Raw genomic sequence first — 282,643 nt, 5'->3', positions numbered from 1 at the left:
TTGCCGCTAGAACACCACACCCCTCTAGCCCTTTCACTCCTACCCCATTGATCGAGTATCGCTCCCTCTGAAGCACCTATTAGCCACACAGAACTCCGAGAATATGTCCAATCTCACAAAGGCCACCAAAGCAAGACTCAGGCCTTCACCCTCCTCGAAAAGCCTTACTCAAATTGAATTCTTCATATGCCCTACCTAGTTAGGTACACATAACCCCAATCATGGCCCCTGTATGACAAACAGAGGGATAGTCCTCAAGAACACATCAGCAAGTTCGACAATGGTTTGGGGTCTTTCGCCTTAAACAGGAATCTCAAGGTACGAGAATTTTCAAAATCACTCACCAAACCAACCTATTCATGTTTCATCAACCTAACCCCCAAAAAGCCTAGATTCATGAGGAGAACTCGCCACTAAATTTCTATCCAAGTGGTTTACTATAGAGCGGCAACTCACCATGGTTGATCTATGCAATGTTGAGTAGTGACTCAAAGAAGACCATATAGCCTACATGATGAGATTCCAGAATATCACGCGCACTATGTTTGACAAGTGTACCACAGAGAAGAGCTTCGTCAAGTAGTACGTTCAGGGGATGCAAGTATGCAACCAACCTATCGAAAATGAGTTGAAAATATTGAAATGGAAAACCAACTCTTGCATTGTGCAAAAAAGAACTACGATAATCGTTATTGTGCCAGGATTCCAATAGTACATGACCAACTTGCCCTACCAACAATCGTAGCAAGAAGCCTACACAGTCAATCACAAGTAGCACACCAACTGAGGACTTGGCCAACCGAAACCCATATTCCAGACCTAGTAGCCAAGGAAGACATAATGACAGTCTACCGCCTTTTGGCTGCAACAAAAACGAAGTCTTGATGATAATGAATAAGCTCGTAGAGGCCCAAGTTATTAGCCTACCTCCCCCACCTCCTCTCGTCATTCTAGAGAAGGGCAAGCATGGTCTCAGATGGTACAATTTTCATCAACCTACTAACCACAATTTGATGGACTGCTTTACCTTGTGAAGGATATTTGCTCAAAAAGTCAAGTTACATGACTTCATCAAGCACAAACCAGCCCATGTTGATACCAAACCCCTACCTAAACCACCAATAGGATTAGTATGAATGTGGTCTAATCAGTTAACTATGACAATGCAACACAGGATACACTTTTGGAGAGGTTTGAGCAGAGCGAGGAGTTATGCCAGTACTTCTCCAAGTAGGGAGCCAACAAATCAATAAGAAGAGCAACCATCAGAGTTTTGGTTGAGACATTCAAGCATCCTCTTGAACCACATCGCCCAAATTGCTTCAATGTAGAGTTTTGTGAAGATGACATGCTAGCCATGGACCCTCATCACAATAGACCCTTATATGTGATGGTGAAAATCTGCGAGCACAAGATGAAGAGAGCATTGATAGATCAAGGGAGTTATATTAATCTTATATCTGCACACACACTCTATCTAATGAAGATCACAAAGGATGATTTTGTGGCTTAGCCGATAAAGACAACAAACTTCAATGGTAATATATCAACAGCATGTGGCTCCATCATGCTTCTTGTGGTCACAGGACCATTCTTCGCAGAATAGAAATTTCAAGTGATATTTGGCCACACAACATACCATGTCCTCCTCGGTTGACTATTGATCCACTCCCTAGACTTGGGATCGTCCACCTACCACCAATGCATCAAAGCAAGACATAAAGGAAGAGTGGTTTGAATACTTGCCACTAGAGTGTCGTTTAAGAGGTCAAAAGCATATCTACAGGATGTGATATACTACATAGTGTTTGCAAAAGATAGTGAAGCATGAATTGAAGGGGTTGAATTACCCAAAGAGGAGGAAGTCACCATGACTACACAAAGGAAGAGTGATTTGAATACCTACCACCAGAGTGTCGTTCAAGAGGTCAAAAGCATATCTATAGGATGCGATATACTACACAGTGTTGGCAGAAGATGGTGAAGCGCAAATTACACGAATTGAAGGGGTTGAAGTACCCAAAGAGGAGGAAGTCACCATGACTACCACAGAAAAGAAGAAGCATCAATGATGCGTCAAAGTCATGGACACAGATGGTAACTTATAATATACCATCGTGGAAGAAAACGAGGATGTTGGTGCCCCTACTGCCAAAAAAAACATAACTAAGGTATAAAAATTACATTTCATCTATATTGTATGAAACAAACTAATAATTCGTATTAGTTTGTTTCATACAATATAGATCCAACCTACCAAAGTCGAGGTACATAACTCACAAAACAATAAATCAAACTATTGTGGTATAAGCATTGCAACAGATCCAACATATTGTGGTATAGGCATTGCAACAGATCCAACCTACCAAAGTCGAGGTACATAACTCACAAAACAATAAATCAAACTAAACATATACACAACAAACTAACAATACAAACATCCACATGAGAAAAAAGTGACATTGTCGAATACTATGACGAACAAAGGTGTAAAACGGGTTGTGCCGCCCCCCAGGGATAACTTGGGAGGTCAGCCCGACACGGCCCAGGCCCGTACGGGCACATGCCATGAACCAGGCTGGCCCGTGGGTTGAGCCTTGGGCCAGGTTGGGCCAAAGCTATTTATTTAAAAAAAATGACAACAAACTTAAAATTTTAATTTTATATGAATTTTGATGTATAAAATTGCTTATATATACAATAATTAAATAAATTAGTATAGTAAAATTTTAAAAATATTCATTTTATTAATATATTATTATATAATTATAATTTATATAATAATATATAAATATTATATATATGGGTCATATCACGGGCCGGGCTATGGGTTGGGCCATGCCGACACGACCAGCTCGGTCTTGTCGTGCCAGCCTAACCTGTGGACCTAAAACCCTAGTCCCAGCACAGCCCCCACGATCATGTCGGGCCTGGCACGGCCTATGGACCGTCGTGCTGGGCCGTAGGCAGCTCGACCCAATTTACACATCTAATGATAAAGTTCACCTCCCTCCCTAGCATTTACAGGGATTCCAACGGTGTAGTTGAGGAATCATTGGAGGAAATCGATAAGATGCCTCTACTTGCACTCCTAAAAGAATTCTAAGATGTCTTCTCCTGGTTGTACGACTAGATGTTGGGACTACACCCAACCTTAGTGAAGCACTCCCTATACATAGATCCCAAGTACAAACCTGTCAAGCAACCCCAATAGGTTTTCAAACTAGAAGTAGCTCTAAAAATCAAAAAAGAAAAAAAAAAAGGCTCCTCAAAGTCAGGTTTATAAAGCCTATCATACACAATAAATGGTTGGCAAACGTTGTACTAGTCAAAAAGAAGAATGACCAATTAAGGTGTTGTGTGGATGTCCACGACCTCAATAAACCTTGTCTAAAGGATAAGTTTCCTCTACCTAACATGCATATCCACATAGATGCACAACTGGCTCCTTTATCAATGCTTATAGTTGGTATAATAAGATTTACATGAATCCTATAGATGCATCACACACAACCTTCCGAACCCTAATAGGCAACTTCTATTACAATATGATACTTTCCACTTACCAAAGAGCCATGACATGTATTTTCTACAACATGATAACACAAAGAAATAGAATGTTACGTGGATGACATGGTTGTCAAGGCAAGAAAAATGAGAGCCACACAAAAATCCTCAAGAAAGTGTTCACAAGATGTAGAGAATTCAATTTAAGGCCGAACCCACTAAAGTGTGCATTTGGAGTCCAATTAGGCAGATTCCTATGATACAGAGCTAATCAATCCGAAATTTACTTTGGTAAATTCAAAATCAAAGTTTCCCTAGAACTTCCATCACTAAAGGTGTAAATCAGGCTGGGTTGCCCCGGCCTAGCACGGCCTGACCCGACTTTGGACTGACCCAGAATGGCCCAGCACGATGGTTTGCGAGCCATACCAGGCCTGACACGATCGTGCAAGCTGTATTGGGCCTGAGGTTTTAGGTCCATGGGTCAAGCTGTTGCGGCCCGCGTGTTGGTGTGACCCATATATATATATATATATATTATATTTTTATGTATATTTATATAATATTATATAAATTATAACTATATAATAATATATAGTATATAATATATATTTTTTAATTTTATTGTACTAATTTATTTAATTATTGCATATATAAGCAATTTTATACATCAAAATTCATATAAAATTAAAATTTTAAGTTTTTGTCAATTTTTTTAAATAAATAGATTTGGCCCGATGCACGACCTAACATAGCCCAAGGATCAACCCATGGGCTAGCTCGGCCCGTGGCACGACAAGAGTTCGCATAGGCCTAGGCCATGGGTTGTGCCAGGCCAACCCCTAGTTATCCCTAGGGGGTGGCATGGCCCGTGGGATGGCATGGCACGGCCCGCACTTTGCGCAGGCCACCCACGGGTCGTATTGTGCCCGTTTTACACCACTTACCATCACCCAAGAATTAATTGTAGCTTAAGACCCTTCTAGGGAAAGCGTCATGCCTTAGAAAATTCATCATGGGCCTCGCAACGACCACTTCCCCACTTTTCAAACTCACCAAGAAGTCTACCCATTTCTAGTGGTCCAAATAATATGAGAAGGCACTCAAATAGTTAAAGCAAGCCCTAGCTAAGGCACCAACCATGTTTCCTCCTTAGAAAGGTAAGAAGTTCAAACTCTACATCGCATCCAATCTTGAAGCCATAGGGTGTCTAATAGCTTAGGAGAATGATGAAGGATATGAACAACCAATATACTATGCCAACATGACCCTCAAGCCAGTAGAAAAGGAACTACTCCTACATGGAGCAATAGTGTCGAGCATTAGTCTTTGCCATCCAAAAATTCAAATAATATATTTTATTATAGAAAATATTCCTCTTAGCGAAGAATGACATCTTTTGATACTTTGTAAATATGCTACCCCTCTTAGGAAGGTTAGTAAAATGGATGATGTAGCTGAGCAAATACAACATTGAGTACACCCAACCTAGAGCCATTAGATGCCAGGTGGTTGGAGACTTATTAGTCGCATTCCCTACTAATGATTAATTTGATATATCTAAGGAAATCCCTAAAGAGGTACCCCTCATCATAGTACTAGACGATACCGAATGGGAGTTGGCATTTGATGGCAGCTGCATTAATTCTTCAACAAGTGTAGGAGTGATTCCAAAATCCCCTTCAGATGATACCACAACATATTCCTTTAAACTATAATTCACTTGTTCCCATAACATCACAAAGTATGAAGTCCTTGTCCTGGGGGGTGAAGAAAGTTTGGATAGTTGGAAACTCCAAATTAGTTATTGGCCAAATGATGGGAGACACAGCCATTAAAGAAATCTCAATCCTCCCATATAAAACCCTCATCTCGAGCCTCACCAAAGACATAGAAGTGACACACTATCACAGGAATAGAGCAAAAAATAGATATGTTGATGCCCTTTTTCTATATTTTAGGTGGTTCTTTTTTACAACATCTGTCACAACAATGCAAGTTAATCCAAACATTCTTGAAGTAGAAAATATACAAGAACTGTAAATATATAATTAAAATTTAACATATTATTTTTATGTAGCTCTAATAAGATAAAGATCTATATATGCATGTGCAAAACAATATGTCCTCAAAATAATAATACTTCGTTGACTACAAAAATGTATTTGCTTAAGCAATGAGAATAAGTTAAAATAAAGGACTTTATAAAACGTCAAACATTTTAGGTAACTTAACAAAATAACTCATCAAAATAAATGCACAGAAGCTTATTCCCACAGATGTCAAATCTTCATGTGGAAGGTTCTCCATAGAGCTGTTTAAACTAAGACAGAAATATGGAGTTGTAGGAGAAGAGAAGAAAATGGGTGCACTTTTTGTAAAGTATTTCCAGAAACATAAGAACACCTTTTCCTACAATGCCCTCTCTCTAGGGCAATCTGGATGCAGGCTAAGTGGACCTAATCCAGTGGTGGTGGCAGCACAATTCTCATTTGGAAAATAAAGTGAAAGTATAACTATATTGCGAAGATATGTGCTATCTTCAGAAGCATATGGGATGCAAGAAATGATCAATTATTTAACAAAGTAAACCCAAACCCCATCCAAATATTGAAAAAGGCTAAAAGTTATTGTAGTTATAGAGAATCGGGACTCAAACTCCTCAATCCATCAGATCATCAATCAGAAAAAGGATTTACAACAAGTTTTATCCTCAAAAATTCCGATCACTCTTGTTGATGGCTTATAGAACCCATTCACACAAACTGCATCTACTAGTTTGTATATGTTCACTCACAGGTCACATCTTATCCTTGCAGAAGGTGAACCATGTTTGGCAAGATCCCTAGCAACAGTTGAGCTTTGGGCAGTGATTAGAGGACTAAGAAAGTTTTTTTGTATGGATATAAATACAGGTTTTATGTTTTCAGATGCTAAAGTAGTGTTAGCAAATCTCAAAGGGACAAGCAGCCGAATACAGTAGGACCAGCAAGCTTTCTACAACCATATTTTAGAACTTTTATCTCTTTTTGATAATATAAAAATCATGTATGTAAGTAGGGATGTTATTTCGTCATCCCATGAAATGGCAAGGAGAGCTAGGCATGTGAAATCTTTTGTAAATAGCTATGCCAGCTCAGTAAACCTCATCAATGTTTTTGAGAAACCATGTAAAGGGATCCAAATGTTCCCTTAACTTTTTGTTAAATGAATTTCCAGTTTTTCCTTGCAAAAAAAAAAAAAAAGACAATAATAACTGATATCCTTAACTTTGATGAATCATGGTACAATGTGTGTGGCAATTGCAACAAAAAGGTTGATCTAACAAAAAGAGGAACATATTATGACAAATGTAAAGAAAATGATGTCTAGTATTATGAGAAGTATGTGATAAATTAAAATAAATAATTTAATAAATTATGTCAAAATAATATTATTAACAATCCAATAATATCGAATAGATATATGCTCATAATCAACATATGAGATGACACTAGGAAAGGTAGTGTTACATTATGGGCAAATTTGTTAAACTACCCCTACTATTTAGCTAAATGACAAACTGTATCCTTACTGTTTAACTATTGTCTTAGACTACCCTTATTGTTTTTGACAATTGACTAGCTCTACCCCTGTTGTTAGTGTCCGTTAATATTCTGTCAAAATCTGTACACATGTGACACCATGTGACCTATAAATAATTTTTAAAACCCAATACTACCCTCCATCCCTCTTCTCTTCACTTTCTTGTTCCTTCTTTTCTTTGATTCAACTGTAATTGGTGCAAGGGCAGTTCTGGCATGAACGACACCACTGATAGAGACAACAATAGGGACACCACCACTAGAAGGAACCAAGGTGGTGGTCTTAGTAATGCCCTTTCCCAGTAGATTCTCTCTCTCACCGAAAACAAAGCATTCTCTCGCCAACTAGAAGACAAACAAAATTTTATGTGCTAGATCTGAGAGGGTTATCTCTGTGCTAGATGACTGAGATTTTTCCATCGTGGACGGATCTATTCCAGACAACCGAATGAGGGAAAGAGAGGGAGATAAGGATAATCTAGAATATGATGCATCGTCGACTAGAATGACAATCTAGAATATGATTAAGGATACCGGTTTTGTTTTGGCTGGATGTTGTTCTCTTGAAAGAGATAATGATCTGCAATGACAACTATTGTTGTAGTGGCACCATAGTTGGAGGATATTTCCATTTGTTGGCTATTGTACTTCACTAGACCTCTTTTTCCTACTTTGAGACTGGAATAGGGTTTCGGCTACTTTTATTTTGTGACATAGTTGTCTATGCTTATGGAGAGAGATTGGGGATACTGTTCTTCATCGGACCTCCTCTTTCTACTCCGAGACTAGGAACAGGGTTTCAGCTACTACTTTTTGGTGACATAGTTGTATGTGCTTATGGATAGAGACTAGGAATAGGGTTTCTAATGGCGACCTCCTCTTTTTCCTCTACTTTTTGATGCCAAAATCACTATTGCCAATGCAACTTTTGGCAGTGGCAATGATCTTCTTCCTTCGCCCCCTTCCCCTCTTCGTTCTCCCTCTCCACCTCCCCTCTTTGCATATCGGGAGTTCGTCAGAAAACCAGCCCAACTGAGATAACCCTCTTCGTATCTCAGGAACCTAGACCCCCCATTTTTCTTCTCTTTGACCCATTTTGCCAATGACCTCAACATCACGTTTGAATGTGACATCGTGAACCTTGATTCATTTGACCTAGCTTATTGGTTGTTGGCTCAGCTTCATGTGTTAGATAACGAGGCAGATGTAGTGAACCTTCTTGTTGGCACACCGATTATGTCTTCCCCACCCCCCACTTTGTGAAGTAACTTTTGTTGAAAATTGTCGTCTCTATGGACCGAGGCTGGAACCGCAGTGACCTTCTCTTCTTGTACCATTTCTCAAAAGCTTTGCTTTACTCACGATAACGTTAGGTCTCAGAAATGGAATAGGCCCAATGAGAAGAGCCCCCCATCGTTTTCGCTACAACTTATAATATCCTTACTTGAGGCCGCTGAGAAGAGATCGTCGAGAATGGAATCGTGTTCATCGAGTAGAGAATAAGAGCAAAAGGGACATTTCATCCTTTCCATTACGATATAACGATAATGACAATTGTCATAAACAGTAAGGGTAGTCTAAGACAATAGTTAAACAGTAAGGGTACAATTTGTCAATTAGCTAAATAATAGGGGTAGTTTAAGAAATTTGCCTTCACATTATTTGAAGAAACTGTTGAGATAATTGGGTGTTGAGTATTAGAATTTGTAAAGCTCCAAAGATAGGTAAAAATTTCATTATTAATCATTACTACTAACAAAATTCATATCATATTGCAGGCAAAAAAGTGAAAAAGAAGGAAAAGTATACTTCTTCATCATACAAGTTGATAAAAAAGGATACATTGGTCATAGCTTTGGCAAATTTGTAGCAACTAACATGATTGAAGTAGATAGTTCTACAACAACGTGGATAAAAAATGTCGACTCATTCAAGAACAAAAAATGAAAAAAAAAAATCAAGATTGAAAAAAAATGGAAAAGATTTACAACCTTTAAAAGTGAAGCAGTATTGGAAATAAGTCAAGAAAGAAGTTATCTCAGAAGACATTACAATTATTTTCTTTTCAATTATATGCAATTCCTACGGCATTATATAACTACAACTACAAGCATTTTAACTTTATTTTTATTCATATTGTTACATTTCTTAATTTTCAATTTCTATCTTAAATATGATATATCTAAAATTCAATAAATTAATATCGAAAAAAATCCTTCACGTTTAATGCATATGCTTAATTACTAGTGTAAATTAAAAGACTTGAGCCCTAATCATTTGATTTAAAATTTTAAGACTTATCATCAATACATCATGTTTAAGTATATTAAAAGTTGTAAAATGTATTATATATAATATTTATATGACCTTTAATATATAATTGGGTTGGCCCATGGGGGTATTCATCGAAATTTACAAAGATGTTTTTATTGATCAAAACTCTTCGGATATGTTATCAGAGCGCTTCGGATACCATTTCTTTCCCTTATCATAGCAATTTGCATAGCATGTCTTTCTCGTTATCGTAGACTTTCCAAAAAAATCTGATCTTTTAATATATTTTTCATGAATCAAATGAATTCTCAGGCTGTGTTTGATTTGAAAGAAAATTTAAGAAAAAGAAAAAAAACTCGTACTCCATTTCTCAAGTGTGGGACAAACAGGTCCTTTGGCTATTCCGTAAGCCCAATTTGAGAGAGAGTGATATTCATGAATAAAAAAACAAAAGAATCATGTAGCCCATGCATAAAAAAATGAAATGTAGGCCCATGAACGTCGATCAGTCTAAGATCTAGATTCCTTTTTATTGTAATCAGACAATCCCTGATGACGAGATCCTTTCCACTTTCGACAAAAAGATGATGAAATAAAACCATTTCAACTTTTTTTTGTAAACAGTATTTGTACTGCACAACGTTTCAACGTTTTGAGGAAGCATCTCTCTACCTGACTCTATTCTCATTATGTGGTGTCTGCTGACTTTGCTCTAATCGTTGCATTCAACGTTCCTTGCAGCCAGCTCAAATCGGCCGCCCTCTTCTTCTTCTCCTACTACTTCCCCCCTTCCCTTCTCTCTCTCCCTCGTCTGCCGATCGGAAGGAATATCGGAACTGAGAATCAGTCCGGTCAATCCCCCCTTTCTTTCTTTCTTTCTTCCTTTTCTCTCTCCTCCCCTTCCCCTCTTCTTCTAGTTTCTTTTCATCCGGCCACCCGCCACCCAACTTCACTGAACACCACCTGATATTGCAGTACCATCACTGCTTTTGGCAGCTGCACCTCCGTACAGCAAACTCGCCGCCACCATCTCTTATCTCCTACTTTCTCTCTCCTTGTCTCTCTCAGTATCCTCCAATCGGCGCCGTCATTGATAACAGCGGCTGCCTCAGACAACGATCTCGAATCTTGATCATCGTCCTCGTCAATCAGTCGTTGCCAGCACACTCATCGAACCCAATTCACTGCGTGGGCTGGGAAATCATAACTGAGGTGCGTAACCGCGTTCTCTTAACCGAACCACAGCAGATAGGGTTTCCCATCTTGCAGCATCAAACCCATAGTTTCTGCTGCGTTTTCGTGCAGTTAAAAGATGGGGTTCGACAAGGAAGCGAGTTCGTCTTCTTATCGCCTTCGGCCACTGGCCAGAGAAGACACACCACTTATCGGAAAGCCCCGACCTCTGTCATCGAAACCTAAGACCTTTGCCAACGTCTTCATTGCCATCGTTGGAGCCGGCGTCCTTGGTCTGCCTTACACCTTCATGAAAACCGGGTGGGTCTTCGGCATCCTCATGATCGCCACCGTTGCTTTCCTTACCTATCACTGTATGATGCTTCTTGTGTACACCCGCCGGAAACTGGAGTCTCTTCAGGGCTTTTCCAAGATCAACTCTTTTGGCGATCTCGGCTTCACGGTCTGCGGCCCAATTGGGCGATTCGCTGTTGACGCCATGATTGTCCTCTCCCAAGCAGGGTTCTGCGTCAGCTACCTCATCTTCATTGCCAACACCTTGGCCTATGTTTTCAATTCGGCCACCGCCACCAATTTCGACCCACGCATATTGGGGTTTAAGCCCAAGTTTTTTTACATCTGGGGGTGCTTGCCTTTCCAATTAGGGTTGAACTCGATTTCTTCATTGACCCATCTCGCCCCTTTGAGCATTTTTGCTGATGTCGTCGATCTTGGAGCGATGGGTATTGTTATGGTGGAAGACGTATTTATCTTTCTAAAACAAAGGCCTGCTTTGGAGAGTTTTGGGGGTCTTTCTGTCTTCTTCTACGGCCTGGGCGTCGCTATTTATGCATTTGAAGGGATCGGAATGGTTCTGCCACTGGAAACAGAGACTAAAGACAAGGAAAAATTTGGGAAGATTTTGGGCCTTTCCATGGCGTTTATCACGTTGATGTATGGAGCATTTGGAGCTCTGGGTTACTTTGCTTTTGGAGAAGATACGAAAGATATAATCACAACCAACCTTGGGAAAGGGCTAGTGAGCAGCTTGGTTCAGTTGGGTTTGTGTGTGAATCTGTTCTTCACGTTTCCTTTGATGATGAACCCAGTCTATGAGATAGTTGAAAGGAGGCTTTGTGAAGGAAGGTATTGCATGTGGTTAAGGTGGGCTGTGGTTTTGGGGGTGACCTTGGCTGCCTTGCTTGTGCCTAATTTTGCTGATTTTCTGTCTTTGGTCGGTAGTAGTGTGTGCTGTGCGTTAGGATTTGTGTTGCCTGCTCTCTTTCACTTGTTAGTATTCAAGGATGAGGTGGGATGGAAAGGACTAGTTTTGGACATTGTGATTGTGGTTTTGGGGATCATTTTTGGCATCTCCGGAACCTGGTCTTCCCTAATGGCGATTTTGGCTCCCAAGGTTTGAGTTTGGCCACTTCGAGGAGAAGCAATGAATCTGTGTAATATGTGATCGTGATTGTATTACATTATATTATTGATACAAACAACAGGGTGTTAGTATGCTTGGTTTGATTTGTATTTAGTCTCTTGAATAATTTGAATTTTATATCTTTACGAGTCATTGTCAGAAGATAATATTAAATTAGAGCATGGCTCATCAATAGAATTAAATAATAGCATGGTTCATTGAATGAATTGTATGGAACTATGGATTAAGAGTATTTGTTACTTAAAATTGTTTATTAATAGTTAATCCTATTTTGCTCAAAAACTAATTGATGAGCATCTAACCCTTTGTTTGATGAGCATCTATCCCTTGATGATGTAGTGTGGAAAGCAGGTTCTATTTTTGCAATTCTGCTTTCCTAACTCCAGTATAAAGTGAAGATAGAAATTTGGAGACTCTTTTTAAGCTCTAAACTACTTATTAGAGCTTCATAGACATGTCTCAATGGCTCAATCTTCTAGCATTTCAATTACCTAATGCTTTGCAAGCTTTTATTCAATGCAAGAATTGTTTTTTAATTTTCCCATGTGTACAAGTAGAATTTTAACAAAATAGTATATTTAACTTGCAAATATTTACATGCAGAGGTTATTGTATTGATATGATTAGGAAGAAGTTTAAGTGGGTCCAACAGCAATGACGATTTTTAGCTTGCCAGGTTCTTAGAAATGTTGACTTGGTCAAACATACCACAGACAACAGTGGATAGGTTTTGTAACCTCACCATATATATTTTATTTGATTAAGTTGAGCTGTCTGGTTGAGTCATTTGATCTGTGACCCAATGGCGAATTCCTAGTGGAGTCATTAGTCCTTTTCCCTCCTATTCCTGCTGGTTCTGCTTCACCTCACCAGGGGTCACTGATCAATAATACCCTTGGGCAGGAACTCTTGGAGGTTTAAACCCTCCAGTCTCAACTAATTGGCTTGGAGGCTTCAACATAGATCTCTGCATTTATTTCATCAGGCATTTCAGCAGGTCAAGTCACTGTTGGAAAAAACATCAACAAGTTTCAACACAAAACTCTGCTCCCAGCTAGTCAGCTTCCCTGGCCAAAGATGATTCTGATATTCAAGTACACAGAAGTGATTTGTGGAGGTAGACACTGATAGAGATGAAAAAAAAATCACTGGGAAACAGGCCTGCAACCCGTTTTTAAGTTGGAGACTCCAAAGAAGTAGATAGCTTTTGTTTATTGATTTAGTTTTGAGGTTTATGTGCTTGAAATCAAAGTCTACCAGTATGCTCTTTAGAGTAAGGCAGAATTTCTTGTCGAGGTTCAACCGTGCAATTTTATGCTTTCTCTGGTCTATCACTGGAAATGTGGATCTAGGTCATTTATTTGGTTGGCCTGTAGTACCTTGTAGCCTCTCTGTGGAACACATGGATCTGCACAGACACTAAGCAATGATGCCTATCTGCTCCACGGATTCTTTTGAAGAATGAGTAATGCTGCAGGCTGCTCTCTCTTTTATTATTTTCATTATTATTGACGTTTGAACTGTAATGGATTGCAATTTGCACTCATAATCTGTTCTATTGTGAGATGGCTATTGAAGAAGGTTCAAACTTATGGTTCTGCTTTGTGTGTTCTTGCATTTCAGTTTCCTTTTGTTTTTTTTTTTTATTTACTGCATGCTTAATTGTATGCCGTAGGGTCAAAATGCTATCATATTATTATGCGCTTCTATGTTTTTTTCCTATATCTTTTTATGCAACCTTTTGTATGTTACTTGAAACTTCATTAGCAATTTAATATTTCCTTGACTCTGGTAAGCACAAGAAATGAAAAGGCTTTTATTGTGTTCTATAACAACATTTTGCTTATGTTATTACTATTGGCAATTGTCAGAGGTCTTAAAGCAGATCTAGTACTTAATTGATCAGGATAATGATAGCATTCTATCTTTGAAAGAGTTTTGTACTGCACTGTACTTGGGAAGGCTGTCCTCTTAAGAATCTTGTCTCTTGAATGTTGTCTAATGGCTGTAGTGTTTCCAATAGGTTCAGAACAGGCTGCAAAAGTCTCAGCTTCTGGTCCCTTAAACGATCCTCTGAGCCCTTGTGTTCTTCCTAGTAAGCACCCATAAATTTAGCTTTACCTGACCATGTGGTGGGTAGGGTCCAATTTTTTATCAGCAGTTGTTTTTGATATCCAAAGGAGATGATGCTTGCATCCTCGTCGGTTCATTGATAGAGAGTTGAGAATCCCCTGAATTTCCTCCCTGGCTCCCTTGGAGATCTCCAATGAGTCACCCTGATGTGAGTTTCTTGTCCTTTTGATTTATTTATTTGAGATACCATTTAGTGTTCTGTTGATTTCCCCTCAAGTCTAACCGTGGTCCTAAGCTGTTGCATGCATTTTAACCATCATTTATATGTTAGAGCATTTATTGATTCTGTTTTGAGCTGTACTAGTTTGCTTTTAACTGCTTAGTGTTCCATAGATTGCTGAGACATTGTAAGCAAGTTGTATATTTCCTGCAATGGAGAAGGGTGGATTTTAAAACAGACTAGTTTCATCAATTCTCCTGGTTTGTCTGGTGTAGGGGGTGTTTTGACCAGCATGGAAGTAGATCATTTCTCCTGGTTTCATTTTTTTTTTCTATAGAAGGTAGCAATTTCAATTTCAAGAAGTGGACCCTTTCCTATCACATCTAGAACGACTTGATTTTTTATTTATTTTTAATTATCTTTGTGCTCCCTGTTAGACTATTTCTGGTGATCATGCTTGCTTTTTGCAGATTCCTGGCTCCTCCATGAAATTGATAGCCACACTTACCTGAATTAAGCTAACAGTTGTCCTTAACCATCATAGCCCCCTCTCGTATGCATCTATTGTTTTGGAAGCCAAAAAAAAAGTCCTGCTTTTGCTCTTGAAGACTTTATCTATTACTGGCATATAGAGGGTGGTAACCAAGGTTTTTAAAACTGATTCGGACAATGAACCGGTCAGGGTCCGGTTCCTGGGTCAAATTGTTTGACTGTTTGAACCGAATGGATGGCCTGTTCTGACAAAAAAATAATCAAAATTTAAAAAATAAAAACCGGCCAAACCGGTGAACAGTTCAAATGGGTCAAATGCCTGGATCAGCGGTTTGCTGACCAAATCAACGGTCTTGGGGGAAATAATATTTCTGGGGTAAAACGGAGCCGATCACCTGGCCAGTTTTCAGTTCTTGTCCGACCATACCGTCTGGTCCAGTTTTGAAAACCATGGTAGTAACTGTTATGAAGGTTCTCTATTGGATTTTTATTTTTTTAGTTTTTTAAATTCACTCTTTTCTGATTGATATTTTTTGACTCAAAAAATAAACTGCACTTGGCATGGACCCACACTATAAATCAAATTATGGCATCAATTTCCTATGTACTTCCATGCAAGTGTCCAAGTCACTTGGCTGCTGAATAAGTCTTATGTTTTAATTTTTGATTGTTTTTTTTAGATGATGTTCAATCTTAATTCAGTAGAGGCACAAGGAAAATTCTTTCTTTTGACTCCGGTGTCTTTGGTTTAATCAAACTTCTAAAACAAAGTCCTCTCAGCATATAGTTTAGTTAATTGATCATAACTCTACCTCTACTATTTCCATATTGTCTTAAATCACTTTTAAGTTTAATCAAACTTCACGTGTGACATGTGGCTGGTATATTTTTTGAAAATTCTTAAAATACTCTTTTCAATTTGATGGTTAGTCATGATATAATAGTGATGGATCGAAGACATTGGCTTTGAGATTGTTTGGGGAAGAGGGAGGGCTTTGGGACATCCGTGGTAGATACATTCATCCTCAAATATTGGGCTTCTCAAATCTAGTTGGCACATGTTTGGTTTATATACAAATGCGGCATCGGAAAAATGCAGAGGTTAGGAAGGGAACGAGATCCAAGAAGGACTTCGGTGGCGGCATATTTCTCCTGCTGATTCCTTTGAAAAAACCAGTGTCATGGGGATTGAAGGTAGACTTCGGATTAATCTCTTACATGGAGCAGATAAATGGAAGAGGAAGAGGAACGGAATTGTGTTCATTGAGCAGAGAACGCCTCGTTGAACTCCCATTGAGTAGGGAACCGTAGGAATTGCCTAATTGAACACCCCCTCTTCCCTCTCCCTCTCGTTCTCTTCCATGATGCCACAGGGAACTGTCGGAACTGCCTTATTGAACTCCCCCTCTTTCCTCTACCTCTCATCCTTGGTGCCATAGGGGAATCGTTGAACACCCTCTCTTCCCTCTCCCTCTCGTTCTCTTCCATGATGCCATGGGGGAATTGTCTGGTCAAGCCCTTGGTAAGAGGATCAATCAAGTTTTTACTTGACCTCACATAGGTTATAGCGATGACTTCATCTTGAATCAATTGCCTAATAAATTCATGTCTCAGACTTAGATGTTTGGACTTACCATTGTAGGTACCACTGTTGGCTCTTGACGGAGTTGTCTCATTATCACAGTAAATGAAAATTGGAGGCATAGGACTAGGCTAAAGTTTTATATCCAATAATAAATTCTTAATCCATTCAGCCGCTTTTTCCAACAGCCACAAAGGTTATGAATTTGGATTCTATGGTCGAGTAAGATATACAAGTTTGTCTCTTCGATGCCCAAGAGATCGCACCCCCACCAAGGACGAAAATCCATCTAGATGTGGACTTTTTATCTCCATTACTGGTAATCCAACTTGCATCAGTATACCAAGTTGGATAATCATAGTAAAATAAGCCAAATTCCAAGGTTCTTTTGAGATACCCAAGAACTCTCTCAATTGCCTTCTAGTGCTCTGCATTGGGATTATTTGTAAACCAACTGAGTTTACTTACTGCAAATGCAATATCAGGTCTAGTACAAAGTATAACATACATCAAGTTTCCTACTACACTAGCATACTCAAGTTGTACAATTGCACTACCAGTATTTTCTACTAGCTTTATATTAGAATCATATGGCATGTTATATTCTTTAAACCCTAAATGTTTAAATTTCTCAAGTACTTTCTCAATATAATGTGATTGGCTTAATCCCTAACATTTACTATGCTTTTTAACTTTTATTCTCAAAATGGTATCTACTTCTCCTAAATCCTTTATCTTGAAGATAGAGGATGAATAGTTTTTAGTTTCATTTATGCCAATCATATTTGTACCCACAATAAGCATATCATCAACATAAAGACACAATTACTCCATAATTTTCAGTGAATTTTGAATAGATGCATCTATCAGCACTATTATGTTTAAAACCAAAAGCTAGAATGCAAGAATCAAATTTCTCATGCTACTATTTAGGTGCTTGTTTTAATCCATATAGTGATTTAACCAGTTCATAGACATTCTTCTTATTTCCAAGAAGAACAAATCATTCTCGTTGTTCCATATAAACATCTTCATTTAAATCATTATTTAAGAAATCGGTTTTAACATCCATTTGATGAACAAATAAGTGATAAATAGATGCTAATGCTATGGGTGTTCTAATAGAAATTGTTCTAGTCACTGGTGCATAGGTGTTAAAGTAATTAATCCATTCCATTTGACTAAATCCTTTGGCTATTAATCTATTCTTAAAAACTTGTACAGTTCCATCAGTGTTATGATTTCTTCTAAATACCCATTTATATTTTATTGGTTTTGATCATAGAGGCATGTCTACTAGTACCTATGTGTTATTTGACATTATTAAATCAATTTCATCATTTATAACTTCTTTCCAAAATGTACCATCTCCAGAGATCATGGCCTCACTGTAGGTTTTTGGATCATTTTCAATGTTTAAGACAATGTGTATTTTATTTAAAATCTTCTCTCTACCAACTTCAACCGATTGAGTAGAGATAAAATATGAACCTAAGTGTTTCTCTGTTCTTTGTCTTTGACTTCTTCTATGTTCTATTGTAGGTGTTATAGTTGTGTTATTTCTTCTTTCAGTTTCATTATTATAAATAGGTATTGGGATCTGAGTTTCTCGTTCAGGTTCTCTATCATTTCCTTTGGATTCATTTTCTATATATTCAGAATACAATTTATTTTTAAAGAATTCAACATCTCTAGTTTCAATTATTATGCTGGACTCTAAGTTTAGAAGCCTATAGGCCTTATTATGCTCTACATATCCAACAAATATAGTTCTCTTCGCTCTGAGTCCTAATTTGGTTCTTTTAGGATCTGAAACTCTATAATATGCTAAACACCCCACACTTTTAGATATACTAAATTAAGCTTTCTTCCTGTCCATAATTCATATGGGCATTTGTTATTAACTCTAGAAAAAATTCTGTTATGTAAATGACAAGCTGCTTCTCCCATAGGTTTAAGGGTGCATTAGCTTTTAACAGCATACAGTTTATCATTTCTGTAAGTGTTATATTTTTCCTTTCGGCCAGACCATTCTGTTGAGGGGTATAGGGAGCAGAACATTAATGTATTATTCCAAATTCTTCGCAGAAAGAATTAAACTCATTTTTAAAATATTTAGCACCTCTATCACTTCTAAGGATTTTAATTTTCTTTTTTAATTGATTTTCAATTTCAGTATTGTACAATTTAAAATGTCAAATGCTTCATCCTTAGTTCTCATAAGATAGACATAGGTGTACCTAGAAAAGTCATCTATAAATATTATCAAGTATCTCTTACCTCATCTAGTTAATAAACCATTGAGTTCACAGATATCAGAATGAATTAGTTCTAGAAGTTGAGAATTTCTCTCAACACTAGGAAAAAATTTCTTAGCCATTTTAGATTTTACACATATCTCACATTTTTCAGTTGATTCATTACTGTAAACAATTATACAAAGTTTGTTCATATTCTTTATGGATTTAAAATTCAAGTGTGCTAATCTATCATGCCATAAAGAGAAAGAATCAACAATATAAGCAGAAACTTTTCCTTCATTAATACTTAATTTGAACATACCATTACAATCATATCCATTTCCAACAAACATCCCATTCTTGGATATGATTAATTTGTCGAATTCAAAAACAACTCTGAATCCTCTCTTACAAACAAGATTTATTGAAACTAAGTTCTTTCTAATGTCAGGAACATGGAGAACATTCAAGAGAGTCAGTGTCTTTCCGAAGGTGAAGTTCAACTCTACGCTACCTCTTCCAACAACTTTGGCACATATTTAGTTTCCCATCTGTACATCTTGGCCATCAGTCACTTCTTCATATGTCTTGAACAAGGACTTGTTCTTGCAAACATGGACTGTGATGTTTGAATCAAACCACCATCTAGAAGATGGTTCTACCATGTTGACTTCAGTAATCATGGCGATTAGATTGCCTTTATCATGTTTGCAAACTTGATTCCGCCTTTTCAATGTCGACAGACTTGAGCATAATGCCCATTCTTTCCACAAACATAGCATGATCATTTCTTATTGTTGCTCTTCTTGAAGTTCTCATCCTTATTCTTTACTTGTAATGCAGGGTTAGTTTTTTCAATTCGTTTTCCACAAAATTAACCTCTGAGTTCAGCATACCGACCAGGGTCTTATCTCTACTGTCTCTAATCCGAGAATCTTCTTCAATACGAAAGTGTTGCTAAATTTGCTCCAAAGTAAATTCTCAGCATTGTGTAGAAGTTTCTTCCTATAATCCTTTTAAGAGGGTGAAAGTTTGGCAATGATTGCTTCCACTTGGAAAGATTCAGGAAGAATGATGTTAATGGATCGAATTTTGTTGACTATCACGTGTAGTTCATGAACTTGCTCCAGTATGAGTTTATTGTCATTCACGGTAAAATCAAAGTATTCTGCAATAATATATTTATTCGTACCTGCTTCTTGCACCTTGTATTTGAATTCCAGGGCCTTTCAGATTTATTTTGGAGATATAAGTTCCTTGTAGAAGTTGTAGAGCTGGTTTGATAAGGCATTCAATATGTGTTCTCGGCACAGAAGTGAGTCATCTTCTCGTTTTGCTCTTTCATTTTTTACTTTTTCTAAGTCATTGTCAATGGGTTCAGGAAGTGATTGCAGATTCGGGTCCAGTAGATAATATAGTTTTGGTGTGGTTAGAAAGAAGATCATCTTGTCTTGCTATCGGCTGAAGTTTACTCCATCGAACTGGTCCAGTCGAATAAGATCTTGGTTCATCATCTTGATAGAAGTCATGCTTGCTTCCGCCTCCATTGTAGAATAACGTTCTAAAATTATTGGGAAATGGGGCCACTGTAACTTTGGAGGAGAAGCTTTGAGGCACGTTTGAAGACACTGTCTTTAGAACGTTATTTGCCTCCACTCATTTTCATTGAGTTTGCTATTGGGTTACAAGCAAATATGTTCCCAGGATACAACAGAGCCTTGGGCGAGAATTTGCAACTAGCAAAGTTGAAGAATCTTCAAAGAAGCCTTCTGTGAGACTGTAGCAGACTGAACTGAGAGAGAGAGAAAGTGGATTTCGAAAATGTGTGTTTTTGAAATCTGATTCATGCTCCTTAAATAGTTTATGAAGATGTACGAAGAAAATGTAGGTGTTGGTTCAGAGAAGGCACCTTGAACAGTCACAATTTCAAACATCGCACCAAAACCAAAGCCACGCGGGTGCTCGCGAGCAAAGTGCGCTTCTAAAGCACCTCATTGCACCGCACATGTGTGCGTGTTGCTCGGTATCAAACCCCCATACTCTCCTCTACTATTTCTAAGGAGTGTAAAACAACTCTTATTAAAATATTGAAAACAAAGTTTATAATTTTCCAATGTGGGACAAATTCAAAATTAAGTTTTGTAAGAGAAAGGCTAATTTTCTAAACAAGTGTGTATGTGCAAATTCTCATGTAATTGACCAATCAATCCATTGGATTTAATCTCTTATGAGATTAAAATCCAACATTTCAGACCTCGAGTGACACACATTAGCTTCACCACCTTCTTTAGTGGCACACGTTAGGGTTCTGGTTTCCATTTTTTCATCCGTAGTCCCATGTCGGGAACTGACCGATTTTCTCCCATTGGGATTTGTAGAGACTTGATATTATAAAGGATACAAGTGGTGGTTCTGACCACAGTAGCGAAAATAGGGGGTCAAGATCTATGGCTTTTGACGTCGATTGTCTGTATTCACGTTGGTATAATGTCAACAACCGTTATTTACTCTTTGGATATGGTGGTGTTGGTTTACCTTCAGCGCCTACATTGACACAATAGTTCTCGAAAATTTTCATTAATTAGGTTTTATTTTGAGAATTTGAAGAATAGTGAAGGATAAATTTTATAATTTATTTTTTCAGTTAGTACTTAACAATAATGTTACTTGTTAGAAAAAGCGGGGCATTTTAATACAATATGTAAACAATAATGATAGAATTAGTCAATTAACTAACCCTAAGGATACTTTAAAAAATTTGCCCCATTCAATTTTGGAGCTTTTGTTCCTAGCATCCTGGTAATTCGCCAAGCCACAGTGAAGCAGGAGAGACTCCCTTAACCTTTCAAGGTTTGATTCCCATTTGAACCATTGATGGGCCTCGTTTGAAATGTTTTCCTGTTTCAGATTGTAATTGTGTTGACAACCCATCTGATGGTTGGGAGCGCTTTCTTCAGCAGGGAATGAACCCCTTAATTTCAATCCATTAAGAGAGATTCTTTTATTGAGACCAGTTAGGACTCATGCCTCGTAAGATCACCCAGATAAGTGAATTTACCTGTGTTAATAATGGACAAAATTGTACTGACATAGTTGATCAAATTTTCCTCCATATGCAAAAGTTACTTACCCACAATCCAGAAACAAATGGTGTCTCACAGTATTCTGCAACATCATCGTATGATCTACAGATTCACTTGGGATCTACTACCCACAGGTTGTTCCCACATCTCTGCTCACAGACCATCATTATTGTGTATTAATCACTGTGTATTAGGAATATCTCCCTGCTATGAATGAGAACAAAGATATTCCCGACGCATAGCTGTAATATCTCTTCTATGGGTAGAGAAGTGAAAACTTGTGGGTAGCAATTCGAGCCCTCAGTCATTGTGTCTAGTGTCATGTCAATTGTGAAATCATCTTACGGTATTACATTTTCATTTCAATAACCTTAAAATAATTGGCAGTGGATGAAAATAAATGGATTAAAAATTGTTTAACGTAAACATTTAACAATTTTGGTGTCACAACCCACCGTCCATATGCTTGTCAATGGATGGTGCCACCAGCTTCACCAGCTTTGATGTGCGCACTTAAAAGACACGTAAATTAGTGGTATAAGACGACAGCTGCCTTTCTATCTCTGTTTTCATGGTTGCAGATTCTTCGGCTCATTCCAAAGTCCAAAGTTACTAAGCCTTTCTTCTACCTCCTTTCAGATTCACTATCACCTCATTCTTATTATTTCTAATTTGAGTTCATTATAAATGGATTAGGTCCAATCCAATCTAATAAATGTTTTGGACGAATTTGGCCCGGTCCAATTCAATGTTTGGACCGTCCAATCTGTTCAAATTCATTTTGATTTAGATTGGTTTCAACTCAAACTCGGTCCATTGACACATATATTTTTATCTTATATCAATAGATCGGATATTGGCTTAATCTAACCTAATCCAATATAAATTTGTTACGGACGGACCAGACCCAATCCAATCTAATGAATATTTTAGATTGGATTGGTCCAATCCAAAATGTCTTATTGATCCGTCTAATCCATCCAAATTGGTTTTGGACTGAACAGGGTTCAATTCAAAACCGGTCCATTGACACCCTTACTTAGAATCTTTGGCAGTTGGGGACTTGGGTCTAAGGGACCACTTGATGCAGTCATGGCATTAGGGCCAGTTGGGGAGGGGGAGGGAGGATTTTGTAGATTTTAGAGCTTACCTGTTTCCTTAAACCTCCTAACCTATATCCTCCCAAAACCCACTTAGTGGGTTGGATTTTCAGAATCCAAAATTTTTCTGTACATGAAAAATGCAAATCCTCCCAGACCCTACCCTCTTCACATTTAAGGGTGGGGTGGGTTGGGTTTTAAATCTACAATTATCCTTTATATAAAATTCAAAATATTATTAAATTCAACAGTATAATATGCCTCTCAACAATACCCATACCTATCTGGGTTGCAAAATCCCAAAACACATCCTCACCACAAAAGGGCTATACCACCGGAGTAGGGTAGATATTGCCATCCGTAACCATAAGTATAGGTGCCACTTAGGTCAGGTAGGGTTCAACATTTGTTAAATTTTGGATGGACCAGAATCCTAACCCAAGTTTAATCTAGTTGAGGGCTTCAATTTGACATTAATTCTCATAAGTCCTATATTTAAGACTAATTTTATCTTGGACAAGATCCTCTTGTCGGCGGGAAGAGATGGCTGCTCTCTGTCCAGAATTCATTCTTCTCGGCATGTAACATTGATTTTTTTTTTCTATAGATCTACACTTCTATCTTGTAGATCTAACGCTTTTTTTTTGTGTTTTTTAACTTGTAGGGTCCAAATCTCCTTGCTCACTCGCGCAAAGGTAAGATATCCTACCTATATTCAGATCCAAAATGATGAACGACTATTATATATCTACCATAAGTTCTGTATTATTTAAGGTTTTGTGGTCATCTTTTTTTCAATGTGGTACATTTTAGGTTGAGATGTGTATTGTTTTTTGTGATTTAGGGGTTTGAGGTATGTACCATTTTTGCTCACTCGCACAAAGGTAATAGTGTTCATACGACCACTGATTTGTGTTCATTTTTCCTTTTTTTTTGAATAGCAGGGTGTATTCAACACATTATTGGGATGAAAACCATCGTGTGATGGATGGATGCTTTTCTCTGAATTTTTGGATGAATACAAAATTTTTGTTTTGCTGATTTTGGCATGAATACAAAACCAATTTCTTGTGCTGATTTTGGGAAGAATAGAAACCAATTTTTTGTGCTGATTTTTGTGATGAATACAAACCAATATTGGGATGGATACAAACCGATTTTTTTTGCTGAGTTTTGTGATGAATATAAACCAATTTTTGTGCTGGTATTTGGGATGAATTTGTTTTTCTGCTGATTTGTGGGATGAATACAAACTAATGTTTTGCTGATTTGTGGGATGAATACAAACCAACATTTTGTTGATTTATGGGATTGATACAAACAAATTTTGGGAATGAATACAAACCATACACTATATGGGTATTTTTTTTTGTTGATTTTGGCGATAATAGAAACCAATGTTGATAAGAATGTTGTTGATAAGTAATGTGGACAATGTATAATTGCCATGTTTCATTTTGTCTTCTCTTTGTAAACACATACTATGTATACGACCTATACATATCTACCTACTATGTCTACAACTAATACTATGTTTCATTTTGTCTACAACTTATACCTACTATGTCTACAACTTATACCATGTTTCATTTTGTCTTCTCTTTGTAAATGCGTACTATGTCTACCTATCTATCTATAGTCACTCTCTTCTCTCTCTCTTTCTCCCCTTCCTCCCTCCCTCTCCCTCTCTCACTCAAGATTTCAGATTTGATATTTGAAAATATCCCTCCCTCCCTCTCTTTATCTTCCCCTCTCTCTCTACATATCACTCAATATTTCAGATTTCGGATTTGAAATATCTCTCTCACTCTCTCTCCCACTTTCTCTTTCCCTCTCTCTTTCTTCCCTCTCTTTCTCTATCTCTCTCTATATATTTATATGTATATCACTCAACAGTTCAGATTTCAGATTTGAAATCTACATCTATCCCCCTCTCTCCATCTCCCCCTCAATCCCTCCCTCCCTCTCTCTATCCCTCACACTCTGTCCATCTCTCCATCACTCTATCTATATCTCAATATTTTAATATTGAAATCCATCTCTCTCTCTCTCTCTCTCTCTCTCTCTTTCCCCCCTTTCTCTCAATCTATCTTTCTATACCGGTTGGCCTAATTAAAATTTTCTAACAGATAGTATTAGTAAAGGCACATCCTTTGTTCTTTGTAACATGAAATGCCATGATTATCTACAGATGAACAATCAAATTTTGATTGCAATTGTTGGACCTGCAACTAGTGAAGTTGCAATTGCACGGACTTTGGTACAAGAATGATTGGATTATGTTGATTGGGAACCTTCTGTGAATTGAGACTTATAATGACAAGATTTACTAGATCGATTGTATAGGGGAAGACAAATTGATTGTTACAACCAATTAAGAATGGGGAAAGAAGCCTTTTTGTAAAATTTTGCGGGAAACTGGACGACTCCATGATACATTAAGGGCTAGTGCAGAAGAACAAGTTGCTAGATTTTTGCACATCTTAGCACACAATGTCAGGAATAGGACCATGGGGTTTCACTTTAGTAGATCCGGGAGATTGTTAGCTGTCACTTCAACTTGGTGTTGGATGTAGTTTTGAGCTTAGAAGATAGATACTTGGTTCAACCAACTATTATAGAGACACCACCTGAGATTAGAAACTGACAGAACTTTTTGGCCATATTTCAAGGTAATGGTAGTGTAAATATTATACCCCTTAGTTGCCTATATGAATCTAGGTGATGAATCATAAAATACAAATCGTATTACTTTCTTGGCAGGATTGTGTTGGGGCAATTGATGGCATGTACATACCTGTGAAGGTTCCACTTCCAAACATAGTTAGATTCTGTGGTCGTAAATCATATCTAACACAAAATATCCTTATTGCATGTTCTTTCAACTTTCTTTTCATATATATGTGTTGCCTGGATGGGAGGGTGCTGCATCGGATTCCCGCATGTTAAGTAGTGCATTGTCAAGGGAGCATAAACTAGAAATCCCACAAGGTATCAATACATGCCCATATAGGTCATATTAGGTATAAATGTGGAAATTGGTATCTAACCATTTCTTGTATTCTAATTAGGTAAATATTACATGGTAGATGTGGGTTTTGCTCTTAAGTCCAGCTTCCTTAACCCGTATCAAAGAACAAGATACCATATGAAGGAATGGGGTTCACATCAACCTGAGAACCCCAAAGAGTTGTTTAATCTTCGTCATGCTTCACTTAGGAATGTGGTTGAGCGGATTTATGGGGTCCTCAAGAAACACTTCCCACTCTCGGTTTCTGAGCAACATTACCATTCAAAGCACAAGTCAAGATTGTCTTAGCATGCTGCAAATAACATAACCATATAATAGGAGTGAACCCATATGATCTTATAATGTCTTAATATGATAGGGAGGTAGCCGAAAGTGCAGATGTTGAAGTAGATGATGGGGAAGAGTCAGATGATGTGGTTGATGATACTCAGGTATCCCGGCCATCTCAGCACATCAGTAGAAATGAGTCTGTGAGAGAAGGACACCATTTTAGAGAGGATATAACTAACCAAATGTGAGTAGACTACCGGATGGCTCGATCCAGGTGTTGGCATTAATATACCCATGGTTTATCTTTATTTTAGTTGTGTTGGACTTTGTAATGGAGTTGTATTTTGAATTGAACAACTACCATTTGTGAATGTTTGATTTGATTGAACTCTTTCTTTATTCTAGCTTTACTAATTTAGCATACTATATGTTTGGACATTGTTATGTTTGTTAACTGAATTATATGAGATGTTGTTGGTTTGAATCAGATATGGATACCCAAAATAGTGAAAATGATAGTAGATCTAGTAAGTCCAATATGAGTTGGACTGCCGATATGGATAATACACTGATTGAGACTTTGGTAGAACAAGTGGATCTTAGGTATAAAGTCGACAAAAGCTTCAAAGCTCTGGCGTACAATGCGTTTGCAAAAGCAATAAGCAATAAATATAGTGTTGAATGTACGCATAACCACATTATGAACTGAATGAAGAAAATTAATAAGAACTTCAGTACCACCCAATATCACATCAACTCGTGGGTTTTTCCTGGAATGACCTCACAATCGATGCAGAGCCTCGGGTTTGGGCTGAATACATCAAGATAACATTCAATGTGATACTTAGAATAAGAATTATAATATGCAGCATATGTTCTCATTAGATTGATCCGTCATTACTAAACAGGGGCATCCAGAAGCGAAGCAGTTTAGGAGGAAGTCCATCCACAACTATGACCAATTTGTCATAGTTTGTGGGAATGACCAGGTAATTGGATCTGGGGCATTCACTACTAGGGAAATGAATAGATGGGGTGCAACCTCAATGAATGAAAGTAGCATGCCATCCATGCAAGAGCCTGTATTTGATGATGTTGACGAAGGGGATAATGTTGGTGATTCGACCCTTCAGGCTAAACCACTAGGGGAGGGTAGCTCGTCTGAGTGGAAGGGGTTAGGGAAGAGGAAGTCCTATGCAGCTGCTGTTGTTGAAGAAGTTCATGACATTGCTGTAGCATAAAGATATTGGCTTCTGCTGTTGAGAAGGGAATCGGTCTACTCCAAAAGGAGAAGATCTATGAGGATGTCATGAAACTAGGGAATCATAAGGGAAATTGATTACTTATCTGAATCCAAGAGCAGATCAATAGCATTTTATGCATTGGTGCCGGAGCTGAGGAAGGCATGGTTGGAATTGAAGTTGGGCCTTGTTGACTGAACCCCATACTGATATTAACACTTTTTTGGACAATTACCACTTGGTAGGACTTCACAGTTTCATACTAGTTTTTTTTTTTTCTTTGAACAGACTTTATTTAGTATGTTTGATGAATTAGTATATGGCGATAAATATATATTTTGGGAACTGGATTAGATAAACAGGTTTGATGATGAACAGGATCATATCCAGTGAAGGTTTGTTTTGGAAATTGGATTAGTATATGGTCATGATTAATAGGAACATGTTTGAGTGTATGTTTTGATCAGTAGGTTGAATGCTTGTTTTGAATGGGATGTCTATCTCTTTGATGAACAGGAACAAGTTTAAGTGAATGTTTGTTTTGGATGGGATGTCTATCTCTTTGAACTGCATGTTTTAGTTCATTATATGGGGTGTCTATCTCATTGAATGAATTCTTGAATGGATAAAGGTTCTAGTGAAATGTCAACTTGCATAGATGATGATGGACAATTTTTCTTATTCCATTCTAATGTGATTGGTTTAAAGGAGTTTTAAGGATATATGTGAATAGTTGTTCTTTCATCAGCCTAAACTTGAAGAGGAATGTTCTTTCATGCAAAAAATTGATGCAAACAAGGAATCTTTGAGAGAACAAATTCAGCCTGAAAGGTTGATTATTAGCTACCTCGTGGTCAGCCTACTAGCCATGATTATATTATATTGTATGAAATGAATGGAACATTGTTTCACCCTTTTGCCATAAAACTATCATTTTGTCAAATTTGATTGCCACGTGGCAATAGACGAAATATTTATCACATTATATGTATGCCACGTGGCAAAATACACGTCCATGTCAACAAACATACCTTGTTATTGCATGTGTTGGTGTGAACAATGTCAAGCAATTGAAAACATCACATTGCAAAATTAACCGATTTTCTCAATAAACAAACACAAGAAACTGGTTATTTAGCATATTGTTTCTCGGGAAACAAACACGAGATGTAAATCTAAAAAAGCAATATTTTCTCTTCCCATCCAATTCTTTCTCATCCCATCCTTTCTAGTCTCATCCTTTCTCGGTAACCAAACGTACCATTAATTAAGGTATTCTTGTTTCTCATCATTAAATTTCATTAATTAGATCAATGAATACTAACTTTAATGATATAAAAACTTGTACTCTTAAAGCTGATCTGAATCTGGTTTTTTAGATGATATGTAAAGCATCTAAACCAATTGGGTCAAACAACTAAACCCATGATACCATAATTAAATACTAAAATCTAAAAAATAAATACAAATAAAAATAAAGAAAATTTGTAAAAACTGAACATATATCTAATATTATATATTCATTATATTGAACAATGATAGAAATAGAATAAAAAATTTAAAATAAACTGATAAATCAAATCACTTTTTTGAACTAATGTTTGGTCAATGAGTCAATCCATGATGCCATAATTATATAATAAAATTTTTGAAAATAGAAAAAAAGAATAAAAATACAAAAATTGAAAAAAAAAATAGACACATCTTTAATATTATATATTAATCATATTAAATAAAGAAAAGTGTGATAAACACAATTTATTTTTATTAATGATGTAAATGAAATACCAAATTTAAAACCAATATGAAAAAAAAGTTGTTTTCCTATCTAGGTGTCAACCTATGTTGTCACAATTAATAATAAATATTTTTAAAAAGAATAAATATAAAAAATACAATAAGTATATAAATTTTGTATAAATATTTATCTTATTAAATAAAATAAGTATGGAAAAGAATAACTATTTTACTATTGATGGATATTGAATACAAAATTAAAAATTGACCCAAAAGCAAAATAGTTTTTTTCCATCATATGGTGCGTTAGTGGTTCAATTGTCTAGAAATAAAAATTATTTCTAGAAATACAATAAATTGTAAAACAAAGAGATTTTGTAGAAAAATATGGACACATATTTAATATTACATATTTGTCATATTGAAAATAAATGTGATAAATACAATTTATTTTTATTAATGATGGAAATGGAATATAAGAAACAAGAAAAAATAGAATTAATTTCTAACTTGTGATCCCACTAATAGGGTTAGATGGTTTAATGATTTAATTAGCTAGGCCACCATGTAGTTGATTATTAAGCCAATGATATTTTTCAAGCAAGCAATTTGCTGGTAAGAAGACCCATGGTTATTAATATCAATGTTTTCTACTTTTGGTTGAAAACCATGGTTATTAATATCAATGTTTTCTACGTTTGGATCCCCAAAATGATGGTTTTCAAAACACCATTGATAATGGAAAATTGGAAATGAAATACAACATTTAAAACCAACCTAGAAATTAAACAAATGCTGTTATTATTCAAACCACTTAGTCAAATAGGCCAATCTATGATGTCATTGTTAATAATAATTTGTTAAATAGAAAAATTCAAATAATTACAAAAAATGGAAAAATGCAAAAAATTGGCACAACTCTTGCATTATATTTGTCATATTACAAGGTTCTCTTGAAGACTCGCAAACAGTAGAACCACCCCCTCAAGATGAGCTCCACATGGTTTCAGTAGGAGTAGATGGCCGGTAGTTCTAGGAGCAAGTGTAACACATGTGTAGCATTGACTCGTGAATGTAGGCTTGGGAGGGTAATTCCCTCGCGATGGCATAGATGCAGTTGCACATGCTTCAGGTCCATCCGCACCACAACACAATTGATTAGCTTGCAGGGTGAGTGTAATTCCGACCTATACATGTCTATTTGAAATCAAATGATAGAAGCTGCATTGAATAGAAAAGCAATTATAGAATGACCATTTGCTTCGATGACCTAGTCAAGCCAAACTCTATGGGGAAGCTAAACCGCTTTCAGCTTAAGGCCCCCTCAAGCCAACCTTGAAACGTGCCAGCAATAGGTAGACCGATTTAAGTAGGTCGGCCCCCCCCATCTATTTAGTTCAGTAGCGTTTTGACATTGCCACCACCACACTCGAATTGGTCTCAAAGGATGTCGATATTTCACCGTCGACCTGATAAAAAAGAGAAATGGAGAAGAAGGGGAGACTTTAGAATTTCCATTCAAGAGGATTTCATAAAACCAGTGAAATAGAGAACATGTTGCAATAAATTCAAGTTTTACCGAGCTCGTAGGATTTCAAGTGCACGCCTTTGTGCCAATAAATAGCCCGATAGGTCGGCCAACCCAAAGCGGACTAACTCGACCAACGTCCAGAGCAGGTCACCTCGGCAGGGCGGCTAGTTGCACCTCGTCTGGGCGGCTAGCAACACCTCGTCTAGGGCTGACCTATGGTACCTCGTCGTTACCACTCCAAGGGACCTCGGTGTGAGGAGCGACCTCTCTCGAGGACTTGCTGACCTGATTGAGGTCTAGGTGGTGACCTAGGATACATGCTCGTCGACTTCCTCCATGGGCATCCCACCATTCCTGGGTCCTCTGGAAGTCAACTCCCATACTGAATGTTTTGGAAGAAGGTACAAAAGCATATAGTCTACATGTGAAACTACCACTGAAGACTTCGGACCGATTAGCCACATCTTCTCGGAGATCTCGAACTTGGTGTGTGGAGTTCATGCCAAACAATACATATATAAATGTCTCATTTCCAACTTCAAGAGGATTTTAGCTCTCTCCAAAATCTCCACTTTGTTGACTTATGCATTGAAGTTCCCACCCCGGGTATTCTGATACTATCTTTTTGTGGATCGACCCGACAAACTCGCCAACTTGACATCCGAGCTGCCTTCTGGTAGGGACCTGTCATATCACCCATCATCAATGGTCTATAGCTTCTTCCTCTTCCCCACAAATTGCGTACAAACCATCAATAGTAAATCCTTTAGTTAACAACAAGGCCTTTGTGGGCAAATGACCATTCAGCATAAGAAACAAAAAGGTTTTAACCTTTGAAGGGATCAAGAGACCCCAATTTTGCTAAGCATCGGGTTTGGAATTGGACTCTTAAGCCCCTTGAAGTGAGGCTGGCTTTTGTGGAGGCAGATCCAACCGTAAACTTTTCTCTAGGATCTAGACTCCAGATCATCTTGTAAGCCTTAGGCTTGTAGGAGAAGTGTTTTGATACTTAGCCATACCTCCAGAAGAACCAAATCCCAAATTCTGGTTTCTCTCCATACCATTCTCTCAAAGTTAATCATCTCAGAAACTTTAAGATTAAAACCGGGGTTACCATCCTGGTTTACAATATCATTTAGGAAGGTGTTATCTATCCATCTATTGCTCCGTAAGTTAATTGAATTTCCATTACCTATTCTTCAGCCAATACCTCTTTTGAGAAGGTGCCTAGCTTCAAGAATACCCCGCCACATCCAAGAAATGCCTTTAGAGATTTTGACGTCCCAGAAACATCTTTTTTTAGATGCTTGTTAGTAACCACCTAAACCCAAGATTGTTATTTTCATTAAGAATCTTTCACCCAAGTTTGGTTAGATTTGCCTCATTAACCCAATTAAGGTTTTTTAATCCAAGACCACCCCCATCTCTTAGGAGTTCACACTCTTTCCCAACTCATCAAATAAATGGGCTTCTTGCCATTGTTATTACTCCAAAGAAAATTTCTCTACATCCTATTTATAGTATTGCTTAGGATTTTGAAAGCCCTCATGATAAATTAGGACATCATACTCGTGGTACCATTAGTCATAGTAATTCGACCAGTCAATGATAAGGCGTTTTTTTTCCCAATCCGTTAGTCTCTGATTTATTTTATCCTTTAGGTCTTCAAATGTTTCACATCATTTTTGCCATTATTTTCTGAAGTTTTTGAGGGATATTTTTCGAAAACCTAAGAGCTGATTTTGAAATTTTTGGGTTTGGTTTTCTCCCCAGTTGTTGGGTTTTTCCTCAGGTTGGGAACAAGGCCGGAAAAAAATTACCTAATTTTAAAGTGGGTTATACTAGGTTAAAGCCTTAAAAGCCTAATGCTATGTTTGTATTTGAAGTTTCCATAGGGAGTTACTGAATTATTAGTTAACTATCTAATAAGCATATCTAAACTAGATTTTACTCAAATCTTCCTTTGCATTGAGTATGCTACTTTATAGCTCAACGTAGATCCCAACCCAAGCGTTTAAGTACTTGGAGCTGGTTTCAGTTTATTTCCAACCCAAATAAGAGTATAAGACATAACTAATATATCCTAGAAATTCCTAGATATACTTAACAGACTATGGACTAGCTAGAGTTATTCACTTTTCATTTTATCAATTGTGATATTCTATCATAGATAAATAACACAGGAGTTTATCAATATATATAGGACAAGCAAATAGAGTAGTGCCATCCATGGGGCTCAGTGCAAATACAAATATGTTCAATACAAAACCTTAAACCTTGTATATGTTATTTCTAAACCTTGAATTTACACTCTGCATATTTGTATTTGCACTCTTCCGAAACTGAGCCTATGGAAGGAGTACAAATACAAATATGTAGAGTACAAAACCTTATATTTTGCATCATTTTATGTATATTTGGACTGTACATATTTGTATTTGTACTCCTTCCAAACTGAGCTTTATTTTCAATCTTGCATAAACTCCTCAGGAGAAAGGTAGCGATAACTAAGTATTGTTTCTTTTGGTAGTGAACTAAAATGAAATACCAATGCCATTAGGAGGCAGGAAGCATACCAAAGCAAAGCAGTCCCAAAATGCAATCCCATGTCATTCCCTGATTGGGATTATACCTACTTTGCCAGCAAAGATTTTATGAGAAATAATGCTAGGCATGCTTCTACATATAAGTGGTTCAGACAGTAGTCATACTCACCTTCAAAGAAATAAGGAGATAAAGAGCAAGATATCACCATAAAGAGCTTGTCTCGTCTACAAACACTTTTTGAACACTCCATTCAATCAGTGTTCATTAAATTAAGTGTCACGTAAGATATTGCAGAAATCTGCATAAAATCCTCAGAATCTGATGAACAAAATTCATGGAGAACTTCAAAGTGGCAATTTAGCAAAATGTGTGCCACATTTTAGATTGCCATTTGATTCTTCAGGTTATCTTCCAGGTACCCACTATGCATTACGCCACTACCTAGGTTTTTACTCTAGAATTAAACCAATTGATGATGTCCTTCATAATATCCTCACGTTCAGGTTCAAAAAGGAGATCATGTAAGAACCCTTCATACAATTTGATAGATTTGTCAGTTGAAGAGGCTTCCTCATAAAGTTGGTGAGAAGCTTCAGGGTCAGTAACAGTATCAGCAGTGCCATGCAGAACTAGAAAGGGGGCACTTAGTTTGCACAGGTTCTGCTGCAAGTAGGATGAGATACGAAGAATCTCTGCCCCAGTCCTAATCCTGATGGAACCAGTGTAGACTAGGGGATCAGAATACTTAGCCACTAGTGCCTCTGGATCACGAGAAACCGGCATTCCTTTCTTGTTTGCAGCACTGAATTGGTATCTTGGTAACAGAAAGGCAAATATCGGAGCAAGCACCTGCCATAGATGACATAAATAGATCAAAATTGCTATTGAAGACAAACTAATCAGTGAATTGGCAATGAAGTAGATAGCGGCATTTCTTACACCAAAAATTGGATGTGATGGCTGAACTCTTACTGCAGGGGAAGTCAACACCACACCTTCAATGAGGGCTTCAGTCTTTGGGTCTAGTACTGCCTTCAATTATTATTCATGAAAAAACAGACAAGAAATAAACTAATAAATGCTAGGTTTATAGGTCAGATGAAACTTTGGTATTTGTTGGTATAGAAGCCAAAATAGTGGAGAATATCAAATAGAGTAGCCAGGAAAAAAAAACACACCTTTAAAACAATTGATGCACCTGTTGAGTGTCCAAAGCAAAAACATGAAAGCCCTGGATTTTCAGCTAAAACCTTCGCAAGAAATGCTTTCTGCAAATGTTGAAATTCATATGTAGATTGTTGAACAAAAAAAATTCTAGAAAATAGAGTTCAAATAAAAGATTGTACCATATCACTGACAGCAGAGTCTAATGAATGAACATATCCATGCATACCATCACTACCACCATGTCCTGAAGGTAAAAGAGAAAAAAGAAAAAAAAAAAATCAAATGATCAAAATATCAACAAATAAAATGACATGGTGTCATATGCATTTACAATCTATCAAAATTAAGAAGGTTTTTAATGAAATAACTGAAGAAAGATTTTTAAAACAGATCTTCATTTTAAACTGAATTATTAAAAACTCAAGTATCAAAGTTTTTGCATCTCGTTTCAACAACACTGGGATTCAGGTTGCAACAGTAAGATGCTGAAACAAATTTTCACAAATATATAACTTCTAATAGTTTTCTTGTCCCTGCTTAGTATTTCTTAACGAAACCTTGAAAAACAGTCATCTTAGTTTAAGAGAACATAACCTTATATGACTTATATATCAAGTTTCCCAAATAAAAAAAGTTGCATGTCATTGTTCATTACTTCCCTTGAAAAACTGCATTGAGTTTTATAATTTACACAATGAAATGGCTCAAAAGAATCAAAGTTCAATAGTTTGAAAAATAAATTCTAAATCTTTTATAAAGATATTCACTTTCCTTAAATTTTCTGTAGTGATTTGTTCTGGTCCCCTTATGGGAAATCTTGACAAAATAAAAAACAATCAAGTTAGTGGACGAGACACACAGCAAGGACCCTACCCTAGTTGGGATGAACAGGCCTCTAGACAATAGATGGTTAACTGCAAAATTTAGAAGCATGACCCATCTACTACTCAAAGAACCCAAGTTAAACAGTTTGAAAAGTTTAAGTTCCATCAATCTAAATCTTTACCAAAAGATTTCTCTATTTTTTTCATTTTCCCTCAGTTATTTGGTTTCTGTTCTTGATCCTCAGAAGCACCAACCAAATAAATCACAACTATACTAGGAAATGAGACACAAGGCAAAACCACATTACAAATGGAATGGATAGACCAGTTACTGACAAATGGATTGCAGTGAAAAGTAGAAAAGTTATAACCAGAAGGTAGGGATTGAGAGATACGTGATAACATTGTGAGACATACCGATCCAATCCATTCCATAAACTTTATATCCATTAGCATTAAGCTTCCTTGCAAAAGCATTGTATCGGCCACTGTTCCACAAATTGCAAATGTAGGTAAAATGATACGTCAAGTTCTACAAATTTCTGTCACAAGACTTTGAGTTTTTTTATCAAAGAACATATTCACGTACCTGTGCTCATTGAGACCATGTAAAATAACAACCAACCCCCTGTAAAATATAGATTTTAACTATTAGTAGCTATTTATTGATGATTAGGGCCATGAAATTTCATATGTTCCTTGAGAAAGATTAGAAAACTAAAAAATAACAAATACAAAGACAATAAAGGTTCAATCCCAAAGCATGAACTTTGCCTTAAGTTCTATTTAATTAGGAGAGGTTGTACTTTAGGAGCTCAAACTAGGACGAAGAAAAGGGAAATACAAGATTCATTAGCCATCAAACTAGCCTCAGGTACTAATCAACAACTGTAATCATCAAAGAACAAAAATAATATGCATGATTGAAAAGTCAATTAAGGTCAGGAATGGAATCTGGCTCTATGAGTGTATGGGTTCAAGTCTGAGAACGGCCAATTTGTGCAAAATAATTGGCAGAAGTTAGGTCCATATCCAGTCCACCTATCCCAAGACCCAGATAGCAGGGACAGCACTGGATAATGGTAAATGGCATGAAGCACTACTTTTATCCAGTGAAAAAAAAATCCTTTTTCATTGTAAATTTAATCAACAGAATTCTGCACATACTCAAGTAAATGAGCCTGTTGTCCTCTTGAGGATGAGCAAAACAGTGTTGCTTGGGAAATTTTGACATCTCCCTAACTAGATAATTCCCATATGGTTCCAACTAATGAGCTCATCCTCATTGATTGTATAATAATCCCCAGCAATAAATCAGGATTGGTCTCCTCTCTTTGATGATGTCATTTGCCAATGTTGTCTGATGATCCTAAACCAAACTCATGACTTAGGAACCATAAACCTATCTGTATGGTTTTAATGACATCTGAAAAACAAGCAAGTAAAAAGATGGTCGGAGTTGTCCTTACGCTAAATAGAAAGGTGGGTGGTAATATTGAAGGATCAAATGCACTTGTAACTGGTTTGAAGGCAGATTGGAGATGCTTTGGGGCTGATTTGACCTGGTAAGTCTTCTATATTCAAGATATAGAAGACTGATGCCCCCATGAAACCAGCATCAAGCAATTTGAGCCCCCCGTCCGTCTCCCAAACAAGAACGAGTTACCAACAACCGGGAGGGCAGGAACAGGATGGCTCGATTATTGGCATTCCTGAGAAAATCATGTGCTGATTGAGAATAGTACCCAGAGTGAGAAATGAGATAATGGAGTAAGCACCATTGCTTTTCTTTGTAACAGCTGATTGAGAATGCTCGGAAGGATGCTTGCGTCCTTAATTGAAGGAGCGAAGATAAGGATAACTCCGGCGATTGAACCAGAAAGACGGAAAATTCCAAAACATGCAAAACAATACACAAAGCTAATAGATATTTACACAGAGCTGAGGTGGAGGAAGAGGAATATGCTTCGTATTACAATCTAGAGAAAGCAACCACGATAGGTTGCAGAAAAAAAAAATGAAAAAGAAAGGCATTATTTTATCCCATCTCCCCTTAAATCAGTTATTCATCTATTCATTCGAAGTACGATCCAAACAAGAAGAATGAGAGAATCTGTTTGTTCCTAATAAACCACAGACCCAATAAATGTAAAACAGAGAATCAAGAGCAGTTGCAGAGGCAGAGGGAACGAATGTGTATTAGTAACAGATACTACAGAAATCACCACGAACTCTAATGAAAAAGCTGCAGCATTCAAGGATTCATCAGAACTACAACCGTCAATCAAAACCAATGACCAAAAGAAATCTAACCAATTAGATAAAGCTTACTTGATCCTAATCGAAACTGGCGCCCATGATTGTGTAAACAGCGTATCACCTCTCGAGGTGACAAAGAGCGAAACTTCCCTAACCGACTCATCGCCATCATCCTGCCTCGCCCTCTTGATGGCAAGCGCTCTCCTCGTTGCCACCTCCTGGTCCCCTGTCACCACCGAGTTACTCCTCCTGGGAACCATCGCCGCAGGAACTCGCAAGACTGGCGTCTTCCTGCTGATTTCCTGCTTTTCATCCTTGGACGGTTTCTCTACCGTTGCCGCCGGAGAAATGCTTCGTCTCCGTCCCCGGAAGGGCACTAGCAGGAGCAGAACAAACGCATTAATCAGCATTAACAGGCTCTTCAACACCCGTAGTGATAGAAGAGCATTCACCCGTCCACTCGCGCCCGATGTCAGAATCAACGACATCGGCGATTCCTTTCCCTTCCCCATCGAGTCCATTATCATTGATTTTCCCGCAACCAGAGATAACCTGAATTCAAGTTTCTTCTCTACAGACAGCTTTTTCGTCCTCTTTTTACCATGAAATCGATTACGGAGAACGGCAGAAAACTCGGTTTCACTTTTCGGTAACGTCGGTCTCAAACAGATCATATAACACAGAACCGAACCACAGAGCAAATAGAATAACAAAAAATCAATAGAGAAGTAAAAAATAAAAGAAAATTCCTCTTCCTAGCTCTGTCCCTGAATTTAGAGGTGTCCGTAGGCTGGGGAAAAAAAACTTCCTCCAAATTTAGAGAACCCTCGAAAACAAATATTTTAAAAATGAAGTTAAAAGGGTATTGAATAAACAATGGAGTGATTCCAGAAGATTCAGTTGATTTCTTCTTTGCAATTTTATTGCCAGAAGAGAAGTTGCAGGCTTTGAATGGCGGAGACAAGCTTACAGATTAAAACCCTAATTTAAGAAACCCAAAAACAGATTAATTCAGGGTTTTTTTTTTTTTCTTTCTATCGGTCGAATTTGAAGAACGCACTCAAAATGAGTTGTTTCTTGCTCCTCTCTCTCTCTCTCTCTCTCTCTCTCTCTCTGTTGTTCTCTGTTGAGAGACTACAAAAAGCGAAGACGAGACGAGGAATCTCTGGCTTTCTTCATCCTCGAAATGATTTTAACAAGAGGGTCATGCTTATGACACGTGTCCCGTACAGAAGAAAATTTCACACGAGGCAGGTATGCGGCGATCTGCCGCCTTTGGTGGGGCTGGAAAAAGTCGTGGCCCTCTACGCTACGTCTCCACCCTCCAGGCTTGAGGCTTCGCTTTCGTATTTCATTTTCGGTATCATAGGAATCATCTGTCACTTATTGATACCGTAAACGTCTCGTATAACCAATCAACCGGTAAGCTTCGACACGTGGCAATAGATAATCTTATTTTCTTCCGGGAGATTTGACACGTGGATGGCGGTTGTTGACCAATTTTCACGTGGTTTTTGAAGGGAAGGGGAGAAATTTCAAGTCTGGGCCGTAACAAGAGGACGAGTGAAGTTGGACTTTGACTGATCAGGTTTACTGCAATAGAGTTCAGAGTTTCGAGAAACTTCTCGATTAAAATTAAACAACCTTGATTCGTAATTACTAAAATACCCTCTACTCACAACTTACAAAAGCGAGATTTGGGATTCGCTGCCAGCGAAATGCGGCCGACCCAGGTCCAAATATATATATATATATATATATAATGAATGGGTATTATTTTTTGGAATTTTTATAGACAGCATTTATCTTTTGATTTTGAATTATTATGAGGAAAATTTATATTTTAATAAAAAAGTTTTAATTGAAATAGTAAAACAAATGAAAAGCATATATGAATAGAAAATTTAAGACACCATCTATCTATACTATTATTAAAACTATGAAATTTTTATTTTACTAAAATACCCCAAATTTTCAATTGGTACCTCTCTAATTATAAAGATACAAATGTAATGTGAGTAATCACTTGTCTTTTTATTCAAATCCCTCTCATTAATTTTTTTGAATTTGGTCTCTATACTTGTGAGGGCACATATATTCCTTATAAAAGTATATATATATATATATATATATATATATATATATATATATATATATATATATATATATATATATATATATATATATATATTAGCCTTGTTCATGGGCCGAGTCGGGCCGGGCTGGGTTTGGGATGAGCTTTCACTTGTCACTAAGGGAAATATGCTAGGCCCGAGCTTGAGCCCGACCCGACCAACGGGCCTATAACTTGGGCCCGAGCCCAGCCCTGATAAAAAGCCCAAAACTCAAGCCCGAGCCCGAGCCTGAAGCCCGACCTAATAAAAAAAAATTTTCCTATTCAAATTAGAATTAAAAATTCAGATAGCTTTTTTTTCCTATTTAAATGAACAATGGGCCTACAAGATGGTTTTTTTCCCTTTTTTTATATTTTAAAACACAGTTTTACATTCTTAAATAAAAAAAATTATTCAAATGGACATAATCACATTACTCACTTTAAGTCTAATATTAGGTCGGGTCGGGCTGGGCTCGGGCTGGGTTGTTTTGACAAAACCCGAGCCCGACTTGAATTTATTGTGGACTGGGCTTTTTGGCCCGAATTTAAGCCCGCAGGCCTATAACCACGTTCAAGCCCGTCCATGGGCTAGGCCGGGCCAGCCTGTCGGGGCCCATGAACAGGTCTAATATATATATATTCCTTATAAAAGTATGAATGGGTATTATTTTTTGGAATTTTTATAGGTAGAATTTATCTTTTGATTTTGAATTATTATGAGGAAAATTTATATTTTAATAAAAAAGTTTTAATTGAAATAGTAAAACAAATGAAAAGCATATATGAATAGAAAATTTAAGACGCCATCTATCTATACTATTATTAAAAGTATGAAATTTTTGTTTGACTAAAATACCCCAAATTTTTAATTGGTCCCTCTCTAATTATAAGGATAGAAATGTAATTTGAGTAACCACTTGTCTTTTTATTCAAATCCCTCTCATTAAGTCTTTTGAATTTGGTCTCTCTACTTGTGAGGGCACAAAATGTAATTTGAACTACTACATTTCTTCTCATTCAATTTCCTCTCATTGAGTCTTATATTAGAATAATAGCTCTCATTCTTTCATTGAATCTTATATTAATTAACAATATTAAGGAAAAATAAGTGTGACAAAGAATAATTGATTTTACTATGATATAAATAAAATACTAACATAATACTAACCCAAAAATGGAGTTGCTTTCCTATTTAGGGGACAATCAACAATTCAACCTTTTAGGTCAAAATGTGTCAATCGTTGATGTCATTGTTAAATAATAATAAAAATTAAAAAATCTAAAAATACATAAGCATATAAAAATAGGGTCATTTACTAAAATGCTCTTTATAGTTTCATTGATTTACTAAAACCTAATTTATAGTTTATGTTTTACTAAAACATGCATCCCTTATAGTTTGCAATCAATTTACTTAATTGACCTTCTATTAGATGAAAGTGGAAAATGACAGTTTTAATCCTACCATCCATTCAAATAAATTTAATTAAAGGAAATTTAAAAATAAAAATGCTATTTTTGCCCCTAGTAAGACATGGACAACCACTCTATTTTGCTCCATTTGGTCAATTTGTTTGGTATATAAAATATTAAGGGTAATTTTGGAATAAACAACCATGGATCCATGTCCTTGAACATTTTCCATTCATTTTAGGGGCACTTTTCGAATAAACAACTATGGGTTTATGCCTTGGAACATTTTCCACTCTTTTCAGATGGCACGTGGCACTTCATCGTCTAAAGTGTCTATAATATGACTCTACAACCATTTTAGTTAGGCTTTTCAACCAATGGGCAACTTACCATTGTTAGATTAGAAATGTGGCAATCCATCGTTCGTAGATCTAAACAACTTTTTACGCAAATGGAATAGCTTTGATGCTTGAGGGCATTTAGGGGAAAATAAAAAAAAACGTTGTTAGAGTCCAAATACTCGCTTCTCTGTGTTTCCTCTATACACATTCTCAATTAGTATATATGATAGATGAAAAGACAATTAAGTAAATAGGTTGCAAACTATAAGGGGTGTTTTAGTAAAATAAAAACTATAGGGTATGTTTAAGTAAATTTGTGCAATTAAAAGGGGTGTTCTAGTAAATGACCCATAAAAATACAAAAAAAAAAAAATCAATCCTAGAAAACATTTGGGTACATCTCTAATATCGTATATTCATCATATTAAACAAAAAAGTTTGACAAATAAGAATAATTTTTTTAAAAACAGGAATATAAAAATTGTAGAAAATATATTATTCAGTATCATCATCATCATAAAATTTTCATGTGTACATGCATGCTTACTAGATAATAATGGTAATAATGATGTTGATCTATCATGGGAGCAAATATGTATTTTAATAAAAAAGCTTTAATTGAGATATTAAACCAAATGAACATTTATGCATGAAAAATTTAAGATCCCATCTATACTACTATTAAAATTGTCAATGAGAGTGGAATTTTTTAACTAAAATATCCAATTTTTAATTTGGTCACTCTCTCATTGTAAGAAAAAAAATTTAATTCGAACAACCACTTTTCTCCTCGTTCAAATCCTTATCTTTAAGTCTTATATTTAAGGTATTAACTCTAAGTAACATTCATTGAATCATATTCTTAACTAGAATACCAAATTTGGTCTCTCCAATTGTAAGGCCAACTATGTTGCATGAAGCAAAGTATTGGGCAATTAACAAACAACATGTCTATAAAATGAGTGTGACATAAATGTGAATGCTAAGATGGATGAGTGGAAAAACTAGAAAGAATAGGATTAGGAATGAAATCATCCATAAAAACCTAGAAATAACTCTAATGGGTGATAAAATGAGAAAGAGTAGACTAAGATGGTTGGGTCACATGCATAGAAAACCACCACCAACTCCAATTAGAAGAAGTGATTTATTACAACTAGAAGGGGCTAGAAGAGTTAGGGATAGACCAAAATGAAGATGGGTAGAAGTAGTGAGAAATGATTTAAACATTAATAATTTTACAATGAATATTCCTTTAAATAGAATGGAGTGGCAAAACAAGATTCATGGAGTTGCCCCATATAGTTGGGATAAGACATCAATAGTGATGATGATGATAATGAAATGGAGTGATTAGTCCATATCCTTTTAAGATTTGTTTGTATGTAATGCAAATCTAAATTAGATACAAATTTTAAACTTGATTCAATGATTTTCAATGATTCATCTACTTACCTCATGCAAAATGTGCATTCTTTTGTCAAATTTAGAGTACAAATTTTGCATTCCAAAAATTGTCACAAAATTGTCATGTCCTTCCTCCTACCTTTATTCTCTCTTTTATAAAGTGGGGACCATGTTATTTTACATTATATTTCACTTCTTTTGAATAAAAAAAAGGCATTCTTCCTACCATTGCAATTATGAGCAAAGGTTCAAAGTATTTGTATTGTAACTTTAAGGTGTACTAGAGGCAATTTTAAGAGGTATACTACAAAAATCACTTAAAAAATGAATGCAATGGTCTAGAGGAGTGGCAACCCACAAATGGGTAAGTTGGAGTGGGTGCAAGTATGCTCCATATTGACCCACCGACGCATTTGCCACCTATATTTATTGGTCTTAGTGCTCACAACCCGTCATCCACCCTAACACATTTTCCTTTTTTTTTTTTTTAACTTTTTCACCTTATATCTATTTCTTTTTTTTTTGTGACATATAGTTTTTCTTTATTTCAAATGCATAAAAACATAGAAATATATATTTCAAATAAAATACACAAAAATGATAAAAATAAAAAAAATTATTTAAATTAAAAACCCAATAATTGTAGAAAAAAACAGAAAATGATAAAATTTTCAAAAGAATTATGTCTCAGATAAAAAAATGAAAATTTCAGAAATTAAATAAATTGATAAAATTTTTCAAACAAAACATTTTTAAGCCAAAAATCAGAAATTGCAGAAAAATGCATGATAAAAAATTTCATATTTCAACTAAAAAAAGGAAAAATTGAACAAAACACATAATAAAGATAAAAAATAAAAAAAAACATATATTTCATCCAAAAATAGAAATTATAGAAAAAATGAAAAATACATAAAAGGATAAAAAATATATGTTCCAACTGAAACATAAATTGCAAAAAATATAGAAAATGATAAAATTTGAAAAAAATATATATTTCAGAAAAAAAGAAAATTGCAAAATATAAAAAATGATAATTATTTAATACATATGACCAAAAACGTAGAAATTGTAGAGAATGATAAAAATTCAAAAAGGTTATATTTATCAAGTTTCAACAAAAAATAGAAAAAATTGATAAAAAATTCAAAATTGTAAAAAACACAGAATTGTTGGACGACAATAGGAAAGTATCCCAGCAAGTAGTAGAAGCCAACCTCCATTGACTAGTGTTAGCCGTTCACTATTGACTAGCACAGGACGATGCTGGGAAACACATGAAATTCAAAATTTGAAAGTCTTTGTTGAAAAGGTTTCTATCCTCAGACATTCTTATTGCTCGAGTTATTTGCATTTGGCAACCAATTGAATATTCACTTATTTTATATTGGGCATTTGGTAGTCTTTTTCTCTAATAAGGACTTAGATAAACATTTGTGACTATTTTGTCCTTTATTTTTTTTCAAAATTTCAAAATATATCATTTGGAAGCAATTTTATTAAATTACTCTTGTAAAAACACTTTTTTAAAAGTACTTTTATAAAAACACTTTTATGAAATCACTTCTACGAAATTCACCCATTTCCCTAATGGGCCTCCTCCCCTTCTTAGGCCATGTTTGGGAGTGCTTAAAATAAGTGTTTATTCAAAATAAGTGCTTATTTGGGCCATTAAACACTTATTGGTATTTGGGAAATAAGCCCAATAAGTGCTTATTTTAAGAATAAGGGCTTATTTTTTAAGCCCAAATTTCTAGCTTTTAAGTGCTTATACAATAAACACTTATTCATTTTTTTCTTCCAAAATTATCCCTAGTTGAATTTTAAAATACCACTTATGAAATTATCCCTAGTTGAAATTTATAAAAGTACTTTTACGAAAGCACTTTTATAAAGGTACTTTTATGAAAGTACCTTTATGAAAGAAATTTTACAAAAGTACTTTTAAGAAAGTACCCTTACGAAAGCACTTTTAGAGAAAAAAAATTGGTCTTTTATGAAAACACTTTTGTAAAAGTACTTTTATGAAAGCACTTCTACGAAATTGCTAAGAAATATAATGACATTTCCATTTATATTTCTGTATGTTAAATTTGTTCAAACAGATACTAAGGTCAAAACTGTCATTTTCCACTTCCATCTAATGGAAGGTAGATTAAGTAAATCAATTGGAAACTATGAAGGGTATTTTAATAAAAAACAAATTACAGGGTAGGTTTTAGTAAATCTATTAATTTACAGGGGATGTTTTAGCAAATGACTCTTTTCTTTTTTAAAAAGAAATGATATGGAAATGTCAGCCAATAATACTATGGGATTTCAGAATATTATAATTTTAAATTTTAAAAATTATGTTTTAGTTTTCAAAATGTTTATATTAATATTAATTAATAAAAATAAAAATTTTGTCAAATTGATATGTGAATAGGAAATTAATCACTCTTGCTAGCATTTCATTTGGATTGCAATCAAAACGACTAGACATATTCCAATAACTAGCGAGGGGGGCGCCCGTGCTCAGCACGGGTGAGTAATACCAAATAAGTGGGAGAATAAAAAAAAACAATAGAAATTATAGTTGTGGAATCTGAATCCGGATCACTAATGTAATGAACCAATTAATCTATGAAAAATATATATTAAGAAATACATTTTTTATAAATCTTACAAAGTTATTAAACATATAATTCCTAAAAGAAATACAAATTTTATATGTATCAGTGTGGTTACATTTAGTATTTTGCAACCTCATTCAGTATTCCCCTGAACCACTCAAATGAGTCCTGTTCACGGGTGACCCAATAGAAGTTGGCTCGTTTCGTGGCAAAAGTTTTCTTCTTGTTGGCATTGGATCCAGCTTCTACGGCACCTTCCTTGACATCGTTCTGTTGTTTGATGTTGTTCAAAACGTCTTTAACTGTACTGATCAGTGGTGTGGCAACAATCCCCAGCCCAACAAGGAGCAAGACATCATATTCTTTGTAGTCTTGTGCCGGGGCTCCATATGGGCTCCATATGGGCCATTGGTTAACAGTCTCACAACCTATTTGATTAAATCAAACAGACATCATGTGAGTTTCAGAGTTAAAACTGAAAATTAAAGCATAGAGAACACTCATTGAGTACTGAAGAAAACTTTACCTCGGGGGGATGGAACCTGTTTTAATATCATCTCGCAGAAGCCCACTCTGGTCTTCGGTTGGGGATTGACACACTTGCACGTGTTTAGACATGAAAGATTATCGATTGCTTGCTAAAACACAGAGAGAGAGAGAGAGAGAGAGAGAGAGAGAGAGAGAGAGAGAGAGAGAGGAGTTAATCTGCAGTCGAATTGATCATGCATCATGTACCTGAGTAAATACAGCTTTGAGCTGTGATGTCCAGTCACCTAATGTGCGAATATGAATGCTCATATAATCATCTCCGGGGGCCGTGTAATAGAAAAAGGATGCCTGAAGAAAGATCATAGTAGAAACAAAGCATGATCATCAGTAATAACTTCAACCACCAGTAGAATTTTTATATGATAGAAGCCCAAAAAAAAACAACGGAACAGTTGACAAAGATATATTGTCCACTTCTGTACTCAAACCCTTGGGGTAGACGGTTATTTGAGTAAATATAATATTTTGATCATTTTTAGTTTAATTTATTAATGATATTCAATATCTGAATTCAACCGATAGAATTCAATCCGATTCAAAATTTTGATGGATCAATTTACACACAGTGATTTTATCATGAGGAAGAGGCCAGAGGGATTCTTAGTTTCTTCAATGGGGATGTTTTCAATTTATCAAAAATGGGTTATGCCTAAACAAGTCCCCTTAGTAATCAAAAACCTGTAAAACTATTTTAATTTGTTTGATTATGGTATTTTAATTTAGTACACCAATATTTAGTCAATTATAGTGATTTGGGCTAACTTCTGACATAAGCATGATCAGGCCCAACATATTTAGAGCAGCCTGGCATGAGCTGACCTCGGCTTCTGCCCTCAAGTATTTAAGGTTGTGTTTGGTCCAATTAGAGGTTCAAAGTATTGATATGTATTGATCCATTTCAACCAATATGTATCGTATCCGAGCCTTCTTGGTATATTTCTACAAAGGGTGTGTTGACAAGTGGTTTAAGGGGTGGATCGACGTTAAACCGACCTTTCTGAACCAGATTCAAAAAAATAAAAAGTATCAGTACAGGCCAATACCCGTTGATACTTTAAACCTTGGTCCAATTGCTGTTTTTACCTAAACTGTTATGGATTGATCAATAGAAATCAGTGATAAACATGTATTGTCACATTGTATACTAGAGCAAGGGCACATGTAATATACGTGTGTAAATAAATATTAACCATACATGATGGTTGTCACAAGAGGCAAATATTCACTATATTTATGATTCAAACCTAAAAATTGCATTTCAGCTAGCAAGTGGCAACTAACAATTTATATCAATCAACCTAAAACGTTTCAGGTTCAAAAAGCAATAACACCAAACAAGGCCTAATTTAAAAAACTTACCTTATATATTCAGAATATAGAAATATTGAGTAGTTACTTGTCTATCTTAATCAGGGAATGTTACAAAATCATTTTTTTCTTGAGAACAAACTACTGTCATATATGGATATTACTTGGATTCTAATGTCATTGAAAAAGCTTTCACTCACTTTATTAGATCGCAAACCAACCTAGAATATATACGTGGACGTTACTTTATAATGAACAACTATAGAGAAAGATACAAATTTGTCTCGGACAAAACGATTATTTCTTCCTTGAAAAACAAATATTAGATGATCTCTTTTTGCATCTTAACAAACAATTAATTGGTTTTTATTAGGGTAAGTAAAATTTGGCTTCTACCATAAATAGGGGTACAAATGGGGCAGATTCAAGTTTGAATTTCCTAAAGGATTTGAATGGGCCTGACTCGAAAATCCAGTCTGATGCAGTGTAATTTTGCACCGCTAACTAAAAATGGCAGAACTAGAGCATGTGCCCTACATGTTCATCCCATGTGGTCGTAGCTTAACAAGAATAATTCATGTGAAATCCTTAATTGGACAAACAAGAGACAAAATTTCTTTTCAACAAAGCTTTGATGTTATTGTTTCTAGTTTACAAATATGCTTAAAATGCAGTTTTCCACTTGTATTGCTTCTCAAACCTCCTTAAAATTTTATGGTTTTTTATTTTTTAAAATAATTAAAAAAAATCAAACATGAAGCTATTTAAATTCAACCCACAATTGATTTACACTTGATTTAAACATTAGAAAGTGAAAACAATAAAAAAAGAGCTGGGAGAAAACAGCAATACAATACCCTACTCTAACATTTGGTTTTAAAGAATTTATGTATATAATTTCATGTATTCATTTTTTATTGGACTTTAAGACCCAATTTAAGAGTAAAATTAATTGAAATTAGGTACATATTTCATTTAAAAATATATACATATATGGGTTTGACTATGATATGGAAAAGATATGATATCGGAAAAACAATTGACCAATAAACTAGAATCATAAAAGTGGTAACCAATAAGGTGTTATTTATCAAAATTCATGGGTGGCTTTTGATTGGTCAAAACTTTTTCCATATCATATCTTTTCCATACTATGATATAAAAAAAATATGATATCTGAAAAACAATATATATATATATATATATATATATATATATATATATATATATATATATCATTAGAAAAAAGATAATTTTATATAAATATAGTGTACATATGTATGTATGTTTTGGGAAGGATCAAGTTAGGTCAGACCTAGGTTGGGTTGGGCCAGGGTTAGATGAGCCCAGGCTGCAGCCTAAAAACTCAGACTCTATCCATGCAAAAACTTGGGTTGAATCGGATTGGACACCCCAACTTAACACCACATAAAACAATCAATACTTGTATATCATGTATTAAAAAAAGGAACCATGACTCATGGTTTTCAAAACTGGATCGGACCGGATGATCGAACCAGAAAATCGGGAACCGATCAAGTGATTGGTTCCGTTTTTCACCAAAACCAGATTTTTGCCAAAAAGCATTGATTTGGTCAACAAACCGCTGTCCTGTGTGGTTGAACTGTTCAAACCATTCAACGGTTTTGACTATTTTTTAATTTTTTAAAATTTTTTGTCAGAACGAACTGACTGTTCGGTTCGAACAATCGGCCCATTCGACCCGGGAACCGAACCCCTAACTGGTTGTTATCTGGGTCGGTTTTAAAAACCTTGCCATGAATAGAACAACTTTTTTTTTTTTGCATTATATGGTTAAGAAAAGCATTGCCATTTTCAAAAGAGAAAAAAAAAGTGACACTAGAATCATACCACTTTTTTGAGAACCACAAATTGAACGCCACATAAACCAATAATGAAAGCATAATTCTATTTTTTGGAATGTAGTTGACATTGACAATAGAAAAGAAAAGCATGCAATATAAAGGATGACGTACGAGGGCATATGCTGAGAGAAGTTGTAACGTGAACAATTGTATGGGGCATATGATATACGAGGGCAAGGGGTTAATATGAACAATTGTATTGGGCTCAGTTGTAACGTGATATTAAATTGTTGTGAGAAGTTGCAACTCACACCTCTGCAAGGGATGTTTGCATTTTATGTACATATTATTGTTCAACAACAACGACAACAACAGAAAGACATTAATTCCTAATTTCTTTCTTACACAATTTAGAAAGCACAAAATTTATTCTATGCCCTTTATTTCTAAGCACATGGAATGCTGGGCAGGAACCTTTCTACTGGTCTACTGGCACCCATATTAGATATGCTTTAACTTAAAACACATCTAATACAGGACTCGTACAAGGTACATACCAAAGATCCTAAAATCAATCTCTGGTGGGCTTTCTACACCAGGAAAATCAAGTCACAAATGGATGAAAGCTCTCTTGGAAAGTCTGAACAGGCTGGGATTGAAGAAGTCTCCCTAAAGCAAATGGTGGCATGTTTTGGGTGTCTGACAAATAGACATACACATTGGACATACTAACTTCACCAAACCAGAGGCACTAACCCTCTATTTGATCCCAGGATTCTATGTAACATCATGCCAGTGGCTATTTGACTCAGCCAATCATCAAGATTGGAGCACTACCTCAATGAAACTATAGAGATACTGTCTTCTCTAAGTTCAGATATAAGATGGATGCCAAGAATATAATTCAGCAGCCAACAGCTTCGCCAGGTCAATTGTGGGGAAGGCTTTCCTTTTTTCTTTGTATTTACAGTGATTAAGCCCCAGTACAATCAAGCCCTACTAACTCTAGCTAGCCCATCTGCTGGATAGTTTGCAAACCTTGAAAACCAACTAAAGTTTACATTTAGCTCCACAACAGATGTCTAACTTTCCGCTAAATGTTTCTAGACATCCATGGGTCTTCATTTTGTTAAAGCAACCCTCCACTGTTTTAGAATCTCTACTAGTTTTCACCATTCTCAAACCTTGCAGCATTGCAAGAAGTTCATCCCTGATGGAATTTCCTACAAAAATGGTTCCTGAAGACAAGGCCATTATCTAACCATTCCCATCTCAGAATGCTTTGCCGATGCCTGATGGCCCTAGATTTCCAAAACTACATCCATCAAAGTTGAGCTTGATGGAGTTAACAGCTGGAGGAGACCGCACAGTCATGAGAGGAAATCGAACAAAAGAAGAGTTGGGTACTAGTTGCCAATTTCTTAAGATTCCATCAGTAGAATAATAATCAAACAGCAATGTGCCACCCAAACTGCAATACCAATAATAGTTTCTCTATTTTTTGGAATTTTTTGAAAAATCTAGCATTCCTCTCCTCCCAAGTTTGCCACAAAACAGCAGTCTTAGTAAATCTCCATACTATCTTTCTCCTTCTTAATGGCGATATTAAGACCTACTAATTGCTCTCTGTATGAGATAATAAGCATTTGCACTATTATATATCTATGTCTATATATAATGGATTCCATAGTCTACAACTTTTTTTTTTCAATAAACAAGGAGAGATTGTATGAAAGGACAAAAGGGAAAATGGTGGGAAAGTGTCAAAAATGTTGTACAAAGGACCATATTCAACCTGTACAATCAATGGAAATTATAGAAAATAATTTTCCAATAATCAAATCAGTATGGAAAACAATTTAACACCTCAAGGTCCTTAAGAACGGATGAACAGAAAAAAGAGCAATCTTTTTCTTTTCAAACAGAGAACCCACAAGCCACTTCCAACACTAAGAAACTCTGTTGTTTTTCTCCTTCCATAAGAAACATCAAATGAAAATGCTAATTCCATAGAATTTGACCCTATAGAGCTCCAAGCTCTATAGCATATGATGGTCAGAATTAAATGACAAATAATCATAGGCATTGTCATGGACAAACCTACACATATAAACAGACCTACAGAAAATAATCTGTAGGTCATGATTATTTTCTGAACCATGCACAGAAGTTCACCATCAAATGTATACTCCAAATGCATAAATGTCACCCAATTAACAATTTGCCTAGAAATTGATTTCAAAGACAATAATTTTCAACTCATGAGAGGAGTAATAGTCCAATTGAAGGCTAACTGAAGCTAAAGCACATTAAACACAGAAAACCCAAAAATTCTCAGGTTTGATATAATCATATGTGTAGTTGGATAATCCTTCCGAACACAGTGATCTACCATGAAGGAAAGAAAGATCGCTTCACCTGTACAGTAGAACCCATCAAAGTATAAGAGTTTACAGTTTGAAATTTAGGCCCCGTTCGTTTACTGGTAAATAGGGGAGGGGGGGGGGGCGAATAAGCGCAGAAAATAACCCAGAAAAACAGTAACATCACCTTAGAACGATGGTTATAATATAAATCAAAAGCAAAACTAGCCAGTAGCAGAGTTTCACACAAAACCACAAGGCTCTGGAAAGAGAATCTAGGAATATAGGACATACTTCATCAATGGAAATTACAAATGGTGGCTGCCTGAATATTACAACCATGAAAACTTGAAAAGAAAAGGGACCAGCTTTTGCTTGCATTGTAAGAGAAGAGCTCTTGCGAGCATTGTTTTCCCATTGCCAAGTGGGCAAAAAGAAGCAGACCTGAAAAACAAAAACAAAAAAGAGAAAAATGCTTCCAAGAAACTAACAACTCTTAGGTGCTACAGACCTACAAAATAATAATATTGGATATGCATCATCCAAAGTGTTGGCTGATGCTCTTTCCAAATAGTTTTTCTCCTCTTGCTGCATTAGTGGCATTAGCACTTCAATTTCTATCTTCTCATCATCCTTCATACATTTTATTTGTAAATGATTTCATTTTCTCTAATGTTTTTTGCTCACATAAGTGGGGCTTCATCTAGAAGTGACAGAATTCTTTTAGTTGGTAAGATGAATGTTTCCAAAAATGCTGGCTTTGCCTTGTCAAGGCCATCTGTGCAAGAAATCGAATTTGTAAATAGATCTCTCGTCTCATGAAAAAACAAATATATAGCAACAAAAATTAGGAGGGATTAGCAACAAAAACCTTGTTGCCTAGAATGATTAATGGCGTACAATTAATTAAAACAACATTTGTTATACGTAAAAATCAGCTAAATCAGCAACAGTTCTGATTAACTGTTAGTATTGCTTTTATTTTTATACAACAATTCTCAAGTGTTGAAGATCAACAATGAGATAAATAACATAAAATGCCATATCAGATAAAGCAGGAAAGATATAAACATGCAATTTGCAACATATTGAAAATTTTAATCATGTAAAAAGAGGGAAACTTGCCATTACAATTAAGGCCACTTTACATACTTGCACTGGAATTGATACCTCATGGACTAAAACTATAATCAAATCTTAATTAAAAGAATAAAAGAATATAATATCCCATTACATAAATAACAAAACTTTGACTGTATGACATGCATGTGATTACATTCAAATGTGTACTTCATATTTGCCTAGGTAGGATAAACAACTATGGAAGAAAAATTCAAGGCTTTAGTCATTGTTCCTCCACTGCCCTTTCCCGTGATATCTCCTCAATGATCCATGGATTTGCCTAACATATCAAGAACCTAATTATCATCAAATGCATCTGGTGATAAGATTTCCTTGTCCCATTGAAAATTATAAAAATTATCATCAATTTCAAGTAAGATGAGGGGATCATCGCTCTGTTCTGCTCCTGAAGTTGGTAAAGAAGAAGAAGAAGGAGGTCCAGGAGTAGACATGCTCAGACCCTCTTTCCTCATTTGTGACCAATGATGATGCTAATCAGCAACCTGGGTGATTGAGTCACCGCAAGCACCCTTATGAAGCAGAGATGCTTCAGCCGATGTCCTCTCTCGAAAAGTCCTTCGACTGCATGTAGTCAACTCTTCAAACTGGTTTTGTGCATAGACATTCAGAGGTTCTACGACAACCACAGGAGTTTGTTGATTCTCCACGACCAACTGGTTTCTACGTTTTTCCAAAGACTGATCATGATCGCAGAACATATCAGCGGTTTTTTTTTTTCTCATCATATTGCTTACCCATATTATTATTCTTGTGATTGGTGATTCCACAGAGCACCCAATGTTCGAACTGTGACGGTTGGGCATGATTGGCGAGGCTGTATTCATGCATGATCCAATTCGTCTTGGTTGCATCTTTGCTATTTTTTTTTCTCGTTATTGAACTGATAGAACACGAGCGTCTTCATCCGCCCCACCAAAGTTTCATTCTTGTAGATTTTTTCATCAGCAGTGGTCGCCTTCCAAAACCCTCCTCATTCTCGTGGGTTCTTGACCACCCGATTTAATCGTGATCCATTCTCCGATTTCTTTGACCTGTACGTAAAATAGTAGTGTTCTTTAATCTCCCCGCCACCACCATCGGTGAATGGAAGAAACTGTGGTTCAAGATCGTAAACATCCACTTCCATTACAGCATATGAACTGAGTCTCTTTCCCACGATCTTATTTCGTAAGTAATGGCTAACAAGTTCTACCTTGGTCGGAGAGAATCTGTATCCCGTTGGGATTACACCATTTCTAGTAGAACCCATAAAGAATGTAGAGGAGAAACCACAGAGCAGAAAAGAAAGTAGCTTATCTACAGAGAAAAGAAATAGCGTATCCACAGAGCAGAAAAGAAATAGCTTATCCACAGCAGAAAAGAAATTGCTTGTCTACAGAGAAAAGAAATAGGGAATCCACAGAGCATAAAAGAAATAGCTTGTCTACAGAGAAAAGAAACAGCGAATCCACAGAACAGAAAAGAAATAGCTTATCTACAGAGAAAAGAAGAAAAATTCTTGAGTGATGCTCAGACTCTTTGATGATACTGCAACCAGATTCAATGTCCATATATAAGAGTGGAATTAGAAAGCTTATCCACTTCTATTTTGGAAACGCTGAAACGCGTTCTTCCGAATTTAAAGGATTTTGCATGGAAGTCGGACATGAAAACCAACTCCGATAAACACACTGATTCAGCGAAATAATCATCGGGAATTTGGACACTCACTCGTTCCGACAGATCCCGAGAAATATAAGATTATTTTAGTTGGAATGTTAAAGTGGGTAATGTCGGCCCACGGGTGATTCGGCCCGGGTAACTTCCATGTCGTTATAGGCCGAGAGTTTTATTATACTACTTTATTCTAATTTTATTTTATTATTTCATATATAAACAAGTGCATAGGGTCTGCTAGCTGGGCCTTTGGCCATGTCCAGCTTCCCTCTTGGGGATTCATCCGACATCTGATCAGATTATGTATTTATGTAATCAGATGAGATTCGGATGTTGCAATTTATACAATTGAATCGGATTTAGATAGATTTGGCTTTGCCCTATATTATAATATTTATTGATTTTAATATATAAATTTTATATAATTATATTTAAATTAAAAAATTATATTCTCTATATTATATTACATATGGATTTATATATATAATAAATTCAGTATGTTATATTTATATTAATTTATTATATATAAAAGTTAAAAAGTAATTAAATTTTTATTTTTTCCAATATTTTAACTTTTAACCGAGTAAACCAAATTCTCACCCCTAAGCCTAGTCGAACCCATGATCACCCCTAGACAAGAATAAGGAATGATAAGGCTAAAAAAAAAAAAAGAAAGAAACTCTCTCATTAATCTTCAAAGCCTTTGAATGTTCTACTCATCTTTTATAGAATTTGCTCTTTTTAAGATTTTCAATTGCAATTAATTGAACAAGGGAAGTGAGAAAGAGTGAAAGTTTCATCATATAATCAGTGATTCAATTGTTCCCAACCAAACCCATATGTATGGAGTGACAATCGGGACATATGCAGCTTTTATTGTCACTTACAACATCTATGGGTGGATCTAGGGCTCCGTTCTGGTTCAATGTAACATCATATCCAGCATTTGTTGCATCCTTCATTAGCTATTTCTAGAACTATAGAAATCATCCCTCCATGGATTTAGGATTAAAACCAAGATAGGAATAATAAGAAAGATCTTTTTTCTCTCTTCTCCACAACATTCATATAAAGAGCTAATCTTGAAACACTAGATCTTGCCTAGGGTTAGCAATCTTGACCCCAACCCATTTGACCCACCCATACCTACCCAATTTATTGGCGGGTCAATATGGGTCGAGTAACTTATTAGGGTTAGGGTGGATTGGGTCGAGGGTATCCATTAGGGTCAAGATGGTTTGGATAGCGCGAATAAGATGAATTGGGTCAAAGTCAACTCTATCTATACTTACCAAATCTCAAAAAGATAATTGAAGTGACTCAAACACGTCTCTCAACACATCCACATCTAGTTACAATAACAAACCACCATGCCACATCTCATTTTGTAATTAAAAGAGAAATAAAATAGATTCTATTAACTTTAGTGTTCACAAGCAATTTTACTTTACATGAAAGCATTTTTACAAAGGCAATTTTAAAAAATAATTTTATGAAAAGGACTTTTACGAAAGCACTTTTACAAAAGTACTTTTACACAAACACTTTTGTGAGAGCACTTTTATAAAGTACTTTTACAAAAATATTTTTACATGAAAGCACTTTAAGAAAGTACTTTTACAAAAACACTTTTATGAAAGCATAAAAGCACTTTTATAAAAGTACTTATATGAAAGTACTTTTACATGAAAGCACTTTTATGAAAATGCTTTTACGAAAATACTTCTATGAAAGCATAAAAGCACTTTTATAAAAGTACTTTTGTGAAAGCACTTTTGCTTTCACACAAAAGCATTTTTGTAAAAGTACTTTTACGAAATCACTTTTATGAAAGTCCTTTTCATAAAAGTAATTTTACACTAAAGCACTTTTATAAAAGTACTTTTGCGAAAGCACTTCTATAAGAGATGCACTTCTTTTGCATTTTCTACAATTTTTTGCTATTTTCTACATATTCTGTAATTTTTTTTGTATTCTTTTTGCAAATTTTTGATATATTTTTTTTACATTTTCTAAAATTATTTGGTATTTTCTACATTTCTAGAATTTTACTGCTATTTTCTACATTTTCTGAAATTTGTTAGTATTTTTCTGCATTTTCTACAAATTTTTTGGTGCTCTGTTGCATAATGTTTTGAATTTTCTGTAATTGTTTTGGTATTTTCTACATTTTTCATAATTTTTTGGTATTTTTTGTATTTTTTTGAAATTTTTGTATTTTTTGCATTTTTTGCCATTCTCTACTATTTTTGCATTTATCTACTTTTTTTTTTTTTTTGCATTTTTGGGTATATGGATTGACTTGAATTTTTTTGTCACATGGTAGTCTTGAGAGAGATGATTCTCTCAAAAATGTTTTTTTCGGATATACAGGTTAACCAAACTTGTTCCTTTCATGTGTTAGTCTTAGAGAAATGATTTTCTCAAAAATGTTTTTTCTTTCGGGTATATAAGTTGATATAACCCAGTTCTTTCACACAGCATCCTTGAGAGAGATTATTCTCTCAAAAATTATTATTTTGGGTATACAAGCCATCCCGACCCACTTTTGTATTTATAGGTGAGGGTGGTTAAGGATCAATATAGGTGGGTCAGGGTGGGTTATGACCCTTTAACAAGGATTAATGATGGGTCATGGTGGGTTGGTGGGTCAATATGGGTGGATTGGTAACTTGGCATTCAACCCTTACCCAACCAACCCATTTGCCACCCCTAATCTTGTCTTAGGTGTTATTTGGACCATGGTCGTTTTAAGTAGAAATGCTCCCACATCAACACCACATGGGCATTTTTATTCTAACGGTTATAATTGTATTTGGTTGATCAGGACGATTGAACTCAAAACGTCCATGCAATGAATCATTGGAAAATCAGAATTGGATATCTTCATTTCGGATCGGATTTAGATCACTCATCATCGGATTTGGATATTTGACATCCTTATCGGATTTGAATCTAAATCAATATTTATGAGATCCGACTGAAACTTTGGATTAGATTAGATCGGACCTATAGTTTATTGGATAAAATTCGGATATACCCTGATTCAAATATGATCCGATCCATTTGCATCCCTACTATTTAATAGCACCTTGTAGTTGACAATAAGGCTCAGTTTGGAAGGAGTACAAATACAAATATGTACACTACAAATACATACAATATAAAACAAAACTCAAGGTTTTGTGCTCTACCTATTTGTATTTGTATTTCTTCCAAATGGAGCCTAAAGATCAAACATGTTGAGGAAGATTAGAATTATTCGGTAGAGATTTAACTAAGCCTAATTTTTTCTTGCATTGCTTGAGCTTCCACCTCTAGAGGAATAGAAAATTTAATCTTAAGGGATCAATCATAGCATAATGCTTCATCACTATCACAAAACAATACTAATCCCATTATAGGAGATTCTAAGTGCACCATTCACATTAAAGAGAAAATATGCAAAGGAGGATTAAATTCTCCTCCAATAAGGATTTAAATACAACAAGAGAATCTCCATCAAATATATACATTAGATAACTTAAGATCACCAATAAACTTTTTTTTTTTTTGCACAACTTGAGCTTAAGGGATCTATCATAGCATAATGCTTCATCACTATCACAAAACAATACCAGTCCATGAAAGACAACATTAGATAGCTTAAGATCATCAATAAATCTTTTTTTTTTCTTGCACAACTTGAGCTTCCACTTTTAGAGAGATAGAGCATTCAACCTTAAGAACTCTACCATAGCAAAACTGCTCCATCACTATTATAAAACAATAAATTATTACTATCAAATTTATATCTCAAACATAAAGAAATGGCATCTTTTAATTAAAATCGGTAACAACATTAACAATAAAATAATTATTATAATATTAAAACAATTTTATTTGTCAATGTCATCTATGAGTATAATCCCTTTTCCTAAGATTGTGCATAATTATTTTTTTTTAAATTATAGGTATAAAGGTACACTACCACGATGATGATGATGTCATCACCAAGTTGTGTTTCCTCTAAATCTCTTTGGGCGCATTAATTGTTTCTCAATCAGTTTCCAATTGTTTTACAATGAATGTGTGTTAGGCTTAGGTGGATCATTAGGTTAATTTAACAACATTGTATCATCATACAAATACTTTGCAACCATCGTAGTATTAGATTGTTTTTTAGATATATTATTTTTGCACTTTTTAATTTTTCTCGAGTTCTAAGTATGCTTCAGCTAATCTTTCAGTCAATTTGAGAGTATTTTTGGAATTTTATAAAAGTCAGGGCCTCAAGGATCCAAGATTATAGATACATAGAGCCTAGAAAATCAAACCCAATGACACCAAAATCACCCAAATTCAATACTGTTTATCCCTTTATCTTTAGACCCAAAGCCGTAATCAATTCCGATCGTTCGGTCGGAGTCATTTTGACTTTAAACCTCATTTCATATCAAATCAGAAATCCAAAACCACAGGCACAAAGAATCCAAAAATCCAAATTCAATAACATCAAGATCACCCAAATTCGACACCGTTTACCCTTTCATCTCAAAGTTTGAAGGTAGAATCGATTCTGATCATCAGAGCGGAATCATTTTGATCTTGAACCTAAAACCCAAAAATTTAAATCCAAATAATTAGAAATTTTGATGTTTGTTCATGCTATTTTACTTGTTTATTACTAATAGCATGTGAATTATAACAGTTTTCTGATGACTAACTTATGAAAGATTGTTTATCCATTATAATAAATCATGAAACTGATGATAAATAATCTTATTGGCCTTGTCAACCATCGCACATGAACTTTTTGAAATTATGACTTGAAACAATATTTTAACTCATTCATTTATTCATCAAGAAAATGTGTCATACGGTGTAAGGCCTTTAATACTTCTTGTTGCGACTATCTTATTTATTATCACTTCATGAGCATCAATGCTTATCCACCAATACGATGTGGTACAACTTGATTGATAGAAGGGGATATCGTATCAATACACACAAATCAGGGGGTACATGCCAATTGTAGCATGTCACATACCCCTCCTTTGTCATATCAATATGATACACCTTGTGTATTAATATGATATGAAAGGGGGGGCCTCCCCTTTTGCCAAATGGCAGTAATTTAATTACTGCCATTACCGATTATAATACCGTTATCTATTTATTTTAATCCGATTTTAATAATTACTAATTAATATAGTAGTTTAATAAATACATAATTAGTGATTATAATTAATAATTACTGTTATTATAAATATTGTTAATAAATAGATATTTACTTTAAATTAAAATTATAAATACTTTTATTAATAAATACTATATTATTAATAAATTTAGTAATTATTGTTATATTAAAAATAATTAAAAAAGTTATTAAAAGTATTGTTATTGATTATTTAATAAAATATTATAATTACTGACTATTGCAAATAAATACTATTAATTTAGTTTAATTTTGGTAATCATTAATTTAATGAATATTGTTAATAAATCCTATTCATAAATTTAATAGTTACTGTTATATTAAATATAACTAAATATTTTCTGACTATTGCAAATAAATACTATTAATTTAGTTTAATTTTGGTAATCATTAATTTAATGAATATTGTTAATAAATCCTATTCATAAATTTAATAGTTACTGTTATATTAAATATAACTAAATATTTTTATTAAAACAATCATTACTGATTATTTAATAAAATACTATAATTACTTACTATAATTGATAAATGTTGTTAATAATTAAATATTTAATAAATAATGTTAACAAAAAATCAGCAAAAATAATGTTTGTCTTTTTGCTTATTGAATTTCTTTGGTTTAAATTTTTGGGTTTTGTGCTTTGAAGATTGTTACATAATGTTAGTTAAAAATACTATTTGCATTTAGCTTAATGAGTTGCTTCAAGTTTCTAAATATCAACACGGGCCGATACGCCATGTGTCGATGCTTTTTTTGAAATTAGTTCAGAGGGGCTGGTGTAGGGCTTAGTTACCCTTTGAACCAGTGGTTGACCCAATACAACCCCTGTAGGGGCATATCGGGAAGCCACCGGCATGATACATATCAGTTGATATGGGCCAATATGTGTCAATACTTTGAACCTTGGATTGCTTTGGTTTACATTTATAGATTTTGTGCTTTAAATATTGTTACATATTGTAAGTTAAAAATATTGCTATTTGATTTTTTTTTTGAAATTTGATAATTGTTATACCTAAAATTGTCAAATAATGTAACAATAACAATTATCAAATAATTATAAAATTATCAAATATAAATTAAAAGAAATTACCATTATTAGACATAAATTACCAATATTTATAGAAAAATTACTAAAAAAAATCAAAAGAAATTATCACAAATTAGTAGACTTTAGGATGATAATTACTTGAAATTATCAAATAATATAATCCTAAATAAATTAAAATAATTTGCTAAAAATTATCATAAATTAGTAGAGATGTCCAAATATAGCCACTAAATTCCATAAAATCGATAAATTACTATAGTTTACTAATAAACTATCATATAATAAATATAATACATTAGTATATATTTACCAAGAAATTAGTATATAATAGAAATTGTCAGAAATTAGTAGAAATTATATAATAGAACTAATTTCCACTAATTGACCAATAAACTATGATATAATAAGTATAAAAAATAAGTATATATTGACCAAGAATTCTCATAAATTAGTATAATAGAAATTACCATAAATTAGTAGAACTTAGGATGATAATTACTTCAAATTATCAAATAATATGAACATAAATAAATTACAATAATTTGTCAAAAATTGCATTTCGTTTTCCTATGCATCGCACGGGTCCCCGCTAATTGACAGTATTTTATCGATATTTATCGCTTCATATAATCAATAGTTCATTTGTTCCTAACCGAATCCCTCTAGTGTAATCTATTATTGTTGTCACTTACAACATGTAAAGATGGAACTAGAGTTCCTCCTTTTGGTTCTCTCTAACATCATATATTGTGCATCTTTTGCATCCTCCATCAGATATACTTGGAACTATAGAAACCCTACAAAGGTTTAGAACATAGACAAGAACAATGAGAAAGATGTTTTTTCTCCTTTCAAAATAAGGAGCCAATCTCTATACATGAAAAGGTAGGATTTTCATTCAAAGTGGAAACGCTAGTTCTTACCTTCATTGATCTCAAGCAGGTTGTACAATATTAATTGGGAAAGTGAATTTACTTGCTTAGTTAGACTTTTTCTTTTTTTTTTTTTTAACAAAATAAGTGACACAAAAACACATCATATACACAAACTTTTTTTTGGATAAATTACACACAAAAACTGTAATTGTAATATATACAATCCTTTTCCAACACCAATCCCAATTCAGTTTTCAACCAAACCCAACTCAACGCAGGTCCTAGCTTAAGACTTACTCAGGGTGCAGATAAACCTAAATCATCAGCCTGAAGCCCAGCCCATTCATTGAAACCTTTTATATTATATTTCTAAACCTTGTTTTTGTATTGTACATATTTATATTTATACTCTTCCCAAACTGAACCTAAATCTCAAATGAAAAACCTATCAAAATTTTCTAGTCTGGGCTTTGTCTCTAATCAAACCTACAAGGTCCACAGCTAGTGCATGTTTGGATTTGCTTCCCTTATGCTTTGTTTGGATTAGGTGGCTGAAATGGAATCTGAAATTCAATGGATAATGGAATGACTAGGCTATCAAGGTAGGGGTGCAAGTTGGGTGAAGTTGGATTAGGATTTTGCTAAATTTTCAATGGTTCTGAGCTTAATGTAGTTGAAATTCTTCAAACCCGGCAACCCAACTTGCACTCCTATATCAAAGTGACCGGAAAAGCGACATTAGATCTGCTCTCCCTTATGGAAGCCAAACAGAGGAATAGGAAAAGTAGTGGATTTCTGAATATTGTTTTCGTGTTTGGGTCCCAGTCCAAATGCAGCCCATTGAATCTAAAATAGGTTCAAAACTCATTTTCAACTTCTACCAACTGATCACTAATCTACTGCAAGAAAAGATATTAACATTGATTTTCAAGTCTTTCAAGACTCTCTTTTTGGAATGTTCAGTAAATCAAAGCACGTTCAGTATGGGATTCCCTAAAGTGGAAGACTTGTGTTCATTATTTTTTAAGCCAATTGTTGTGATCATATATTAATACTTGACTTAGAATTAATTAATAAGATGAATTTGATTTCTTGGATCTAGATTTGGCTAAGACTTTGCTGGACATATTGTTGGTAGCTGAAGTCAATGTAGCAGTTAGGCACTTAGTGCAGCATGAAAGGGCTTGTATTATTATAAGAACAAGTGGGGCCAGATCAAGCCAATTGGATGGTCTTCATTGTTCAATCTATTTCTTCAATTAAATAGTTTAAAATGAAAATGGACATAAGCCTGATGATCCTGTCCCTTTTGTCCATCTTTCCTACCAACTCTCCATCTGTCCATTGAGCCAAGCTAACTATCTTGCTTAATCAATTGGGTTGGTTGGATCGAACCTAGTGTTCTGGGTTCATAACTGTTGGGTGGCAATTTCTGATCCATCCCATGTGGTCCGCCCAATCCATCCTGGTAAAACCCATCTAAACCCAAGTAATTACTTAATAGGTTGAAAATGGGTTTAATCAGCTATTGGATAGATCTAAAAATGAATTGGACTAAATTGGATTATGGATTATAGCAAAAAAGTTTGGATTATGGATGGATTTGAGATTTATATAGCAAGTATCAATCTATTGATGTTCTGGATTTTTCTCTAAAAGTGCAAATTAGTTTGGGTTGGTTGGTTGAGAATTTGTTATAATTTAAATGGCCCAACACCTCTCTACCCCCCTCTCTCTCTCATCAATCTCTCCTTAAAATTGTAACTAATGTGGATAAAGTGGGGTAGATTTTAAATTTAAATGGGTTGAAATAGAAAGATTGCATTAGATGCTGGTCGGGTTGGACCCAAGAAAATGGGTGATTAAGTGATGTGAGTTTTAAATGGGTGGGTTTCTCCTTAACCGTAGGGATGCAAATGGATATGATCATATTCTAATTAGGTATATCTAAATCCAATCCGACACTGTTTATGTCGGATCTGATCCGATCTGATCTGATAGGGCTCGATTTGAATTTAAATCCTATCGGTAAGTCGGATCTTTGGATTTGATCTGATCCGAATTGTTTTATTTAAAAATTAATAAATTATTAAAAGAAAAATAAAATATACCAATTTAAATAAAGAAAAAACAAAAATATAAGTAATTTTTAATTATTTTCATCATATATATACATGTTTTTATAAAAAATAAATAATATAACAAATTTATAAAAATACAATATAAATAATATATTTATAAGTAAATAAATAACATATATATATATATATATATATATATATATATATATATATATATATATATATATATATATATATATATATAAGAGGTGATCCTAATTCGACCAAATAGGATCGGATTGGATCCCATTCACCCCTACTTAAACCGAACCCACCCAACTTCCATGCCCAAATTAGTCTCTAAGTGGATCAGATATAATTTGATTCAGATTTGAATCCCAATTCATTTATGTTGCGTTTGGGTATTAATTAGATCGAATATGTTATTTATAATATATGCATACTACCGGTTATGCGTATATATGCATACTAGCAAGGGCCCATGCGACGTATGGGATGGAGCACCCCTCCTTGTTCCTCTCCCATATAAGTCAAGACACTCTACTCCATCCTTGTTCTGACCTCAATGGCAGGGTGAGGCACCCATTCCCCGTCTGGGATGGGGAATCCCCAAAATTTCCCTACTCTGAGGCAACCACCTAAAAAAATATAATTCATGGATATTTTACAAATAGGATTATGGGAATTTGGGGGCACTTTAGGAATTAGAAAATAACAATTTGGAGGTATTTTATAAATGAAATTATGGGATCTTAGGATTATAAGAATTTGAGGAAAACTTAGAGATATTTTAAAAATCAATATTAAATCTATTGATATTTTACTAACTTACTATCAAGTTTAGGGAATTATATGCAAACCCCATCCCTAATTTGGGGAAAAAGTATTTTCCTTGTCCCCACCCCGTCTCTGCCTCGTTCCCATTTAAGATTTGAGAAAACTTGCTCCATTCGGGGTAGGGCATTTTAGGACCCCAGTTTTATAGGGAAAATTGCCATCCCTACAATTCTAATAAACTCTATAATTAATTAATTAACAATAAATTAAATAGCAATAAGTTTACAATATTTTATGCTAATTTCCAAAAAATTATTGAAATTTCTATTATAGTAGTAATGTATAGTAAATAAATTATTTTCAACAACAATAAATTAAAGTGAATTATTTAATTTTAAGCCTAAATTACTTACTATTAATCAAAGTAAATGTAATTAATGTAATTATGGTAAATTACATTATTTTTAATTAAAAGTAAACCATTTTAATTAATGTAAAACCAAGTGGTCTAGATCGGTGTGGATAAACTTAATAATTTTCCTAAATTATTTAATGATTATTTATTGAAATAATAAAAATGGATCATTACTTAAATAATTATGAAACAAATTTTGATAGATTAATTTCATAACTTAATTTTCCTAAACTTTGTAATAATTATTTAGTTGGATAATAATAATGGATTGTTGTTTAAATAGTTTTGTAGAATATTTTTTCATACATTAATTTCAAAATAATTATGGATTATTAGTTAAGGAGTTTCCCTAAATTATTTGATAATTGTTAACTATAATTATTCATTTTATAGAAAATAGTAAATTATGCTAATTAGTAATATCTTTATCAATAAATTATTATTGTAAAATTTTAATGAAAATTTATTAATTTAGAAAGGTTAATGTAAATTATTCTAAAAGTTGAAACATTTATTAATAACCAAAATTTAATAAATAATGGATTGTTTATTAATTTTTGGTAGATTATTAAATTATTTAATATTTGTTAAATAATGGATTATTTCTGAAATAATTATTTCATAATTTTTGGTAGAATATTTTTCAGAAATTTTTAATAATTTTCATAACTAATGGATTATTTTCCCCTTATTCTCACTCTCCTTAATTTATTTGAAATCATGTCTATAGATATAAATGTTGTTTGATTTGGAAAACCAAATCTTAAAAAGTTATGGCCCTCTTTTTAGGGGAAAGTGGAGAGAATAGAGGGGATTTAGAGAAAAAAGTGAAGGAGAGGATAAAAACTATATATTGAGCTAAATAAGGAGAGAAGTTAGGTTGTTATAAACGGTGAGAGGTGTAAGTTGTGGGGGAGAGAAAGAACCCAATGGGAAGGGGACGAATGAAGAGAGAGGGTATTCAAATGGCAAATTTGGAGTGGTGGGAAGGGGGGAGGAGAGAGAGTCAAGTAGAATGTAGGGTTGCGGTAATGGAGCAAGGAGAAGCAATATATATATATATATATATATATATATATATATATATATATATATATATATATAGTTAGATAGATAGATAGATAGATATTATTGTTTAGTATTAAAATTCATTGGACCTCGAGTCGGCTAGCTCTGGACGCACCGATTCTTCTCTGGACGCCCCGAGGCACAAAGACCTCGGGTCGGCTAGCTCGGCATAACTGGCTGCAGGCAGCCCGTCACTTAAAGGACGGTCCAGTTCAGGGCATTTCGCAGGAGAACAGCTCGGTATACCATAGGAGAGCTTCCTGCCCGACCGCCGTACCTGACAAACTTGCGAATTGCAGGCATGTCCCCTCGCCGCACCTGCCACCTTTAGGAAGGCGTCCCACACCAGACAGACACGTACCCTACATGACGGCCCCGTGCGTGCCACCTCAGCCCTGCCTGTAGTGGCTATGGCAGACTGACAGTGGCGGTTATACCTGCCCTGTCAGAAGTCAGAGGGCCGATAACAATGGAATTCAGCTATAAGGAACTTACCCTCAAGGAACAAGGTATCTGAAAATCACTAACGCAACCTACACTCTTAGCCTTCGTTCTCTTGTTGCTTCCTGTATGCAATACTAACTTAAGCATCGGAGCGTTCTCACTGGGAAACCCCCCAGGAGTTCTTCCTCCTTCCTCTCGTTACAGGTACATTTCAGGAGCCACGCGAGCACCAGCTAGGAGTGACCGGATTATGCTACATCATTTGGCACTGTCTGTGGGAAACGCTTCAAAAAGCCTTTCTCTCTGAACTTTTTCAGTTCCTTCTTCTTCCTTGAAACAATCCAACGCTCATGGCTTTCTCTAGCAATGTCGGACGAAGCACGGAGATAGATAACTCCAGGGAACAACCCCAGCTTCCTACTGTTTGTATCGGACAATTCACCGTCCCCCTCTCAGCAGACGGAGTCCCCAACTTGAACATGCCTCTCATAATGGCACCTGTCATCGCCCCACTCCCCGCTATAGTCGGAACGACGTTCAGCAAGGCTTCGGTTGTGCCCCCAGCGGCCAGCCCGAACCAGCTGGAGGACCTGGTGTAGTGCATGAGGGCCATGCATGCTCAAATGCAACAGTTCCAACAACTTCAACTCTACCAACATCATGTACTGCACCAGGTCTCCCGGTATCAGTATCACCAGCAGTTCCCCCAGCTGCCCCAACCTCAGCTTCAGCAGCCTCAGCTCTCGCCTCAGCGTCTAGCTTCGCAGCAAGCCAAATCTCGCCGCCAGAGCGAGCACTTTGACCGAGGAGAGGCCCCCCAAAATCTCCCAAAAAACTAGGCCTCCCCCCATGGTAGACAGGAGAGACCGGCTACCCCGATCTCATCGCGGGCAGACAGGTCGGGAGGACCCCGGTTCGGTAGGTCTACGTTGCCTCGACAGTCAAAGTTTGGAACCCTGATCCTTGAAAACCAGTTCGAGATCCTGGCAACAGATTCCAAGTAGGATCCTCCTGTCCGTAGCCATCACCAGCGGACCAAGCTACTCCTGGTGCAAACCATTCTGGATAGCGGGGAGGTGAGCAGCACGAACATCGAGCCCATCAAGAAGTAGAGACGCCGCCGCCGAGTTCGCCGATCTGTCACCCACGATTTGCCCGAGCTTATGGGCAAAGAAGAGGTAGGCTCAGCCGAAGCCAAAGCTCCCCTCTCGGCTCCGTCCCCCTGTCTTCCGAACTCCTAGCAGTCCCGATGCCCAAGGAATTCAAGCTCCCCCCTCTCGATAAGTATGATTGGTCGTTTGACCCGAATGATCATGTAGACGTCTTTCAGTCATAGATGCACCTAGTGCGAGCCAGCGAGTCGTGCATGTGCATGGCCTTCTCCACTACTTTTAGGGGAGCAGCCCACACGTGGTACTGAAAGTTGGCGCTCGGGTCAATAAGAGGTTGGGCGCAGTTCACACAAGCTTTCACATCCCACTTCATCACCAGCAAACGCTGCCCGCGAATTGAAGAAGGCATCTTCAACGTAGCACAAAGAGAGGGAGAGTCCATCCGGAGCTATATCAAGCGGTTCAACGATGCTTGTATGCAGATACCGCGCCTGGACCCCGCCATATGCCTTGTTGCACCCAAGAAGGGTGTGAGGCACAAAGAGTTCAAGTGGCACATGGTCGTCAACCAACCTGTGACCATAACCGAGTTTCTAAAGCTTGCAGATAAGTTCATAGCCATTGAAGAGGTGATCAACCAGAAGGGCGAAGGCGCACCCGAGAAAAGAAAGAGAGAAGGAGAGCCTTCCAGTCAAGGGGACACTCAAAGAAAAAAGGAAACAGTTCGGGGAGCAAAGCTGGGTCAATTGTTCCAAGCTCCTGCACCAGACCGAGCTGATTACACCCCACTAAACGCGAAGCGGGCTGAAATCCGGATGGCAATCAAGGATGCCTTATACGTGAAGTGGCCACCCCGTTTGAGGGGGAATCCCAATGAAAGAAATAAGAGTTTGTATTGCAATTTTCACAAAGACCACGATCACAATACCGAGAGTTGTAAAAACCACTACGACGAGATAGAGGAGCTCATCCATCGCAGATATTTGAGAAACTTTGTACAAAATAATAATAATAACAATAGCAATAGAACAGGTCAGCAAGGAGAGCACGGTAAAGATGCTCCCGAGTCTAGCAACAGGCCGACCGAACAACCACAGCAGGCAGCCTCCGGAGGAGAGGCCAGTTTGGGGGACCATTCACATGATAATGGGAGGTTCGATCGTTGTGGGTTGCACCTTAGCAGCAGCTCGGACGTCAGTTCGTGAGGCCACCCGAGAAGAGCAGAACCCCCCAAAGCGGCCGAAGACGGGAGATCCAATTTTCTTCTTAGAAGACGATACGCAAAGGGTCCACTACCCCCATGATGACGCACTCGTAATAAAGCTAAGAATCAATGACTTCGAGGTCAGGCGCGTACTCGTGGACTCAGGCAGCTCAACCAACATCCTCTTCAAAGCTGCGTTTGATCAGCTTTAGTTGTAGAGAAGCGATCTAAGGCCTACGGACACCCCTTTAGTGGGCTTCAACGGAGGGGAAGTCCGCCCCCTTGGGAAAATAACAGTACCTATAGAGATCGGCACATGGTCTTGTGTGGTCAGATTCGAACACAACTTCCTGGTGGTAGCGACCCCCTCTCCCTACAATGCCATAATAGGTCGACCGATCACCCATGTCCTACAGGCGGTGGTCTCCACTTACCACTTGGCTATGAAGTTCCTAACAGATTTCAGTGTGGGAGTAACGCGGCGCGACTAGCTCGAGTCCCGCAAGTGCTACGACGCCGCCCTAAAGAGGAAAATCAAGGTGGTCGATGACCTCGAACTGGAACGACCCACAGAGTAAGGCAAAGAGAAAGCCGCGCCCACAGAAGAAACAGTCGCGGTCCTGACCTCAATAGCAGACCCAGCTCGGATGCTTCAGATCGGCGCTTTCGTCCAGGAGCCCCTACGATCCGAACTGGTAAGTTTTTTACTTCAAAATTTAGATATTTTTGCATGGTCCGCGGCAAAAATGTTTGGTATAGACCCCGAAATCATAACTCACAAGCTGAACACTGATCCTGTAGTTAGGCCCGTTAGACAGAAGAAATGCAACCTAGCCCCGGAATGGTGGAAAGCGGTCAACAAGGAAGTCGAGAAGCTCCTCGCAGCGGACTTCATAAGAGAAGTCCACTACCCGAGCTGGGTAGCCAACCCCGTCCTGGTAAAGAAGGCCAACGGCAAGTGGCGCATGTGCGCCGACTACATCGACCTGAATCAAGCTTGCCCGAAAGACTGCTTCCAGCTCCCCATAATCGACCGTTTGGTGGATGCGACTTCAGGGCATGAGTTGCTAAGTTTCTCGGATGTCTATTTTGGCTATAACCAGATCAAGATGGACCCGACAGACGAAGAAAAGACTGCCTTCATCACGGAGTTCGGCCTATACTGTTACAAGGTTATGCCCTTCGGGTTAAAAAACGCAGGGGCAACCTTTCGAAGGCTTGTAAATAAATTGTTTGCACTGTTAATCGGCAGAAAAAGTAGAATGCTATGTTGACGACATGGTCGTCAAAACTCAATTCTCACATGAATTAATAAAAGACTTGCATTCCGTTTTTGAAATTTTGTGTAAGTTTAACATGAGATTAAATCCGAACAAGTGTGTGTTTGGTGTGACCTCAGGTAAATTCTTGGGATACATCGTTAACCGGCATGGCATTGAAGCCAACCCGGATAAGGTTAAGGCCATCTTAGACATAAGATAACCCAGTAAGTTGAAGGAGGTTCAGAGGTTGAATGGCCGCATAGCCGCCCTGAGTTGCTTCATGTCCAAATCGGTGGACCGCTGTCTGTCGTTCTTTAAGGCAATCAAGAGTAAAGGGTTCGAGTGGAACTGAGACTGTCAGCTCGCGTTTGACGAGTTCAATAATTACCTTGCTAGTGTGCCGATTTTAACTCGGCCCGAAGAGGGCGATGTTTTGGAACTGTACCTCTCGGCGAGCAACGAAGTGGTCAGTTCGGTACTAATAAAGGAAGTAGATCGGGTCCAACAACCCATCTTTTATGTTAGTAAAGTATTGTAGGGAGTAGAAACGAGATACCCAGAGATGGAGAAGCTAGCATACGCATGGATGATTACAGATCGGAAGCTCCGGCCGTACTTCCAAGCTCATACTGTTATCATCCTTACCGACAAACCTCTGAGGTAAGTCTTGCTTAAGCCCGAGGTCTCTAGTTGGTTGACGAAGTGGGCCATTGAGCTCAGCGAGTACGAACTCCAGTAAAAGCCACGAACTACCAGTAAGGCCCAAGCCTTAGCAGATTTCATAGCCGAATGCACATTCAGCTCCAAAGTTCCCATTCTGGTTGAGCGCGAGGCTCCCACCTCAGGTGAGCCCGAAGCTCCCGGATCGGTCGAGTCTGAACCCCGTGAAGTAGTAGCTAGTGTGGCACCTCTCCTAGCTCGGCCAACCATGAGCTGGGATGAGGAACCCTAGATCCTTCACGTAGATGGCTCCTCAAACCAACAGGGTAGTGGTGCCGGAATAGTTTTGCATGACCCAAGCGGCATAAAACTGGAGTACGCACTACGCTTCGAGTTCAAGGCATCCAACTATGAAGCAGAATACAAGGTATTGATAGCTGGACTAGCTCTAGCCAGAGAGGTAAAAGTCAAGCACATCGTTATCTGCAGCAACTCCCTGCTTGTGGTCAACCAGGTCACCGGCGAGTATGAAGCTCGCGAGCCAAAGTTAGAAAGGCCCTACTCAACTTCCAGTCACACTTTATCAGACAAATCCCTAGGTCAAAGAATGCTGAGGCCGACGCCCTGTCCAAGTTAGCCAGCACCAGTGACATCACCATGAGAACCGTATACATAGAGGACCTGTCTCGGCCTAGCATTCTCAGGGGGGCAGAGGAGGTCACTCCCGTTGATTCAACAGAGCCGAGCTGGATTGATCCACTCGCGAGCTTCTTACTACACGGGACCCTCCCTACAGATCGCAATGCAGCTAGAAGGGTGCAGCACCAAGCAGCCAAATATGTCATGATAGACTAACATCTATATCAGAGATCTTACACGCTCCCCTACTTGCGCTGCTTGCGACCTACCGAAGCCAAGCTCGTACTCCGCGACATTCATGAGGGTCTGTGCGGTGGGCACTTGGGGGGCAGGGCCCTCGCCCAAAAGGCACTTCGACAAGGGTATTATTGGCCAACAATGAAGGCAGACACTATTGAACTCGTCAGAAAATGTGACAAATGCCAGAGACATGCCAATATTCACCACCAACCCGCTGCCGACCTCAAGTATCTCACCAGCCTGTGGCCCTTTGCGCAGTGAGGCATTGATCTACTCGGGCCATTCCTGCCAGCAACGGGTGGAAGAAAGTTCTTAGTAGTGGCGGTGGACTATTTTACCAAGTGGGTAGAAGCCGAGCCCCTCGTGACGATCACAACCCGAAATGTCCAAAACTTCTTTTGGAAGAACATCATATGCCACTTCGGACTACCTCGGGTATTGATTTTCGACAATGGAAAACAATTCAAGGACATCAAATTTCAAGATTGATGCCGAAACATGGGGATCCAATAGAACTTTACTTCAGTCACACACCCTCAAGCAAACGGTCAGGTAGAAGTAACGAACAGAACAATCCTCCGCGGACTAAAGGCACGACTGGACCGAGCTAAAGGATTGTGGGCAGATGAACTACCTAGTGTCCTGTTGGCCTACCAGACCACGGAGAAAACCGCCATGGGAGAAACACCCTTCAATCTCACCTACGGGACCGAAGCAGTGATCCCCGCAGAGATTGAAGTACCTACGCTACGACTAGAAGAATACAGTGATCAGACAAATGAAGATGAGCTACGTACCAACCTTGATCTATTCGACGAAGTAAGGGACCTCGCATACATTAGGACCGCAGCCTACCAGCAGAGAGTTGCTTGGTACTATAACGCCAGGGTCAAGAAGCGGAACCTCCGCATTGGCGACCTGGTCCTTCATAAAGTTATGGTACCTGAGCCCGGCGCTGGCAAGCTCGGGTCCAACTGGGAAGGTCCTTACCTTGTGAAACGAGTGCTCAGGGAAGGAACATACGAACTCGAGACCCTCGAAGGGAAACAAATACCTTGAGCATGGAATATTGTCAACCTAAGACAATATTATTTGTAAGAATCGAGTAGGCCATGAGCCACTCCCAAGCCTAAGGGCCAGAATACCGAGCTAACATGACCTCGGCACAAGAAGACCCCAGTCTTCACTTTGGCTTGGGTGAAACCTAAGAACAGACTACGGGTCCCTTCTTAAGCCTAAGGGCCACAAGAAAACCCCAGTTGCCACTTCGGCATAGCAAACTGACAAAAACCTGGTTATCTCTAACCCTTAAGGGAAAGACAGCTCGGGTATGAACCCTACAGTGTCTATACCCTTGCCGCTCTTACTCAGCTCGGTAACCTGATAGTTTGGGGTAACCTGCGCAACCCGAAGTAACACAGCTTCACTCAGTCACCCTTACCGCCAATTCGGTGGCTTAACAGCTCGGGTAACCTGTACATTAAATTGACTAGCTTGGAGTCCGCCCACACTTAGAAGTATTTTTGCACTCAGAGATACTCGAAAGAAACTATATTTCATTAAAAAGAGAGTTCAGGTACAAGAGTTTTTACCCGAGCTCGAAGGCTCAGGATGGTACATTCACAGTTTAGAAAGGGAAAATATTAAGTTACAAATATAAAGAGCAAACTACTTCGGGGACTCGCCGCATCTATCAGGGACCCCCTCGGGGACAGTGTCTAGACCGGCGTACTCTGCTCCATCTTCGGGACCTTCATCCTTGGAATGGGGTCGTCTTTTGACTAACGCACGATGTCGTCAGTGATCCACGAAATAGTGATGGTGCTCGTGTCTAGCTCGGGGTAGAGGTGCCTAATCAGCCACCGACTGAGCTTGAAGCCCTTATGGTAGGCCTCCGTCATCACATCGTCAAATCTCGAAGACTTGATGTAGTCAATGACGGCTTAGGTCTTGGCCTCCTCAAGAGCACCTTCGAAGATTGTAGCCTTCTCCCTTATGTCCTCCTGGAGGTACCCCACTTCATGCTCCAGCTTCCCCTTCACCTCCTTGAGGCCTTGCACCTCAAGCTTCAAGGCATCTCGCTCAGCCTTGAGGTTGCTCACCTCGAGCCCTAAGGCCTCTTGACCGACCTTAAGGTCGTTCACCTCGGCCCTCAACTTGTCCTTGTCTCGGGCCAGCTCCCCCTTCTCTGCCATTAACATCTCGATGAAGCTCTTTTGAGCCAAGGCGTCACTCTCCAGGCGGTGAGCCTGACAACGGGCTGCCCCCAACTCAGTATGGGTTGTGCAAGATGACTTCTTAGCCTCCAGAGCCCACCTCAGGTGCCGATCTGATTGGAGGGTCAAGGCACGAATGGCGGTGTTTACTTGCGAAAGGGAAACCAGTAAAAAAAAAAAGAAGGAAAAAGAGAAAAAGAAGAGAAACTCACCACCATAGTATGAGTGACATCTCGGGCGCCGACTGACCAGGAGTGAGTTCAGCCCACTCGCTGACCTCCCCCGGGTATGCAACAAGCGTACTCTTCTTCAGGCTGCACTTGGGGTTCAGGAGGATTGGCTCCCCTGACCCTCCGATCTGGAAGCCGTCATCTCCACATCGTGAGTGGAGCTCTCGGAGGTCTCGATGGCATCTTCAGCAGGATGAGCCCCGGTAGTAGCGGCGTTAGCCTCGGTGATGCTTTCCCTAGCAAGTCAGGTAGGCTTAGCAACGGGCTCCACCGTCACCTCAGGCCCCTTGGGCACAACCCCCTCTTCCAAGTCTATGATGGGCACGACTGTCACCTCAGGCCCCAAGGCAGAGGTTTGCGGAAGTCGAGGCTCGACTGGAGCTGGCGGGGACCCAACGCGCGCCTTCTTTACCACGCGTTTCTTCGTCTTCATCTGGTGGAAGAGTCTCTGGTTGTCTATCTTTTCTGCCTCCATAGGACTTGCGGTGAAATACGACATCAGTAACTCGAAGCGAATATATGAGCGGAAAAGCCGAAGTGGAAAAAACCTACCCGGACTCAAGCCCGCTTGGACGAGCTTCTCCTCAGAGGTGAAGTCTTTATAATGCATCCCAAGCTTAGCCAGTGACTGGAGCTGCTTCTTGGTCTTCCCATCCAGGATGACACCAGGGTCTTGAACGGCTATCCTCCAATCGGTGGGGAAGGGCCACCCCGTGCTGCTCTGGACTACGAAGTAGTCCCGCTTCCAAGCTAGGACTTTGCTCGGGAGCTTGTGCATGAGTTTAAAACCTGGGCGGGAGACTGGTAGTAAGACCGCCTATGCCAAGGGAGAGCACCCGAAGCGCTCTTCTTTATGGCCAAGATCATACTAAGAACATCTAAATCTTTGGGAAGGGAATGGTCAAAACAAAGAGAAATGGACCCCACCACATTCTGTATGGGGTTTGGGTGGAGTTGGTCTAGGGTAATGTTAAAGTGTACCAACACCTCAACGATTAAAGGGTGAAGTGGAAGTCTAAACCCGGCTATCAGTTGTTCCCTGAAGATCACGATCTCGTTGGGACTGTGCTCCCATGGGAAGTTGCTAGTGGGAAGACTATATGAGTACTTGCTAGGAAGGCGGAACCTCTGTATGAGGTCCTAAAGCCTCTCCGAGGTCATTATGGAAGGCCCGAACTGATCTGGTTCCTGACCTTGGTGAGAGGTAGACACCAGATGACCTGAAGCCACCCATACTTCGGATGGATGGGTAGCAGAGGGGACATCCCGAGCCGAGGTACCTACCTCGGGCTCGTTGATGAGATCGTCTACACTAGATGACATACCGGACTAACAGAAAGAAGCAAACTAGAAGGGAAAAGGAAGCTCGGGAGGACTCACCAAAGAAATGCAACTGGATTGGAAGAACAGAATGAATTGGAGGACCCGAGCTAAGAAACCCCTGGCGAGAGCTCAAACGCTAACGATGAAGGCTTTGTGGTGGAGAAAATGGCCAAGGGACCCCCTATTTATAGCCGCAACCGCAGGTTCTTCGAGGCGAAAACGATTTAGCACATTTTTGACGTCGACGAAGTCCAAGTCGCGTGAAGTCCGCGCGTAACCTAGACATGACCCGGATCTCTTTTTGAACGAGCCAGGCGCTAGACCGGTACAGCTGGACGGAACACGTGATGATGTAGCACAAATACCGATGCCAAATCCACCCAACGCGTCATGAACTCCCCGCGCTAGGTCACCATCGCCAGCGCAAGGAGTGGGGGGCAATTGATGGAGGGTGATTTGGCTTGACCTTGTAGCTCTGGTACACGTAGGCATGACCTAGTTTAAACAGTGACTCAGCATGACAGCACAACGAACAAGAGCACAGCTCGGTGGGGAAGTCCCACCAAGTTCAGCACGACAACTCAGCAGGTAAACTACTCGTCGAAAGCCGCCTCGCCCGCACCTCCTCCCCGAGGTCAAGGGACTTCAGAGGGTCCCGAGTTCGGGGCACCCTGACCCCTTTTGAGACCTGAGCTCCTCCCAATGGACCTCGGGCCACTCCCAAGCAAGAACGCATCGATTCTTCTCTGGACGCCCCAAGGCACAACCTCAGGTTAGCTAGCTCGGCATAACCGTCTGCAGGTTGCCCGTCACTTAAGGGACGGCCCAGCTCAGGGCAATTCGTAGGAGAACAACTCGGTATACCATAGGAGAGCTTCCTGCCCGATCACCGTACTTAACAAACCTGTGAATTGTAGGCATGTCCCCTCACCGCGCTTGCCACCTTTAGGAAGGCGTCCCACACCTGACAGACACGTACCCTGCACAACGGCCCCGTGTGTGCCACCTCAGCCCTGCCTGTAGTGGCTATGGTAGACTAACAATGGCGGTTATACCTGCTCTATTAGAAGTCAGAGGGCCGGGAGCAACGAAATTCAGGTATAAGGAACTTACCCTCAAGGAACAAGGTATCTGAAAATCACTAGCGCAACCTACACTCTTAGCCTTCGTTCTCTCGTTGCTTCCTGTACGCAATACTAACTTAAGCATCGGAGCGTTCCCACCGGGAAACCCCCCGGGAGTTCTTCCTCCTTCCTCTCGTTTCAGGTACATCTCAGGAGCCACACGAGCACTAGCTAGGAGTGACCGTATTGTGCTACATCACCACCTAAGAACTTTTAGCCCATCTTCATTTTACCCTTCCTTGCTTCCTCATGAAGCGACCTCATCAGAAATTATTGAAATTTCTATTATAGTAGTAATGTATAGTAAATAAATTATTTTCAACAACAATAAATTAATGTAAATTATTTAATTTTAAACCTAAATTACTTACTATTAATCAAAGTCAATGTAATTATGGTAAATTACATTATTTTTAATTAAAAGTAAACCATTGTAATTAATGTAAAACCAAGTGGTCTAGATCGGTGTGGATAAACTTAATAATTTTCCTAAATTGTTTAATAATTATTTATTGAAATAATAACAATGGATCATTATTTAAATAATTATGAAACAATTTTTGATAGATTAATTTCTTAATTTAATTTTCCTAAACTTTTTAATAATTATTTAGTTGAATAATAATAATGAATTGTTGTTTAAATAGTTTTGTAGAATATTTTTTCATACATTAATTTCTTAATTTTTAATTACTTATTTCAAAATAATTATGGATTATTAGTTAAAGAGATTCCCTAAATTATTTGATAATTGTTAACTATAATTATTCATTTTATAGAAAATAGTAAATTAAGATAGTTAGTAATATCTTTATCAATAAATTATTATTGTAAAATTTGAATGAAAATTTATTAATTTACAAAGGTTATTGTAAATTATTCTAAAAGTTGAAACATTTATTAATAACCAAAATTTATTAAATAATGGATTTTTTATTAATTTTTGGTAGATTATTAAATTATTTAATATTTGTTAAATAATGAATTATTTCTGAAATAATTATTTCATAATTTTTGGTAGAATATTTTCCAGAAATTTTTAATAATTTTCATAACTAATGGATTATTTTCCCCTTATTCTCACTCTCCTTAATTTGTTTGAAATCATTTCTATAGATATAAATGTTGTTTGATTTGGAAAACCAAATCTTAAAAAATTATGGCCCTCTTTTTAGGGGAAAGTGAATAGAGGGGATTTAGAGAAAAAAGTGAAGGAGAGGATAAAAAATATATATTGAACTAATTAAGGAGAGAAGTTAGGTTGTTATAAACGGTGAGAGATGTAAGTTGTGGGGGAGAGAAAGAACCCAATGGGAAGGGGACGAATGAAGAGAGAGGGTATTCAACTGGCAAATTGGGAGTGGTAGGAAGGGGGGGAGGAGAGAGAGTCAAGGAGAATGTAGGGTTAGGGTAATGGAGCAAGGAGAAGCCATATATATATATATATATATATATATATATATATATTTTAGGGGAAAGTGAATAGAGGGGATTTAGAGAAAAAAGTGAAGGAGAGGATAAAAAATATATATTGAACTAATTAAGGAGAGAAGTTAGGTTGTTATAAACAGTGAGAGATGTAAGTTGTGGGGGAGAGAAAGAACCCAATGGGAAGGGGACGAATGAAGAGAGAGGGTATTCAAATGGCAAATTGGGAGTGGTGGGAAGGGGGGAGGAGAGAGAGTCAAGGAGAATGTAGGGTTGGGGTAATGGAGAAAGGAGAAGCCATATATATATATATATATATATATATATATATATATATATATATATATATATATATAGTTAGATAGATAGATAGATAGATAGATAGATATTATTGTTTAGTATTAAAATTCATTGGAGTTATGTTGGATTTGTGATTTATATCAACTTATTTTTCCTTGTTGTGGTTTACTTCCTCTTCTATATTCAATTATACAAATTAATGATAATTTTATATAAAGTTAAAGATATTTTAATTGATTTGGATATTTGGATGTGAATCAAATACTCAATTGTATAAACAAATTAAAAAAAATGTATAAACGAATTGAATTCGAATCTTTGTTTTGCATATCCATTGGACATTGTGTCAAATTTGAATATCTAGGAATTCTATTAGATTTAGATATACCCTTATCCATAGTTCAAATTATTGATATGTTTGAGAATTTCATTTTATCAAAGTAGTTACTCTTTTTTAAAGCTTTTTTTTTTTTTTTACATGACCTCTTGGCTAGCTATCTATTACATCTATCTATATATATACACTAAAGTAGAAACATGCCACATCCACGGCCTAAGCTTTCTCCCTTACGCCAACCAAGAACTTTTAGCCCATCTTCATTTTAACCTTCCTTGCTCCCTCATAAAGGGACCTCATCACTCCCTTCTCCCTCTCTCATTTTGATATCTCAGCATGCTTGGTCGCTCCCCCTCTTTCCTCTATGTTTATCCCTTTGAATATCCCCTCCTAAAACTATTTGTAAAATCTCTCTACCAAAATCTAATCTATTATAGCCAAGTGGCACCACTATCCCCCACTTTCTTCTATATTATCTATAATTCCTATTTATCTCCTAAATTATATACAATTACTAATTATCTAAAATTTAGTAGAGAGTTTTTCTCCTAAATTGTCTCTAATTCATATTTATCCTATCATCCACTTTTCATTTATATCCATCAAAAGAAAAGTTTGAATTATAAAATTTAAGAGTTATTTAAATATTATCATGAAATTATGTAATAACTTTAAAATATTTATTAAAAACACCAAAAATATCACATATTTAATAATGCTCAAATTATTAATAATTTTATACTTTTATGAAATTCATAACGAAATTATGTACTAACGATATAAATTATAACTTTATGAATTATTCAATTTAAATATCATTCAAATAATAAAAATTTACAATTAAAAAAATACTATTTAAAAATTTTAATAACTAAATATTATAAATAAAAATATTAAAAGTAGCTAAATATTATATAAAAATATTTAAAACTATGTAATAACTTTAAAATAAATAAAATTTAACTAATGAAATATTTTAAATATTTTACATTTTATTTAAATATTTAAATAACTGAATATTTTAGATAATGAAATATGTAACATAACTAAATTTTAAATAGTTAAAATAACGAAATTATGTAATAAACATTAAAGTTTTATTAAAAGTAGAAAATCCTTGTAATAGATTTCATGATATTTGAATTAATAATAATTTTACTTTTTACAAAATTAATAAAAAAATTATGTAAAAATAGTATACTTATACCTTTAAGGATTATGAAATATAATAAATAAGTAATATTGAAATAACTAAATAATGATATTATTTAAATAGATAAAATAATATTGTAAATAAATGATTTTAAATATTAAAAAATTAATAACTAAATCATATTTTAAATATTATTTAAAAGCAAATAAAATATATTAAATAAAGAAATTACGTAATAACCTTAAAAAATTATCAAAAAAAAAATTATAATAGATATAATAATATTTGATTATTTGATAATAAGAATATGAAATATAAATAATTTAAAACTTTTTAGATATTATTTAAATAATGAAAAATATAGTAAATAATTTAGAGGTATTGAAGCTTTCAATTAGCAAAAATAGGTAATAACTTTCAAAAAAATGTTTTTAATACATATTAAAAAATATAATAATAATTGAAATTATTAATGTACTAATAATAAAAACATTATTTCACTTATATAAATTAATAATTCTAGAAAGTAACTTTTAGAAATTTTATATTTATTAATTGTAATTTTAAAATTTTAATCTATATTTATATATACTAAAATTTATATTTATTATATTTTTATGATAAATATATTTTCGATAATTATGTAAAAATCTATTTTTGTTTTTTTTTATTTAATAAAAAAATTAAAAAATTGTTGGAGATTAAATTAAACTTAAAAATTAAGTTTGGTTGGTTGGTCCAAAATATTTAAACTTAAAAATTACAGTTGTATTATTAAAAATAAATTAAAATTTAAAATTTATAATATAAAACATTTTAGACTGAGGAATATGGGAATTTTCCTACTTATGTCCTTTTACTATTTAACTTTCGCTTAACAAAAACCGTGCATTAGGTTCTTGCTAGGTGCAACTTGAGTGGGTTAGGTTAGGTTGAGGGTCAATCCAATCCTAAGTCTCAAACCTCAAGCTCAAGCTTGGTTCAATTCAAGGTTAAACCTTAGATTACCAACCTAGGCTCAACTTAACCTTAACTAAACGTCTCAGGATTAGGGATGGCAATTTCTAGCCTACCCGATGGGTATCTACCCCTACCCACCTCGATGGGGCACCTTTTCTTGTTTGAAGGATGGGTTTTGGGGCAAGTCGAGTTTTGGGATTCTACAACCCGTATGTTACGGGTAGGGTATGGTATTAGGCTAAACACGACCCCCTCAACCTTCATATTGTTGGAGAGCATATAAACTTTTAGGTACTAGGTGGTGAATTTAATAATATTTTGAATTAGATGTAAATGATAATTGATAATTTGTGTCTTTTTACATCTTAATCAAATAATTGGAAATTTATTGTTTATTGTTGTTATTTTACTTATTTATTGCTTTTATATAACAATAAATAATAGGAAATTAGATTTGATTTTTAAACCCAACCCACCACTACCCTTGAATATAGGGAGGGTTTGGATTCTCTAAATCCAACCCACTATGCTGGTAGAGCCTATAATTTAGAATCCCCCCCCCCCCCCGAACTCACTCTTTTGCCATCCATTCTCAAGCTAGGCTTGGGTTTGGGCATATTGAGCTTTGTAACTCAATTTCCAAATAGAATAGGTTGATAATATATATATATATATAATATTGGGTAAACTTAAATTGCATTGGATTAGTACCCGAGGCCTCATACTAAGTCGAATCCAATCTGAGTTTAGTTTAAACCTGATTTTTTTAAGCCCATTTTAAAGGTCAAAATCTCAAACCCAATCTTTGCAAAAACTCTAATTGAATCAGATCGAGCTTAAATTGGATACACCCAACTTACACCCCTAGTTCTATTGCCCGTGCATCACGGATCCCCGCTAGTTAAATGCTAAAATGAATCAATTCTCCCAATTTATATTATTTCCGTTTAAATGTATAGATCAAATGATCAACCATCTCCAATTCTCCATATCAGTAGGATATATAATTGGTTGGCTCGATGGCTCGAGTTAGTTACTCAATATATTTGAACCAGGAAAGTATGAATCCAGGTTCCTATTTACCTGAATACGGGCTGAACGGATTTACCCGTTAGAATCGATAATGGTTTGGTAATTGATGTGGTATACCCACTTCTGACCCCTCCCGCTTCCCCTCCTAATTGTACGACTTGGACTGGGTCTGATCTTGTATCGGAGTTGGGGAGAGGCCTTGAAACGCGTATTTATATACATAGATTGAGTGAACGCGTAATACCAACGGAGGTGTGGACGTTCTCTTTTGCGTGGTAGACAGCGTGTTGACCACGACCACGACCACGACCACGTTCTTACAAAAAAAAAAAGAGAACAAGTTTATTTATTTTATTTTATTTTTTAAAGATAAAATGTTTTGTAACTTCCCGTACGGGTGTGATCCAAACCAATGTTTCAAAAATCGATTCGGTGTCCGAACCGTTTTTATCTCTCGGTCGTGGTTCACTGTTCAATCGTTCGGGTTGAACGGGTAAGATGCGGGTCAGATGTTACAATGCATAAATATATATATATATATATATATAAATATGTATTTTATCAATAGATAATATATAATTATGTTTTACATGTATTCTGTGTATTATTTTATATTTAATTTATGTTTTCTTATTTTATTTTAAAATTTTTATTTATTAAAAATTTTAAAAATTGTAATCCAAGGCCAAAATAAGTTTTTTTTTTTGGAAAAAGTAGCAGGGCAAGGCACCTACGGCTCCTTGGAACACATAGATTTCAAACAATTACCTAAAAGCAAAACAAAAAAAAATCACCTTAATTAGACATTAGAGTGCAAAGTTATGGCTTCCCAAAATTTGCATACATATTTAGTGTGCAAACTTTGACTTGGTTACTAAGTCGAATGGGTCAATGGTCCAACTGTCTGGAGCAGATGGTTTTTGACCATCCACCAAATTTTACTATAATCAGACCTGAAATCTTGATCGGGTGATGATTCATGCAGTTCAACCAACTGGAATCAACAACGGGTTGAAAACACCAATCCAAACATGAAACAAATTTCAGCATGTCTTGGTTCGGTTCCACTGAAGTTCAATTATGTTCTGGTTGTTCGAACCCTAATGTTTGGTTTGAGTTCCATTGAGTTAAATATTCAATAAGTTTGAATTCGGCTCAAAAGTTCAAAAATTATATATTTTTGTATATGTATGTATTAATGGAGTCAATTACTTAGGCTGTGTTTGGAAATGATGCAAAATGGACTATAAATCCTGGTTCAGGGTAAATTTGAACTCTGGTTCACTTTTGACTGTGTTTGGCAACACTACATTTATGCATTGAAAAATGATAGACCAATGCATATTTACATTGATAATAAGATGTAAAAGTACATGGACAAAAAAGAAGTAAATTTGCATTCAAGTGGACTTTTGATAAAAAAGCATATGCTTGATTGAAATTCATGTTTGCATCCATTACAGCTAAAAATGTATTTGGTAAGAAGATAAATTTGTTGGTGCAAAACTAACCAAATTTTACAATTTATATAAATCGTTTTACACTCTACATATTTGCATCGTTTCCAAGCACAGCCTTAGGGTTGAACTTTTTATTGATCAATTTGAGTTTGAATAATTCAGTGAACTTACCTTGAGATTCAGACTCAAATTGTTTAAATCAAGCCTAATTGTGATTCTCAAAATTTTCCACCTGTTCAATTCATTTACTTAACAAGAGAAGTACATGGGGTCCTTTTGGGGTGCCAAGCCAACTTGCCACGTGGAATATTTATTTGGCCATTCAGCTTTCTTGGCTAAGGCTGTATTTGGATTGACAAAAAAAAAGGAGAAAACAGAGAGTTTCTGTTTCTCTCCTATTTATTTTTTTTTTTATTTTTTATCTTTACATTTTTTTTAATGAATGGGGCAGGTCGCCCAAAAAAAATAATGATAAGAATAAGCCTGGGAGCTTAATTGAAAAAAAAAAAAACATCACATATATCCAAAAAACTTGTAACAAATCAATCGATATCATAAACGTTTTAATCAATCAGATGGTATTTATCATAATTCACAAGTGGGTTTTGATTGGTCAAAGCTCTTTTGGTATCATATCTTCTTTCTAGCATCATATATAGATTTTTTCATAAAATAGAATCACTTAATTAGAAGCCGATGAGTACTGATGTAGCCGTTTCTAGTCACGTATCATTTTTTTTTGGCTAAGTACCTTGTCACCTCGTCTGCTCCAAAGTGGGCGATGACTTGGAGGCCGAAGTGGAGCTCCTTGCATAGCGCAACCCAACTGCTCCCGAGCTGAAGGTGATCTGACTACCAGCAACGACGGGAACCGAACCGGCTACTCCCTGTTGGAGATGATCTGCTCATCTTTGTAAGTGGCGGGAACTGAGGGACCTGCATGAGTTGAATCAGAGAACGCAGGGGTGTTTACCCGGCGAGGTCACTCCGATGGCTAAGTCAGCACTTAGTCGTGAGCTGAGAATGATATTAGAGAATGAGAGAGCTAGAGAGTAGGGGTTACCACCTCTTTTTTCGCATCCTTCGCCCCTGGGGGGTGAGGTCTTTATATACTGGAGTCCTCGGGGTTTGGTGGAGCAGTTCCTGGATTCCCGATGTGATGGGACCTACTTTTGCGTTAGGTGGGCATAAAGCCACCAACCGGTAAGGTTGCCCAATTCTGCCTAAATTGGGGAGTGGGTGAGCTAATATAGCCATTACAAGTCACAATCCCGTAAAATGCGGGGTACGGTGTTGAGCTCCTCGGGGTTTTCACATGGTGGTCGGTTTGGCTAGGAGGCGAGCTGCCTGGTGGCGAGCTGCTTGGTGGCGAACTGCCTGTGCAGTGCCGAGTTGTCTAAGTTGCTAGGCTACAGGATGGCGAGCTGTCTGTAAGTGGCGAGCTTCCTGGCTGTCAAGAGGTTGCAACTAGTTGCCATAAGGCGCCAGGTGTCATAGTGTCATTGGAGGGCCAAATCCGCCCTCATCATTTGCCCCCCACTCTCGAGTTGAAAATAACTCGACGAAGGGAGTAGATTTCTCCTTTTGGCTTGCAATTCAACGAGCTCGTAAGCGCAGATTCAATTCCTTAGGTTTTGGGAGCGACTCGTAGTCTACTCCTGAATTTTGCCCATGCCAAAGGGGCAATTGGGTCTTTTGTGGTGTCGAGGTCTCTGCTAGTTCGGTACTTTAGCCCTTAGGCTCTGAGAGTGACTTATAGTCCACTCTTGTTGATTTTGTCTATGCCAATGAGGCGGTTGGCTCTTGTGCAGTATCATGGCCCTTAGGCTTTGGGAGTGACTCATAGTCCACTCGTGAACTTTGCCCATGCTGAAGAGGCAACTAGGTCTTAAGCAGTATCGTGGCCCTTAGGCTTTGGGAGTGACTCATAGTCCACTCCTGAACTTTGCCCATGCCGAAGAGGCAACTGGGTCTTAAGCAGTATCGTGGCCCTTAGGCTTTGGGAGCGACTCATAGTCCACTCCTGAACTTTGCCCATGCCGAAATGGCCACTAGGTGTTAAGCAGTACTGTGGCCCTTAGGCTTTGGGAGTGACTCATAGTCCACTCCTGAACTTTGCCCATGTCGAAGAGGCAATTGGGTCTTAAGCGATGAGGAAGTCTTTTATCAGTTCGTTAGTTCGCGCTTGGGCCAGGCTGCCAGGTCGGTGCTCATGCCAGGCCGTTCCAAGTCGGCGCATGTGCCAGGCTGCCGGGTGGGCGCCATAGAGTTATGATTGCGCTGCATCCGCCTCGTAATGCGAGAGCTTCAATTTCTTTGAGTTCATAAAAAATGGAAACTATAAAGCTAGAGCTTCAGTAACTAAAAAGTGAGGGTTTAGCTTTTTGGGAGAAGATGACTTAGCCTTTTGTAGGATGAGAACTTAGCTTTTTATAGGATGGGAACTTAGCTTTTTGTAGCGTGTTCCCACAAACGGTGCCAATTGGTGTAACCATTTTTGGTCACGTATCAGTTTTTTTTTTTTGGCTAAGTATCTCGTCACCTTGTCTGCTCCCAAGTGGCCGATGACTCAGAGGCCGAAGTGGAGCTCCTTGCATAGCGCAACCCAACTGCTCCCGAGCTGCATGTGATCTGACTACCAGCAACGACGGGAACTGAACCGGCTACTCCCTACTGGAGATGATCTGCTCATCTTTGTAGGCGACGGGATCTGAGGGACTTGTATGAGCTGAATCAGAGAACCCCGGTGGTGTTTACCCGGCGAGGTCACTCCAATGGCTAAGTCATCACTCAGTCGTAAGCTGAGAATGATATTAGAGAATGAGGGAGCTAGAGAGCAGGGGTTACCACCTCTTTTTTTCGCATCCCTCTACCCTTAGGGAGTGAGGTCTTTATATACTGGAGTCTTCATGGGTTTGGTGGAGCAATTCCTGGATTCCCGCTGTGATGGGACCTGCTTTCGCGTTAGGTGGGCATAAAGCCACCAACCGGTAAGGTTGCCCAATTCCACCTAAATCGGGGAGTGGGTGAGCTAATATAGCCGTTATAAGTCACAATCCCGTAAAATGCAGGGTACGGTGGTGAGCTCCTTGGGGTTGTCATACGGTGGTCGGTCTGGCTAGGAGGTGAGTTGCCCGTAAGTTGCGAGCTATGTGTGGCGAGCTGCTTAGTGGCGAACTACCTAGTGGCGAGCTGCCTGTGCAGTGTCGCATGGTGGCGAGCTGCCTAGTGGCGAGTTGCCCATAAGTGTTGCAAGGTGGCAAACTGCCTAGTGGCGAGTTGCCTGTGGTGAGCTGCCTGGTGGCGAGTTGCTTGTGGCGAGCTGCCTATGCAGTGCCGAGTTATCTAAATTGCCAGGCTACACGATGGCAAGCTGCCCGTGGTGAGGTAGCTGCCTATGGCGAGCTGCCTGTGGCAAACTTCCTGGTTGTCAAGAGGCTGCATCTAGTTGCCATATGGCGTCAAGTGTCATAGTGTCATTGGAGGGCCAAATCCGCCCTCATGAAATACCTATTATTATATTCTTAAGTCTGAGCTCAGCTTGACTCAAGCTTGATAACGTGAAGAGCTTCATATAAAAATTTAAAAAATTAAACACATAAGGTATTATATATACATATGAATAATTTTTGTATTATACAAATAAAAATTATAAATATTATATATAATATAAGTTTAACTAAGCTATGAGCTTCACGAGCCAAGTTTCATTGGGCTCGAATTTAACTTAGATTGAACTAAATTGATTCTTTATCACCCCTATGTGAACCAACCCTACACAAGTTATAAAATGCATAACTTGATATAGGGTGACATCATTGGTTTCACAGCCTCTAACATATTCATTGCATTCAGGTAATCTGGATTCTGAAAAGTCCACCCAATATCTATTTTAACAAATTTAAAATCTCAATTTGGGCCTAAAAGAGAGATAAGAAACCTTGTAGAAAATGATAAAAAGAAAAGCAAAAAATGATTTTTGTAATCATATAAATTGACAAGAAGAGTGCTTTTTACCTTTTCAATATTCTAGTCCATCCATATTCATTCCCTCTCCTCCCACTCTAGGTTTCTCCCTCATAAAAAATTCCTGGCCCCACCCCTTAATGCGTTGATGATTAAATGTTTTTGGGAAAATGACGATTTAGTTCATACAGTTGGGGTAGTGTCAGTTCCTGTATGAGTTTTTACCTTGAATGCTTATAGTTCTGTAGAAATTAAAAATCTGCATTAGGCCTATTCGTACATATTCAAATAATTTTTTGCAACCATTTGATAATTAAATATGCGGAAATCAAAATTATGTCCAAATTGAGATAGGATTGGCTGAACTTAATAGCATCTTAGCAGACTGTTGTAACCAATGATAATGCCCCCACACCTATTATAAAATACACGGACCCATAACCATTCAACTTATTAATGCAACTATGCAAGCCGTCTGTTATGTTGGTATCTTCTCCCAACAAAAAGTGTCCAAATACACCTCTAATATGATTTGTACGTACATTTCACCATAACACTAAGACCTATTATTTATCAAGGTTTTTAAAATCGACTAGAGAATGAACCTGTCAAGGTTCGGTTTTCAGATTGAATGGTTCGATCATTTGAATTGAACGGTTGGCCCATTTTGATAAAAAATAAAAAAATAGTCAAAACAATTGAATGGTTCAAATGGTTCAATCGTTCGGGTCAACAATTTGCTGACCAAATCAACATTTTTTTTACTAAAATTCGGTTTTGACGAAAAAACGGAACCAATAACCCAACTAGTTCCCGGTTTTTTCAATCCGGTCTGATTTTGAAAACTATGCCATTTATAAGACAGAGATCATCCGTAATATTGGTATCTCCTCCCAACAAAAAGTGTCCAAATACACCTCTAATATGACCCATATATCTCACCATGAGACTAGGGACCTACCACGTATAAGACATATAGACATAGATGATGTTGGAACATGTTGAAACAATTTTTTGTTGAGAGGAGATTCAGGCTCCTCACTATAAGCATGGCCTCATGTATTTTATAATTACTCTGGATTTGCAACCCACAAAATATTTTGACATCTAAACCCACAAAACACCACTATCGACCGACCATTGGTCGGTCGTGTATTGAAAAACATTTCCCAGTAAATAAAAAAATGGAAGATATTCCCAATGCACAACCGTAATATACTATGTATAGAGATGTTGGAACAACTTATGGATAGCAGGTCCGAGCTCTTTTATAACTGGCGTGGGTTGTTATTATTTGTTTCACAGCCATGACGTTCAACTACTCTAAATCACCACCCAAATGCCTATAGTGTGACAATGACTCTATTTTGTAACTTTGTGGGTTTATACATGATTTAATATCTCTTTATCAGCTTTATAATCTTCTATGCCGAAAGCCCGAAAGAAATTAAAAAAAAAAGAAAAGAAAACTTTATAATGATCTGGATAAGTCTGTTTAAGATTTCTTTGACATTTGTACAAAAGCCCTTTTGAAATCTAATCTCCATCCAATTCATATTCTTTGAACTGGACCCGTTATGGGTCTGGATTGGACCCATTATGTATATTATACGTCGGATTTGGACATAATGGCTGGACCCATTTATGCACCAGTTCTCTCCTTTTTGTATGACTGCAAATGGATCAGTTTTAATTCAATTTGAATTTAATTATAAAAAAATCCAATTTAAATTTGAACATGATTTTTTAATCAATTTTAGATATCCGCTTAGCCGAGGTCAAATTTAATCGGAATTGAGGATTTGATCCATCTATTAATAAAATCGAAATCGATTTAGGACATTGCTTGATTTGGTCCAAATAAATATATATACATATATAAAACATTATTTTTTTAGTTTTAAACTTTTTAGAACAAAGTGGGATCTAGAATCTAGATAAAATTTATTTATAATATATATATATATATATATATATATATATATATATATATATATATATATATATATATATATATATATATATATATTGTTTTATATCTAATTTCATAAATTGGAAAAATCCACATGGGAAACACATAATTGAATTCCCTGTGATTTTTTATGAAAACCCATTTGATTCCTTACCACTTTTATGATATTGATTGATTGATTATAAATTTTTCCCATATCATTTAACAGCTGATTAATGGATTAATTAACAACAGGTATTGGATGGATATGTTGTGTTTTAAAGTTTGGAGACTAAAATGACATTAAGCCTAAAGTACAAGATAATAATAAAAAATTTTCCCTTTTATATAAATTTAATAAGATTTTAATCAAATCAAATATAAATCGAATTCCCATATATGCAGGCGAATTGAATTCACATCTATATTTACAAATCCACTAGATATTGGGTCTAATTCTAAACCCTTGTATTCTTATCAAATTGGATTTGGATATACCTTTTGCTTCTTAGTTGTATTTTTTCTGTAATAATTAATAACATTAAAATTTAGTCAAAATAAATTTAGGGTTTTTTATCCATTATGTTTTTCATTTTTTTTCTAATTATAGATGGGGTTCTTGGCCCCTCACCCACCCACACATACAAAAGAAAAAAAAAGAAAAATAATAAAGAAAAAAGAAAAAAACCGCTGGCTCAGCCGGTTTGCCTCCTTCAAAGAGGGGTCCAGAAGACCAACTTTCTCAGCCGGCTACTGGCGGTCAAGCCCTCTTCCACCCACCTTGGTTACATAACAAGAGATCGCCCGCCAAGATATAAAAATAAAGAGAAAAACTAAAAGGTCTAGCAATCGGGTCAATTGTGGTGAGTCTGACGTCTTGTGGTACAAATTGCTTGCCACGTGGACGATTGATCCGCGTGTTAATATAGCAGCCGTTGTCAGGTGTTTTTGTGGGTCCAATTGCACGTTTTTGTGGGCTCAGTTTTTTTGGGCTCAAAAATAGAGGAAATGACGCCGGATTGTCCTCTAAGGTTGTTTGGTTTGAAGGAAAAGGTAGGGAAAAGAAGGAAAATGTATGAAAATCTTGTACTTCCTTTCCCTACCTTTTCCTTCAAACCAAACATAGCCTAAATGTCTACGGTCTTGAATTGACACGGTAAATCGGTCTTGAATTGACACGGTAAATGGCAGAGAAGTTCTGGTTTAAAATCTCTTTAAATTTCTGCACCGAGAGAGAGAGAGAGAGATAGCGTGGTTTGTGGGCTAACTGGATTAGAACGATTGCAGAGAGTAGTTAAGGAGACAAAGTTGAAAGAAAATCGTAAGGAAATGTCGACTTTGGTGGCTCTTCCCTCTTCGCCTCGCGACGACGCCATCGCGCTTTACCGTGCTTTCAAGGGTAACGCACTAACACCAGTGTTGCTTTTGAAGTCTCCATCCATCTTTCTCTTTGTTTGGTCTTCTCTGAAATTCGTCTGATTCTCGACATGGGTTCATTGCGTCCTTGTTTATGTTTTTTTTTTTTCGATTTTTGTTAATTTTTAGTTTCTTTAGGTTCAGTTGGAGTTTCTGGTCTTATGGGTTTGCAGTCTTACACATATTCGATGAATTGTAAGAGAAGTAGTTCAGAAAAAAATTTTGAAGGGTCAAAATAGTAACGACAGATTAGAAAAGAATAAAATAACTGGAAGAATAACAACAATTTAACTTGTTACTTGTAAAGCATATGGCAGTCTGTGCCAGAATTTTTTTTTTCCTGATATCTTCAGAGAAGAAAACGTGCTCTGTGATATTACTGTGAGCCTTAAAGGCTGCTCTTTCTGTGTTCTCTGAGAATTCAGTTATGTGTCTTTCATAAGTTTTCATTAGGCCTGCTTCATTGGCATGTTTGCCATCTGTTGAAACTGCATCCATGGTGATTTCAGGCAGCAGTTTTCATCGCTGTTTTTCTCTGTGCTTTATTTGCTAGAAAAAAAAAAAAGAATCTTTCATACAGTAATACCTACTTTCATACAGTTTAAATATCTGGGAGCCTTTAAAGACTGTTCCTAACTGTGTTCTTTGAGAATTCAGTTATGGCCTTATGGGTCTTTCATGAATTCTCAGTAGGCCAGCTGCAGTGGCATGTTTGTCATCTGCTGAAACTGCAGCCATGGTGTTTTCAGGTATCAGTTTATGTCAACTGTTTCTCTCTGGTGCTCTGTGTGCTGGAAAGAAAAGAATCATTTATACAGTAATAGCTACTTTCTTTTCTGCAAATTCAATTATGGATCGTTCTTGAATCTTCATTAGGCCAACTTCAGCAGCACGTTTGCCATCTGTTGCAACTATAGCCACAGTGAATGAGGCATACGCGTTTCTCTGTGCTCTGTCTGCTTGAACGAACCTCTGTACATTATTGATATTTAAAGCATATGCTGTGGCTTGGATTTAAGACCTCAAAATTAAAGAGTTAACCAGTGCCCCGACCACTGATCCAAGATGGCAATTATATCATTCAAATATGCCACTGTTCTTTTGCATTCTCTCTCTAGAGTAGGGGAAAGAATGACTTATTTTCAAGTGAACAAGAGTTGGAAAAGAATGACACTTTTTGCCAAATGATAGAGGTGCTGAAACTTATCAGATGGATGTTCATCACATGTGGAACCCATAGACTTCTTTTTTTGGGTTGCCACCTCAGCTGTCGTGTTATGAAGCCTCTTTAGTTTAAACAGAAAAGATGGGATATTTTTGTCAATATTTTCAAGATTCTCTTATTTAGTCTCATGAGCTTTGGCCGGCGTTTTGAAATCCAGATCAGAATAGATTATTGAATTACTCGCTCAATCAACTGTCTGCCAAATGGTCTAGGTGACTGAACCTTTTCTCAGTTATTTTGTTTGGTATTGAACCTTTTCTCAGTTAAATCCCTTCTTTTCATTCTAGCACTTCTTTAATTTTATAGAGTAACATTTTGATTTCTAATGAAAATTTGTTCAAACTGAAACATTAAGCCACTGAACTATGAACTGCTATTCACACAAAGCCAGAAGTTCATTTCGGTTTTGGGAACACAAATTCTGTTTTTCTTTTCATCTTTTCTACCAATATATTTTCAGTTCTATTCACACAAAGTTGATGTTTTCCTTGAACTGTCAAAATTTAATGGGTTTTAAGTACTTAAGTTTTTTAAATTTGAAAATAGGCTGCCATGTGATAGACTAAAGAAAATTTTCCAGAAGAAAAATTCTTAGTTGAAGTTTGTTTGCTGGAGATTTCTAAAGGAGATTATTTTAAATGGCTGCAAAAAATTAGAAATGGCCCTTTTAGTAAAAGTAAAAGCTAATCCAATTTTCTTAATTGAATTACAGAGGAAAATAGGCAGTGAAAATACTCTTCTTTATGCTCTTTGTAAAGATTGGAGCACAGTACTCTGCCAAACTCAATAGAGCCTTCTTCCAACTATATGGTGATGTTTTAAAACCTGGCCTACAGAACTGTTTTCCCCTCCAAATGGACAGGTCGGTGGTTCATTGTTCAGCTCAATGGGTAAACCCATGACATCACAATAATAAAAAGTTCCCAAAAAAAAAAAAAAGCCAGTAACCCAGTGAACAGGTTGAATGGGTCATTTACCAAGTCGGTGGATTTTTGTAATATGGTGGTTAGAGGTTGACCAGACCCAGAATTGTGACCAGGTCACCAGTTCGACCATCCGGGGCCAATGACAGGTTGAAGACATTGCTATATGGGGCTATCTACCTACCATCTGCTCAATTCAGTTTTCTGAACATTTTAATTTGCACCTATATCTCAGAATTTTTCTTGTTGTCTTGTTCTTGAGACCAGATTGTTTGACTTCCTGTGTATCTGTTGAACTGTCTATGGTATACACCAGTAATAATATAGACTCTTATTGCCTTAAGTGTAGCTTGATCTATATATAGATGTATTTTATTCCCAGGGATGTGGTGAATTCAGGTAGTCACCAATAACTATGGAAGTTTTAAATTTGAAATGCTGTGATTTTAGAAAATTCAATATTTGGACAATATGTTCTTGGGAATAGCTAAGGTTCTAGTGATCAACTTTGTCCTACTTACACATAAAATTATAAACCCTTACATACAAAGGTCATAATTTAAGTCTGGAAGATACAACTGCAACCAACACTGGTGCAGCTTTGGTATAGTTAGAAATAATTGAAACAACTTGAACAAGTTGAAATGCCTTGAAGGAGTGGCACTGGTTGTGAATTCATTGACTTTTGTCAATGCACTGAGAAAGCCTCAAATTCCTAGTGCTGCTGATTATACCTGGGTTCTTTGGTGATTAAAATCAAGCTTGTTATTATTTGGGAATTTAAACCCTTTTCTCATAGTTATTTCTGACTAACATTTATCTTCTTAAGAAATGTGGTGTAGCACCAAATTGTGACGAGGATGGGAAATTATTGTCTTATGCATTGTCCAAAATGACATGAGAAATGTACACCATATAGCATTGTTATCAAACAGTGTAAGACCTGAAACTTGTCTAAGTAGACTGATTTCAGCAGTGCAAAACTATATTTAATCAAAAGAAATAAGTGAATTAAGAAGAAGAAAGCAAGAAAGAGTGAAGAGAGGAAGAGAAAGAAAGAAAAGAAAATAGATGTGAGAAGAGCAATCAGATTGTAGTGGTCATTACTCATTAGAGTCCCTACTATATTTTATACTTTAGCGTAATGAATGATAAATTTACAGTTATACCCTTAATAGGACAGCAGCAACTAAGAACTAAAATAAAAAGAACAGTGGGCCCAATAATGAACATAATAAAATCCCACTGAACAAATATAAAACAAGAACCAAAAGATAGACCTGATAAATAAGAAAAAATTTAGCTGGCCTGAAAAGAGTATTTACATCTATACATTGTTCTTCTATTAACAAGAGATAACTCTACTATATTGGGCTAGGGCCCATGTTCTAACATTCTATTTTTGAGAAGTGGTTGACCCTTAAGCTTGTACCTAAGAGCAATATGTTTACTTGTATACACAACATAGTTAATTATGGAATGCTTAAACAATCATGCTTGAAAACCAGCTTACAAAACTTTTGTAGAGCTAGAAGGTACATAATTGGAAGAAGAACATTGTAGAAACAGTAATCTCTGATCTGGGATAGTTATCATGACCTAGTTGAACCAACTTATCCAAGACAGGAATGATAAGTGCTTCTTGTTACAAGAAAATATCACCGACTTGAAAATATTATTCTTCTTCAGATAACTTTTCTTGTAATTTGTTAACTATATGCTAACAGACCCTTAAGCATGGCATAACTAATATTTAAACACTTCTCAAAAATATTTGAAATGAAAAAAATTGTAAATGTAATTAGAGATAAACAGAACAAATTGCTTATGGATTTTCCTTGACTTGTGTGACTGTGAACTGCATCTTGATTCCCTTGAGTCACACTTAGTGGAGGCCAAAATCTTGTCTGTTGGAGAGGTAACATATGCATTAACAATAATTCCAAGACTAAACCAATGGGAATGCTACAAAATTATGTAGAATAGGTATTTGAGAATTAGAGTGTACTTTTTTTTTTTTTTTTAATTTTTTAGTAAAAGCTTGGGCTACTGTTAACTATGATTATTGATTTTCTAAGTTTTTTTCTAATGAGAAACGTCTATTCTTTTCATCCCAACATTTTTATTTTGATCATGGGTGAGATGCCGACCTCCTTAAAATATGCCATATCCTTTTTCTTTTATCATCATCATTACCCAAGCCTTATCCCAACTATATGGGGTCGGCTAGGGGAGGCAATTTTTAACCCAACCCACCCATTTAAATGGGTTGGGTTGTGGATAACCATTGGGTTAACCATTATAGACATAAGTATTAATTCCTTAGCCTTTTTTTTAATTTTCTTCATTTGAATTAAATAATTTATAATTAATGCATTAATTTTTTATTAATTATTGACTAAATTTAGTTTTGTCTTGAATCAATACACTTCACCCAACATAAATCCAAATCAATTTGACCCGAGTCCGGACCAGTTCAATGTGGTCTGACCCGATCCAACATATACTGGTCTAGGTCAACCCAAATCCGACATAGACCCCGGGCAGGATGATTTAGTGCTGCTTGCTCTGTTCGATTTGGGCCGTTCGGTCTAACCAATATTCACATAGTCCGAGCCAACCTGGTACAAGCCGATCCGGGTCGACCTGAATCCAAAATGGTTTCAAATGGGATGGTTCGGCCTCCGCGTGCTTTGCACGATCTGGACCGTCCGTCAAACCAATATCCACACAGCTCGACCAAATCCGGGCCAACCCGATTTACTTACGTTGACCCAGTTTGGGTCAGCAGGTCCGATCCCAAACCCGTGCACAAACCTGATATGGTCAGGTCCAAGTCAATCCACCATTGATTGGACTGGTCCGATCGAACTGATCTAGATCTAAACGGTTCAACCACCCTTGAACCTAAGTGGTTTAAGTTGGTCTAACTGGTTTGAACCTAAGTGGTTCGGCCAAACCCGAAATCCAAACATAATCAAATGGCTTCGCCGCTTGTGTAAAAATTACATGCATGTAATATGATTCGAACCTTCACCACTTGTTTAAATAATAACTACAATTACCACCAAGCTATGACCAACTTATTTGTTAAGAGAGAGTTAGTTTGTTTTTTAAGTCCACAAATATAAGATTAATGGGTTTGGGCGGGTTGGATTGGGTTAAAGCGGGTTTGGGTTGAACCCAACCCATTTAATTTTATATAATTGGGTCATTAGTGGGTTGGCGGTTTAGATGGGTTGGGTTGAAGCTCAACCCAAACCAAACCCAACCCAACCTGCCCAATTGCCACCCCTAGGGTCGGCTATGTAAGTCATGCTTTGCCATTTCGTTCTATTCAATGTTATCCATTGCAGTGTTTTAAAAGGCGTGGGAGGCGTACGCTTGGAGGTGTGCCTCTAGGTGAGACGCCCCCAAAACACACCTCCAGCTCTAGGCGAGTTCCTCCAAAACACCTTATGGCGTATTTCTGATCCTATCCTTTTTAGTTTTTTCACTCATCCATTTCAGCATATATATTTCTGCTACTCATTTTTTGGACATGTTGTTTCTTGATTGCCCAACAACATAGCTGACTTTACAACTAATTTATAGAATTTTCCTTTTAATCTAAATGATATTTGCCCATCACATAAAACTCCAGATGCACCCCTTCATTTTACCCATTTTACACTAATTCTATGGGTGACATCCAAGGTTTAAAGTATCGACACGATATGCCTTGTATTAGGCATATCGTATCATAACAGCAAGCTACCGATACTTGAAATATTAGGGGTTTTGGATTTTGGGTATTTTCAGGGGGTAGGCAGGCCTATAAGACCGACCCCCTGACCAATTTTTAAGGAAAAGAATAAAAAAAATATGATGTTTTGTAGTATTGGAACACCCGATATGCTTGTCTTTGCATATTGGTTGTATCAATACTTCAAACCTTGGTGACATCCTCCTTAAATCTCCTTTGTTATGTACTCTGATTTCCTAAGTGTACTCTGATTTCCCTCCTATTGTTATCAAACTTACATATCATATATTCTTTTTAGTCCTACTTATTTTATAACCTCTTGTTTCAAGGCATGTCCATAAGTTCAATTTTACCCATTGAATCCTTGTTTTTATATGATCATTAAATTCTGATAAATTTGAACTATTATGCTGATAGGTGACAGAATCTGTCTATCATGTATTATTTTATGTACTTCCTAGTCCTTCCCACTTCTTAATATGAAATTTTTATTGTCTTCCATCCTTATGGTAAAGGGATTTTACAGAGTCATCATGTGCACTATAAAAAATATTATGAGAATTTAGTATAAAATATTATATTAAGTACAATATATAAATTTTATATGTATCATATTGTTATATATTTATGTGTTATAATGTATAACATGTAATTTTCATATAATGTAATATGATATTGTCCAAATAACTTCTTAATTTGGTGCTGAGTTTATTTAGAGGGGACCTCACCTATGAGAATTTAAAAGGAAATTTCAGAATTCAGAGGTTCGGATGTTTAACAGAACAATCACCTGACCCCTGGAAAGAAAAATTAATAAGGTTCAGAATTCAGTTTGATGCCACCAAACACAAATGAGATGAGCCTTCAATGTAGTAATTTTGGGATCCAAGTAATTGTTTATTGAATATGAGATTATTTTATAGATTTCTCCAAGATTCGATGTTCCTTTCTAAAGGATCTTAACGATCTACACTTTGGTGATGTTTATTCAGGACTAGGTTGTGACACTGCGACAGTTGTCAATATCCTCGCCCATCGTGATGCTACACAGCGTGGCCTTATACAACAAGAGTATAGATCCATGTATGCTAGTGACATTATGGATCGTCTGGCTTCAGAGCTTAGTGGCAATCTTGAGGTATCAATAGAACAATGTTCAGTCCTTGATACTCTTGTAGGAAAGGATGGTTCTCATGTTCATCTCCCATTGATTGAAATTGAACCTTTTAATGTTTATGGCTCTTTACATATAATTTCATTAACATGAAATCTACGATTACCTTTCTTTTTCTCTTTAATTCTTTTATTGTATAAATAACTAGTTGCCAATTATTCTTTTATGGGTTTGTTTTGATCCAGTTTATCCATTTTTTGTCTCAGAGAGCAATTTTGCTTTGGATTCATGATCCAGCCTCACGTGATGCAACCATAATAAGGAAGGCACTAACTGGGGACATCATTGATTTGCATACTGCTACTGAAGTAATATGTTCTCGAACCCCATCCCAAATACAAGTATTTAAACAACTATACTATGCAAAGTTTGGCATTTACCTTGAACATGATATCGACTATCAAGCCTCTGGAGATCACAAAAAGGTCCTTGCTCTCTCTCTCTCTCATATGAATGTGTGCATGTATATTACTGAGCTAATTTTACTACTTATTGAGATAAACTTGCTGTAACTGAATCCCAAAATCAAATTTCCTGCTTTATTGAGGAGCTTGATCCTCAATCCATCTCCTTTAGCTGATCTGAATAAGTACAACTTTAGCTAGGGTCAACAGGGATTTATTGGGAGTTGATTGTTTATAACTTAATAAATTAAGTGAAAATTAATAGAAAGAGCATGTTGTTAACTATCTTTATTTTTCTTTGATGACTTGGAATTCAATAGCCATAATTTTACAATAGGGCTTTGGTGAACTAAGTGAGCCTGAACCTGCTAACCTTAAAAACCTGAGTTTGTGCCCATGGGGTGATTTTGATCCCTATTTTATGAGGACATGAAGATTGATAAATGAAATGGATAATTTTAATATGCTGATCATCAGAACTTGGTAGAAGTTCTCTTTCCAAAATGGCTTCTTTCTTATCACTGGTTGATTGAGGGTGAATATGACAATTGTCTGGAGTGATTTATGATTGATAATGGAAAGGGTCAAGTTGCACATGGATGAACACAAGACAGGGTTGTATCGGCTGAATCACATCTGGAAAAACCATGGTTCATTAACAACCTTATTGTTTTCCATCAAGGATCAAAGTATGGATACATATCGGCCCGTATCATGCCGATGGCTTACCGATATGCCCCTCCGGGGGTTGTACTGGATCAGGCACTGGTTCAGAGGGTAGCCAGGCCTTAAACTGATCCCTTTGAACTGGTTTTGAAAAAAGATAAATAAAACTTAAAAAAAAGTACCGATACAGGCCGATACTTTGAACCTTGTTTCCATAAAATTATAGAATGGGAATATTCCCGATTAGTACCCGAACTTTCAAAACATGACAATCTAGTACCTGCTGTCAACCAGCCATTAAGTGGCATTTGAAACAGACACAAATGCCCTTCAAGTGTCATTTAATTTTCTTTATCAACCATCCAAGCATTGACAAAAGTTAACAGTCTCAAATCCTTGCCTCTTCTATTCAAGAAAGTTAGGGTCACCAGAATGCCCACTCAAATGTGACACCAACTTTCTTGAATGGAAAAGGCAAAGATTTGGGACTGTTAATTTTTTGTCAACATTTAGATGGTTGATAAATAAAATTTAATAACACTTGAAGAGCATTTGTGTCTTTTTCAAATGCCACTTAACGACTGGTTAACAGCTAGTTAACGGCAGGTACTGGATTGTCATGTTTTAAAAGTTTGGGTACTAAGTTGTTGCATTTTAAAGTTCGGGGACCAAAGTGGCACTAGACCAAAGTACAGGGTACTAATTGGGAATTTTCCCTTATAGAATATCTTTCAATGGTTGGTCTGTTTGACTATATATCACAAAATGGCATTTTGGAAGATTCTTTTTTAGATCCAAAGCATAACTTTTCAAGAAGGCAAAAAATATAAAAACAAGAGCAAAAGAAGATGACTTCAAAAAATAAGTTTGGAACTTAAGTGCAACTAATCCACCTTCATATAACAATATACAATGCAGAATGCCACTCAGAACACCAAAAGGCTTACACTTGAACAAATCAAAACACAAGGATCTATTGATCTACACAATGCACCAAAACCAAACAGTAATGCCCTCTAGAGATTAACAAACACAGTGCCTTCCATAGAGAGAGTAATTGGTGTTGCCAGCGAGGGAAGAATCTATCTCCATGCACAAGGCCAAGAATTGCAAAAAAACTGAAACTTCAAAATGAATTAATTGATTTACTAACTTCAAACTGAAAGAGTAGATAGCTATTAATAGAGAGGAAAGGCTCTCTTTACAAAGAAACCCAAAACCTGGTTTGCTACTCAAGCAACTAGATAAGACAGAAAAAAGGAAAAAAAAATATATATAAAACAGAAAATATGCATGCTTTTTTTAATATCCTCCTGTTTTCATCTAATGATTTAGTTTTGAAACATAGAGCCTTACTGTGGACTGTATTAATTAGTCTTAAATGGTGGGATTAGCCCCAAAAAGAATGCCTAGGGTCCCAAAAGAGATGGTAGGGCCTCCCTAGTTGAACCATTGGGTTTATAGGCTTGGCCTGCATCACCAAGTTTCAGCCAGAAAAGCCCTTGTCAAGTTTCCAGACTAAGACCTTTTATCCGGGCACTTTTTAAACACAAGAGCTTAACCTTTAGACAACTAATGTCATTGTGGGACCATTTACCTTATGGTGTGGTATCGACACTGGAGCCACATTACCTCTTCATGTGGCCAAAATGGAGTAGGTCATGTACAAAGAAGCCTAAAATATCTATTAGGAACCTGCAATAAGGTCAAATTCGTTTTGTCATTTTCCTTTCTGGCATTAAACTATCTTATGATAAGTAGTGAAAAGAATCAGTGTTTGAGAGTTCCAGTGTAAAATGCACATGCTATTTTCTCAGAAATTTAAACAAAGATGTACTTAGTGTTTTATGCAGTTGCTGCTTGCGTATTTAAGTAAACCACGTTATGAAGGACCTGAGGTTGATCGAGTGATGGTAGAAAAAGATGCTAAAGCTCTTTATAAAGCTGGGGAGAAGAAATTGGGCACTGATGAAAAAACTTTTATCCAAATTTTCAGTGAAAGAAGCTGTGCACATTTGGCTGCTGTTAGTTCTGTGTATAAAGATCATTATGGAAACTCACTGAAGAAGGTAAATATCCTGAATGAATCTCCATTCGGCATAATACTAATATACTGGTAATTATTAAACAGCTTTAATCCATTTCAGGCTATTAAGAGTGAAACATCTGGAAATTTCGAGTTCGGTCTTTTGACAATCCTAAAATGTGCAGAGAATCATGCGAAGTTTTTTGCAAAGGTATCTTCTACAATTTCAATCATTCCATCTTTTTTTCAGGATGGTTTTGTTTGTTAGTGGTGGTACAAGCTTCACCAAAGAAAATATGCTTTTCTTATTTTATGAAGCAATATAGTAGTGTTTTAATTCAGTTAAAATTTTACAGGAGTTACACAAGGCTATGAAAGGCTTGGGAACTGATGACAAAACACTTGTTAGAATTGTTGTTACAAGGACTGAGATGGATATGCAGTATATAAAGGCTGAGTACCAGAAGAAACACAAAAAATCCTTGGCTGATGCAATTCACTCGGAGACATCAGGCCATTATAGAACCTTCCTTCTTACGCTTCTGGGTCAACACTAGCCAGGCAAAGATGGGTTTTCATGTATAAATCTCATGTCATGGTTTTAGAAGTTTCTTTCAGGTTTTAGTCATTGTCTGTTAAAAATGTGAAATAAATTCACCATACAGGTGTAAAACTCTGCATAAGTTTATGGTTAATGTTCGTTCAATTCCTTGGTGTATTATTTCTCTAATAAGCTTGCTATAAAGTTTTGATTAATGCCTTCAGAGGCTTAGAAAGTGCCCTGAATGCTCATCTCAGAACAGCATTGCAATCTGCAAAATTGAAATTGTAGGGTATTGTAGCTGTAGAGGTTTTTATTTATAACAGGATCAGCGAGTCCTTAAAACATAATCACCTTAATCTTGATAGTCAATACTGCCATATGCTATTATATCTTGCTGCAGGAAATGGAACTTGTTACAGCTTTACAGGAAACATCCCAACTCCCAGGTGAGTCAAACACCAATAAACACTGTACAAGCCTACCAATTAAGAACTGAACTTGTTTTCTTTCTCTCTTCTAGTGGGTGTGGATGGGTTGCCATATTGGGCACTTACTTGGGTAGCCAGACTAGCCAGTTAGCCATGTTATTGTTGACAGGGCAAGGTACCCTTAACATTTATTGCCTTGGCTGCACCTGGGTAATGGATAACTGGCTTATGGCTTGTAGATTGGCTTGTGAATCACATCTCCCTGGATTAGATTCAACATCTATTCATGTCAGTAGGAAGCAGGAACATCCATTTTCCAAGTATTGGGGGCCAACTTCATCACAAATCTGTCCATTGATCCATCACTATGCATATAAATCAAAACATGCCAAGCAGTCGTACTTGGCTGGTAGTTATGTCGAATTTGGAAACTCTTGGTATTATCAAATGCATAGCTCATCCTGGAAAGTCCAGACCCAGCAAACAAGAGCCATCCTTAGGCTTGCAGGCTCTATTAACGTTTTGGCCTCTTTCTTTTTCTTTGGAGAGAGGGGGGTAAAAGATAGGGCACAGTTACTAAGTACAATAGTACACATGATGGAGCACACTCAATGTAGTGTTTGGTACTAATGTCATAAATGGGGTACCATGGAATGGAGCAAGACCCTACCTCTGGTACTAATGGCCATAATTTTTTATGGTACCATCATAGTGTAATCCGTGATCCTTTCAAGTTTCAGCTGGTAAGAGTGAATGAGAGGTGAATGCATGGGGGCCTCTCATGGTCTCCCTGTCAACCATGGGATCAGAATCAGGGGGTGGAAGTGCATGACAATACAGGGTTGTCATGTTCTCTTCATCATTTACATGGGTAATATGGTTTCATGTGATGGACCAGGATTCTGGTTGATTCTCACTGCAGGGTGGTCCAATATGTTACTTCCTCCAGCGTGCAGGAAACAAACAGTTTCTTGATATATCTCTGGCCTTGCAGCCAGACCATTGAATATGATAACAGGCAAATTGATGGGTGATTTGCTGGTACCAAGTTGAGAAGATGGTGTCTGAACTCTGGGATTTATCATTTATCAACGTCACGCTTCTTTGGCTTTTGGGTGTTCACCGTGATTCTTTGTTTCATGAACCAAAGAAGATCAACTGTCGTGTCGGTCAAGAGACTGCCCGATGTAATGGCCGATGCTGATGCATATTTAGTTTTAGACGAACAGAACCAAGCCATGAAGCCACCAACCATGGAAATGCGATCTTTCTTAAGAGTGCGTCCAAAAGCAGTTCTATGAAATGACTTCACCATTTGATTAATGAGTTGGTTTTTTGGCCTCTTTGATATGAACAGTTGCTGCTGGCCTACTGCCATGGTTCATGGCCACCCTGAGTCGTCTAATCTCATGGGCTTATATCACAAAATGATAAGACTGAACATGCCATAACCATGATGTGTTATCACTTATCACATGAACAACTATATTTACACCAGGATTTAGGCTGTCAATTATCTGGTTCACATTCAGTTTCTGATTTTTTGAAAAAAAAAAGATCTTATTTGAGAAGAGTAGATCTTGTTTGATCCATCCATGCATTTGGCTTTTATTTAGGCATCAATATTCAAGCAGTTGGCTTTTTATTTATTTATTTTTTGTTTTTATGACCAAGGATGCAGGTTTCGTTTGGATCCAGTGTAAAACGTCATCACTGATTATGTTTTACACTGGGCCGTATATATAGGTGACCATTATATTTTGAAAACCATTATAAAAAAGTGCAAAGTTTTACATCGATAAAATCGATGTAGTTTTTTCATCGATTATCGTTGTAAAACTTTATGCTTGATGATGTTTTATATCGATTCACAATGTAAAACTCCATCCAAACGCCAACAAATCTAAACTGGAGTGGAGTTTTACGTTGATCATAATTACACGTTTCTCCCAAATGTCTATAAAACTGAACCGGTGTAAATTTTGCATTGGTTCTTGATTTACATTACTTCCAAATGCAGCTTCAGTGTCAATTTTGAACAAGAAAGAATGAAAAAGCTACTTTGGGAGGTGGTCTTCTTTAATAGGTTTTTCCAAACACTGTGTTTGGGTCTAAATAATTAAAATAAAAATCAGAACTGAAGGAAGAGAGAGAGAGAGAGAGAGAGAGAGAGAGAGAGAAGGAATAAACTCACTATTTGAAGAAAAGGGACTCTTGAAAGCATTATTTATGCTCAAATAGCTTAACCAAAAAGCTTGCAAGCACTTGAATTTCACCATGCACTCAGATCTAACCTAAATAAAAAGTGGAAAATCAATAAGCTGAGTGATGTCGTTGTAGATGTCTAGCTATGAGTTTTGTAGTATGATTATTTGTTTATAGATTTCAAAGAATACTTTAGACTAAGAACCATTTGAATAGTTTGGATTTCTTCCCAGGTTTATCTCTTATCTTCTTGTACACTTTTTTTTCTTACTTGTATTTTATAAGGCTGTGTACCTTGTATGGGTTTCCCTACCTTTCCCTATCTTTTCCTTGAAACCAAATATAACCTAAAGGAAAGAAATACAATTTGTTCAAAAAATAAATGCAACTAAAATTTTGTATACTTAAATGGATGAATGAAAAAACTAGAAATGACAAGGTCATAATAATGAAGTTATTTGAAAAAACTTAGAAATAGTTCTAATAGGTGATAAAATGAGAGGAAATCGACTAAATGGTTTTAATATATGCATAGAAGGCCACCGACAATACTCATAAGAAGCGATCTGTCGCAAATTAAAGGGACTAGAGGGACTAGGGGTAGATCAAAAAGGACATGGATCTAAGTAGTAATAAATGATTTCAGCGATCAAAATTTAAGAAAGTATATGGCATTAATCAGAAAGGAATGGCAAAACAGGGTTCATGTAGCTGACCCCATATGGTTGGGCAAGGCTTGGATGATGACAAAGGAAATAAATATTTTTTCTCTTGTTTCCAACATCTTTCTTTCATGTCTATCGAGAAAGAAAAATTATTTATGATATTGAGAAAATTTTCTATTATTTTCTTTCTTTCACCCAAAGGCAATTCCATTCAACTAATTAAATGGTTAGGTTACATCGTTGTTCAATGGTAGAAATAAAGAAATCTAGCATAATTGATCATGTCCAAGTGGAAGAAGAAGATAAAGCAAAACAAGAAAGTTTATGAGTAGCCTTGTTCCCTGTCCTCGGGGTAGAAGTAATTGAGACATCCGGAAATGCTCTTGCAGCTGGTCATACTTAGGCAACACACATGGTGCTTATTTATTAGGGTAAATTGCCGAAACCTTTCCTGATGTTTTAGGTTATTGTTAAAACCTCCCCTGAAGTTTAGTATTTGTAATCATCTCTTAATTTTTTAATAAAATTGCAAGTAGACCCTTTTTGCTAGAATCCTCTAAAAATAAGCACGGAAATGTTCAAAATACCCATAGAGATATTTTGGCCAAAATGTTTATTTTTTAAGTTTTCTCTATATAGAACAGCTACTCCAAATCCTTCCAATCTCTTTTCTGAAATTGATTTATTTTTATAAATTTGTCATTTATATCAATCACTCAAAGGTAAAGCTGTAACTGTAAATTCTTTTTTTTTTGTTTTAATAAAGTTCATATTTTTTTTTGTGCAAATTTCTTAAACCACCCTTACTATTTAGCTAATTGACTAACTTTATATCTTTATTATTTAACTATTATCTTAAATAGTAATGGAAGTGATAAAATGTCCCTTTTGCCCTTAAATTAAGAGAAAAGCTACGAGAGAGACTATTTATCTCTTTATCGTCCTCTCTCAGCCACCCATTTCTTTCTCCATCCCCTGTTATCGCCACTACAACTTTCAGCAAAGGTGGTTTTCCAACTTTTGCCTCTACTTTCTACTGTTGTGCTGCCATTGCTGTTAGTGTTGATGGTATTGTTACTGATTATGATTCTCATTTCCTTGCTGATTTGGAAGCGTCTTGACTCAAGTTTGATGATCCTCCAAATCAGGTTGCCGAGAAGCGACCACAAGCTTTGGTGATATGTGACGATGATGAATAGTTCTTGGATGGTTGAGAGGAGATGGTTGCATAGGTAAATCAACTAGTCCTTATGGCCCCGACTAGGGATGCCAATGAGTCAGGTTTGGCGGTTTGGCATGGATTTTCCTCACCCCTAACCAACCATACAATGCCTCAACCGGAACCCGACACGACCCGCCTTAAAAATACATAATTTCTGAATCTGACCCAACCCTATAGGGTCTAACTTGATACCAACCTGACCTAACCCATAGTATTTCAATTGTATTTTTTCAACACGTTTTAAAGACCTAAATCTATTAATTTAAGTTAGGAAATTGTTTTATAGAATTTAAGATGTTACTTTTTCCATTAAAAAAAGAAAAAAATCAAAACCAACATATAAATAAATATTAAACTTTAAAACTATAAAATTAAAAATAAAAAAATTACAAGAATATTTTATATATATACATGTTATTATGACCCGGCAGGGTAGGTCAACCAAAGCCCAAATCTAACTTGGATTGAATAATCACCACCCTAACCCACCCTAAAACCAAATATATTGATCATAACCCGACCCTAGGTCGGATTGAGCCAAATTTACCATTTAGCCGAATTCATTGACATCACTAGCCCCAACAACTTTTGTTGTCAGTGAGTCCCGCCAAAAGGTTTAAATGGTAGATCCGTCGACGTCTATGACAACATGAAAATCCAACGGTTTATATTCAGTCAACAAAGCCTATCATGATCCGTCTCTTTGACTACACTCAAAAACTTTGTGTTTTTCAACTTTGACCAAAGTGTCACATCCGTTGAGGCACAATACCCTCAAATTTCAATAAATTTACTAAAAAAAGGCACTGTCTCTCGCCCTAATTGTGTCTATCAATCCACCGTCTTGTGCGCCAGCAATTCCTCTCTTCAGACCCCTTTTTTTAATTATATGTTTGGCATGAGAAAAAGGTGATGTTGGGTTGAAAGTACCGTTTTTTAAAAAAATGGTGTTTTTGTTTTTTTGTTTGAAAATTCTGTTTGGCATCAGTGCTCTGTATCTGTTTTTAGCATTGGTATCAATTATAGAAAGTCCACATTAGTGCCACATAATGTTCTTGTTGGCAGCAACAAGTTGCATTATGAGAAAATGTCAAATTCGGCGTTACTCAAAACCATTCGACATTACTCAAACCATGCTTTCTTGATTTCCAATGCATGGCTTGGAGCATCGTTTTTTATGAAAAAAACGGTTCCAAACATATTGGCATTTCCTAGAGCACCGTTTTTTCTGACATGGCACTCATGTGTCACCATTTTCTGGAGCAATGACATCGATGCCAATCAGATGCTATCACGCTAATTCTCTCTTTTCATCTACGTTACCCCAATTGCCCATCCAAATACCATTTATGCCGCTGCAACTCGTAAGGGTAGAATTAGTCAATTAGCTAAATAGTAAGGGTAGTTTAAGAAATTTGTCTTTTTTTTTTATTTAACCAGCCTCAGTAGTAATTGTATGGGTACTTAAGACATTTTCATCATTCTGTCAGAAAGTTCTAATAGAAAGGGTTTACTTATAATTCTGTTAGAAAGTTCAGGGAGAGATGATTGCAATTACCAAACTTTAGGAGAGGTTTTAGCAATTACCAAACTTTAGGAGAGGTTTTAGCAACTTTCCAGAACTCCAGGGGAGGTTTCAGCAATTTACCTATTTATTATTTTTTGGCTATGCAATATTGGTGTATATGATATCTATTTATAATTGGGCCAATTATTCCAATTTAATCTGATTAGAATCTGATCGGCCTAGTTATATTACCATTTATAAATATTAATATAAACATATTCCATTAATTAATATGAATTTATAAATTATAAATTGGTTTTTCATTAAAAGATCGCTCAAGTCTTATTTTTTAATTCAAATTCATGGATTTCCTTTTCTGAAGTTATGTCAGCTTCACAACATGGCCCTAGCATTTGTTGGTAAATTGGGCAAACAAGTCACCATGGCCCCTGGCTCCCAGCAATGGTTCTATTCTCTAAATTAATGTATATTGTAAGTTGCAGTTGGTAACATTCTTTTAAGCAGGTTTTTCCTGAGTTAATTTTCATCCATGGTGGGAGGTTGGGAGCTGTTCAGTGATGGCTTCCAAACATGGCTGGTTTCAAACAACTGATTGTTTTGTTATGTGTATATTTAGGCTCAGTTTGGAAAGAGTATAAATGCAAATATATACACTATAAATTCATACAAAATATAAGGCTTTGCACTATACATATTTGCATTTGTATTCCTTCCAAACTGAGCAATGATACAGAGACAAGCAAGCACGGGCTGTAGCCATGGCTGTAGGCCACTGAAAACGTGAAAACAAAGAAATTGAAGCTTATATATGGACTGTGAAGCACACCACATGGTCTATAGCAGTGGCTGCCAGAATCCTGTTAAGCACAAAAGAACAGGATTAAAGAAGAGGGTTTAAGCTAATATATGGAGTTAGGGGAGTTATGGAACTGTTTGGGTTTTGTTACTTTTGGCAATTTTGTGCTTAACAGGGTCATCACAGCCATGGCAGGTGGTGCTACCATCCTCTACCTGAAAACCATGTTGGATTATTGTTTGAGTCCACTAGTTACATGTTGAGACAGCATAAACGACAGATTACCCACAGACACACAGTCACCCAGAAATTTTATTTGATAGAGGAATTGATGTTTTCGATATAGGGACAGAGACATGCACATACACAGACAACACTTTGGAACAATGTTGTCAGGCTTGGACTGGACCAGATGGATGAACCAGTGAACCAGTGACCTAGTGAGCTTTCTGGGTCCTAGTCATTTGATGGTTCCTATGGGCTCAATGATCTTACAGGCATGGTTAAACCAGTTAAACAGTGGTGCAGTGAAATCTAGGGAAGTAGGGATAGAGCTCCACCTCCACTGATCAGTTCAAATTTTACTGAGAATTCATATATTGTCCTAAACAATTCTTATCCTTTGGCAAAAAGAAAAGCTATTCTTATTCTTATCCTTATATACCTTTAGCTACTGGCCTTTTTTAAAACCTTGTTTCAAAAAAAAAAAAAAAAAGGTATTTTCCCTCAAACTATATACCAGCTATATATCAGGTGCCCATAAGTTAGGGACATACGATAGATCAAACTCACCCAGAAACTTCGATTGCAGAGAGAAATTGACATGTTTTGATAAGTTAGAGAAGCACAGCACATTCTCCAAGTGCAGTACTCATTATATTCCCTGGGAAACCCATTTTCTAGTAGAATTTTGTTTCCAATAAAAATGCTTTTTTTTTTCTCAAAACGATGCATTTTCTGTAAATTAGGGAATCCACAAGGAAAATTCCTCAGAAGCAATAGAAGTCATCAAGGAAATACAGACATCAAAGTGAAACGTTTCAGAAAGATAAGGAAACATGTTAATTCCTCAGTGGAATCATCATTTCTCTACATTGGTTCCAACTCAATCCCCACACTTTATCTTTTGGCAATTGGCATCTCTTACGAGTTTGTTCCCTTCACTTAAGTCGTTTCTGATTTCTTTTTCTCTTGTCGTTTTCTGCTCCTTCCTGGTTCCTTCCCAGGAAACTACGCTTCTCTCTCTCTCTCTCTCTCTCTCTCTCTCTCGCACACACACACACACAGGAATTCCTTCACCGAATGAATCAGAGCAGAAGAAATCAAGAGAATAGAAAGCTTACCCAGATTACAAAACAAAGTTAGAATGCAAGGTTCGATGATTCAACATAGTCAAATCATCCATCTTTACATTATCATCTACGATCAAGTTAAGTGCACTCACCGCAGTCGGTACAGTGGTACCAGTGCCACCACTTGGTAGATATACCAACGTTAGCCTATTTCTAAAAGGAAGGAGGTTGTGTTACAGTTGTTGGCTGAGGAGCACTATCAGAACCAGAAGAAGCAGTAGCAGACATGATCCTCTTGAGAAGTTGCAGGATGGAACGTGCGATTTGAATGGCTGGGTCTGCATTGGCTGTCTCTCTGAACATGGTATGGACCCTCAGAGCAACCTCCACGCCCACGCCTAACCTTGCTTGCTCATCTTTGATGGCTTCCTCGCAGAGGCCGCACACCCATATCCCACCAAACCGCTCCTTCACCCACCTGATGTAGCCCACCGTGCACTCCTCCGACATCCCGCAGCACCCACACTGTTCCTTCTTCACCACTTCAGTGCTAGTCGTTTCTTCTTCGATCTTCATTACTTCCTCAATTTCTGTACTAGTATTCTTGTTGGAGGAGAAGAAGAGTCTCTCTTTTTGAGGACTTCGGGCTCGGACTAGACCTTTAATGCAAAGTCCATCCCCTTTGTAACAAGAAAAAGTGAAGCAGCTGCAGCATTTGCTTTGAGAGAGAGAGAGAGAGAAGGGGGGGAGGGGTGTGTGAGGGAGATCTTTGTGGGTCTCTTTATATTTGTTGCTTATGTAATACATTATAGATTTGTTTTGCTGGTTGTGTAAAGGGAGGTTAGAGAGCTCCAAAATATTTTTGGCAATTTGACAGTCACTCATTTGGAAATTTGACCCTTAAATTAACAAATAAATTAGTTGATCATAATTTGTCTTGATTAGTTAATAATTGCATTTAGAAATGGAATTTTAGCACCTTAATCACAGTGTGGTAAGGGCACTTTTGTCATTTAGAGTAATGCTCCACATAGAGAGAGAGATAGAGAGAGAGAGATTATACTTTTGGTTGGAATATAGTTCCTTTAATCAGAATCTAGTCCCCATCCCTTTGGTCCTCCAATGGCATGGTCGACCAACTTTGATCTCTGGGTAATGACCCCGTAAACTTAGACACGTGTCCTGAAATTGTGCTCTTGGGTTCTGATCAATCAATGACTTGGTAAACGGTGTAAGGTGTGAAGCTTATGAAGCATCATACTAAATTCTCAATTAGAGCACAAAAAAAAAAAAAAAGAAAAGAAAAACCCTCAGAACTTTATATGTCCAAACCGAAAGAATGATTGGTGGTTTTTCTTACATGGCATGAAGCAATGGCTTAGTGGAAGAAACCAATGTGCGATGGATATTGAGGGATAAACATGCATTGGTGTCTGTGAGGCTGTAGTGGGTGTGAAGTTATTGTCTTTGTCTTCTTTTAGATCCCTTTTATTATTAGTAGTATTAAAATATAGAGGAAAGAGACTTAAAAGTTGTGCCCATTCAGTGCACAGAGAATAGGAGAAGCAGTTGATGGCAGTTATAAACATTGGTCCATCTTAGAGTAGGGTCTTAGGAAGCCTAGTGACTTGACCTGTTTGGATCAACAGACAATGGATTAATTGATGAATGAGAGGTTACACTTTGTATTGTCGTCAGATTAGAATATTCTTGATAAAAACACCTACTCCATCTTCTATTGATAATAGTAGTCCCCATTTGATAGCAGCCCAATGTTTTAAGGCGCTTCATTTTCTGTGGGGTCATTTGGTGAATTGCTTGGCATCCATCTTTTCCTTCTTTCACATCTGTACCTGATGTTGTAAACAAAATGGCCCATGTTTTACAATTCACTTCCTCTTCACCTGACAACTTTCTCCTCCTAGGGGTTCTGCCACATGGGCTGTTGTTTGAGGGAGAGAGAGATCTTAATGTTCAACTGGTTAGGCATGTACCCACAAAATTAGCAGCCACTGGTTCAGTCTAATCAATTCCTATATGGTCTACTAAGGGAAATTTAATTATTTTTTATTGATTTATCTGATCAATTTTTATTCTTCAATCATTCATGGAAGATTCCAAAAGTGTGATGGAGACCTTATTACTATTCTCCTGTAAATTCAATTTTACTCCAACAAGATGAAAGTTGAATATCCATATTCAAGTCTACTGATATTTGGTGGTCATCAAACTACCTCACCATATCAATCAGAATCCTCTCTCTCCTCTCTCTTCCTCTCTCATTAATCTCTCTCTTTCTCTCCACAATTATTTTTTAAACTCCAGCCCCAACAAGCTAGTATCCAGGGATCTACCAACAAAAAATAAATAAGTAAAAATAATTTAAAGAAAAGAAAAACAAGTATCTAGGGAAGGTTGTTGAAATGGACTAATTATATATAAACACTTTAATTTATTAGTATATCAAATACCTCCTAAATCATGTGGAAAGTGCATAAGACTAGATATTTACTATTTGTTCTAAGAATCAAAAGCCAACAGAGATACAAGACAAGGCTCAACTTAATTATTTTATCAAGTCTAATAAATTGGGTTGACTGATATGGCACTCAGAATATCTATTAGTTTATAGGAAATGGGAAGAACAATTTGGATATCAACTGTTAGAAATCTTCTAAAGACTAGTTTCCTTCTACAAAACACTTCAGAGCGTTGGCTCATTCTAGATACAGGAAAACTCCAACAGAAATAGATAGGAACTTTCCTATGTCCATGAAAGAAAAAAGACAAAAAGAAAAGTTAGCGAGGGAGATTTGAATGAAGAAAGTCAAAAAGATGAAGGGGGGAGAGAGATATGGAGGCATGTGAGAGGAGGATGGATTCACATGGTCTGAAGCAAACAAAGAGAAAGAAGAGTAGAATGACTACTAGGGATGATGGGTTGGGTGAGAGGGAGGGGGGCTCGAGACCATTTTCTTCATATATTCTTTCACGAGGGGAGATTGGCCAGCATCTTTGTCAAGTGGCCTTAGTAGAGAGGGGAGGAATAGGATGTGCTGTGCCTTCCCTTTTCATGGCTTTTGTCTTTCTTAGAATAATAAGACCCCACGTGAATGTCTCCCCACCTTCCAACAAATTAAAATTAATGGCTTCTTTTTTGCACTCAAGCCAAAGGTAGAGCCAAGCATCCTCAATGAGGCAATCTGCAATAGGGAAAAGGCCTTGTGCTAAGTTCATCTCTGGTTATTCTACATAAATGGAACTGACGAGAGCCCATCACTTGACCCTCTTCTCTACATAAATGCACACATAGATGTGAGAGAGAGAGAGAGATGTGATGAATAGTTCAATCAATTATTCATATATATAGACTTGCAAATGGAAATGGCATTCAATTAGGTAATGTTTGATTTAAAGGAAAAAGTAGGGAAAGGAAGGAAAAGGTAGAAATACCTATATAGAATTTGTAAAGGTTCCTTACCTTTTTCTTTCTTTCCCTATTTTTTCCTTCAAACCAACACAGTGTAACTAAAGCTGCATTTGGCGTTTGTTATTTCAAGAACTTATATTCTTTCTATGTTAAAATGCCCCTATTAATAAAAAATTTTTAAGAGATAAAAGGAGATAAGTCCTTAAAATAAAGAAAGCCAAATGCAGCTAAGAGTGGAATAGAGAAAAGATTTTCTCCGACCATGGTTTAATGCGAGGCTAATGAAATGTGAACATGCTAGTATTGTAAATCAAACATCAGTTGATGTAATGTTTTGTTTTTTCTTTCTAAAACTGCCGTTCGCATTTATTGAAGGGTCTCCGGCTTGCCTCACCACCGTAGTAGCAGGAAGCATGATTCCATGTTTGTCAATGTATTTGATTTAATTTTTTTAAATAAAAGCAAAACCATATATATTGACAAACACCCTGATAATGCTATACATAGAAAAATGCTTGTTGTTTAGCCAAGTGTCCCTAACAATTCAGGAATCTTTGGCATGGCAAGTCAATTTAATCCAAAAATGAGAGAAAAACATTACCTACGACCCTGGTCGCAGAACAACCCAACGACCCCCCAGTGAAATGTGAATACACATATTTGAAATAAGAAATCAACTGACGTGATGTGCTGAATTTATTATAAACACCAGACGTGTTGGCATCTCACTTGAGGTCACTGAAGTGTTCTGCAGCAATGGTCACAGGTAATGCGATCTCAAAATTGAGACATGCAACTCAATTTATTCTCCCCACCCTTCAATGACAGGAACAAATTTTGGCCTAAAATGAGTCATTGACACTTATTCAAATCAGTGTTTCAGATTCATATCAGATTGAACGGTCGGACCGTCGGAACCGGGAATCGGCAGTCAAGACAGATTTTTGGCTGTCGGGTTAGAATTAATTTGGTCAACCTACCTCAAGTACACGTTCAATACCTATTTAAACGTATAGAGTTTCTTGTTTGAACTTTGAAGTTTATTTTGATATAAAATTGAAAAGATAATCTGGAATTATTTGCCTTTTAAAATTTTCTCTCTTTTTTCATTTTTAGTTTTAGGCTTTGAGCAAAGCGATAGTTGGACCGGATACTCTACCATTCATGGTTTTCAAAACCGGACCAGACCAGACGGTCGGATCAAAAAAATCGGGAACCGGTTCTATTTTCTTCAAAAACCGGATTCCCCCCAAAACTGTTAATTTTGGTCAGTGAACCGTTTGAACCATTCGGACGGTTTTGACCATTTTTATTTTTTTTAATTTTTTTATTTTTTGTCAGAATGGGCTGAGCGTTCGGGCCAAACGGTCGGACTGTTCAACCCGATAACCGGACCCCTAACCAATTCGGTTTTAAAAGCCATGCTACCATTCAACCCATGATCAGTAACCCCAACGTGACAACATTGATTAAAATAAGTGTTTTTTTTTATCTCAATAATTTTTACACTAATGGGGCATTCTTTTTCTGGATTTTGAGAGGGGGAAGTTGGTCGATGAGCTTTTGATTCCTATTGACCAAAAAACCCATGTTCTTTTTTCAAATTTATGTAGGGACCAGGGAAAGTTTATTTTCCTGAGTATCATTTACTCCTAAGTGGGTAAATAACTTTCCCACTTGGGGGAAGGTTGTCAACACTTGAATGGGATAAAAATGCCCTCTTTAATATTGGATTTTTATGGCTAAATGCACTTACTTGGGGGTGTCCTTTTTTGGATTTTGAGAGTAGAGAAAGTTGGTGATGGGATTTTGGATTCCCATTGACCAAGAAACACATGTTCCTTTATTAGATTTATGTGGAGACTAAGGAAAGTTTAGGGTCCGTTTGGTTCGCAGTCGGAATCGGAACCAAAATGGTCCATTCCCATAATCTGTTTGATTCAGACAAGAATGGGAATGGAAATGGTAGTGAGCAGGAATGGAATTTCATTCCTAAGGGAAGGGTAGGGAATGACCATTCCCTCAAACGGGAGAATGTAATTCCAGCAAGAATGGGAATGAGATTCTAATTTCGCCCCCATTTCGATTCTGATTCCAGACCCCTATTCCCATGAATCAAACGGGCCTTATTTTCTTGGGTACTCCTAGGTGGCCAAATGATTTCCCCACCTGCATGAGGGGAGGGGGAATTGCCAACACTTGAATCTAACAAAAATAGCACATCATTGCCTTATTTATATAGAAAATAAAAGAACATAGATAAATATACTTACTTGAATAAGTCTGAGAAACACTTACCCATAAATACATTTTGAGTAAATAATTTACCTAAAAGTATACGAGACCTAAAATAATCAAAACATTGAATCATTTATACTAAACCTTATACGAAGCACATTAAATAAGGATTTTCTCTATATGACCAGCTATATTTATATGTACATTAAGGGATTATGTGGCCATTCCTAACGAGGGAACCCTCTGGATTGGCTACATATTTATAGTTTTTCTATCACATCAGTTTGTAGCCCATCTTTGATTATTATCTTCTACCAGCAAGATTGGATATTGTATGTATCAATATTTTAATACTCAACTTTGCCTAGAAGAGGGATTTAATGTGACCGTGTAGCGAAGTGTTATAGCAAGATTAATCTGTGGGGCCACTTTTGAACCCGGAACCAATTTGTCAAGTGGAAGATTCATTTGTGGGGTTCACAGTAAAAGAGGGATTTACTGTAACCATGTGGCAGGGGTCAGTGGGCTCAAAATTTCTAGGTGATGGCAAGATTAACCTGTGGGGTCATTTTGAACCCTGAACTAATTTGCCATGTGGAAGATTCTTTGATCATTCACCTTCTCAACTAGCGCGCAGATCATGTGGCAAGGGTCAGGGGGCTCAAATTTGCCCCATAATACGTGATAGAAATATTAACTTGTGGGGCCATTTTGAAGCATGAACCTAATTTTCCATGTGGAAGATTCTTTGATCATCACTTACCGTTCTTTGCAAAATAATTAACCCAATTAACAGACCCTCTTCCCACTTTTAATATAGGTAATGTTTGGTATATGGCTATTTCTATTTTGAGATGCTGCCACATCATTGCCACCTAGGCAATCAATTTTCTGTTTGGTTGTGATTGTTTTGAAATAAAACACAACCATTAAACATCTCTGTCAGAAACAATAATTAGGGGATGTTATGGCAATGTAGAGATATATTATAATGCTTTACATACTTGCAAAGATGGGATATTCACTATGAAAAAACAATAAACCCCAACTCCAGAGCAAAGGTTCTATTTTTGTTCTTTGCTTCTAGAACCATTAGATCGAAGTTAATCTATGTATAATAATGGATCAATCATAAAGAAAAACATTTATTTTTAAATTTGACCATTGGATGAGAGTCAATATATAGTAGGGTAGTGTCAAATTGAATATAAACATCTCATTTAAGCGTTTTAGGTAGCAATATCAATACCAAAAATAAGACTGCTCAAAACGGGATCAGATATGCTACTCATAAGCTATTCCTATCAAGTTTAAAATATCGATATTCGATACAGCGGACGTCGGTGGAGGCGTATTGGACTATATCGATATTGTTTTTCTACTTATATATATTTTTTTAAATCGGTTCAAGGGGCCAGTTTAAGGCTCCTCCACCCCTTGAACTGGTCAGATACACCCTGTAGGGATGTATTGGGAAGTTCCCAAAATGATATATATTGGCTAATACGGGCTAATGCCTATTGATACTTTCAACCTTGGTTCCTACATCGATATACATAAGTCATTATAATTGCATATTAAGAATATCTTCCTTGTTATTCATGGCCAAATGTCCCCATACAGTTTGTAAGTAGCGGATCCGGAGTGGCTCAAAACACTTATTCAATACCTCCTCAGCATTAATACCAACCAAACAAGTTAATTTCATCTTAAAACGCTTGTGTGCCATTACCTCTTTGCATGTTCGAGCTTGAAATGAAAACCGTCCCAAACACAACCATAATTGGGTTAAAAGTTCTCAAAACTAACTAATAATTTGGTTAAAACGACTCTTATTTCTGTTCTCAAAACCGTCCTTTGCTCTTATCATGGTGGAAGGGGTCAAATCTCATCTCAAGAGCTAGAAAGCTAAGCTTTTATTGCACATGGGATGTATAGTTTTCATTAGGTCCAATCTCTCTACTATTCCTGCCTATTGCATGTCTGTATGTTTATTCCTATTGAATTGTTTGTTCCAAGCTGAACAATTTGACTCTTAGTGGGGACCACCAAGGGAACAAAATAGATACATAGGGATCATGGTGATCTTAGTGTTAGAGATGTAGTGATCACCAACAGAACATTGAAGCTTGGCTAGCATTTTCACTAATAATGGATCTATTTGGAAAGAGGTTTTAAATGAAAAATATCAACAACAGAACCATGGTTTTGAAGCTTGTTTGGCATTTTTAACTAATAATGGATCCAATCTCTCTACTATTCCTGCCTATTACATGTCTACTATGTTTATTCCCATTGGTTATTTGTTCCGAACTGAATACTTTGATTTTTGATGGAGACCCAACAACCAAAAAACTAGGGGTGGCAAATGGGTGGGTTGGGTGGACCCTCTAACCCAGTGACCACCCATATTTATTAATGTTAATGGGTCACAGCCCACCCTGACCCACACATATGACCCAGACCTGTTCACGTGCTGGGTTGGGTCGGGTTTGAGTCGGGCTTTGTCTTTGTATCAATAAAATACATTCAGGACTAAGCCCGAGCCTAGCCAGAAATTAGAAATCAATTTTTTTTTATTCAATAATAAGTGTTTTATTTATATTAAAATCTCTCAAAACCCAAAAATAATAAAACATTTCACTATTCCTTGAGAGAAAGATAAGATGAACAAAGAAAAAAATGTTGTATATATATTTTTATTAAATATAAAATATTCTTTTATTATATAATATATTATCAAGTTGGGTTCGGGCGAGGATTTTTTGAGAAAGTTTGAGCTCGGCCTGAAAAAGATTGGGCCTAGTGTTTTAGGCCCGAGTTTGAGCCCACAGGCCAAAAGTCATGTCCAAGCCCGACTTAGAACGGGCCAGGCTGGGCTGGCCTGTCGGGCTACCCGACCCATGAACAGGTCTAATATATATATATATATATATATATATATAAAAATTGGAAGAAATTATAAAAATCGACAAAAGTTATATAAAAAACAAAAAATACAGGAAATGTATAAATTGTAAAAAAAAAGAACAGAAATTATTAAAACATTGGAATTATAGAAAAACATGAAAATCCAAAAAAATATAGGAAAAAATATAAAATTTGCAAGAATTTCAAAGAAAAATGGTAAACTGAAACCACTAACATTCAAATAACCAGAAAAATTAATCAGAAAGAAAATTCAAAGAAAAAATAAAAGAAAACATTTTCAAGTGTTGTATAGACCAGAAACTACTATAGTCGATCAGATATCGTAGAGAAAAACTTGGATCGATCAGTGAGCTCCGGAGGCAGAGCCCCAACCCCTACATTACTAATGCCTATTGATCCAAGGATTTACTTCCCAAAGTAATCCATTGACTTTCGGCGACAAAACCCTCGGAATAGAAAATACCCCAAGGAAAGGAAACATGACTAGCAATGTTTTCTACGAGTGTCATTGGTGGAAGAATAAAATAAAAATGGTTTCTCAGCATTGGAGGGGGCGGAAGAAAGAACAGAGGTCTCTGGAAGAGAGAAACTTCATTCGATTGTTTTGACACTTTACTTGACCCAACAGACCCTAACACTTTATGACCCATTGGGACCCTCGACCTGATGCCACCTTGACCATTTTCCCCTAATCCATTATCGATGCCTTTGGAATGGATGGGTATGAATGGGTTTGTGAGTGGGTGGATCAAATGGGTTGGGGTCAATATTTCCACATCTACAAAAAAGAAACATTTGAAAGCTTGGAGAGACTTGATGATTAATAAAGATCATGGTGATCTTGGTGTTATAGATGTAGTGATCACCAACAGAACTTAGTCTCCATTTGGTTTGTAGGAATAGGGGTCTGGAATCAGAATTGGAATGGGCTATTCCGATTCGAACTATTTAGTTGGGCGAAATTGGAATTCCATTCCTATTTCTGTTGGAATGACATTCCCCTATTTGAGGGAATGGTCATTCCCTGCCCTCTCTTGGGAATGAAATCCCATTTCTGCTGATATTAATTCTCATTATCATTTTTATCTGAACCAAACAGACTATAAGAATGAACCATTTCAATTCCGATTCTAATTATAAACCAAACGGATCCTTAAATATTAAAACTTATTCGGCATTTTTAACTAATAATGGATCATTATGGAAGAAGTTTTAATGCTATCTCCAAAATGGCAGTTTTGGGCTGCAAGGTTGGGAGACAAATAGGCAATCCTTCTCGTATTTAGGCATGCACTATCAGCTTTAATGGAGTCAAGCTTATGGTGGGAAGCCTTATTGATCACACAACCTGTAAGTGTCGAAAGAAGATTTTAATGCAAATACTGCAGATGCTGTATATTGCAAATTCTTTTCATGTTTTTATATTCAGGCCTCATAGGCAAATTGACACGAAAATGGTCCACATGGACACCACATGGGAGATATCAATAGCTCGTGTTATTAAGCTGCGCCCCCAAAATAGAGAAAGTCCATCCCAATTCAAGGGCAACTTTTGATGACATGAAGTGGACAGATTGTTGCTGGAGAATCAAATATATTTATATATGCAAAAATTGTTATCTATCCCTATTGGGAAAGAATTAATCGTGTGATGCAGGACGACGTGTGCTTTTTAGAAAGGTTTTTAATTAGGGGTCCGGTTCTTGTGTTGAATGATCCGACCGTTCGAATCGAACGGACAGTTTGTTTTGATGAAAAATAAAAAATGAAAAAATAAAAAACAGCCAAACCATTAGACAGTTCAAATGATTCAAATGGTTTGATTTTCTAGGTCAGCAATTTGTTGATCAAATCAATAGTTTTTGGTGAAATAATGGTTCTAGGATAAAACGAAATCGGTCACCTAACCAATTTCCAGTTTTTTTGACCCGATCATCTGGTCCAGTTCAGTTTTGAAAACCAAGCTTTGTAGGATCTCTAATACGGGGTTGTGCATGGGTGATTAGAGATGAAGGATATGAATGGAGAATCAATTAGAATTTTTATTGTTACAAGAATATTTCACTAAACCAATTTTTATTTCATCAAATCACTCTCCTGGAACTCCAATTACAATGACTCTATTTAGACTCAACTTATTAACTCAAATGCCCCTTTTCAGACTCTAATTTGGGATTGGAAAATTAACCCAACACAACTCCTAATTGCTTTATAACTAAGACAAATCCATAACTAGCCCGACGCTTAAATAACCACAACACGAGTCAAAATGGTTAGATTTAAAATATAGTGCATTTTGCATCTTGACTGTTAAATAAGAATATAAGTTAAGAAGATATTTGTATATTTATTTATATTATTTTATATTTACACATTATTATGAGAGGAGGGAGAATGAGACTTTGAGAAGAGTGGCTAGTTAAAGCTGATAACAAAGAAGAAGAAGAAGAAGAAGAAAAAGAAAAAGAAAGGAAACACCAATGATAATAGTTGTTGATCTTATGTGTTTTGATGATAACAAATTCATTAAGAGTGCTAATGGTGCGATTATGTATATAGTTTTCTTATGAAAGTTTCTCCTAGCCTAAATTAAATTAAAGCAAGTATGCTAATCAAGATGAAGAAGTGGAACTTTGGTGAGTTAGTTGCCTAAGTTTCACGATTTCATCATCATCATCAAATCTCTCGAACTTAGAAAGCTCTAATCCTTTTATAATATTGATGTAATCAGTTGTTTAAGATGCACTCTCTTGATATTCAACATAGGGGTGAGCATTATTCAATTAAAACCGAATAACCAAACCAAAAATTTTGGTTTTTGGTTTTGGCTATTTCGGTTTTCGGTTTTGGTTTTTGAAATTAGAAATTTGGTTAACCAAATTAATTGAACTTTTTATTATTATATGTAATATATAATATATAATATACTGATATTTGATTTCATAATATCAAATTAGAAATTTGGTTAACCAAATTAACTGAACTTTTTATTATTATATGTAATATATAATATATTATAATATATAATAGAGTATATATTATTAAAATTAGGTTTTAACCAAAATAACCAAAAATTTTGATTTTGGTTATTTCGGTTTTTCTATGTTTCAATTTTGGTTTCGGTTTCGATTTTTATTTTTTAAATTTCGGTTCAGTTTTTAACCAAAAAACTGAATGCTCACCCCTAATTCAACAAGATTGAACTTAAGTTAGGCAACTTTAGAAACCAATGGCTAGAAAATATTTGATTCCTAAACTTTCCTAGACTTAAAAAGCTTTTTTACAATCTTAAAAATCATTTTGAAACCCAATAGAAGAGCGGAAGTCGTTTAAAACTGCCGCTAAAAACATTGTCGTCTGCCGCTAAAAAGGTGGCACCAAATTTCCTTTTCTCCCCCTGCTTAAATCCCTGAACATCTTTCTCTCTCTCTCTCTCTCTCTCTCTCTCTCATTTTTCTCCCGCTCTCTCTGCCTCTCACCCTCTCTATCTTGCTCTCTCTCTCTCTCTCTCATTTTTCTCCCGCTCTCTCTGCCTCTCACCCTCTCTATCTTGCTCTCTCTCTTTCTCTCTCTCTGTGTCTCACCCTTTGTCTCACTCTTTCATTTTTCTCCCGCTCTCTTTGTGTATCACCCTCTTTGTCACTCTCTCTCTCTCTCTCTCAACTTTCTCAAAACCGGAGAATGACCTCGGTCAGATTTTCTCACAACCGAACGGGAACTAAAGGGCAATCTCAATCTCGATTTTCTAACAACCAGAGAACGACCTCAGTCTGGATTTTCTCACAACCAGACAACAACCAAAGGGCAACCTCGATCTCGGCTTTCTTAGCACCAAATAGACAACCGGTATCGACATTAACATGTGAGACTCTCTTTTTCCCTCTCTATGTTCATTGTAGATGCTTCTAGAACTTATTCAGCTGAATGTTAGTGGTTTCTTAACCTTTGTAGGTTTAGATATCCTTTTGTTTGTTTATATTGATTCTTTCTAGTTAATATATTTGATTTTTTTTTTTATGATAATTAAGTCAATAGTAGGTATGGGACATACAATTGCAGTATTCACATTTAATGATGTAACAAGTCTAGTGAAGTTGAACCACAACCCTAACAATGATATTCTTTCATAGTTTTATTTTCTCCAAGTGTTAAATTTGAGGTGATCTCCAAATTTCATGGCACAGAGAGTAACTACCATGTAAATGTCATCATTTTAAGGGGCAATTGCAGTTCCTTGTATTATATACCCAAAACATTTTGGAGTTAGGTTTCCAAAAATATCATTGTTTGGGTTTATTACGTTCCTCTATCTTAGTATGGGGTCTTGTTCATGAGAATTGAAGCATGATGGACTTGCTTCAACTAAAGAGTATATAAAATAGAAATAGTTTTGCACTACACAGATTTGTATTGTTACTCTTCCCAGACTCAACCTAAATAGTACATGGAAAACAAATTAATCAAAATAAAAGAAAGAAGTACAATAAAATATATATCCCATGTTAAGTACAGAGAACAACCATGAGAAATTGAAATGGTAGCAATGTATAAGTTCTCATTGTAAAAAAGGATTTCAATGTCAAAGTGATTGTGAGTGGACTTAAGTCTTCTTTAGATTATTTTGGAATTTGTTTAGATTTAATACGATTATTATTAGGTATTAGAGTTGTATTGAGAATTAGATTCTATATTTGAGTGTCGTAATAGGTTTGTCTTAGTTTTAAAACAGTGTGCTTTGTTCCCTAATTCAGAATTTCAGATCCTTAATTCCCCTTCTTTAATTAGCATCAAGTACACTGTAGTAGGGATTTTTTTCCTTGTGATCTCACAAAGTAAGTGCTGAAAACTGGGCAAGCCGAACCCAAGTTAATCTATGGGATGTTCCAGTCACCCAACTACTCTCACCAGCAATGTTGGTGGGAAAGCTCATATAAGCAATAAAATCAATTTATTAATGAAGGAAGATGATTATGAATGACTCCATATGGTGAAGCTTAACTTAGAGGAGTTTTCTCCAGATAGATCAATTACTGCAAAAGTTACTAAAAGAGAAGTTGCATGCATAGCTTCTTTACAAGGTAATTGAAGATGAAAAAGGTCCTAGTGTATTAGATAAGGAAGGGCAAAGTGTGCTATAGTTAGCAGCTGCTCTTGGTTATGATTGGGCCATAGCACCAACAGTAGCTACAGGTAGACTGCACTTTCACCAGGCAGCATTTTATGGCAAGTGAGGACCTTTAAATGCATTTTTGTTGTCTTTTCATAAAATATGGTTATCTTTTTGTAGCCATTAGGTTGTTGCCTTATCTCCAAATAACCAACTTAAGAGATAAGATATAAAACACTCCATGCGCATGCAGAAGCAATCTTTTAAAAACTGTATTAGGTGCTAAACCAGAAAGGGACCTAACTGTATTTTCTTGATTTAACTCTATGTTTCAACCACAAAACTATAAATGGGCTTATTTTATTCTTCAGTTATTTTTGATCGTTAATAGCCTAATTGATGGATTGTCTAGCTCATATTAACATTATGGTTATGAAGAAGAGTTAACAACATTAACTTTTGATCAAATTGAATTTCCTTCTTCTATAGGACCTTTTTCAGCATTAATTCTGATATGCATGCAACTTTCCCAAGGATCCCACTTTGCCATATTTGTGAACTATTGCTAGAGGAAAAAACAGAACAAAAGAAATATACCTAATTAAATTGTTTTGTGCATTGATCAAGAAGATGAAATTGTTTTGTGCTTAATGGGGCAGAACTGGTTAATAAAATCTTCAAATGCATCATATGACATCCATGGGTTTGTTGGTGAAAGCTTACTGTTTGGATATATTGGATCAATTATCTAAATTTAAACATTACATGGGTCTGGCCCACAGTTCTGAACCATGTTCTGGACCATGGGTCTAAACCACAGTTCTGAACCATGGGTTTGCTCATGGTCTGGACCATGGGTCTGAACCATGTTCTAACCCACCCATAGGTCTGAACCATGGTTCTCACCCTCCCTCTCTCACATTTAGGTGTTAGGCTCCCTAAAAACAAGATCCAAATCTTCGATGGATATGGCATTGAGAGTGAATGGTAAAACAAGATTCATGCAGAATTTTACCCATTTATAAAAAAAAGAAGAAATGGATGAATCGTCCAACACCCTGATTTTATATTTTCAATCCTACCCCTTCATGATTTTATATTTCCAATCCTATCCCCTCTTAAAATGCCTGAAGTGAATGGGAGAAATAGAGTTTGGGGGTTTCCAATCCTACCCCTCCCTGATTTCATATTTTTCAATCCTATCCCCTCTTAAAATGCTTGAAAATAATATTAATATTTATTAAAAAATAAATAATTTATTTATTAATAATATTAATATTAATATTGAAAGATTAAGCACTAACAATTCCATGTTTAATTTTGAATACCATGCTTAAAATAGAATTTAACAAATAAAGAATGATTGAATAATTATCGAGTAATGTCATGTAGCATTGAAATCACGTACCTATCTCAACATCATGCCAGGGGTGTACAGCAACTGCCCTCCTACACATGGATTGAGAGGAAGATGCAGCTGTTGGGTTGACCCAGTTGCCTTCTTTGGAGTCTCAATGGTGGAGTCATAACTGAAACCTGAAATACATATGGTCAACTGATTTAAATGTTTGTTTAAATTGTTCTTTTCCCAAAACATTTTTTAAAGAGAAAAAAATATTTGTAGAAATTGGATTTCAAGCTATTTCATCAAATGGATGCACAAATAAATAAACAAATTAAAATTACCAATAATGCGGTGACAGGGAGATGATGAAATAGCATTTTAGTCAAGGAAAAATAGGGGGATGATTAAGCAGATTTAAGGAGGCTGAAGCAGACAGCCCATCAAATGATTGGCTGACAACCAATGTGGGCTCTTCGATATTTTTTAACAAAACACTGCTTGTAGCTAGGTTGTCCATGTGAAGCCCACCTCGGAAAGCCAAAAGCTGCTGCACTTCAGCCAGCCCAGCATTAAATGTCTAGTGTTCTAGCTTTAGCTTTTACAGGGCGTCAAGTATCATGATAATCGGGTTCTTTAGAAGACATAAAATTAATATTCTTTTGAGTAATTGTGGTACGTCAAAAATCGGTTGGTCGTCTCACCAATATGAGAATCCCTTGAAACCATATGGTTATTTGTGGTTATATACTTGTAGCAAAGGTGACAGTCAGTATCAGCTTTTATTTGTTGATAGCTTTTATCTTAGATAGGCCAGCTGTAAAGTTGTACTTGTTTCCTATGAGCTATTAAGCTGTACACTTAGTGCCTCTTTGCGAGGGCTTTCGAGACACAGTTTATGGCATTTCAAGTTGGGCTTCACACAGAAATCTCTGTAGTTGTGTTTGGTGAAAATCCAAAAATTCAACATGGGCGTTCTGAATGTCAAACTTAGACTCTGAATAACTTATCCAGTCAGCTGAGTGATGGAAAGTATTGTACTATGCCAAAAAAAAGTTGAAATATGCCCCTTATGGGGTTAAAGGCGAATGATTCAATACCAAAATAATAATAATAACTAGCGGAGCTAAAATGGAATCGTCATTCGTTGATTCTTTGACCCGGTCAAAAATTATCAAATCAGTCAACGATCCATTGAGTCGAGTAGTTGAATCGTCGACCCGTTGACCCAATCAATGATTTTTTGTCATTTTTTTTTATTTTTTCATTGCGAACCATCCAAGCAACTGGTCTGTTTGTAGTCGAATCGTTAACCCGTTCAATGGTTTTTGGTCTTTTTTTTTCTAATTTTTGTTGTCAGTACAGGCCATTTATTCGAACTGAATAGTCAAACCGTCGAATCAAAAACCGGTGGCCATAATGGTTCCATCTTCAGGTCATATGAGTCACATGCTCAAATGACATAACATGTACAGTACTACTTAATGGACATCAGACACTCAATTTTTTGTCTATAATTTTTTTTGTCAAAACGGGTCATTCGTGTTTTTTTTTAATTGGGTACCATCCAGGCAACCAGTTCCATTTTACCCCAATCCTGGTCCCTGCCCAAAAATCGTTGAATCAGTCAACAACGCATTGACCCGAGTGGTCAAACCGTTAACCCATTGACCCATTTAATGGTTTTTTGCCTTTTTTTTTAATTTTTGTTGTCAGAACGGGTCATTCGTTTGAACCGGATGGTCAAACCGTCAACCAAAAAACCAATGGCCAGAATGATTCTATTTTCGGGTCGTATGAGTCACATGCTCGAATGACTTAACACGTATGGTACTGCTTAATGGACCTCACACACTCAATTTTTTTCCTGTAATTTTTGTTGTCAGAATGGGTCGTTCATTCAAATCGAACGATTGAACCGTCGACCTGAAAACCGATGGCCAGAATGGTTTCAAAATTTTTTGGTTGTAATTTTTTGTTGTCAGAACGAGCCATTCGTTTGAAATGAACCACCGACCCAAAAACCAGTGGCCAAAACGGTTCTATTTTTGGGTCGTATGAGTCACACACTCGAATGACATAACACATATTATACTATTTAATGGACCTCACAAGCTCAATTTTTTGCCTATAATTTTTGTTGTTAGAATGGACCATCCGTTCGAACCAGATGATCGAATCGTCAACCCGAAAACCGATGGCCAAAATGGTTCTGTAATTTTTTTTCTTGTAATTTTTGTTGTCAGAACGGGCCATCCATTCGAATTGGACGGTCGAACCGTTGGTTGTCAGAACGTTATTTACAACACTTATCAATAATAGTAAGTAATTATGCTATTTAATTCAATAATCATTAATCATAGTTTTAATAATATTGTTTAGTTATTTTTAATATAAAATTAAATATTAAATTTATGAATAGGATTTATTAACAATATCCATTAAATCAATAATTACCAAAATTAAATTAAATTAACAGTATTTATCAGTAATAGTAATTATAATATTTTATTTAATAATCAATAACTATAATTTTAATAACATTTTTAATTATTTTTAATATAACAATAATTACTAAATTTATTAGCAGTATTTATTAATAACAATATTTATAATTTTAAAGTAAATATCTAGTTATTAACAATATTTATGATAACAATAATTATTAATTTATAATCATTAATTATATATTTATAATCAGTAATTATTAAATTATAGTAATTAATAATTGTTATAATAATAATAGTAATTTAAATAACAGTAATTATTGTTATTGTAATTAATAGGATAGGAATGCTCTCACGTGGGAATCTACTTGCACGAGTAGATTCCATTTGCTGCAGGGAGAGAACATCCCAATTGTATTAATATATATATATATATAATAATAATAATAATAATAATATATCCCAAATGAACTCTTAATCTATGTAATCTTTTCTGGAATTTATATCTTATGAAAATAGGTAAAAATTCTCTAGATAATTATTAAGTTCTAAAATTAGTGACATTGTTACAAAACTTTGAGTTGGGAAACACTTAATTCTTGTCTTTCATCATTCAGGGGGTGGATTTAAATTAATGCATGCTTGATTTTTTTATTAGGTTTTGAAAAAAAAATTGGAAAACTACAAAATTACAAGGGGAATGGGAAGAAATAGAAAGAGTATATGAGGAAGAGAGAGAATAAACTGATGTAGGCATTGTGTTTTAAGTATATATTATGGATATATAATTTCCTGGGTTTTAATTGTCATGCTCGTAATTTATCTTTTGCTTTCCATTGTGTGATATTGAAATAACAGACACCCCTTCCAATTCATGTCTCATATTTATCATAGATTATGGTTTTGATTTCCATGTTGGATGGGGTTGATGCCAAATATGAAGACAAGGGCAACGACATAATTTCTAACGTCTGAGACCAATGGATCCAACCTGCTGAGAGAAAGAAGATGTCAGAGGCCCCAAGAGTTATCCCAAGGGTGAAGGCTCTGACAGTCAAGTTAGTAGATGGCTCTGAGGGGTTGGACCAAGCAAGAAAGAAAACTTAGAACTTTAGTTCTAGTGCGTGTTTATCTTAATGTGGGAGCCCCTTTTTATAATCGGAGTTGCCTGAGAGGAGGAGTAGTTGGGAGCAAGTGGCAAAAGTTGGTAGTGGTTGGTGATGGATAGTCAGGGTGCGTCCGGTTGACGCCACATGTCAGGATCTACGGGATGTTTGAGAAGGATCCGATCAATGCCACATGTCAAGATCTGTAGGTTAGCTAGATACCCCTACATCACTTGCCCCCCACTCTCAAGGTCGTAGCGACCAAGGTTGGTTGGCGGGTTGTGTCAAGGCCGTAACTTTGGCCAAAGAGAGTCTAGTACATTCACGTGGAGGCATCAACCTCAATTGTAGAGCACTTCTTAGCGGTTGTGCGACAACTGCTCCTCCATTCACCCTTTGAATCAGTAAAGAACCATCCCAAGCCGAGGGGGCGTGACCGTGGCCCGTGTGGGCATAGGCTATTCGTATATGTTGTCCATGCCTCGCACAAGAATTGACGTCACCCGTCGTATGTCCATACGCAGGATGAACTTCGTATGTTTGTACGTAGGGTGGGAGTTAGGGTCGACTAAATGAAGCCATGTACGAGATAGTGTGTGTGGGGGGGTCCGGTTTGGCTTATCCTTAAGCCAGAGTCGATGGGCAAACTAGCCCTATCTCTTGGAATCATTTCACCTCTCGAGGTCAGTGCCACATGGAGCTTGTCGGTTCGGGCTATCAACTTGGCAGGTCCGCGGCCGTTGGATAAGATGGATTTGAGTCGTACATTTTTCTTTAAACTTTCTACCTTGGAGCTACTAAGGACACCTCATCTATCAACAACCAATCCCTTAGACCTTCTTTAATTAACATCTTTAGGTAAGGAATTCCTACCTCCAACATGTCGGCCTCAGATTTTGGTTGTGAGACTTATAACCTTCCGGGCTGGAGTAATCCTAGAAGCATTCCTAGTAGTGATGGGAGTGATAGTAGTAACTTTGTGGGCTCCTCTCGAATGTTTAGTGTCCAAGTGTTGAGGGAGAGGGTTGTGCCTCACGGGGTCGAGCATGACCAACAAAGTGCGGACCCTGCTAATGAGAGTACCAATTCCACACGACTAAGGGCCAATGCCCTAAGAAATGTTCTTAGGCACCCTAATGTCATAGAAGTGGAAGAGGCCAAGGAACCCACGACCGAGGATGAGCGTTGAGGTGTGACATTGGAGCATTACCCTCGCTCTAACTTAGATAGCACTCTTAACAAGGGGCAAGTTAGCACGTTGGCCGAGAAGTACTACATTCTGGGGGACTATAGGGTTAGAGTCCCAACATGGATGACAGGTCGTGATTTCCCTTGCACCCCTACATAGATAGCACTCTTAACAAGGGGCAAGTTAGCACGTTGTGTATTCACGAGCATTACCTTCACTTCGGGTTGTGATTTCCCTTGCACCCCCTCATTCCCAAGATCATGAACCATTATAACCTCACCCTTAGACAACTCGCTCCCAATGCCATTTGGATGATAGTGGTCGTATTGGTGATGGTCCATCTCTAAGAGGTGTCACTAACGCTGAACATATTTCATTCAGAGTTTGTTCACGCTAAGGAAGCATCCTGACGATGAAGGTTTGTGGTACTTCCAAGGCCAATGGGGGAAGGGTGGTGGACAACATGTCGTCTGTCCACAATCGAAAGGAGAAATTTTTCTTTGTTAGTTGCCCCAAGGCTGGTCCTTTCAGTCCGGTTGGGGGAACCCAGGCATGCTATCTGAGAGTATTACACCACACAGCAGTGATGAGGAGAAAGCCATAATGAATCAGCTTAGGCCTGGCAAGACAATTCATGCTAGACCCTCGGTGAAGGAGGAGGTCTTGGTGATGGTTGGCCTTAGCCCTGCCCCCTTGGTACGAATGCTCCTACTGTCTTCCAGTTGTGAAATTTATTAAGTTTTGTTGGCACTCTTCTGACCTGTTTGGTTCTCTTGTCGACAGAAATGGAGACCAACAACAAGGAGAAGTTTTTAGAGGTGGCATCTAAAAGAGCCACTGGGAAGGTAGATATTGGGAGCATGCCTTGACGTCCACCAGAGGAAGGGGCCACGAGACAATGAGCCAAGGCCGAGGTGGCCTATAAGAAAACATAGGTGCAGAAGCACCCTACAGAAACAACCTATGACCCTCAGGCCAAAAGACTTCAATTGTGCAAGCAGCACTGGCCTAAGAGGACCTCAGGTGGGTCACATTTGGTAGAGCCTCAATCATCTGATCCCTAGGAGAACAAGCCTCTCATCGCTTGTCGGACCTTTTGGCTAACGTGGAGTGTCCGAGAGGGGGACTCCTTGTCGTTTCCTAGCATTGACCAACAACTGGCAGTTGACATGGTCCTTCCTAGGGACCGCTAGTCCTAGACACAGTATTCAGTAGATTATGTCTGAGACACACTTTTGGACAAGGCTACTGAGGTCTGCGTACACTTCTTCGAGTTTGTTGTGTCGTCAAGGTCTTCTTGGCAGTATGTGATTGACAATTTTCTTTTTTTCATGTGTAGATGGTCTCTTGCTCAGTTGGGAGGCGATCGAGGGCCAGGCATGCAACGAGCACAAGTGTTGCAAGAAAGTCGAGATGAGGTGGCAAATAACCAAGAGCTCATAAAGGAGCTAAAGTCCACCCTGGCGTCAATGGAGCAATAGCTGGAGGAGTCGGCTGCAAAGGCAATCAAAAAATATAAGATATTGGAGGAGCACGAGATGAATTTGACCACCTTTGACTCCCAGGCTTACTTAGAGGGCTTCGACAACTACTAGGCCCAAGTGATGAAGTTCCTTCCGAGTTTTGATGTCGGCCAGGTGGATCCGTTCACCACTGAAGCTCAGCAGATAGTAGATATACTGGGTACGAACAAGAACCCAATTGTCAATGCCACTGCTCAAGTCACCGCTCAAACTGGAGGAGGGGCAATAAACTGTTTCTTGTTTTCTTTTGTTTGGGCCTACATGCCCTTAAAACTTGTATATTTTTTCTTCTTCTTTTTTGTAAGGGGCTAACACCTCCCCCATAAGAGGCCTTTCTTTTTTGTAAAGACACTTGAGTAATTTTCTTGCCAAGTGAGAAAATATCATGAAACCCTAGCTTAGATCATTTACCACTTGCGCAAAATTCAAGGAAAAAGATGACCTAAATTGATCTCCTCCAATGGCTTCTTCTCCAAATTTGGATTCAGCACCTCTTCTTCTCTTGAAGCTTCTTGAATCTCGCCCTTTCTTCTCTCTTCCGTGCCTCTCTCTCAATTCTCCCAAAAGGATTTTGAACCAAAGGAGTTTAGACCCTTTTTCCCTCTTTCTCTTCTACTTTTATAGCTTTCTCTTCAGCCCCTTTCTCTCTTCTAGAAAGTTTGCCGCCTTTAGGCTCCTTGGGCTGCACTTTGGCTGCTCTTGAGCTGTACATGGGCCTCCCTCTTGCTGGGCCGAATGGGCTCCCTTGCTTCGGCTAGGCTCTCTCCTTGGGTTCCCCCATGGAGTGTTGCCTAGGCTTCATGGGCTAAATAGCCCTCCTTAGGCTTCTTGGCTGGGCCTTTCTCCCAGCTGGGCTGAATTGCCTCCACTTGGCCTATTTTCAATGGTTTTATGTTATCTTTCCCCTAACCTGGTCTCCCTTGATAATTTCCTGAAATCAAGCTAAATTGATAAGAGAATTTACACAAATCAGCATCAAAACCATGCATAAACATCAGAATTTATGTGTAATTTGCACACACATCATAACCTCAAGAAAGGTCATATGCCATAGTCAGCCAGTTGAGGGGGGCCACCATCTAGTTTAAGTGAATAACCTTAAGAAATGTTGTATGTTGCGATCAGCCAGCCGATGGGTCTTAGAAGCTAGAGGGGACAAGAACATTCATCTGAGGTGAGAGGAAATTGCACTTTTTCATTTAGAATTTTCCACTAAGGTATTTACAACTCTATTGATAGTACATTTGGAGATTCTCAGAGTTCCAAGTGCAAGGCCCCGATCTTCCACCCATATGCTCCAGTCGAAAGGTGTCGGATCTGATTACTTGCTTGATTTTGTAGGGCCCTTCCTAGTTTGGGCCAAGCTTTTCAACGCCAAGATCAAGAACGACTTTTTTGATGATAAGGTTGCCTTCCTTGAAGTGATGCTCTTTGACTCGGGAGTTGTAATATTTTGCAACTCTTTGTTGGTATGCCGTAACCCTAATTTGGGCTTGCTCTCGGACACCTTCTAATAGGTTGAGGTTGTTCCTCACTATTCTTGACTTCCTAATATGCCTTAATCCGAAGCATTGGTCGGCCGATCTTTGCTGGGATGATAGCTTTTGTCCCATATGTCAAGTTGAAGGGGGTTTCACCCTTGGTAGTCTAAGGTGTTGTTTGGTATGCCCAGAGAATGTTGTATAGCTCGTCCACCCAAAGCCCTTTGGTTCTGTCTAAATCTTGCCTTCAGTCCATCTAGGATCATCCTATTGGTGACCTCAGCTAGCCCACTAGTTTGAGGGTAGCCGATCGAGGTGAATTGTTGCCTTATCCCTAGGCTTCCATACCATTCTTTTAATTTGGCATCGTCGAACTATTGGTTGTTGTCAGTGACGAGCATATGATATTCTTCCAAAAGAAGGAAGCTCTGAATCGTCTTAGCCATAATGGTTTCTAAGGTCTCGGCTTCAACCCACTTGGTGAAGTAGTCTACTGTCATGACAAGGTACCTCCTATTCTCTATGGCTGGGGGGAAAGGTCCAAGGAGGTCCACACCTGAATCATTTGTAAGTAGGGATTTTTATAAAATAATGATTTAAAGGGTGTTTTACCATCCAACAATGGTGTAGGCAGATAATTGATTATATACACCACTATCAAGACACATTAACCCCAAAAGTAGATTGGTAGGCTAGCTTGAAATTTTAGCACTCATGCCACTTCAAGAATATGGCGATGCTTGTGTTCGACTACCCCGTTTTGCTTAGGGGTATCCACACAAGAGCATTGATGTATGATCCCATGAGTGAGAAGATAGCCTCGCATTGTTCCAAAAAGGAATTTGGACCCATTGTTAGATTCAACACATTTAACATGGGCATCAAACTGACTTTGTATATTGGAGCAAAAATGTGCGAAGTATAAGTAATTATTAGATTTACATTTCATCAAGAAAATCCAAGTTGCCCTAGTACAATCATCAACTATAGTCAAGAAGCACTTGGCACTGGACAATGAAGGAGTGTGGTATCCTGTACATATGTTGCAATAAAGGAGCTCAAAATTGGTTGAAGCTCAGTTGGTTCTTATTGGAAAAGGTTATCGAGGCAACTTGGCTCTTAAGCAAGTGTCGAAACAATTATAGAAATTATTGGAAGGTGGTGAAACTTGTAATTCAGGAATTAATGATATATGTCTGTAAGAGGCATGGCCTAAGAGAGAATGCCATAGGGCTGAGGTTAAGTATTACATGGCTGATGAAGATACAATAGCAAGAGATTTTGGGTTTTCAATTGGCCCACTCCAATCAATTTCTTGGATGTCATGTCCTATAGAGCACAAAAGGTGGGATAAAAGAGCCATGCAATTCATATCAGCAATGAGTTTACTAATAGAGATGAGATTGCACTAGAAATTTGGAATGAATAAGGTGTTCTTCACAATCAAACTAGGTCTAAGGGGATTGTCTCCTTGGCATTGTACTTGTAACATGTTGCCATTCAACAACAATATTGGTTGAACAATGGTATGTTCCATCATTAGGAGAATACAGAGGATTGTGCCAAGATGAACCATGCGATTTGAAGCTCTCGTGTCTAATATCCATGGAGAACGAGGGAGTGAGTACCTACAAAGTTTGTTGAAGCCCCTATATTATCGTCGTCAAGAAAATTCATAAGTTGATGATATTGTTATACAATCAAGACATAAGTCTTCTATTCTTCCATTCAAGCAATTGAATGTGGTTTGAGACTTGGCTTATCATTATTAGTAGTCAATGGTTTTGTGAATCACCTTGTCTCCTAACCTAGTGGATAACCAACTAGTTCATAGCATATGTCTTTGCTATGGCTTGGTTTCTTGCAATGACCAACTAGTGCTTGATGTCTCTCATCCCACAACAGTGTTAGTTCTCACTTCAGCTAGAAGATATGGGGTGTGTTCCCTTGTGAAAATCATTCTTCAATGTCTTTTCAGATTTCTTGTGTTCTCTCAACATAGGCTACTCTCTCATGTAGTTCCTTTGCTAAGGCATTGTAAATCAAGGACACGACTGTCAAATTACATTTCATCTGGGCATGCAATTCTACTTGTTTTGTCAGACTCGGCTTCTTGAGTGTGCTATCAAAGAATCCTATCTTATTCTTTTCCCATAGTAGATCCACCATGGCTCTCCTCCAAGTGGTGTAATTTTCATCATTTAGAGGTCAGGAAACAAGCATTGTTCCTGAATTGTTGGATGTGGTCAAGAAATATGGCGATGCTAGATCTATATAGGACAGATCTTTGCTACCTATCATGGTTGTCATTGTCATCTTCAATGAAGAAAACAAGAATAAGATTTTAGAAATTACTCAAGGAATGAAGAACGAGAGCCTGTGGCTGTGGTATCATATAAGAAATGTATGATTCGAAGAAGAGAAAAGGTAATTGTATTACATTCTCAACAATTATTAATAGATACATGGAGATAGAGCTTAACTGATTTAATTCACTTGTACAAGATAGTTGTACACTGTACACATGATATACAAGTGTAACAGTCTAACTGATTTTAGTTATCTACAATACCTTGGATATTTGTTCATCAAAAGCAGAAAAAATTAAAATCACCCAAGCTCTTTCTGATTGTATCTCAATGAATATAAGATTGAATATTACTACTAAGGTGTTACTAGTAACAAAAAATGGAAATGGGACTTCATCACCATCTGGAAACACGTCGATGGAACCAACAATAGATACCCTAGCCTTGTTGGTGCCGATAACCGTTGTTGATCAGCTATCAAACTATTCAATTGAGGAAGGCAAGCTTACACCGAGATCATTAGGTGTATGCTTGCCAAAACAGGCATGTGTCACTCCCATCAATTTCTTTCCTCTCATGAATTACCTCTCTATCATGGATATACTAACTGATAGATTTTGGAAATTGTTCTGAATCCTTTGGAAATGAATCAAGGAGGCTCTTTAGTGAGCATAACAAACATAATCTTACTACAAATGACTTTAGAACATCCTAAACCCAATGATGGCCTTGTTTCAACTTACATGCATGAGTCACCACGTAGTAGGGGAATCAAGGTGGAGTCCGTTAGCTCAATTTCATTTGAAGGCAGGTCTACATTCCACACTAACGGAGGTATACTTACCAAATTAGTTTCATCCATAGATTCCATACCAACTCCAGATTTGCTTACCTCTAATCTACCACATAAATTGATTGATATTCCATTTAATTCTACCAATTGTGAGCTTTCCAACCCATGATGGTGGATGATCCAATGACTATTACACATCATCTATCACTTAAAAGAATGAAACGTGAGGATGATCTTGTTGAATACAACCAAAGTGCTTCATTTGAGCTAGCACTCCCCTCTACTTATTCTATCTCAATCCATTCAAGTTGGACCTGTTTGAAGAAGCAAACATGTTGGGGAACCCTTTCAAATATTCCATCTACTATCGAACTAGTTGTGGAGGCAGGGTCCAAATTGCCCAACCATTCGCCATGAAACTTTTATGTTTGAACTATCAAGGTGCAGGGGACGCTTGGTAGTTCCATACCTATAGAGGTTCCTCCAAAAGCATGATATCTCAAATTCAAGAATTCTTCTCTATTGGCTTTCTAATTACAATGTAGAAATCATCCCTTCAATTGGACTATTCAATGGCATTTGGTTTGGTTGGACACACAATGTTTCTCTCAATTTGATTAAATCTAGTAATGCAATTCATGTCTCTGTTTTTAATCAACCTTACTCTCTACATTGGAATCTACTTTGCTACTATGTACGTAATTCTTTCATACTCTGCTTCAGCATGTAAACCTTGGTGTGTGTGTGTGTGTGTGTGGTGATCTTAATATGATCACTTCATCTAATGAAAAATGTGGAGGTCAAGCCTCTACATCAACGGAGACCAATTTCATAAGCTCATCTTAAATTGTGGTTTGATTAATTTGGGTTTTTCTAATACTCACTTTGCATGGTCCAACCACCATACTAATGATGGGCTTATGTGCAAAAGGTTAGACCATGTTTTTAGTCACTACAGAGTGGGTTGAAGCTTTTCCATCTGTTCATATTCAATATCTTGCAATGGTTGGTAGTGATCATCAATTAATCCTTCTACATACCAAAAAAATGGTAAATTCATATTAAGGATTAATAGATTTGTAGAATTTTGGGTAAGGGAGCCAAATTTTCATTCTATTTTTCAAGCTTCTTAGGATGGGTGAGTGGGCTCTTTGCCCTTAAATTTCAATCTATTATGACAGTGTTACGCAATTGGCCTTCTACCTATTTTGGCGAGACAAGCAAACACATTGTTAATCTCAAAAATAAATTGCTGCATGAACAAGCCAACCAAAACCCTATTGATAGCCATCAGTGAATGGCTAGACTCCAAAATGAATTATTTACTTGGATGGCTCGTGAGGAAGCATACTGGAAACAATGAGCTCAAATCAGTTGGAACTTACAAAGTGATAAATGAACAAGGTTTTTTCACATTACTACTTCTAACAAAAATTGTGCAATAGCATTCAATATCTAAGTAGATCTTATGGCACATGGACATCAAATGAGCTTGAAACTTTAGATATTCTAGTGAACTATTACCAAGATCTCTTTATTGCATCAAATTTAGATCTCTTAGATTTTCTACTTCCTAGTCTTGCCTACAAAATTTCTAAAGAGGAGAACAAAAGTATGATGTGCACTCCAGGTGATTCAGAGATTGCTCAAGTCGTCTTTAATATCACCCCTTTTGGGATTGAATGGCTTACCTACTAGAGTACTACAACATTGTTGGGACATTGTGAAAGGTGATATCATTCCATGGGTATAGAAAGCCTTTATTGAGCCTACTACCATTTGAGAGGTAAACTCTGCATTCATTTGCTTGATTTCCAAAATGGAGGTGGTTGAGGGACCCAAGGATTTTTGGCACATTGGCTTGAGCCATGTTTTATACAAAATCATTGTGAAATTAATTACTAATAGAATGAATCCAATCTTGTCGAAGCTGGTCTCCCCCTTTTAGAGTGCATTCACCCCATGGAGAAATATCATAGACAACATAATTATCGCTCAATAAGTCTTACATTCTGTGAAAAACAAAAGGACAGGTATGGCTCTTTCATGCTTAAACTGGATCTCTTCATGGCCTACAACAGAGTTGAATGGCCTTTTCCTTTGAAGGTTCTTCAACAATTTGGATTCTATAGACTTTTGTATGCTTATTTATAACTATATCTCAACTACACAATTTTCTACACTTGTTAATGGATAGCCCAATAGAACCTTCACTTCCACGCATGGCTAGGGTTGTCAATGGTATTTGAAATTCCGATTTTGAATTCGATATTCAACATAATCGAATCAAATTTAAATAATTCAATTATCTAACCGGTCGAATTCGGATATCCTATTCATACCGAATAGTTAATTAGATTCGAATTTAGATATGACCTGATTTGATTCGATAAATATCCAAATTCGACCGATTATTTAATTCTTATATATAATATATAAAATATTTTATATAATTTATATATATAATTAAGTTATATAAATAGTTTATATACTTTATATCAATAAAATATTTATTTTATATATTTATTCATTATCTAAAATAATGAATTAATCGAATTCGAATTGAATCAAATATTCAAATATTTAATCGAATTTAAATTCGGCTATTAAATCAAATTCATATACCAGATTTTCTAATCGGTTCAGATATTGCCTGATCCAATTTGAATTCGATCCATTTACACCCCTACCCATGGCCTCAAGCAAGGTTGCCCATTGTCACCTTACTTGTTTATTCTTTGCACTGAAGTCTTATCTTCCCTTCTAGAAGCAAAACTCCACCAGAACCTAATACATGTCTTTAATCTGGGTAACTTAGGTATGAAATTAGCACACTATTTGTTGATGATCACATTGCGTTTGGAAGGTGCCTTAACTTTAATGTAACCCATATTTTGGATGCATTGAATTCTTTTTGTAAATGGTCAGGGCAAGAGATCAACTTCCAAAAATTCTCCATTTACTTTAGTGCCAACACACATAGGAAAAAAAAAAAGATCTCAGATCACTAATAGCTTTGGTGTCTCCCACCTATAGTCTCATGGGATGTATTTAGGAGGCCCACTTTTTCTAGGAAGATAAAAAATTTAGGAATGGAACTCCGTAGTTGAAAAGGTGAAATCCAAACTTTCAGGTTGGAAGAAAAAGACACTTTACAAGTAGTTCCATAATACCTCTTGCAAACTTATCTCCTTCTAAAGAGGACTTGCAATGATCTCAACAATATATGCCATGACTTTTGGTGGTCCAACTTTGATAGAAATAGTGTGCATTTGTGTAAATGGTCTCTTTTCCTTCACCCAAAAGAAAAAAGAGATCTTGGATTCCATGATGCGAATGTGAAGAACAAAGCACAAATTACTAAACTAGGTTAGAGAATTCTTTAAGAATCTAATTCCATTTGGACTAAGGTACAAATACATTAAAATTTCCAACTTCTAGAACCTAAAAGGTAAGCCAAGAAACTCCTATTTTTGGCATGGTATTCTCTCCTATAAATCTCACTTATGTAAAGGATGTCGATGGATTGTTGGCAATGGTTGGCAAATTGACACACTATATGATCTGTGGCTATCAAATGGTCCTCCTCCCCTGATCCAAGATAGTGTTTAAACTTCCTTTAAGGTTGCAAAGCTTATTGACCACCACACCATGGAATTGAATCATGGTATTGTTGATAGTTGTTTTTAATCCTCTACTACCCAATCTATTTTATCTTTGGAACTCCCATTAAATTATGAGGTTATGGAGGATCACCTAGTCTAGACCTTCACTCACATAGACGTCTAACCACAGCCTCATCCTAGTCTAGACCCTCACTCACATGGAATGGAATTGTCCCTTGGTCCAAATTCTAGAAATCACAGATGATCAACCCCAAATTATTCTTATTCTTAAGGCACGCAAGCCATGATGCTCTCCCCACAAAAAGTAGGCTCAAAAAAGACATAATGAATATTGATACCCTTTGCCTTTTTAGGATGGAAGATAAGAAAACTACCAATCATCTATTCTTTCAAGTGTTGGATGGTTAAAATTGTGTGGTTTGTTTCTGACTTGTGTATTTGCACTAACCTTTTTCCCTAGAGGCACCTTGTTGACTGGGTTACTGAATGGATCATTTCAAAGGAACAATTTATTGATTCTTTCCCTTCATACTTATTGTCTATCTCTCTCCTTTGGCATATCTGGTTAGCAAGGAGTGTGATGACTTTTAAAAATGATTTGTGGAGACTTGAAGTTATTGTCTTTAATGCTCATTCCTTTGCTATTCACTCCACTAAAGGTGAATGGACTCACACTTTTGTGAAAACTACTACTCCCACTCCAAGTCATGTTTGTAAGTGGATTAAACACTCTATGGATCTTGTTAAAATTAACTTTGATGGAGCCACATCTTCTTCTCACTCAGCAGTAAGAATTATAATCTATGATCATAATGTGTCCATGATTTATGCTCATGTTGTTCCCTTTGATGCTCATCCAACTATCATTACTAAGGCTAAAACTTTATTAGAAAGCCTTCAATTTTCCATAACAAATAGTATATTTCATGCTATCGTTGAAGGTGATTATGCTCTACTCATCAAGTTGTTGTTGGAGGATCCCTTGCAACCTCTATGGAGTGTTCTTTCACGCATCTTTAATTTCGAGAATATTTTAGCTCACCTTCCTAGTATCTCAATTATGTACTCTCCTAGATCCTCCAATGTAACGACTCACATACTGGCTAGGTTTGGTCCTTCTTGTTCTTTTGTAAGTATTTGGTCCAATGCACTAGGCTTTTTGGAGACTATCCTACAAACTGATGTAACTAAGCAATATTGTTGAGTGAATTGCCTAGGGGCTTCTTTCAAAAAAAGAAAAGAAAAAAAGAATTGATACAATATTTTTCTAACTGCTAGCAAGGAGGTGAGATGCATTGGTCTAGCAAGGCATAGATTGGAAAGATCATTGATTATAAAGAAGGGGAAAGAGGAAGGCCTAATTCAAGAAGGGTAACCACACTACAAAGCAACTAAACAAGGAAACCCTAGTCTTCCATTGGCCAATGCTCCCACATTATATAAAGTCACTCAACCTAAGGTATTGTTTACCTTCACAATATTTCACAATTACTCTCATAGAAGCTCTAATTCCCCCTCTAGTCTCTTCCTTACGTGACTTGAGCTTTGGAGAATTCTCCCTAAGGAACAACTCTGAGGTCTCTGATAGTTTTTGTGTATGTAGATCATTTGGGGCCCTAGATCTTTTAGTTCTCTCCATGTTGCATATTTGAATAACAATATTTAACTAAGCACAATCTATTTTCCAGAATTAGTGTATCAAATTTGAATATACATATCAACTACTTTTGATCCTAGACGTTTTTACTCAACTAATTTTTCCTTGGTTACATAGAAGGACAAAATTATATGAGAGATAAGGGGTTGCTTGATAGTAGGAGTCCCTAAGAAATATCTTCAACAATTCACTATCAATTTGGCTATATTCACTTCATTCAATAGGTTAGAATTTTCTTCTAGAAGCTAATCAATTTGTTGCTTGGCTCCCTTCTTTGAAAATGCAATGTAAAAGCGCAACCATCTTCTTGATTGGTGATTGATACAATATTGGTGTTCTCTAGCTATAATAGTTTTAACGCTCTAAGGGGACTCCATCTTCTAATCATTGTCTTTGAGTTTTCCTATAGACAAATGTATTTTGATTAGGGATACAACTCAGGTTTGCCTAAGATAGCATTTTACATTACTCTAGGCTTAGGTCCATTCAAATTTAAACAAAAGCCCAGCCTGAGCTTGCCCAAGTTGCACCCCTAATTTTGATGATTGAAGATTCACAATGATTATTTTTCTTGCCTCGTTGTGTATCTACCAACATTTATGTTTATTTTGCTCAATGATCAAAGTATCAATGTCGAATATCATATTAAGACAGCTCGGTTATGGATACGAATATAAATACATTTTGGAAATGCATGGATACAAATGAAAGATATGGTAATGCTTGGATACACTTGGGATATGCATATAAACCACATAAATCCATTAATAATACTAAATATAATGTTGAATTATCTATGAATAAGGTATAAACACATTAGAAATGTACACTTTAATAGGTTATATGAAGAGGAACATTACAATCACAATATCAGGACTCTAGAACATGTGCAAATCATATAATAATTATCACTTTATTTTGATTTGTATAATTATAACTTTCCATATTTTTTAATTTTTGGAAAAATATTTATCTAGTATTTTTTATATAAATAATAACTCTATTTTTTCAAATAATAAATATGTTTACATTTTTAACATATAATTGTTTTATTTTACATGTAATTGTAAAATAAAAACATATAAATTATTTAAAGTAGAAAAAATAAATTAGTTTATAATCTTCAATTTTTATTAAAATTTTGTGGGAAATTAAATGTTAAATTATTCATTTCACTTTTTATAATTATAAATTTCTATTTTGCTATTAATTTTGAATTTTTATATTATAACTCTATTTTTTAAATAATAAATATGTTTTCATTTGTAACACATAAATAATTTAATGTAGACAAAAATATGTTTTTTCATAATTTTTGTTTTTATTAAAATTTTGGGAAATTTAAAAAATAAAATTATTTAATTTTGTTTTTATAATTATTATTTTCAATTTTTGTTAAAGTTGAATAACAATCCAAGACCAGTCAATATAAAATTTCATTGAACTAAGGCACTAATACTCTTTCATATTGGTGTATATCAAACTGTATCCACTAATACAACACAATACGACTTAATACTAATGTATATCTTGCTGATTTGCATTATTCATGGGATATGTACCCAATCGTGGCATATCTCGTATCTGTCATCATGGATATGGATATTATATGCCCTGTAAAGTATTAATGTATTGACACTTTAAGTCTTTGTGATACCAAAACAAGCAGCAACAACAAAGGCATTACAATATGGATCCATAACTCCAAAATGATGACAATTGTAATACAGTTGTTGCGTTATAGCAATAAGGGACCAAAGGTTAGGAGAGAAAGAGGAGAATGTGGAAAACATAATTGATTAGGGTTTTTCGAATTTAGATCATAAAAGATAAATCTGGTAAAGTGGTAATGGTCTAACTGAATTTGAAGAAAGAATTTGTTCATTTGCCTAATGAGGGCATTATAGACTTTAGTATTATATATTATTTATAATATATAATTATAAATAAATAATATAAAAATATATCAAAGTTGGGTTTTTTATCGGATTGGATGCAACTAAATTTGACTCCAATCTGATTTATAATTGGATCGGGCTATAAACTATCAAGTATTGTTAATAGGTCTAACGACTATTGTTAAACATTTAGAGTGATCATAGAATAGTGTTTAAATAAGAAATTCATTAATTCAACATTATCCAATAAAAAAAGGCCCTTAGCATGCTTAGACTTCCTTTGAGGAGAAAACCAAAAAAACTTAGAAAGTAGAGCAGACCTAGACAAGTCACAAGAGTACAAGAGCTACAACTATGGACTCATGGGAGTTCAAAAACATAACACCCTATCTCCATCTATCATTACTTTTAAAGGCTTCATGATTAAAGATCTTGACAAAAACATTCATGAGATGTGTTAAAATCAGCTATAGAAAGGAGAAAAGGGTGCAATTAGAACTAGTTATCCTCTAAACCATGGGGCTCAAAACTCTTACTTACCTTCTCTCCTAACATAACCTATGGGTATTTCAAAACCATGATAGAAGCATGAATTGGGTTAACACCATTAACAATACAATTTCTATTAATTCGAAGAAGCCAAGAAATGGTAAAAAAAGACCTAATAAAGGCCTCACGATGAGTTATGTCATGATCATGTAATGAAGAGATATTGGAAATATGTTGCTAGGTGGTCTAACCCAAGAGGGGGGTGAATTGGGTTTATTAAATTTTTTTTTTTTACCTAAGTTTATCCTCCTTCTAGTATGAATGCAAAGATTTGAAAGAACATGAACAATATAACAATATTTTGGTTGAATGATGATTGTACGAACAAGAACGCATAGGAATAAGAATAAGCAAAGTTAAAGTAATAACTACAAGATGCACACAGATTTTATATAGGTTTGGCTATTCACAACCTACGTCATTTGCTCAAGCACACCTCTTAAGGATTTTAATCCACTACTTAGTTGAATTTACCAGGTACCAACCAAACCTCTTACAATCACCAAATAGGCTTATATATATGTGCTATTCAATCCTTTTCATGTTCTAAGCTAGAACACACAACAGCTAGAAACCCACTAGCCATTTAAGCACAATACAATTTGAAAAATGAATACTCATTCAAATAAAATGCCTCTTAAAGTTTGATATACATAAATACATTCAAACTACTTAGATTGCAATTCATACACTTGTGTGTTAGGGATATAGCAATGAAGAATTTTAAGTTTCTAAGAGTGAAACTATCAAGCACAGTTCTATTTTTTTTCCCACAAAGATAATAACTCTTCCAGTTCAAAATCTACTCTCTTTTTATCTCTTACTTTTTGCTCTCTTTTCATTTTTTCATTTTCCCCTTAGTTTCTTCTTGTTCTTCCTTACAATTCTTGCCTTATTACAGTTGAAACAAAGGAAGAACACATATGACTGTTATAGATTTATTGGGGATAGATCTTTTTTTTTTCTTTGAGAACATTCAGAGATGATTTCCAACAAGTTTCATGGCTTACCAGAAGAGAAAAAAGCTGTTAGAGCTTTAAATGATCATAAAATAGAGAGTTGATAAAAGCAATTGCACAAAGTAGTCAACTATCAAGGCTTGGTAATAAACTTCTTTAATTGTTAGAATTCAAAAACCCTGATTGGCTTTGCTAGTAGTCAACTACCAAGGTTTAATAATCGACTACTGGCATGCACAATAGAGAATCTTTTTCTTTGATAGTCGACTATAGCCTTCTATCTAGTAGTCGACTCATTGGTGCTATTTGATTTGGTTGTTACAACCAGTTGACTACTATCTTTCAAGTAGTTGACTAGTAAGGATAGTCTTTCCTAGGAAGTTTTAGTAGTAGACTCCTTAGGTTCTCAAATTTGATTTTTTTTTCTTTAATTCTACTAAAGTTAAGCTCCTTAAAAAAAACTAAAGCCCTTGTTAGGTTAACCATTGGTCTCTAAAATTGTGTGGTAAATTATTTCATAATAGTTTAATCATTGGTCTCTAAAGTAATGTGGTAAATCATTACATATTAAGTCAATTATTGGTCTCTAAAGTTGTGTGATAATGTTTGTAATAATGATTTAATAATAAATATTTTAAAATCCCAATTAAAACTATGTTTAAATGGTAAATCATTTCATATAATTAGTTGTGCATGTCACATCTTAAATTTGTGTTCAAGATGCTTTAAATATTATTTTTATTCATATTTCAAAAATTAAAAATGGCATTATGTATATTAGAGGTTCTGGTATAAGAAAACATAAATTTAAATATTTATGTTAAAAATATGGTCTAAAATATAGAAGTTTGTATTAGATGTTCAACGTAGGTGAAATTCCACCTATTCTGTGTTAGATAGAATTGTATTTCATATAAAGACATTCTTTCTAATTTTTATAATGAAAAAATGCCCCATGATTTTATAATCGATGGTCATGATTAGGAAATTGTAGTTTGTATAAAAGATTTTTTTTTACAAATTTTTTATGATACAACTAATAGATTTTGGGTGTTTATTGCTCAACATAGGTGCTTTTTTTTTCAAAATATAGAAATAATTTAAATTTTCAAAATATTATTGATGTAATGGAAATTAAATTTAAAAAATATTGGAAAAATATTTTTCCTTTATATTGTTTAATTGGATATTAAATCCTAGGATTAGAAAAGATGATTTAGATGTTTTACTTGGATCTTATTATGAAAATATGAAAAGTGAAATTGAAACAAAAAAGGATGAAGTTAATAATTTATTATTTAAAATGTATAGTGCCTATGAATCTTAATTATTTTGATGTAGGAGAACTTGTATAACTTCCACTATTAAAACCTCTAGTCTAGTAGTAGATGAAATAGAGTTTGGTCCTTTTATAAATAACAGGAAAAAATTAGCTGCCACTTCATCATCAAATTCATTTATTGAACTTAATTTTTATTTATAGGCTAATTTTACTAATTTAGCAAATTACCATAGCTCAAAGGAATTAAATAATTCTATTGTTTTAGCCTAGTTAAATGAGCATGGGAAAATTTTCCCAATTCTTGCTACCATGGAATGTGATCTATTAATCCCTTTGGCGTCTACAGTTCTACCGGAGTCTTGCTTTAGTGTAATTACTAGAGTACTAGATGACAAGAGAAGTTGCATGAACGATGAAAGCTTGGATATGTGTATATGCTTGAAGGATTGGCTAGATGTTGAAGATAGATTGCAAGATTATGGAGGGCATGACACTTCACTTGATGTTTCAATAGAAGGAGATGATTTAAATCAAGATCAAGGAGATGGAGGAACTAAAACTTAACGAGTTGAAGTTGAAGAAAATAATGAAGTTAATATTTTTTTTGTATACTCAATAATTGTACAACATTTATAAAATTGTTGCAAAATTTATTTTTCAATTTAAAATATATTTTTATTTTGCAATACCATTGTAAAATTTTTATTTTTTAATTTTATTATATTATTTTTATGTTTTATTCTAATTCCATTGTATTTTATCAATTTTATTTATTTTTTACTTTTTATCCATTAAATTCAAATGAAATGAAAAATTGAAATTTCCTTATTAATTTGTTGTATATTTTTTGTATATTGGTAAATGTTTTTGTTAAACTTTTATTTTTTCAAATTTTTTTTTTATCATTTTTACTTAGCAAAAAATGAAAAAAAAAGACAAAATAAATGAAAAAAAAACTTTGACCTACTTCGGCATGCCCCAACCCAACATAGACCTACTTGGGCTTGTATCGTGGGCCATGTTGACCTTTGAAGAGATTGATGGGCCATGCTGACCTTTGAAGATTTCTGAGCCAGACAGGCATAGCCTTCCTTGACACCCATACCAATACAGCATGGCTCGCTAAAACACTAATGACTCACAAAAGTGGGCCATGCCCACATTACACCTCTAAGGCTCTAAGTATCATTGACCCCACCAAAAAATTTGTTGCATTCTTACAAGACATTGTCTAACTTTTTATTGATCCATTTGTAGGTCTTGGGCCCTTATCCAGTTATCCATGTTTATTAGCCATTGTATTTTGAGCCACTAAGAAAACAATTTTGTGATATTCACGATGAATTTGGATATGCTCCCCATGGACCACTCTTCACATTGACATGGTATTACAAATCCGCCATGTATTGAGAACATCTCTTTATGAATAGCAGATCCTATTTCATAAAAGAATGAGAGATGTTTTCATGACTAGGACGTTCTGTGAATAGCAGATCCTAATTCATTCATGATACTGTTTATTGATGAATCCCATATTTACTTCTCACAAAATGCACCTCACAACGACTTTACAACATGTCTTGACCAAGGTTCAAAATATCGATACAAATTTTGGTACTTTTTTATTTTTATTTTTTTTGCAACTGGTTTAGGGGAGCCGGTTTAGGCCTCCTCCACACCTTGAACTGGTTAGACCCCCGATACAACCACTATAGGGGCATATCGAAGGGGTCTCAAAAAGGTATGTATCGGCTGATACGTGTCGATATTTTGAATCTTGGTCTTGACCACACATGGAGAACATCTCCATACTTATATTTATTATTTATAGGAGATGTTCCCCATGCAGGTTGGGATGTGGCTGTGAGGTAAAATAGGTGTTAGACGCATACGGTTACATGTATATCATGTGACATTCAAGATAAACTTAAAAATGTAGTTAAGAAATTGATTTTTTTTTTGGGTAATAGCATATAAGGGCAACTTTTGGGGTTTAATATCAATAAAAGTTAATATTTTTAAAAAATTCAAAAATAGGTTAACCTTTTAAAAATAATATCAATAAAGGGCAATTTTTGGGGTTTAATATCAATAAAAATATTTTTAAAAAAATTTCAAAAATAGGTTAACTTTTTAAAAATAATATCAATAAAGGGCAAAAACACCGTTCATCATCTTCTTCTTGCCATTTGTTCACCAGCACCGTTGTCCGCTGCCACCCGCCACCACTCGCCACCGTCGTCCGCTGCTGCCGCCACTTTTGTTTCCACCCACCTCCAGCAACGTTGCCGGAGGCGGAGGCGGAGGTGGCGATGTTGGACAAAGAAATGACCACCAGTGCCGCCACCGCCACCGCCACCTATGCCTCCGGCAATGTTGTCGAAGGTGAAGGTGGAGATGGGCGGAGGGCGGTGGGTGGCAGTGCTAGCGAACATATGACAAGAAGAACAATGTTTTTACCCTTTATTGATATTATTTTTAAAAAGTGAACTTATTTTTAAACTTTTTTAAAAAATTTTACTTATTAATATTAAACCCCAAAAGTTATTAGGGAGAATGACCAATCATCCCAAATCAGAATTTTATAACCCAAAGTACAGAGAGAATGCATCCTAACCGTGAATGATGATAAATTCACGGGTAGGATGTGATTTATAGGGGAAAGAGCTAGTAATAGGGGAGGGGTTTGGAATTCGGAATTCTGCATTGTGTGTATCTGTACTTCTCCAAAATTATTATCCCTTTCCTTCTTTTTCTTCCTATTTACGGTAAGCGCGTTAGTAAAATATTATCCGATAAAGACGCGATCAACACGACACGTGGATAAAAATAGGCCCACGTGCATCCAACCGCCAGCTTAAGAACACTGTGTCACATCAAAATTGTGTTTCCGATGAATTCAGATCGCTACACTCCCTCTCTTCAGTCAGCTTAAGCTCGAATAATACAGTGTGTGAGGAAAAGACGGACATGGACGACGCCGATGAAAGGGAGACCCCTGCCGGCGTATTTGTGGACGAGAAATATCGGGAGAATCTAGGGTTTATAGAGATCGAGAAAATGGGGGGTCAGCACGAGGAGACTCTCTACGGTGTTCTTCATCGCCTACTCGCCGATATTTTCTTCCCCGGTTCCTCTGCTCCCGCTTCTCTGCTTGAGAGGACTAGAGCTTCGTTCCGTGATAATGGCCCTTTGCTCCGAGAAGCGTCTAGAAACTCCGGCAGGAACCTTCTCCTGTGGACTCGCCAAGGCAGCCCTCTTCGCGCTTTGCTTGTAATCTCCGTATGTATTGAGTGGCAATTCATCTGTTTTACTTTTCTCAATTTTGTTGCTCGTTCTAGTTTGCGGTATTGGGCTTCTTTCCTGTTTTGTTGCTATTTTATTTTGGTATTTAATCTTGTCTAGATCAAGTTTCGCTTTGAATTTTATGGAGTTGCTTATTTAGTTGAGTAGTTGAATTCGATGAGTGATAGAATTTCATGACATGCAACTGAAAACTTTAGTTTGGAACTAACCCTAATATGCAAATCCATGGTTGGGGATTGGAGTTTTTTAGTTTGTGGGGATGTTTGTCATGGGTGTATTACTGCCACAAGCTGTTTGTTTTTCTTGAATGGGTTGCGTCGATTTAATTATAGCAACTGGGCGCGATAAAGTTCTAAATCGAAATCAAGATCTTTAATCTTGTTTCTTCTTTGTCTTGGTGGATTAAGATGCTCTGATCAATCAGATTACTTACCTCGTTGTTGATTCTAAACACCAATGCATGAAAAGACGAGCAAAAGGTTCAGCAGTTATCACATGAGTTACATTATAAGTGCATCTTTCATGAAGATGAGGTGGGCACTTGTCAAAATTTTATCAAGTATTGTTGACTACAGAAAACATGCTATTTTGATGATTATTGGGTCTGAATCCATTTTCCAGGAAGGCATCCAAAATACTTACCTGTTAATTGCAATGAAATGACTGTACTGAGGACATCCTGTCTCATCTGTAATTCCGGCCCCAACATCAATGCTACCCCTACGGGTGCAAACTTAGTTTAGTAATAACAAAAGGGATGCTAGATGGTCAGCCTCCCAATTGTTCATGTGGGGATGGAAATGATGCCTTCATGCTACCTTTCTATGTCCCATCTTATAACAATTAATCATGGATACCCCTTTATCTACAACCATACAATATAGAGAGGAAAAGCCACCATGAGGATTGTTGCCGTTCCATGGTTTTTCCTAGAGTGGCAGCGTATATCCTATTTTCCATGTCTAGCCAACTCGCATGAGTTTGTGACACTCAATGCCCTAACAACTTATCAAAAAGGAAATAAAAAAAACAAAGAAAAGAGAATCACCATCCGAACACTAAAGCCATGCGGGATATGAAGATGTAGAATTTCCCATCAATTGGTATGGTATTCATATGCTTTGGTAAAGGCCAATTGCTACATCTTGTATTTCTTACTTCCAAATGTTTGTTATTCAAAATGAAAATGATCACCATTTCACAAGGTGAATATTTTCTTGAAAAAGACTGTTCTAGAAGAGACCATCTCTTTCTTATAGGTAGGTCGGCAATTGAGAATGGAAGAAGGAGAAAAATAAATGGTACAACCATAAATTAGCCAATTGTTAATTTGCATCAGGAGGATATAGAAGACCTAAGTGCTTGGAAGAAAGTGAATCTCTTCTACAACACAAAGTAACTTCTTCTGGATTTTGACTTCCAGCTAGCAAATATCTTGCTCTGTCAAATGTTTATCTAGAGGTCTGATGCTACCCCCAAGTAAACTATGAGAGAAAATCGAGCAAACAAACTATCCTGGATTAAAATACAACCTCACAAGTTAAATAAAAAAGAAAAAAACATGCCTTAGGGTAAGATAACTAGAATCCTGGACTCTCTAAGGACAATTCCATACTCTACCTAGTAACCCTATATATTAAAGCTTCTAATTTATCTACCACTGTACCATGCATGCGTGCAAATTGTTAAGCATGGGTTAAGTTAGATGGTTTGTCAAGTTCTCAACCTATGACCAACTCAAGATTAGGTTGGGTTGGGATTTTAGGACAACATCATTAGAATCAAGCCTAACCTAACCTAGAGTATGGGTCTGGTCCAATCAAGTGTGGTTTTTCCCAACGCAAGTAGCATTCCCTATTCGAAAGGTTCACATATTTGAAGTTTATGAGTGCAAAAACTTTTAGGTGTTTTTTTCGCTGAAAAGGTTTTTCAAATAGTGAATTCTGTGATGAGTACTTGAAAATTTTAGCATACTGGTAAGTAATTTTCTCGTTACCTTCATTATGAATTACATTTATTTTTCTTAGCCATATATTACTTACTTTTGGACCTCATGATTTTCTCTGTCTATCCCTGAGTGATAAACTATTCCTTTTGCCTAATTATTAGGTAAAAAACAAAATTTATTTGCTGATATTCTCATTTTTTTTTCTTCTTACATTTTTTTTTTCATTCACTAAAAGAAGGTGAAAGGTTAGCAAAAAGATTGACAACTGATTTACAGAGCATTTATAGTGATGTTCCGTATAGGTTTTGGAGGAGGTTCCAGAGGGCCTTAGGTTGGGGGATGCAGATGGAAACAGGATTAGTAGAGGCAAAGGAGGCCAAAGAGGGGTGACAGGAGGAAGAGGGAGGAGATAGAGGGGAACTAAGGAAGATCAGTTGCTTGAGGTAGTTTGGTGGGAGTGGAGAGACTTGGATATCTGTTTAGGTTGGTACTATGGATGACTATGTAGGTTAGGAACTTTTCTATTTGTTACTTAGGATTCTTTTGCTAAGGCCTGTACAAATGTCCACTTGCCAAGGCGTTACATATGTTATGATAATGATACCTGAATACCTGTACAACGATTCTGTATCGTGTTGGATACTTCAATTTTTAGTGTCAGTTTTGTATCCAATACCATATCCAGCAATGTCTTTGCTGTATTTGAGTCACATAGTACATATGCCAACTATGAAAGAAAGCCTTGATCAAGTTTGGGAAGCACCAAACGGAAAAACTTTATGGCCAAATTAGAGGTAGAAGGGGAGGTGATTACAAATCAGGACGAAATAGCCAAGGTCCTTGTGACCCACTTTAAGTCCATTTATAAAAGGCCTTTGAATGAAAGATTGTCTATGGAAGGGTTGGATTCACCATGTTTGGGAGAAGAGAAAGTGAGGTGGTTGGAAAGAAGTTTTGAAGAAGCTGAAATCAAGAAGGCAGTGTTCCTGATGGATAGATCTAAGGCACTTGGACCAGATGGATTTACTATGGTTTTTTTCCAAGATTGTTGGGAAGTACTAAAGGATGATTTGGTTGAGGTTTTTAAGGAATTTGCAGATAGTCACACAGTGAGCAGGGGTGTCAATGCCACTTTTCTGGCCCTAGTCCCTAAGAAACCTGATGCTATTCATCCTAAGGATTTCAGACCAATTAGCTTGGTGACGAGCATCTGCAAAATCCTAGCTAAGGTTCTATCTCTGAGGCTTAAAGAAGTTACCCCCTCCTTAGTCAACCAAACCCAAGGGGCCTTTATACAAGGAAGAGTGGAAGACAAAAAATTACCAAATATTGATTGCCAATGAATGTGGAGGATTGGAGGAGATCTGTTAGGAAAGGCTTTGTGTGTAAGTTGGATGTTGAAAAGGCTTACGACATGGTGGACTGGAAGTTCCTTAGTGAAGTCTTAAGAAATTGTGGTTTTGGTGAAAAGTGGTGTAATTGGATCCTAGGTTGTGTTAGTTCCTGCCACTATTCAATCCTGGTGAATGGAGTGGTGAAGGATTTCTTCTCAGCTAGCAGGGGCATCAGGCAGGGGGACCCTCTCTCACCTTTTCTTTTCACCTTAGTTGCTAATGTGCTTAGTCATTTAATCTCTAAGGATGATAGAGAAGGTATAGTTAGAGGGTTGAGAGTTGGTAGAAATGAGACCCCATTTACCCATCTCTAGTTCGCGGATGATATATTAATCTTTTGTGTAGGGGCTGACATTGAGAGGGTGAGAAGTTTAAAGATGCTGATTAGGAACTTTAAAAGTATTTCCAACTTGAAAATCAATTTCGAAAAGAGTTGCATTGCAGGGGTTAATTTGGAGTCAAGAGAAGTGGAGGCTATTGCTGAGTGCTTAGAGTGTTCTATCTCTACTTGGTCTTTGACCTATTTGGGGCTTCCTTTAGGAGCAAATCCTCGGGAGAGTAGGTTCTGGTGCCCAGTTGTAGAGAAGTTTGAGAAGAGATTGGCTTCATGGAAAAAGAACTACATCTTTCTGGGGGGAAGAATCACCTTAATAAGAGCTACACTTGAAAACCTTCCAACTTACTATCTCTCTATCTTTAGGATCCCAACTAGGGAAGCTAAGAAGCTGGAAAAATTAATGAGAGACTTTCTTTGGGAACCAGGGGAAAATAGGAAAGACCATTTAATTAAGTGGTAGGTGGTGTGTAGGAGTAAAGAGGAAGGGGGCTTGGTACTAGGGAACTTAATTCAGAAAAATACAGCCTTACTGGGGAAGTGGCTGTGGAGGTGGCCGTTAGAGAGAGTCAGGTTGTGGCATGAGGTGATCGGAAATATACATGGATGCTCAGGGAATAGATGGGATGTTGGTGTATCAAGGCGGGCAACTTCGGCAACCCCTTGGAAGGCAGTGCACAATATTCTTCCTCAGTCATATCAGGTATGATGTGTGTGATGGCAACTCCATCCTCTTTTGGGAGGACATCTGGGTTGTAGATGTTCCCCTGAAAACCCCTTTCCCCTCCCTGTTCTTAGTCCCTCGATACAAAAAAGTGGTTGTTTCCAAATTTTGCTCTTCATTGGAACTCCCTTGGGTTCCTACTTGGGATTTTGGGTTCCGTAGAGGCTTAAGGGATGAAGAGATTGAGTGCTTACTCAGTTTACTCTGCCTTCTTGAGCAAGTTTGTTTGAACCCCTTTGAACCTGACAAAAGAATTTGGGTACCTAGATCAGAAGGATCTTTCTCTTGTGCTTCCTTTTTCAAATCCCTTTGCTGTTCTAACCCTTGGCAGGCTTTCCCTGTTAAGGAAGTTTGGTGCAGACCTGTTCCCCCTAAGATTTTGGCATTCTATTGGGAAGTGTACTATGGGAAAGTAAATACATTGGATAATCTACAAAAGAGAAGACCTTTCCTCTGTATTTCCCCCAACTGGTTCATCCTTTGCAGATCTTAGGGTGAGGACTGTTATCATTTGTTAATTTCTTGTTCCTTTACTGGAGAGTTATGGGATTGGATTCTCTCTTTGTTTGGGAGCAGTTGGAACTTGTCAGCAGAGTTAAGAATGCTTTTTGATCCCTCTACTTTTGTTTGGCAACAGAAAAGGGGTAAAATCATGTGGAGGTGTGCAAGAGCTGCATTGCTATGGACAATCTGGGAAGAAAGGAATGCTAGAACTTTTTTGGAAAAGGAAAGGAACCTTCAAGAGATAAAGGACTGCATCCTGGTTAGGGTGATTCATTGGTTGAAATCTTTGTACTTGTTTCACCAATACTCCTTTAATGACATTTGGAGGAATTGGGCAGCTGGGAAGTTTTGTATTGGGCACAACTGTAACTTATTACCTTTGTTTTCTTCTTTAGTGGAGAGACCGCAGCTCGCGCCTCTCCAAGGGCTGCTTGTATGTGCTAATTTTTCCAAATTAATAAAATGTTCATTTATTTATCAAAAAAAAAAAGGTGTGGGAAGCACCAAAATAATCTAGGAATCCCCAGAAAGTTGGATCATAAGGTTGTCATGGGATGACAGAAAGATATATGTAACTTTTTTTTTTATTTCTGAATAGTTGGAAGATAGGATATGATCTATAATGTCTATTCTTATTCCCTTTCTTTTCAAATGTTAAGACATTTGCCTAGTGCTGCTGACCAAACTAGAAAGTCACTTTAGAAGGCATAGAAGGACACTGGATTTTAGAGCTTGTTAGGAAACTTGGAGAGGATGAATTAAGTTTCTAAAGAAAAAGTGGGCTGTGTAGAATCTTGATAAATCTCATTACCATATATTCCTGTCCTGTTGTCCCAATATTGGTTTTTGGCTCTCACTTCTCATGAGAAAGTTAGCCATTTCTTCAATCTTCCTGTCATTAAAATTCCTTTTCAACCCTGGGTTCCATACAACTTCTGCATTATGAAACTCTTAGCAGTCAGCCACCAGAAGTCTTTTTTCTTGAGCTGCAATAAAGAGAGAAGGATTAGGTCCATGAGGAGGGCAGTAGTTGTGCCAGGGATATAGTCAAAATCTAACGTAACTCCAATGTTGTATTTTATACCTTTGATGTATTTTGTAAGAATTCTCTAATTCTTTTATAGAGTACAGCTGTAGGACTGCTTTAGTAACCTGGGTCCTATTCTAGATTCTTTGCCACTATAACCATTCTCTAAGCTGTTCTCTTTCTACATCTCTAAGACCATTTTCCAAGCAAAGAGGTGTTTGCAGTCTTTAAGTGTTGGATTCTATGAACTCTCCACTTTTGGAGCACGCACTTACCACAATCAACCAAATGGAACTTGAAATCCTCCTTCCATCCTTTCCAAGAAAGTCCCTTATCAACATTTTAAGTTTTTCTGACTTATCAAAAGTAAAACATTTTCAGTTTTTCTGACTTATCAAAAGTAAAACATTTTCAGTTTTTCTGCAACACTTTAACATAGGGAAATGAGAAGAAAAACATAGGTAGGCTAGGGAGAACATTCTGAATAAGAGTTAAGTTTACTTCCCTTGAATGGATATCATGTTTTCCATGAAGCCATCCTTTTCTGGAACTATTCAATAACAGAGTCCTAAATTCTTTTGGAGATACACCTTGTTCTAGTTAAACCAATGTATCTTGTTGGTAGTATACTGTATACCTATGTTTCTGCCCACAGTATTTGCCAGTTACTCCAAATCGGAAGCCTCATCCAGAACCATTAGTTCGCTTCTATATATCAGCTGGCTTAGTGTCACTAAAGAAGAGAGTTATCATCAGAAAATTGCAAAATGAGATGTTGGAGCATCTTCACCCATATCAAAACCTCCCAATAGGCCTCCCTAGTTAATTATCATCCACATACAGTAAAAGGAAAACTGCAAGGGAAGGGGGAGAGAAGTGGGAGGAAGGTGAGTAGAAGGAAGAAGGGATACTTGATGCAGAGTAGAAGGGGGCATTGGAAAGGAGACATGGAAGCGGGGTGGAGGTAGAGTCAGTGAAGCTAGTGTCTTGGAATGTTAGGGGCCTGAAAAAAGAAAGAAGAAGAGTGATAGTGAGGAATGTTCTGAAAAAACATAATCCAGATGTATTGATGTTGCAAGAGATGAAGTTGGAGACTTTTGACATGAGAATGAAGAATGATATTTGGGGTTCTAACAATGGGGAATGGGTGGAGGTGAATGCTGTAGGTCTTTTGGGTGGCTCAGTGATCATCTGGGATCCAAGAGTTCTCAGGAAGATAGGAGAGAAGAGAGGTGTGCATTCAATTTTGATTTGATTTCAAATGGAGGGAGATTGGAGGTGGGGACTTACAAACGTGTATGGGCTGAAAGAAGAAGGGACGGGGGGGAATCTTGGGAGGAACTAGAGGAGGCAAGGCAGGAGGGGGGGTTTCCTTGGTTTGTGTGTGTGTGTGGGGGGGGGGGGTGATTTTAACATGGTAAGATGGTTGGGGGAAGTGAAAGAGGGAAGGGATGGAAGAGAAAGTATGGGGATGAGAATATTTGGAAACTTCATTAGGAGGCAAGGGCTGATCAATCCTCCTTTGAGTGGGTGTAGATTCACCTGGACAAATGGGCAATGCCCATCAATATTAAGGAGGATGGACAAGTTTCTGTTTATAGGAGATTGAGAGGATCATATTGGAGAAGTAATACAGGAAGCTTTGTTGTTTTTATGTCAGATCACAAGCCAATTGTGATTAGACAATTTGTGGTGACTGCCAGCCGAAAACCTTTCAAGTTTGAAAATATGTGGCTGGATCATCCAAATCTTATGGAATGGGTGGAAGAGAAGTGGGGTGGATTGCAAGTAGAAGGTGCAATAGGGTTCAGATTGGTTAGGAAATTGCAGATGTTGAGGGAAGAGATTAAGGTTTGGAATAAAAGTGTTTTCAGAAATGTGGGAAACAGGAAGGAGATCCTCAAAAAGCTGATTCACTTGGACAGGATGGGGGAGGATTGAGGAAGGAGATGTTACAAGGGAGGAGAAGTTGGAATCTGAGTTAAAGAGGTTAATTCTTAGAGAAGAGAGCTGGAGGTAAAAGTCAAGAGTGACCTAGCTGAAAGCAGGTGACAAAAACACTGCCTTCTTTCATGCCTATGCTAGGGCAAGAAGAAGAAGGAACTTTATTTCAAGAATCCAAGTGGGAGAGGAAATGATGGAAACTTGGAATGAAATACAAGAAAAGGTGGTGGGGTTTTACAAAAATTTATACACTTCAAGAGTATGGAGCTGGATGTCTCTTGGGGAGATGACTCCCTGGAAGCTGACTGAAGTTTTAGTCAAATTGGATTGAGAGGGAATTTGAGGTGGGGGGAATTGTGGAACTTTGAAAGATATAAATGGGGATAAGGCCCTGTGTCCAAATGGATTGAAATTTTCCTTCATTAAGGCCTGCTGGAATCTGCTGGAAGAAGAGTTCAATATGATGTTTGAAGAGTTTCAAAGGGACAAAGTGTTGGAGAGGATGGCTAATGCTACATTTGTTTCCTTGATACCAAAGGATGGTGCTGTAGAGTTGAAGGACTTCAGGCCAATAAGCCTAATTATCAGTCCGTATAAGTTGTTATCTAAGGTGTTATTTGAGGATACTTAGGAAAGTGCTGCATGAGATGGTGGGTGAGTCCTAGATGGCTTTAGTGGAAGGCAGACAGATCCTGGATGGAGTTTTAGTGGCAAGTGAATGCATAGATTCTTGACTGAGGAGTGGAAGGCCAGGTTTGGTTTGTAAGATTGATATTGAGAAAGCATATGACCATGTGGAATGGGGTTTTTAGAAGAGATTCAATGATTAATGGGCTTTGGAGAGAAATTATGAAGCTGGACATTTGCACACATGCCCACAGTTTCATTCTCAATCCTTATAAATGGTGTGTCCTCGGAGTTCTTCCAAGCATCAAGGGGTCTTAGGCAAGGGAACCCAATTTCTCCTATGCTCTTTGTGCTGGTCATGGAGATGTTGAATTTGTTGTTGGAAAGAGTAGTCAGTTGGGTTTGATTGAAGGTTTAAAGGTGGGCAGAGATGGGCCATGTATCTCTCATCTGAAGTATGCAGATTGTAGAGAACACTGATGTGGGCCCCACAGCTGTGGTCCCCACTGTGTTCGTAGGACAGTATGTGCAATTATTTGTTTCAGTCGTGTTAGTGTTAGTTGGTGGTCAGCTTGTTATTTCAGTTGTTATTTATTTCAGTTTGTTATTTGCTTTATTTGTCATGTAAGTATTAAGGGCAGATCTGTCCTTTCCTCTATGTACTGAACATAACCTATAAATACTAAGAGAGTGGCACGGCAGATCAATTAGAGAGTCTGTCCCTCCTTTCAAACCTTGTGTTCTCTTGTTCTTCTCCTCTCTTTTCTTCTTTTCCTTACTTTTCTTCTACCTTTTCTAATCTGAAATCCATTAGGATTCAAGGTTGATTGTAATCTTGATCGCCTACTTGGTATCAGAGCCTATATAGGGTTTCTCATGTGAGTCTAGTCCAGTTGACCACATGAGAACTATCTAGGGCTGGAAGTTTATAAAGAAGTGTTCATTGGCTGATTCTTGGAGGTTACCAGAAGAGTTTAGCAGCTGTTTGAAGACTTGGCACGGCTTGCAGAGTGTTGGTAATCAGGAAGAATCAGAGAAGGCTAGGGTTCAGGCAACGTTGGAAGGTAGCGAACAGAATTCTCTGGGTAAGTTATTTATTTTCTAGAGATTGCTATCAGTCAAGATAGGTTGGACCTATCTAGAAGGAGCGGCTGAACTGTTTTTAGGGTTTTCTCTTAGAGGTGATCTATTCTAGGGTTTGACATTAACCCTACGACAAGACCTAACTGTTAGGCTGAACTCTTTTATCTTCTTGGAAAGTGTTTGTTTTAAGGGTTTTCTCTTAGAGGTGATCAGTTTTTTTAGGGTTTTACATTGACCCTACAGCAAGACCTAACTGTGAACCCCTTGGAAAGTGCGGCTGAGCACTTATTTCAGACCTACGATTAAAACCCTAATTCTGTTCCAGCATCTCAGATTGCTCTCTAAGCTGGTTTCAGACCTGTCTCTTGGTTCCGAGCTCTTTTAGGGGGTGAAAACTTGTACGGACTGCTTGGTACTGTGATTGCCGATTGGTTTCAGATCGGATTTACACTGGTTTCATGCATATACCGTGATTACAGATTGGATTCAGATCAGACCTGCATTGATTCCATACTGATTTCTGATTGTGATCGACTGTTCAAGTGCTGTTTTCTGTTGTAGTAATCCTAATAGTTCGTAACTACTGATTCTTGACCAAGAATGGAGTTTAAAAATCAGGGAGAAGGTAGTTTTGGGAATAACAATTATGGTAGTGTATCTGAAACGGAGTTTCAGATTACAACTATGAGATTTGACGGGTCAAACTACTTGGAATGGGCCCAATCAGCCATTATGGCTATTGGGGAAGGGGAAAACTAGGTTACCTTTTGGGAGATGTGAAAGAACCTTCCAAGGAGGATCCAATGTATACCAAGTGAGTTCAAGAGAACTACTTGGTTATGACATGGCTGTGTAACTCTATGCAGCCACATATCAGCCGAAATTACTTGTGGGCAAAGACAACTAAGGAGATATGGGATGTTATGAAAGAAACCTATTCCCAACCCCTTAACGTTGCCAGAGCCTATGAACTGAAGTGTGAAGTGAATAGTCTTAAACAAGGAGAGAAACCAGTTTCTGTCTACTTCTCTACCTTGAAATCCCTGTGGCATGAAATTGATCATCTAGAGACTCTTGAGTGGGAAAGTCCCAAAGATGCACAGACTTATAGAAAGCAAGTCGAGACGAATAGGGTATTTGAATTTCTGGCTGGCCTGAATTTAGATTATGACATTGTGAGGCAACAGATACTGACCAGAGATAGTGTGACCCACTCTCAAGCATACTCCTTGGTGCATAGTGAAGAGACCAAGAGGAAAGTTATGATGCAACCTCAACCCTTTTCCCCAGCCCTGGCAACTGTTAAACCTAAGTTAGGGGGTGATACAGAAAGGGGCAAGAAGGACGGCAAACGGGATCTGGTATGTGAACATTGCAAGAAACCCAAGCATACAAAAGATACTTGTTGGAAGCTGCACCCTCATTTGGTCCCAGCAAAACTAAGAAATAAGAAGGGTAATGCTCATGTGGCCGTGAATACTGATTTAGCATCCTCATTAGGCACAAAAGGCACACCCCTAGAGACCTTAGCTGCGGTTTGGGCTGCCCTAATACAGTTGGCAAAGGAAGTTGGGAGTTCAGCTCAGCCATCTTAGTCACCATCAACCCCTACCACATCTGCATTTGCACATTCAGGTACTCGAGCCTCAGTCTACTATGTTTCAGCTCCAGGTAATACTGAATACTGTTGGGTAATAGATTCAGATGCATCTGACCATATGACTAGCTTGCCATCCTTGTTCACTACATATCACTTATCCTCTGGTAGAGATAAAGTATCCATTGCTGATGGCTCTCTTGTTCTCATTTCTGGCAAGGGTGACATCAAGTTATCTGATACTATCTCTTTATCTTCTGTCTTGCATGTTCCTAAGCTTGATACTAACCTGCTTTCAGTCAGTAGTATTACCAAACATATGAACTGTTTAGTAACATTTTTCCCTGACCGATGTGTTTTTCAGGACTTGGAGACGAGGAAAGTGATTGGGACTGGCCGTGAGACGAATGGGATCTATCTGCTCAGAGAGAGTTCTTGTTGGGAAGAGCTAGTGGATAAGAAGTCCTTTGTTTCTCAGTTTGTGAGTCCAGTTATGCTTTGGCATAATCGATTAGGTCATTTATCTTTCTGGTCTTTGAAGAGTTTGTTTCCTGCTTTATTTGAGTCTGTTGAGATGTGAGAGTTGTGAGTTTGCCAAACATTGTAGAACATCTTATTCTTTGAGTAATAAAAGGAGTAATAATTCTTTTGATATTGTGCATACTGATGTATGGGGGCCATATTACATCCCTTGTATGGGTGGATATAGATATTTTCTGTTGTTTGTTGATGACTATACTCGGTTTTCTTGGGTCTATCTAATGCGTTCTCGAGATGAGGTTCCCGCTCTGACCCAAAACTTTCATCAGATGATTCTAACCTAATTTGGGGCCAAAATCAAAATTCTCAGATCCGACAATGCAAAGGAATACTTTGCTAAGCCATTAACTTCTTACCTCTTTAATCATGGGATTATTCACCAGAGCACTTGTCCTCACACACCATAGCAGAATGGGGTTTCCAAAAGGAAGAATAGGCACATCTTGGAGGTGGCTAGAAGCATTATGTTTACCTCCAATGTACCTATTCGCTTCTGGGGTGATGCTATCCTCATGGTAGTATATCTCATTAATTGGGTTCCATCCCAGGTCCTTGATATGAAACCCCCTTTTACACTTCTATACCCATACGATGAGTTGTTTACTGTTCCTCTTAAAACCTTTGGTTGTACCTGCTTCATTCAGCTTCTCGGGCCCCATCATTCCAAGTTTGACCCTAAGGCCTCCAAATGCATTTTCCTCGGTTATGCACAAACTCAAAAGGGTTATTGCTGGTATGATCCTATTTCCGGGAGGAAGTTTGTTTCCATGGATGTCACCTTCTTTGAGTAGACACCCTATTATCCTAGGGTTTCTCTCTAGGGGGAGAGTAGTGAGAGTGGGGATTTGGGTCTTTTTCCTCAGGGGGAGCGCAGTGAGAGTGGGGTTAACACATCTGAGGCTGTTCCTTTACCTATTCCATTGGGTGATGAAGGCTGTAATGGTGAGGGTGGTCAGAGGGATTAGGAGTTGAAAGTCTATCACAGGCGATGCAGGCAGATTGATCCCGGTCATCGGCAGTCCAGGCCAGCTCCAATTCCTTCTACGGCTCCAGATTCAGGTATTACAGTCCCAGGGCCCACTGAGACACCTTCCACTGTTGCCACTTCCCCTCCTGCGGATGACCTTGACCTCCCTATTGCCGTCCGTAAAGGGAAACGACATTGCACCACATCTGTAGCTCACTGCATTTTCCAGTTTTTATCCTATGATCGCCTATCTCCCTCTTATAGGTCCTATCTCAATTCCATTGCCAATGTCCCTATTCCCAGAACAGTGCAAGAAGCCTTATCAGTTCCAGAGTGGAAAGATGCAATGCAAGTTGAAATGGATGCCCTATTGAAAAATAACACTTGGGAGCTAGTTGACCTACCCAAAGGAAAGAAGCCAGTTGGATGTAGATGGGTATTTACTGTGAAGCATAATGCTGATGGCTCCATTGAAAGGTACAAAGCCCGACTGGTTGCAAAGGGGTTCACCCAGACTTATGGTATATACTACTTGGGAACCTTTGCCCCGGTAGCCAAGATGACCACCATTCGAGTTCTATTATCCCTTGCAGCAAGTTATTCTTGGCCCTTGTTCTAGATGGATGTTAAAAATGCTTTTCTGAATGGAGACTTACAGGAAGAGGTCTACATGCAGTTGCCTCTTGGATTCTATGATACAGAGACAGGTAAGAAGGTTTGCCGACTGAATAAGGCATTGTATGGATTAAAGCAGTCACCTAGAGCTTGGTTTGATAGATTCATACTAGCCCTCGGAAAATTCGATTATGTACAGGCCCAGTCAGATCATACACTGTTCATTAAAAGGGTGGACTCCTCTTTGACCCTGCTTGCTGTATATGTGGATGATATTGTAGTGACAGGAAATAATAGTAGTGAGATTGAGTCCCTTAAACAACTCCTTCATCAAGAGTTTGAGGTGAAAGATCTTGGTACACTACGGTACTTTTTGGGTATTGAGGTTGCTAGATTTAAGCAAGGGATCTTTATCTCTTAGAGAAAATATGTTCTAGATCTGTTGGCGGAAACTGGAAAGTTAGGTGTCAAGCTTGCTGATACACCCATTGAATAGAATCACAAGATCAGTGCAGAGGGCGGGGAACCTCTTGAAGACAAAGTTATGTTCCAACGGTTGGTTGGAAAACTCCTATATCTCTACCTCACTCGGCCAGATATCAGTTATGCAGTTAGTGTTGTCAGCCAGTACATGCATTCCCCTAGAACTACTCATCTTCTTGCGGCAGAGAGAATATTAGCATACTTGAAGAGATGCCCGGGTAGGAGTATACTGTTCAAGAATGATAATCATATGAAGGTGGAGGTCTATACAGATGCTGATTGGGTTGGGAGTGCTGATGGAAGGAGGTCTACCTCTGGATATTGTGCCCTTGTGGGAGGTAACCTTGTCTCTTGGAGGAGTAAGAAACAAAGTGTTGTTTCCCGCTCTAGTGCCGAAGTTGAATACAAGTCAATGGCTAACGGAGTGGTTGAAATCCTATGGCTGAGATCACTACTTGAAGAGTTGGATATTGATTATGAGAAGCCCTTGATGCTGTATTGTGATAATCCGGTGCAGCATGACAGAACTAAGCATATTGAAGTGGATCGACATTTTGTCCGAGAGAGGGTCTCATCACAGGAAGTGTCTCCCGTATATCACATCCAACATGCAGCTCGCAGATATCCTAACCAAGGCTGTACCAAGGACGAAGTTAGAAGCAGACCTATCCAAGTTGTGAGTGATAAATATCTACTCCCAACTTGAGGGGGAGTGTAGAGAACATTGATGTGGGCCCCACAGATGTGGTCCCCACTGTGTTCGTAGGACAGTATGTGCAATTATTTGTTTCAGTCGTGTTAGTGTTAGTTGGTGGTCAGCTTGTTATTTCAGTTGTTATTTATTTCAGTTTGTTATTTGCTTTATTTGTCATGTAAGTATTAAGGGCAGATCTGTCCTTTCCTCTATGTACTGAACATAACCTATAAATACTAAGAGAGTGGCGACGGCAGATCAATTAGAGAGTCTGTCCCTCCTTTCAAACCTTGTGTTCTCTTGTTCTTCTCCTCTCTTTTCTTCTTTTCCTTACTTTTCTTCTACCTTTTCTAATCTGAAATCTATTAGGATTCAAGGCTGATTGTAGTCTTGATCGCCTACTCAGATGATACCTTAATTTTTCTGGATGCATCAGTTGATCAGGTTCTGAATTTGAGAGCAATTCTAGCAAATTTTTTTGAGCTGCTAACAGGGTTGAGGGTAAATCTGTACAAGAATATACTTTATGCAGATCAATTCTGGAGAGGATTGAAAAGAGGTTGGATGGGTGGAAAGCAAAATACCTTTCCTTGGGGGCTGGGGGGGGGGGAATAATTCTAATTAAGAATGTTCTCTCAAGCTTACCAACTTATTATATGTCACTATTAAAGATACCACCAGAAGTAGCTGAAAGAGTGGAGAAGATTCACAGGGATTTCCTATGGGAAGGTGTGGGAGGGTGTAAGAAGCTTCACTTGGTAAAATGGGAAAAGGTGTGCAGACCAAAGGAGAGGGGTGGGTTGGGTAATTGGGTTTTAGAAGGGTGAGGGTGTTCAAGGGTCTTGAACGGAAAGTGGCTATGGATATTTGGTTTAGGGAGGGAGGAAAATTCACTATGGAGAGGAGTGGTGGTTAGGTTTGGGTGGGAGATAGGGGAGGTGAGATCATCTTATAGGGTGAGTGTTTGGAAAGGGATTATGAAATTCAATCAGGAATTCAGAAGTTTAACAAGTTTGTCAGTTGGGGAGGGAGCAAGAATTAGGTTCTGGGAGGATGATTGGTGTGTGGTAGGCAAGCTAAGTGAGCTATGTCCAAGGCTGTATAGGTTGGCTGAGACTGAAGTGGGGTAGGCAAGCTGAGTGAGCTATGTCCATGGCTGTATAGGTTGGTTGAGACTGAAGTTACTAGTAGTAATGGTTATGAAAGAATGGCAGAATGGTTGGTTTGGTGTCCGAAGTTCAGAAGACCTTTGTTGGATTGGGAGGTTGATGAATGCATTGCTTTGCTGGAAAATCTAGAGAAGGTGAAAATTTCATCAGTTAAGTGGTGTCTAGAAGTAAAGAGAAGAAAAGAGAAGGTGAAACAACAAAGTGTCAGTGGCGGTTCACTCACTGACTTGTATATTAGGCTGTTAAAAGAAATGAGAAAATTACAATAGTACCCTTGGTTACAACTTAACAAAGAAAAGATAATAGTAACAGTCTAATAAGAGCCTAACGGCGGCCCTAACAATACTTCTCCTTAAGTTGGGTTGTATGTATCAATCATTCCCAATGTGGTACAGATATCAATATGTCGGGCACTAGTAACACCTTTCATGAAGATATCACCCAACTGATCCGAAGAATTAACATATGGGATGTAGACTTAACTATCTTCAATCTTCTCACGAATGAAATGCTTATCCACTTCAATGTGTTTTGTTCTCTCATGCATCATAAGATTTTGGGCAATATTAATTGCTGCCTTATTATCGCAATATAATGACATTGGGTGTTGAACCTTAATTCGCAGTTCCATTAGCATATTCTTTAACCATAACATTTCAGTTACACCATGTTCCATGGCTCTATTCTCTGCCTCCGCATTGGATCTAGCAACCACGGCTTGTTTTTTTTTTTTACTTCTCCAAGTTACCAAATTACCTCCAACAAAGGCATAGTAACTTGTGGTAGAGCTTCTATCATGAACTAAACCTGCACAATCAACATCTGTAAAAGTCTCTACCCTTAAATGACCATGCTTGGAGAAGAGAATACCTATACTAGGGAACTTCTTTAGGTACCTAAAAAAACTCTCTACTGCAACAAGATGAGTGGTTTTGGGGGCATGCATATACTGGTTTAGCACCCCCATTGCATATGCAATATCAGGTTTGGACATAGACGAGTATAACAATCTCCTAACAAGTCTTTGAAACTCTTACATCAGAGAGGGGCTCACCACCTTCTTCCCCAAGTTTATGATGAACATCTATTGGAGTATTATTTGGTTTGGCTCCAAGTTTATTAGTGCCATGAGGAAGATCTAGGATGTACTTCCTCTAAGAAATGAAGATCCCATTGTCTAACCTTGCAACTTCAGTTCCAAGAAAATATTTTAGGGGGCCTAGATGTTTCACTTTAAACTCGACACCTAGAAATTCCTTTAGCTTTTGTATCTTTGCCTCCTAGTTCCTTGTAATAACAATATCATCCACATATACAATAAGTATAGCAACTAAATCATCTTCTCTCTTCAGAAAGAGGGTATGATCACTTTGGCATGTTGTTTTAAGCCATAAAACAACCTCTTGAGATGTCAAACTTTTCCTTTTGTTTCTTTTGATGAAAAACTTGGAGGCTAAACCATATACACCTCCTCCTCTAAATCACCATTCAGGAAGGCATTCTTAATATCTAACTGATATAACTTCTAGTAAAAAATTGGAGCAAGGGAGAGAAGAACATGGATGGAGTTCATTTTAGCAATTGGAGCAAATGTCTCCGTGTAATAAACTCCATATGTCTGGGAGAAATCCCTAGTCACCAACCTTTCTTTATATCTTTCCATTGAACCATTGGTACGATGCTTGACTGTAAATACCCACTTGCACCCCATAGGTCTCTTACCCTAGGAAGATTAACCAAATCCCATGTGCAATTCCTACTAATAGCATCAATTTCCTCTAACATAGCATTCTTTCACTCAGGACTATTCAGGGCCTCAACAACATATTTGGGAATAGAAACATTAGAAATAGAAAAAAGAAGAGAACGATAGGAGGGAGACAAGTTGGTACAAGTAGTGAAGTGATTGATAGGATGTTTAGTAGTGCATGAACGGGTACCTTTACGAACAACAATAGGAAGATTTAGATTACAACTAGGGTCATTTAAGGGAACATTACTTGGTTCAATAGGATATACACTACTCTTCAAGTTTACCTCCTGAGGTTCTGCTGATTCAAGAAATGTAAATGTTAGGCACCCCTTCACCTGGTGATCAATGTTGCTCTTGTTGACAATGTGAAGGAGAACGAGACCTGGACTGAGAGTAAACACGTTGGATGAGAGTAAACACGTTGGATAGGAACATGAATAGGAGAACGATGAGTAGCAACAGGAGGGATAGGAACACCATCAGATGAGACAGGAATCAAGGGAACAAGGACATGCTTCTCCTCTTGACAACTATTCTCCCCATGGGGAGAAGTAGGAAAGAAGGACTGAGACTCAACAAAAGAAACGTCCATAGAAATGAATGTATGTCAAGAAGTGGGATCACAACATTTATATCCCTTTTGGCTATAAGGGGTAGCTAAGAAAAATACAAGGGATGGAATGAGGGTTAAGCTTACCCCGAGATGGGGATCTTGGATGAAACATTGACATTGACATCCAAAGGTAAGAACATGAATAGAGAAAAGAGGGGACTTGCGAAACAAAAGTTGATGTGGGGCCTTGAACTTAAGAATATTTGTGGGTGTCTTGTTGATAAGAAACACAATTGTTAATATGACATCAGCCCAAAATTTTTTTGGAACATGCATATGCAACATCAAACCACAAGCCACTTCAAGGAGATGTCAGTTCTTCCTCTCAACAATACCATTCTGTTGAGGAGTTCTTGGACATGTACTTTGATGAATGGTATAATGGGGAGAAAAAAACTGATTCTGATTGTCTCTAAAATACTCATGAGCATTGTTTGAATGAAAAATTTTTACTTCATGAAATTGAATAAACACTATTCTTTGGAAATCCTATACTACATTAGGAACTTCATTTTGTTTTATGAGCGAAGCAAGTAAATCCAAGTACATTGCAAAAAATCATCAATGAAACTAATAAAATATCTATAACCTCCTTTTGCAATGGTAGTAGTAGGGCCCCAAACATTTGAGTGAACAATTTCAAATGGAAATTCAACAATTTTATTTCTTGGAGGAAAATTTGTTTTACAATGCTTGCTCAAAGGATAGGTTGGACATTGAAGTGAAGACTCAGACACTAGCTTAAATAATTTTGGGAACATGACTCTCAAGGACTAAAAAAACAAATGGCCTAGAAGATAGTGCCATAGCAAGATTTGGGCTTTATAAGGAATTTGAGATTATCCCACAAAACTTGTATTACATGACTCAAAAGCAACAACACCATCCAAGTAGAGGCCATCCACCACATGTCCCTTACCAATTGTTCTCCCAGAAGTCAAATCCTGGAAAATACAAGAAAAAAAGGTTAATACAACTAATAGATAAACACCTTAGACATTCTACAAACGAGAAGACCATTTCTCTGTCTCTCACCTTCTTGGTGTATTCTTTGCAGGGCACATGGTGAGGACTGTAACCATCTACTAATATCTTGTTCATTTACTGCAGAGTTATGGGAGTGGCTCTTCTCATTGTTTGGGTGCAGGTTGGTTAGGCCAGTGGATGCAAGTTTGATTTTTGGTCCTGCTTTCTTCCCCTGGCGTCACAGAAGAGGAAGAATTATGTGGAGGTGTGCAAGAGCAGCGCTGATCTGGTCCGTGTGGGAAGAAAGGAATACCAGAATTTTCCAAGAGAAGGAGAGAAGCCTAGAAGAGATGAAGGACTGCATTCTAAATAGGGTGATCCTGTGACTAAAATCATTGGACCTATTACATCAATTCTCATTTAATGATATTTGGAGGAATTGGTTAGTAGTGGCTAATTGTTCATCCATAAAGACTAAAGTGAGTATGACTTGGGAACCCCCTCCCGAAAGCTTCTTGAAGCTGAATTTCAATGGTAGTAGTCTTGGTAATCCAGGTCCGTCAGGGGTGGGAGGGGTATTGAGGAATGAGGCTGGGAATGTGGTTCTTATTTACTTGGGACCCATAGGAGTTGGAAACTCTACTAGGGCGGAACTTGCAGCCGCTATCCAGGGAGTACAGCTAGCAGTGCAGATAGGTATGGAACAGTTAATAATAGAAGGGGACTCCAAGGTGGGAGTGGGCTGGCTACAAAACCAGACTCTATAGTGTGGTGTTTTAAGAATGAAATTAAAAAATTCAACTGCCTGACAAGGAGCTTGACAATGAGAATACAATGGGTGGGGAAATCAGCAAACTCTATGGCTGGTGGTCTTGTAAAGCAAGGGATAAACAGGAGGGAAAGTTTGTATTGGGCTCAATTGTAGACTGAATCTGTTTTCTATCTTTTGTCTTTCTTCTTGCTGTTAGGAGAGGACGCAGCTCATGCCTCTCCATGGGAAGCTTGTAACTACATTAGTTTTCTATTAATGAAACTTATCTTATTTATCAAAAACTAATATTTAAAAGGTTAGTGGAAAATTTGGGAATATGCTAGACTAGATGTTGGTGAACACCATTTTGTAAGGATACAGTACCCTGACTAGTAATGGTAGTGTGAAAACCATCAACTGGCATAACTTTGTTCTTACCAGAAAGTAAACAATATGCTGAAAAATAAACTTTGCTTACCAATCATGTAGTTGGTTGCCCCAAAATGAATGATCCAAGGGTTGGAAGATGAAGTAGACACATGGAATGTAGAGGCCTAGTTACTTGAAGTGGACACATCACACATGTGAGGAAGACAGAGTGACAAAGGACTCTTCAAGATAAAAGGTTTTTATTAAAAATAAAGAAAAAATGAGATCCCCCCTTCCTCTTCATCCTCCTCCTAACCCCTCTCCTCTTAAGGAGGCTTATGCTTCCTTGTGTTTGGGAGGCTTACGCCTCTTGCGTTCTGAACTACACCTCACGCCTCTAGGTAGTGGAGTGCCTCGCATCATGCCTCCGCGTTTTAAAGCATTGCTTGTAACGTCTGTGATAAGAGTAAGCAAAAAGGGAGAAGGCAGTCCCCTTGCGTAATCCCATGCTTAATAGGGAAAAAATCCACCACTCTATCATTTACCAAAACTAAGTAAAGACAAGTTTTCAAGGAGCCCCATATCCACTTATGCCATCTATCACCAAAACCACACTACCTCAAAACTTCAATTAGAAATATCCAACCAACTAAGAAGTAGGCTTTTTTCAAATCCAATTTATAGATCAAACCCATTTTCTTTGTGCACAAAAGCCCTATGATTTGAAGATGTAATGGTTAAGAGGACTTTACTAATCCTCTGAGATAGGACCTTGTCTATTACTTTGTAGAGACTATTCACCAAGATAATTGGTTTGAAGTCTTTTGGGTGAATAACTCCATTCCTTTTGGGAACTAGGGCAGTAAGGGTGGCATTTAAAGCTAGATTTGTTACTCCCCTTTCTAAGAATCCATTAAAAGCCTCCAAAAGATCCTTTTTCATTGTTTCCCAACAATCCTAATAGAATGCCATAGTAAAGCCATTTGCCCTAGAGCTTTGGACCTATCCATTGAGAAAATAGTTGCTTTGATTTCCTCTTCCTCAAAAGACTTTCCCAACCCTTCTTTTAAGTCCTCGGGTAGAGTTGGCCATTCCAGCCCCTTCAACCCAAATCCTTTCATCAATGGGCTTTCTGAAAAATAATTTTAAAATGATTTGCAAAAGCCCTTGCCATCTCTCTTGGTTGAGATAAAACCTGACCATCAATCTCCAAGGACACAAAGTTCTTCCTTTTTCCATTAGACTTAGCATGAAAAAACTGTTTCTATCTGTTGGAAAACATGGGGTTACTGGTGCAGATCTATATTTGGTAGTTGTGTAAAAATAGAATTGTATATATTCCTAGGATTGTGGAAGGATTGATTTAGAAAGTTTTTTCTTTCTATTTCTTTCTTTCTATTCTTGTACTTTCTATTTTCTTTTCTTTCTATTTTTCTACTTTCTATTTTCTTTTCTTTCTATTTTTTTCTTCTTTCTATTTATTGCAGCAGCTTACTGTATAAATATGCCGATTGGCAATAGAATGAAATACATCAGTATTCTACCATTCCAAAACATTGTATCAGAGCTCTAGGTTTGTCAACCTTGAGATTTTTTCGGCCTTCATTGCCAGTTTTTCGTGTTTTTCTCTTCTGGCCTTCAGTGTTGATCTGTAACCAGAAGTGTTCTTTTATTCTCCTTTATTCTGGCTAGTTCTTCCCTCCTTTATTCTCCTTTCCTACTGGCCTTATTTTTCCTCCATTAACAATGTCCGACATGACTGCAACAAGTGCTCCTGTCCAAACCGATGAAGGAGCCACAAATTCTCATCCTCACACTGGTGATTTGCAGAATATTCAGACAACATATAGACTGAATGGCCAAAACTACTTGAAGTGGTCACAACTAGTGCGCACCTATTTGAAGGGAAAAGGAAAAATTAGTCACCTTGGAACAGGGCCAAAGTTGGGTGAGCCAAATTTTGATTATTGGGACGAAGAGGACTCCATGATTATGTCATGGTTGTGGAGTTCAATGACACCCGAGATCAGTGATACTTGTATGTTTCTTCCCTCTGCAAAGGCTATTTGGGATGCTGTCCGACAAATCTATTCCAAAGCCCATGACGCTGCTCGTGTCTATGAGGTCAAAGTGAAGACAGTGGTGGCCAAACAAGGGAGCAGAAGTGTTATAGAGTATGCAAATCTGCTGCAAAATTTATGGCATGGGCTTGATCATTATCGGGTTCTTGAGACAAAGTGCCCTGATGATGCTGTGATCTTGAAGAATTTTATTGAAAGAGATAGGGTGTATGATTTTTTGGTTGGACTGAATGCTGAATTTGATCAGGTCCGAATACAAATTCTTGGCAAAGAAGAAGTGCCTCCACTGAATGAAGTCATAGCCCTTGTCAGAGCTGAGGAAAGCCGCCGTGGAGTCATGCTTGAGCCTAAAGATCTTGAAGGCTCAGCCATGGTGGCAAGGGGAGGAAGTTATAGTGGTTCAAAGGGTGAGAACAATCACAACTTGGCTCGTGACACAACTACCCGTGACTCTAACGATAACCTTTGGTGCACCTATTGCAAGAAGCCCAGACACACAAACGATCAGTGCTGGAAACTTCATGGGAAACCTCCCACATCTAGCAAGGAATGGGGAAATCTAGGAGTTTCAAAAGGAGTTCAACAGGCCCATAATGTCTCCACAACCCTGCAGCAAGAACACACAAGTCAGGGACCATTTAATGATGAAGAAATTGAAAGGCTAAGGAGCTTCCTAAAATCCTTGAAACCAGGAAGTGGTTCTACTTCTCTTGCTCTCTCAGGTCAGTCTTTATCTCTAGGATTACATGCGTCGGCTAGTGTTTTTCCATGGATTCTTGATTCTGGAGCTTCTGACCACATGACACCCTCTTCACTACATTTTCTCACCTATACACCCTGTCCTAGTAATAGAAAAATTTCTGTTGCTGATGGTTCTTTCACCACAGTGGCAGGGATTGGGAATATTCAAATTACTCCATCCCTATTGCTTAAAAATGTGCTTCATGTTCCTAAGTTATCCACTAGCCTTGTCTCTATACATAAACTCACCCAGGATGTGAACTGCAATGTTGTGTTCTTTCCTTCTTACTGTATATATCAGGACCAGGTTTCGGGGAAGAAGATTGGACTTGCTAAGGAAAGGGATGGACTCTACTACCTTGAAGCAACCAGCAAACCATCTCACACTGTTATGCATGTCACACACGAGTCATTCTTATCTACCTCCAATAAAGATTTAATTTGGCGTCATCACTTCCGTTTCGGTCATCCTTCATTTCCTGTTTTAAGAACAATGCTTCCTTCCTTGTTTAAAGGAATTGATGTTGAAACCTTTCATTGTGATGTTTGTGAACTTGCTAAGCACAAAAGGGTTTCTTTCCCAATCAGCAATAAAAGATCTTCAACTCCTTTTTATTTGATTCATTCGGATATATGGGGCCCTTCTCAAATTTCCAACATTACTGGTTCTAGATGGTTTGTCACCTTTATTGACGATTGCACTAGGGTCACATGGATCTTTCTTCTCAAGTCTAAATCTGATGTGGGTACCATTCTTCCCAACTTTCATAACATGGTCCAAACTCAGTTTGGTGTGAGAATTAAAAGGTTTTGATCTGATAATGCTACAGATTATTTTAATCAGAATTTGTTCCCATTTTTTCAGAAAGAAGGCGTTGTGCATGAATCCTCCTGTGTGAACACTCCCAACAGAATGGGATAGATGAGAGGAAAAATGACCATCTTTTGCAAACCACCTGAGCCTTTCTCTTTCAAAACCGGGTGCCAAAACAATATTGGGGGGAAACTGTCCTTACTGCTGCATACACCATAAATAGACTACCATCTAAAGTTCTTGACAACCAAAGCCCAATACAAGTCCTTTCTCAATTCTACCCTGATATTCGAACCTCAAATAATCTCACACCAAGAATTTTTGGTTGCATTGCCTTTGTTCATGTCCATAATAAGGGGGAAACTGTCCTTACTGCTGCATACACCATAAATAGACTACCATCTAAAGTTCTTGACAACCAAAGCCCAATACAAGTCCTTTCTCAATTCTACCCTGATATTCGAACCTCAAATAATCTCACACCAAGAATTTTTGGTTGCATTGCCTTTGTTCATGTCCATAATAAGGGAAAATTGGATCCACGAGCAATCAGGTGTGTCTTCTTGGGATATTCCCCAACTCAGAAAGGTTTTAAATGTTATCATCCAGCCACCAGAAAATTCTACACCTCCATCGGTGTCACATTTGAGGAGGGACAATCCTTTTTCACTCAACCTTATCTTCAGGGGGAGCGCTCATTAATGGAAGATAAGGCCTTGGATCTACTCTCCTTAGATGCATTACCCTCCTCACAGTCATCAAACCGTCAAGAATCACATCCCTCTGAGCCCCACATTCCCGAGTCTCAACAAGAGTCAAACAACCCGACCATTGAACCAAATTCAAACACTGTTAACCCCACCAATGATGTGCATGATGATGTGAGATATATGCAGGTTTACCCTAGGAGAAGAAATCCAGATCCTTAACTTGTGCAAGCCCAAGATTCAACTCCTAATCCTGGAATTGAGGGATATGCAGAACCTGAACCTACTCCTTCACAGTTTGAGTATGACCTACCTATTGCACTGAGAAAAGGAACCAGAGAATGTACCAAATGCCCATTGTTCCCTTTAGCCAAATATGTGTTGTTCCAAAGATTCTCTAAATCCCATAAAAGTTTTCTAGCCAGCCTTGACACCATTCCAATTCCTAATACTTTAGTCGAGGCACTTTCTAATAAGGAGTGGAGAAAAGCCATGAGAGTGGAAATGGAGGCACTAGAAAAGAACAACACATGGGAAGTTGTGGATCTACCAAGAAACAAGAAGACTGTAGGTTGTAAATGGGTGTTCAAAATTAAGTACAAATCCGATGGGTCGTTAGAAAGGTACAAAGCACGACTAGTAGCCAAGGGATATACACAGACTTATGGGGTAGATTATCAGGAAACTTTTGCCCCAGTAGCTAAAATGAATACAGTAAGGGTGTTGCTGTCTTTGGTTGCTAACTATAATTGGGATTTGCAACAGTTTGATATAAAGAATGCATTTCTCCATAGTGATCTAGAAGAGGAGATATACGTGAACATTCCATCGGGTTTTGGAGAAGGCATTAAGGGGAACAAAGTTTGTAGGTTGAAGAAAGCACTATACGACCTCAAACAATCTCCGAGAGCATGGTTTGGAATGTTTACAAAGATGATGCTTAGTACAGGTTACAAGCAAAGTCAAGGTGACCACACTTTGTTTATCAAACACACAGCCTCAGGGGGAGTTACTGCACTATTAGTCTATGTGGGCGATATAATCGTTACTGGGAATGATAAAAAGGAGAAGGAAGCATTGAAAAACTGCCTTTCCAGAGAATTTGAGATAAAAGACTTGGGGAGACTAAAGTATTTTCTCGGAATTGAAGTTGCACATTCTAAACAAGGCATCTTTATCTCTCAACAAAAGTATGTTTTGATCTTTTGAGAGAAACAGGAAATATGGCATGTAAACCAGCTTCCACGCCTATAGATCCCAATCATAAACTTGGAGAAGCCAACGAGAATGCAAGTGTAGACAAGGAGATGTTCCAAAGACTGGTTGGAAAACTCATTTATCTTGCCCATACATGGCCAGATATTGCATATGCTATAAGTGTAATAAGTCAGTTTATGCATAATCCTAAAGAAGTTCATCTGTAGGCTGCTCATTGAATTCTGCACTATTTGAAAGCCAATCCAGGAAAAGGAATTTTATTCAAATGAAATGGGGGACTGGCTCTTGAAGCATATACATATGCCGATTATGCAGGATCTCCAGTAGATAGACGGTCCACTTCTGGTTACTATACCTTCTTGGGAGGAAACTTAGTCACTTGGAGGAGTAAGAAGCAAAATGTAGTGGCTCGGTCAAGTGTAGAGGCAGAATTCAGGGCTATGTCACAAGGAGTGTGTGAATTACTTTGGTTGAAGATAATTTTAGAAGACCTGAAGATTCCACGAGAAGAGCCTATGAAACTATATTGTGGTAACAAGTCGGCCATCAATATTGCTCACAATCCTGTTCAACATGACGGGACGAAGCACATCGAAATTGACCGACACTTTATAAAAGAGAAACCGGACAGCAAGTTGATTTGCACTATGTGTCTACAAAAGGACAACTGGCCGATGTACTTACTAAAGGGCTCAATAGTACAGACTTTCGAAGAATTATAGCCAAGCTGGGAATGGAGGATCTCTATTCACCAGCTTGAGGGGGAGTGTTGGAAAACGTGGGGTTACTGGTGCAGATCTATATTTGGTAGTTGTGTAAAAATAGAATTGTATATATTCCTAGGATTGTGGAAGGATTGATTTAGAAAGTTTTTTCTTTCTATTTTTCTACTTTCTATTTTCTTTTCTTTCTATTTTTTTCTTCTTTCTATTTATTGCAGCAGCTTATTGTATAAATATGCTGATTGGCAATAGAATGAAATACATCAGTATTCTACCATTCCAAAACACTATCTCCCTCTTTAAGCCGTTTATTCCTTGATTTTTGCCTCCAATTGATTTCTTCTTTCAATAAGATATCCTCCAATTTTTTTTTCTTTGAGGACCATCTTAAAGCTTTGTTCTCTTTCCCCAAGTGAACCTTGCATCTCCTTATTACCCAACTCTTCAATTTGATCATAAACCTCTTGTTTACTTTCTAGTATGCCAGAATGCAAATCATTCCTTTGCTTGATTTTTGCTTTCAGTCCTTGTAGTTTTCTATGGAAACTCATTCCTTTTCAATTTACTCTAGGTCTTTCCTCTTCCCACCACTCCTTTATTTTTTGGAGAAAATCTAGATGGCATAACATGTTTTCAAACCTAAAAGGAGTTGGACCCTAATTGTTGAGCAAGGGTATTTTTGTTATTTTTGTTCTTTTGTATTTGGGTACCAATATGAGGGCTTGCATTTTCTCTCAATAATATAAAATCTCAAGTTTTAGAGAGTAACTTTTTCTTCTCCATTCGTAACTCTCTTTCTTCTTTTCTCTTCTCTTTTGAGATTGGGTTGATAACACTTGTTTTTTGTTTATAAAGTTTAGTTAGAGTTATTGGACCCAAGGCTCATTAGTTTATCTTTCGTTAAGAGTGCTTTTTTGTGTTCTTTAGTAGTAGACAACTTACTAAGAGTATACTTGTAGTAGAGAGCTTGCTGAATTAAAAAAATATGAAATAAAAGGAGTTTCTTGAAGAAAGAAGGAAGAGAGAAGGAGAAAAAGAGAAGAAGAGAAGTTTGAAAAGAAAGGAGAGCAATAATCTGGCTGCCCCCTTCACTTATTATTTATACTAAAAATAATAGAGCAGTACAAAGGCAACTATGCCCTTATAGGGCGGCAAGACATAAAACAGCATATATAAGACACAAAAACATAATAAAATTTGGACTCACATAACTATTGTGGTCCCCACCTCCTATCTAACAAGTAACATAACACATCTACTCATAAAAAACATCATAAAACTGATTAATCTTTAACACTCCCCCTCAAGTTGGGAGTAAATGTCACACATTCCCAACTTGCGTAGATCATGTTCAAGCTTGTTCTTTGCCACCCCTTTAGTGAGAACATCAGCCAACTGCAACTTTGAAGAGACATAAGGCAAACAGGCTTCTCCGGTTGTTACCCTTTCTCTTATAAAGTGTCTATCAACTTCAATGTGTTTTGTCCTATCATGCTGAATCGGATTGTGGGCAATATTGATTGTAGCCTGATTGTCACATTATAACATTATAGGTTCCTCTGTTTTCATCCCAATGTCACTCAAGAGAGATCTAACCCAAAGAAGTTCTGAGACACCATGAGCCATGGATCTATACTCAGCCTTTGCACTTGACCTTGCCACAACCGCTTGCTTCTTACTCTTCCAAGAGATCAAGTTTCCACCTACAAAGGTACACACTCCTGATGTAGACCTCCTGTCATATAAGCATCCTTCCCAGTCTGCATCTGTATAGGACTCTAGCTTCAGATTCTCATGATTTGAGAAAAGAATGCTTCTGCCAGGGTGTTTCTTTAGATATGCAAGTATCCTCTCAATAGCTTCCCAGTGTTGAACCTGAGGTGCATGCATGTACTGACTCACAACACTGACAACATAAGAAATATCTGGTTGTGTCATACACAAATACAGTAGTCGACCCACCATTCTTTGATATCTCCTTGCATCCTTTACCAACTCACCATCCACACCATTAATTCTGTGATTTGGATCAATAGGAGTGTCTGCTGGTTTGGTCTCCAGCTTCCCAGTCTCCCGCAATAGGTCAAGTACATACTTCCTCTGTGAAATGAAGATCCCATACTTGGATCTTGCAACTTCAATCCCCAAGAAGTATTTGAGCTCACCAAGATTTTTGATTTCAAATTCTTGCTGCAATGATTTTTTGAGATCATCAATCTCCTCAAGATCATTTCTTGTCACCACTATTATCATCCACATACACAACAGGAATTGACACCAGAGCATCTTTCTTCTTCACAAAGAGAGTGTGATCAGATTGTGTCTGTGTGTATCGAAAACAGATGAGTGCCCCTCTGAACCTGTCAAACCAAGCCCTAGGTGACTATTTTCAGTCCATACTGAGATTTTCTGAGTCTGCACACCTTTCTCTTACCAATATTCTCATAAAAGCTTTCTGGAATGCCCATATATACCTCCTCCTATAAATCACCATTGAGGAAGGCATTTTTGACATCAAGCTGGAACAAAGGCCATGAATAGGTGGCTGCTAGAGATAAAAGGACACGAACTGAACTCATCTTAGCTACTGGTGCAAAGGTTTCCAGATAATCATCAACATCATAGGTTACCCTTTTGCTACCAACCTTGCCTTGTATCTCTCTATCTTGCCATCGGCCCTATACTTCACTATGAATACCCATCTACATCCGACTGTCTCTTTGTCTGGGGGGAGATCAACTATTTCCCAAGTTTGGTTTTTAACCAAAACATCCATCTCATCTTGCATGGCTGTTTTCCATTCAGGTTTGGAGAGAGCCTCAGTAACATTCCTAGGTGTAGACACAGAATCTAGGGAAGAAAGAAAAGCACGGTACGAGGGTGATAAGGCATTGTAGGAAAGATGGTGTGAAATGCAATGGGCTTTACACTTTCTCTTCTCCTTACAAAGTGCAATGGGAAGATGAAGGTTAGTGGGATCAACTACAACAATGGTATTAGGGACAAGAACATTATCATCAGAAAACATAACAGGCTCAGGCTCAAGAGGAATACCTGGAACTGTATCTGTCGAATCTAGAGTTTCAGAAGGACTGATAAAGAGTGGTGTGGGTTGAGGATGCGTGGAGTCAACCATTATCTGTCGGCGCTAATATTTCTGTGAGGTTGCCCGTAGTGGCTCAGGTAATGAAACTGGAGGTGCAAATGCTGGCTGAACTGATGAAGGCACCAAAGAAACAGGAAGAGGAACAGATTGTGAGTTCTCCCCAAAACTCTCCCCCTGAGGAGAACCACTCGAGAAGAAGGTGGATTCAAATAAGGTAACATCCATTGTGACAAATCTGCTCCTCAACATTGGGTCATAACAATAATGCCCCTTTTGGTTCTGAGCATACCCAAGAAAAACACATTTCTTGGCCTTAGGATCTAATTTCTTGCAATGAGGGCCAGGAATGTGAACAAAGGAAACACACCCAAAAACCCTTAGAGGTATATGAAATATTTCCCCATCTGGAAAAAATAGACTAAATGGCACCTTAAAGCCCAAAGTTCGTTAAAGAACACGATTAATCAAAAGCAAGGCTGTAAGAATTGCATCTCCCCAGAACTGCATAGGAACTGAAGCACACACCATAAGACTCCTTGCCACCTCCACAATGTGTCTGTTTTTTCTCTCAACTCCATTTTGTTGTGGTGTATATGCACAACTGCTCTGATGAATTACCCCATGTTCTAGGAGATACGTGGTCAGGTCCTTCACAAAGTACTCTCTAGCATTATCTGATCTAAAAACCTTAGTTCTCACTCCAAATTGTGTGAGAACCATCTGGTGGAACTGTCATACCAAGTTAGGAACCTCATCACGTGATCTCATCAAATATATCCAACAATATCGTGTATAATCATCCAAAAACAAGAGAAAGTAACGAAATCCTCTCATGGAAGGGATATGATATGGCCCCCATACATCAATTTGAACAATATTAAAAGCAAAAGTACTTCTTTTATTACTTGGTTTAAAAGACTGTCTACAATGCTTTCCTAACTGACAATTCTCACACTCCAAAGTAGATAACTGAACAGACTCAAACAACTTTGGGAAAAGACATTTCAAAGAACTAAAAGAAAGGTGTCCCAAGCGATTGTGCCAGAGCATAATTTGGTTCACTGACTATGACCCACTACTACAGTTGCTACTAACATGATGGCCCTGATGTCTCGGAATCTCATCTAGAAGGTAGACTCCATTCACCTCACGACCATTCCCAATCATCTTCTTTGACTCCAGATCTTGCAAAACACAATTACCAGGAAGAAAGGTCACGGAACAATTCAAATTCTTTGTCAAAGAACTAACAGATAGTAGGTTGGTATGAAGTCTAGGGACATGTAAAACAGAAGACAGAGTTATATCATTGGTCACTCTAATTGTCCCTTTCTAGCAATGGGAATATGTGAACCATCTGCTGTAGAGACTTTGTCTTTACCAGAACACAACTGATAGGAACTAAAAAGGGTAGGGGCATTAGTCATGTGCTCAAATGCTCCTGAGTCTATAATCCAAGGAGCTCCCTCCTTACTTGAAGTGGATGCAAGATTTGCAGTTGCATATGAACTACCTGTATGTGCAAAGGAAGAGGTGTAGCTGGCTCCTGCATTCTGTTGTCCATCTGGAAGGCTAGTGCTAGGTGAATCTTTCTTACTCATAAGTTGTCCAAACCTCTCCAATTTTGTCCTCACTACTGCTACTGCAATGGATTCCCATTCAGTTTGGGAAAGAGGGACCGAAGAGTCTCCTGTAGTGGCTACATTTGCATTTCCCTTCTTGTTCCTTATCTGGGCAGGCATAAGATTTGGATGAAGCTTCCTACAAGTGTCCCTGGTATGCTTAGGCTTCTTGCAATAATCACACACCAAGTCCTTCTTATCTTCCCTTCTAGTCTCATTACACCCCCTGTCTCCATTTGGCTTAGGTTTTGTTGTACCAACCATAGCCGCCTGGTCAATCCCAGGCTGTCTCAACAGTACATTCGTCCTACTCTCCTCTCTAGAGATAAAGGCATAGGCTTGAGAGAATGTCACACCCTCCCTAGAAAGAATATGCTGCCTAGCAATGTCGAATTTAGGGTTCAGCCCTGCCAAGAACTCAAAAACCCCATTCCTCTCTACCAGTTTGTGATAGGTTGCTGCATCATTTACACTTTCCCATACCGCAGTTTCTAAGCGATCTATTTCCTGCCATAGGGTTTTCAGCATGGAGAAATACATAGCAAGAGGTTTTTCTCCCTGTTTCATACATATCACCTGATTCCTTAACTGATAGGCTTTGGCTTCATTTTGTTTCTGAGAGTAGGTTTCAGTCACTTCATCCCAAATCTCCTTAGTAGTATTAGCCCATAGGAAATTTTTTGCAATATGAGGTAACATAGAATTACACAGCCAGGACATTACCATGTAATTCTCCTGCACCCATTGGAAAGAGTTTGTATCAGGTTTCTTCTCCTCCCTAGTGAGATACCCTAATTTTCCACGGGCACCAATAGCCATCTTAGCTGATTGTGCCCACTCCAAATAATTTGTACCATCAAGTTTTACTGTAGTAATGATCCCAGACCCAAAAATATCACTACTACCTCCAAAACCCAGTCCCACAGTACCGGTAGATTTCATCTCGGTATTCCAACTCTCCATCTTACTTCAAATAGTTCAATAGTAAGAAAAAATAGATTGGAAACTTACCAACAACAATTTAATATCACACACAGAAACAAACCCTTTCGGAAGAAGAAAACCCTAGTTGGAGAGAAATCTCTTTCCTCCCTTCTCCCAATAGAGAGAAGAGTGAATCGATCACTCCAGGAGGCTCAGAAAAATCCAGAAACCAAACTGCACTCTTCAGGAAATCAAAAGAAAGCTAACAATACATGGCTGCCTAAGATCAGATAAAAAACAGAGTCCAACTTTTTTGGGACTCTTCCCCATACTCCAATTCTTCCAAATTTTGATGCCGAACAGTAGATCACCTTCCTGATGACTAGATCCCACCAAAAAATCCAAGAATTGGGCAATCTACAACAGATTGATCAGCCCTTTATTACTTCATATAGTCGATTGATCTAGGGCTGCATGAGAATGCTTCTAGAAACCCTATCTGCTGCTTTGATACTAAGTAGAAAGCTTGCTGAGTTAAAAAAATATGAAATAAAAAGAGTTTCATGAAGAAAGAAGGAAGAGAGAAGGAGAAGAGAAGAAGAGAAGTTTGAAAAGAAAGGAGAGCAATAATCTGGCTGCCCCCTTCACTTATTATTTATACTAAAAATAATAGAGCAGTACAAAGACAACTATGCCCTTATAGGGCGGCAAGACATAAAACAGCATATATAAGACACAAAAACATAATAAAATTTGGACTCACATAACTACTGTGGTCCCCTCCTCCTATCTAACAACTAACATAAAACATCTACTCATAAAAAACATCATAAAACTGATTAATCCTCAACACTTGTCATTGTATTCAGATTTTTTATGAGCATATAAGATAATGAAAGGGGCGACCAGATCTGATTTTGGCTTTCTCCCATTCTTTTCAATTTTCCTCTACTTTTCTCCTTTGTAGAATCTTCTTTTCTCTTTCTTTTCTATCACAGGTTTCAAATCAGATTGGAGTTTTGCATTTTCTACTTGGTTTCAGAGCATCTTTAGAGATTTTTTGAGTTGTTCCATCGTGTAGCCTAGGTCAACTGACTACATAGTGAGTTAAAGAGCTGATTGAGACCTTCAAGAGAGCCCAGTCTTTGGATTTTTTGATGGATCCACAATCCCTTGTATCAGATCTGGGGTTCATCACCAAAATCAAGAAGAAATGGAGAAAGGGGAAGAATCCTAATTGTAGTAGGACTCTTCATTTTTGACCTAGGAAGGGGCACTCTGGTTTTTTTGTGCTGCTTGGTGTTTTCTAAAGAGGGCAGTTCAAGTCCTAGGTTTTTTTGGAGGTTTCTAGAGGGAGCGGTAGCCTTTTCTCTTCTTTCTACCTACTCCCATGGAGAAGAGAATTTCGGTGGGAGGACCTTTTGGGGTACTAGGAGGGTGGTTGAGGCCTCTAAAGGGGATAAATCTTTTTTCTTTCATCTCTAGTTAATTTCCTAAACTGTTTTGGGAATTATGAAGGGTCATAGAGTTGAATACAATCTCACAAGTGAAATGAGACTAGGTGGAGGAGGTGCTAGTGACCCTTTTGGGGTAGGGACCATCACTACAGTTAAGTTAGTTGGTACAAACTACTTGGAATGGTCTCAATCAGAAAAGATGGCCATTGGAGCTCGTGAGAAGTTGGGGTATGTCACTAGTGACGAGAAGAAGCTTGAGACTATCTACTTCCAGTGGGTATAGGAGAACTACATGGTGATGACCTGGCTAATACAGCCAAGGAGGTTTGGAATGGAGTAGCAAAAACTTATTCATGAAGTGAAAATAGGTGATTGCTACTAGGCAGGGAGATAAGTTTGTTGTCGTTTAAATTTTAGCCCTCAAAACCTTATGGCAAGAGATAGATCATTTGGAGGCTGTGATTTGGGTGAGTAGTAAAGATGCAACAACTTATCAGAAGCTGGTAGAGAAGATTAGAGTTTTTGGGACTCAAACCAGAGTATGACATTGCACGACAACATATTCTTTCTCGGGATAGTGTAACTCTCTCTCAGGCATATGCCTTTGTGTCTGGAGAGGAGAGTAGGAGGAAGGTGATTATGAGAAACCAAGCCTTGAGTAATCAACTATTGTCAGCACAATGAAACCTAAGCTAAGTGGGATAACGGTGGCAGTGATCCTATGTTGGGACCCAAACACTCCCCCCGAACCCAACTATGGGAGTGGAGCAGACCACCACCCATCAGTAGTTCACAAGGAGACAGAAAGAACACGTGATAGAGCCCCAGAGTTAGTTACACTCAGAGTTGGTTACTCTGTAGCCAGAGGATATTCCCTCCATGATATCTTCCAGAGTTAGTTACCCTGCAATCAGAGGATATTCCCTCTATGATTACACCTGTAGGCTAGCTATATAAGACCATAATCATATAATAAAAGGTGTGAATGAATATCCCTTCATTTTCTCTCTCTGAGTCCATCCTCTTCCTACCTTTCCTTATCTTCTTTCTCTTCATCTTCCGTTTCAGGAGGTTAAGCCACCCTCGAAGGGGCTTTCGAGGTGAGCGGTAACTCATCAAGTTGGTATCAGAGCCAGGCTATCCAGATCGCAGGCCAGCTATGCCGCAGACACGTTCCTCTACCATGGATGATAGAGTCGGCCAGCTTGAGATTGGGTTCCACCAGGTACTGAACGAACTCAGGGAACTCAAAGTGGTCGTCTCCAGCATCGCCTCTCAGCAACAATCTGGCGAGACTAGTCAACCAGCAGGGGCGGAAGCCTCTGCTTCCAGCAACCAAAGAACTGGGTGTTACCCCACCGGAAAAGTCACTAAGATCAACCTTCCCAACTATTTCGGTGGAGATCCCATTCCTTGGATCTTCAGAGCAGAAAGATTTTTCGAGTACCACGAAAGCCCTGCACACCAGCGCGTCTCCATTGCTTCCATTCACCTAGAAGGAGACGCGATTCTATGGCTCCAGTGGTATCGTCAAAACCATCCTCAAGTAACTTGAGTGGAGTTCACTGAAGCTCTGTGCATCCGTTTTGGGCCGACGGCGTTTGTGGATTACGACGAACTCCTCACTCGGTTAAAGCAGACTGGGACGGTAGCAGACTACCAGCTCGAGTTCGAGAGAATGGCGACCAGGGTACATGGTTGGTCGGAGAAGGCCTTAGTGGGGTGTTTTGTGGGAGGCCTCAGAGAGGATATCCACCTGGAGGTGAGGGCTCTCTGTCTGGCGACAGTCATGGCTGCGGTGGGGTTGGCTCGCCTGCAAGAAGAGAAAATCGACAACCTGTACAGAGCCAGCAAGCTATCCTACCCAAATGTGAGGGTTACCCAACGGGCTGATCAACAACCCATGAAACAAGTTGGGGATTCTCAGAAGCCCATTTTGCCCAGGCCCACTATGCCCTTCAAACGCCTCTCATGGGCTGAGATGCAGGACCGACGCGAGAAGGGCCTCTGTTACAACTGTGATGACAAGTTTGGGTCGGGCCATAAGTGCCGGGTCCAGCGAGTGTTTCTCCTTCAGACAGAGGAAGAGCCGGAAGGGATAGAACCAGAGCACATAGAAGATTGTGAACTGATATTAGACGAACCAGAACCTGTCGGAGCCGAGATCTCCTTACATGCTCTCATGGGCCTTAACCCTCTTCAGTCCATGCGAGTAGAAGGAAGATTGGTTGGCCAGTCTGTGATGATCTTGATTGACAGTGGCTCTACCTTGAATTTCATCACTTGCCGTTTGGCAAAGCAACTAGGTATGACTATACAACCCACTCCTCTCTTTTCGATCCATGTGGCTAATGGGAGTCAGATGTTATGTGATGGTGTATGTAAGAAGGAAAAGATCCTCATACAGGGCCATAGTTTCGTGGTGGATCTCCACCCATTGGATTTCTCGGGGGCTGATATTATTTTGGGAATTCATTGGTTACGTGGCCTAGGTCCTGCACTTTGTGATTGGGCCAAAATGACAATGGATTTTTACCAGGATGGTCAGACTTGTCATTTACAAGGGGTGTGGCCCCCTAGTCCCCAAGGTGATACTTTAGCTTCCATGATACGGGCCTCCAAGGATGCTGGACAGCCCTTATTTATGCACTTAGGCATTCAGCTCACAGTCCCAATTTTAAACAATCAGGGCTGTGACCAACCCACGGAAGCCCAACACAAGGCCTTACAATCGATACTCGATCAGTTTGGTGACATATTCAAGGAACCGAACCAATTACCTCCACCCCAGGCCCATGACCATCAAATACCCCTCTTACCAGATTCCAAACCGGCCAATGTGAGGCCATATAGATACCCTTATTTCCAGAAGCTGGAAATTGAGAAGGCAGTAAGAGAGCTATTGGACAAAGGGCATATACAGACCAGCACCAGCCCTTTCTCATCCCCTGTACTCCTAGTGAAGAAGAAGGATGGTAGTTGGCGTTTTTGCGTAGACTACCGGACCCTGAATCAGATTACAGTGAAGGACAAGTTTCCGATACCCCTCGTTGATGAACTGCTGGACGATTTAGGGGAAGCACAAGTGTTCTCCAAACTAGACCTGCGGTCCGGGTATCATCAGATCCGGGTTCACCAGGCTGACATCCACAAGGCAGCCTTTAGCACCCACGATGGCCATTATGAGTTTCTGGTTATGCCGTTTGGACTCACCAACACCCCTCCACCTTTCAGGCCCTCATGAATGACATCTTCAGGCCATTCCTAAGGCGATTTATTCTGGTGTTTTTCGATGACATTCTGCTTTACAACAGGGATTGGGACACCCATATGGAACATCTGAAACTTACCCTCACAACTCTAAGGGAGCACCAGTTACATGCCAAAATGACAAAGTGTTCCTTTGGACAAAAACAGATTCAGTACTTAGGCCATGTGGTTGTAGCAGGGCGGGTCATGGCAGACCCAGAAAAGATAGATGCCATTCCAAAAGTGGCCCAAGCCCACTACTGTAAAGGCTTTCGGTTGGGCTGATGATGCTCAACGGGCCTTTGAAGACTTGAAGATAGCAGTTTCTAGTCCTCCAATCCTCACTCTTTCGGACTTCTCTCAGCCCTTTGAAATAGAGTGATGCATCCGGTGTAGGGGTAGGGGTCGTCCTGATGCAGAAAGGGCAGCCCATTGCTTATTTCAGCAAGGCTCTCTCAGCAGCTCACCAAAATCAGTCCACTTATGTCAAGGAAATGATGGTTGTGGTAATGGCAGTACAAAAATGGCGTACATACCTATTGGGACGCCAATTTATTATAAGGACAAACCAACGAAGTTTGAAGTACATAGCAGAACAAAGGGTGCACACCCCGGAGCAGTAAAAATGGCTTAGTAAACTGATGGGATTTGACTACCACATAGAGTATAAGCCTGGGCCCACAAACAGAGTAGTTGATGCCTTATCACGGGTAGAAGAGCTAGCCCAACTGACTTGCTCTCAGCCCAGTTTTCCCTTGTTTGAAGCTATACGGCAAGAAGCCAGGTCTGATTCGCAGCTACAGGACATTAAGGATAAGTGGAGACGTGACCCTTCCCAGGTTGTGGGTTACCAAATTGTAGGACCTGATCTTTTCTTTAGGGGCAGGTTTGTGGTTGCTTCAAATTCTGTCCACAAAACTGAACTACTAAGGTTGTTTCATGATTCCGCGTTGGGGGAACATTCAGGGGTGTTACGGACACTAAAGAGGCTCAGCAGCCACTACCATTGGGTAAGAATGCACAAGGATGTGTTGCACTACGTATCCGAATGCCAAACCTGCCAACAGCAGAAATACTCCTCACAGTCTCCCGTGGGCCTTCTACAACCCCTCAAGATTCCAGAGCAAGTGTGGGAAGACCTCTCCATGGACTTCATCACAGGACTTCCCCGTTTTGCAGGGAAGGAGGTTATCATGGTAGTGGTTGACTGTCTCACCAAGTATAGCCATTTCTCTACATTGCCTCACCCTTACACCGCAACAATGGTGGCTGACATCTTCATACGGGACATCGCAAAACTGCATGGAACACCAAGATCCATAGTCTCGGATCGTGACCCTGCCTTCCTGAGTTCATTCTGGAAGGAATACTTCCGATTGCAAGGAACCCAACTACGCCCATCCACAAGTTATCACTCACAGACTGATGGACAGGCTGAAGTTCTTAATCGATGCTTAGAAGCCTAGATGCTTCATAGGGGAGAAGCCTAGACAGTGGGCCCATTGGCTCCCGTGGGCAGAATACTAGTACAACTCGACTTATCAGTCGGCTGTAGGAATGAAACCCTTCAAGGCTCTATATGGCAGAGAACCCCCTCCCATATTACCTTATGAATATGGGTCGTCCAAGGTGGCAGAAGTAGAGACCCGCCTACTGGCAAGAGACGAGATCCTTAGACTGCTTAAGACCAACTTGACAAAAGCCCAACAACGAATGAAGGTCCGCTATGACTCTCACCACCGCCCATTAGAGTTTCAGGTGGGTGATTTTGTCTACCTTAAGCTCCAACCTTACCGCCATGTCTCAGTGGTAGACGGGCTTGGCACAAGCTAGCTCCCAGGTATTATGGGCCCTATAAGGTGCTGGAGAGAGTGGGCCTTGTTGCTTATAGATTGGACCTCCCTGCTACCTCAAAGCTTCATCTGGTGTTTCACATCTCACTTCTCAAGAAAGCTGTGGGAAATCATACTCCTATTTCATCCAACTTACCCCAATTCACTGAGGAAGGAGACATTTACACAGAGCCTATCAGAATTGTGGATTTCCGTTGGGTTCGACGAGGTGGGCAGGTTGTGCCAGAAGCCAAGGTAGAATGGGCTGGGCTGCCTCCAGAAGACGCCACTTGGGAACCTTATCGAAGGCTGAACGAGAGGTTTCCAAACCTAGACTTTGAGGGCAAGGTCAATGCTAAGGAGGGAGGAATTGTTGGGACCCAAACACTCCCCCCGAACCCAACTATGGGAGTGGAGCAGACCACCATCCATCAGCAGTTCACAAGGAGACAGAAAGGACACGCGACAGAGCCCCAGAGTTGGTTACACTCAGAGTTGGTTACTCTGTAGCTAGAGGATATTTCCTCCATGATATCTTTTAGAGTTAGTTACCCTGCAATCGGAGGATATTCCCTCTATGATTACACCTGTAGGCCAGCTATATAAGGCCATAATCATATAATAAAAGGTGTGAATGAATATCCCTTCGTTTTCTCTCTCTGAGTCCATCCTCATCCTACCTTCCCTTCTCTTCTTTCCCTTCATCTTCTGTTTCAGGAGGTAAGCCACCCTCGAAGGGGCTTCCGAGGTGAGCGGTAACTCATCATCCTAGGAAGGAGGACAAGAAGGACTTGATCTATGACTATTGTAAGAAACCTAAGCATACTAGAGATATCTGTTGGAAGCTCTACCACACCTTATACCAAGTTGGCTTAGAAACAAGAAGGGGAATTTTATATGGTAGTGATTGGTGATTTATCAAGACCACCTACCACAGCTTCTCTAGAGTCTATTGCAGTAGCTGCAGTTAGGACTGAATTGGAGAGATATGGACAATTTTTGAGTCAGAGAGATACAACCAATTCCAACTCATCATTGGGTGGATATCAAGGTGTAGGTGGCTCACGAAGTAGTCATTCTACTTCATTTGCATATACAGGTAGTTCACATGTGCTATTGCAAATTATGCCTCCACTACAGATGAGGGGGACCTCCTAGGATTATAGACTCAGGAAACTCAGAACACATGGCCGATATTTCCACCATTTTCTCTTTATATCACCTTTGCTCTTGTAGAGATAAGAGTTTCCACAACTGGTGGATCCCATGTTCCCATTGTTGGGAAGGGGCTTTTCAAGATAGCCAATACCATTACCATGCCTTCGGTACTCCATGTCCCTAGACTTTGCACTTTCCACCTCTTGTTTTTTCTTTCTCAATAAAACCCTAGATATTGCAACTTGATATCAGAGTAACTAGATGGTCTTGGGCTGGGAGAGCCTTTATTGGTTTTTTCTCGGAGGGTGAGTTTTTGATGTCAGACCACCGTTGGATCACATTAGCAGTTTGTACAAGCGGCAACAACAATCTCTAAAAATTGTATGATTTGATTCACCCTGGTTTTAGATGAATTTTGGTATGTCTCGCTGTGTTTTGATGTCTTTATAATTTATTGTGGATTTTTCAAGTAGAAAATCGCAGAAATTCCAGATCTGGTTTAAAGGCTTGCTTCTCTTGTTTGATGGGCTTTTATTCTGCAAAATCTAGTTCTTCTAGGTCGTTTTATATTTTGGGAATGATGGGAAGTGATCCCGTATTTTTCTAAGCCTTAAAAAATTTTTGGGAGTTTTCTTCTCCCTCTATTATACCGTAAGCCAGCTTTTTGGCTTCATTTCTAGCCTTTAACCGAGTGCAACCCTTTCTTTTGGGTTTTTTTATATTTCGGTTTGGTGTTGGGGTGCTCCTTGGTTGCCAAGATAGTTGTTTGTGAGGTATGGAATTACCAAAGGATGTATAAATGGGTTTCAGTGTGTGTCCTGGAAATGTTGATGTTTCCAATAGTATGATAACCACTGTAAAACTTGATGGGACCAACATTTTGTAGTGGTTCCAATCAGATAAACTTACCATCACAGGGAGAGGTAAGTTGGGATTCATTACAGGCAAGGAGGTGAAGCTAAAAATTGAAGACCCTAAGTTTGCAAACTGGGAATAGGATAACTCACTGGTAATGTCTTGGCTGGCCTGTTCAATGTAACCTCGAATTTCTCGTAACTACATGTTCCTCTCGACCACTAAACATATTTGGGATAGGGTTTTAACAATACTGCTAGAGTATATCAGCTTAGGAGAGAAGCTTGTAGTATGCATCAGGGGGAGAGAACAATGGCAATGTGTTTTTCTTGTCTACAATCTCTTTGAGAAGAAATAGACTACTTGAAAACTTCCGAATGGAAGGACCCTATAGGTGCCGAGTAGTACGGGAAGTACATTGGGAGGATCCTATAGAGTTGTCAACCACTTGAAAACTTTTGTGGAGTTGCTCATAGAGTTTGAAAATAGTTGAAATGTAGAAACTCTTTTCCCATGAGTCTTTTAATTTCTTCCCATGCTATGGTTGCTAACTAAAATAGTTGGGCTCTTTCAATCTTTACAATTTTTCACCATGCAATTGATCATGTCCTTAGTATTAAAGCCACCAAATGAACTTGCTTATGGACTGGTACTTCTTTATATTGAAGCACACTGTACTCACCTAATCAAGGTAATCATTACTCATGAGCTTCTAACTCTCCTGGAAGATTTGGAATCTCTATTTTAATTCCAGTTTTTTCATTGATTGTTTTGATGATTCATGGGCTGAAACTGAAGCCGAGTTGGCTGGTAGTGCGACTGGAATTGATGTACAGGTGTGGTTTGCCTTACACTTTAGCTGCCTAGAAATTTGTTGTTCTTGTAGTTTCATTATTTGAGTAATGGGAGTGCTAAGTTATTCTTTTGATTTTTGTCATATTTCTTGAAAGTTCATTTGGATTTCTTGCCTGTGGGGACCCTGCAGAATAACTTTAAAGTGCATTTTGTGTGTTGTATTTATTTCCATTTGGCAAGTCAGTAGACCATTTCTCCATGTTATTAAAATATACCTTATTTTTTCTAATTGAATCTTCTATTTTTCCTTGCCAATAATGATGCAGGTTGGCACAATCGTGTTTCTGGCTTTGACTGGATTACTGGTTTTTATGCTTTTCTTTCTGGCAGCAACCTTCAATGCAATTATTATTTCACTTCTAATGTCCTTGGCGGCTGTGGGTGGCTTTCTGGCTCTTTTCTTTGTCTGCATGACAGCAATCTATATTGGTGCATTATCAATAGCCGCATGTGTTATTTCCACAGCAGCAATTTCAGCAATATTTGCTGTTGTGATAGCTACAGGTTCCTTTGCATTTATTATTATTATTATTTCATTCAGTTGCTTGTTAACACATTTATCTAAGGTCTGCTTGATTAGACGATAGACATGACCAGCGTTTTCTTTGTTCATATGCAAGGGAGTTCAACCCAGCATTTGATGTGTCCTGCACCAGTAGTTGTATGACTATAGCATATAGGCTCAGTTTAGGAAGAGAACAAATACAAATATGTACAGTGCAAATACAAGGTTTAGAAATTCTGTTACAAGGTTTTGCACTGAATATATTTGTATTTGCACTCTTCCCAAACTGAGCCTCAACTCTTTTGATTACACCATTATGGTCATGCAGTTAATTTTATGTCATAGCCTATTTTGGGCTATGTGCATACCTTTGTTGGATTTATTCTATAATTTGCGGTTGGCCAAGTCCAGCTGGTGAACTGCTTGTATGGTCTCCAAGCACTCCTTGGCCCAAAAAATTACTTGAGATTATTTTCCAGAACCTCTATTGTTGTTATAGTTCACAGTCACACATCAAGTTCAGAAAGCCAGTGCACAGACGTGGAATCAAGATTATATCAACCTAGGAGGGGTTTTCAAATGGTTAACCAACTTCCTTAATATGGTTGACTTGTTCTAGCTAGTGACTGCCATTTTGGGATATATTCTCTATGTTAGATTGATTCAAATACCCAGTGTCTTGCCATTTATTTATCAGCCTTTGATATCCTCTATAGTGATCATGCAAGCCCTGATGTGCAGGTGACTGGCCCTAAGTGCTCCTTGTGCTTATCTAAACAAAGGCTTCTCGGAATCCTCTTTTAAGAAACGTTAATATGTAGTGATTGATGGTCCATCTCCATGTGTTCAAGTTCATAAGAAAATTCATTCATTTATGTTGCCTTTTAATTTGATTCTTGCTTCTGTTGAAACCTTAAATGATTTGTGGAAGCATTTTCTACAGGTTGGATTGGATTCTTGTGTACTGTGTGGTTGGCAACGAAGAAAACTATGGGCCTCGCCAAGCACTCATTCTGTATAACTGGATCAGCACTATCAGCATATTCTGCTGCTAGACAAGTTCATCACCATCGAACAAACAAGGTTGACTGAAGGCAGGTAATGGGAGAAATTTGGAGCTTTATCTACATCTGGTCATGTTTACCTTGATTGTTTATTTATGTTTTGCTTCTTTGTCTACTCTCCTGGGAATTATGTAAACCTAAATCATTCTGTGTTGGTTCTGTTATACATAGTGCCATGTAGTGAGTCCGACCTAGTTTTTGAACTTTCATGCATGTATCAAAGAATATGTAATGACCATTACTAGTTATATACTGAATTGAGGAGAAAATCAATATTCTTTTGGGTCCCACCTCGGAAAGCCCAAAGCCCTCCCAAACTGGTAATTGATCACCTGTTGGCATATCCGTTGATTTGGGAGAAAATCAATATTCTTTTGGGTCCCGCTTGGTTTTTGAGAAGTTACTTACCCAGGTAAATGCACTTACCCAGATAAGTATTCCTCAGGAAACACTTACCTGGGTAAGTGCTTTACTCGTGTTATTTTATTTCTTAGGTAAATAAAATAATAATTGTTTTAGCCATAAAAAGTCATTAAAAGTGACAATTTTGTCCTATCCAAGTGTTGGCAACTATCCCCCCAGGTTTCCCACTTGGGAGGGTAAGTGATATCCAGGGAGGACCCCACATAAATCTGAAAAAAGAACATGGGTATCTCGGTCTAGACACACTTTTCACCCTTTCAAAGTCCAAAAAACGAACGGGTCAAAGTTATGTGTCTTAAGAGTAATATGTGAACAAAGAATATTATGATGATCCAAGTTTTCAAATCATGGGGCTCATTTGGTTTGCGGGAATGGGGGTCTAGATTCTAGAATTGGACTGTTTGGTTGGGCAGAAACAGAATCCATTCCCGTTCCTTTTGGAATGGCATTCCTCCGTATTCCATTCCAGTTTATTCCAATTCTGATTCTAATTCCTGTCTGAACCAAACAGACTATGGGAATAAACTATTTCAATTCTGATTTCAAGGGATTTTGATTCTGATTGAAAACCAAACAGATCCATTGTGTTTTTTTAATTTCTACTTGTAGGTAGGGGTGTCAATTGGACTGAATTTGGTCTAATCCGATCCAGTCCAATATGAGTCGTTTATAAATGGACCAGGTCCAATCCAATGCATGTTTTAGACCAATTTGAACCGGTCCAATTCAATGTCTGGACCATCCAATCCGTTCAAATTTATTTTGATTTAGATTGGTTTCAATCCAAACACAGTCCATTGACACATATATTCTCATCTTATACCAATGGACCAGATATTGGCTTAATCCAACCCAATTCAATATAAATTTGTTACGGACGGATCAGGTTCAATCCAATTTAATAAATATTTTGGGCTAGATTGGTTCAATCTAATATGTCTTGTTGGTTTGTCCAATCCGTTCAAATTGATGTTGGACTGGATGGGGTTCAATCCAAAACCGATCCATTGATACCCTTGCTTGTAGGAATTCAAGGCTTTCCAGTTATCTGGCTTTTTTCTCATTCATTTCTTTTTCTTTGTTCTTTCTTTTTTTCTTTTGAATTGGACTGAATCATCTTTGATCCCTTTTCCATTGGCTTTTCTGTGTATATTCATGCATGTGCAAGCCAATGGATTTTGTTGATAAATGATAAATGTGCAGTTTGGTCAGGCTCTAAATAGTCCTACCTAACAAACTTGGGCTTTTACAGTTTTACATATTTTCAGGCTTCAGGTTAGAGCTGTGCCTCGAAAGCCACCTCAGCCTTCCCAACTTAACCTGATTTTTCTATTACACGCATACATAGCACGATTTCTTGGGGTCAGTTTTGCACTTTTGCCCATCCGATTCAGTGGTAGTATAGTTGATGCTCAATACTTTTTGCCCTTTAGGCTTCGTTTGTTTAAAATGCAAATCTGAATCGGATAGAAATTTTGCACCCAGTTCAGTTTTAAATCTGTGACTAATTTACACTCTTATCTGATGAAAATTTGCACTTGTTGGTTCATATGCATCAATTGGCAGATGCAAATTTTGCATGAGAAACTGATGCAAATTTTGCACATCCTCCTACCTTAATTGTCATATAAAATGGGGAATTGGGATACATCAATTTGCTTCCTATCTTAGTACTTTACTTCCCCCAATAAATAACCTCGCTTTTGTCTCATTTTCTTTCAGACCACATCATTTTACTTCCTATTTTACTTACAAACAAAACAAGGTCAAATTTGAAACAAAAGTAACTGGGATTCACACTCAGTCCATGGATTTGCACAAGTGCAAATGAATTCACACTACAACAAATGGGTTCTTAAGTAAATAACGCATTAAACACCATCTTGTTTATTTATATGCTAAGGCCCTGTTTGGTTTCTCTTAATCTCTTAACGCTGAAGTGGTTTTATACCACTTTCTGCGTTAAAGAGGTGTTCTGTACCTTTTGATTCTGAAGAAGCATGATGGCTAAAGTACATTCGGGATATTTTCTAATGAATTTTACCCATATTGCCCCTCTAACGTTCAATTTACCTATAATATCTCAGATCGAGACCCACCGGATCCACTGGACCCACCAGTGGTCTTTCATTTTCTCCATAATATTTTTAATATTATTACAATATTTACAATATTACAAAATTAATACTATAATATAATATTATAATTATAATATGCTATAAAAATATTCTAAGAGAAATTTATTATTTATAATAAAATTTACTAATTAATAATACTGTTATAGTTATTGTAAGATATCTTAATTTTTGTTAATATTAAAATGTTATTGATTTATTGTAATAATTTTTAATTTTATTTTTTTATTGAATTATATAGGCAAACAAAAGTTCTCATATATATGGTTAAAATAGTCATTTGGCAATTTTCAGAATTCAGATTTTAAAATTCAAGTAACATTTTTAGAGTTTAAAGGAAAGAAAAGTTCACCAAATCCAATACACCTCTTAATGTAATTATTACACTTTCAAATGTTGGACCTAAGAAAACACAGCTTTAGTTTACTACTACTTTAAATAAGTGTTTATTAAGACGTTTGGGAGTGTACGAGCCAAACACAACTTTAGTGAAAACTTGTGGTGCAACATGTTCCGGTGAAGAGGGTCATGTGTAATTCCTTAAAGAAGTTTCTTAAAAAATGGAAAGAGAAGGACAAATTTGTACGCATGTGTTTGAAATTGATTTGCATGATTCCAGATCTCCTCACAGAGAACGCCTCACATTGACCTCATAGCATGTCTTGGCTACACATCAGGAACATTTTTCGTACTTGTATTTATTATCATCCATGGGGAGATGTTCACAATATAAGGTGGGATGTGGCTATTAGGTCGGTGTGAGGAGTAGATCCCAATTTGATTTACACCTCTACCTAATTAAAAATGTGCATATTTTGTCTAATTAGCACTTTTGCACCTCATTTTCTCTCATATGATGTGGGGACCACTTGTACTTCCATCATGAATTTGCAATCCCCAATTGCATTTCAAACCATGGTTTTTAAAACCGAACTGGTGACCAAACTAGTCAGGGGTCTAGTTATCGGGTCGAATAGTCTGACCTTTTCGAACTAAATGCTCGGCCCATTCTGACAAAATAAAAAAATTAAAAAAATAAATAATAAATAATAAAACGATCAGAACTGTTCGAACAGTTCGAATCATTAACTGCCTGGTTCAGTGACAGCGATTCACTGGTCAAAATCAACGGTTTTGGGGGGAAATCCAGTTTTTGGGGAAACAGAACCGATCACCTAACCGGTTCACAATTTTTCTGGTCCAACTGTCTGATCCGGTCCGGTTTTGAAAACCATGTTTCAAACATACAAACAAAGCAAAGCTTGAAGCAAAAGTTAACCAGCATTTGTGAGTTGGATTTATAAGTCGTTAAGATTTTTCTTTTCTGTTTTAACTTTTTAATAAGAGAAATGAAACTCACATTTTCCCTTTTCTATTCATATAAAAAAAGTGGTGCCTCATGAAAATTTCTTCATTGTTTCACTGAATATATCTACAGTGAAAATTTTAAAGCAAGAAGGGGAGAAAATTGTTTTTTTTTTCTTTAAGGGGCTTTTATAGGGGCGTTCTTGTCAAATCAAGCGTAACCGCCACTGGGCTTCTGTCGCAGCCGTTACCTGCCAGGGCTGCGCAGGTGACCGTTGCAGGGTACTACCCAATTGGATGGGTGACACGTCCTGGGAGGACAGGCACGCCACCATCTGTCGAGAGACGTGGGTACAATTTGTCGAATGGGTAGGGACTGTGCCGTTAGTCAAGAGACATGGCGCAGTCTGATGGGTATAGTCTTGTCAGATAGAAGCTTCTTGAGAGCGTCGCGTTGCTTAGTCGCGAGCTACCCTATCGCGCAACGAACTATCTTGTCGCGAGCTACTTCGTAGTGAGCTCCCAGGGGTACTTCGAGGTGACCCTCATCGAGATTGTCTCTGGGGCAGTCTTTCTACCCAAGTGTTGGAGTGAGCTGGTTACCCTAGCTCGCGAGTTGGGATAGTCTTGGAGTATTCCCTTTCAGTAGCTCGGGGGACCTCAAGCTTGCGTTGTAGCAAGCTCCCCTTATAGCGAGCTATGACGTAGCGAGCTGTCCTGCATGCTCGTTACTTAGTCGCAGTCAGGCTGTGGTGCTGAGCTATTGCTCGTGCTGAGTCAGGTCCACGTGTCATTGTTTCAAGGGGTTGGTCAAATCATCCTCCATCAATTGCCCCCCACTCCTCGGGCTAAGAGTGCTACCTTAGCGTGAGGAGTTCATGAAGTGTGATGGGTGGATTTGACCGAAGTTCAAACTTGATTGACTGCTTGCATTAAATGCATGCACAGAAGTCAGGGGATTTCTGACGTTTCGAATGCTGAAAATGTGCCAAAGCGGCTCTTAACTCTGGATGTTGTGCAGCCGTCATTACCTCAATCATGGGAGACGTGCAGCCAGTCACATTTCGGTTTCAGAAGACGTGCGGTCAGCTTGACTGCGAACCATCAGATCTGTCTCAATCTGAACCGTTGATCTAGGGGCACAGTGGCTATAAATAGGAGGGCCACCAGGCCTCATTTTCTTTCACGCTAACTTGTTGTGTTCGGATTCTGAGGTTGCGCATCCATCTAGTCTGCCCGAGCTCTTCTTGTTCACATCGTTTCATCTTTCCAGTGAGTCTTATTCATTCTATCAATCATGTCTGGGTATCCACACCACGTTTATCCCCGGGACGGTAACCAGGATGACGACGCCCCCTCGAGCTCAGGGAGAGATTGGGAGGAGGCTCTGGAGGCTCGGGAGGCCTCCGACGATGTGGCTTTTACTTCTCGGGGCAGAGAGCCCGACACCTTCGGTCCCTCCTTTATGACGATGGAGAGACTCAGATCTCTAGTCCGCTACTTTCACCTTCCCGGGGACCTTATCTACGGTCTCCCCTCTGGTAACTTTCCCTGGGAGCATGGTTCCAATGATGTAGTAATTTTCCAGGAATTGCTCGAGGCTGGCCTGCGTCTTCCCCTACACCCCCTAATAGTGGAGGTGTTGAATCATTTTAACATCACCATTGACCAGCTCCATCCCAACGCCATCCGTAATGGGTTTGAATGAACCCAAGGTTGTCAGCTCGCGTTTGACAAGCTCAAAAAGTACATCGCCAGCATACTGGTCTTAACCCGGCCCAAAGAGGGCGATGTTTTAGAGTTGTACCTCTCGGCAAGTGACAAAGTGGTCAGCTCAGTACTAATAAAAGAAGTAGATCGGGTCCAACAACCTATCTACTATGTTAGTAAAGTGTTGCAGGGAGCATAGACAAGATATCCGGAGATAGAAAAGCTGGCCTATGCATTGGTTATTGTAGCCCAAAAGCTTTGTCCATAGTTTCAAGCTCATAATGTTATCGTCCTCACCAACAAACCTCTGAGGCAAGTCCTACTCAAGCCCGAGGTCTCTGATCGACTGACGAAGTGGGCTGTTGAGCTCAGCGAGTACGACCTTCAATACAAGCCATGAACTGCTATTAAGGCCCAAGCCTTAGTATACTTCGTTGTGGAGTGCACTTTCAGCTCCGAAATCCCCAGGCTGGTTGAGCACGAGGCCCCAGTTCGAGCAAGCCCAGAGCTCCCAGGCCGATTGAGTCCGAGCACCGTGAGGTAGCAGCCAGTGCAGCATCTCTCCTAGTTAGGTCAAGCACGAACTGGGATGAGGAGCCATGGATCCTTCATGTAGATGGCTCATCGAACCAACAGGGCAGCGGAGCCGGAATAGTTCTGCATAGCCCAAGTGGCACAAAACTGGAGTACGCACTACGCTTTGAATTTGCGGCATCTAACAATGAAGCGGAGTACGAAGCGTTTATATCCGGGCTAGCTCTAGCCAAAGAAGTGAAAGCCAAGCATATCATCATCTGCAGCGATTCCCAACTCGTGGTTAATCAGGTCACACGCGAATACGAAGTTCATGAATCGACTATGATTGCCTACTTAGCCAAAGTAAGACAGACTCTGCTCAACTTCCAGTCACACTTCATCAGTCAAGTCCCGAGGTTGAAGAACGCTGAGGTCGACGCCCTATCCCGGTTAGCCAGCACCAGTGATAACACCATGAGAACCGTGTACATAGAGAACCTGCCTCGGCCTAGCATTCTCGGGGGGGCAGAGGAGGTCGCTCCTGTCGTTCAAGTAGAGCTGAGCTGGATTGACCCGCTCATGAATTTCCTACTACACGGGACCCTCCCTACAGATCGCAATGCCGCCAAAAGGGTAGAGTGTCAGGTGGCCAAATACGTCATGATAGACGAACGACTGTACCGAAAATCCTACACACTCCCCTACCTGCGCTGCTTGCAACCTTCTGAAGCCGAGCTCGTACTCCGTGACACTCATGAGGGCCTGCGCGACGGACACTTGGGGGGCAGAGCCCTCGCCCAAAAAGCACTACGACAGGGATACTACTGGCCAACAATGAAAGCATATGCTATTGAGCTCGTTAGAAAGTGTGACAAGTGCCAAAAGCATGCCAACATCCACCATCAGCCCGCTGCCGATCTCAAGTATCTCACCAGCCCGTGGCCTTTCACACAATGGGGCATCGATATACTCAGACCGTTTCCACCAGCGACAGGCTAGAGGAAGTTCTTGGTGGTAGCAGTGGATTATTTCACCAAGTGGGTGGAAGCTGAACCTCTTGTAACGATCACAACCCGAAACGTCCAGAACTTCTTTTGGAAGAACATAGTGTGCCGCTTTGGGCTACCTCGGGTATTGATTTCTGATAACGGTAAGCAGTTCAAGAACATAAAATTCCAAAACTGGTGCCAAGACATGGGGATCTGACAGAACTTCACTTCGGCCGCACATCCTCAGGAAAATGGTCAAGCAGAGGTCACGAACAAAGCTATCCTTCGTGGACTGAAGGCACGGTTAGACCAAGCTAAAGGACTATGGGCAGACGAGCTACCCAGTGTTCTATGGGCTTACCAAACCACAGAGAATACCGCCACAGGAGAGACTTCCTTCAACCTCACCTACGGCACCGAGGCAGTCATCCTAGCTGAGATCAAGGTTCCCTCGCTACGACTGGAAGCATATGACAACAAGACAAACGAAGACGAGCTACGTACCAACCTCGACCTAATCGACAAAGTAAGGGACCTCGCATATATTAGGACCGCAGCTTATCAGCGAAGAGTAGCTTGGTACTATAACGCCAGGGTCAAGAAGCAGAACCTCCGCGTCGGCGACCTGGTCCTGCGCAAAATTATGGTACCTGAGCTCGGCATTGGCAAGCTCGGATTGAATTGGGAAGGACCTTACCGAGTGAAACGAGTACTCGGGGAAGGAACATATGAGCTCGAAACCCTTGAAGGGAAACAAGTACCTCGGGCATGGAGTATTGTCAACTTAAGGCAATACTACCGGTAACTATTGAGTAGACCATGAGCCACTCTCAAAGCCTAAGGGCCAAAATGTCGAGCTAACATGACATCGACGAAATAAGACCCAGTCACCTCTATGGCATGGGCGAACTACTGAGTAGACCATGAGTCACTCTCAAAGCCCAAGGGCAAAAATGCCAAGCTAACACGACCTTGGTGCAATAAGACCTAGTTGCTTCCATGGCATGGGCGAACTCCAAGGGCAGACTATAAGTCACCCTCTCAGCCTAAGGGCTAAAACATCAAGCTAACTAAGATCTCGACACTATGAAAGACTTATCCAATTCATTGATAAAGGCAAGGTATAAAATATCAAAAGCGTAAGTAGCTCGAGTCTGAACCCTACGAAGCATAGCTCATCTCAGTACATCGGTTGGACTAAGTAAGGAACAACCTACAAACATACAGTTCGGGCATACACGGTAACTACTTCATGGTGTATTATACAAATGCCTCAAAACACTAAGGGATAGCTCGGGGTAATAATTACCGAAAAATCCTACTTCGGGTATGCAGCTCTAATAGCTCGAGTGATGAGATCGTTTTGGTAAAAAACAAAAGAGCACACCATACTTAGCAGAAAAAGAAAAAATTCATTACTAATAAATAAAAACCAAGCTAAAAGATCTCGGGAAAAGTTCAACAAGTAAAAAAAAAAGGGGCACAACTACCCAAGAAGAAGATTTTTGAAAACCGGGTTCTGGCACCCGGGAACCACTAGAAATCAGCCAGAAAAGTAGAAAAATAGAGCTGCCAGCCTCAAGGGTCCACTTCCTCCACCTCGTCCTTGTCCTTCGGGGAGTCAGGCTCCTCCTCCTCTGCTTGGTCTGCCGTCTCAGGAGCCAGGCCCTTCATTGTGATGCCTTCGAGGTTGAAGCCAGAGAACTTCTTTCGAACTAACTAGCGGCAGAGCTTGAATCCGGAGCGGTACGAGCTCGAGCCATACTCCACTTGGAAGTCGTGATACTCCTATGAGTCCTTGAAGTCCCAGACTGCCTTAGCCTACTCGGCCTCCACCATGGTGTCGAAGTTCCGAGTTCGGTCCAAAAGTGTAGACTCCAAGTCCCTAACCTACTGGCGAAGGAGCTCTCTCTCTACTGCCACCCTCGATGACTCCTTCCTGTAGCGCGCACTCTCCTCAGAAAGCCTGGCAATTTGCCCCTCCTGGTAACGGGCGATCAGCTCCTGGGCCTCGCTCCCCTCGCGAGTCTGAAGGAGCTCACCTCGGGCTTGGTCGAGCTCGCCCTAGAGCTTTTGAACGAGGATCCTCTGATTATGAGTGTCGCCGGAGTGTATGTTGGTCTGGAGGGCCATGGCATGGATGGCAGAATTCACCTGCCAAACAAGGGACTAAAGTCAGAAAACAACAAAAGAAAGGAAAGAATGAAAAGAAAAGAAGAACCACTTACCACCATACAGTGAGAGATGACAAATGCGGCGAGCGCCTTGGGCTCTATCTCCCCCCACCTAGCGACCTCCTTGTGGTAGATTGCCCTTTGGCTCTTCCGCCCAGCCACGATGTAGTCATTGTCACCCTCTCAGTTCCCTACCAGGAACTGCAGGTAGGGGAATGGGCGGGAAGGACCAGGAGGAATCACCCCTTGCCTCGGGAGCTCGCCCTCCTCGAGGCCACCTTCTTTGATGCCTCCTTCAGATGGGGCTGGTGGAACTTCAGGCGGTGGAGAAACAAAGTCTGGCTCAACAGACTCGAACTCAGTGCCCCCAAAAGTGGGAGTTCGGTCAGGATGCGACCTCTTAGCCTTACGCTTTTGGTTGCTGGAAAGAAGGCGGCGCGCGTCAACACTAGACATGATGGCTGCAAAAGAACCACAAGGTATTAGTCCAGTGAAAGAAAAAATATATGTACGCATATGATATATTTTTAGAAGGTGCTACGCGACTTAAAAGGCAACCTACCCGGACTCAAGCCAGCCTGCGCGAGCTTCTCCTCGGTCAAGTAATATGAATAGAGAAGGCCTACAACTGCCCAGGACAACAGCATTTTCTGAGTTTTAGGGTTCAACTCAACCCCGGGGTCTTGGATGGCGTCCCTCCAAGAGGTTAGGAAGGGCCACCCCTTGGGGTTACGAACCACAACATAGACCCGGTTCTAGGCGGGAACCCTGTTTGGCAGGTCGTGTAGGAGCTTAAAGCCGCGACGGGGAGAAAAGTAATAAGAACGCCTTTCCGGAGGTGCTCCGGGAGTGGCATTCTTAATGCAGAGAATGGAAGAAAAGATATCGAGATCAAGGGGGAGACAATACTCATAGCACAGGGAAATAGTCCCAACTACATTACGGATGGCGTTGGGATGGAGCTGGTCAATGGTGATGTTAAAATGATTCAACACCTCCACTATTAGGGGGTGCAGGGGAAGACGTAGGCTAGTCTCGAGTTATTCTTGGAAAATTACAATGTCATTGGGACCATGCTCCCAGGGAAAGATACCAGAGGGGAAACCGTAGATAAGGTCCCCGGGAAGGTGAAAGTAGCGGACTAGAGATCTGAGTCTCTCCATCCTCTCGGGATGTGTCACCCATCCAATTGGGTAGTACCCTGCGATGGTCACCTGCGCAGCCCTGGCAGGTAATGACTGCGATAAAAGCCCTGTGGCGGTTATGCCCGATTTGACAAGAACACCCCTATCAAAGCCCCTTTGTCGAAGGGGAGAGGGATCTCTGATTAAATCTGATTTTGAGTCATCTTACTTGCTCTCGAGCTAATCTTGAGAACTCAGTGATCTAGCGCGACCTACACTCTTAGCCTCTTTATACTCTTTACTTTCTCCCCCAGCGTTCTAACTTAAGCTTCGGAGTATTCCCATCGGGCAAATCCCCCAGGAATCCTTCACCTTCTTCTTCTCAGGTGTCGTCCGTTGCCAGTTAGGAGCCAGTCAGCAGCCAGCTAGGAGTGCCTGGATCGTGCCGCATCAGTTACCCTTTAGTACTTGTCATTTATCATCATCTTCATCATCATCATCATCATCAACAACTAAGCCTTGTCCCACTATATGGGATCAACTACATTATTCCTGTTTTGTCATTTTGTTTTGTTTAATGTCATATCAATCATTAAAATTAAGTAATAGTGTAAACTAGCAATCCGAGATATGAAAATAAGAAACAAAAATACTTAGATTTACTTTAAAAACAAAATATATAACAGATAAAAAAATGTTTGTTTTATTGATAAGAGGCAAAGAATTGATTCTATCAACAACTTAAAAAAAATGAGAGGCTGAAATTTTTCTGTGGCATATGATTGATTCTCAAAGGCTAGCTAGTATAACGTGAAAATGGTTACAACTTAAAAAGTAAAACAGCAACATTACTTATAACAAGGATGTCAAAGAATTGGCTCGGGGAAGGGGATAGAGGACCTCCTTTTTTTATTTTTTTATTTCTTTTGTAAGGGATACACAACGAGGATAGTCCATCCCCAACCCATCACCATCCCCAACCCATCACCCCCAACCCATGTGTAGGTGGGATTTGATCCTAAATCTCAGCTATGATCAATAAGAGACCTTACGAACCAGCTGGTTGGCACAGCTGGTTGGTATTGGACTATTAATTGCAAGCTGGGATCCTCACAACTTATCAGCCCGGCCCAAACAGATTACTAACCAGTTACATTATTAATTGGGATAATCAGTTCTGACCTGATTAGACCCGATTATTCTTGAGATCATTAATTACCTACGATAAATTGATAATAATAATTTTAAATTTTATATTTTGATACTATAGTCTTAATAAAAATAATAGAAAAATAGTAAACTATATATGATGGAGGTAGATTTGGCCCGACCCCTTGGCTGTGCGACACGTGGAAGAAGACAAGATGACCTAGCAGGAACGCCAGATCGGCACGATGACTTAGCACGGCCATATTCTAAAGAGAGGCCCGAACTCCCGAGCTCCTCGAAGAGAGGCCCGAGCTCCCGAGCTCCCCAAAAGGAAACCCTAGCTCTCCCTAAAGGATTACGAGGCTAACAGCGAAGCCCGCGAGGGGCAAGGCCGGGGCCAGCCCACCTCGAGCCAGTTCGGATCATATGCCAGCACTTCGGAACAGTAGGATCTGCTTATTCGAGCTCAAGACTTCACCTCGCGCACCACTCTGGCACCTCGGCTCCAGGTCGCGCGACTGTGAAACCGTATCTGACATCCATACTCTGAGGCAGCACGTCTGACTGATCTGGGTCTAACAGACGGCAATCACACCGTAACGGCCGCCTGCCACCGCCCTCTCAGTCGTGGCAGAGACGGCTCTGACAGAGAGGACACTGGTGGTTATGCCTGTCCCCCATAGAGGCGGTTATGCCTGACTTAGCAGAAATTTGGGAGTAAGTGCACCAGGTGGCTATAAGAGGCCTTCCTCCCCCAAGAGAAAGAGGTAGGTGATATTTTGTGCTTTATGGTCTCGAAATCCATTATTTCCATTGCCTTCTCTAGAGCACTAACTTGAGCTTTGGAGTGTTCCGACCGGGTTCCTCCCCGGAAATCTCCAGCTTCTTCCTTATTTCAGGCACCTTCAACTCCGTAAGAGGCGAGGTAACCGACGGCTAGGACCGACCGAATTGCGCATCATCATTTGGCGCCGTGTGTGGGAAGACTTCAAAAAGCCTCCCCTAACCTTTAACTCTCTCTCTCTCTCAAAGAAACCTTAGCTTCCATGGCTTCCTCCAGCAGCAATAGGCACAACGCCGACTTGAATGCCGTAGGGGAACATCCTCAGCCCGCCACTGTATGCATCGGACAATTCACCATCCCCCTCTCGACCGACGGAATCCCTAGCCTCAATGCACCGAGCATGGTGGCACCTGTGAATGTTCACCTTCCCCTCCCTATCGAGATAGCCTTCACCGAACTGACCGATGTCCCTCTGGCAACCAGCCAGAACCAGCTTGATGACATGATGCGGTGCATGCGGGCAATGCAAGCCCAAATGTAGCAATTCCAGCAACATCAACTCCATCAGTAGCAAGTACTGCACCACATTTCTCAGTGTCACTACCAACAATAGTTCCCCCAACTGCCCTTGAACCAACTGCAGCTCCCACCTCGTCACCCTGCTGCCAAGCTGGTCAAGCCCTCCCCTCAGGGCGGGCGCCTTCACCGAGGGGAAGCTTCCCAGCTTCAGAACCCCTCCAGGAGCTAGGCCTCATCCCCGGGTAGGAGGGAAAGACTAATTACCCCCGCCTCGCAGCTCGCCAGCGGATCAGGAACCTCCTTGCCGATCAAGTCAACACCTCGGCACTCTAAGTTTGAGTTCCCGCTCGCAAAGAACCAATTCGGCATCCTGGCCGCGGACTACCAACAATCTGGGCCCATTGAGCTCGACAACATCGAGGCAAGCAGTGCCAATATCAGGCCTTCCAAGCAGTAGCAAAGGCGCCGAAGAAGTCGCCAAACTACCACCCGCATCCTGCCCAAGCTTCGAGGTAAAGAAGAAGCAAGCTCGGACGAGGTAAAAGTTGCCCTTATTCTTTCAGTCCCTTCCCCCCCGTCATCAGAACTCTTTGCGATTCCCATGCCCAAAGATTTCAAACTCCCTCCTCTAGACAAGTACGATGGGTCCTTTGACCCTAATGACCACGTTGATGCTTTCCAATCCCAAATGCACCTGGCAAGGGCCAGCGAGTCCTGCATGTGTGTGGCCTTCACTACCACCTTCAGGGGAGTGGCCCGCACCTGGTACAAGAACCTGGCCCCCGGGTCGATAAGAAGTTGGACTCAGTTCGTCCAAGTCTTCATCGCGCACTTTGTTACCAGCAAGCGGTGCCCCCGAACCAAGGAGAGCCTCCTCGGAATAGTCCAGAGGGAAGGAGAGTCAACCTGGGGCTATGTCAAATAGTTCAATGACGTGTGCTTGCAGATACCGCGCCTAGACCCCACGGTACAGCTCGCGGCAGCCAAGAGGGGTGTGACACACAAGGAGTTCAAGTGGCACATGGTAGTCAACCAGCCCGTGACCATAGTTGAATTCCTCAAGCTCGCGGACAAATTCATAAGAACGGAGGAGGAGATCAACCAAAGGACTGAAAGTTGGATCGAAAAAAAGAAGAGGGAAGGCGAACCCTCCAACCCAGATGATAGGAGAAAGAAAGACCCAGCTCGGGGGATGAAGCCAAGCCAGCCATTCCGATCTCGCTTAGCAGTTGGTAGGGAGAGCACATCAGAGATGCTCCCGAGTCCAGTAGCCGGCCAGCCAAACCACAAAAGCAGTCCCTAGAGGAAAGACCGGCTCGGAGAACAATCCACTTGATAGTTGGAGGACCGGTCGTAGCAGGATGCACCTCGGGAGCAGCTCGGGCATCAACCCGGGAGGCCGCCAGAGAAGATCAAAATCCCCCAAAGCAGCCTAGGATGAAAGACCCCATATTCTTCACCGAAGATGATGTGTGCGGGGTCTACTACCCCCACGACGATGCACTTGTCATAAAGGTGATGATCAACGACTTCGAAGTCCGGCGTGTACTCGTTGACTCCAGCAGACATCCTTTTTAAAGCGGCCTTCGACAAACTCAAGTTCCGAGAGAATGACTTGAAGCCCGCGAACACCCCATTGGTCAGCTTCAGTGGAGAAGAGGTCAGACCCCTGGGAAAGGTCACAGTACCCATGGAAGTTGACACATGGCTTAGCACGGTAAGACTCAATCACGATTTTTTGTTTGTCACAGCCCCCTCCCCCTACAATGCCATAGTAGGTCGGCCAATCACCCACGTTTTAAAGGTTGTGGTGTCTACTTACTATTTAGCCATGAAGTTCCCAATGGACTTCGGCATCGGGGTAGTGTGGGGCGACCAACTCAAGTCCCGCAAGTGCTACGTTGTCGCCCTCAAGGGAAAGGCCAAGGTAACCGGTGACCTCGAACTGGAGCGACCAGTGGAATAGAACGAGGAGCGAGCTGCACCAACGGAGGAAATTGTTCCCATCCCTATCTCGATAGAAGACCCAACTAGATCACTTCAGGTCGGTGCGTCCCTGGAAAAACCCTTGCGATCCGAATTGGTACACTTCTTACTCAATAACTTAGATGTTTTCGCTTGGTCTGCGGCAGAAATGCCCGGCATAGACCCTAAGCTCATAACTCACAAGCTCAATACTGACCCTGTAGTTAGGCCCATTAGACAGAAGAAACGCAATTTAGCCCCAAAACGCTGGAGGGCGGTCGATGAGGAGGTCGAGAAGCTCCTCGCGGTAGACTTCATAAGGGAAGTTCATTACCCAAGCTGGGTAGCCAACCCCGTTCTAGTAAAAAAGGCGAACGACAAGTGGTGCATGTGTGTCGACTACACTGACCTGAATCGAGCTTGTCCGAAAGATTGCTTCCCCCTCCCCAGGATCGACCGCCTAGTGGACACGACCTCGGGACACGGGTTGCTAAGCTTCCTGGATGCCTACTCGGGCTACAACCAAATCAAGATGGACCCAGCCGACGAGGAAAAGACCGCCTTCATAACCGAGTTCAGCCTGTACTGCTACAAGGTTATGCCCTTTGGGCTGGGGAAACCTTTCAAAGGCTTGTGAATAAGTTGTTTCAGCCCTTAATTGGCACAAAGATAGAATGTTGTGTAGACGACATGGAAGTTTTCGCATGAATTAATACAAGATCTGCATTCTGTTTTTCAAATTCTGCGTCAATTTAACATGAAACTGAACCCAAATAAGTGTGTCTTCGGTGTCACCTCAAGTAATTTCCTAGGGTACATCGTCAACCAACGCGGTATTGAGGCCAACCCGAACAAAATAAAGGCCATCCTAGATATGAGACCACCCCGAAAAGTGAAAGAGATTCAGAGGCTAAATGACAGAATAGCCGCTCTGAGTCATTTCATGTCTAAATCAGCAGACCGTTGCCTGCTCTTCTTCAAGGAAATAAAAGGCAAAGGGTTCGAGTGGAACCCGGAATGCCAGCTCGTGTTTGACGAGCTCAAAAGATACATCGTCACTATCCCAGTATTGACCAGACCCAAAGAGGGAAATGTTTTAGAACTGTACCTCTCAGCAAGCGACGAAGTGGTCAGTTCAGTACTGATAAAGGAAGCAGATCGGGTCCAATGACCCATCTAATATGTTAGTAAAATATTGAAAGGAGCATAAACGAGATATCCAGAGATAGAAAATCTAGCCTATGCATTGGTCATTGCGGCCCGCAAATTCCGTTCGTATTTCCAAGCCCATACCATCATCGTCCTCACTGACAAACCCTTGAGGCAAGTATTACTCAGGCCCGAGGTCTCTGGTCAATTGACGAAGTGGACCATCAAACTCTGTGAGTACGACTTCCAGTACAAGCCACGAATCGCTATCAAAGCCCAAGCCTTGGCGGATTTTGTTGCAAAATGCACGTTCAGCTTCGAGGTCCTCAGCCTGGTTGAGCATGAGGCTCCCAGTTTGGGTGAGCTCGGTGCTCCCAGGCTGGTTGAGTCCGAGCCACGTGAGGTCGCACCCGATTTGGTATCTCTCCTGTTTAGGCTGAGTGCGAACTGGGATGAAGAGCCCTGGATCCTTCACATAGATGGCTCCTCAAATCAATAGGGTAGCGGAGTCGGTGTAGTTCTTCACGGTTCGAGTGGCACGAAACTGGAGTACGCGCTACGCTTCAAGTTCGCAGCATCCAACAATGAGGCAGAATACGAGGCGTTGATAACTGGGCTACCCCTGGCGCAAGAGGTAAAAGCAAAACACATAGTTATTTGCAGCGATTCCCAGCTTGTGGTCAACCAAGTTATAGGCGAATATGAAGTCCGCGAGCCAACTATGATCGCCTACTTGGAAAAGGTAAAAGAGGCCCTGGTTAACTTCCAGTCACACTTCATCAAGCAAATTCCGAGGTCAGAGAATGCTGAGGCCGATGCCTTGTCCCGACTAGCCAGCACCAGTGACAACACCATGAGAACTGTGTACATAGAGGACTTACCTCGGCCTAGCATTCTCGAGGGTGCAGAGGAGATTGATCATGTCGCCTAACCAGAGCCGAGCTGGATCGATCCACTCGTGAGCTTCCTGCTACATGGAACCCTCCCCGTAGATCACAATACCGCCAGAAGGGTAGAGCGCTAGGTAGCTAAATACGTCATAATAGACGGATGGCTGTACTAAAGATCCTACACGCTCCCCTACCTGCGCTGCTTGCGGCCTCCCGAAGCCGAGCTTGTACTCCACGACATTCGTGAAGGTCTATGTGGCAGACGCCTGGGGGCAGAGCCCTCGCTAAAAAAGCATTGCGACAAGAGTAGTATTGGCCAACAATGAAAGCAGATGCTGTTGAGCTAGTCAAGAAATGCGATGAGTGCTAGAAGCACGCCAATATTCACCACCAGCTCACCGCCGACCTCAAGTATCTCACCAGCCCATGGCCCTTCGCACAGTGGGGCATTGATCTACTCAGACCATTCCCGCCAGCAACAGGTGGGAGAAAGTTCCTAGTGGTGGCGGTACTTCACGAAGTGGGTTGAAGTTGAACCTCTCGTAACAATCACAGCTCGAAATGTCCAGAACTTCTTCTAGAAGAACATAGTGTGCCGCTTCGGGCTACCTCTGATACTGATCTCCGACAATGGCAAGCAGTTCGAAGACATCAAATTCCAAGAATGGTGCCAAGACATGGGGATCTGACAAAACTTCACGTCGGTCGCGCACCCACAAGCAAACGGTCAGGTAGAAGTCACGAACAGAGCTATTTTTCGTGGACTGAAGGCCAGGCTAGACCGAGCTAAAGGGTTATGGGTGGACGAGCTGCCCAACGTTCTATGAGCATACCGAACTACAGAGAAAACCGCCACCGGAGAAGCCCCCTTCAACCTCACCTATGGCATAGAGGCAGTCATCCCAACTAAAATCAAAATCCCCTCACTTCGGCTGGAAGCGTACAATGACAATGCTAATAATGACAAGCTACATACCAACCTCGACTTGCTCGACGAGGTGAGGGACCTTGCATACATTAGGACCGCAACATACCAGCAAAGAGTGGCTCGGTACTACAATGCCAGAGTCAGGAAGCGAAACTTTCGCGTCGGCGACCTGGTTCTCCGCAAGGTCATGGTACCAGAGCCCGGTGTCGAAAAACTCAGGCCGAACTGGGAAGGGCCCTACCGAATAAAGAGAGCACTCGGAGGAGCGTACGAGCTCGAGACCCTGGAGGGTAGGCAAATACCCCGAGCTTGGAACATCGTCAACCTAAGGCGATATTACCTATCAGTTGCCGAACTGAGCGGACTTTAAGCCAGAATGCCGAAGTAACAAAAACCTCGACACCAGAAGACTCGGCCACCTATCCGGCATGGGCAAGAAACCTAGGAAAATATTGAGTTAAAGCACCGAGCTGAGGATGACCTCGGGAACTCATCAGCGCAAGCTAAAAGTTAGTACCAAAGGAGCAGGCAGCACGGGTACGATACCCGGGGTGTAAAGCTCACTCCAAGACAGGCAGAGAGCAGGTCGGGTATATAGCCTTACTATGTCAACTCGCCTCAAGGAATCCCCCCGTCTCGGGGACCTAACTCTTTGCAATTTGACAACATAATCACTTCAGCAAAAAAGAAATAGTTACGCAACACTTGAGCAGAAAAAGGTATTTCATTACTAACACTTGCTTTACAATGTTCACAAGAAAAGAAAGGAGAAATGAGCTCGCAGGCTCGACACATCACTTCGGGCTCACGGGCCCGGTATACATCACTTTGGGGCTATATCCCCTTTACCCTCAGAAGGGACCTCGACCTCGTCGTCAGAATCCGGGTCTTCATCGGTCGTAGTAGCCATCTTCGAAGTAATGCACGAAGTGTTCGGGGTAGGCATGCCTTATCATCCACCGGCTCAGTTTGAAGCCCCTCCAATATGAGCCCACCATCAGGTCATCGAAGCGCTCCGACGCGACGTAATCATTGACGACCTTCACCTTCGTATCTTCAAGGGTCTGGAAGAATATCTCAGACTTCTCCTTGATGTCGGCCTTGAGGTATTCCACCTCGTGCTCTAGGACACCTTTTGAAATCGCGAGTTGCTTCACAACGAGCCTCAGAGTGCCATTTTCCCTCCAGAGTCTCTCCAGTTCGCTTGTCTGGGCTGAAGCTTCACCCTCAAGGCGATTAACCCGCTCCCGAACTGACCCCAGAGCCTCTTCGGCAGTTCGCGCCTGCTCTTGAGCTGACCCCAAAGCTTCTTCGGTAGCTTGTGCCCGCTTCAGGTTCCTCTCTGCCTGAACTATTAGGGCGTGAATAGAGGAGTTTGCCTACCAAGCAAAGAGTCAGTTCGGAAAAAAAATAAAAGAGAATGAAAAAAGCACAAATAGAAGACTTCAACAACTTACCACCATGACGTGAGATGCTGCACGTGCACCGATGTGGTTGAGAGGGAGCTTAGACCAGGCCGCGACCTCGCTTGAGTACATGGCCTTTTGGCTCTTGCGAAGAGCGCAACTCGGAGTTAGCACACTACCAACCCCCTCCTAGCTCCCTGAGCTGGAGAAAACAGTCAGAGTTCGAAAGGCCTCCGTAGTCTTAGCCTCCCAAGCCTCTGTAGTGCCGGGCTCCGTTGCCATCTCGGGGATGGGCTCTGTTGCCTCGGTTTCTGTGGGAGAGTCCAGGTTGATGACCAAAGGCTGGCTTGGGACTTCGGGCTCCATGGCCCGAGGAGACCCCACCCGAGTTCGCTTGCTGACCCGCTTTCTTCTCTTCATTCCGTCGAGCAAGTTGGCACCTCGGGTCTTCTCTGCTTCCATGATACTTGCAAAGGGAGTTTGGCATCAGTACCAAAAAAAAAAAAACTAAGTAAAGAAGCCTACCCAGACTTAGACCGGCCTGAATAAGCTTGGCCTCTATGAGGTATTCTTTGCAATCGAGCCCGACCTAGGCCCAGGATTGAAAGGTCTCTGCCATGTCTTTGTCTAACATGACGCTGGGATTAGGGATGGCCGCCCTCCAATGAGTAGGAAACGGCCACCCTGTAACACTTCGGACCATGAAGTAATCCCGCTTCCACGTCGGGACTTTGTTTGGGAGTTTGTTAAGGAGTTTGAACCCCGGGCGAGGTGACAGGTAGTAATTCCACCTGTGCTCGGGAAGGTAGCCCGCTTGTTTCTTAACCATAAGAAGGGCAGCAAAAATTTCCAAGTCTAAGGGGATGATGAACTTGCAACAGAGGGATATGGTCTCGACAAGGTTGCGAATAGAGCTCGGGTGAAGTTGACCTATCGAGACGCCAAAGTGGTTCAAGACTTCGACGATTAAAGGGTGAAGAGGAAGGCGCAGCTCGGCAATGAGCTGCTCCCGAAAAACCATGATCTCATATGGATCGTGCTCCCAAGGGAAGTTGCCCGAAGGTAAGCTATATGCATACTCCCCGGGCAGGTTGAATTGACGAACAAGAGACCGAAGTCTCTCAGACGTCATAGTAGAAGGTCTAAATGTGTCCGACACCCAAACCCGACGCGAGGTGGACTCTAGGCTACCCGGGGTGACCCGGGTTGAAGGGCCTACCTCGGGCTCATCAAGAAGGCTGTCAAAGGAGTCAGCCCGACCCGAGGTCCCCACCTCAGGCCCTTCTAGAAGGTTATCTAAACTACCCGAACTATTGGAACTAGACATCGCGAAAGGAAAAGGAAAGGAAATTGAAAAGGCTAAGGGGACTCACCAAGGAAAACACAACTGAACTAAGGAAAGTGATGCGAGTTGGGGACTTTGGACATGAGCTCAAGGAACGATCGTTGAAATTTGACGAAGGAAAAGTGACCAGGGACCCCACTATTTATAGCCGCTGTACTCGCGCATCAACGGTCAAGATCAAAGCCATCCGATAGCTCTCAAGAAAATCGGCTGCACGACCCCCGAGGTGAAATCAGTTTAGCACGAATTTTTGATGTCCAATAGTTGATAAATCGTTTGACGTCCGCGTGTGAGTTGTACGCGACCCGGGCTGACTCCGGTCGAGCCGTGCTGACCCTAGTTGAGCTGAGAACATAAGGGGGTCAGACTGGGGAATCTCTGAATTGGATTAAGTACGCCGCGGAGCAAATCCACCTGTCAGTCCGTGAACTCCCTACGCCGGGTCAAGACCCCGGGCATGGGGAGTGGGGGGCAATTGATGGAGGTAGATTTGGCCTGATCCCTTGGCTGTGCGACACGTGGAAGAAGACAAGATGACCTGGCAGGAACACCAGCTCGGCACGATGACTTAGCACGGCCATATCCCGAAGAGAGGCCCAAACTCCCAAGCTCCTTGAAGAGAGGCCCGAGCTCCCGAGCTCCCCAAAAGGAAACCTGAGCTATCCCTAAAGGATCCCGAGGCTAACAGCGAAGCCCGTGAGGGGCAAGGCCGGGGCCAGCCCACCTCGAGCCAGTTCAGATCATGTGCCAGCACTTCACCTCGCGCACCACTCCGGCATCTCGGCTCCAGGTCGCGCGACTGTGAAACCGTATCTGACATTCGTACTCTGAGGCAGCATGCCTGACTGATCTGGGTCTGACAAACGACAATCACGTCGTAACGGCCACCTGCCACCGCCCTCTCAGTTGTGGCAGAGACGGCCCTAACAGAGAGGATAGTGGCGGTTATGCCTGCCCCCTACAGAGGCAGTTATGCCCGACTTAGCAGAAATTTGGGAGTAAGTGTACCGGGTGCCTATAAGAGGCCTTCCTCCCCCAAGAGAAAGAGGTAGGTGATATTTTGTTCTTTCTGGTCTCGAAATCCATTATTTCCCTTGCCTTCTTTAGAGCACTAACTTGAGCTTTGGAGTGTTACGATTGGATTCCTCCCCGAAAATCTCCAGCTTCTTCCTTATTTCAGGCATCTTCAGCTCCGTCAGAGGCGGTAGCTAGGACCGACCGAATTGCGCATCATCAATATATATTATCAAAATTTTCTTATATGCCTATGAAATTTACCCTTTGGGACATTAAATATAACAAAACTTATAAACACCGAAGAGGCCTATACATACAATTGGTCGGATTAAAGAAAGAAAAACATTTACCAAATCATTTAAAGCAATCAAGGAATTCAAATCATTTACCAAAATTAAAGAAAGAAAAACATTTACCAAAAAATGAAAAAAAGTTCAATTTTTATACAAGTTTGCTTTTAAAAAAGAGCACACTCACTTGTATTTTGGCTCAATTAATTTCAAGGTGGGACCATAGGCGGGTCTCCATCATCCCGATGTATGACAAATGAGAAACCGTGGAGCTCCAGAAAATGGGTGGTCCTATGTTTTCAGATCCATACTTTTTTCCTTACAAAAATTTGTATGCACTAAAAGATTTCTTCCATTCCATGGTTTATGCCATTTTAATATCTAATTCCAGTGACTTAGACCCTGTTTGGTACTAAATGATTTCTGGCAGCTTGCGTTTGAGTCTTCCTCTGTTTGGCTGGAGGAAGATCTTTTTGTTGAAAATCATACCCCAAAAAGATGCAAGAAATTCGATTAGAGCTTATTTTGAAAAGCTAGAAATAGAGCTCACGTCTTCAATCAAACAGTTTATTGACTGCCAAGATTTTTAAGTAAAAGCTTATTATCTTTTGACTTTAAAAAAGACTTGTTATTTTTATGTAAAAGCTTATTATTTATTGGTTTATTATCTAAATCTCTCTCCTACACTCTTTTCATTCGTTTTACACATTATCATGACTTTTCAAAACTGCTATAGATCCCTTGTGAGAATTTTTGTCCAGCTAGGCCATTAATTATTTTTAATAACCAAGCCAACCCTGACCCTCTATTAAATAATTTAAAAAAAATCTTCTTTTATCTTCCTCCATGTAGGGTTGTCAATGGATTGGGTCTTGTTCAGGACAGGCTGTACCGATACTGTTTCAATTATAGAACCCGACCAATTACTGATCGGGACAATGGGGTCTGATCCGATTAGACTAGTTTATACTTGACACATCTATGATAATAATAATTTAGAACTTCGTTTTGATAATATAACCTTAATAAAATTGACAATAAAATACTGAACTGTTAGATTGATCAAAGGGCTTTTTACATAAAGTATGACCATTTAACAAAATCAGATATGATTTTAAAAAAAATAACCAAAACCGTGAACATGTTTTGCTTTTTTCTCACCTAAAATACCTCCAACTCCTGTTCATCATCAGTGTTCATTGGATATCATGAGAAACGGGGAGAGGACGAAGAATGGCTTGGGATGTGAAGACAAGCAATGCTGTGCTTGACTCCCACTTCAACGCCCGGCTGGGCAATATTGGCTTGGCATGATGGCTGGAGCATGAGCTTGAATATCCAACCACTCCAGTATACAAGTCCATGTCCATAAGAGGCCACCAGTTTCGGTTGGCAAACACAATTAGGACCGGTGGCGCAATTGGGTATCTGCCACCTGAGAGCTTTCGGAAACGAAGCATTTTGCGATGACAAAATCTGATGTTTTCAACTCTGGGATTGTTGTTTTGGAGGTGGCCTCTGGTTGGCAAGCGATTGATCTCACATACCCAGATGAGCAGATCATCCTGCTTGACTGTATAAGAGAACTATCTGATGAGGGCAGGTGCTTGCAAGCTAGGGATCGTAGGCTCAAGGATGGATCTTACAGGGTTTCTACCATGGAATGTCTGATTCATATCGAGCTATTGTTTTCTCTCAGTGACCCTCAATCTAGATAGGTTAATGGGTCAGGCTTTTACTTGTTATCAATTAAATATATCGAGACCTGAGCCCGAGCCCAATCAGACCATCGGGCCTATATCGTAAGTTTGAGCCCGGCCCTAATAAAAGGCCCAAGGCCCGAGAGAGTTACATTCTAGTTCAGAGATTGTCAATTGGGGAGAGAGAGACCTGATAGAGTTCATTGGTTGTTGTTTGTTGGCTTTCCGTTGTAAATGTCATCGGCCATTGTTGGGGAGTGTTGGGGACGCCGCTACTATGGAGTCTGGACTCAGAGCTCGGAGAAATGGGGACACCGTTGAGTACTTGAAGTCAGAGCTCAGAGTTGGTTGTTGGTTGTGCCACTGCAGATGCTGCCAACCATTGTTGGGGACACTGCTACTCTGGAGTTTGGACTCAAAGCTCAATGGCGGGACGCTGCTGATTACTTGGAGTTAGAGCTTGAAGAGATGTCATCGCTAGCTCGCCGTCTATAGTATAGAAGATAGAAGATAGAACTACCACCAGCCGCCACTGTGAAAGGGAAAGTTTCAGTTTGTTCAAATGAGTTAGGGTTAGAATATATATATATATATATATAGTATTTAATATTTAAGTTATTGTCGGACCAGGCCAGGTTCTATAGGGCTTTTTTTGTGAAATCCCAAGCCTCGGCCCAAAATCAAGTCGGGCTTAGATAATAGGGCCCGAGGCCTGACCCATGGACCTAATAATATGTGCAAGCCTGACCGCAGCCGGGTCGGGTCGTTGGACTACCTGGCCCATGGACCTAATAATATGTCCAAGTCCGACCACAGCTGGGTCGGGTCGTTGGGCTACCTGGCCCATAAACAGGTCTATGCCTACCATGAAATGGATTCTGTTAGCACTCACCAGAACTTGTATCGGTCCATTGCCTGCTCTTCCATCGATCGTTTCAGTCCCACCCTCATTACATATCTTTGTCATCATTCCATCGTTTCAGCCCCTTTGCAACGGGTAATTGAAATCTGGATCATGCACCCGCTCTCGATGCTCACATCAGGCTCCATTTTCATTGATCAGAAAAATGATGGAAGTCGAATGGGGAAAAGGGAGACGATGAACAGTGGTGTTCGAAGGAGGGAGACAATGAACAGTGGTGTGAAGTTTAAGAAAGGATAATTTGGTCCAAAAAAGTTAATTTTTTTGTCTTGTTCACTATTTTTGTAATATTTTTGAAAACATATTTGGTTTTTCCAATTCATCAAACTTTATTATTATTTTTTGATAAAATGTATTTTAATTCATAATTATCTTATTATTTATGAAATTTACCCTTTTAGACATAAAGTATAACAAAAATTATTAAAAAATCAGAATATCTTTATATATTTTTTACTATATAATTGATCCGGGTCTAAATTGATTCAAGAAATAAAAAACCAATCCCACTCCATTTATAAATCGAGACAAAGCCATAGAACCAAAACCTACATAGCTGGCTTGGTTCTGTAAGATGGACCAGACCCATTGACAGCTCTACGTCCAATACAAAGGTCCCAAGCCCATTTGGATGAAGAGATGGACCCCCAAATCTCTGTTGGAAGGGAAGACTAATAAATTTCACTATCACTCAATTTTCGTCAGGGATGGTGTAATAGCCTGTGTGATTATACATCTTTACACGGATGCCTACTGATAGTTCCCAGGTCTATGCATATGGTTATAAATATTTGGCTTTTACTGCCTTACCCCTAATCCCCTATCAAGACATTATGGGCAGTGTGGATCATTGGGCTCAGTTTGGAAAGAGTACAAATATTTATGGTGTAAATACATACAAAATACTATAAAATACAAAGTTTTGCATTCTCCATATTTGTATTTCTACTGCCTCCAGACTGAGCCTTAGAATAAAAAAAGGTGGATTATCTTTACGAGGTAATTCCAGGCCCATCAAGTTGCAAAATGATAAACCAATAAGTGGGCCTCGATCGGTAATAAAAATGAAAGCAATAAGGTATTCAGTTCAGCCACTTCAGCTGTTATCCATAGGCAAAACCTAATATTTAAAATGACAAGCATATTAATATTGGCAAATCTGAATCCTATGGTGAACTGCTGGGGCTCACATTCACAATGGTCTTTAAGGATTGGCCAGAAAACTCTTCTTACATTTACAGGTTACGGCCAGAGCAATAGGACCCAAGTAACCACTCCGGTCTGTTCATACAGAGCTTCTGGACTATAAATAACCAAACACTAGGCTCCAATATGAACCAGTTTGGAATGGAGGCCACGTCAACCATTGTTGGATATTTCAGTACCACAACTATACAACAAACCTTCATGGAAAGAGGTCCCTTAGGCTATGTTTGGTTTGATAGAAGATAAGAGAGAAACAGAGAGTTGAGGTTGTAAAGGAAATTTGTGAAAAATCCTAACAAATTTCCCTCAGCTCTTTTTCTGTTTTATTTAATTTTCTATTTCTATCAAACCAAACAAAGCCTTAGGCTCTACCTAGGCTCACTGTCATGGAGTTCACTGTCATGGCATCTAGCTGCAGCATTAGGAAGCAATTGCACGTACGGTCTGTTTCATAACTGAATACTTGATCCAGCTCAGTTGTGGCCTGTGGGACATCCACTCCCAACAAAAGATTCAGGTGAGGGGATGAGGTTGCACCCCATAATCGAAACATATCGATCACTTATTAAATTGCACTCTGTCTCAGATTAGTGTCAAATTCATCCATGGAAAAAAAGTTAGTAACTCCTTTTTGTTGGTAATCAGATGAAGTCACCTGGCGGTGGATAACAAAGCTGCGCCACCCATTCTTGACTCTTGAGTGATGAGAGAATCTTAAATTAATTTTACACGAGTTGCGTTGCCGTGTTTTTCACCGGCCGGTGGTCCTACCACCCTAATACTTAAACTCATCGTCTGAGGTAATTTGGAGCTTATAATGGTCCAGTTTCTTAGATGAATTATGCGATGGATGTGGACTACTACTACATCATAGGAAAGTAGGAGTCGTCTTTGCACCATGTGCTGTGAGGCTTTTCTGGGGTACGTATCAACGTTAATAGCAGAGAGGCCAGGAAATGACATAAAGAGTTCCAAAAGTCAAGCCTTTCACACTCTAGGGCGACAATGGACCCATAAAAGGATGAAACACTGCATCAGAAAAGATTTTATAGTAAAGGAAAAAAGAGAATATAACCCCAAATAATGCACCACTGAGATCTGATTCCTTTTTCTTTCTCCTTCTTCTTCTCCTTCTTTCCTGATTTCCATGCATGGAATAACATCAACTCAAATTAAAGTGCATCAATGCCACTTACAACACCCAGAGAGAGAGAGAGAGAAAAAAAAAAGAAAAGCTTACAATACCCAAAAAAGGTGTATGTCTGATATGAGACTTACATGCACGGAATAATTAGATATGGCTTCTTCATCCAAATCTACTCAACACCCCTCTTCTTCTGTTTGTATGTCCATATATTTCTATATCTACATATCCCTTCTCACTGATGAAGATACTGGACCAATCATGGAATGCCAGCTTTAAATGTTGAGACGATGGGTTCTAGTTAATCAGTCATGCTCTTGACCACACCAGTCTGGTCTTCCTAAGGTGAACTCCAAGCTTGGGTTCTTGAGCTCCAAATGAGATCCCAGAAAGCTTTTTGTTCGGGTCAAATCGCTTTCCTGTTAAGATGAAACCATGTTAATTGTCATCTAATGACACCCATTTGTTAATTTTAGTTAATTTCAAAATAATATTCATCTCCACAGAACTCATGCATGGATTGTATGTATATTAATTTGAGGCATGCATGCATCATTGTGGAGTCTCTGGTCATGCACACCCCATCATTAATGGTCTTAGATGTGTGCATGTAACTGAACAAAAAAAAAAAAAAAATTGAAACTTGGGTGTGAGAGTCACCTCAATTTGGTGCCCAGATCTTTGCTGAGATGGGAAGGTTTCTGATCTATGTCCATCCATGTCACTTGAGTTAGTTTGCAGCCAGCTTCCTCTATTGCTGAAAGTTGCCATAAAGAGTAGAGTTAGATTTCAGCTATTCTAATTGGTTATCAATGTCTTCTTCGTTGGGTGGAATAAAAGAGTAAGAAAAGTTGCAAAAAGTTGACATTCATGAAAGGCTAAATACCAAAAATGGCTAGTAATTTAAAGGTTGCAAAGGGACATTTTAGATGAGTAGTTTTCCCTGCAAAGAAGATGATGGGAAGTCTTTTGTAGAGTTCCTTATCTCTTTGTTCTTAGTTTGGGGAGAATTACTGCTCTTGTCATGTTGCAGTTTTTGGATAATCAATACATAAATTCATTTCTATACCACTATGTTTTGAAAAACCCTACTTCCTCATTTACTTTCTTGTGCATTTGGTGTTGACACCAATAAGAAAATGGAATGTGTGAAGAAGTCTGATCGAGTAGCTTATATGTAGAGAATATTAACGACACACGAATGTTCATGAGGAAGTGAGAATTGAGAATCTAGTTATCACATTTCTCTTCCAAAATTATCACTTCAACAAGCTGAAAGAACTATCTATTCTATGTCACTGATGGGTGTACAAAGATTAAAGATTAAATGCAACCTAGTTTCCTTTATATGATTAATAATTTCTTCTTCATTAGACTACTTCCAACTTTCTCACACACAAACACACAATAAATAAATAAAAAATCAAGTTCTAAGAGAATAATAAGGCTTTAGTTGCAGTGATATTTATGAGCCTATATGGAAATTACTGCAAGAATGCCTGTGAAATTATTCGATTAGTTAAATTTGCCTACTTGCTTTGACCTAAAACCATAAACAAACAAGGAAGCCTCAAGCAGAAATCAAATGAGAGATCTTGTAAATAAACCTAAATGCTTCCTGCATCAGTCAAAAGGGTTCTTAAAGATAGGCTGAAAGGATAGATCAAGATCATGTAATTATTTGTGTAACTTTCCCACGAGAAATAAGCTCTAAAGGACCTAACTCTGCAAATAATTCTGAGCAATATTGCTTTATTATTTATTGGAAAAGCTTGAAAACTTAAGAAATGCTTTCAAATATGTGAAGGACAAAACTTCAATGATAGATGACCTTCTGTAGGGAAATCCACTTAATTATAAAATTTTAAAAGGAGATTAAAATGGTTGTTAGAAAATGAACACACATTTTTATTACTCCAACTTCAGGGAAGGAAACCGGGCTTGATATAATGAATGATAAGAATTTAATTAATTGAAATGATCTAATTTTAATTGAAAATAATCTAGGTTTTGGGAAGATAAATGAAATGATATGAAAAACTCCTTGAGATAAAAGAGCAATTATTATGATATGGTGGCAGTGAAAGATACTATATCCATGAATGACAGACATTTAAATGAAAAGAAGTGTTGCCAGAAAAAAAAAAGTGTTAACACCCTGGCAGCATTGCATCAAACTGTACATCAGGAATATCTCCCATGCTTGCCTGATACATTCATTCATGGGGAGATATTCCTGATACGCAGCTGGATGCTGTGCTGCCAGAGTATTAGCACGCTTTTTGATGGCAGCAGATCCTGTCGCCATTAATATAAGAGTAGTAGGAAATAGGAAGGTTACAAAATTAGAGGATATGGTAGTATTGGAACATCTAAATACATGCATTTACATATACATGAGATGAAATAAAACGTCATAATCGTATTGCTTGTTCCCAATATTGTGCATGGCTTAAATCATTTTCTACTTTAATGACATGTGATACTACTACTGAGAATCTTTGGTGACAATGAAAGTTGCAGAAGGTATCTCTGCAACATTGTCCCCCGTGCTTTAATAGATAAAGGGTCCACAATTCACATCTACCAAAATCACTAGCATTTGGATTGTGACATAACAACCCAACATCTATAGCAGTATGCCTAAATATTTATCACGAAAATATAAACCATCATTCTATTTGTATTTTGTATTATTTTATATGTATTTGTATTGTATATATTTATATTTATACTCTTTCTAAACTGAGCCTATAGGATTAAGGTGATGAATTGCAAAAGAAGGCAATGGATAAAACACAACTTGTTTAGTATCTTAAATGAAAGTTCGTATGCTATCTATCTATCTATCTATCTATATATGCATAACGCAAAAAATCTTGTTCGGATACTTGAAAGATGGGTTTAATTTCTGAGTATTTCGGCCTTCAAATGTGAATTATAGAATGAGGAATGCTAGTAAACAAGTTCATGCAACTCCATAGACATGGTGGGATCCATGAAAGGCCACATTACAAGTGTAGGGCAAAGAAAACGAAGTTGTTTTTTACTAGCATTCCTCTTGGACATTTTATTGTTTCTCATAAACTATGTTCATATTAATTACATGGAACTAAATTAATTGAAGCTTATATATAAGTGGACATTGGTTTTAACTAAGAATTCAACTTCTAAAGAGATAAAAGTTGAGCTGGGGGTGCTGGCCTCCGTTTCTTTTGTTGGGCTGGGTTCACTTATATTTATCTATCCTTTTTTCTTTTTTAATAAATTTTTTATTTTACTTGTCAAAAAGAGTATAGAATTGGTCTCCTTTAGCCTCTAAAACAAATAATAATAATAATAATAATAATAATAATAATAATAATAATAATAATAATAATAATAATAATAATATAATGCCAATATATAAGAACCATGACAAGTTCACCACTAGGCTGAAACTTGAGTTAGGCAGGGTTAAGCATCCATTAAATTTTTTAATGGGGATCAAGCTGAATATAAGACTGGTGTAGTCGAAGTTCTTCAAGTTGGGCAACTGGATTTGCATATTCATGAGCAAAAGGAATCTTTCCAATGAAGTCTATAAAATGGGTATGATAGGTAACTATGAAATTTCAAGGGGTAAAATGAGAACAATATGGATCTAACCATGAAAGGAATAATGAAAATTGAATAATGTGTTTTTGTATTATTCCGTGAACCAGGTTAGTGAGTGAGTAAATTTTCCTTAAGTAGTATATATATATATATATATCATAAAACGATGGAAATCTGACAAGTTGTTAATTTGAATATTAATGCACATTGAGAGAATTTGCAGTGATTTATGTGTAAATTTTTAGTGGCTTTCAAAAGTGTTGAAGTGCCTGCCTTGTGTCCTGAATACTTTGTACGAAAAAAGTTTATGGCAAAAATTGGGTTTCCAAAATGTGCTTTGAACATGGTAGATGATAGATCATTGTCTTAAAATGATCCATCAATCTAAATTGAATGAGATTAATAGTATTAATTAGATCATTACAATAACCATAAGGGTTTATGTAGAGCTTAACTGTGCACATTATGTTGATTTTTAACATTTTTCACCACTACTTATCCCATAAAATAGAATACTTTATATCTTAATACCAAGAGGATCAAATATTTTATTAGTTTAGTAACTTCTACTATTATCTTTTTGATGTCTTTGATTTTTTTTTTAAATGGAAAGGTTTGAATTAGAAGATTATTATCTATTTACAATCCCTATATAAGGTTGTTATTTACTTATGATTCCATTAACAATGAAGGGCCATTCCTCACTGCAAATTAAAAATCAAATGAAAGTAATTAAGATATACCTTGGAGATTTTGGAGAAATATTAGAAAATAAAAATAGAAAACAATTACATTGAGATTAGTCAGATGATTACAACCACCTTATTAATCTAAAGAGAGAAATTCAACTAATCCAATCTTAATTATCCTGTAAACCAATTCTATCTAGACTGACCTAATTTACGAGGAACATAAATACTACTTATGTTGTAAATCAATACTACTAATTCAACCACTCCATTTCTGGTTATCTTATACGAGAAACAGCAAGAGCCAATTAGTTGTGTCCTTATTTTTCAAGGACAATTTTGCCCTTCCAACTTAGTAGTATATATAGTTCTTGAATATTGAGTACTCAACATTTTTGCCCTTGAAGAAAATAGTATTTTAATTACCACCTTATTTACTAGTTTAGCTACTGACTATATATATATCCGACTATCCTCACAAATTACTGATACGATTTTACTTAATTTAAAAGTAAACATCTCATTAATTTAATGTTATTACATGTAACAACTTCTCATCTCTTTTCTCTTCACATTTGGAGCTCTATCCTATATTCCTTTAATGATTATATATTTAGAGTATATATAAACTTTCAACAAAATTATAAAAATTAAGATTCAGAAGCTCTCCACAGCTGATCGAAATAGTATACGAGAGACTCCTCCTCCTCCTCAGCCATTAGTAGATTTTACTGTCCTCACCCTTTATAGCACACTCGCTATTTTACTATGATAATAACTTTATTGAATGTGTTGTACAGTTTCTGTTATTTCACTTCAGAAGTACCTTTTACCCTGGTTGGGTTAAAGCTGGTCATGCCTCCAAGCTTTTGTCATTATCATAAATGACAAGATTTTAAGTTTCATGTACAGTTTGTTGCTTGTAATGACTAAACCAAATTATTTAAGTATTAAAGAGTTAATTAAAGTATCTAATTAATAGCTAGCTATAGCTGAACTGCTTGAACATATCCCAATGTTTCTGATCTGGAACTCCGCAAATTTAGGACTCCAACGTTATCTCTCATCACATTCTCACTTTTCAACATACATATATAATTAATCTCACCGTGGAAAATGCAGTGAAGGGAATCCAAAGAGCTAGAGTAACGATGTTATATCAGATTGCATCAATCTATGGCTAATGCCACAAAACATCTAGAGCTCCGGCTTGTGTAGGTCATAGCTTCCCAGGAATTTTCTTTCCATGGGAAGAGAAGGAAAATGAGAAGAAAATATAGCTAGAGATTGGAATTAAATAATCAGCAAGGAAAGACAATGTGAAGCATAATATAATGCATTATTAATTAAACAATGAAAAGAGGGGGAGCACTCAAGTCAAGGGGTAGTCTTTTTGGTCATATGTGCAAGCTCCTCGTGGAGAGAATAAGAACCAAAGTTCAGTCATTATATATATATATATATATTAAACAATAAATAAGGATTAACAGTAAAAAGAAAGAGAAAGAAAAGTGCAGAGTTGTTGCTTTATTTTTTTTTTTATCTCTCCTTGTTGGTGTTCTATGTTTATAGCTTTGCTTTTAACTCATTCAAGCTCAACACCGCATCTCCATTGAAAATCGAAAAATTAAAGAAAGAAAAGAGAAGAAACAGAAAAAGCTAAAGCTGCCAAAGAACCCTTTTATTCTTCAGAAATGGAGGACGTGTGTTTGCGTTTTTCTAAGCTAAGCTATCCATGCAAAAGCAAAAAAAAGGCATTTATCTGTCGATTTATACCTGAAAGGGCACGTGGACAAAGATTTCTCGGATTTCATCTATATATATAGAGAACGGAGGAGAGAAAGACATAAAGAATTAAAGATAAGATATGTAGTCTCATGTACAGAGAGAAGAGATGCTTGGGGCTGTGGGTGATGTTACCTTGAAGAGTTACTCCACAAGGTAGCAGTAGAAGGGTAATCTGTATCTTGTTGCACAGACCCATCTGTCGATCCTCTCTGGTCGATAAATCGGCGTAAATTCAAATCGTTGTTAGTGGCTGCTGGTGAGAAATCTTCTTCTCCAGATCCATCTGATTGACCTTCAACAAAGAATGGAAAGTTCAAACTACTGTAGCAGCGCCCATAGAACGAGAGAGAGAGAGAGAGAGGGTTTGGTGCATATATGGATATACGTGCTACATAAGGACACAAGTAATATAAATTTACATAAAAAATGGAGTTATATTTATGTATTTGTGTATGGATGGATGTATATGTGCATGTGTACTAATGCTGGTTTGGTGTTTGGTTTCAGTAAAAGATGAGGAGTGGAGAGAAAGGAGGATTTTGAAATGGGTAGATAAGTGCAAAATAAAGATGACGGGGGGGGGGGGGGGGGGGGGGTTGTGTGTTAAGGCTGCTAAAAGAAAGCTGAAGGCTAAGCAATACGAATTACCTGAAGAAGCTGCAGGCTTGTCAGTCGTCTTAACAGTTCGATACATCTGCAAAGCCAAAGAGAAAAACAATATACAGGTTAAAGATAAAGGACGGAAAACTAAAGAAAATAAGCAAAAGGAAAACCGTCCTCTCTCTCTCTCTCCTTCAGACCCCTCAATAAAGAAAACGAATTATTAAAAAAGATAAAAACCAGTTCAAAAATCTCATGGGAACAGTTTCTTCTCTCTCTCTCTCCCTCTCTTTCTAGGATTTCTTGGTTTCTTCATTAACCACGAGGTTCATGTTTGGTAAGGCCAGTAATGACCTGTATTATTGAGAAATGATGGCTACTTTTTCTCTTATCATTCCTGTTCACTCTCTCATTTCCGTCTTCTCTCTCTAAAAGTAGAAGCTGTCCTGTCTCAGGAAATCAGACTCATCTATTCATTCATTCATTCATTCACTGCATTCATTGGCTACTGTGCCGGAGGGATAGATGAAGATCGGACCGATGGCAGAGGGAGAGAGAGAGAGGAAAACAAATATTTTAGCAGTACCTGCAAATGACTCTTAACATGAGCTAATGTAAGATCTTTGACATCCATGAGCTCAAGAACAGACTTTGGAGTCGCCCCTGAAAGCCAACCATATGAAGATGAAATTAAAGGAGGAAAAAGAATAACCGAAAAGACAAACGGGATCAAAATTATGTATGTAAACCAGAAAATTGGAAAAGAAGATGAAAACATCAAACAAGACACTGGGCGCAAATGCTTTACTTTCATGGCCACCGAGGAGCTCCACGGCGTGAACGAAGCGAGCATGAAGAGTGCTTGTCCATCGCATCCTTGGAGCTCTCATGTTCCTCTTGGTCGGTAGCTTGGGCATAAATCTTGATCTAATCATCGCATGAGATGCATCCGAAGGTCCAATTCCATATTGGTGGGGGTGGTGGAGGCTATGAAGTTGGTGGGGTTTCAGTGTATCTGATGATAGTCCATTGAACCTCGAAGCAGCTGCTGCTATCCGATAAGCTGATGATGGAGATGGGGAGTTCGGCCCGGAGTGTAAGATTGCCATGGGATCGAAGCCTCCTGCCATGAAAGGGGAAGAAGGAGAAGCTGAAGAAGGACAAGACGAAGAGCAAACCGAAGAGGGAGACGAGGATGAACACAAAGATGAAGACCAGGAGGGATAGGACATTTGGTAGAAGCACATCTTTCCATCCTTCTCTCTTGAACGCTCCATGGGGATGAAGGGAAACGAGCGGTTATGATAGACCGGAATCCCTTTTATCGGCCTCAGCCCGTCTGAGGCATCGAGGATTGAGGGGGCATGGTTTAGGTGATTCAGTCGGTTGCTGTTAGGATGGCGAAGGTGGTGATGTTGAGAATAGTGGTCGGTCGGTTGTTCATGGCGCAATTCATCTTCTTCGGCTCCTCCTCTAGTGAAGCTTCTCCTCCACTGGCTCTCGGCCTCAAATCCGTTTCTTGGGTTCGCTAGGGAGAGCTCAGTGTAAGCTTGTGAATCAGGTCTCACGGAGCTGTCACTGTTGGACCTGAGACCATCATGACGACGCCAAAGGTCTAAACCAGTAGTATCTTGGTCGCTGTTGCCATTGCAGATCGACGATGGAGCGCTGTTAGGGGGGCTAATATGCAAGAGAGTGTATCACAGATAATGACACTGGAACAAGGTCTCTCTCTCTCTACCTCTTTTTCTCTCTTCTCTTTCTTACTGGTCAAAACACGCAAAGCAGCAAAAAATGGGCAGTTCGATTTCCTTCCCCGGAGACGACGGGTTAAAAAATGAAGGAGAGAGAAAGAGAGTCTTATGTATGATTCCTTTTCCCCCACCCTCTTCGCTTGTCTGCGCCCTTCTCTCTCTCTCTCTAATATTTTAGTCATAAAATTATACAATAGATAAATGGATGGAGTCCAAGCTTAAATGGGTTTTGCAAAATATCGGAGATATAATGAATTTATCACGAAATATTGAGTTTTATAATAAAAACTCATTGACCTGAGAGACCCCAAAGAGTTGTTTGTTTGCTTTCATATTGTTATCATCGTAAACCCTAATTCCACATACCTTCTAATTCCCTTTCATCCTCCCAAATATTCTCTTCTAATCTTTCAACAACCTTGTCTAGCATAATGGGTTTATTATATATGCCATCCCCACATGACCATGAATGATGAACCTTCCCATTGACTCCAACATGAATAGATTTCAAAACCCTAGATTGAATCAAGATAAAATAATATGAGGCCCTCTTATTTATTTATTTTTCTTTTTGGGAAGTACTCCATTACCATTAATGCCTTCACCCCATCTAATAAACATGCTTTAGGGTGCAGCCCTCTTGGGTCACTACAACAGAGATGATTGAAGATACCACCACCCTCATCTTCCTCTCTTGTAGTCCAAAGTCTAAAGCTTAGACTATATGATCCAGTATAGGGGATGGATGATGTGGGATATGTGGTATGGTCCATATATATGTACCACAGTAACTCTGATTATCTGGAAGTTGTAGACCAAACACCAGTGGTCCATCTCACCATTCAACCATTTATCCTCTTTTGAATGGCCAAGATTAGTGAGGCAACTAGTAGTATGCTATCTATAACTTGCTTAAAGCCATATCCTATAAAAAAGTATTACTGAAGTGCATTAAATATTGGACGGTCGTGATGGATCTAATTGTGCCTGTATGATAGAGAAACATTACAAGTACTAGTGCGACTTGCAAAGCTAAATGTGTGTGTAGGAGCCTGCATCTATTGTACCTTTACAACAGTACAATCTTTACCATATCAGAAATGTACCTTATCAATTTGAGCCATTCAATTATTCAATTCCATATAAATGGTTTTTATGGACTCAATTCGTCTCAAATGATATAAATTATTGTACTCTAATCTAATATATTTTATAATAATTAAAAAAGAAAAAACCCTACACACATTCGTGCGTGCACGTGTGACCAGAAGTTTGCTGGAAGAGTCGAGCCTAATTGGGGGCCCAAAATAGTCCACGTTTTCATCTTCCTCTCTACCCATTATTAATTGGGCAATCTTAAGACGAACAACAATTCCCTTACTCCCGGCCTAACCCCAAATTAAGCACTTTTTGAAATGATTATCAACGTGAAAATCAAAGCTTTCAATTTCAACTCTTAATTAATTTCCAAACTTTTCTACTTTTCAAACTTCTGATAAATTTAAAGGGTATTTACTATATAAACGGTTGGCTGGCATGGATAGGGAAGGTTAAGTGACTGCCAGGTCAATCCAAATGTGTCTCAAATCTGAATGTATGGCAGATTGAATTGGCCACATTTATATACGTCTTTGTGTGAGCTACTACTACCAGCACAGCAGTATATATACCCTTTCCACGTGGCAAAATAAAGCCCTTCTTGTGCATTCTCTTCTGATGAAATAATCCGAAACTTCAACAGGTTTTGGTCAAGGCTGGGCAGAATCAGCCACGTGAGGTTGAAATGGCATATGTATATATCATCTAAATAAGAAATCTAATTGGGTAGGGTCTCTGTTTAGTTGAATAATTCAAAGAATTGGGTCTGATATTATTGAACAGGATTCTTATAACGTGTAACAATGGCGTTTGGTGGATCAAAAAGTTTCTGTGTGTTTCCTTTCACATCCCTAGTAATGGGTCAAGTTTCATACCAGCAGCCCCAGCAGGAGCCAAACGAAGACTTTCTTCTAGGCTGTTTTTTAATTCAAAAAAACTGAATCAATCTTGGTAAGGACAAACTGATTTAGCAAAGGTCTAATAAATGATTGGAAATAGGAGATCATTTAGATTATGTAAGCAAACGCATGGCCAAACTAAAAGGTCTCTTCACTTGATGGATGGTCCGATTAGTCACCTAATCTAGAGAAGAAATATAACTTTTCTAAATAGTTATTTGACAAGAAGCCAAAGTAGTTCTTTAATTAATTTGAAACTCAACATTTAGTTGCCTAATTACACAATAGCCACTCTGAACATGAAAATTAATTTCATTTCTGAATAATTCACCAAATCTGTTTCTTCTTTCTCTCTTATTGCTAATCTAAATCATCTATCAAATGGGGAACCTCTAGATTGGCCATGAACTCAATTCCCCTGCCAATTCTCCATGAAGTGTCTACAAAGGTAAGGAAAAAGCAAGAAAGTAGTATCACATTTGTTCTTATTTATTCTGTCGCTGCAATTGTTGTTGTTGTTCCATGAAGAGATCTGCAGGGATTTTTGTTCAATCAGTAATGAGAGAATCTCAGGTCTGCGCCTGAAACCATTTTCCGTCCTGGATAATTAAGAAAAAGGATATCTTATACATTTCTTATCCAAATCCCAATCCCAATAAGAGGCATGCAGAACAAAGACAACCACAGCACAGCAGATAAGCCCCAGTTCATTATGGATTGTGGGACCTCAGTACCTTAGACATTTAATAGAAAATAGTAGAATGATTTCAGGATTTAGGGGCCATTACTTGGTATAATGGTAAAATAAAAAAATACCAAAGGTTAATTAGGGCTGTATGCCTGTATCCACTCCATCCCTCCCAAGACCCAGACAGCTGGGACCTACACAACATTGGGTAATGGCCTTCTATAATATGTATGCCTCTCTTGTAATTTTTCTTTTTTTGACCCCCACCCCCACAAATATTTGAGGTGGAGGAGTAGCCAGCCACCTTATAAAATTATTATTAATAATGGGGGATAATGTGAGAACCTCATCCACCAAAGGAAATATACATTTTTAAGTTTAAAATATTAACAACCACCAATAGAAAATTAAACCTCTACTACTCCTATTGCCCATATCATGTGACTTAAGGTTATGTTTGGTTTGGTTTATAGAAAATAACAGAGAAACAGAACTGATGTTGAGGGAGAGCTCTTAATTAACAATTTTCATAAGATTCCTTAACATCATTTCCTTAGCTTTAACCAATCACAGCAAAAGAATAAAAATCTTGATACTGAAGAGGTGTGGATGGTATAATTGAGGATAACATTTACACCTCTAAGCATCATCGTGCCTTGTTCAAGAAAAAAGTTAATGTCTTTAGAATTATAGGTCAATTTAATTTGTTATTCCCTCTAAAAATGTATCACTAGCCATATGCAAGAAAATAGATCATACCTCTGTCAATTCATTTCTTGTCGGGGAGTGCTACTGAAATTTGAGTGTCACTACCTAAACCTTGGTGATGATCTGGACATACTTGTGAAGAAAACAAAACAGTAGACGCTTTTATTGACCAAAGTGTCCCCGGTAATATTGTCTTTTCTCATATGCATTGACAAAAATACCCATACAACACAATTTGAGTTTAATTTCCTTATTAGCATCTTTATTTATAGGGTACTAGCTAGCCTAGGAAGAAATGATTGAATACTCCCAACTTTGTAATTAATGAAATTATCTTTCTACTAGACCAATATATACATTTGGAAAATCAAAAACTCTATTTAAACTTAAAAGTGAACTTCATTTAGGTGGTGCTTGGCAGGGCTTTCTAAAAAGATCTTTCAAAGCTCTAAAACTGAAAGGATCTTTAGGCTTCAAAAGATGAAGATAAAGCTTTAAAATCCTGTTTAGTAATACTGTCCTCCAAACCCTCGTCTTTGGTAATACTGAAAAGGGTTTGTTTGGTTTGCAGTTGGAATCGGAATTAATAAAATCCATCGGAATTTTCCAGAATCAGAATGGTCTATTCCCATTAGTCTATTTGTTTCATACAGTAATTAGAATAGGAATTGGAATCAGTCAGTTCCCACCAGGAATGAGAATGAGATTCGATTTGGATTCTAGACTCCTATTCCCGCAAATCAAACGGGCCCTTTATAAATAGCATGTTTGATCTGTGCTTGTCTTAATTGCTCAAACCCACCTTAAATATATGTGTAAATATGTGCTTAAACCTATTTCAATGGCAAATTGCATTTAATACCCATTACATGTTCTTTTTGTGAAAAGGCATTAATGGATAAATTGCCAAAAGGACTTACACCCTCTGCTCAAGTACACACAGAACGTCGGTAACATTCAAATTTACTCAAAATTGTCAACATGATGATGATAATTACAATACTAGCGGCTGGAAAACTGGTTGGGTTGAACCAGAATCAGGGTACTACACACCAACAGGATTTTAATGGAAATAATACATATTGAAATCAAGGTGGTACTCTGGGAATTCGACCTGGTGATCCCTTTCTTAAAATTTCAGTCAATGTTGTTAAATCTCTGATCGTTTTAACCGTTGCTTATTGCTGTCACTAGCAAAAAGCTAGTTTACTCCTGTCATGGTGATAACAACCTACCAGATTGCATTAATGTCTATCGCTGATTTTACTCTACAAGTACATGAGTGCAGATATAGGTATTCTTTCTTTTCTTTCACTTTGTATATACTTTGATATAGAAAGGTTATTATCAATTGGATATTATTTGCTTAGATAACATAGTGAGATGCAATCTAATCTTTCCATGAATTGAATAAGCTGAATTGTATGGGCTGTTAGTTCATATAAAAGAATTTGATGTATATGAGTCTGATCAGAGATTGTTCATTTTTTAGTTATTTATTTATTTGGTGATAATGGAGGAAAAGACAGAAAGGATTTCGGAAACGTGGGAGAGCAACATATATGCTTTAGACAAAGGTAAAGTAGTAGAGATATCAGTTGCACTTAAATTAGGAAAAGCTATAAATTAATATTCTCTGGCATCAATATTCAGGGCATCCTAATCAAAAGCTTTCATGTTTTGAAATCTCAAATTTTTATTGAATTTAAGCAGTTCGACAAAATATTCTTTGTGTTTGCAGTATTTGTCAGATGGGTACTACTACTAGTGTAAACTCCATTCTACTTAATAACTTCTACTACTAGATCTCTCTATTGGTTAAAGTGAATCATGATTTTGTGGGCTCCTTGTATAAAATATTTCGTTATACAAAGTTTACTTGGTTTCCTTCAAGAAGAAAGAAATAACTTTGGATTTTCTTGGAAATTCAATTAATTGTTTAATTAAATTCATTTTGATACAAAAGTTGAAGTCCTTATTGCACAAATATCCGAAAGGAATGACGGAAACAGACTCCAGTGGGGAAGAGAGAGCTGACATGAAGGCACTTTCCTCCGAATTACATGATGCATCAAAGCTGATTTTAATGACTCCCACATTTAGGCGCTTTCCACACGATTGGCTTCCACTCCTTGGAAATTCTAGTACTAACATCAAGAAGAGAAGAGTTAACTTCACAGAGAAGATGGAGAGCATTTTCAAGTAAGATCGGAGGAGGTGTGGATTTATTATTAAAAACAGAGTTGTTCTTGTCTTTTCACATAAACCACAGATGGACAACAAGCCTTTCCTTAGTTGGAGGGTCCGTAGATTGGATATTAAGCATAGAGACCCTCTCCCACCAGACATAAAAGGAGTCCCCATTGGATGGTACAGGAAGATTACTATTAACGACGCTCATCCAAACTTGCTTATCATAACTACAGTTCAAAAAAATGTGTTCTAAATCCTCCTCCTCACCACATATACTACAACCCCATCAATATTAAACCCTCTACCTTTAAGTTTGAGCGTTGGAGGGAGCTTTTTACTAAGAATGAGAAACATTAAGACTTCAATTTTTGGAGGTTGGTTTAGGCTATGTTTGGTTCATTCCTGTGGGCTTCATTCTCTTGATTCTTTCTCGTTCTATGCAAAAATGAGGAAAAACGAATAGCATTAGAGTGTTTGGTTACAAAATTCTTGCTAAGAGCCACATTCTTTTTAGAATGAAAAATCAGTTTTATGGCACAAAAATTGAGTAACTTGTAGCATGAAAAATAATCATGCCCCATCTTGCTCATTTCATTCTTTGTGGAAAACTCTACCTACAAAAACTGTTGCCGTAAGTGTTTACTTTTGCGAAAACACTTTTATAAAAATACTTTTACATGAAAGCACTTTTATGGACCCACTTTTACGAAAGCAATTTTATGAAAGTACTTTTATATGAAAACAATTTTATGAAAATACTTCTATGAAAGCACTTTTTATGAAAACACTTTTACAAAAGTACTTATATAAAAGCCATTTTGTGGAAGTACTTTATAAAAGCACTTTTACAAGAGTACTTTTATAAAAGCAATTTTGGGGAAGTACTTTATAAAAGCACTTATGAACTTTTATAAAAGCACTTTTACGAAAGAATTTTTATAAAAGCACTTTAATGAAAGCACTGTTATGAAAGTACTTTTACAAAAGCACTTTTATGGAGTACTTTTATGAAAGTACTCTTAAGAAAATACTTTTACAAAAGCATTTTTATAAAAATACTTTTGCGAAAGTACTTTTACATAAGTACTTTTATGAAAGCACTTTTACAGAAGTACTTTTACAAAAGCACTTTTAGGAAAGTACTTTTATAAAAGCACTTTTACAAAAGTATTTTATAAAAAAGCACTTTTATGGAAGTACTTTTACGAAAGGACTTTTATGAAAGTATTTTTATGAAAGCACTTTTACAGAAGTACTTTTACAAAAGCACTTTTAGGAAAACACTTTTATAAAATCACTTTTACGGAAGTATTTTATACAAAAGCACTTTTATGAAAGTACTTTTAGTTACAAGCATTTTTAGGAAAATACTTTTTATAAAAGCACTTACAGAAGTACTTTTATAAAATCACTTTTACGAAAGTATTTTATACAAAAGCACTTTTATGGGAGTACTTTTATAAAAGCACTTTTATGAAAGCACTTTTATAGAAGTACTTTTACAGAATCACTTTTAGGAAAGTACTTTTATAAAAGCGTTTTACGAAAGTACATTTATTAAAGCACTTTTGTGAAAGTACTTATACAAAACATCTATGCTAAGTGGTAAACATTAACTATTGTTGACCTAGGTTGGCGGTTTGTGAATATCGGCACGATTTTTTTTTTTTGAAGAATGAAAATGAGCAACATAGGACATTTGTTAGTATGAAAAGAATTCATTTTTAGGAAAAAGTGTTTGGTTCATAGCAATGTTTTCTCATTCTACCTATTTTTACCAATTCTTGTCCATTTTACAATTTCATCTTGAGTAAGAATGAGAAAGAATGAGCCCGAAGTTGAAATTCTAAAGTGGACAAGAATGGGTAAAAATGGGCAAAATGAGAAAATATTGCTATGACCTATGAACCAAACAGTTTTTCCTAAAAATGAATTCTTTGTAGACTAACAAGTGTCATATGTTGCTCATTTTCATTCTTAAGAAAAAAAAAAAACTGCGTCGATATTCATAAATCGCCAGCCTAGGTCTCCAAAACTGTTGCTGTAGATGTATACCAGTGGATGGTCGACAATCAATGTTTACTAGTTGGCTTTCATAAAAGTACTTTCGTAAAAGTGCTTTCATAAAAGTACTTTCGTAAAAGTGTTTTAGTAAAAGTACTTTTATAAAAGTGCTTTCGTAAAAGTGTTTTTATTAAAATGCTTTCATAAAAGTACTTTTCTAAAAGTGCTTTAATGTAAAAGTACTTTTATAAAAGTGCTTTAATGTAAAAGTACTTTTATAAAAGTGCTTCCATAAAGTACTTTTGTAAAAACGCTTTCGTAAAAGTACTTTACTTTCGCAAAAATACTTTCATAAATTTACTTTATAAAAGTGCTTTCGTGTAAAATCTACTTTTATAAAAGTGCTTTCATGTAAAAGTACTTTTATAAAAGTACTTCCGTAAAAGTACTTTTGTTAAAGTGCTTTCGTAAAAATATTTTTGTAAAAGTGCTTTTGCAAAAGTAAACATCTATAGCATTTTGTATGCAAAGTTTTCTCAAAGAATGAAAATGAACAAGACGGGGCATGATTATTTTTCATGTTGTAGGCTACTCAATTTTTGTGCTATGGAGCTGATTTTTCATTCTAAAATGAATGTGACACATGGTAAGAATTTTGTAACCAAACACTCTGATGTTATTTACTTTTGCCCATTCTTGCCTAGAATGAACAAGAATTAAGTGAATGAGGCCTAGAGTAATGAATCAAGTATGGCATAATTTGCTCAAACACAAATTTTAATTTGAAGAATATAATTCACCACCCATATCAGTTATGGAATGCTTAATTTTGTGATCAAATAAATATTCAACTTGCGATTTAAATTTACATACAAAGCATCTAACTTACGCATGAGAGGATAATTCCAAGAATAATGATTATAATTATCAACAAAAATAATATAATAATGATTGTCACAAATTGATGAAATAGTTATAGGCTCCATAAATAATGATTATCACAGATTGATCATAAATAATGTCTCAAAGGTGAAGACACCTAAGTACAAGGAGAAAAAAGGTTAATTTCTGACCTTAGCCAAGTGGGCAAGAGGTGCGAAAATCTATTTATAAGAATTAAATGGCAATTGAAACTTAGATAATAGAAATGTAATTGTACAAGAAGCAATGTATGTCCAAATCTCTAATGCTGGATGTTCGTTCAAATCTCTAAACTTCCAGTATTAGAGATTTGGACAATGTCTCTAAATGCCGGGCATTTTCTGAAGCTGCAGCTCGTTGCTGTTAATTGGGATATGAGGTGGCACTGGATAATAGGTACCAGTGCTGAAAATATTTCCTGAAGCATTGGTACCAAACAAAAAATATTGTTATTATTCCAAAAAATGTTTTACCTGACAGCAATGTTTCCAAATAAAAAAAAGACATTGTTTTCTTAGAAAACGGTGCTTTCAACCCACACATCAGCAGAACCCTGCAGCATCGATGCCAAACATATACTGGAAGGCTAAGAAGGCTTCAAAGCTAGAGGAGTAGAATCCGAATGGTCTAGATTAGGATTCAGACTGGGAAGGAATTGTTTTGGAATTTAGAGGAGGAAGGACAAACGCGGAAGGAGGTTGATTCGGTTCAGAGGGAGGGAGAGAATGGAGGGAAACTTTTGCTTTATGTGAGGCTGTTTGTTTCTTTGTAGGGAGAGTGTTTGGTTCAGTTGTTGGGAAGGGCATTTTTTATTGTTTGCTGGAATATATTGGGTTTTGGCTGGGCCGGTTTGCCAGTTTAAAGTGGGAATGAAGGTTAGGGGTTCTGTTGTGATGTGCAGGTGTAAGAGTGGTCCTTGCCGTATCCTTTTTTTTTTCTTTTAATAATTTTATTTTATTTTTACCTTAAAAAAAATAAGGGTAGGGCTAGGACCTTGGAGGAGTGTGTTCCTTCTACTATGAATTAACTATAAAGATACTTATATGGCACTAAGAATTATAGCATTCAAATTCTTTCTCAATCATCCTCATGTTTATATGACTTTTCTAATGCTATGTGGCCCAGGCACTGGTGACCCATCATTATACTATTGGATTAATTTGAAGGAATTTTTGGTACCCAATCCTAATAGAATAATCCATTTATCAAAACCCTATAGGTTTGAGACATGTTTGGATTTTGACCTAGGATACCTAAACCCAGTTATACTTCAACAATACCTAAAAAATGATTAATTTTGGATTCAAGTACGGAAGCCAAAAGAAATCTCCAAAATTTTTAATGAATTTACTTAAAATAAAAATGTGAAATTTTCCTAGAAAAAGTGGTACTTTGTCAATATTCTGTCTTTGTATAGAACCTATAAATTGAATTATAAACACAACTATGCTGTAAAATATTTATAATATTAATAAACTAAGAATTCAACAGAATTTATCCATTTTTTCTTTAACTTTTTAAGTTACATCATATCCTAGGCCTTTTGTGGATGAAATTTCCAAATGTAAAACCTTAATTAAAATAGATTGTTTTTTTAGCATATTTGATATATGATAATCAGGTGAGAATGGTCATAAAAGTTAAATGGTTTTGGGTTCAAGGGTGCTTATGCAGGTTTAGGAATGAGAATGACAAATTCATGGATACCCTACCCATTGTCGTCCTTATATATTATGTTCTCAGAGCTCACTGAATCTTATTGGCTTTTGAGAAGTAGACTATTGTTTCTCAATCAACTATAGAAATAAATTATCAAACATTAGCTTCTTCTTTTCATGATATTACAAGGATATATAACATATCTCTTATGTCAAAATGGTTTCCCTCCCTCATCTTCTTGTCAGAATTTTTTCATAAACTCGATGATTGTGATGTAGCCTTTCATGCATGTAAGAATCATGTTGTAATTATCTATCACTTTATACGAGATGAGATTGTTTAGGTTCTATGGTTGCTAAGTTTTTGTTTCTTTTCTCATCATTTGGTTGATGTGTTTACAAAGACATTAGATAAGGGTAGTTTTCCCTTCTTTATTTCCAAATTGGGGAGTTTTCTCTCTTCTTCAAACTAACTTGTGGGGGTGATAGAGGGAATTCTAATGTCATTCACGATGATGGAGAGAGTTGTCTAATTAACCAATCAATGCAGGCATATCAAATAGCCACAAAGTTGCATATGTGTTTTCTTGTAAAGCTAAGATTTTGTTTTGTTTAGAAGATTTTTCTTTCTTAGAAGCATTTGTTTAGAAGATTTTTTTTTTTTTTTCTTCATCATACTGTGAGTGGTGAAAGCAACTCAACAATGTGAGCTTAAATTACATTGCTGGTCCCAAGTCTAGATAAAGGAGGAGGGTTGTGTCAAGTTGGTTTCCACGATTAAGACTTGATGAGATCTTATGAAAATGGATCTTGAATTGTCATTTTTAAAATTAATGAGGGGATGTATATAAATTTGATTCATAGACAAATACCTCAAAAATAAGAGTTCTTAAAATAGGTAGCACTAAAATAGAATATGTAATATGAATTTAACATGTTGGGTGGAAGTTCAAATCTTGCCAAGGGAGTTGTGTAGTGTATTTGCGATGATTCTTGTTGCAGTCCAAATTCGAGCAATAGATACAGAGGAAAGAGGATGAAATGAGGTGATAAAATGAATTGAGTTGCTTCCAAGGACATGCAAAAGGGTAAAGAGTCCTGAGGTGTGTCCTAGAGTGAGGTCTCCAATACTTGAGTTAGTAGGTGGGAAAGAGACAACGTCCTAGAAAAGTATGCCTGTTGGTGAGGAAAGCAAGAAAGCAAGGAGGCTAGAGGGTGTTGTATTATGCATACCTTTTTTTGGGGATATTGTACCAATATATAGAAGAGATGTTGTGCATGTCAACGATTTAATGCCATCGTTGCAAATGTTGTAACCGATTTTTTCATGATTTGGCACTGACGTTTGGGTCATATGAGCAAGCAAGGACTTAAGATACTTCTTGATCAAAATCTACTTCCTGGTTTAAAATTTACTGATTTGAATTTCTGTGAAGATTGTTTATTTGGAAAACACCACAGAATTGTTTATTTGAATTTCTGATTTGAATTTACTTATTTTATTGATGATTTATCTAGGAAAGTATGGGTATATATGTTCCAATGGAAGAGTGATACTTTTTCCTATTTCAAGAAGTTCAAATTAGAAGGGGAAAAGAATTAAGTGTCTGAAAACCGACAATGGGAAAGAATATACTTTGTAAGAATTTGAAGATTTTTGTAGTGAGCACGGCATTTCGAGATAGTATACGGTTCTTCGAATTCCACAACAAAACAGGGTTGCTGAACGGATGAATCGTACACTTATGGATTGAGCTAGAAGCATGTTGAGTGCAGTTGGGCTGGAGCAGTGCTTTTGGGCAGAAGCAGTTAATACGACATGTTACCTAGTAAATCGCTCTTCCACTACGACACTTGATTGCAAAATTCTAGAAGAAGTATGGTTAGGAAACCCTATTAATTATTCTTTCCTACGTACATTTGGTTGTGATGCTTATGTTTGGATTCCTAAGGAACAGAGGACCAAGCTAGAGGCAAGGTCCAAAAAGTATTTTTTTCTTGGCTATGTAGAAGGTAAAAAGGGATACAGATTGTGGGATCCTACTGCCCACAAGATAGTTGTTAGCTGAGATGTTGTCTTCAATGAAGATTCGATGCAGAAAGAATCAAGCTCTAAGACAATAGAGAAAGTTGAAGTGGAATCTTTTCAAAAGATTCAAGAGCAAATTGATACAACTGTTGATGTACCTGAAGAGCACGTTGAAAATTTTGAAGGAGGGACTCACGATGATCAATGTTGATTGAAGAGAGATACAAGACCTCCTGTCTGGCTTTAGGAGATGTAACAACTTATGCTTGCATTACAGAAGAGCATGAACCTTGTTCATACCAAGAAATATGCAAATGTCCAAATGCTCGTCATTGGCAAATGGTAATGGAGGAAGAAATGGAAACTCTGAAGAAAAACAAAACTTGAAACTTAGTCAAACTACCTAAGAATCGAAAGGCCATTGGTTGTAGATAGGTGTACAAACTCAAAAAGGACACTAGCGAGAATATAAAAAAATACAAAGGTTGACTAGTTGTAAAAGGATATGCTCAGAAATTAGGTATCGACTTCAATGAAATATTTTCTCCTGTTGTTCGATTAAATACCATTCGTATTCTATTGAGTATGGCTGTAGTACTTGACTTGGAGCTAGAGTAGTTAGATGTTAAAACTGCATTCTTGCATGGTAATCTTGAAGAAGAGATTTATATGACTCAACCTGAAGGCTTTGTTGAGGATGACAAAAAGGATCTGGTTTGTCAGCTGACCAAATCACTTTACGGTCTAAAATAGGCGCCAAGGTGTTGGTATAAGCGATTTGTGAAAGAATGGTAGGATCCATCTAATGGACGCCATAAAGGTTGCGGAATGGGTGGGCGAATTTCAAAAATTTCCTACCTTCTCCCAACTGGGAATCATATTCCCTAAATTTAGAATACAATATTCAAGGATCCTATTTGAACCATAATCAAACCAGATCTGTACCAAAAGATAAATGGGAGGAATATACCTGATCCGGAGAAGCAGTATCTCCCAAAGTTGGTGTTCATGCCCAAAGAATGCTCCAAGATCCGTTCCTACTAAAGATGACACAGCTGTGGATGGAACAGAACCAGTAGGGTGCGTCCTACACACTGGATCCTTCACAAGAATCCTCTGGAAACACTAAACACTGAATCCTTTTAGTCTTTGTTGCAAGACTAATGTCAATAATAGATTTCTTGACTTTCTTTTTCTGCAAAAATCTAATCTTGCAAAAAAAGATGGCGGCGGCAGGAGGAGAACTCTAAAGGCGAAAAGGCTGAACTGCCTTTTTCTTTTTCTGGAGTATGAATGAGATCCTATCTCAATTCGCAGGAGATATCCTATATCTCTTCAAGGTGGTTCGAAATCTGATATTTCTTTTTCTTGGTTAGGGTTTCTCCTCCTTTCTTCTTGATTAAGAATCCTTCCAATTAGGAGTTATCCCAATCCAAATCAATATTTGGATAGGGGATAATCTTAATCCTATATGCAAATAAAGTTAGCTTACTCCTGATCTTATCAGGAAGTTACCAGATTCAAATCTAATTTGAATTTGGTCTCCAAGAGTGGATAAGGCTAAAGGCCCAATCCCTTTACTAACATTAATCTTAGATTCGCCCCAAGGATGGGTGATCATATCAGCCCACCTCGAAATGGGCTTCTGGCCCATTAAGTGTTCAGTGTCTAATTACTTTCCAATCTACTGCCCAGTTGGGCTTCTTTGTATGGCGTGGGACCGAAGCATTGATCTACACACCAGCCACATGGGTTCAACCCAGCCTTTAATACAAGGCCCAGCTGAATTCACTGAAAAACTCAATGAACCCCTTGAGTCCATCATATGGACCCTATGGGCCCAACACTTACATTAAGTGGTCCCTGGGCCAAGCCATCTTATAAAAACCCAGGGATTGTGGGCAGGTGCAAGATTAGCTCATCAGGTATTATCCTCAATGGTCTTACACTTAACCTCTCAGCCCTTAATGATCAAGCACTGCCCGACAAGAGATGACCTCTCCCTCGGCTGCAAGGAACAGCGCCACACTCTCCTCTCACATGGATCCCGGGAATTAAAACCATTTGCAAACAATTCGAAACAGTACATATATATATAAATATATTAATTTTGCAAAACAAAATTCCAACGATTGAAATCAACTGCCGGTAGTTTGGTTTCCATCAGAGAGAGTGCATTCCCGATCATTACCCTTTGTTCGACAAAGTGGCTGATTCTGTCACTATGATCACCCACTCAGATGAATTCTCAAACTGCCCCAACATACCCAGGTTTTGATCCCCGCTAAGGATCTCACTGATTGGCATATCAAAGGCAGCCTGATCCAACACCTAGTGAAGTGTCATAATCGAGTGTAGGGGTCAGGTGTAACTTTCCAATTTTGCCCATCTATCTCCAAGGTCTAGGGCAAGACTGGAAATCTGGTCTGGTTCAAGGATTCAAGTAATCCCATACTGCATGTGCCTCGGGTCTTACCCTGATGGCTGAGACAGGCCATCCCAACACTTGGTGGCACACCAGCATCTGCCTTGGCAGGATAAATCTCCCCAGACTTATCCAACGGCTGTGAACATTTAAAACTAACACGAGTCTCTATAAATGTCCAGTTTTAGGGTTTTACACAGAATTAAACCAAACAACATGAATCAAACATGCACTTTATTTATTTCCACTAAATAACAAAAGCACATCAAATCAGATTGAAGCTAAGGGCATACAAAAAACTGTCTAACAGATTCCTTCATTGTGAGCTTGGGCTTTAGCAAATGCGAAGCAGATCATTGTGCCTACACATATTTTGGTAATGATCATTTCATCATTTTGTTGTTATATGCTGATGACATGCTAGTTGCAGGTACTGATAAAGGAAGTATCTTAACACTGAAAGCTCGTTTAGCTAGGGAGTTTGACATGAAGGATTTGGGGGTGGTTAATCAGATTCTTGGGATGATGATATATAGGGATAGAAAGAACAGGAAATTCTGGATAACTCAAAAGAGTTATGTTCAAAGGGTCTTGTGGCGCTTCAACATGAAAGATTCCAAACCAGACAGTATCCCATTTTCTATTAGTTGCAAGTTGTCTTTGGAACAATCACCTAGCATTGAAGTTGAGAAGATAGAGATGTCCCACATACCATATTCATCAGCAGTAGGGAGCCTTATGTTTGCTATGGTGTGCACCAGACCAGACATTGCATAAGTAGTGGGAGCAGTCAGTAAATTTATGTACTGTAGTGAAGAGAATAATTCATTATTTGAAGGGTACTTCTGAAATCTCCATTTGTTATAGTGGCCAAAGATTAAAACTAGTTGGTTATGTGGATGCAGACTATGCAGGAGATCGCGATAATAGAAAATCAACTACTGGTTATGTGTTTTCTTTAGCTAATGGTGCAGTGAATTGGGCATCAAAATTGTAATCTATAGTGGCCTTATCTACAACAAAAGCAGAATATATGCCAGTTACACAAACATGCAAAGAAAGTATTTGGCTAAAGAGGTTGCTTGAAGAATTCCACATCAAGCAAGAAGTGGTGACTATTCATTGTGACAGTCAAAGCACATTACACTTACAAGAAATCCTGTCTTTAATGCACGGACAAAACACATTGATGTACAGTACCACTTTGTTTGTGAGGTAGTTGAAGATGGGCAGATCTTGTTACAGAAGATCCACACTAACAACAACGTTGCTGATATACTAACAAAGACGGTGATGAGAGAGAAGTTCATATGGTGCAGAACTTCTCTGGGACTTGAAGCCACATAGCAAGAGATGATCGGCAGGTATTCTCGAGAGGGTTTTTCACTATGAAAATTGTCTTCAAGTGGGAGAATGTTGAAAAGCAAAAAGGTGGGTTAGTCAGTGGCTCACCGAATTTGCAATCGGTGGCCCACCGAGCTGAGCCCACAATTTATTTGGTGGCACACCATTTGCAAACCACCGGTTAAGGTTCGCTTAGCCATGAAGAAATTTTTTATAAATGCCCATTATACCCCTCAGCTCAAGTATAAATAGGGGTCCCTCTTATATTATTTCTTATTTCCATTCTCCATTTCATTTTAGTGTATAGTGTATACAGTGTGTTGAGAGGAGTATTGAGTTGGGGGTATTGAGTGTCGGGTATGGGTGTGATTTCGGTGACGTCATTTTGTATTTTCTCTTATTTATAGTAAAAAGGAAGCTCTGAGTTACTGCCCGTGGACGTAGGCAATTTGGCCGAACCATGTAAATCTGGTGTTCTTTCTTCTTTCTTTTTTTATTGCTATCTGCTTTTGTCTGTTTCTGTGCAGGTACAGATTACGTTATTTTCACTGTGCAATTTCAACATAGCTCAACCACCATTCCCTATCGAACCTAACTCAGGTCTTTAGGGGCTTGGGGCCCCGTTGCCTTGCCTATAGATTAAGATCTTTGGAATGAAAACTAAATTTTATTCATACTTAAATTGCAAGGTAAAAGTGTTGTTCTAGAACTTGTCACTATTTTGCTATGGATCAAGAACTACTTAGCCAAGGCTTGTTCTTAGGATGTCATCAGCTCATTGTTAGCTGGTTGTTTGGCTCAAATTCCTATTCTCAAGCCTTGCCTTTTGTTTATCATTTATGGGAGATGTAATTGCCCAAGTACCCTTATCGAATGAGGTATTCAATTTTGTTCTTGAGTTCTCAATAATCGTCGATGTCATGCCTAAGTGGAACCTATCATATTTATCCTCATCTCCTTAATGGGATTTTAACTTGTAGGTCACCCAAGGAAAGGTTTATCTGGAAATCCAAGCTAGATCTGCATCGCAAGATGTTTAGGCTATGGGCTCCGTTACCTATGGGTCGAGGTCCGATCAAGGTAATTGGCTTGGGATCTGTTATGGCCATAGACTATTATTGACCATGTTGATCTTTTGAGCAATGGGCTCGGTTACCTGTGGCTCGAGGATTATGGTTATTTTGGGGCATCCATTTTACTAACTACCAAGGTAGTTGGATGGAGTGGTTGGGTAGCTATGGTCTCAACCCTATTGTTTATTCTAGTATCTCTAGCTATGAGTCCAATTTCCTGCAGACAACGAGGGCTCTTCTAAGGTGGCTATTTGATTTGGTTGCCAATAGAATTGTGCTGGTTGGTCAGTTGTTTGGGATCTTGTCTTTCTACTAAGGTGTTTCTTAATGATCAGCCAACAAGATAATAAGGTCATCAAACTGATGTTGGTTACTGAGCATTTGATGGTGGAGGTTGGTTTTTAGGTAAGTTTTGTATGGATGTCGAAACTTGCTAAGATGTGGACTGATTCCGACGGTCTCTATTGGTGTTGGTGCGTTTATTTAGAGGCATGGTGGTATGGCTTCTTGCTTGATTCTCATAAACGATATTAATTTATTCCAATCTAAACCCAAGCAACAAATAAAGAGGTGGAAAGAGGATGAATTGAAGACCTACAAAAAGGTAGAGAGTCCCAAGGTGTGTATCCTTGGAGTGAGCTCTCTATTGTTTTAAGTTTAGTAGGTGAATAAAAGATTGTTGAATAGAGTAGCATTGGCTCGTTAATAGGCTAGAGAACGTTGTATTATTGTACCCCTTTTTTTGGAATATCATACCTATAAATAAATGTCATGCTTGCCAAGGAGTCCTATTCTTGTTGGGAGACGACTATGAGGTCTGAGGTTCTCAATGGCCTATCCTTATCTAAGAATGCCTTGTTGATCCGTATGAGATCGACTAGTTGGATTGGCTTTTGAACCAGTTTAGATCGTTAGGGAGCTCAGCTCTCTGGTTCGTTCCAAGACACATGGCAGCATGGGCCTCGGCCACACATATGGACCTTCCATTAGAGAGTGATGAGAGAGGAAGGGGCTCACATCTTTTCAAAATTCAAATTCAAATGCAATATTAAAAGGCGTGGATAATCAAGTCAAGAAGATAAATACATCATGATGTAGCATGACGTAAATTTGGGCATAAGATCAGATTCTCGTGAAGGTTAGACCGAAGTTAGGGCAGTTAGGTCTCTAGTGGTTAAAAAGTGACCCTAAAACCATGATGTTTAATGGTTCGATTGTTTGGTCCGAATGGATCTATCCATCATGTTTTGAAAAATAAAAATAAAAAATAGAAAAACCCAAAAACCAATATTAGATTGAATAGTTTAGTAGTTTAACGATTTGGGTTAATGGTTTGTTAACCAATTTAAAAATTTCAGGTGGCTAAACTGTTTGACCTAAGAATCGGTCAATTGTCTAGTTCTATTTCATACCTAGAGCCATTCAACCCATTCACCGGTCAATTGCACAATTCCATTTTATACTTGGCTCAGAATGTTTCAAAAAACATTGACTTGGTTAACAAATCATTGTCCCAGACAACTGAACTGCTAAATTATTATTTTTGAGTTATTTATTTATTATTTAAAAAATATATTTTTGATTTTTGATTTTAATTATATTTTATTCAATTTCATGGGTTAATCTATTTGGATCAAACGACCAAACTGTTGACTTAGAAACTAGTGGTTAAAATGGTTTCATTTTCGATTAGTTTTTAAATTACGTTACTTAATTGGCTTAATTTACTTAATTATATTAAATAGTATAATTTATTTTATTTAATTAATTAACTTAATTAAATAAATTAAATACTTTAGGGTCATTTAGTTAGACCCTATAATAATTTACTTAATTAACTTGATTAAAATGGTCCATTTTCAAACTTTAGGGTCAAAAGTGGCCATTTTCAAACTTCAGTAGTGCCACATAAGGTTGTCTAATAGATTTGTCAACGCCATCTATTTTTGCCTACGGTTGGTCATTTCTCCAATGTTTGCGGTAAAAACTGGCCTTTTAATTTCTTTAAGGTCGAAATTAGCCTTTTTGCAAAATTTAGGAATTATTAGAGCCAAAAATCCATTTAACAATACATAACCAATCTTATATACTCGGGTCAAGACCTAGATGGATGATGATGATAATATAGACACTTTCATTGTTGAAAGCAAAAGCTTGCATATTGCACACCTATATATATATATATGTGTGTATTAAAAGAAGGGTAAGTTACAGATTGGTATCTTATATTTTGGGGGTAATGACAGATAGGTACCCCAAACTTTCAATTGCAACACTTGAGTACCCTGAACTTTTAAAAATAGACACTTAAGTCTATCCATTAGTATTCCGTCAATTAAACATTATATAATATCAAAAATACTCTTCTTGAGTATTTTTGAGATCATTCTACGGAGTAAAATCATCACCAAAGAATGTCGTTGTCGGAAAATTTGAGTCTGTTATTTGTTATCCATGTGAGAATGTCATTGTGGGGAGATGTTCGATTACTTGAGAATGATCTTAGAAATATACAAAGAAAGGTATTTTTAACATTATATAATGCTTAACTTACAGAATACTAACGGATAGACCTAAGTGTCTATTTTTGAGAGTTCAGCATACTCAAATATTTCAATTGAAAGTTGGGAATACCTATCTATCACTATCCCAAAATACAGGGTATCTATCTATAATTTATGAATAATTATTACTGAAAATATAAAAAATTTTCAGTCTTTGAATTAACTGTCACTAATTAAATTATCAACCTTTTGATTTTCCCGGGGCCGCCAGTGACCAATAAATAAAACTTTCCTGAAATTTCAAGAAGTTTCAGCTGGAAAAGCATTTGGTTAAATCAATGTGCCGAGACATGGAGCGGATGCCAACCTATATATGTTTGGCATTCTGTCTGTGACAGGTCAAATTGTTGGATCATCGATCCTATCTGAAATCAAGCCCTTTAAAAGGTAATGCCATGTTAAGACAACCCTGAAAAGTTATGCCATGCATCAACCAATCAGATAAGGGACCCTTTAAAATTAAATCGGCCATATTTTCATTCTTCAATCTATGAAAGCGGAAAGCCACCCTCTATTAATTCCATCCTATATATATCGGAATTAACTTTCTCTGTAACTTGTATATTAATCGTTATGAGCTGCTGTCAATTGTTTTAATCCGAAAGTTGCAGGAAAATATCTTAATTAATTTTGTCCTCTGGCTAAGTCATTTTGGTTGAAATTTGTTGTCACTGTTTGCAGAGAGTGGAGAGGGCAATAAGTGGCTACTTGCATGCATGCTTTGTTTTCAAGATAGATTATCAGCTTGTCTATATCTATTATCTAAACGCCAAAAGGATCCTGTTCCTTGACTAATGGCTTTCAGCCTTGTGGCGACAAGGGGTTTTCAGCTATATCAAGTGCTGAAATTGTTTCATCCACACACACACATTCCTTTCAATTAGATGACTGGTTGCCGGGGAAGAAGGGGAGGGGCTAGGTTTTGGAGGAAGCTTGTGTCTGGTTTTTCTTGTCCCTATCACTCTCATAGCCTATGTGTTTGGTAGCACTTTTTTTGTTTTGGGTGCAGAAGATCCTTCAGTTATATGAAAAGATGAGGCACACTTTTTTGTTTTAGCTACCAAGGATTTTGAATTTTGATCTTAGACTTGCCTCGTGGAAAGAGGTATTAGGACCCATTAATAATGCCTGCAACTTCAGCTGGTGGGTGCAATAATCCGGCGGTACAAACTTTGTTTTGTGTTTGGGTTTGGTGATTCACTCTATTTAGTTTTCTTCAAGGTGGAGTGATGAGTGATGAGTGATGAGTGATGGGTAAGGATCAGGCATGTTTCAAATCCTCTGATATCTAATCCAGATTAATTTGATCCGCCCTAGAGATATGTTTAAATTTAATTGAGAAACAGAACTGCTTTATCCATTGGTTTCTTGGTCAACAGTCAACTTTTCAGGTCAAATGGTTCAACCTGGGATGATAATATAGTAATATTATTAGAGAAGAGACAAGAGAGTGAGAAGGGTGGCTGAGAAACAAAGAAAGAAAAAAAAGGAGGCAACAGAAGCAGTGGTGCCGGTTGAGATACAAGCAAATTAAAGCAGTTAATTCGATCCTTCCATTTTTGGTTATTTTAATTTTTATAAAATAATTTTCATAAAATAATTTTTTTTTTATTATTGATCTACCGCTGTCCAGGTCAAATAGTTTAAGGATTCAATCATCTAGATCAGCGATTCATTGGTTAATTCAATGGTTTTTGAAAAAAATATGAATCAATATAAAACAGAACAAACAAATTACTGATTCCCAGGTTTGACCACTCAAGTCAATAATGGTTTTAAAACCTTGTTTTAAGTGACACTTCGATATTTATAAATAGGTGTAAAGCATGAACATTTTTCACACACTGATTCCCTATTTGGGGAAAGCTTGCATATAGTTGCCTCTTGCTATGCAAGCTGGTCTCCCCATGAAAAGCCAGGAAGATATGTTCTGTCAAAAATCCAAAGAGCCCCAATATATATACTTTCATTCAGCTAAGAAATCAACTTTTCCATGAAAGCAGCTTAATCAAAGCTAAAGCTCTTCCAAACAAACCCTAAAAGTTTCTTTCCAACTCTATCTCTTAAGTGAAAATTACTGTTATATTATAAAAGATATTTCAATAACATAATAATAATAATAAGAATAAGAAGAAGAAAAATTGGAAAAAAAAATAATGCTTTCAAAGATTACAACAACTACTTATACTTTTTACTCTTTTTTAATCCAAGGCAAGACAATTTGATTGTATCTCTCAATTAATTTAATGCTTTAACTCAAATAAATTTAAGATGTTACATACAAGGTTTTTAAAACCGAATCGGACAATAAACCGGCTAAGGGTCTGGTTCTCGGGTTGAAAGGTCTAACCGTTCGAACCTAATAGACGGCCTGTTTTGACAAAAAAAAAAACAGCCAAAACTGCTGAATGGTTTAAATGGTTCAATCACCCGGGTCAGAGGTTTGCTGATCAACTCAACGCTTTTGGGCAAATTAATGGTTTTGGGGTAAAATGGAACCGGTCACCTGACCGATTCCTAGCTTTTCTAGTTTGACCATCCGGTCCAGTCCGGTTTTGAAAATCATGGTTATATGTGTTAAGTGGGTACTAGCTACAGCCCCTGAAACTAAGACGAATACAACAAAACAACAAACAATACTTGACGACCAATACTAGTATATATATTAGGGGTGATCATGGGTCGAGCCCTTGCCGGGCTTTGCACTTATGATAAGGGCTATACCTTAGGCCCAGGCCCAGCCTGGCCTAGGGTTCCGGGCTTGAAACATAAGCCATAGCTCAAGTCTATAGGGCCCGGGCTGGATTTCGGGCAATATCACTCATTAATGAAACATTATACATCTATATTAAATGACATAACATGCATGTATATAAATTTATTATTATATAAAATATTACATATAATATAAATGATATATGTCATGTTATAATATTTATATATAAAATATACATATGTATATATTATACACAAAATGTGTAAATTTAAATATATGTGGACCAGGCCAAATTTGAAGTATTAAGTTTAAATCCAACCCTAAAATTTACAGGCATGATGTAGATTCGAGCCTAAACACAAAACTCAGGCCCAAGCCCAAAATTTTTAGGCCGGGCTGAAATGATCACCCCTAATATATATGACACATTCTCCTGTACTGTTACTTAAGAAGTATAATTCTACACCGGCCATATAGACGAAGTTGCACCTCATCTCAGACTTTGTTGCACCGACACTGAAACCTCCAATGGCTTTAATTTCCCACATACATCAGAGTACAGTTAGAGAAGACAATGCATCATTTAATAATATCTTTTTACTGCCAATACAGAAAAGGTGTCCCCACTCCCCATATATGTATCGGTAGTCTCGTAGTATAATAATACATGGAAAAACCTTCCTTGCACGAATTGGGATCTATTGGCAGATAGGAGACTACCGGATTCCCCTCATATTCAATTTCTAGCTACATATATTTATCATTTGACCTAGCTGTTTAAATAGTGGTTTTCACAACCTTCGGCATATATTGATAATTTTTTTTAATACTAAACATACCTATAATTATGCACCTATTTTGTACACATGACAACGTGCTTTTGGGCCAGAATTTTCCTTTAATGGAATTATTGAGGGTAGGTAGAGGAACTTGGAGACTTCTTTAGAGCACTAAATTATTTGCCTCTCTCATGTAACATTCATTAGTATCTGGAGAAGCTCACTACCTAACCTAACCCTACTAGACAGGCCATTCCCATAACTTTCACACTAAGTACTTTGAGCAGAGGTGTTTCTATATTACCAAGTTCACCTTATGATTTTAACAGCATTATACTACAAATCTTGGGCTGTTCATCAAACGAATGAAATCAATCAATCCAATCCGAGTTAATCGATTTTCTTCTACTTTTCGATTGGTTTTGGTTCAGTCATTATGTTAATATGAGATTGGGGTTTGGCTTCAGCTTAGTCATATGTGGATCGATCAAAATTAAATCAGTCACTGCTATAATTTAGTCATTATGTTACTGTTATAATTTTTAAATTTAAACCTTTTGAATTTGTTGCTGTCAAAGATGGGGCCGAAGACAACAAAGGAATTTTACTGGTGTCTGAGGCCAATTGATCCGACCTGCAAGTAAGAGAAGAGGACACATCAAAGGCCCCATATGTTATTTCAGGGACGGAGATTCGGATGGTCAAATTAGTCAAGTGCCAAAGGGGGATTGGACAAGGCTTGAGATGAGGGCTTAGAACTTAGTCCATCATAACTAAGGGGAGATCTTTTGAGATTTTAAATGTAAGAGAGTCAGATGTCTTTACCTTAAGATGGACACCCCTTTTATAGTTGACCTTGCCATGGAGTGGTTGGAGGCAATTAGAGATGTACAGCCAGGATTCCATTTGGCCGATGCCAGGTGGTGCGATCCGTGACTTGTGAAGTACACTTACATCAGAACCAACTAACTACATTGGTAAACCAGTCCAAACCGATTAACCTGAACTGGTTGATTTCAGAAAACCAACTCCTCAACCCGATCAAATCAGTTTCATTGGCCAAATATTGTACAAATAAACTATCCAGACCTATGAACACCCCTATATATAAGGTTCTCTCTACATGACACACTAGTTTACATGGACTAATTTTAACATTACTAGAGTTGGATGCATATTTAAATTAATGCATTATGCATGTAGGGAAAAATATTAGACAAAACAATAAACCATTCAGTTCAGCCATTTCAATTATCATGAGAACCCCCTAAATGGTGAAAAGAAAATGATCGTTTCTCCAAGTTAAATGTTAAGTTTTAGAATATCTGTCTCTAACTTTATTTATTACGTACCCTACTCCTATTCATCTTAAATGATGCAGTCCCTCTTCACTCATTGAATGAAGTCGCTTAAAAATGTCTTCTTTTTTTATTTTTTTCTTGATGGCCTTTCCACCGACTCCAGTTATTTTATTCCAGTGGTCCAGTCTCAATTGTGAATTGTCACATCTTTTGTCGTGAAAATTGATTTCAAGGTTTCTTTAATTCCGTTGGCCATTTAGTTCGGTTTACTTAGCATTTTATCTGGTTGAACCCATAAGTTAAATATTAGATAGAAAATAAACTTTTTTTTTCACTAATCAGCTGATCAGTATAGTTCTTGGTATGGAATCCCGCCTGTACTCTTCCTAGTGACTACCTCCCATGCTTTCTTAAAAACAAAGAATCAGAAATATATTTAGGAGCTCTTAGGATAAAAGGTTTTCGTTTGACCAAGTGGTCTATTATTTGCTTTTGTTATCCCATTTTAATTAATTAAATTTTAGCGCAGAACATATGTGGGCTGGTTCAAACCGAATAGGCTTTTATACGAGAGGACGTACGTATTAAAATCTAAAAATCTATTTAGGGAGTTAAATGGTTGGTTAAGACTAAAAGTGTCAATTGAATTGTATTTGGTCTAATCCAATCAATCCAATGTAAGTTCATTACAAATGGGTCAATGAATATTTTGGATTATTTTGGACCGGTCGATCCAATTCAATGTCTCTGGACCATCCAATCCATGGTTTTCAATAAGCCACTGACTTGAGCGGTTGAACTGTTCAAACATTTTTTATTTTTTTGTCAGAACGGGCCAATATTCGGTTCGAACAATTGGATCATTCAACCCAGGAACCAAACCTTTGACCGGTTCATTGTCCGGATTGGTTTTAAAAACCTTGGTCCAATCTGTTCAAATTTATTTTAATTTAGATTGGTTTTACCCCGACCTGGTCCGTTGACACCTATATTCTTATCTTCTATCAATGAATCAGATATTGTCTCCATCCAACCCAATCCAATATAAAATCATTATGGATGGATCAGAGCCAATCCAATCCAATAAACACTTTGGACCATTAAGTCTGGATTAGTCCAAATCAATATTTATTGTTGGCCCATCCAATCTGTTCAAATTGATTTTGGTTTGGACGAAATTCAATCCAAAATCGGTCCATTGACACCCTTAGCTAGTTGAGACTAAGAAGAAGAATCAGAGAGACAACATAGATATAGGGAAAGATCTGCCCATCCATGGCGGCTGTAGTTAATTTCATAATAAATTGCATTCCTATTTAATAGTGCACATCAATGTTGTCACATAATTCTGACCAGACCAAATGGTTGAACCGTAGGAATTGGGAACTTGATTTTTTTGATTGCTTGGTTTTCAGCATGGTTTTCAAAATCGGACCGGACCGGAAAAACTGAGAACCAGTCAGGTTATCGATTCTATTTTACCCCAGAACCGTTATTTCGCCAAAAACTGTTAATTTGGTCAATAAATCGCTGACCTGGGTGGTTGGACCATTTAAACTGTCTAACAGATTTGGTCATTTTTTATTTTTTTTATCAAAATGGGCCATCTATTTGGTTCAAACAGTTGGGCCATTCGACCAAAGAACCGGACACCTGACCAGTTCGGTTTCAAAAACCTGGTTTTCAGAAACGTTGATTAATTTGGTGATTTGATATACTTATAATATTTATTATTTTAACCGGTTTTGATATACATAGCTTTAAAAGATAATTTAGGAAATTTTAATTTCTTTTCAAGTTTTTTTTACAGTCAAACTGACCAACTCATGGCCAAGATATCAATGTGGTCTAAGTTTGACAACAATATTTTTAATTTGGTTCATATCTACTGCGACCATGGTTGCAGAAATTCTTGCAACTACCCAAATACGATTCCCATTTTTGTTAAATTTATAACACCCAGTGATTTACATTTTGGCTGTAGTCACAAGACTTTTGTGTGAAATGTTACAGCAGATGAGAACTCCAGGTAAATGAAAATATATATATATATATATATATATATATAACTGGGATTATTTGTTTGCACGGGATCTGCTGTGAGGTCCCATGTATATATACAGAGCACTGACATATTCATTTATAATTGGTCTGATAGTCTGGTTCTAACACTTGTGTCTGCATCAAATCCAAATTCATCCAATTGTTGAGATAGTCACTTGGCACCTCTCTAAATAAGAGGCATGAGATCGTACCCGCAGGACTGCATGCTTTTCATAGTATGGCCAGTGGGCCTAATGATTCACCCTGATCTGTCGAATTCTAAATCCCTATTCTGTAGAATTGGGATTTATTTCTCACAGAGCGCTTTTTATATTGATCTCACGGTCACATCCCACCGTGTATTGAGAGCATCTCCTTATGAATATTAAATATAAATATGGAAAATATTTGTAGTGTGCGGCTAAAACATGTTGTGATGTTTCCTTAATACTCTCATGCAGGAAGATGAGCATGAGAGGCAATGCTGGCGGCACGGTACCTAATCACAAAAAGCCAAAAGCATATTAAACTGGACCAAAACCCATTTTAGTTTTTGTCCTCTTGTGATTTAGAGGTAGTACGAATTTGCTTGGGCCGTTTCTTGGTTAATGCAGTAAAGTGGTCCTATAGTGCATTGTAAACATAATTACCAAAATACCAAGCAATAGGAACTTTCGTATGGACATTTTCCCAGCAGGCCCAGAGCATCTCTTCTCATATAAGTTTATAAAACTTAGTTTGGAAGGAGTATAAATATAAAAATGTAGGACGCAAAACGTTACATTTTATATTATTTTAATTGTATATATTTGTACTATACATATATTTGTTTTTATATTCCTTCCAAACTTAGCCTAGCTAAGAAGTAATTATCAGGCCAGCCTAGAGATCTATGCATAACGTAGAGAAAGCCAAACTGGAATATTGGGGGCAGTAGAGTTCAATATTCCTTATAAGATGTGGTAGCTGCAGGGTTGGAAGCTTGGCCTAATTAAGCTCCACACTACAGTCGCAGCACACATATATAGGCTAATTGCCCCATCCAGAGTTGCTCTGCAAATTTTCTTTTCCTCTCTTCTCTCGCCTCATTCTTTGTCCCCTCCTTGGTCCAACTTTTCTAGCCACCTACAATGGCGACAACACTACATACCACATGACAACAATGAGCTAGCCATGACTGATGTAAAGAGAATCAGGACTCAGGACCCTCTCCAAAGCGTGATGTACACCTGATATATGGTTAAGAAACCGGTACAAAATTTTGCTAAATTTGTTCCCTGCGCCCAAATACAATTTGGTACGGGTACAAAAATTTGCAAGAATTGATCTTTGGGAATGACAGTTGGCGAAGGTTCTATCTGGTTTTTCAACTATTCAACCACATCCTTGGGATGCAATTTTCTATGATAGTAGAGCTAGGTCTCTAGCTCTGTTGTAGCTCCAAAAGATTCTATTGATGTGATTATGACCGTGTTTTTTATTTGGGATGGGGTTGAGGGGTAAAATTGTAGCAGTAAACCCTGTTTGGCCCACCATACCAAGTACTCCAGGAAATTTGTCCCGGGTTAAGTGTCGGAATGATATTAGCTACCTGCCATACTCTTTCAACCTTTAAATATAATTCAATTATCATGTCTATATATATAATAAGAAATGTCCTAGGAATTGAGTGCCATTCTACAGATGCATCTTACACCACACACCTGGAATTTTGTGCATGGGACCCAAATACTGGGGTACCTACATGAATGTACACATTAATCTTCTACATAAATGGTATACAGTGCATTCCTAATAAGGGGTCAAAGTTATCTGCTGTTGACCACAGTTGAAATGACTGAACTGAACTGAAAAGCTTATTGTAATGTCTTTTAATGAATTGGGTAGATTACAATGTATTCTTGAAAATCTTAATGTTTGATTATTTTATTCACTAAAGGACAAAGTACTTAATTGCTGAATGATGAAATACAGGCATTGAAAAGGCCCCATTACCCAATGTTGGTCTGATCCTAGCTAGCTATCTTGGGGGTTCTTGGAAGGGGTGGATTAATTAATATATTTCATTACTCAATGAAATAAAAGGTATTGCAGTGTTTATTTTAAACCTAAAAATAATGATCTTATCATATTGCCAACAAAATTTCTGGGTTCAAACCATTTTCAAGTTTAATATATTTCTATGACCATGCTTCATATTATCACCTATGAACTTAGTTAAATTCAACCAGTTATTAGGAATAGATGGGCATCAGTAGGCAATAGCAAAAGCTTTGTGCAGAAGAACACTACTAGTCTCCTTCAGTTACCAGTACTTGCACTACTAGAGATTGATAACTCACAACAAATTCAACTGGAATCAGAAAACACTTTTGAAGCTTGTAGGTGTTAGTGAATGAGAAAGAATGGTGAATTGAAATGCTCTTATGGTTGATGGCGAAGGACTGTCAAGAGAAGCAAACTTAGTTTTTATCAGTCTATTCTGAGTAAGCTGGTAGAGGTTGTAATGGTTTGGTTCCAGAGGAGTTTGCTTTCTCAGCTCATGCTTATTTATAAGTTGTTGGACACATTGACCCATTGAGGAGTTTGCTTTCTCTTCTTCCACGAAGAATGCAAGGGCCCTTCCGAGTGCTCGGGGGGGACTGACAAAATCTCGACTTTTTAGGGTCTGAACAGTCTCCTTTCTGGACTCTGATATATTAAGGCCTGGTTACTTGCCCATCCCTAGGGAAATGGGAAAGGCCAAATTTAAGCAAACACATTGAAGCCTTAAAATATAGGAAAAGTAAATAAGAGTCATAAGACCTTTCCCTGAACCTCACCTGAAAATATCCTTTCTACAAGAACTTGACCAATCCCAGATAAAGTCTTAAAATATATGTAAAGCACATGCAAACCAAGTGAACTACTTCTAATTTTGTATGCATATAAATTGTTACATATCAGCTAGATCTCAAGCTATTAAATAGTTTTTGGCAATAAATAAACAATTCTATTAAAATATAAAAGAGAGAAAGAGAAAGAGATCACCCAATTGTGCAAAGTGCCCCCCAACCCCCTAATGGTTCAAAAATCAAGTTCAAACTAAATAGACTTTGGCTAACCCAATTTTAAAGCCCAAAGATGTGGAATTTAAGTGGGACCCACTTCATTTCAGATTGATTCCATCTTCTTACCAGATGATGATATGTTCCTGGAAACATCAGAGATTGGCTAGGGGGTATTGTTATTGGTTTCATCATCGATTAAAGGCATGGATCTAGCAAGCAATATAGCTAGGCTTCAACCTCTATGGAGTGAGGCCTTGCAAAATCCTTAATTTGAGCAGCCGACCAAATGGCAGAATTTGGGTACAACTTTACCAAGTTTGGTATGAGATGTCACCTGTGCCAGAAGATAATTTGTCAAGCTTAGAGTAGATACCTAACTAGCAAAGAGTCTTTCACATAGAAGTAGGTCTAGTGTACAACACGCATCAAAGGAATTTGTCTGTGGTTATGTCTCATATCCTCCCCATGAATGTCTTTTGGAAGGGTGGGATTATTTCATTTGTGTAGGGGTTTTACAGTCAGGGATTGCCTCTTTATATATATTTCCAGTAAAAATTTAGGGGATTCATGTTTCCTAATTGAAGCAAAAAAGATCCCAAAGGAAAAAATGTCTGATCAGTGGAATTCACTCTCAATTATAATTTTTAGCACAGGCTAGCTCCATATATATTACCTTGATATTATTGTTTCCATAATTCTAGAAATGGAATTCACAAGAAGAAGAGTTTTGTCAAATAAAATTCTTTGTTTTCTGTCTCAAAATTCCATAGGACATTTCCATTAACTAAGGAGCCATAACCTTGAAGTTCAAAGTGAAAAGTATATTACCTTAAATTCCATTAAAAAATTAAAATGGTCATACACCCAAAAGGTGGGAAATCGGTCTTACCCCTTAAGCCCCTAAATACAATCACTTGGAGATAAAATTAAAAAAAAAAATGAAAAGAAAGTTTGGTTCAACCTAAAATCAATTCAACCAAAATAGAGGTAGGCATGGGCCTTACCTTACCTCTTTAGAAAAAGAAAAAAAAAACACTAAATAGAAATCATTCACTAAAAATAATTCTTATGTTGATGTCACTAGTGCACAACATATGATCATGATTCCTTCTATCTGAAGGAAGACTATATAATTCTCAATCCCCTCGAATTCCAAATAATACAGTTCATAACAGTGATATTGCTTTCAAGACAAGATTCCTCACTCTCCATTCTTCCCCTCCTATTGTTTCTATTCCTGTTTTCACAATCAGTGAGTTCAAATCTGGTTTATCTCAAGGACGACCTCTTTATCATATTGACCACACCAGCAGTCTTCATTTTCTTCTTCCTCAATAAACAATTCATCCCAGAGAGCAGTTATTTTTCTTTTGAGTGCTTTTAATGCCAAAGCCTAAAACTAAATATTAATCTTATTCTAGCACACCCTTCTCGATTTTGGATTATTGACTTAATACAATTAAAAGAGACAAGTTTTGGGTCAGTCTGTTCCCAGTAGTCTGATCTTTTGGGTTGTTTGTGTTTGAGGGCTGATTGTACATGATGTATAGCTCCTTTGCAGCCTGCTTTGTTTCTTTCCAGTTTGGGCTGCTTTTCTTGTAATCTTTTTCTCTTTTTTTTTTCTTTTTGATAAAATTCTTATTTTACTACCCATAAAAATAAAAATAAAAATAAGACATTATTAATTTGCAAGTAAACAAAAGAAAGAAATGGACAGATGAGAATTTGATTTACTTCCCATGTTTATTATTCAGCAAATCCAAAATCCACATGGGAGCTAGTGCTACTGGGTCAGGTAAGAGAAGAAAATTCCATTGAGATGTTTAGACAAGATGGAGTTCTAAAAGTCAAGCTAGAGAAAGTGGCATCTGGTTCAAAGAAAAATAAAAGAATGAAATAGCTAGTCAGGCAGATTAATTCAAAGTTCTGACCCAAATCTAAACCGGGATGGGACCAAATAAATGAATTAATCAATTGACTTGCAAATTAACCTTCAAGGTCGAAGTATTTGGTTTGGTTATCTAGGTCAAATTTTGACACCTATGAAAGCTATCTGACATGATAAATTCCCATTTTAATTTAGTTGTTCAACTGTCGATCTCCATGTCCCCACGAGAATAAAACAATGTGAATGTCAAGAAGACACTAAAGATGAAATGGACCTAACAAGGTCTCGGTTATGTCTTCAAATAGACAAAGAAAACTCCATACACAAATGGAAGTCATATCTCTTTCTTAGAAACCATAACCAGTGAGAACTCTTGACCTGGACTCGCTCGCTTCTTCCATATGGCTACATCTGTTTGGCGTGTCGACGCAGAAGCAGGTGATCATCTCGACTGACATTCGAAGGATGAGTGCCAGATTGCCTATCGGGAAGGTGGCTTCTTTCTCCACCCCAGGATTTGCGTCATGACTTAAAGTCACTTGCTTGAGAAATGCCAATAACAACAGACGAAGAGGAAGAAAAGCCCTTAAGGAGTTATATATATATATATATACATGATTGTTGATCAACAGTTACCTACTACTCGCGTAAGATTGGCAAATTAATCAAAAAATGCTATTAGAGCTGCATAGGGCTCAAAACATTTTTAAAATTAGAAATAATGTGGCCAATCTACACTTTACATCATCATGCATGTCTGATGATGGCATATATTTAACAAATATATGTTGTGGCCAATGAGGATGCTACTGATCGAGTGGAATTAATGTTACAACATCCATTTCTATATGTTTTTCTTTACATATATCTTCTCCATGTTTTGTAATTAGGCCACATGCTCAATGCTTTGATCCATACAAGTACTGCCAGCACCCAATTTTGGCCCCTTTTTAAGTCCTTTGAAATATAACCACTCTTTCTCTTCGAAGAATTACTATTTTTCACCTATAGGCCACTACTTGGACTCCTAAATAGTTAGGAAAAGTATACTGCATCCAACTGCAGAATTCTGAATTTACCGTAGATCTACAACAATTCAAAGTGTCTAACACCCCCACTTTATACACCAATATATACCTACCCGTAAATTGGCATCAATTCCAAGTTGGCGCCTACTCCAACTGTATGGTGGGACTAAGTATTCTGACGCTGGGCTGAACTGTCATTCTCCCTAAATAGTTTTGTTTTAATAAGGACACGAATGTCTCTTCCATATGAAAAGGTGGGGAACCTGACCCTCAAATCTATACAAAGAGGAAAATCTCCAAATGCTAAACTAGATTCGAAAAACAAAAGAGAATTCTCAAGAAGCAAAACATTGGCGATAACCTTTTTTGGGGTCTTAATGATTATCGAGCTACTTCCATTGATTGTTGGGTATCATCTCCTAATCCTCCTTAGAGTTGAACAAGATACAAACTTAGAGATTCTGGGTAATGTTCGGTGTGTATATCACTCGAATCTTGTTTCGTTTATACTTGTAGGTACAAGAGTTATAATGGGAAACAAAAGCATAAAAACAGGGGAGATAAAATAGATAACAATACAGGAGATAAGATAAACACAAACAACATGATTTACATAGGAAACTAATTCAAGCCTATCTGAAATAGAGGTCACGTATTTGATGTGTCAACACGCCCCCTCAAGCGAAACAGGCTAGAATGAAAGTGAAGCTTGGATCTTAGAAGCTGGAACCGAGAAGAAGAAAGCGGCTTTGTAAAGATGTCAGCGGGCTGGTCCATAGATGAAATGTAACAAGCTTGCAGCTGATTTTTGAGAATGAGGTCTCATAAAAAGTGGAAATCAACTTCAACATGTTTTGTGCGAGCATGAAAAATAGGATTGGCAACCAAATATGTGGCACCGACGTTGTCACAATGTACGGTAGGAATCGAGGTGCAGGAGTAACCAATGCCTTCAAGAAGAGAGCGGACCCATAAAATCTCCGTCACTAAATTTTCTAGAGCATGCAACTCAACTTCAGTGCTTGATCTGGCAATCGTTGGATGCTTTTTAGAGCTCCAAGAAATAAGGTTCTGACCTAGATAGATGCCATAGCCCCTTGTAGAGTGTCTATCATGAGGGCAGCCAGCCCAATCTGCATCAGTGAAAACAGTGAGTTGGATCAGATTTGGATGAGAAGAAGAGCCCGAGGTCCAAAGTGCCTTTCAGGTAACGGAGGATTTATTTAACAACAGCCCAGTGATCCAATGTGGGTTCTTGGAGAAATTGACACACTTTATTGACCAAGAATGAGATGTCGAACTAAGTCAAGATCACATATTGTAGTGTACCAACTAAACTGCAATACTCTGTGGGGTAAGCTAGTGGTTCGCCATGAAACTTACTAAGAGAAGTAGAGACTGCCATGGGTGATGAAATAGATTTCACGCCCTCAAGGTGGGTGCGCTTGAGGAGATCTAGTATATACCAGCGTTGTGAGATAAAGAGGCCCATAGATGATCAATAAGCTTCCATGCCCAAAAAGAAATGCAAAGGGCCTAAGTGCTTGAGTGCAAATGTAGAAGACAAAGTGGTGATCAGTTCAACAATAGTAGTAGTGGACATACCCATGAAAAGTAGGTCATCAACATAAATCAAAACATATAGTAACAAGAAGCCACATCGAAGCATAAAGAAAGAAGGATCATCCTTTCTACTATGAAAACCCATATCAAGAAGTTTGGAACTAAGACGGGAAAACCATGCTCGAGGTGCTTGCCAGAGTCCATAGAGAGCTTTATGCAATTTACACACATGAGTAGGAAAACGATGATCTTCAAAGCCTCGAGGTTGATGTACATAGATATCTTCATCAACCATCCCATGAAGAAATGCATTATTTATGTCAAGTTGATGAATGGGCCAGCCATTGGAAATCGCCAAGGCAAGCATAAGTCGTATAGTTACTAGCTTAATAACTAGACTAAATGTGTCCATGAAGTCCACAACCGGTATTTGTTTGAAACCTTGAGCTACAAGCCTAGCCTTATAGCATTCTAAGCGTCTAAGCTGCCATCAGCCTTTCTTTTAATCTTATACACCCAATTAGTACCAATTATATTCATAGAGGGATGATATGGAACAATTGACCATGTACCATTCTTGACCAATGCGTTAAACTCTACAGTCATGGCTTAACGCCATTGGGAGCACTTAGACGCTTGAGTATAGCAAGATGGTTATACTTCATCCAGATCAACATCAGCCAACAGTGCAGCAGGTATGGGATGCTTTGTGACTAAAAGAGAATGAGAAGAGACCTGTTGGGAGCCATCCATACTATGGGTAACCATGCCATGGCTCCAAGTAGTAGTTGTATAGGAAGGAAGCATTGAAGGTGGTGGTGCCATAGGTTCAGTAGAATCCAATAGTTCCTGCACAAGATGAGTCCGACGTGGGGCTGCACTCACACTACTATTAGTAGGTATGGAAATATTTGAAGGAGCTCCTACATGTGCACTTGTATTAGACGGAATGTGAAGAGGGGGTGCACTGTTAGAGGTGATGTGGGAAATAGTAGTAGCTGGAGGTATTAAAGCAACAGTTGCATTAGGTGACACAGTGACAGGTGGGTGTAGCCGAATACCTATAGGACTGATAGTAGGAGTAGGTGCTGAAATGATACCAGGAAATGAATCATCATCAAAGATAACGTGCCTATTGATGTATAAATGGCCAGAGATTGGATTGAGACAATGGCACCCTTTATGGACACTATTGTAGCCAATGAAGATGCAGCGAAGAGATTTGTACTATAACTTGTGATTGTTGTATGGGCGTAAGTATGGGTAGTAGGTGCACCCAAAAACCCGTAATAGAGTATAATCCGGCGGCTTCTTGAAAAGCTTTTCATATGGAGAAAGAGAGCCTAGTGACCGAGATGGTAATCTATTAATCAGAAACACAACTGTCTCAGCTGCTTCCATCCAAAAAGTGAGGGGGAGTGAAGAAGTGGCCAGCAATGCTAGTGTGGATTCAATAATATGCCAATGATGTCGTTCTACACAACCATTTTGTTCACTAGTCTGCAGGCAAGAAAACCAACGGTGAATCCCAAGAGAGTCCAAATAAGGAGTTAATTTGCGAAAGTCACCGCCATTATCAGACTGAAATATTTTTGTGGAGAATAGAAGCTCAACATGCTTTTGGAACTTGAGAAATATAGAAGAAGCATCAGACTTCCACACCAAAGGATAAATCTAAACAAAGCGGCTATAGTCATCAATAAATATGACATAATATTTAAAGCCTTTAGTAGAAGCAACGGGAGCAGGGCCCCATACATCTGCATATATTAATTCTAATGGACTCTTCGATATTTTATGAGTGGGGGGCAAGTGGGATCTATGACTCTTGCCTTTATTACATGCATCACAAACAGAAGGATTCACTAGACTAGTAAACGGAAGACCATACTTGTAAATGATACTAAGAACGACTCGAAGAGCAGAATGTCCCAATCTGTTATGCCATCCATGAATGGAACTGTGTTCACCTACAAACACTACCTTGTCTTCAGATGACCCGACTCTAGCATTGCTTGGAAATTAATAAAGGCCACCTCTTCTAATTCCCTTGAGCAAGGTTCTCCCTAAGTAATCCTTGATAAGAAAAAAAATCACGATGAAATTCAAAGAACAGGTTATTGTCTCTAGTAAATTGACTTACTGAAAGTAAGTTTTTAGATATCTCAAGCACATGATAAAAGTATTCAACTTGAATTGATTGCCATGATGAGAAGTGGAAGAAGAGCCTATGTGAGCAATAAAATGTCCCATACCATTACCAATCTTAACATGTTCGTTGCTGGAGTAATCAGATTTGATTTGCAAATTCTCGAGCTCAGGAGTCAAATGATGGGCAGCTCCTGAATCTGGGTACCATGTCAGATCAAAGCTAGCCGGTTCCAGTATGTAATGTTGCTGGATTAGTATATTGCTAAGATTCACCATTATAAGATAAGTCAAACCTGTGTCTACAAGTCAGGGCTCCATGGACGGACTTATTACAAACTTGACATATGATAGAACTTTGAGATTTTCCTCGATAATTGCTAGGACCAGAGTTGCTACGTTGGCTATGGGGTTGGCTACACCCCCTACCTTGACCTCATCCATAGTTATTGTTGAACTGGGAACCACTATTCTATTTTTTTTTTTTTATGGAGACATGTCATCTGTAGTGATATTGTGCTAGGCAAGCCAAGTTTCATGCCCAAGAAGGAGTCCAAAAATATCATCTATAGTAATTGATCAGCATCTAGTCTATTGGTTATAGCAATGACCAACGACTCATATTCAGCACCAAGACCAGAGACAACATACAGTACAAGATTTTGCTGGGCAACTGGTTTGCCACAGTGGAGAGATTTTCGGCAATTGATTTTGCCTTCTGCACGTACTCAACTACACTTAGATTACCTTTCTTTAGAATTAAAGTTGTCAACACAACTGAAGCACTTTGGCTCGACATTAATTTGCAAAGGAGTGCTCAAGGGCATTCCATACTTCTACTATAGACGAGAGCCCAACAACTTGGGCCAAAAATACTTCGGTCAGTGAAGCAACTAACAATTGATCGAGTTGCAGCCATGAAGTGTATTCAGAATTTGTGATCATTCTGCTATTATCAGCAGGATCTGAAATTTCTTGTGGAGGAGTTGGTGACGTACCTTCAATCAAACCTATTAACCTGTGCACACATAGAATAGGGAGGAGTTGGGCCTTACACAATAAATAGTTCTCTCCGTTAAGCTTAATAGGTAGGTAATGAGTTATGTTGGGCAGAGTAGGAAGGGAAGTCTGAGTCATGCTCCCAACAGCAGAGAAGGAGCCTAACCCAATTGCAGAGGAAACGAAGTTGTTATTGTTGGTGATCATATGGCTTTGATACCAAGTTGAACAAGGTATGAACTCAGAGATTCTAGGTAATGTTCAGTGTGTATATCACTCGAACCTTGTTTCGTTTATACTTGTAGGTACAAGAGTTATAATGGGAAACAAAAGCGTAAAAACAGGGGAGATAAGATAGATAACAATATAGAAGATAAGATAAACACAAACAACATGATTTACACAAGAAACTGATTCAAGCCTATCTGAAACAGAGGTTACATATCTGATGTGTCAACACTTAGACTTGTGATTCTTTTTTTTTTCCTTCTCCACTATCATCCATTCTTGATTTGAATTATTTGTTTCCTTGGATGTACCTTCCTCAATCAATAGGTTTTTCACCATTGTGGCTAGCTGATTTCTCTTGCAAGAGTAGCTAAACAATTAAGATGTAATGTTTCTTTTACAACTGGGGAATTTTGAATTCCACAAATAATGATATTGGTTGAGGCACTTTTGAATGGTTGCACTAGCTCCAATTACCATATCATCCCAACATCTTTGCCTCAAAACAGCTAGAACATATTCCAGTCTTTTGTAACCACACTTGAAGACTTTCAATTTCTTGAAATTCTTGTCCCTTCTTGGGATCCATATCTATATTTCATCGAACACCAAAAAAACTCTTGTCATGGTCTATTGTAGGTTGTTCGAAGACTTGAAATGACTCTTGATGATGATTGCCTTGACTTCCAACACCCTTGTTTGATTAGATAAAACCATTATCATCCATCATCTCTATATTGATGACATGTAAATTCTTTTTTGGGATCCCGTACTAACAACACCAACTAAATTTTGAACCTGGTGTTCCTTCTTAGGTGTTTGAGTCTCAACCTTCTCTAATAAAACACCTTCTAAAGATACTTGCAAAACATCATCACCCTTCTTCAAGGAAAAACCATTTTGGACTCGATCAATTTATGTTTAGCATAGTGAAGACAATGGTTTCAAAGGAATATTGAATGTGTCATCACAAATTATCAATGATTTAAATACAAGTTACAAGATAACTCTAGGTGGATGAACCTTATCTAGCTAGATTACATGTGTGACAGGGATAACTAATGCATGAATTATGTGAATACTGGGGTAACTCTAACACGCCCCCTCAAGTGATGTTGTGCTAGCAAGGGAGAGATTGTCACGTAAGAATGTAAAGCATCAAACATGGAGGGGTTTGGTGAAGACATCAGCTGTCTGATCAACAGTGGTGAGAAAATGGACCTCAAGGAGGCTATGTTGAAACTTATCCCGAACAAAGTGAAAGTCTAGCTCAACATGTTTTCTACATGCGTGATGAACGGGATTAGATGCTAAGTAAGTTGCATCGATGTTGTCACACCACAGAATTGGAGAGGATGCAGGCGAAAATAACATTTCACGAAGGAGCATCTGAATCCAAATGAGATCAGCTACAAGGATGGCAAGGGACCTATACTCCGCTTTCATACTTGATCTGGATATGGTGTAGCATTTCTTGGAGGACCAAGAGATAAGATTAGGCCCATGGTAGACACAATAACTTCCATGAGAGCATCAGTCATCTAAGCACCCGACCCAATCTGATTCACTATAGCCATGAAGTTGAGTGGAGCGAGAATGGCGAATGTGAAGACCCAGGGTGTGGGTGTGCTTAATGTAATGTAAGATATGTTTTACAATAGCCCAATGATTAACAGTGGGCTTGGACATGTAATGAGCAACCTTGTTTACCGAGAAAGCCAAATCTGGACGGGTCATAGTTAAGTACTGCAGAGCACCCACAATACTACGGTATAATGTAGGATCATCAAAGGTTTTAGAGTCATCAGTGGAGAGTTTAATAGTAGTTGCCATAGGAGTGGTACAAGGTTTTGCATCTACCATTCTAGCACGGTGAAGGAGATACTAAGCATACTTGGACTAAGATAGAATGATGCCATCAGAGGTGGGTTGTGACTCTAGCCCAAGAAAGAAGTGAAGAGGTCCAAGGTTCCATATGGAGAACTCAGAGGCGAGAGCATTTATGAAGTGTTCAATGAGTGTTGAGTTGGATCTAGTGATGATAATGTCATCGATGTAGATAAGTAGCAAGGTGATGTCACGGGATGTATGATAAATAAAAAGCAAGGCATCGACTTTGGACTCAATGAAATCATGAGCAATTAAGAAATTCTAGAGGTGAGTGAACCAGGCTCGTGGAGCCTGTCGTAAGCCATAGAGGGACCGGTGTAACTTGTACACATGGTCGGGAATGGAGGGGTGTTGGAAACTGGGAGGTTGGCTCATATAAACCTCTTCAATTAAGTATCCATGAAGGAATGCATTGTTGATGTCCAATTGACGAGTGGGCCATGATCTGGATGTGGCAATTGAGAGAACTAATCAAATGGTGCAAGGTTTAACCACAAGACTGAAGATGTCTACAAAGTCAATTCCTTCTTGTTGATGATAGCCCTTAGCAACTAAATGTGCTTTGTAACATTCAATGGTGCCATTAGCACGGTGCTTAATGTCGAAAACCCATCGACAACCCACGATGTTTTTATCAAGAGGTGGTGGGACGAGAGACAAGTGTGATTCAGAACAAGAGTAGAGAACTCAGTGTTCATGGCATTATGCCATTTTGGATCATGGGCAGCCTACGCAAAGCAAGTGGGCACCATCTCAGTGATGATAGAAGTTAAGGCATATCTGGGATTGGACTTGAACACCCTATATTTGGATCTGGTCTTCATGCCATGAGTAGGAGCAGAAGCTGAAACCAGAGAGGCAAGTGAGCCTGTAGTAGAGGACAACCCATTGGGAGTAGCAGTGTTGGGTTGTGTAGAAGAGGAGTCTAGGGAAGCCTTAGGAGAATGGGCTGATGGAGATGGAGAATGGGCCTGCGAAGATGCAACAGTATGGGCGTATCAATGGACTGAGTGGTGGGATGATGACCAGTGATAACTAGATCTGGAGAGTGGTTAATGGGTTGAAGACATGGAGCCAGAATAGGTGGCAGGCCCAAGATCAAAGGAGCATCCTTATGGTGAGTGCTCGGAGAAGGCCCATCACCATAGGAGAATGTATTCTCATCAAAGATCACATCATCAGAAATGTAGAGACGACTAGTGGACTTGTGCAAGTAGCGATAGCCCTTATGGTGAGAACTGTATCCAAGGACAATGCAACAAAAGGTGCGATAATCAAACTTCTCTTTGTTGTAAGGGCGCAGGTTGAGATAGCAATCATACCCAAAAACTTTGAAGCAACTATATCCGGAAGGCGTCCAAAAAGTAACTCATAGGGAAACTTGTGGCCAAGCATATGGGTTGGAAGACGATTGATCAGATACATTGAATTGGCGATAGCCTCGTGCCAGAAGTTGGGAAGGAGACATGCATTATCAAGAAGTATCAAGCCTATATTGACAATGTGTCGATGTTTATGCTCAGCCACTCCATTTTGAGCATGTGTATGAGGGCAACTGAAGCGAAGTAAAATACCATGTGTTTGTAAGTATGAATTGAATTTACAGTATTCACCCCCTTCATCAATGTGTAAAGTCTTGATGGGCCGATTCAACTGCTTTTCAATCATAGTACGAAATCATATAAAAGTGGGCAAAGCTTCAGATTCGTGAATAAGGGAAATATCCATGTGAAACGACTAAAAGCATCAATAAACTTAACATAATAATGGCGTCCACTATTAGAGGGAATAGGAGAAGGCTCCCATAAATCATAACAAATAACATCTAGAGGAGAAGACACACTAGTTGACGAAGGAGGATGAGGTAGATAATGAGACTTTTTGTGGCCACAAGAAGAGCAAAAAATTGAACTGAATTTAGAGTTGACTGGTAAGTTGTGCTACCGGAGAATGTGTTGTACAACACATTTTTGTGGATTCCCAAGACGCTTGTGCCATCCATCAACAATAGTACGCACCCCCAAGAAGGCCGCAAATTCCTTATTTGAGCTACTAGATGGAGAAATAGAAAGCTGATAGAGGCCATCCTTAGTCGGCCCTCAAAGAAGAGGAGTCCCCCGAATTTTGTCCTTCATAATGAAGAGAAGTATGACCAATATGTTTAATGTCCAAACTTGTCCCGTTACCCATGTCTATTTTATCAATGCCATTGTAATCAGAATGATTTGTGGCACTGGTGTATGGGTACCAATCACTGGTGTTAAATGATTTGTGGCACCGATGTATGGGTACCAATCGCCATTAGTGGAATTGGAGGTGTTAGTAGCAATAAGAGCCTTAGATTGAGAGGTATTACCAGAGGCTTGAAAATTGAGATCGAAACGGTGAAAATAGGAGAAAGTAGAATGGCCAACCTTGCCACAAACCTGACAGGTCACCTTTGGTTGAGACTGTGATGGGGTTCCACCATGACCGCCACGATAGGAGTTGGGTGGTCGAACTCCTAGTTAGTGCACTATTGAGTTGGTGAAGAGTTGTGCCTCAGAGAGAATAGTATGCTAGTAGTCAAGTTTGAGTTCGAATTGAAGCAGAAGATTGTGAAGTTCCTTGAGAGATAAGGGATCATGTCTGGTGGTAATAGCTGTGACCAAGGGGTCATAATCTAGCCCTAAACCTCTAGTGGTATAGAGGATTACGTCATCATAGGAGAGTCTGTGTCCAACAACTTCAAGAACATCGGTGAGTCCTTTGATTCGCTGTAAGTAGTTAGTCATCATCTTCGATCCTTTGTGGAGGTGATGAAGATCATTCTTTAGTTGCATGATCCTGGCTCGAGAAGGAGAAGCATATACTCGAGTTAGGGTTGTCTAGGCCTCGTGTGAGGTGCAGCAACTGACAACTTGAACCAACGCACCTTCCGTTAAAGTCATAAGCACCCAGCTAAGCAGCAACTTATCCTGGATCTGCCAGGAGGTGAATGTGGGATTCACGATTTTGATACCAGAGATATCTGTAGTATCATTGATGTATTGTCGTGGACACTTGTTTGAGCCATCAAGATAACTGAACAAGCCGAGACCTTTAAGCATGGGTTGGTATTGAGCTTTCCACAATAAATAATTGTGTTTGTATAGTTTGATAGAAATGAGATTGTCAAGATTACCGAAGGGTGAAGGGAAAGGGGAGGAGAAAGAAGATGAATTGCTGGCCATGGCTCTAATGCCAAGTGAAGACAATGATTTCAAAGGAATATTGAATGTGCTATCACAGATTATCAATGATTTAAATACATGTTACAAGATAACTCCATCGGTTAAGAGAGATCACAAGATAACTCTATCATCTGAGATAGAGTTTGAGATATACAACTCCAGGTGGATGTACTTTATCTAGCTGGATTACATGTGTGATAGGGATAACAAATGCATGAGTTACATGAATGCTGGGGTAACTCTAACAAGCAACCTGAGACCAATCTCAATGACACCTCCTGTAGGATTGAAGACCACTTGTTCTTTCCTTTTGTGAGATTTAGCTTGCTTACCAATTTCAAATGCAACAACATCTTTCTTTTCTTCTCTTTCTACTTATTTTTTATTCCACCTACACTTGCTCTCCTCATGTCCAATTTTGTTACAATGAGTGCCATAACTAAGGAGGTTTTCATATATTATCTTTCAAAGGATCAACAACAATACAAAGCCTAGCACTCGTTATTCTTGTTAACTTAGTTGTGGTAAGATCAACTCTAAGAACCTTTCCAACCACCTATGCAATAGCCTTGAGAAAATTCTCATTATAAAGATTAGGGAAAATTCCTGATTAGTACCCTGTACTTTGGGCCTAGTGTCACTTTAGTCCCCGAACTTTAAAATACAACAATTCAGTACCCAAACTTTCAAAACGCGTCAATCCAGTACCTATCGTCAACCAATTGTTAACCAGCCATTAAATGTCTTTGAAAAAGAAACAAATGCCCTTCGAGTGTCATCTAATTTTCTATACAAACATTGACAAAAAAAAGTTAACAGTCCTAAATCCTTGCCTCTTTTATTCAAGAAAGTTGGAGTCCATAATGCCCACTAAGACGTGACCCAAACTTTCTTGAATGGATGAAGTAAGGATTTGGGATTGTTAATTTTTTGTCAACGTTTGGATGGTTGATAAAGAAAATTAGATGATACTCGAAGGGCATTTGCATCTTTTTCAAATGCCACTTAACGAATAGTTAACAACTAGTTAACAGTAGGTACTAAATTGATACATTTTGATAGTTTGGATACTGAATTGTCACATTTTAAAGTTCAGGGACCAAAGTGGCACTAGATCCAAAGTACACATTAGAAACTCTTTCTTGTTACCATAATAGCATTCGAGAGCTTGAAAGTGCCAATGAAAAACCTTGATCTCCTCAAACAATGGTCTTCCATGTGGGTACTTGGCTATCAAGGCAAACTGTAGTGGCTTAAATGACTTTAAAATTTCTTCTTCTATAAAACACAGAAGGCTCTCCCCACTTCAAAGTAGGAGCCCTATGAGAGATATCAATCATTTTAGGGATGAATGGGGTGACTAAACAAGGGTTTTAGAAAAATGCTAAAGAGGGAGGGGGATGATAGGATCTCAAGCCCATCTCCTGAATAGTTGTCACAAGTCCTAGGGGAAAAAAACTAAGGTCTTGTTTGTCAACACTAATTGCATTTGGCAAAACGTTTTTCTAAAAGCATTGTTATAATGATTGTGCATTGGATTCGTGAGAGGGAGGATTCTTGAATCATTAAAATGATGCTTCTTGAATTACTAATAATGTGATGTGGCATTAGCTGGCAAACTAGTTAATGGTTCTGCAATTTTTTTTGCTCCCATGGGGCTAATAAATAAATGCTCTCTCTCCCATAACTCTTAATTCTATTACCTTATCGAAAGAGGATGAGGTGACAATTCAAGTTGTGGAAAGAGGCATTAATCGGCACGGTTGTGAAGGGGCAGGGAATTAATGAATGGAAAGATATGTTGATAGCTTGTGTCATAAGAAAAATAGAAGATTGCTTCATAGATAATTTTGAAATCAAAGAGTGGTTTGCTAGTAGATAGCATGGTCAGCCTAAACTACTAGTTATTAAGAGGCTTGTTGGTGGGAGATGGCGCATTTTTATGTTCAAGTAGTGAGTCCTTATTGTTTTCATGGTTATTTTCTCACGCTTCAAAGGTGAGTTAGCGTTATTCCAGTAGGTTCCCTCTCCCTCTTTTGATTATTCTCATTGATGGGTAACAGTCTTAATTTGTATCGTCATTGCATGCCTGGTGTTGGACAATTAATGTTCAAAGAGGTCGGAGATGCTTTCAGTGGATTCATGGAAGTTGAAAAACACAACATGGAAAGGAGATCCATTGAAGCTTTTGATCTGAGTTAAAAATGTGGTAATGAGGTCCCTGGATTTAGTAGTAGAGAGCCAAAGTGTTGATTTTCAAAAGTTAGGTTAATCTGGATTTTGATCCTAGCTAGCTTGGGTGCAAGTGAACCAATGGGATCAGTAGTGGATGTGAGGTCTAATTTCCTTAGGGTGCGAGTACAATGCTCTCAACACCCTTGAGAGGTAAGGAGAATTCATTAAATAAAGGGAAAATTCCCGATCAGTACCCTGTACTTTGGGTCTAGTGTTACTTTGGTCCCCAAACTTTAAAATGTGACAATTCAATATAACTTTCAAAACTTGACAATCCAGTACCTACTGTTAACTAGCTGTTAACCAGCCGTTAAGTGGCATTTGAAAAAGACACAAATGCCCTTCGAGTGTCATCTGATTTTCTTTATCAACCATCCAAATATTTACACAAAATTAATAATCCCAAATCCTTACCTCTTCTATTAAAGAAAGTTGGGGTCAATAGAATGCCAACTCAAACATGACCCAAACTTTCTTGAATGGAAAAACACAAGGATAGTTGGTACTGTTAATTTTTTGTCAACATTTAGGTGGTTGATAAAAAAAATAAAATAACACTTGAAGGGCATTTGTGTCTTTTTCAAATGCCACTTAACGATTGGTTAACAGCTAATAATTGGCAGGCAACGGATTGTCACATTTTAAAAGTGTGGGTACTGAATTGCCGCATTTTAAAGTTTGGGGACCAAAGTGGCACTAGGTCCGAAGTACAAGGTACTAATTGGGAATTTTCCCTTAAATAAATTAGTATATACAATGCTTTTTATAAAATAGGAAATAAATCCAAGAAAAAATAGAAAGAATACAAGTGAAGAAATAAAATAAAAAGGAAGTTTCTACCTAAGCTTCCATGTCTAGAGAGAAATAACAAATTTATTGATAGTTCTAATAACTCCCTTTCCTATTTAGGTACCGCTTCATGCTTGGTGGTGGATCTTCACATAGGACATTACTGGTTGACATGGTTAATGTTGCCTAGATATCCTATCTCAAGAGGGGGTAAATTGGGCACTCTCATAGTTATGTGTTGATTGCTCTCCTTTCTGAACATTTAAATTATAGAAAAGAAATGCTGCAGAGAACTAAAAAACTCAAATGCAAGTGTGTGAAGCAAAATATAATGAACAAGAGAAAGAACAACCCAGATTTTTATAGTGGTTCGGTCAACCCCAGCCTACATCTTCTTTTCAAACAACCTCTTGAGAGTTCTAATAACCATTGACTAGACTTTTCAGGTGCTAGTTAAACCATTAAAACCAACAAGGCTTTCGAGTGCCTATGAGACCTGGATAGACTTCCCTGGTGCTATCTTTACCAATAGTGGTATTCCCTTCTGGTTGTAATTGAACACCTTAAACACAACAAATTTAACAATCAAAGCAAAATACAACAATGTGTCTCTCAATATGCTAATAAAACAAATACAAGCAAACCTACCCAATATACAATGTGACACAAAGAATACTCCTAGGCTCAAATGGGGCTTTCCTCACTTTTAGACTCAATGGTTTTTAATCTTTCAGATCAGATATTCTCTTTTGATATTTCCCAATTCCTTAATGATTTTCTTCTCAAATCCTTTGATTATACATGATTACCCCCTTCTTTTTTCTTCTTTTCATAGATTTTTACAAGAAAAATCATATTATTGTCATTTAAATGTCAAAGCTAATCGATCCTCTATTGGAATACTTTATATAGAACTAGTAATTAAGCAAAATCGTTGCACGTGAGAAATGTTTCTTCATATTAATTAATTAAATTTTAGATATATCATAGTTAAGATAGAAATTGAAAATTAATAAAAGTAACAATATGATTAAAAATAAACTTAAATATTTATTATTCAATTATGATATGATGGGTTTTTTTGAAAGGTTGGACCATTGACTCACCATCTAGATGAGAAAATAGCTTTGCTTTTGGATTAGTTTTAAATTAAAGAAAACTATAGTTGGATCAGGTTGTACATTTAAAATTAGGCTACAAGTTGTTCCATAAACCAACAAAACTCGGACAACCGGCTCTACATTTCAAATTATAAAAAACCTCACCATATCATCAGAGGCTTATGTGGCTATTGCCAACATGAGACTCTTAATCCATGTTGAACACAACAAAAAACTTATACTAAAATTGCCCTTTAATGTTCGGTGATTGGAAAATAAAAAAAAAAAAAAAGTTTTTAGTTTCTCTATCTCTCTCTCTCAAACACACACACACTCTCTCTCTCTCACTCACAGCCATCTTTATTTGCTTAATGACTATGTGATTCAAAAATAAATAAAAATGGTTTTTGGTTTCTATATTTACGTTCTCTATATCAATTTCTCCCATTCTCTCTCTACCTATCATTCTCCCCCAATCTCTCTTTCTCAGTCAATCTCTCATTCTCCCTTAATTTCTATCATTCTCCCTCAGTTTCTCTTTCGCTCCCTCTCTCATTTTTTCTTTTATTTTCTTACACACTTATATGGTATTAATCAAATCGTATAAAAGAACATGAGACCAACTTGGTATGGTTAAAAAATTATTACAACAATTTAATAAAAATTCACAAAAAGCTCTTGGCTATGAAATTTACACTAACTGGAGAATGACAGAGATTGAGGGATAAGGAGATATATTGACCAAGAGGGAGAGTGAGGGAGAAGAATGAGAAAGATCGAGGGAGAACAATAGAGAGAGGTTTTGATTTGGCTACAAATCAAAGCTGAGAGAGTGGGAGAAACAGAGGGAGCGAGAGATTGAGGGATGACTGTGAGAGTGAGAGAAGGGAGGGAGATCAAAAGACAAAGGGAGTGAAAGAGAAACTTAAAACCTATTTTTGGTATAGGTTTTTTGTTGTGTCCAACATGGACTAAGAGTCCCATGTTGGCAATTGCCATATAAGCCTCTGATGACATGGCGGGGGTTTTTATAATTTGAAATGTACAACCGATTGTCAGAGTTTTGTTGGTTTCTGGACCAACTTGCAACCTAATTTTAAATGTATAATCGACTTTGACTATTATTTTCCCTTTAAATTATATATTTCATTTACATTATATAAAATATTTTTTTACTTATCACACTTAATTTTTGTTTATATCATTTGACTAAAACCACTAACCCACCATCTAAAAAAAAAAATTGTTTGATTTCTAGGTTAACATTAAATTTTGTATTACATTTCTATCATTGATAAAATTATTTCTTATGTACAAAACTTATGTTTGTTCAATATAATGAATGCACAATATTAGAGATGTACCCAATATTTTATTTTTTGTAAATACATAGCATTAGATATGTGCCCAAAATTTTCTCTTCCTTTATTTTTATTTTTTGTGATTCTTTGTATTTTCTATTATTAAAAAATTTATTAATTGACTATGACATCATTTCATTTCTAGGTAGATTTTGAATTTGGCATTATACTTTCATCATTAATAAAAATACTTCTTACATTTCATAGTTATTTATTTTATTTTTTTATTATTTAATTATGGTATTATTTATTAATAATGATGCTGCTCAATCCAAGGTGGTGCACGAACTGAGGAGAGCAACTAGATAGTCCTTGCTAGTAGGGCGGAGCCAAGCTACAAGGACGAGGTCGCGCTTCAAGACCTATGATTAAGAAAGGAGAAGTCAGAGGCTCGAGGAGTTATCCCCGGGTAAGTACTTCGATGCTCAAGTCAGTAGGAGGTGGTAGATGGTCGGGCCGAACAATAAGGATGTTGGTCCGAGCTAAGTAGCAGTACGGGTGTCAGAAGTCGGATCCCTTACCTTGAGCAAGGAGTACCTCTTTATAGCCGAAGATTCATGTCCTGGTCGGATTGGGCTTTTGGGGTTGTCGGGATGAGGTTAGTCGTCGAGGTATTCGGGATGGAGTCCCATTCCCAAGCAGAGTCGTCTTCTCCTCTTTATTCGCAGTTGTGCTCATCCATGTGACGTGTAGCAGACATGGCTGAAAGGATAAGATGGGGGGCCACAATAATAGCATAGCTTGACCGAGCTATGATGATGTGGCCGAGCTATGCCAATGTGGCCGGGCAATGATTGAGCGGCCACGTGTCTCTTAGGACTAGCTCAGCCATGACCCGAACACCACTCCCCCAGTTCTGAAGTCGAGGAATAAAGTAGTCCCAATTCATTCCTCAGCTGAGGAACTTCCAAGTTGATGTCTGGTTGAGCGCCTGGCCCCTTTGTTGTTCCTCAACACCTGCCATAATCTTGGGATCTGGGCAATATGGGACGTGGCTGAGGAATCTTTCCATTATCGAATGCAGAAATCCAAGAACTCTAACTTCAGAATTCGAACACCACTCCCCCAGTTCTGGAGCTGAGGAGGGGGAATGCTTGGCCTGAAGTGTTGCACGGCCACATAGCTCGGCAGAGTGCCAAGGTGTCGAACTGAGCTTCGAGGTCCATCTTTCTGGTGGGGCCAAGGAACGGCTCTTTGATTCCTAGTGGAAGTCGAGCTTTGGAGTTGAGGTCGTTGTGATGCTCGGCCATGGTGCACTAGCTACGAAGTCAAGGACCTTAGCAGTGCCAATCTATGGAACTAAGGAAATTGTGATGCTCGGCCATGGTATGCCGAGCTTCAAAGTTGGGGACTTGTAGGTGCCGAGCTATTGTGTTGCTCAGCTATGGTATGCCGAGCTTCAAAGTTGGGGGCCTCGGAGGTGCCAAGCTATTGTGATGCTCAGCAGTGTGCCGAGCTACGAAGTCGAGGACCTTAGAGGTGTCAATCTACGAAGCTGAGGCAATCGTGATGCTCGGCCATGGTATGCCAAGCTTCGAAGTTGGAGGCCTCGTAGGTGCCGAGCTATTGTGATGCTTGGCTATATTGCGCTGAGCTACGAAGTTGGTTCTCTGCTCTTTGGCTGAGGAACTTGTACTTGAAATTTCGGAATCCATGCACCCCTCCTCCCATTCCGAAATCGAAGGATGGGGTGCTCAGTTGAGGCACAGTGAGGCCTCCTTTGGTCGGTATTTGCTGTTGGGCATCCCAAAGAAACCTAAGAACTTGATTGACCCAGTGGGCCTGGGCGAACCTCGAGCATCTACGTCATTAGTTGGACCGCTGCTACAGGGTGGACCGGGGCAATTAATACCCTAGCCGTTACTTGTCAAGGTCATCGCTTCAGTTCTCAAGGCTTTGCACATGCGGTAACAGTCACGTCGATTGGTCTTCCCAAGCTATTTTCAGGCCACGCTTGATCCTCACCGTAAATCTAGCATCGATCCGCGTTCCTGTGGGTTATATGAAGGGGTGGATGGGCATTTCCCCTTTTCCATTTACGAGGAGTTGCCTGGATAGCTCAGTAGGGTGTTGTCAACGTTGATCGGCATTTTGTTTTAATTCCTCGACTTCAAGCTCGATAAGATGTCTTCCTCATTTTCCCATTCTTCTTCCGCTTCTAGCTCTTTTGGTTCTAGTGAATCCAAAGTTGGGGCTTTTGAGGATGCCGAGGTTGAGGAAGTCGAGGTTGAGGAGGCTGAGGTTGATCCCTCTAGGGTGGAAGTCGAGCTTCCCTTGTAGGCTAGTCACTGGTTTGGGACCGCACCCTGTGTCTTGACCTCGAGGACATGGCTCGGATCCGAACTATGTATGACATCCCCAAGGAATTCCAAATGAGGTGACCATAGCACGGTAAGATGGCAACAGATGCTCGGCCCGACGAGATTTGTGTGTACAAGAATATTTTGGAAGTCGGGCAAAGGTTTCCTCTAAATGAAGGGGTTGCCGAGGTACTTGCAAGGTACCGAGTATTGCCGATGCAACTGATGCCAAGGTACTTGCAAGGTACCTAGTTCGTCCTTTTCATTGCTTTGTTTGCTCATACTTTCTTTGCTTCTTTGATCTTGTACTTATTGTCCTACTTCCACGGTGCAGGTGTAGAAATGGCAATTGAGGAGGAAATTGTACGTCGGATGAAGGAGAATCGCCAAAGGTAGAACCAGGTTGGCGCGCCACCGCAGGTCTGTCCCAAGGTAGTTCCTCCTCCAAGGTCTTCCAAGAGGGCGTCTCGTCGCCAAAAAAGAGCTCGGCGACAAGGGAATGACGATGAGGATGTTGTGGTCATGGATCCCAAGGAAACTCACCAAGTTGCTTTCCCTTCACGAGTTGAGGTGGGGAGCAGTAGCTTTGATATTCATGTGCCACATTGGACGATCTGCAGCTGAGACAAGCTAGAGACCCCCAGGGTTCCCGAGCAACTGCTTTGCAGGATGATAATGGCCTACATCACTAAAGAGGCTGGGAATACCAGGAGTAGCACCTTAGAGTGCTCACTTATTTGGGTTGCGGCTCAGGTAAGTCCATACTTGCGTTCATTGTTTTAAGAACATTTCCTCATACTAACAATGCTTCTTGTGTCCATAGAATGCACGCTCGGGCATTGCCATGGTTGATCGTCTTCGTGAGTTGCGGCAATGGTATGAGAAGGAGCATTCCGAGTACCTGTAGGTAAAGGCTCAACTGGTCAAGCTTTAGGTGGCTAGGGAGCGAACCGCTACACTAGAATAGGAGGTGGCCAAGCAAGTAGAGTTGGTGCGTGGCTTGAAGCATGAGATTACCAAACTGAAGGTAGAGAGAGAACGGCTGAAGCAAGAGGTTGCCATGGAGGTAGTGGTGTGGTACAAGGGCTCGGTGGAGCTTCGACAGGACAAGGATTAGTATGATTCATCTTCCTTTGAGGTTGGGTTCAACGTCTTCTGGCAGAGAGCACTATGCCACTGTCCCAAGCTAGCCGGTGTTGTGTAGACTTAGGAGGCCTACGACAATGAAATGCCCCTGTCCTCCGATGAACTCGTTGATGAGGAAGATGGAGGCGGCAATGATGATGAGGATGGTGGTGACGAGGCCACTAATCTCCCTTCCGCGGATTGAATTACTATAGGTTTCTTTATCTTTTTTTTTTTTGCTCCTATAATGGCTCGGTATGCTGAGATTTCATTTGCTGTACTAGTTGTTTAACTTAATGAAATTTTCTAGTTCTAAACTTGTGTGCAATCATATTTTTTCTCTCTTTTTCTTTTTGGGTTCCTCAGCATTGCCTTGGCCGAGGTTTGAGTTGGCCAAGATCTTCAGCCTCTGACTGGTGAAGCAAGAGTGTATTCCGAGCTCTCATCTTTAGGATGCTCAGTTTCCAGTTTCGAGAGCCTTTGGGGCCCTTTGAGGGCTTGTTGTTGCTCAGCTAGCTCTGATCGACTATTAGTTGGCATGTAAGCAAAATTTAATGACCATCCTTATGCCTTGATGGGTGGGAGCGTTCTTCTCCTCTTTAGGCTCAGGCCATCTTGACGTGTTCGGTCACGAGCTGTTGTGCTACCATCTTGATGAGTTTGGTCTCGGGCTTCCTCAATCAAGTCTAACTTTGTGCGGAGGTCCTCGTCGTTCTAGTCCTCATCGAAGAGCTCGATCCAGAGGGTTGGAGAGCAAATCTCTACAGGTACTATAGCTTCGACTTTGTAGGTCAGGCTAAAGGGTGTCTCTCCGGTGGCTATCCGTAGAGTAGTCCTGTATGCCTAGAGTATGCTCGGCAGTTCCTCGACCCATCTCTCCTTGGCCTGGTCTAACTGAGTTTTCAGGCCATGCAATATGGTTCGGTTGGTTACCTTGGTCCGCCCATCGCTCTAGGGTCAGTGTACAACAATGGTTTGATGATCGATCTTTAGGTTAGAGCAAAGGTCCTCAAACTTTTAGTCGATGAACTGTGTCTCATTGTCTGTGATGAGGATGCACGGAATACCAAATTTGCAAACAATACTTTGCCAAGAAAAATTATGGGCATTGTGCACCGTAATGCATGCTAGAGTTTCAGCTTCCACTCATTTGGTGAAGTAATCCACCACCACCACGAGGAACTTTTTCTGAGCAACCGCGGTAGGGAAGGGTCTAAGGATGTCCATTCTCCACTATGTGAATGACCATGGGCTGGTGATCAGCTTCAGGGGGACTACAGGCTGATGATGGAGATTAAAGTGTTGTTGACAACTATAACATTTCCGAACTAACTGGGTTGTGTCTTGCTTCATCGTCGGCCAGAAATAATCTTGCCGAAGTGCCTTATGTGTTAGGGTGCTCGTGCCGGGATGGTCTCTGCAGATACCTTCATGGATCTCCCTGAGGACATAGCTTACCTCGGATGGGGAGAGGCATTTCAGGTAGTACCGAGCTAATCTATGATGGATTCTCTTCGCTTCTGCCCGATCTTCTGGAAGTGTACCTTCTCGAAGGTAGTATGTGATGGGGTCCATGGAGGATGAAGAGAGTTGTTGGTGCGATGCTCGACTGGACCAGTGTGTCCAACCTTTCTATCTTGCCGAGGTCGGTTTTTGGAGAGCTAGCTAACTTGGAAAGTGCATCGGCTCGTATTTTCTCAGCTCAAGGAATTTGTTGGATGTTGAAGTGCTCAAGTTGGTGGATGAGGTCTTGCACCTTCTGTAAATAGCTTGCCATTGTGGGCATTCGTGTCTCAAACTGTCTGTGGATCTAGTTGACTACTAGTTGAGAATCACTAAAGGCTTCTATTCTCCGAGTTCCCAAGTCTAGGGTGAGGCGTAGTCCGACGATTAAGGCCTCATACTCAGCCTCGTGTTGGATGCTTTAAACTCGAACCTAAGAGTATGAGGATGATCAAGGCCTCATACTCAACCAGCCCCATTGCCTTACTAATTTGATGAGCCATCCACATGTAGGGTCCATACTTGCGGTGGCGGGGCAAGATCCTCGGTGGAGAATGTGCATTCGACAATGAAGTTAGATAGGGACTGAGCTTTGATTATGGGTTGGGGTGCATATTCGATGTCGAACTCACTTAGCTCTATGCTCCATTTGATCAAGCGGCCAGATGCTTTCGGCCTTTGGATACTGTACCTGGTCTTCCTCTCGATCGGGTACAGTATCCGAGCCACTAAGGACCTTGCTAGTGTAGTAGATCGGCCTCTATACTCGGTCTTCCTCTTTAACCAGCACCGACCTAACGACCTCATCTCTAGTCGAGAGGTAGAGCAATGGCTCATCCCTTGGGCTCGGCTTCATGAGGAGAGGTGGCGAGCTCAAGTACTGCTTCAGTTCTTGAAAAGACCGTTCACATTCCTCGGTCCACTGAAAGTCCTTTGGTCGCTTGAGGGCTTTGAATAAGGGTAGGCATCGGTCTGCAAATTTGGACATGAATTAGCTAAGGGCGATTACTCTACCAGTGAGCTGTTGCATTGGTGAGCCGAAGGTGCATTTGGTTGGGTTCAACTTCATCTTATACTTCCTGAGGGTACCGAACACTTCTTTTAGGTCGACAAGGTGGTTTCGGCCTTTTTTCTCTTCACAAGCATGTCATCGACGTATTCTTCCACATTTTAGTCGAGTTGATTCTTGAACACCTCATTCACCAGCTGCTGGTAAGTGGCGCCAACATTCTTGAGGCCGAAGGGCATCACCTTGTAGTAATATAAGCCACGGTCAGTGATGAAAGTTGTTTTCTCTTGGTCATAGGGGTACATTTAGATCTGATTGTACCTCGAGAAGGCATCCATAAAGCTTAGGAGTTCATGGTCTGCTGTTGCATCAACTAGTTGGTCAATCCTTGGTAGAGGAAAGCTGTCTTTGGAGTAGGCTATGTTTAGGTTGGTGAAGCCGATGCATATCCTCCACTTCCCATTGGCTTTCTTCACCATTACCACGTTGGCCAGCCAGTTGGGGTATTTGACTTCCTGAATGAAGCTGGCGTCGAGCAACTTTTGCACTTCCTCTGCGATCACTTGCCACCGTTCTGTTGCAAAGCTCCTCTTCTTCTGCTTGATAGGTCGGTAGCATGGGTCAGTGGTCAGGCAATGCGTGATGACTTCGGGGTTGATCCCCGGCATATCCGCCACCGACCAAGTGAACACATTGGTGTGATCGCTAAGCAGTTGCACAAGTATTTCCAAGAGGCGGCCATCTAGAAGAGAGCCAACCTGGACAGTTCTCTCATGGTCTTCTTCGTTGAGCAGCACCTAGATGAGGTCTTCGACAGGTTGGCTGCACTATGTTCTCACCTCATATCGTTGCCCTTTCCTTCTTAGGGCGCGCAGTGCAGTCTTTCACGAAGCTAGACTCGGCAACGGAGGCCACGTGAGGTGGCGTTCATCTATTGAGCCTTTCCTTAGTGGGGATCCGTGTGGTTTGGTGTGTCCTACTGTGAGAGCGGGCAGAGGGGGCCGACTTTCTTGTTGTGTCTTGCTTTCTTGGTTGGACCGCGCTACACCCTTGTTCGCTCGGCACGCTTTGGGGTCCTTGAGGCAAGGGTCATCTTTCGTACGCATCGGGGCATGAGGGGACGATCTTGTTGGGTGGTGCCGCAGATCCTAGGTTCTACATCATTTTGAAGATCTTGTCGACCTTCTCTTGCATTGCTCGAAACTACACAGGATCAACCGTGGTTGGAGGTTGTGGAATTTCTTGATATGGAGGGCTGCGATGACAAGACTCCCAAGATAGGGATTGGCTTGTTGGTCATTCGGGCTAGTTCTTGGGCATCTTGATCGCTTTCTTGATTGCGTGATGAGGAAGGACATGAAATGCTTTTTGTGCATTTCTTACTGATGGTGCCAATCTGATGCTATTCAATCTGAGGTGGTGCACAAACTAAGGAGAGCAACCAGATAGTCCTTACTGGCAGTGTGGAGCCAAGCTACATAGACGAGGCCACGCTTCAAGACCTATGATCAAGAAAGGAGAAGTTAGAGGCTCGAGGAGTTATCCCCAGGTAAGTACTCTGACCCTCAAGTTAGTAAGAGGTGGTAGATGGTCGGGCCAAGCTATAAGGATGCTGGTCCGAGTTAAGTAGCAGTACGAGTGTCAGAAGTCGAATCCCTTACCTTGAGCATGGAGTACCATTTTATAGCCAAAGATCCGAGTCCTGGTCGGATTGGGCTTCCAAGGTTGTTGGGATGAGGTTAGTCATTGGGGCATTTGGGATGGAGTCCCATTCCCCAGCGGAGTCGTCTTACTCCTCTTTATTCGTAGTTGTGCTCATTCGTGTGATGTGTAACTAGTGTGGCTAAAAGGATAAGATGGGGGCCACAATAATAGCCTAGTTCGGCTGAGCTATGCCGACGTGGCCGGGCAATGACTGGGCGGCCACGTGTCTCTTAGGACCATCTCAGCCATGACCCGAACAAATCCGTTTGACCCCAAATGATCGAATTGCTTACCCACCATTGGAAGGGAAGAAAATGGTTTTGTTTTCCAATTACATTTCAAAATATTTATTTTTATATTATTAAAACTAATATTGTGGGTTTAATTACAAGAATTTAATGATGAGAAAAATATATCTTAAATATAGGATTTAATTAGAAATAATAGGAAAATATTTTTATTTCCAATTGATTTTAATTTTTGCATTCCATTTTCATCATTAATAAAAACATTTCTTATTTATCATACTTATTATTGTTTAATATGTATGTTAAAAATGTTCCCAATTTTTTTAATTTCATTTTTTTTTCATTTTATCTATTTTTTAATTTTATTATTTAATCGTGGCAACATGGATTAGCCCTTTTAACACAAAATGATTTAATTTCTTATCACCACCTAGATGGAAACACTATTTTTGCTAGGTAGATTTTAAAAGTATAAGCTTTTATGTTATTGAACTTAATTATGAGAAGAAACAAACCTAATAAATTATTAATTT

General features: G+C 38.4%; 6 protein-coding genes and 2 long non-coding RNA genes across 11 annotated transcripts; 5 read left to right on the top strand and 3 right to left on the bottom strand.

Annotated features, from left to right (window-relative positions):
• The first annotated feature begins 10,006 nt into the window (after nt 1-10,006).
• LOC148855352 (amino acid transporter AVT3B-like) lies at nt 10,007-12,188 on the top strand. Its single transcript, XM_088985397.1, has 2 exons — nt 10,007-10,577; nt 10,671-12,188. Exon 2 carries the CDS (start codon nt 10,678-10,680, stop codon nt 11,956-11,958), a length of 1,281 nt encoding a protein of 426 aa, XP_088841523.1. The 5' UTR covers nt 10,007-10,577; nt 10,671-10,677; the 3' UTR covers nt 11,959-12,188.
• Nucleotides 12,189-23,185: 10,997 nt separating this feature from the next.
• On the top strand, nt 23,186-28,410 carry LOC148855351 (uncharacterized). 3 transcript variants are annotated; one of them, XM_088986721.1, is made up of 4 exons: nt 23,186-23,349; nt 23,437-23,467; nt 23,617-23,656; nt 26,982-28,410. In XM_088986721.1, the coding sequence occupies exons 1-4, from the start codon at nt 23,316-23,318 to the stop codon at nt 27,312-27,314; spliced, it is 438 nt and encodes a 145-aa protein (XP_088842847.1). In that variant the 5' UTR covers nt 23,186-23,315; the 3' UTR covers nt 27,315-28,410. The 3 variants fall into 3 exon arrangements, with proteins under 3 accessions (XP_088842847.1, XP_088842849.1, XP_088842848.1); XM_088986723.1 differs by having other exon boundaries at nt 23,186-23,353; nt 25,844-28,410; XM_088986722.1 differs by lacking the exon at nt 23,617-23,656 and having other exon boundaries at nt 23,186-23,353.
• A 4,898-nt stretch (nt 28,411-33,308) lies between these two features.
• Nucleotides 33,309-38,547, bottom strand: LOC148855350 (uncharacterized). Its single transcript, XM_088941022.1, has 7 exons — nt 37,452-38,547; nt 35,710-35,748; nt 35,538-35,608; nt 34,476-34,540; nt 34,308-34,397; nt 34,069-34,161; nt 33,309-33,978 (listed from the first exon to the last, which is right to left on the bottom strand). Exons 1-7 carry the CDS (start codon nt 38,051-38,053, stop codon nt 33,571-33,573), a joined length of 1,368 nt encoding a protein of 455 aa, XP_088797148.1. The 5' UTR covers nt 38,054-38,547; the 3' UTR covers nt 33,309-33,570.
• A 51,236-nt stretch (nt 38,548-89,783) lies between these two features.
• ANN5 (annexin 5) lies at nt 89,784-100,910 on the top strand. 2 transcript variants are annotated; one of them, XM_088983828.1, is made up of 6 exons: nt 89,784-90,024; nt 96,927-97,072; nt 97,315-97,533; nt 100,032-100,247; nt 100,326-100,415; nt 100,561-100,910. In XM_088983828.1, the coding sequence occupies exons 1-6, from the start codon at nt 89,955-89,957 to the stop codon at nt 100,759-100,761; spliced, it is 942 nt and encodes a 313-aa protein (XP_088839954.1). In that variant the 5' UTR covers nt 89,784-89,954; the 3' UTR covers nt 100,762-100,910. The 2 variants fall into 2 exon arrangements, with proteins under 2 accessions (XP_088839954.1, XP_088839953.1); XM_088983827.1 differs by having other exon boundaries at nt 89,789-90,024; nt 100,020-100,247.
• Nucleotides 100,911-120,808: 19,898 nt separating this feature from the next.
• On the top strand, nt 120,809-145,488 carry LOC148855348 (uncharacterized). The gene is made up of 2 exons (XR_016112378.1): nt 120,809-121,345; nt 145,098-145,488. It is a non-coding gene; the product is annotated as an uncharacterized LOC148855348 (long non-coding RNA).
• Nucleotides 145,489-147,610: 2,122 nt separating this feature from the next.
• Nucleotides 147,611-191,338, top strand: LOC148855347 (voltage-dependent L-type calcium channel subunit). The gene is made up of 4 exons (XM_088982619.1): nt 147,611-148,033; nt 159,604-159,720; nt 189,767-190,004; nt 190,949-191,338. Exons 1-4 carry the CDS (start codon nt 147,722-147,724, stop codon nt 191,095-191,097), a joined length of 816 nt encoding a protein of 271 aa, XP_088838745.1. The 5' UTR covers nt 147,611-147,721; the 3' UTR covers nt 191,098-191,338.
• Nucleotides 191,339-199,599: 8,261 nt separating this feature from the next.
• LOC148855346 (uncharacterized) lies at nt 199,600-215,132 on the bottom strand. The gene is made up of 3 exons (XR_016094924.1): nt 214,778-215,132; nt 200,376-200,782; nt 199,600-200,301 (listed from the first exon to the last, which is right to left on the bottom strand). It is a non-coding gene; the product is annotated as an uncharacterized LOC148855346 (long non-coding RNA).
• A 2,654-nt stretch (nt 215,133-217,786) lies between these two features.
• LOC148855345 (transcription repressor KAN1-like) lies at nt 217,787-226,219 on the bottom strand. Its single transcript, XM_088982071.1, has 6 exons — nt 225,342-226,219; nt 225,120-225,196; nt 224,582-224,627; nt 224,066-224,225; nt 218,520-218,616; nt 217,787-218,278 (listed from the first exon to the last, which is right to left on the bottom strand). The coding sequence occupies exons 1-6, from the start codon at nt 225,808-225,810 to the stop codon at nt 218,165-218,167; spliced, it is 963 nt and encodes a 320-aa protein (XP_088838197.1). The 5' UTR covers nt 225,811-226,219; the 3' UTR covers nt 217,787-218,164.
• Nucleotides 226,220-282,643: the final 56,424 nt, after the last annotated feature.

The sequence above is a fragment of the Nelumbo lutea genome, chromosome 4 (genome assembly GCF_056320005.1).
Source record: "Nelumbo lutea isolate HS-2025 chromosome 4, American lotus-T2T, whole genome shotgun sequence".
Classification (NCBI taxonomy): domain Eukaryota; kingdom Viridiplantae; phylum Streptophyta; class Magnoliopsida; order Proteales; family Nelumbonaceae; genus Nelumbo; species Nelumbo lutea.
This window is presented reverse-complemented; position numbering and strand designations above follow the sequence as displayed.

Coding starts and splice junctions, on each gene's coding strand:
- LOC148855345 (XM_088982071.1), bottom strand. CDS start 225,810: ATGGAGCGTTCAAGAGAGAAGGATGGAAAGATGTGCTTCTACCAAATG. Junction 218,617..224,065: donor TTGTGGAGTAACTCTTCAAG/GTAACATCACCC, acceptor GGCAACTTTCAG/CAATAGAGGAAGCTGGCTGC. Junction 218,279..218,519: donor GATCTGGGCACCAAATTGAG/GTGACTCTCACA, acceptor TCATCTTAACAG/GAAAGCGATTTGACCCGAAC.
- LOC148855351 (XM_088986721.1), top strand. CDS start 23,316: ATGGCTGCTCTCTGTCCAGAATTCATTCTTCTCG. Junction 23,468..23,616: donor CCTTGCTCACTCGCGCAAAG/GTAAGATATCCT, acceptor TTTGTGATTTAG/GGGTTTGAGGTATGTACCAT. Junction 23,657..26,981: donor TTTTGCTCACTCGCACAAAG/GTAATAGTGTTC, acceptor ATTACTAAACAG/GGGCATCCAGAAGCGAAGCA.
- LOC148855350 (XM_088941022.1), bottom strand. CDS start 38,053: ATGATCTGTTTGAGACCGACGTTACCGAAAAGTGAAACCGAGTTTTCT. Junction 35,609..35,709: donor CATGGTCTCAATGAGCACAG/GTACGTGAATAT, acceptor TTTGTGGAACAG/TGGCCGATACAATGCTTTTG. Junction 34,398..34,475: donor ACTCTGCTGTCAGTGATATG/GTACAATCTTTT, acceptor CAACATTTGCAG/AAAGCATTTCTTGCGAAGGT.
- LOC148855347 (XM_088982619.1), top strand. CDS start 147,722: ATGGACGACGCCGATGAAAGGGAGACCCCTGCCGGCGTATTTGTGGAC. Junction 148,034..159,603: donor GCGCTTTGCTTGTAATCTCC/GTATGTATTGAG, acceptor TGTGTTTTTCAG/GACTTGGAGACGAGGAAAGT. Junction 190,005..190,948: donor TGCTGTTGTGATAGCTACAG/GTTCCTTTGCAT, acceptor CATTTTCTACAG/GTTGGATTGGATTCTTGTGT.
- LOC148855352 (XM_088985397.1), top strand. CDS start 10,678: ATGGGGTTCGACAAGGAAGCGAGTTCGTCTTCTTATCGCCTTCGGCCA.
- ANN5 (XM_088983827.1), top strand. CDS start 89,955: ATGTCGACTTTGGTGGCTCTTCCCTCTTCGCCTCGCGACGACGCCATC. Junction 100,248..100,325: donor ATGGAAACTCACTGAAGAAG/GTAAATATCCTG, acceptor AATCCATTTCAG/GCTATTAAGAGTGAAACATC. Junction 100,416..100,560: donor ATGCGAAGTTTTTTGCAAAG/GTATCTTCTACA, acceptor AAAATTTTACAG/GAGTTACACAAGGCTATGAA.